General features: G+C 42.2%; 4 protein-coding genes and 3 long non-coding RNA genes across 16 annotated transcripts; 3 read left to right on the forward strand and 4 right to left on the reverse strand.

Moving 5' to 3' along the window:
- Nucleotides 1-10,499: 10,499 nt before the first annotated feature.
- Nucleotides 10,500-45,734, reverse strand: TMIE (transmembrane inner ear). 2 transcript variants are annotated; one of them, XM_062603919.1, is made up of 4 exons: nt 44,736-45,734; nt 33,247-33,364; nt 16,000-16,149; nt 10,500-10,973 (listed from the first exon to the last, which is right to left on the reverse strand). In XM_062603919.1, exons 1-4 carry the CDS (start codon nt 44,832-44,834, stop codon nt 10,642-10,644), a joined length of 699 nt encoding a protein of 232 aa, XP_062459903.1. In that variant the 5' UTR covers nt 44,835-45,734; the 3' UTR covers nt 10,500-10,641. The 2 variants fall into 2 exon arrangements, with proteins under 2 accessions (XP_062459903.1, XP_062459902.1); XM_062603918.1 differs by lacking the exon at nt 44,736-45,734 and having other exon boundaries at nt 33,247-33,620.
- ALS2CL (ALS2 C-terminal like) lies at nt 30,421-96,801 on the forward strand. 5 transcript variants are annotated; one of them, XM_062603909.1, is made up of 26 exons: nt 30,421-30,443; nt 68,594-68,702; nt 69,570-69,762; nt 71,566-71,631; nt 72,375-72,540; nt 73,001-73,129; nt 73,464-73,589; nt 75,726-75,796; nt 76,188-76,254; nt 76,998-77,194; nt 79,644-79,709; nt 80,526-80,624; nt 82,395-82,553; nt 82,860-82,971; nt 84,485-84,562; nt 86,083-86,210; nt 88,094-88,267; nt 88,839-88,932; nt 89,504-89,661; nt 91,149-91,217; nt 92,213-92,386; nt 93,301-93,343; nt 93,780-93,841; nt 93,937-94,086; nt 95,081-95,177; nt 95,459-96,801. In XM_062603909.1, the coding sequence occupies exons 2-26, from the start codon at nt 68,597-68,599 to the stop codon at nt 95,528-95,530; spliced, it is 2,856 nt and encodes a 951-aa protein (XP_062459893.1). In that variant the 5' UTR covers nt 30,421-30,443; nt 68,594-68,596; the 3' UTR covers nt 95,531-96,801. The 5 variants fall into 5 exon arrangements, with proteins under 5 accessions (XP_062459893.1, XP_062459890.1, XP_062459892.1 ...); XM_062603906.1 differs by lacking the exon at nt 30,421-30,443 and adding an exon at nt 49,606-49,760; XM_062603908.1 differs by lacking the exon at nt 30,421-30,443 and adding an exon at nt 58,290-58,420.
- Nucleotides 96,669-106,081, reverse strand: JMJD4 (jumonji domain containing 4). The gene is made up of 6 exons (XM_062603917.1): nt 105,496-106,081; nt 104,727-104,892; nt 103,002-103,127; nt 102,039-102,306; nt 101,203-101,349; nt 96,669-99,533 (listed from the first exon to the last, which is right to left on the reverse strand). The coding sequence occupies exons 1-6, from the start codon at nt 105,758-105,760 to the stop codon at nt 99,222-99,224; spliced, it is 1,284 nt and encodes a 427-aa protein (XP_062459901.1). The 5' UTR covers nt 105,761-106,081; the 3' UTR covers nt 96,669-99,221.
- Nucleotides 106,082-106,737: 656 nt separating this feature from the next.
- SNAP47 (synaptosome associated protein 47) lies at nt 106,738-139,118 on the forward strand. Of its 5 annotated transcripts, none has more exons than XM_062603915.1 (5): nt 106,738-106,845; nt 114,908-115,454; nt 121,219-121,703; nt 125,924-126,054; nt 135,921-139,118. In XM_062603915.1, the coding sequence occupies exons 2-5, from the start codon at nt 114,964-114,966 to the stop codon at nt 136,065-136,067; spliced, it is 1,254 nt and encodes a 417-aa protein (XP_062459899.1). In that variant the 5' UTR covers nt 106,738-106,845; nt 114,908-114,963; the 3' UTR covers nt 136,068-139,118. The 5 variants fall into 5 exon arrangements, with proteins under 5 accessions (XP_062459899.1, XP_062459897.1, XP_062459900.1 ...); XM_062603913.1 differs by lacking the exon at nt 106,738-106,845 and adding an exon at nt 108,165-108,188; XM_062603916.1 differs by lacking the exons at nt 106,738-106,845; nt 135,921-139,118 and adding exons at nt 110,270-110,521; nt 128,154-128,981.
- A 31,380-nt stretch (nt 139,119-170,498) lies between these two features.
- Nucleotides 170,499-180,122, reverse strand: LOC134156129 (uncharacterized). Its single transcript, XR_009961829.1, has 3 exons — nt 179,901-180,122; nt 179,300-179,367; nt 170,499-172,958 (listed from the first exon to the last, which is right to left on the reverse strand). It is a non-coding gene; the product is annotated as an uncharacterized LOC134156129 (long non-coding RNA).
- Nucleotides 180,123-232,970: 52,848 nt separating this feature from the next.
- On the forward strand, nt 232,971-241,844 carry LOC134156134 (uncharacterized). Its single transcript, XR_009961833.1, has 3 exons — nt 232,971-236,052; nt 236,840-236,898; nt 240,575-241,844. It is a non-coding gene; the product is annotated as an uncharacterized LOC134156134 (long non-coding RNA).
- LOC134156133 (uncharacterized) lies at nt 234,791-256,990 on the reverse strand. Its single transcript, XR_009961832.1, has 3 exons — nt 256,926-256,990; nt 253,723-253,802; nt 234,791-234,913 (listed from the first exon to the last, which is right to left on the reverse strand). It is a non-coding gene; the product is annotated as an uncharacterized LOC134156133 (long non-coding RNA).
- Between the last annotated feature and the right edge of the window lie 31,368 nt (nt 256,991-288,358).

Genomic DNA, 288,358 nt, shown 5'->3' on the forward strand with positions numbered 1-288,358 from the left:
AACTGAAAAGAAGATTGCTGCTTGAGAAATGCAGGGCATTAGCTTATATTGGACAACACACTGGGAATTTTACAGGGAGCAGGAGGCACTGGGATCTTGAAGAAAATCTGAAGTTCACTTTCTGAAAGTAATATGTCTAATAACATGGGAGTGAACTATTGTCTTTGCTAAATGCAGGAGCTCTCATGCAACAGATAAAATGCTCAGGTTAGTTGTCTCAGAGATTATTGCTCTTCTTTTAAGTCAGGAATGAATTTCCCGAGGAGAGGAAAGGACACCCTCTTTTCCAAAACCCTCAAAAAACCCAAAATATATTGCTGTTAAGAAGATTACATTTTTAATCATCGAATGGTTTGGGTTGGAAGGGACCAACCCCCTGACATGGGTAGGGATACCTCCCACTAGACCAGGTTGTTCCAAGCTGCGTCCAACCTGGCCTTGAACACTGCCAGGGATGGGGCAGCCACAGCTTCTCTGGGCAACCTGTGCCAGGGCCTCACCACCCTCACAGGGAAGAACTTCTTCCTCAGATCTCATCTCAATCTCCCCTCTGTCAGTTTAAAGCCATTCCCCCTTGTCCTGTCCCCTTGTCAAAAGCCCCTCTCCAGCTTTCTTGTCAACCCTTTTAGGCACTGGAAGTTGCTCTAAGGTCGCCACAGAGCCTTCTCTTCTCCAGGCTGAACAAGCCCAGCTCTCTCAGCCTGCCTGCATAGCTGAGATGCACCAGACCTTGCAGCATCTTCATGTCCTCCTCTGGACTTGCTTCTACAGCTCCATGCTCTTCTCATGTTGAGTCCCCAGAGCTGGATGGGGGACTGCAAAGTGGGGGTTCTCACCAGGGCAAAGAGGGAGAAACCCCTCCTTCGACCTGCTTGTCACACTGCTGGTGATGCAGTGAAGGGTGTGGTTGGTTTCTGGGCTGTGAGCACACATTCATGGGTCATGTGGAGCTTCCTATCAACCAACACCCGCAAGTCCTTCTCCTCCAGCTGCTCTCAATTGTTTATAACTGTTTAAGAACTGTTTAAAAATGTTGTTTCCAACTGTTTAGAAAAATTTCTGGATGGAAATTTTGAATTAAATTTAATCCCCTTCCTTATCTTAAGGTTTTGTTTTACAGTTGCTTGTCTCAGGATGTCATCACTAGCTTGGGAGGGTTGATCTTGTGGGCATCAGAAATCACCCACAGGCCAGCTGTTTGACACACAAATGAGTGAAAATTTGGAATTAAACTCATAATACTTCTTCGAAGGAAGGAAAGGGAGGAAAAAGAAAGCAAGTTGATTTATGTTTGGCAGGTAGACATTTGTAGCATGGTCATCTCTGATAGGTGGTAGGGAATCTTAACAGAGGTAAGACAGGACTGATATTACATTGCTCTGCAGGAAATGGTGCGGATTTGCAAAGCACTATGTAAAAAGCAAAGCTTTTGTCCCAAAAAATCAGGCAACAACATAGCTAATGAGTCCACAAAAGAAGAGACAACATCATCATCTGCAACTCTCTTTAGCAGTCACTGGAGCTGTTAGCATTTACTGTCTTTATACCATTAACTCAGCAAAAGGGCCAAGCATTGTTCTAATACCACCTCATCTGTAAAGATTTTAGCTCTGGCATGGTTTTGGCCCAGGTTAACTAATATTTTCCAGAACAATTCCTGGGTATTGTTCAGGCATTATCACAAGCAGGAATCCTTCCAACTGCGCAATTTGGGCGCAGCCAGACTGTTTCAATTTCAACTATGTGGATATACACCCTGGTAGGGCAGATGGCTTCTGGCCAGGGAATGGGTGCTGGCTCATTTCTTTACCAGTATAGGTGTATCCTCTGAGTGCAATGAGAATAGGATTTGTGCCCAGAGTTGACAAGTGTATGTCCTAAATTGGGCTGCACTTCATTATGTTATGGCCATAATAGCTGGACTGTGAGAGTCAAGCTGTTGGATGTGTACATCCATGCTTCTACTATTACCATATGTCTGGGTCTTTCTTTTACTATTTTTTTTCCTGGAAATTTTTTCCGCATATATGTCAGGCTGCTTAATATCTCCTTCTTTGGATCAGTTGACTTCTTTGCCCTTTCCCAGCTGTCTGGCCTAGCGCATAGTGTTGTTTTTGAAGACAAAGCTGCAGCTCTGCCCTCTCTAGCTCTGAATTTCTAGCTTTTTTCCTACTGCTGTCCAGGTGTGTGGCAGGTTCTTTTTATCCTGCTCCTACTCAGCTCTGTCTCATCTGGTGTGCCTTGTTCACTATACACAGATCAGGAAGGAGCCAGGCTAAGGCAGCAAGGATCCCAACTAAGATTTAGAAGTGGATACTCTCAACTGTGTTCAGTTTTGGTCCAACAAGACAGACATTGAGGTGCTGAAGCATGTCCAAAGAAGAGCAACAAAGCTGGTGAAGGATCTAGAAAACAAGTCCTGTGAGGAATGGTGGAGGGAACCGGGGTTGTTTAACCTTGAGAAAAGGAGACTCAGGGGAGACCTTATAGCTCTATACAATTACCTGAAAGGAGATTGTAGTGAGGTGGGGGTCAATCTCTTCTCCCAAGTAACAAGCGAGAAGACAAGAGGAAATGGCCTCAAGATGCGCCTTGGGAGTTTTAGATTGGATATTAGGAAACACTTCTTCACCAAAAGGTTTATCAAACACTGGAACGGGTTGTCCAGGGAATCAATGGAATCACTATCCCTGGAGGTATTTAAAAGATGTGTGGACATGGAGCTTAGGCACATGGGTTAGCAGATTTGGGTTAACAGTTCAACTCAATGATCTTTAGGTTTTTTTCCAAGCTAAATGTTCTATGAAAAACAAATACAACTGTTTAGCAAAATGAAAAAGCTTTATTTCCTCTCCACCTAAACTTGACCAAATCAGCACCCTGAGCTCTGCCTCCCTGTACTTCTCATAACCTCCCTCATTAAACTAGACAGTCCCATGCTTCTCACCCATTCACAAGTGCCATAAAACATGCTCCTCATCCAGACCCGTAAAATCAAAGTTCTATCCACCGCCCCATGCCATATCCACTGTGGACATCTCCCTTCCAGTATTTTCAGGTTCAAAATCCACACAGCTGACACATGATGGTATTTTCCTTTTAAGAACAGAGGCCTGGATGGGTCACATATTTCAGGCCCCTCAAATTATAGGGCCCCAGACAATTGCTTGTACCTAAAACAAGCTCTGGTCCAAGTCCTATTGCCTAGGGAAACCTCTCTGGAAAGGGGATTTTTGCAGGCTGTATTCCTATGCTCCACATCTGCCTTTGGAAATCTACATTCACATGCTCCCTCTACAGCTCATTTCCTCACAGCTCTTAAAACTGCCCTGAGTGGGCTGGTAAGGACCATTCTGGCAAAGAGGTCAGCTTGCTTCTGTCTTTGCAGTGTCTGTGCTGACTTGCATTCACTCGTTCTTTTCCTGCTCGTTGGACCTGAAAAGCTACATAGCCTGAATCCATCACAAAACTGATCCTACTCAGGGAAGTCTGGATTTTAGAAGGACCTCAGGATGTGCACCTAGAGATATGGGAAAACTTGCAATCCTGATATGGACGGCAGGCAGTAGAAAGTTAGTAATGCTCTGTTGTTTAGAACAAGAGAGACAACATTAAACAAGTATTCCTTTGGAGTCTCTCCCAACCTTATATCTCCAGAGGGGTAATAGATAGCAAAAAATCCGTTATGTTTCCAAGCATGCATGTAAGATAGTAGGTTTTGACCCCAAAAAAGAGGCCTGAGGCACTCAAGCCCGTGTTTTCTTCTTGCACAGGGTGAAGATGGTCTCATGGAGCACACACCTCTTGCAAAGTGCTTCATGGAGCTGAAGGGCTGGTACTCCTCATGCTGTGTTCACTGTTACTGAATAGTCTGCATTCTCCAGGAGAGAGGTTTTCCAACAGCTATGGACAGCAACTTTCTGGTATCTCTCCTTCCCAACCACATGCCACCACCCATTGCGTCAGCTAAGCCCACCTTTTCCACTCTCTAAGAGAAAATGAAAAGGGGAAATGTGTGTTAAGCCCTTTTATTAACAACCAGAAACATACAACACAAGTCACCCTCAGTGAACATGTCTCATTCCCCCCCTCCATGTATCTGCCATTCCCAACAACTTGCCCCAGACAGCACATTCCAATCAGGACAGGACTTGTGCCCTACACAGCAGTTCTGTCCCTATCCCAGCTCTGAGAGTCACCAAACAGAAAGCCACAGAAATTAAATTATTAGTCTTTATTTCTATACACATGGGGCATTGATCCTAGGGTCTGTTTTATGGGCTGGGGAGGGGGGGAAATGGGATGGGGACAGGGTGGGGGAGAGTATGAGTGCATTTCATTTATAAAGTCAAGCCCTGTTCTACAGAAAATTGAAATTCCTGTTTCTTTCCCTCTGTATTAGACTCCCTGTCTTCTTACAGGAAGTCTTAATAAAGTCTCTAGGGATGTTTAAAATTAATTTTAAAATATCATAATCCCCACATGGAAGCATTGGCATCAGTAAGATACACCACTACATGATAGCATGGAGCCAGGGAATGTTTGAAAGCCTGTAAAATAAACTTATTAAATTGGTATTCTGAATGCATTGCCTATGGAGAAAGCTCTCCATAAGTGACTTCCTATCTCTTGAGCAAAGAAAGAGATGTGACTTGAGTTTCAGAGCCCACCAGTTAGAGGCTGGGATGGAGGGGGAACAGCACTACATCACATAGGAGGGACAAACAGCAAGACAAACAATCCTCACTGCAAAGAAACTGTCTTTCTGCTTCAGACTTTTGTTTCAAAGCCATCCCTCCTCATGCCTAGAACAAATAGTCCAGAGCTTGTTTGGTCAGCAACAGACCAGATTTTCACATTCGGGGGGATGGCAAGAGATCTTTGAATGCTAGAAATAATACCAGGTAGAGACATCACAATGGGCCTCAGTTTTTGAGAGGCAGCAAGGCAGGACCAACCATCAAAGTGCTTGAAAGTGATGGCCCCAGATGGCTGTAGACCCCAGGCAGCAAGCAAGACATGCTAGAGAGGACCATAGGAATAGGTTGTCTGTCTGGAGAGCATCAAAATCCGGTATCCCTTCAGCATTAGACTAGCCAAAGGTCCTTGCAACCCAGCTTTTATCCTGGATGGTAGCACAAAAATGACCAGGGAAGTCAAAAAGAACAGGTTAAGTACGGACTGATGATTTTCTGAAGGACTCTCCATAAAAGCAGACTTTTTATTCCCCAGGATCACAGACTCAAGAAAACTGTGTGTAATAGCCCGAGAAAAGGTGAATTACAAAAGTCTTTATATCTTGTTTCCCTTTTTGCTTTCACTCTCCTCAAAGCAAAATTAGCTCCTCCAGTGCACTGTATCACCTCTTTAGTTTCTCAACAGCAGATTTTGAAAGTGAACTTGCAATTCTATTATGTCTTAAATAGGAGAATTTCTATTGTGTCCTATGACCTCCCTGAAAATAATTTTGTTTTTACAGGCAGTTTTATGGTATGAGAAGATAACAAAGTTCAGAGAGGCTTCACCACTATTATTTTAAATTAAATCCCTGGAGCATCTTAAGGACACAAAGCCCTGTTTCACAAGATCAGTGCTCAGGTCCCATCTATTGTCCCATATTTCACTTCTGACTTTAAGCAGATTGCCTTTTGTTCCCCATTTACCCTGCATGACACTTCTCAGTCTGCAGGAGTCCAGGCTAAGGGACTCAGTACATCAGGGACTCATCAAATGAAGATGTATTTTGTTTAGCCAGAAAATATTAAGACCACAAAAGTCTCTCATGTCTATGTGTAGAAATGAGGGGAGTGCCATGCAAAATGCCATCTAAAATTAAGAACAGTAGAGACCCACAGTTATCTCGCAGTTATTGTCTGATGCATCTCTAAGACACCTTAGGGGTTTTGGAGCTCTGTTTCAGGAGGGTGTTTAGTTGGCTGGTGGATTTGCAGGAACATGCTAAAAAAACTCCTGTTTCTCTCCCCATTCCCCCAGAAAGAAGGGAAAAAAAAAAAAAAAGAAAAAAGAAAAAAGAGGAAAAGGAAAGCTTCTGCAGCTCTTTATTCTGAAAAAGACCCTTTCCTTTAAGCCTACAAAACCCTATCTCTTTAAAAATAGCCACCCATGTCAATAACATAAAGACAAACCTGACCTACAGATGAAAAGCTCCTACAGTCCTGGAAACATAGGGGTTGATCCTTTCCTTTTTGTGCCCATTGGAAGGAAAAAACCCTGGTTTTAATGTCTGGGACTCCATGTGTCATGTGGTAGAAGGGGAAATGTCCCAGTCCCAGTGAAGACCTCGTTTGTTCTCCATGGATCTAATCAGGTGATCAGGACAGCAAAGGTAATACAGATTTCTTCTTTGCTACATCTCAAAAGGGAGCTGGGAACAGAGAGTCTACTTTCAGAAAGCAAAGCTAAGACGCTTCTAATACTTAGATCTGTATGATGAAATCAATGAGAAACAGCAATTCTTATTCAGAGTCACACTGTGTAACAAAGCAAAGAGAAGAGAAAAGGCCGTATTTTTCCATGAGAGCATCTGGGGCAGCTGTAACTACTCCAGATGATTTAATCTTTTGGAGGAAGCTGAAATTTAGTGGTGAAAAGGTATCATGACATTTCCCAGCATTAGATGCACATTGTGGCAGAGCAGCACAGAACTGATGCTTAGATTTTCACAGCTTTTCATTAATACTAAAAGCAAAACCAATGAGGAAAAGGGAGCAGGAGTAAAAAAATGCAGACAGCTTTTCCATGAGCTTCTTTCCCAAATGAACCAAGAATTAAATTAAAAAGCTTTAGCTTGCCATCTTCTCCTATTGACCTACTCATCCAGACTTGTGATCCTCACCATAACTCCTTGGAACACCTAGCTAGGCTGACTTAAGTTTCACCCACCAAAGCCAATGACTATTTTCTTGATGTCTCTTACATCAATTATGTCCTTGGGTTATTAAGCTACAAGCTCTTACCTCTTATTAACCAGTGGAAAAACAATACTGAAAGAAGATGTGATGGCTCAGGCTAGATAAGCCAATGCCATGATTTTTTTTTTTAAACCAAAGAAGAGATGTTACCCAAGCCAGGTCTGATTTAACATCACAAATAAGAGAAGGTGTATCAACCATAAGCTACCTTTAAAACCGTCTCCAGATATTAGAGGAAGAACAAGGTCCCCTCTAGTGGAAAGCTATGGAATATGTCGAGTAGGAGATCCTGAAAGTCTTGGTTCTGTAGCATCTCGTTCGTTTTCTCCACACCACCTTTGCCATGCACATACCACCTGGCTAATCTAAATGAAAGCAGAGCTACTGCCATTCCTACTTGGATGTCTGGGCCTTGGGTCTTAACTCCTGCTCTCGGCCTCTGGGATTTGTAATTGCACTTTTCTCAGATAAATCAGTGTAATCTCCAATCTTGTCATTAATGATTCAGTTTGCAAAGTTTCAGCAGCTGTGGCTGTAATTTCTCCAACGCAATTTCCCCATCTGGTGGTGTAAAAAGCAGCTCCCAGTCTGCTGCTGGTCAGTTTGCTCCACTCCAGCAGTGTTACTTTACAACCACCATGAGCTGGCATTCAGATTCCACCTGACCACTGCGATACAATCTAGGGGAAAATGTGAACTGGTTTTGGATGATACCTGTAAATTTACTGCCCTCCATGCCCACTTTGGGCATTATTACAAGTTTTGTTAGGCAGGTTGTTTTCTTGAGAGTCTGCAACCCTCATTAATGTAATCCTTTCATTCCACCCATACACTTTCATACACAAGTTGATATACCCCTCAGGTTACCCAGGGTTGGTCCTTCAGAGAGGAGAAACTTTTGGTTTTTAACACGTCGTCTTTTTTTTCAGTAAGACAAAGACACAACCTATGTATGTTATCTTATAAATATAGGCTTTGAAAACATTTGCCATCTGATCTTGGCAGAAATGAATTAAGATTAATTTCAAAGGCTCCAGTAGTCATGATGCAGGTTTCTTAGTAGGGATTTTTGGTAGGTTGGTTGGTTTTGGTTGGTTGGGCTTTTTTCAGCTTTGAGGTGTTTTTTAGTGTGAGAGAGACAGCGGTTTTATTAAAGAGGTGAGGGTTAAGGAAAGAACTAGTTGTAAAGGGGCAGATTTTCTTCATTGAAGATTTTGGATCCAGAATATATCTGCTCCTCTTCCCTCTCACCAAATAGGTACAGATTGAGTCAGCATCCTCATTCTGCACATCCCAAAGAGCATTAATACCAGGATTAATGGCACTGCAGCATGTTTCCAGCTGCAGGGCAGGGAAGCAGTTTTTCCTGCCTAAACCACAGATGGATCCCATCCTGCAGCTGCTTTACGTGTAAACTGGAGTTTGTAAGGCATAAGCATCCACTCAGCCCCCCCACAACACACAATGAGCTCATGCAACCTTGTGCATGTCCCAAGGAGTGACATCTCTGCACACAGGCAGAGTATGGCCTGAATGCAATTTTTAAAACCTTTTTTTCCTTAATTTTCATTGTGACACCTTCTGAAAGAAATCAATTAAGGGAGAGAACAGCAGAGAGCATGTAACTGGAATATGATTGACACCTGCCATATCTGTGTTAGAATAAATGTGTTTTCATTAACTGGCACTAGGCGTCTCTGCAGCTCCCTAAGTGAAGGTGTGTTAATATGAACTGATACCTCCTCAGGATTTACATATGCATATACACATACACATACAGACTGGATTACAGACCTGTGTTCCTGCAGGGTCGCCTCCTTCCCAGCTGGCTGTATGCCTCTTGTATTCCCCTTTTGTTCCAGCTGAAAAGGTGGATAAAGTCCCTTTCCTGGACTTACGTACAGACCAGAGCCATAAACCTGGATATCTGAGACCTCTCAAACTGAGAATGAAATTGAAAACAGGTCCTCTGCTCCTGCCTGGAAGCAGCAATACCCACTCATCTTCAGGATGTGAAAACTTAGGGGTAGGACTGAGATGCAGACTTAAACACAGATGTCTATAACATACATATTCACACTCATCATTTAGAATCATTGCAATAGATGGAGATATAGGACTCCAACCATGTGTCTGCATACAGATGCAGAATTTCTGAACCTGGCTTCTACCTGTACTCCTCTAGCATGGCAGATCATACCTGGAGGCAGTCAGCTGCCACTGTTCATGCTCGTAGTAAATATTTCTGTGCTTGTGAATATCTTTCCCATCCTTGTTCCTCAAGTCTTATACCACCCTTCAGTAGCTTATAGCACCCTTCATGGTGCTTTTGGTGACTTTGCTGAGGCTCATTAACAAAGCAGGACATGGTCTTCATTTGCTAGGCTCATTTTCTGCCAGGATAGGTTGGGCAGGAGAAGAGAGAGGGAGAAGGAAAGAGAAATACCTTTTCAGTGGCAGATCAGCTCTCTGTCTTAAAAATATCAGGTAAATAGAAAGCAGTTGGATTAATGCAAATCTAATTTATGGGACCTGAGATAAATAAACTACTGGAGATTACTGCCTCCTTGCTCCATGCAGGAGACAAAGCCATGCCACTCTGTATATTCAGAGATGGTGTATCCAGCAGATACAACAGGTAGAGCTCTAGTCATCACAATATTATTGCAACTAATTGCAAATTATTCCCCATTAGCTTTTTAGCAAAATACCCCATCGCCGTTAATCTTAAGGCAAAAATTGCTGAGATATTTACAAAAACACTAGGAGAAAAACTGCTCCTGATAAAACTACTCTTTAAAATTTTCCAGGAGCTGAGAGAAATAGCAGCCACATAAAAGTGTAGCAAAACCCCTGGCTTCAAAACTGCTCAGGGAAAGAGTGAAGACATGAATGCATTCAGCCTTGCTCCCCTGAGACCCCAAGTTTCTGCTTCAGTATGCTGAGCATCTTCACATCCCTTTTTTCCCAGTGGGGTCTTGTCATCTGTGTTTTCTGAAGGGATGATGAGCTGAGGACAGCTACTGCTTACAGCAGCACAGATGCAGTTTGTTGTTTGCTTTTTTTTATTCGGTGTACATCCCCTTACAGCTTGATTTATATTTCTTTCATCGGAAAAAAAATGTGGATAAATCATCTGGGAGATATTCAGTTCTTTATATTCCCTTCAGTAGTCCAGAGAAAGAGGCACTTGAGAAGGAAGGTAAGATTTCTCTCATGTGTCCAAGCCACCTCTCAGAAACCATATGAGCTATGATTTAGAAAAGTCCATTCTTTGGGTTTTAGCATCCAGAATTTACTTAATCCCTATTCACATGCAAATCCCATTTAGAAGGAGGTGAGTATTAACGAATATTTCTCAAACTCCTTAAGGTCCTCAAGAATAACAAATTTTAAATGAATCTTGTCCTCACATTAGTTTAGACCCTCATCTTTGTGCATTTCCATGCTTATCCAAAGTCCTAACTCTCACTCCAAGTTGCACTTTGTTTCCAGTTGTTCACAGTGTATTTTATGTACAAGATACTGTCTTGCCAAATGGCCACATTTGCTTTTGGTGGGTTCAAAATGTAATAAATCCATACACCCAGAGGCACTCAACAGCCCAAGTATATGGAGACAGCATGTCCCTGTCTGCTTCCAGTGCCCTACCCACAGCAATTTGACAGTGCCCTCCCTGAAAGACTACCAGCACTGTCTTTTATCAGGGTCACTTCTTCTTTGCTGGGGCTTTAGCATTCCCACCGCCCTTGCCATTAGTTTTGGTGTCTCCTCCTGATTTTACTGCTTCACCTTTTTCACCTTTCTTCCCACCACCTTGTTTCTTGTCAGTGGTGTCCTTTTCTCCCTTTTCTCCCTTTTCTCCCTTTTCTCCTTCTTTCTTTTTGGCTCCATCCTTTCCTTCTTTCTTGGATCCTTCTTTCTGGTCCTTTTCACCATCTTTCTTCTTGGAGCCTTTGGATCCATCTTTTTTACCCTGAGCTTTGTCCACTTTTCCAGATACAGTGGGAACTTCTTCTTTTTTTTCTTCTGCAACCTGAGCTGTATGAAAAGACAGAAAAAGAAAATATAAAAGCAGTTAACTTGGGTTGACAGTAGCCAGGAGGAGGGCAAAATTCCTGCTCTCTGCTGGCAAATCTTGGACAAAGAGAAAATATTTGTACTGGGGCTGTGTCCAGTGTTTTGCTCACTGACTAGCAGCTTTTCATGCCTTTGTTTTGAGAACATAGACTAATGGGATAAAGCAGAACCAGTAATTTCGAGAGTTGAGATGTGGATCTATTGTAGGAAATGGCTCTTCTTGTTAGGAACTGGTTCTTGAAAGCTATAAGCACAGTCCATAAGCATTTCCCAATAATGCCAGTGTGGAGCTATCTCCTTCCACAAGAAGGAACAGAAACATCTCTCATGCAATTCAATACAGACATGTCTTGTGTTTAGGGGTTGTTTTTTTTGTTGGTTGGCTTTTCTAATTTTTGTATATGGGGTATGTCTCCTGCAGGTGAGAGTGGACAGCAGGAATTCTGCTAGGTAATTTGCCTTCAGGAGATAGAAAAGCAGAAGTTGGTTTGCCCAGCAGAAGACCACAAAGTAGGCTTAGCTTTATGTTATATCCAAGTCCAGTGACCATGGGACTGGCTTCCCACCTGACCCACTGTAATTAATTGAAGCAACACACTATAGATATACAGTAATTAACTGTTAGTTAGCCCTAGTTTGGCATGTTTAAACAAGCCATATTAGTTATAGGAAGCTTATAATACCTTTAGTTATGAAATATTTTTATATAGAAATATGCATATATGTGCTCACAGCCCAGAAAGCCAACCGTATCCTGGGCTGCATCAAAAGGAGTGTGATCAGCAGGTCAAAGGAAGTGATCCTGCCCCTCCACTCTGCTCTCGTGAGACCTCACTCGGAGTATTGTGTGCAGTTCTGGTGTCCTCAACATAAAAAGGACATGGAACTGTTGGAACAAGTCCAGAGGAGGGCCACGAGGATGATCAGGGGACTGGAGCACCTCCCGTATGAAGACAGGCTGAGAAAGTTGGGGCTGTTCAGCCAGGAGAAGAGAAGGCTGCCTGGAGACCTCATAGTAGCCTTCCAGTATCTGAAGGGGGGCTATAGGGATGCTGGGACTGTAGTGACAGGACAAGAGGGAATGGGCTTAAACTTAAACAGGGAAAGTTCACGTTAGACATAAGGAAAAAGTTCTTTACTGTGAGGGTGGTGAGGCACTGGAATGGGTTGTCCAAGGAAGCTGTGAATGCTCCATCCCTGGCAATGTTCAAAGCCGGGTTGGACAGAGCCTTGGGTGACATGTTCTAGGGTGAGGCGTCCCTGACCATGTCAGGGGGGTTGAAACTAGATGATCTTAAGGTCCTTTCCAATCCAAACCATTCTATGGTTCAGTAATTCTATGATCTTGGATTCAGCTCCCACATTTCAGGCGAGAAGACTTTATTCTGACAAAAGATTTGGTAGCAGAAAACTCTTCCTCATCTTTTTTATTTTCCTTCTACTGGAAGTGTTTTTTCCTGAAGTCAGAGGCTGATAAACTGAGCTCTGATCTCAAGAAGGAATTTGACACTTAAACACAGATCATATTTCATATATTCCTTATGGAATTTTTTTCCTTTGCTTAAGACCGGCAAAGTATGAAGTTTGTCAAAAACAAGTGAAAACGTTTTAAGTTTCCCATTATCTCCTTCTCTGAAAATCCCCAGTATGACTCAAATATGTAAATAGATAAACATGTTAACACAACTTTATAATTAAAATCAGCCAAGATATAGCAATGACCTAGGAGTGACCTCAGGAAATGGAGGATGATCGGTCACCATTTAGCTTTCTTCAGCTGGCACCTAGGAGGAGTAAAATTATTTCATGTTTGTCACAGGCTAAGGAAAGATAAGAGTGAACTGGCTTAGGAGGTGATTTAGTATGGACCATTTGGTGACATGTCTCAGCCCCTACCTGGAGCCACTAGACACCAACCTGATTAAGCAGCCCCAAATCTCTCAACACTATGGATGTCTGTAGTGGGACTTTCAAATTGCAGCAATGTATTACCTGAATTTATTATGCTTACCTAAATTATTCCTTCAGCGTGCACACTTAAAAAAGATAGTATCTTTTGACCTTGTGAACTGGCAATTCATTTGTACATAAAAATTGGAGGAGAATAATATAGAATATTTCTCATAACCACAGACAAAATCCTGACATCTCATATAAAAAAGAAATTAAAAAAAAAAACAAACAAAAAAAAAAGAGAGAGGAAATAATTATAAAAACCCACCACATTGTCTGCTTCCTAAATAAATACGGTAGGAACCAGGTGAACTCCCCAAAATGTCAGCTGGAGCAGCCTCAAACCAGAATACTTGAAGATCAACCAAGCCATGAACCCAGACAGTACATCTCCACCCAGAGCTAAGCCTGGGTCCTGCTTGTACTTCTCCCAGACTGGGGGACAGAGCACAAATGAATTAATTTGTATATAACATTTTATACACTGAAACTTTAATTCCATTTTATTTATGTCCAGTAAAAGGGCTTGCCATATATGCCACTCAAAAAGCACATGGAGACCCATTTGACATTTTCCAATGTGACAGCTAGAATTTTCCAACATGGTAAATGTGAAGTAGGATAAAATAATGCCAAGAAATGAGTGTTGAAGTGTTGCAATATATTAATTATTAATAGCATTTGACATTTACATAAATCTTTAAAGCATTTAATGGCCACTCAGTAATTAAAATCACTCAAGTAATTTCTCTGGCCTTGACTGGATCTACCAGGGATTGTCAAGGTATAAGTATATAAATAGTCAGCAAATACATACATTTTATTTTATGACCACATCAATCAACATAAATTGCCAAATGTCAGTGGGGCAACACAGCAGAGTATCACACTCTGTATAGATGAGAATAACAGCACAGAGATGAAGCCCAAAGATTTACATACTTTCCATTGTACTGCTTAAATCATGTAGCAAAACTTTTCTGGGCACAGGGTACATGCTAATCTCAGAAGGAAGTCAAACCAGGGGGGTTGATCACACAAAGCTTTTGCTTCTAACAGTTTAGGCACTGATAGCTGAATCAGTCTTTTGGGTCCCCAGGGTTGGAGACATACAGGCATTTTTAAGGCACAATTTACCTCTTCCACTTTAGCATCTCCCCTACCATGAAAGGAATCACATCCTTCTTATTTTTCCACTGTGGATAAAGGAATAAACAACTAGTGCTGATGCAAACTTCTCCATATATGTGGTAATGTACTTGTAGACAGATGACTCCTACCCCAGTACCACATCTTTCAGGGCAACTTGGGCAGGTTTATATCTGCCTAGTCCCATAGGACTAGAAGCTTCAGAGAACATATATTAATGAGCAATTACCAGACATCATCAGCCATTCAGCAAAATGCCATCTAACAGCCTCCTACCCTGTGCCATGCCATAACCAGAATTCTAGGATTCTCAAAGGTCTATCGGTGGTCAACTAGTCCACTTATACATTTAATTGGATAAATGTTTAGGTAGTTTTATGGTATAGCTGACTTCCCATACATTGCATTCTTATGGTAATTTATTAATGAGTTCATGCTGCAATAATTTATCATGGTCTGATTAAATGTACACCAAATAGCCAGCCTTCAGATGTAGTACATGTACATGTTCATGGGATGTACAGGCTGCTTACAGGAGAACAAAATTTGTTAGCATTCTGGGGTGAAACAGCCATTTCAGTGCCCAAATACCCTTTCTATCTCTTCCAGATCATTCTTCTTATCACTAATTTATTGGTTTTCCAGGAGTAACAGCTAGGCAGGAAGAGGACACAGCAGCAAATGAGTGGTCTGACTTTCTGCTATCTAGACACATGACCTTTTACACTCTGGGACCTATTGATAGCTGGTCAGAATTTGGTCTTTTGGGCAGGAAACTGAAGGATACAATACTAAACACTTCCATGTGTTTAGTATTGTTCATTCATTTAAGAGCGCACTAACTAGACCTTGGGATGACCTTTGACTTTAAAGGAGGTTGAAAGAATTTAACCCTGTGGAGAAGGACTTATTTATGTGAGTTGGGTTCAACTCCAAAGGGTATTCTGGCCATCATCGGTTTATAATATAGGCACAGTCCAATGTCTGAATGCCTCTGAAATTCTGAGTTATGTGCAAAACCCTACTATTAAGCACTTAGTTCTGTATTTTGCTGGTATAGAACTAAATTTCTATAATTCTGCTATCTGCCTCTTTCACGGGTTTCATGGATTGGAGCATCACATTTTGAGTTAAGGAAACTTCCAGTACCTTCAAAGCTACAGTTCACATGGTTTGCAGAGACACGGGGAAGAGAATAAAAGTTCATGAAAAGGTACTGAGAAAACAGAAGTCAAATGCAGAAAGGGAACCGAGAAGCAGAGTCCAAGGCATGATGGATCGCATCAGAAAAGAGAAGCCACAGACAAACAGACAGGAAGACAGTCCCCTAATTTCCTTGCAGGGCCACTTCATCTTCTTCTTTCACAACAGGCAGGGAGTTGAGAGGTCTGGAGTGGACATGACCAGATAGAGTTAGGAGAGTTTCAGTAGAGCCTAGGGTACAGAATCAGGAAAGATGAGTGAGAGCAGCAGAGACCAGTGACAGAAATACTATTGGCCATCAAAGAAAGGCAAGCCATTTATTGGTAGTGTGACACTAACAACTTTTTCTTCCTGCTGACATCTGCCAACCCAGGAACTGACCCTTAAAATGAATCAGACTCTGGAAATTTTAAATATAAACTTCAAAGGCATGACCTTGACTTGTACCAATGGACAAACTGTCCCTTTCATCTAAGTGACAGTGCCTGCTGCCACAAATGCTGCAGGTTTAGTGCATGTGACTGTGAGGGGTTTACTAAGCCGTGACAATATCTTAATGGTTGTGTCCAAGAAGGCACACTGATTTATGCTAAAGGAAGACCTAGCCCTTTGCATTCATGCATACAAAAAGCAATCCCCAAAAAAGACATGGGTCTCGTGTAGGTGTGGGTATGGGAAGTACCTCCAGGGATCTCTGTCAGCTCGTTGAGTGGTGGCACAGTGTCCAGTTTGTCAGCATATGTCTTGGCTGCTTGCCGTTGAGCATATCGTGCCTCAATTTCTTTCCTTGTCCGGGGAATCCGGCACTTGAAGATACAGCACAGCGTGATAACTGAGAAAGGAGAGAGGGAAACACGAACATTCAGTTTAGTCAGCAGAATTCTGTCTAGTACAAGCTGGCCCACTTACAGTGGGGAGATAACAGGAAGAAAAATTACTTTCAGAAGAGTTTCTTCCAGTAAGAACCATTTACATCAGTGGAAGTACCTGCCTGAGGGATATGGTCACACAGTCTAAAGCAATTGAGCTACCTGGAAATAAAAATTTGTCACTCTTCAGCTGAGCTGTGGTAAAGGACTGAGCATGTCCTTCCCACCAAAACCAATGTAAACCGTTGCCTCAAGCCATAAATGTCAGTGGTGTCTCTGAGCATCAGAATAGCAACAATGTAAATTCATTATGTCTTTGGAAGTGACAGCAGCAGCAAATAAGATGTACTGTCACCCTTCAATAAGGTATTATTGCTAGAGGCTCCTGACAATATATCTTAGCTATTCATTATTGTGGTAGGTAGATAAGGGGATTGTGGGCCTTCAGCTGAAGAAAAAAATGACGAGTTTGACATGAAAACACTTCAAAATAGATCCAGAACAATAGCTCAATATATGTCTTAATTGACTTTCATCTAAATCCATTTAGGGCAGGCAAAAAATTAAACCTGATATCCTAAATCCCCTCATCATGAGCTTACTATTCTATGATGCTACTTTCCTGAGCTAGGCTTCTTTATGTGACTTTGGGATACAGATAACACTTTTACTCCTAGTAAGACATATTTTCCCTTCATGATTAAACATATATGTTCCTGCAGAATTTCCATCTGCAAATCTAATCATGATTGAGACAATTCATTGAAATGATATCATTACTGATTGGTTTCCTAGGCTAGGAATTCACAGACTTGATCAGATCATTGATCAGACGATCACTTGGTCAGATCCATGTACAACCTCTGACAATAACAAAACAACTTCAGGGGAGAGTCAATCAGACTCAGAAACTGGCAATCATAAAATTAGTTGACCCACAGGTGATAAACATGTGAAGAAGCATGAGAACTCATGGTTTCTATAAACACTTAATGTTACTTTTCTGTGGGCATCCCTAAAATAGGATCATAGAATCATAGATTCATAGACTCATAAAATCATAGAACCATAGAACAGTTTGGGTTGGAAGGGACCTCCCACGTTCATCTAGTCTGACCCCCCGTGCAATGATCATGGACATCTTCAACTAGATCAGGTTGCTCAGAACCACATCCAGACTGGCTTTGAATGTCTCCAGGGATGGTGCATCTACCACCTCCCTGGTCAACCTGTTTCAGTATTTTACCACCCTCATTATAAAAGATTTCTTCCTCACGTTTAGCCTTAATCTCCCCTCTTTTAGTTTAAAACCATTACCCATACTAAAAAGTGTTGCCCCATCTTTCTTATAGGTCCCTTTTAAGTACTGAAAGGCCACAATAAGGTCTCCCTGGAGTCTTGTCTAGGCTGAACAATCCTAGCTTTTCCCCATAGGAGAGGTGTTCCATCCCTCTGATAACTTTTTGTGGCCCTCCTCTGGACCCTCTCCAAGAGGACCATAATTTTCCCGTACTGAGGACTCCAGAGCTGGATGCAGTACTCCAGGTGGGGTCTCACCAGGGCAGAGTAGAGGGGCACAATCACCTCCCTTGACCTGCTGCCACACTGCTCTGGATGCAGCCCAAGATACAGCTGGCCTTCTGGGCTGCAAGTGCACATTGCCAGCTCATGTCAATCTTTCATCCACCAGTACCCCCAAGACCTTCTCCTCTGGGGTACTCAATCTTCATCTCCCAGCCTGTATTAATACCAGAGGTTGCCCTGACCCAGGTGCAGGACCTTGCACTTGGCCTTGTTGAACCTCATGAGGTTCGCATGGGCCCACTTCTCAAGTTTGTCCAAATCCCTCTGGATGGCATACCTTCCCTCTAGCATGTCAATTGCACCACTCAGCTTGGTGTCATCTGCAAACTTGCTGATGATGCACTCAATCCTACTATGTCATTGATGAAGATATTAAACACTACTGGTGCCAGTACACACCCCAGTACAGACCCCTAAGGGATGTCACTGGTGTCTATCTAAACGCTAAGACATTGGCCACTACCTTCTGGATGCGACCATCCAGCCAATTCCTCATCCACTGATCAGTCCACTCACCAAATCCATCTCCAATCTCTCCAATTTTGAGAAAAGAATATTGTGGGGGATCTTGTCAAACGCTTTACAGAAGTCCAGATAGACAACAACCATAGCCTTTCCTTTGTCCACTGATCTAGTTGGGGGGATTCTTCTTTTCTAAATAAAAGCTCAACTTTCCAGCCTACATCACCTACATAAGTTCTTTGTCTCTTTTATACTTTGTGGAAAGGGGTTCTGAAGGCAAGCAGAGCCTTGTGCTTGGAAAGATGTTGTGTGAGCAGTTTTACGTGTTCTGTTTTCTATTTTAGCCTGAGTTCCTCCATGCCACATTAACACTATGAGAAAGGAGCAAGCATCCAACTTCCTGTACACTTCAAAAGTCAAGTAACCTTCTCTGGCTTTACATTACCATGAGTAATGCATCAGACCTTTGAGACTAAACCAAGAAAGCAACAGAAACAATCTGTACTTTTGGTTCCAAGTGTGAACATTTATCATCCAATAGGAGTAAAAAAAATTGCAGATGCATCTACACCAGCACATAGACCAGCTGCTGTAAATTTTACTCCCTAAAAGTTTGTCCTGTACTTGTCCAGTCTCTCCTAAGGAAAGAGGATTGTGTTAACCAGGAGCAAGCTCTGCATGACATCTCCATACCACAAAAGACAAAAGGAAAGTAGTGAAACACCTTTCTCAGTGTTCTGAGGTTGGTGTAAAGTTGCCAAGTGTAGCAGTTCCTCTATACCTTTACAGAATTTTGCTGCCAAAAGTATCACTTCCTTTAAACAACTTGCTACCGAGGTGTTGCAGTGGAAGCACACTCAGAGCTATCTAAACATCACAACAGGACAAGACAGGTGAAGTGAATTGCCTAAACCAACATGAAATTGTAACAATCTGTGACTGGGGAAGCAATCAAGATGGTTATATCCTTGCTCTTCCATGAGGGTCAGCAACAGGTTGAGAGTAATTGAGCTTTTACTTGTCTTACAAAAGGAAAGCAAGGTACCCACATGGCATTATTGGCAGCACAACACTATCAGCTTGCAGGTGGGTAGTGTACCACATCTGGAAAGTACAGAGCTGGGTCTGCCTTGTTCAAGGCAGCAAGATTTCACGGCGCAGCTGCCCATAGAGCTACAGCTACATTATAACCAGCAGAAGGCATAGACCTTTTCAGGCTGGCCGGCAAAAAAATACTCAGTAGCTGAGCAAGAACTCAAGGCACTGTCAGGCGAGACATAAACATACACTTTTAACAGGGACAACAAATGGGGAAGCAACTTACAGAGGAGGACAGTGTATGTGCTTTTTCTCTAGCCACTTTAAAATCAAGATCTATTGTCTTCCTAAAAGCACTCTGGAGTTCAGCTAAGCCAGGAAATCCTCTATTCACATTTGAGAAAAAATTGCCAGCAAATTAGCACCATATTTCCTGGAGACTGATAAAGAATAAGTCTGCCAGCTTTCAAGTAAAGCACAAAGAGATTGCTCAGTGCCCTTGAAAGTCAAGGACAAAAAGTCTGCTGTGATATCACAGTAGCTGGCTTAGCACTATGGGAAAGAACAGGGGTGGTTGTATCTCTTATGGTTCCACTTCTTCCAATTACTAAGGACAAAAATGGTAGTTGCTACATGATAGTTATGAGCTGGGCTCTCTGTTTAACTTTCTAATGGAGATAGAGCACTACACTGAGGTACTGGGGACTTAAGTTGTCTTGGGATGTGAAATGATTCATAACCAGCGACTGGAGCAAGAGCCTTATGTGAAAATAATACAGTACTACTTTTATCTGCATCCGCTTTGCAAGCTGTGCTTAGTGTAAGGCTCAAGTCACGTAGGGGCATAAGCACTGAACTGATTACCATTATCTTTTAAAAAAAAAAGAAAACCCATGCCACTTAATAAGATTCAGGATTTGGTACAGGAGCTTTAGGAGACTGAAACTGATGCCAGGATCGTTTTATTGCTGTGGGAAATTACTGCCTGCTATATATCTTAGTTTTCCCCTCCAGGTGAGACACAGGAGACAGAGTGGAATTCATCTGCTCTGTGTCCCCCAAAGCTAGAGATTATGGTCTTATTCACTCCAGGCTTCCTTTATCACTGATGGGGAGAAAAGTATCTCTACAGGGTGAATAATCTCATTTTAAAACAAAATAAACCACTCTCTGCAGCTGCCTTTCCATTAATTACAGAAAGAGATGGGAATGACCAGTCTCACAGAGGACTATGGAAGAGCTGCCATGCCTGGAGTGAGAGTCAAAGGCTGGACAACGTGCCCTAGGACTTCCCAAATGGTGTCAGAGATCTACACAGGTGTGTGAATTGTTCCTTGAGTTAGAAGAGCTGAATCCCATACTTTGGAAGATAAGAGAGAAATATTTGTTGCATAGTAGAAGTTTGGAGCTATCTTAGCATCTCTTCTTCTACGCCCAGTAGATATATTTCTCCTGCTTCAAATCAGTGAGATTATATTTGTACCACTAATAAATTATTCATCAACTGAACCACAAAGCAATGTAACCTGTGCTGATTCCTGGGCCTTTTTTGATGTCAAGGTTAATCATAGAATCACAGAATGGTTTGGCTTGGAAGGGACCTTTAAATCTCATCCAGTTCCAAGCCCCCTCCCACAGGCAGGGACACCTTCCACTAGACCAGGTTGCTCCAAGCCCCAGCCAGCCTGGCCTTGAACACTGCCAGCAATGAGGCAGCCACAGCTTCTCTGGGCAGCCTGTGCCAGTTCCTCACCACCCTCACAGGGAAGAGCTTCTTCTTCAGATCTCATCTCAATCTCCCCTCTGTCAGTTTAAAGCCATTCCCCTTTGTCCTGTCCCTACCTGCCCTTGTCAAAAGCCCCTCTCCATCTTTCTTGTTGGCCCCTTTAGGCCCTAGAAGCTGCTCTAAGGTCTCCCTGAAGCCTTCTCTTGTCCAGGCTGAACAAGCCCAGCTCTCTCAGCCTGTCTCCATAGCAGAGGTGCTCCAGCCCTTGGAGCTTCTTTGTGGCCTTCTCTGAACTTGCTCCAACAGCTCCACGTCCTTCTTATGTTGGGGCCCCAGAGCTGGATGCAGGGCAGAGTAAAGGGGCAGAATTCCCTCCCTTGACCTGCTGTTCACACTGCTGGTGACAGGACATGGTTGTCTTTCTGGGCTACTAAAAATATCCATTCCTATAAGATAACATATCAAGAATTGGACTGTACCATGAGAGTTAAACGTCAAAGCAATACTCTTACAAAAGCTTAGTATGTGACATGGCATCAGTTGAACACATTAACTGATAGACCCATGTTCTCATGGTAGTAGGATTACAACAGACAAAAAAATCCCCAAACAATACTGAAAACATAGATGAGGGTTATACATACTATGAAAGTACCTTAAACAAAAAGTTTTTGTTTGGGATATGAATTTGTGCAGGAATATTAATTGTAATAGGCAAGCAGATGACTTTACTTCAAGCTTTGAATAGCTGGTTTATATTATACATTCACCAATTCTCTCATTCCCCAGGTGAATGCTTTAATAACACTGCTATCAAACAATACTTGGTTTCATTCTTTCATGCTGTGGCTGTCCTTTTCCTTTCTAGGATTTCAGCTTTCATTTTAATTGTTGAGAAGGCTTCTAAAATGCAGCCTGAATAAACTATTACCTTAATGCCTGTCTTATGTTATGGTGAGCTTGAAGAAATCTCTGTAAGATGTATCAGTGCCCTAGTAACATGACAGAATGTCCATAAAAATACCAAGGTGTGAAATGGTAACATCATTCATGGTTTCTCTGCTATGAGACCACATAAAGCAGAAGAAGAAACATGCCGTGTGATGAAATGCAGTGGAGTAATTTTTAATTTTGTCAGCTTTCTCAGCTTTTCTGTAGCAATAATATATGGCCTTGTGATGCTGTGATAATTGGCCTCTCCTATGAGGTGCACAATTAAAATAAAGGCTTTATCTTCTTCAGTAACATGCTCTGGATTGCTTTGCTGTTGGCCTTCTACAAATATTTTTTTCACTTTTTTTTTTCCTTTTCCATTATTTGACATACACAGTTGAATTCAGCCACCTATTCTGAAGGAACATTTCTGTTCTGAATTAAAAAGTTGAGTCTGAACCTGCACATGCTGTTCTCTTTCTACACTGAAGATTCAAGATGACAGCATATCAAATTACTGTTCATTGTTTCTGCCAAGCTGATCATGTGAAATGTAATTTTTTATGAAGAAAACAAACACTTGGTGGTTCTTACGAAATGAGTATTTTAAAGGAGTCAACATTTTGCTCTTTATGATGACAAAAGAGATATTGTAAGTGATATATTTTTATTCTTCAGCATATATTAAAAAACCCTGACTTGGGAAATAATGAAGAACTCTGAGGTTTGCTCCTTTCTGGATTTTTAGCGTGTTTTCATTATTTCTAGAGGGAGGCAATATCTTCCTAATATTCATATCTGGTACTATTCAGGTTGGAGGAGCTGAGAAATGGCTCCCAAAACCTCTCCTCTGAAGTACAATAACAGAGCAAATGTTAAACACTGAATTTTTGACCATAAACAATTAGATGCTTGTGACCAAGTAATGGGTGTGTGTTTACTCCCACTGGCTTAAACTAAAACATTTTGTTTTGTAATTGAAACAGGCTAAGAGCATATGCAAAAGACCAAGGAGCTGTGTCGGCTTAAACCAAATATCCATGCGGCCAAGTTACCCTGTTCACAGTCTCGTTTTAGCTTTCACTTAAGTGAATTTTGCTCATCAGCATTAACAGTTGCTTCCAGGTTAGCTGGGCAACAAATTAAAAAAAGAAAAAAAGAAAAAGAAAAAAGAAATATGAAAGAAAGAAGGAAAGAAACAACTTTATTGACCTAGGAGCTGGGAAAGATGCAAATGAAATACCCTCTCCAGAGACTGCTTGGTGTAATATTTCAGCAGAACCATGACCGAAAACTGAACAGTTTTATAAACTGAATGGAAATGACACAGTAGGCTTGTTGCCTTTGAAAAAATAAGTCTGCCAATGAAGCATTTAATTAACATTTAGCAAAGTAGCCTGGGCTGCTCTGAGTTAATTAGACAGCCATTCCATTGTTAATAATGCAAGCAATTAATGCAGATGAATTCAAGGGCGAGTTAATAGCAGCACTGGTGTTTAAATGCTCTTTGCTAAGGTTTGAGTTGCTTACTGTGTGACTACAATGAGACTTTAAGGGAAGAGCTAGCATATTTTGGCCGTTTAAGCTACTTACAGCAGTGTTAACAGTTGTGATAATGAAAGGATCAGTGAGGGCTACTAAACTCTTAAGAAAAATAGTTAGTGCTTGGGTGGGTGCTTGCAGGACTGGTCCACCCTGAGTGCTCAGATGTTGACAAGATGCTGGTGCATGACCCACCTCATTTAAAGTTGTCACTGCTGTTACTGGAGCTATTGCTGAGATAATAGTGCCTCGAAAGAGGTCCCTGAGCTGGGTTGCAGGAGAAGCAGGTTTTCCTTTAAAAGACTGTGCAACCATCTAGAGGTCATGAAACTGCATCCTGGCTTGGCATCAGGCTTGGGATCAGATTGCAGTAATGGGGACTCAGAAACTGCTTTCTTCCAGAAAACATGGAGACGTAGATGGTAAAAATGTTAAAGTTCAGGTTAGAGATTAATTAGATGGTCTTTCAAAATTCTTCTCAGCCCTGTATTTTATCTCACTCTAAGGCTGTTCTTCCAATAGAAATATAGTACTTGGATTAATGTACTGATTTCCTAGAAAGCAAAAAATAGGCGGCAAAGAATTAAGAGATCGAGATTCTCATCCCAACAGCTGTGACAATATGACTTCAAGCAAAACATATTTTTAAATATGTCCACCTTTATAAAATGCCCTGAGGATATGCTGAAAGAACTGCTGCAGAGGGTCAGGGCCACTCCAATATTTGCTCAGCCATCAATCTTGACTACACCTCTACACATGATGTTTTCCTGATGTCTGGAAATACCAGAACAGGGTCTGTTCACACCACTAGATCACATCATCTGACCTCTCTGCACATCACAGGTCATTATGCTTAATTACTGCCTGAGTGAAATAACTCGTGTTGGATCAAATCCCACTTTACTCTGGGTAAGGTACTTCTGGCTGAAGAGCATGGCAATGTTTGATCACTCTCCCTACCACATTTATTTCTTAAATTCTTATTTGAATTGAACTGGTTTTAATTTGCAGACTCTGTTCTCTCTTCTCTATAGAAGATTAGAAAGACCTTTAATATTGTTTTGGGGTTTTGTTTGGTTTTATATATATATATATTTTCTTTATGAAGTCCTTCAATGCTGCAATCATGTGATCTTTCGACCTTCTTTCCAACAAGCTGAACAATGTGATCAGTGAGACTCTTGTTTGAAGACCTTTCTCCAGGCATTGAATGGAGATGAGGACTTTCAGCTTTTTTTTTCTCTGCAAGTTTGTTTTTTCAGCATTTGTTTTTATCCGTAGGCACAACCATCTCACCAGGACAGCATACAGAGGTCAGAAAACTTTCCTACCTCTCACTAATCCACACTAATACATTCAAGTAACTTCTTACTGCAGCATCACCCTGAGCTGCATTGCTTAACCGATTGCTCTGATAATACTAACTTTTATTAATCATAATTTAGTCACTGAATGTTGATTTATTCAGCAGATGAGGTCTATATTTCTTTCTCCCAGCCATAGATCCTTACTTTTGCTGTTATTCACTGTATTTTGTTTGAACAGATTTGGCCAGCTCCCTGCATGGCTCCTTCTATCCCCCCACGTTTTTTGGTTTTGGTTTGGTTTTTTGTTTTTTTTTTTTTTTTTTTTTTTTTACTTTTTCTTGTTCTTTCTATCTTTAACAGCAGCCACTTGGTATTTATTCTGAGCTCACCAGCAAACAATATGGGTTAGAGTTGAACCTTTCATCAGAACAAATGTTTCCTTAGGAGATTTTGGTCTGAGCAAAGTTAGATTTATGGGCTAGGAAATGTGTGGGACAAAAAGAAACAGGTAGCCCCCTGGAACATCCCTGTAGATCCAGACAGGTTATCCAGGGCACTTGAGGACATAGGTCATCTCATCCTTAGGTAGACATCTAAAGTAAACAGATAAATTATTCCCACTTACTCTCTCATCTGGTCACTCTAGATGCCTACAATGAAGGCGTCTCTAGATAGGCGAGATGAATCAGAGTGACAAAGTCCATATTAGCTGTTCTGTCTGGCAATCTAAGCTGTTAATTAGCACAAGCCCCAGTGCAAAATGCTCCTGATTGCTTACGCTTTCTGTCTCTTTCTTGAGGTCTTTATGCCTGATGCAATAGATCCTAAGGCTAAGGCGAAGCTCTCTAACCTTCTCTCCCCACCATCCCATCTTAAAGGCTGGGAGCAGGAGTGGGATTTAACATCCCAGGAGGTGAGAGGTTTGAGACTGAACCCTCTCCATTGCCAGAATGCAAGGAGAGAAACTGTCACAAGGAGGAGCCAGCACTGCAGCTCCGTGAGGCAAGATCTAAGGATGATTGCTTCATAACGAGGAGAAATACCTCGCCAGGCATTTATTAAAAAAAAAAAGTGCAATAAGATGCGCCTGTCTTTTCTGGTAAATCAGAGCTAGCAACAAAACCCGTGATCTCAACTCCCACAGCTAATCTTGTGACTTGGGAAAACCAAAGCCAGATTTGGATCTTCTCTGTGCAGCTCAGACCTCTCTACCCTCAGACCTCATATAGTCCTATGGATACACACAGATTTCAACACATAATTAACTGGAAGTAATGTATGGCTGCTACCTACATTTAATTACACCGGCTGAGAAACAGGGATATGGGCTGTTACTTACCCTGTCTTGCAAATCTGCAAAATCCCTATTGTTTGCTGTTAGTTGGATTTTATGTGACATGGTGCCTTGTGCCCGTTCTCCACACTGGGTAGAGGAAATGCACTGAAGCAGGATCATGCATGAAACTGGCAAAAACAGGAATTAAATTATGATGGTCTGTTGAAATAACAATAGTAATAGTAAATCAGAACACAGCGGGTTTGCCCAGTACAGTTGCAAATCTGACTTTCACTTTCAGATCCATAAAGCCGTACAGCAGTGATATTTGTTTCACACAGATCTCAAGCACACTTGTACCTCTTACACTGTGCCATACAGCAAAGCAGCCTCTTCCCACAGTCCCCATCTCTGATGCCAGAGTTCCCATGTGCCCATGCCTTGAATATGAATGGTCAATGAATGGATGAAGTAGATTAGGCTTCCAGCTGGTGGGAACACCCACACAGAAGAGCTGTTTTGGACCCCCACTGTGGTCCAACACAGCAGCTTTTCCCCTTGCAGACTCCAGACACAGCCACCTCTATGTGACCTGATAGCTGACACGTTAAAGAGACACCAACCTCAGGCAATGGCATCTCCAATTCTTTTTAGCCAATAGGGAACACAACAACTAATTTTGTGGTAGCCTTGGGTGTGTGCGCTTGTGTGTGTGTGAGCATAAACAACAACGGAAGTTTAAGATAACATTATAGTACAAAACAAGACCAGTACATGTTACTATTAAAATAATCAACAAGAAAGAATATTTACTTGTTATTAATTGGAGTACTTATAAAAAAAATGGTCCTTCTTTTGTAAAAGACACTTAACTTTCCCTTAAGCACCACATTTTGTGCTCAACTTGAACTACATGTGCTGATGCCAATAACTTTGAAGGCTTGGGCTATTTTGTAGGCACACAGGTGCAGAGCATCTCTAAACCAGAAGTAGATGTCTCATCCATGGTAAGAGATAATCATGTGTAAGCTTGGGCTGAGGGCAAAAGAGGGGATCAATCTTTCACCCCCATGTAAGAGCCATCCCTTTTTCCAAGTGATGCTCTTTGCGATAGATAGCCCACACGTACTCCTTGCATCCATCTGTGCATGCTGCCAAGTGTTTCCCATAAGCCAGGATGCTGGTGATGCAGCATTTGAAGATAGACAGCTAAAGCCTCCATCAGAAAGCACCATGTGAAGCATCCTTGAGACAGCCTAAATTATCTGTGCCTCACTGGAAATTCGGCACATTAATGGAAACCTCTGGGTAGTTTTGCCATCCAAAAAGTAACGGTTATTTAACAGTGTAAATCTTTTTCCTGGCATTTATACTTCAACACCTCCAGGAATTTGGTAAATAAATCCTCTAAGACTTCGAATTAAACTGAGCTGAGTTAATTGCATTCAAGATGTTTAACAGCTTTGTTGTGTTCGTTAAATAATACTTGATTCCTGGGAACATGTTTGTTCAGTATGAGCCTCCCTCCCTTGTTCTCTCACACTATTTTATACTCCTAATATGCCCTCTTTCGTCTTAAAGCCATTGTCCTACCACTAAATGCCCTTGTAAAACGTCCCTCTCCAGGTTCCTTCTAGGCCCCCTTTAGGTACTGGAAGGCTGAATCATCCAAAATTATCATCCAAAGCCAACTTGGTTTTCAGTTGGAGTTGAGAACAAGGCATGAGCTGATGCCTAGAACATGGCAGTAGGATGCAGCAACAGCTCTGCTTCAACCCCACCCCATGTGGGATCTTCCTGCTACAGTTCCATCCTAACTTCTCCCTCACTTTCTCGATTCAATAAAGTACAGATGCAAAACTGGATGATACAGGGTCTCCCCCTGCCTGCAGTACCTGACAAGCACCTGGTTGATGTTTTATGTCAAGCTGCCGCAACAAGGAGGATTCTAGGCAGGAGCTGAAACGCATTGCTTCCTCTTCACAATACTCTCTCCATTCCCATCATCCTCTTTATGCTCTCTCCTCCTCATTCATGCCTTTCACCACCTGGTACATCAAGGCATTTTACCCCTCATCCACATAGATGTTCTGCTTCTGCAGAAATCAAGGCGGCATTACTCAGAGGTGCTACCTGCACCCTTCCTGGTGGGCTGCTGTCAACAGACCTGGGTGTGTATTTAAAAAAGGAAAACAGTAGACCTTAAAATCAGAAAGAAAGAGAAGCAGCCCACAGGGGTGCCTAAAAGCATTGATGGTGGTTGTGATGCCAAAGGAAAGGATGAGACAATGGAGATCACACTGGGCAAGCCTTAGGCCAACTGCTGGCTTTCCCAGGGATAGATTAAGACCACATCCCTCTCCCACCACAACAGTTCACAAACTTAATACTTCTAGTGCAAAGCCTTCAGTCTTTGTGGATGAAACAGGCTAGCCAAGACTCCAAGACTATGACTCAATGTGTCCTACCAGGCCAATAGTTCCCTATTCACAGCTTGTAAGAGATGGTGAAAAAAAAAAAGACCAAGAAATCAGACAGCAACACTCCTGAGTGAGTCAAATCCTCCTGACAGCGCAGCTCAGCTCAGCGCAGCTCAGCTCAGCGCAGCTCAGCTCAGCTCAGCGCAGCTCAGCTCAGCTCAGCGCAGCTCAGCGCAGCTCAGCGCAGCTCAGCTCAGCTCAGCTCAGCTCAGCTCAGCTCAGCTCAGCTCAGCTCAGCTCAGCTCTCTATCTGCCTTACCCCTGCTCATGCCTGCAAGGAGTCTCTCTTCTTATCAACCACCACTCAGAGGAGCAATTCACAGCAGCTGAACTATGCCAGCTGCTGAGAGGCAGCCCTGATAAGAATTTTAAGGCACACTGTTGAAACACTCACCAGCATAATGGCTTTTTTTGCTCTACCCAATTCACCTATCCAAAAGAGGTTTCCTTTAACCAAGGACAAAATGATTGAGCTAAAATCTCAGAGGCAGAGGAGCCAAAGTGAGTTGACCTGCTGCGTGTGGTCCTTGGGAAGCATTCTGGTTTTCTAGTCCCATATCTTTATGGATTTTCCCTGTAGAGGTTGTCTGCTTTAAAAATGGGTTCTCATGCCTTCTCCAGTTGTAGCAAAAAGACTTGATGTTCCTGATATTTTAGTAGATAAATAATAATGTGTAATGATATGTATATCCAAGAGTTATACCTCCAGCATCTCCTGAATAATGCTCTGTATGTACTACTAAGTTATATATTCTACTGTGGGCTGGTTTACTCCAGAAGTTTTATTTCTCTTATGATGTGTCCTATCCCAGAACAGAAACAAAGGAAAAAGAGACAGATGGGTCTGGCAGAAATAAGATTTCACATAGCATCTGAGAAAGCTGACTATCAGTGCATGACAGAGAAAAACTTGCAGCTAATGCATGTGCAAACATTTAATCTCTTCTGATCTCTGTGGGGTAGAGCTAGGAGTTGCTCCCTTTGGTTTGTAACCTACCCAAAAACCTTTTTATGAGTTAGATCTTCCCAAGGACTTTTTTCCCATTTCAGTGTGGTGTGTTGACACATAAGATGACTTTATGTAGGATTTTTTACTTATTTTTAATTTTCATTAAAAAAGAAAGTGTAAGAGACTTTTGGATTTGGCCATTTTTTTTTCCATTTATTATGTGATGATGCCATCTTGTGGAAGTTGCTAAGAGCAAAGTTGGAAAAACATCTAGATTATACCTATATTTGCAAGTTCTGTCAACTCAGCTGGAGCAGGTTTGCAGGGTGGAAGAGCATGGAGGATCTGCCATCCACGTGGTTTATTTCAGGTGGAATACCCTAGTTTGGTTCTGTGGCTTCCCTTAGGTATCTCGGACTGTACTTTTCTGGAGTAACTATCTTTTATTTCCATTTCAACTGAAAGGAATCCAATTCAGGTGCTCCACAATCATCCACAGTGAAGTAGCTAGGCACATTGACTTTAAAAGCACCTCAATTCCTCTCCTTATTTACTCCTCACCTAAATTCACATGACAAAGTAGTCACACCCTTCAAGCCTTGATAACAAGGTGAGATGTGCAGGCCCTAGGGAGCCCTGGAAAGGATTCTCTTCTGTCTCTTAGTGCAGAGGGTTAGTGCAGTTAGAAGGTTCTGCCACCCTCTTGCCCTGACTGAGAAGGTGCTTCTGGAACCAGGTAAGAAGAGTCCATGTTGAAGCTCTTCTCCAGTTCTCGGCCCATTAGAAAAGTAGAACATTGCCTAGTTTTCTGGACTGATACCAAGGCAGCCTCCAAGAGCTCATTCACAGAAAGCCTGCATCTGCTCCTAAGGATTAAAGCTGGGGAACCATCAATGCTTTGGGGATCGCAAAGCGAAGGAGGAGGATGATATTTCTGGAGCAAGATGCAAGAAAGTGGTGAGAACTGTCTGTACGATTCAGTTATTAAGTTTGAACTTGCCTTGTTTTGACTTGGATCACTGACTTGATTAAGAGTTGCTGTCTTCACCAAATACGTACTGGTTTCATAATGCTAACTGGGCTGGTACTGTTGCTTTCAAATCCCGTCTACTCATTGAAAGAAAGCTTCTTCAAACAAAAAGGCTGTAACAGAGCAGTAGAGTCATAAACTGGCTCAATTATATGCTGTGGTGCACTGAATCTATTTATCACACTGAGACTCAGCAAGCCTAAACCCTGTGATCACCTAGAAAACACTTTCCTATCCCTCCAATAACATTTATCTGTAGCAGGGTGACATAATGGTGTGATTTTGTTGAACTAGCTGTGTGTGTTAATGGGAACTTGAACCTTGAAGCAGATGTTACTTTATTGAATAGCACATAACCTATTTGCTTGTTTGTCTAAACAGAGATCCTTAATAGTATTTTACCTTCTCAAAATTCACTGCTTTCAGCACTTTAAATAACTAGGCTGCAACTTTCCTTCTATGTTGCTTTCTATAATGCACTCCATTTCTGAGCTGTCGCTTAAGTAATTTTCACAGGTGTTTGCTTCTTGCTACTGATGTTTTAAGGTAACCAAATAAACCTTATTTTTTTTTTTCTGCAAGCAGTGCACCATCTGACATGTTAGTTTGTCAGCACAGCAGCCTTTCCATGCTTCTAACCCTAAATAACCCGGTATTGACAGAGCCAGTTTCTAATGAATGACTAAACAGATAGGCAGGGGTAAAAATGTATGTGCAATTGATGTCCCAATCTGAATAACACCCTTCACCTGTCTACTTGCATTCTAAAGCTCCTGATGTTAATTTTTATGTCTATTTCACATGATGTATGGAGTCACTATTTAACTACTTGGTGATCTTTACTTGCAGAGTTTCTGGTGATTGTTTGCAAAGGGTGTTGTGGCATCTTATGAACTAACATTATCTTCATTGATGTAGAGTTGTGGGAGTAGTTATCCCTCAGACTTTGGGAGCAGTGTGTGGTGTTTGCCCATAAACTGCAATGAGGGGAAAAGAAAACAGAGGAAAATATTTGTTCTTGCTTTGAAAATGCAAACTTCTGGTTTAAACAGAGCATGGAAACATAATAGGATGGTTATTTAGGAAGGACTGATACAGGCCACCTACAGCGGCCAAAGAGATGTCTGTGGCAACAAGAATTGACTTTATTCCCTCAGTATCAATGGAGACAACAATACAGACTGCTGTGCTCTTTGATTGGATTAGGGCTGCATCTAGACTGGGTTTAGCAGCAAATTAAAAAGTAACAGGGAGCACTAGAAATCAGTTCCCTGCAATACTATGTTTTAGATCTGGCCCAGGAAACCTGTGTTCTAAACAATGGCTGCTTGTAGGTCAGGGTTGGCATTTCCTGTGACTGCTCTCCATCAGGAGCTTGCATGTGGCCATTCTGTTTTGAAGAGTGCTCATCACTTATGATGAATGAGAGCAAAAGTGGTACAGAAAGCACTTAAGACCTTCCTTCAGGTGCTTTAAAATTCTTCATTGCTCCACTTGTGAAATTAATATTAACAAGCAATTAGGGACACCAGCAGAAGTGAGAATGGTAAAAAAAAAAAAAATAAATGCCTAGATGTGTGGTTTAAACCCAGCCAGTAACTAAGCACCACACAGCCACTCACTGACCACTGTCACTGCCCCCTTTACGTCTCCCTGTCCCTTATGCATAGATATGGATAAGAGGTAATCTATGAGCTGATGTGATTTACTTTCAAGTACTGGTTGCAGGTTCTATCTCTCTGCTCATTTGTCCCTAACAGGAAAAAGAAGAGGTTTAAGGGAATTTTTGAGGAGTTAGTGTAACTTTGTTTGCTAGGAGAAATAAATCAGTTACACTTTATAAAAGTCTAGAGGGTATAACAAGAAGGTGGGAGATCAATTTATCATGTTTGACTAGTATCAAATTTTTGTATGTTGGCTCAAGGAAGGAGCAGAAGATCCTTCCTTTGAATTTTGATGGGGTTATGATAGTGTCCTAAATGATGTCCTCATAAGGAAGCTCACGATAGTAGTTTGCAATGTACAGTGAAGCTGACTTACACTCTTCCCGAAGAGTGAGCTGCAAGAGGATGAAGCAGGATGGAGACACTCAGGTGGGAAGTGGCTATATCCAGATAGACCCTCCAAATACCTGACCCTATCCTGCTGCACTCACCAGGTCTGAGCCCGTGGCTTCCTACTGTTAGGGCTCAAAAAAAAAATGGAGGGTTTTGAGTCCTGAAAGCCCTGCCTAAATCAAGCTGAAAGTCTTGACACCTGGAAAATGAGCTGGGGAGCTTAACCCCAGATGTGGCTGCGACTGCAGACCTCTCAAGACAGCATGTGGGACAGGACCAGAGGAGGTCACGTATAGGTTGTTTGGTTGTGCAACAGGGTGGGACCATGGCTGCAACATGCATTTGGGTTTGAATGTGGTACTATAGCTGAATGTAGTCCCACAGTGTGCCACAGCCCTGCAGTAACTCGTCTCCTCTGGGACGCTGTCAGCTAGGATCAGTATGTTGCAGGATGAAGCCACAGTGGCCCATCTGTGGTTCCTTCACAGACCCCACCTGCTTCTCCCTGCTCTAAAGCCCCCTCAGTGTGTACTCCTGTGATGCCAGAGACCAAAAGGTCTCAGCCTGTGACTTCCATGGCCACCTGGCCTGTATTCCTCCAGGAACAAGTCCTGCTTAGGGTGGTGCTTTGGTTGGTGCTGTGGTTGGTACAAGGCAGAGATTTACAACTTACTGACTGCCAGGACAAAGATGGCAAAGATACCAATCACCTGCCAGAGCCGCAGCCCCCAGATCACCACCGTCTCCGAAGTGACAGGGTCCGGTTTCTTTTTTGGGGGTTCAGTGGTGGCCTGGGAAAGAGGGAGGAAAAAAAGTGGTTTAGGATTTGCAAGAGTCCCTAAAACAGTCAGAAAGATGTGAATAGCACAGAAGGTGGTAGACCCCAGTTTGCTGCCCCACAGCATTTTGGAGACTTCAATAAAGAGTTTGTATCTAAAGCTTTTGCCATTTTAAAATTTATCTTAAGTGTTGTAAATTTTCAGGATTACAAAGCAAATATTTTTGCTGTTCTTTCTTCAAGTTCCAGCTTTTTTCTAAAGAATCCTTTTCCTGGGGTCAGGAGGAAATTTCTTATATTTTGCATTCCCATCTTTAAAAGATAGATTTTTTTTTTTTTTTTTTTTTTTTTTAGGTCGCAGGTTCCTTTTGCACTTTCAGGCATATATATGTATATCATGATCTGGAAAAGAGTAGTAGAGGACTAAATACCTCTATTCCTTAAAAATATCTTCATTTTTATAATTAACTGGAATTTTTCCAGATGTAAATGTACTTTTTTTCTTGAAATTTATACTTGTTCTGAAGAAACCAGTTTTTTAGTGATATTCTTCATTAAATATGTTTTAAAATTAATTAGTAATGAACTAAAATGAAATAAAGAACTGAGAGTTCTGGTATTTTTCTTCATTTATAAGCAGAACCTTTTTTGTTTTAAGAAATCTTGCTTCTATATTTTGAATCACAAATCACAAGTTTGACCAAAGAAACCTGCTCTTAAGTTGCCTTGTAGATGTTGCATCAACCTTGGTTGTCATTCAGGAAAACATGTCTTAATCAGTTATTTGGAGAAACAAGGAGGTCTTTGAACTAAATTCTATGTCTTGTACTGTATCAAAGGTCAGAAAAGATGTGATAATGTCCTGCTTAGTGCATTTCTTCAAAATGAGTGGGGATTAGGCTAAACAGGGGAGTGTCTCTGATGTAACAAGAAAAGCACTCTGATTTCCAGCTCTAGAACTGAAGAGCAAGAGGGCAATGAGAAAACAGGTGAAATTATAATGATAATTAAGAGCCTTGTTTTGTGAAGATGGTGATGTCAGCTTTCCCCATGTGATTTAGTGGTGGTTTGGCTAGTATTTGCAGGAGAAGTTTTCAATAAAGGCCAGGTTGGATGGGGCTTGGAGCAACCTGGTCTAGTGGAAGGTGTCCCTGCCCATGGCAGGGGGTTGGAACTGGATGAGCTTTAAGGTCCCTTCAACCCAAAACATTCTAGGATTTTATGAATTGCAACTTCAGCTCCCCTAACTATTGAGTAGATCTTCAACATCTATGGGAGAACCTAGATCAAATAGCCCTATAGATAACCTGCCTGGCAGAAGAAACTTCTCTGGAGTGACCAGATAGAAATCTGCTGGACTCCATGGTAGGTAAAATTGGGCAAACAAGGTATTTAAGTCTTATTGCTGATCCAGTCCTTAGTTCCTGTGTGTCTGTCCTGGGTTCAGCAGGACAGTGTCTCTCTTCCCCCTATCTGAAATGAGGCTGAGAATGTTTCAAAAGTGTGTTAAACATCACTAGAGAAATAGGTTGTCTAGACCAACTCCTTTGGTCCTGGTGCAGTGATGATATAGGAAGAATACACATACCAGCAGCAGTACTTATTCTCTTGATTTATAGCTTAGAAAATCAGAAGTTAACAACCCCTCCCTGCCAATAAACTTCACATATGATGTGTTGTGGTGCAGCAAATCACAGAATTAAAACCTGCTAGTGATCTTACAGGAGGGTTGTTAGCAAAACACCTTTACTGCTGAACCCAGGACACCTTATATCTGAACATAGGACCTGATCTGAATTGGCAATTGCCTTTTGATAGAAGCTTAAAACACTCAGTTTCTTAAAAAAAAAAAAAATCTCCTCAACAGGTTCATCTGATTCCCTGCAGTGCCCTTCCGTTCTCAGCCCGTGGAAGTGCTGTTAAAACACAGCTGTAATGGATACCACAGACTGAATTAGAGGTGGAGCTGCTCTCCAATTACTTGCCTATTTGTGCAATACAAACCATATTTTAGTCTTTTCTTAACGAATGATGCTACCCACCATGTCTGGAGTGTTCTGTCTCCCAGGGGCATCCTATTCAAAATCCATCTGTGGTGAATAGGACTGCAGTCTGAGCCTGTCTCTTCCAAGCTGTCTTGGCTATTCAGCCACACCTCATTCATGGCCGTGGGGCATCTAGTGCTCAAAAACCAGAACTGCTCAGGTGAACTAAGGAAGAAGGAAAGGCTAGCCAGAGTGGTGTTGTCTTTTGTACAGGCATTTGGTACAATTAAAGATGCAGGAATCCATGATACTTGACACTGAAACGTTTCCCTTTTCAAATGTAGGATTTCTTTTTACTCAGCAACAAAGAAACTGGAGAAACTGCAGTAGATACCAGTCCTGGGGAGTGATCAGGGAACTGGGTCAGGTTCAGAAAATTTTGTCTCATTAGAAGTACAGAGATCTTAGATTCAGCTTTCCTGCCTTCCTACTGATCCCAGACTTAACCTCTATGGCAGCCTCAATCTGCTTCACAGGAGACACTTCAATTGCAGTAGCTGGCCATGGCATGATTTTGCCATTTTGTGAAGCTCAGTTCCCCAAAGAGTAGATCTTTTCTTCCAGACTTTCGCTGACTTTCTACTCTGCTCTCATGGGACCTCACCTGGAGTATTGCATGCAGTTCTGGTGTCCCCCACATAAAAAGGACATGGAACTGTTGGAATAAGTCCAGAGGAGGGCCATGAGGATGATCAGGGGACTGGAGCACCTCCTGTATGAAGACAGGCTGAGAAAGCTGGGGCTGTTCAGCCTGGAGAAGAGAAGGTTGCATGGAAACCTCATAGCAGCCTTCCAGTATCTGAAGGGGGCCTATAAGGATGCTGGAGAGGGACTCTTCATCAGGGACTGTAGTGACAGGACAAGGGGTAACGGGTTAAAACTTAGGGGAAGTTTAGATTGGATATAAGGAGGAAATTCTTTACTGTAAGGGTGGTGAGGCACTGGAATGGGTTGCCCCGGGAAGTTGTGAATGCTCCATCCCTGGCAGTGTTCCAAGGCCAGGTTGGACAGAGCCTTGGGTGACATGGTCTAGAGTGAGGCATCACTGACCATGTCATGGGGATTGAAACTAGATGATCATAAGGTCCTTTCCAACCCTAACTATTCTATGATTCTGTGATGAACAACTGGGAAAGGGAGCCAGCTATTAAGAGGAAGACGGGGGGGGGGGGGGGGGAGAGATTTTGGGCCTTCTGATGGAACTCTGTATCTGGGTAAGTCTTGAGAGCACATAAGGAAGGGGAAAAGACAAATAGTGATACAGTTGGCGTTAGTACTGCCAGGGTTATCCCAGATGGAAGCAGAGGTGAAGGGGTAGCTGTGTAGATAACAGAATCATCAGAGAATCACAGAACAGTTTAGGTTGGAAGGGACCTTAAAGATCACCCAGTTCCAACCCCCTGCCACGGGCAGGGACACCTTCCACTAGACCAGGTTGCTCCAAGCCCCATCCAGCCTGGCCTTGAACACTGCCAAGGGATGGGGCAGCCACAGCTTCTCTGGGCAACCTGTGCCAGGGCCTCACCACCCTCACAGGGAAGAACTTCTTCCTCAGATCCCATCTAAACCCTCTCTATGTCATCTTAATGCTGAGGCAGATCGAGTGGAGGCAGGGCAGCAGCTCGAGCCGTCGGCTCTGGGTGGGCTGCCCGCACACGCCTCAAGTGTCCCAGCAGGTTGAGGGAAGCCACCTACCCGCCGTGCCCTGCCGGCTTCCGGCCTCGTTCTCCCCGCTCAGCGCCGCCGCTCCGGTGCGATGGGCCGAGCAAGGTCCCCTTACCGCGCCTGCTACCGTCACTGCCGCCTCTTCCACTGCCCTACACCGGCAGGCGACGGCGCGCCCGAGGGAAGCGGGGCGGCCCCGCTGCTCCCTCCGCTTCCCTCTCTCGCTCCGTCCCTCCCTGCTGCCCGCGCCCGTCCTTCTCCGCGCTGCGCTCCAGCCCGCCCGCCCCGGAGCTGGACGCAAGACTGCGGAGCGGGTCTCACCAAGCGGAGTAGAGGGTGAGATCGCTCGGGCTGACGTACAGTGACATCGCTGTAGTGTTATGGCCAACCTACCGCAGCTTAGCAAGGTTTCACGTATATCTGTGGCAACTGTGTGTGTGCTCGTGGGGATTCAGTAGGAGGTGTGTAAGTTTGCATTTCTACCCGTGCTGACCAGACGAGGTGTCCAAACTCTTAAGTGGGTTGAAAGATGCAACACTGGGCCACAGCTGGTTCTTTTAGCTTTTGAAGATGACATGTACAGTCAGGGGGAGGAAAACATGCTAATGAAAGTAATTCTTAGCAGCTTCAGGAAATTGGAAATGTTGATTTGTGCTTGACAATAAATGTTAAGATAACAGGATGATTGGATCAGGGACAAAAGGAAAAGATGTAAGGAGGCAAAATGTAGCAGAGATGAAAATGGGACAAGGTGATTCTTATGCAGTACTGAGTAGAAGAAAAAAACAAAACAAAACCCAGTTCCATCAAAGGTGAACTTGTGCCCTTGGCCACCAGCATGGTCCAGGAGTGGAAGATGGCCAGATGGAGGAAGGGGTTACATTCGGTGTAAAGACTAGCAGCATTGCTTTGCCTGTGTAAAGCAGTCACACTAAACAGAAGACTCCAGAAAACTGGAAGCAGTGAAAAAGACTTCTGCAAAAGATATCAGGCTTCAGAGGAGTCATCTTTATATGAAGGAAGTTGTTGAGAAAAATGAAAAGACAAATGAAGGAAACAGAAATATGAAGGCAAGCAGCAGCAACTGAATCAGCAAATGAAGCAAACAGCAACAGTCAGGTAATAATTCAACAAGGAAAGACCGTTGAAGGCAAGCAGTAGAGAATATATCAAAGAAAATAATTCAAACATACCTGAGGTTAGCCTCATTACGATGCTGCCATCAAGTAGTTGTCTGGGAAATGCTTATAGGAGTATGAAAATATTGGGGCTTCAGGAGGAAACAGAATTGAGCAGAAAGGAATAACAAGGAGGCTCTGGACTGCAAGAGTGTCTAATCACATAGAATCATAGAAGAGTTAGGGTTGGAAAGGACCTTAAGATCAGTAAGTTCCAACCCCCTTCCCATGGACAGAGACACCTCACACTAAATTATGTCATATTACATGAAAGAGAAACCTACGGCTTAGTTTACTAGCCTAAACTTACGTGTAAGGTAGACTAATGTAAATATTCCGTGTAACATTTATGGAAGACCTGCACTCTCTGGAGCAGCAGGCAGAAAACAGGCAGAGTACAGCACAATGGCTAAATAAATTTAGACTGCTATGTTTAGGAAGTGAAATCATCTCCTAGCCAATACCAATAATGAATATTGAGACCAAAGACAGATTGTTAATTGTGCTAAAAAATGTGGTTAAGCCTAAACTAGTTATTCCAGGTTTATTTATGTCTGAGAGAAAGTGGCACTTACATGGCTATTCATCCCTCTGAGGAAACTTATCTGGATATCTGATAAATAAAAGATTATTTCTCTTCAGTGATTATTACTGGAACCTACAGTGACTAGCTCGGATTCAGGTGTCTAGTTTCTAGATGTCCGATTTAGAGCGGGTAAATCCTGTCCCTGGCATCCAATTTTTTGCCTAATCTCTGGTTGTAAGAGAAGGTAAGAGAGACAAGGAGATTTGTAGGGTGTCCTGGGGGTCAAGTGATTCCCTGGCAGGAGCTGGAACAGAGGCTGGTTGCCTATTATTGCCCCCCTCCTTTGGGTTTCCAGTGCCTCCAATCCTGTGGGGCTGGTTGTGGGGGATCTAAAACAGGAGCCAAGCCTAGACTATGGTACCCTGGCCTCTCCTGCTTTTTTTGCTCACCATGGCAGGCTTCCCTAGCTTCCAGTGAAGACTGGACTATGCCAAAGACTTGGTCCTCAAGCTGAATGGCATGTTCCCAGGTGTAGTGGAGCCCAGGCTTTCCTCCCCCATCTCCATGTGTCTCAGAGCTGCACTGAAGAAAGGATCTCTGTGTTGTATGCAGGTATCACCTCTGCAGCTTCTCAAATGCCCAGCAAGGGCTGGGAGGAGGGCAAAGTGCCCTGGAAGGAGCTAGATCTGAGCTAACATTGGACACATAGGGCTGTAAAACACCTGCCAAACCCAAAATACTAAATCATTTCTAGGCAGGTTGCATTTTTAGGTCAGAACAGTTTGACACTGGTTCTTTCAACTAAAAAGAAAACCAGTGGTTGCTTTGTTTCTGATTCATTTATGGCAGACAGAAACTGTCAGTGGGGATGGTGGGGAAGGCAGAGGTATCATCCACAGAGGAGAAGGAGATAACTGCTGGAGATAAAAAAATCATTAATTTAATGAAGCAGCAGAGAAGAAAAATAGTAAAAGGCACTGTTTTTAAAGGCCTTTTTTCCTTTTTTTCTTTTTTTTTTCCTTATTATTTTTCTGTTTTATAAATGCCCCTTCTAATTAGGCTTGACTTCATAGCCTGCAACATGGTTGGGCTTTGAAAACTAACAGTGTTTATTCCTAATTACATTTGATTACACATATCTAAAGGCCACTGATGTTTTGGAAGAACTGATCTTGAAATAAATGCACGTGTGCTTGCTCCCTTCTCCTCCTTCCAAGTAACCATAAGGAGATGGACAATCTGACAATGGACCTCCATGCAGGCAAAACTTATCTCATGAGGCCATCAACACCTCCTGCAATGGTGGGAAAGCCCTGGCAGAGTCCAGATGCAATGTTGAAAATACAGTAATGATAACTCATCTGTGGCTTTACAGGTCAGGAATACCTAATATAATATACATTATATCTTAACTTACATATGTAATAGGATTTGGGGGTTGGAACTTGATGATCTTAAGGTCCTTTCCAACCCTAACTATTCTATGATTTAGAAAAAAAGTAAAGAAGACTGATCAAATGACTGAATTTAAGTTGGATGGCTGGTAAATCTAGTAGTTAGTGTTAAATTACAATGTAGATATAGCTGTTGTCCTGGTTGTGAGGCTTGCTTGTGCCAAAGCTGCTCTTGAGCTGGACAAACAGACCCTTTTCGTGGACTCAGACTTCCAGACTCCCTGTTCCCAGTGGGAGCCTCATTTTCTTCCTACCTGGACCAATTCATGGTCCTATGAATAATGATTTCAGATTGGACCCTGCAGCCTCTCTTCATCAGATAATGGCAGCAGTGACACAGCAGCATCTTTAGCATAGCTGTAGCATTTAGGGTAATTTATTAGCAGAGACATTAAATGCAATCTCTCTGCAAACAAATGCAAATGCTCTGAGAGCAAGTCTAAGTTTTTCCTTAAATTTATGTGGATTTGGGTTGGGGATAGTCCAATGACTTTGTACCCTTTATAGAGTCCATCCCTCTCTCTTGAGCCTGTCTCTTCTGACAGTGACAAGATTTTTTTTCCAGAAAATGGCTTTTATAATTTTCTGTAATATTTTGAATCCATCTTACCTGAAATACATGTATCTTCCTCAAAGATGCTATTCTTAAAGCTAACATCTCTCAAATGTGTTTTGCTTGCATATGTCCTCTTGAACTATTATTTTCTTGTTTGTTCTTTTTATTGACAGCTATTAAGCTAAAATTATGCATCCACATGGGCTATCAACCTCAGGAGTCCACTATAACCACTCGGTAATTTTTCCTGCCTTCATTTAAACTATAATCACACATGAGTATTCTAAGATCATTGCATACAGCATCATATCCATCACATTCACTTGGAGGCTACATATGAGGGTTACTGTCCCTTGAGCCCATCAATATACAACTAAGTGTAGTATAAACTGAACTCCACTTAACACTGTGTGTATCAAATATATCATTTGTCTATATGGCAATGTGAGAGTGGAAGGTCTTGGAGAACATCTGAAAACCTTTAATTAACCCTCCTTTTCTTTGAACTGGCCTTCAATTTATCTTGCAGTGATCTTCTTACCCTACTCCACCAGGACCTGCCTTTACCCCACTGAAGCTATTCATAACTAGTAAAAAATTTAGGTTCTGGGGTTTCTTCTCTTTTCTACTTTCAAGTCTGTGTTGCAGCTTTTCCAAGGAGTCCAAGCTAGAACTGACATGAAACCAGAAGCACCTTTAATTCCTATCTTGATAGAGAGAAAGGGCACCTTTTTCTGGTCTGATAAAGGTTTTGAAGATTTTCTTCTGTGTGACTTCCTAGGACAGTTTGATCTCCTGATTAGGAAGGTCCAAACTCCAATGCAGATACTAAGAGATTAATAACGATTTGACAGAATTGGCTGAGAAAAGCCTCAGGGTAGGAATGAGATAATTATGCCAACGTGGAACTCAGTAATGAAACATATGGGGATGACTGGAAAAATGTGGTCTATTCCACTGGTTTATCAGTCCTTAGTATCAATAAAATAACTCAAATAAGCATAAAGATTTCCCTCTGCTGTCCCAAAGCAGTTTTGTTTTCCTGTTACACTGCACAGCAGGCTATTCCTTAAGCTGATTACAAAATAGTCATAAAGCATTTATGGTGCTAATGTTCAGCCCTGGTCCAAAAGAGGGCTGAATCCAAGAAACTGAGGTTTATTTTGGCCTTTATATGATCTAGAAGTGCTGGATATGTGGATGTTCCTCCATCCCTAACGTGTCCTAATTCTGTTTCCAGAGCATCCCTTGAGCATGTTGAAGGTCTGATGGGCAAAAACAGCAGCAGTAGTAGTATGAACTGTGCTGTCACCTCATTCCTCCTTCCCTGCATAAGCTGCCTGCTTCTTGAAATGCATACTTTATCCCAGCTGGGTCCCTTGAAAAAATTATGAGGAAGCTGGAAAGCTGGAGAATGGGCCAGTGCTATATGCATTTCATGTAATGGGTATTATTTTATGGGAGCTGAATGCATTGCCTGAGTAGTCCTGTGCAAAGGGACAGGAGAGTGCTGCGCTCTCTATTTTTCAGTCCTCTTGGTGCCAAAGCATTGGTGTGATGCTGGAAAAGAGCCTTTCCCAGTGTTCTAGGTGTTTAGGACTTGCTAATGTCTGAGCATGTGAATGCATTTTAAAGGTCAGGATATGGAGGCATAGGATAGGGGTGCCTAGGTAGGGTATACTGGGTGTGTGTCTTCAGAAGCTTGTACAAACTACAATGGAACTTGGGCCAGGGGCTCTTGGAGAAGAGTCCACAGCTCCAGGTGAAGTGCAGGAGGTCCCTTTGCAATACACTTTATAGGAAGCTTCCTGGCAGCCCATGGAGCTATTTCCAAATTTACCCAGTGCCGGGGTAGCTTGCTAATCCTTGAACAGTTAACTTTCAACCCAGGGGACTAAGAATTCTTCCAAAAGGCCTATGAAAGAGAAAAGTTTTTTGTCAATGCAATTAGAGTCAATATTTAGAGGCTTTTATTGCCTCTTCGCTTCCAAGTGGAAAGTGTACATGAATCTGCACATTTGAAAACACTTGAACACCATTAAACAAGAGCATCTCCTTGTTTTTTTACTTCTCCTTATTGTGTGGCTTTTTTGTTTATTGTTTTTGTTTGTTTGGATTTTTTTTTGAGCTCATTGAAAGGCTCTAATATCCAGCCCCTTTGACCTTCTCTCTGCTTTGATGGGCTGGCTTAGCATAAATTGAATTATTCAAGATAACTACATTGTGTAATTATTTGAAGTAAAACCACCTTGCAGAGCTTTGGAGCAGCCTGTAATTCATCTGCTTTTTGAGATACAGAAACTGTTCATCTAATCTCATTTTTTGATACTTGATAGTTAACCTGCCATGCAGCTTATGTTTCCAGATGAGATTTGCTCCCTCTTATGTGCTATAAAGAAGCAGACAAGTTTTCAAGAAAGTCTGGTATAAGTAAAGCAGACCATAAAATTACACCTGGCTTATAACAATTTTTGTAATTTTACCATTTGTCTTTGTTTTCTGTTTTTTGTTTTTTGTTTTTTTTTCTTGGCATGAGGACAATTCCTGTAAAGTGTGTGTGGGTGAAACATAATGAAAGGGAACATCTTCCTGGTGGGGTGGATGCTGTGTCTGCATGTTGCCCTGGGTTAAGCGAAGCATGCTTTGTGAAATGTGCACTGTAAGACTAAGTTCTGCCTCACTTGTCACCTTGAGAGCTGCTGTAGGCTGAAGAGCTTGGAGAAATATGAAGAATGTCTACAGTAGAGTAGGTATGACTTTGTAAAGGAGTTTTAGGTTCCTGTTTGCTTTTTTAGGGATGTTATATTGTGGACAGATAGGATGGGTTGCTACACCCATTTGAAAATCCAAAGTAACTAACTTTAAAATGAGACAAGCAGAAAGTTGGGGCAACAGTTGGACTGGGTGGGGACATGAGCTCAGCAAGGTTATCATTGCATCTGATGTGTTGGTGATCAACTGCTAAAATCTACGGACCAAAGACTGCAGAGATCAGACCTGGCTGGTGTGAGGTCAGGTGAGAAGAAGGGCAGCCAGGGGTGACTGGAAAAAATCTTGTGCTAGTCCGTTAGAGCCCTTAACACAGCTGTGTCTGCACAGATGCATTTTTGAGCAGTTTAGCTAAACCCAGAAATCTGAGCAAAGCAAGCTCTGCTGAAAGAACACGCTGCTCGTTGTCACTGCAGCACTGGGGCTCAGTCCACAGACCAACACAGCAGCTGCCTCTAATGTGGCTCAAGTCCAAGGAACAGCAAGGAAGAGGTTGAAAACAGCAGGCCTGCCAGGCTTTGGCAGCTGTAATTCTGGAGGTCTATCCTTGCAGGCAGAATTCTCACCTCTGAAACTGCTGACAGTAAGATTTGGCTTGTGAAGTTGCTCTTCCGTACTGGTTCATACCAGCCTCAGTGGAGGAAGCTGGGGGCATGAGAGCACATCATCATCCTCAGGGGAAAGCTCTGAAACTGAGCTGTGGGTGAGGAACATCACCACAAAAGTTAACTTTTTTGCTGAATGAGAGGAAATGAGGAGAATGCAGGAGAAGAAAAATGCAGCCTAAATGTTGGGTAGGTACATCCAGGGACAGGATCACCTGGGTCACATCTGGTCCTTCTCTTCTTTCCCTGAACCTCTCATGTGGGGCACTTGTTGAACACTTAGTACTGGGCTAGAAAATGCTGCGCTGTTGACTTCAGCCCTTTGCACTGTGTCAAGTCATCTTAAAGCTGCCCTTAAGTGCTGACTATTCTCAGCAGCAGCTGTTGCCATTTTAAAAGCAACTTCTTTCTAGTGCTGGGCCTGTGGAAAGCAACAGGCATCCCCTGAAGAAGCCTCTAACTCCTTGGAGCCACCTTAAATTCTCTGCTGTCTGTCCTACCTGTCCTCCCTGGACATGCATGGAAAAAAAAAAACCTATTCCTGGACACCCCGAACCCCTAGTCTATAAAGAAAGTTGCTCCTTACCTCAATTAGCTGTGCCGTGGCAGCTCTTGAGCAGGACAAGAAGAGGGAGGAACACCTCAACCAGAAGAAAGGATGCTGCAAGGGTGGATCCCACGCCATCTTCTCTTCCCAGTATATCTCTGACTTCTGTGCTGTAGCCCAAAGCAGGGGAGGTTATGAATAACACAGCCGGCTCTCAGCAGCATTCAGCATTTACCAGAAGCGGTCGCGTGCTGTCCTGGCCATTCTTTATTGCCTTCCTTTCGAACCCAGCAGCCACAGAGCTGACGCCGAGGAGTCATTAATTAATTAGACGGGTGTCACTTACACAGTGCTCTGCTGCTCCTCAAGCTGGGCTTTGTGAAGGAGGGGGGGGGATGCAGGGAGCAAAGTCGTGTGCTCAGAGCTCTCACCACTCCCCCAGAGGAAGGCAATCCACTCATTAAGAACCTGACTTGGCACTTTAAATCTTTGGTTTTTTTTCTCCTCTCTCTTTTCTTTTTCCTGCAGCTGCCCGACTGATTCCAGCTCTCTTGCTCTTGTTTTTCTCCTGGCCTGTTAAGAGAATTCTCTTTCCCTAATGAAAAAGGGCTGTAAGCCAAGCTGATTCATCATCAGCATCATAGCTGCCCCATGCTAGCAAGTCCAGCATTACTATAGATGAGCACTTGATATCTTGAGATTTTTAGAAGCATCCTTCAATCCTGAAAGATCGTGTGTATGTGTCACTACAGTCTGCAGCTTCACTTGGGGTTGATAGTTGAAGGAAGCTGAAGGCAACTGGGAAGAGCAATATGCATAGGAGGTTGTAGAAGCTAAAACTGCAGGGCCACCACCTCTGGCTCGGTGCTGCTCAACAGGCTCAAGAAAATTTTCTGAATCAGATGGGTAGGGAAAGCACAGCTTGAGGGGTTTGAGGGAGTATGGGACTCTGATCTGGACTGCCCTTCCACCACGAAGCAAACAAAACTTTTGGCCACGGAATGACAAAGAGGATCAGGAGAAGCATGATTAGGTAAAACAAATTTACTATATTGTCTTTGGAATACTACTAGTCTAACCTGAAATACTGCGTTCAGTTTTGGTAGATGTGGACAGGCTGGAGAGGGCCCTCAGAAGGGCCACAAAGCTGATCCAAGGACTGAGAAGCTGCATGAGGAAAGGCAGAGAGTTCAGCCTGAAGAAAAGAGGGTTTAGGGAATACCTCATCACCATGTTGCAGTGTTTAAAGGGTGGCTACAAAGAAGAGAGAGACTCCCTTTTTACAAGGAGTCACATGGGAAAGATGAGGGGTGATGGGCACAAGTTACTCCTGGGAAGATTACAACTGGACACAAGAGGAAAATTTTTCACAGTGAGAACAACCAACCACTGGAATAATCTCCCCAGGGAAATGGTGACTCCTCAGTGCTGGATACTTGAGATTTGGCTGGACAGGGTGCTGAGCCATCTAGTCTAGGTCTGCTCTACCTAAAAAGGTTGGACCAGGTGATCCTTATGGTCCCTTCTGGCCTGGTATGCTAGGATTCTATGATTCTTCTATACTCATAATTTCTTGTAATGTTCTTTACTGGAGAAGCCTCTGATTTTAGATAAGAAAACAAGCAATGATATCTTCTGCTACTGTGTTGTAGCACTTAGAGAAACCTAAGCAAAATTTCAGAAAAAATAGCTCTATTGCAAGTTAATATTTTACAAGCTTAAATAGGTCAGGGCAGCTTGAAGGTTTACATTACTGATTAGGTTGTGAAGGTTAAAGGAGGGTGGAATGGTGCGCGTTGCTCCTTTTTGCAGCAGTTCGGTTCTCTGCTGCTTTTGTGCTCGCTGCAGACTTACATGGTGTGACTGTTAGCTGCTGTGTTCCCACTCATGAGATGACTGGAAACTCTGTGCCCCGAAAATCTGGGTAAATTTTAGGTGCGGCAGAAAGGGAATGCGGGACGCTGTGTTATGAACTCCCACCAGGAGACAACAGACGGTGGCAGCATCGAGTCGGGGAATTACGAATCTGCTTTAGAAGTTGTGCAGCTTAGTCTCCTTTTCCAGATGAACATCCAGTCTGTGACTCTGAGATCCTAAGCAGTGGTTCACCAAGCTGTTTTTAATGTTTTTCAGCTTGATTTCTTAAGGAAATGGGGCATGATACTTTGCTTGCCCATCTCCTCCCTCTGTTCTACCTTCTCTCCTCTGGACTTCTAAAACTTTGCTGTTGTTTTAATTCAGCTGAAATTGCCCAAGGGATAAATGTCTGGGAGATACTGAGTTTGCGTGTTTCACTTATTAAAAAGTATGCTTTTGAGTAAAGGATTAAATCAGTTGTAGTGCCCACAGAAGGAATAAGTATAGTATGTGGACAATCCTTGCTGAACACCCGGGGGATCCATACTGGGCAGAGATGCTAAGACCAACCAAGCCATAAAGAGCTTTGGTTTCTGCTTGCATCTTGCCAGACACCAGCAAATGCAACTACAGGGTATAAATCCACAGCAAAGTGGGCTGCCAGTCCTGCTGCTTCTTAGAAAACATTGTCTGAGCACAGTAATAGTCTGCTTAAGAGAAGCTTGTGGAAATACACCTGCTGTATCCTGGGTCAAACACAGTTTAAGCTCCCTAAGCCTCTGGGTTGCTATTTCCAGAGTGCAGTTTATAATTAGTGCCTTCCCCACAAGCTGGGAGTTCAGCACTGCTCCCATTCTTTTATTTGTGTGTCCTCAAGAGGTGTGGATTTTTTTGAGTTTTTTTTCGAGCAAGTGAGACTATGATTTTCCTGCAGCTGATGGGGAACTCTCTCCTGTCTATATGCTCATGAACCAGGCCTGCCATGGCACCAAACCGCTGCTGGGATACATTTGTGCCAAGAGCTGTGCAGTAATAGCACAAACAAACCTGACTGTTTTTTTCCCAGCCTCCATATTTCTTATTCTATATATGGGTCACTGATGCAGAGTGCCTCCTTTAGTTTTCAGGGGAAAAGAAAAAAAAAAAGATAAAGAAGGTAGTAGATTTCTTCAGACTCCAGATCTTTCAGCACTTCATGATTTCATTTCAGCTTCTTTTCTTTGGAGGAATTGAAAATTCCTGGAGTGGGTTAGAGCAGAATCCCCTGATGGGATTTTAAATTATAAGATTTCATGTTGGCCTTCTATTTATTTCAGCTTTGCAAGGGGGTTTTGTTGTTGTTTGGGTTTTTTTTCCTTTGTTTGCTTTGTGGGTTTTTTCTTTATCCTTTTTTTATGACAAGGAACACAAACGCTTCATATGCAAACATCTACTTCTGATTTGGCAACTTGATCCCTTAAGCTGGATATTTCGTAATGATCTTTTCCTATATACAGACCTATGAGCAATGACCCGTTACCGGATAAGGTTACTCATAGCCCACACTGCACATGTCATTACTTACCAATTAGTGGATGACCACCAACCTCTTAGTGAAACCACAGGCACTGTTAAAATTGTCAACTTCCTATTTATAGCTTGTGACTTTTGCATCCTCTTGGGAAATGTGGCTCTTGCTAAATGTGCCACCTCACCAATCGCTGTGGCAGTGGTGTTTCTACATAAAAAGCGTGACAATGCCGTTGGGGGGAATGCCACAGTCTTGAACTGCAAGAGGAGAGTTTTCTCAGTGTGGCAGCAAGATCCCTGGGGTCAAAGCCCTGAAAATGGATGTAGCTTTTGCCTGAGTCATCTTCTCCCCCACCATGGGGCTTCTTTCCTATCTGTCTTCTAGAATGATGGGCAAATGGATGAACCATGGGGGACTTGAGGTCTGGTCTCCCTGGAAATGCACCAAGCATATGAGAGTGAGGAAGTAAGTCTCCTTGCTTTATTCTGGCTTTGTTGGTATTGATATCTTCAGAGAGAACCTGTGTGTCCCACATGTGCTCATGCTCACTTACGTGCTGTAAACCTGTTTGCAGACACTGTTGATGGAAATCTGAAACTGAACTTCTGTGCACACCACAACTCTGTTACACTGCTCATTCTGCTGGGTTCATGCTGCTTCCCTTCCTCCATGTGCTTCAGAGCACTTTGAAGCTATGATGCTGAGCACTGTGCAGATTTACAGCATTTAGAGAGAAATAACCCTTTGCCATGCAGAATGAATGTTCCTGAATGAGAGGGAATAAGCAATTTGCGGAAGATGCAGTGTCTCCTTTCCTGCTCAAGTGTGGGATCACCTCTGTCCAACCACCCCCAGAATCACCAGTACCCTCCAGCAATCACTTTCAGGCTTTCTCTGCTTTCCTTGCTCTTCCCCCAGAGCAACGAGTTCTCAAGCCCATGTGCTTGCCTGCTCTCATACATGTTTGGAGATTTCTAAGGAGACACGACACCAGATCCCCATCTCTCTTCAGCCCAACCACAAGCAAAGAGAGGCCATCCCTAGGGTAGGAGAGGATATTTGGGAGACAGGAGAGGGGCAAAACCAGGAGAAGGGAGGAACAGACCTTTGTAAATACCTTTGGCTGCAGTTTAATCCCTAGACCATGGTGAAATGTTTTTTCCCTTCATTTTTGCAGATACCCTTTTGATATTTGAAGGTTGCCCTCTGACCCTGTGGACTGTGGCTATGAAACCTCCTTTGTGGAAGAGTGGAGGCTGCATTTGTTTTCAGCTGGCTCCATCATAACTTGCCTGCTTTGTGCACCCCAAAAGCACAACAGGCTTTCCCACAGAGCTGGAGGCAAACTCAGGAACATCCCTAACTCTTGCCTATGGGGAGCAGCAGCCACATCACCCATCCATGGCTGCTGTTTCCCTTTAAATTCTCTAAAAGCCATTCAAGTGTTGAGTTGCTCACTGAAATTTAATGTGGAGGCTGGCCAAGCGGTGGCAGCCTTCCAGGGGTTTCCATGTCTACCAAGAATGTTTTGCAGTGCACCTTGGGAGAGGAACATTACTTCCTTGATTCTTTTTTTTTCTTCCCTCCCCTTAAAGTGAGTAAATAAAGCAGCTGAAAAGTTAGAGCAGGGAGCTTTCATCACCAGCTCCCCTTTCCATTTACATGGCTACATATCCTGGCTGACAGCTCAACCCATGGTAAGATGGACTTTTTGCTCAGGCGGGGCTCAGCTGCTGGGAAATGCTACTAAACTGCTGTTGAAGTGGTCTCATGACAGACTGTGATCCTATGGCAAAAGATTTGGCTCTGTGCTATGATGAAAATCAGGTGGTTACAGCTTTGGAAATGGAGTCATATTCAGTGTGTGACAGTGTCTTTCACTAAAGTTTATTGCTTGGGTATTTTGTAGGGTTAGGAAAGGATGCATCTATATTTAAGACGCAGGACAGTTCGGGGAGGCTGTGAGTTCAGCAAAATACTACCATCTGTGCCTCTGTAAAACAGGAATGTTTCTCATTTCCTTGCTTGCATTGAGGCAAATATTCACAAATCTTTACTGGTGCTGATACTGCATATGCTGTGGGAGTGGGGTATAATGGTGAGATTCACCGTAACGCTGTGGGACAAGGTGTTTTTGTTTCTCCAGCACCATGTCGCCAGGCACCTGAGCTCTTCATGTAGCCAATGTGCCTTGTGGTTGCAGGTGGCTTCAAGCCCAGTGGGACAGGGCTTTGCTATCCCCACTTAGCTGCTAAAGGGAGAGGTTGGACACATTCAGTGTGATGCTGTGGGAAGGTGGCTCAAAGGCAAGGAGAGGGCCACCAATCTCATGTGGCTGCAAAAAGAAGGTAATCTTCTCCTGGTGTGCTCTGTCTCCAGGAACACTGTTGTACCCACTCATCACTGCTTTTACAGCAAAGTTCTATGCTGCTATCTCAGTTGGGGATTTGGGAACTGAGAGGGTCAGGAATAGGGGGAAGACTGGGTCAAAACTTGCTCTGCTCTTTAGAGTTGCTCATGTGCTGGCTGGCCCTTGTCATTTTGTCCCCCACTGCCTGTGTTTGAGGAGAACTTTTCCCAGCCCTCTCAAATCAAATGGTGTCTTTCTCAGGAAGTATCCATAAAACCTATCTGGGTGATGGGGGGAGACTGGTCTTGGCCACAAGAAATGTCTCATGCACTAAGAAAGGTGCATGAGAGCCAGCATGGTTTCACTAAGGGGAAATCCTGCCTGACCAATTTGGTGGCCTTCTATGATAGGGCTACAGAACTGATGGACAGGGGTAGAGCAGTTGATGTCCTCTACCTGGACTTGTGTAAAGCGTTTGACAATGTCCCACATGACATCCTTGTCTCTAAATTGGAGAGACATCAATTTGATGGATGGACCACTCAGTGGATAAAGAACTGGCTGGATGGCCACACGCAAAGAGTTGTGGTCAATGGCTCAATGTCCGGCTAGAGACCAGTAACGAGTGGTGTCCCTCAGGGATCAGTGTTGGGACCGGTCTTGTTTGACAGTGGGATTGAGTGTGCCCTCAGCAAGTTTGCCGATGACACCAAGCTGTGTGGTTCGGTTGATACCCTGGAGGGAAGGAATGCCATCCAGAGGGACCTTGACACGCTTGTGAGGTGGGCTTATGCCAACCTCATAAAGTTTAACCATGACAAGTGCAAGGTCCTACACCTGGGTCGGAGCAATCCCAGGCACAGCTACAGGTTGGGCAGAGAAGAGATCCAGAGCAGCCCTGCAGAGAAGGACTTGGGGGTGCTGGTCAGTGAGAAAATGAACATGAGCTGGCTTCAGAGTGTGTTCACAGCCCAGAAAGCCAACCATATCCTGGGCTGCATCAAAAGAAGCATGACCAGCAGGTCGAAGGAGGTGATCCTGCCCCTCTACTCTGCTCTTGTGAGACCTCACCTGAAGTATTGTATGCAGTTCTGGTATCCTCAACATAAAAAGGACATGGAACTGTTGGAACAAGTCCAGAGGAGGGCCATGAGAATGATCAGGGGACTGGAGCACCTCCCATATGAAGATAGGCTGGCAAAGTTGGGGCTGTTCAGCTTGGAGAAGAGAAGGCTGCGTGGAGACCTCATAGCAGCCTTCCAGTATCTGAAGGGGAGCTATAGGGATGCTGGGGAGGAACTCTTCATTAGGGACTGTAGTGACAGGACAAGGGGTAACGGGTTAAAACTTAAACAGGGGAAGTTTAGATTGGATATAAGGAGGAAATTCTTTCCTGTTAGGGTGGTGAGGCACTGGAATGGGTTGCCCAGGGAGGTTGTGAATGCTCCTTCCCTGGCAGTGTTCAAGGCCAGGTTGGATGAAGCCTTGGGTGTTGTGGTTTAGTGTGAGGTGTCCCTGCCCATGGCAGGGGGGTTGGAACTAGATGATCTTAAGGTCTTTTCCAACCCTAACTATTCTATGATTCTATGTAGCTGATTCCTGCTCTCTGTCCTCCTTCAGTGAGTCTCTGGCCTATCTGTAGCTTCCCTTTCTTCTCTTTCGTATCTCCACATGCCAGATACCTCTGGCTATCAGATTGCTGTGATCCACTGCCAGGATGCTTCTGGCACAGCTTCCCAAGGAGTGGGAAGAGGGCCCCAGCAGTGAAGCTGGGGTTGTGCCATCCTGCTCAAGCATTCAGAAGATCCCTGGTAAAAGTCACTGTCCTCCTGCAGTCAACCACTGCAGACCTTTGGGCCACTCCCCAGCTGGGCTGCTTTGCAGCTCAAAAGACTCAGGCAATTAAGTACTTGTTTATCTCACAGGTAACACTTCTCTGCTCCAAAATTTTCATGTTGTTTTCAGAGCCAGGAAGGTTATGATCATTCTGCTACAATGAAAGAACACCTTTTAATTATTATTATGCAGTTTTCTGGAAACTTATCTGTCCAGCTAACCACCGAAAGGCTCAAGGTTTCAGGTAACTTTGCATAGAGCAAAGTTCTGAGCTAAAAGATGACAGCTTGGTACTAACATAGCAAAGTAAATTCCTTTTTGTCTGGATTTCTGCCCCTCTGCATGTTATAGCATTTCCTATGGAATCATGAGAGACTGCCACAGGCAGTTTTCATCTTATCAAGTCTTCAGAGTAAGAATTAGAATTGCTTTACTGAGCAGTAAGAATATTAGTCTTGTAACCCCATGTGGTATGGTGTTCCAGGTGAGCTTGTCTTCGGATGTGATGCGGGACTTGATGTGATTGCAGAGGTGTGGGCATCTTCCCACAGTGTTTGTAAACCATCTGTACTTTCCAAAGTTCAGAGAGCAATGTAACACCCTGACTGCTGGATAGCAGCTATGGCCAGATGGGTGGGCATCCTCACTCATTGCTGTGCCCTCAGAGCTGAAGCAAGTACCACAGGTTAGATGGAGAGGGACATACCTTGAAATGGTGACTGTCCCCACCATGTCCATCTATCTCTCCTGCCTTGGCAGCCTAATCTTCTGTGCTGTGTAGGACAGGGGGAGGATGGGACCAGTTGGTGCAGCTCATGATGCACAGTTTCAGCACCACCTTGTTGCAGCTGGTGTTTGTCCAACAGACTAAGAAACTGGTACAGCTTGACTAACAGGCAAAAGGAGACATGTTACTTTTGGGTACTTTTTGGTCCTTGGATCAGGACCAATGTTTGGTTCCTTATGCTGATGGCCAGTATGATCCTGTTTGGTTTTGTCCCTTTCCAGCACTTCCTTACTCTAAAGAGCACCAGGTGCTACCTGGTGAAGGCCATCAGCCAACAGCTACTGGCTGTCCAGGGTCTTGTCAATGCCTTGGGTGACCTTGCACTTCTGTAACTTCAAAGCCGTACCAAATCCCTGCTGATGATGGATGTTTGGCAGCACCAGTGCTAAGAACTGGGTCTACCATAGACCAGGTACTGCATGGACATGTCACTGTAGACACACCAGCATCAACTCTTGTCTAACAGAGGAGAGCGTAAGTGGAGTGGACTTGCCCAAAGGTCATGTAAGCAGCTGGGGAAATGGTATCTAGGTCATCTGGCTGCTCAGCTAAGGCTGAAATGTCTAGACTGTGCGCACTTCGTGGAATCATAAATTGTTTGGGTTGAAAAGAGACCTTTAGGATCATCGAGCCCAAGCATTAATCCAGCACTGCCAAGTCCACCACTAAACCACGTCACTAAAAGCCACATCTACACATCTTTTAAATCCCTCCAGGGATGGCAATACCCCCTTCCCTGGACAGCCTGTTCTAGTGCTTGGCAACCCTTTTGGGGAATAATTTCTTTTTCCTAATATCCAATCTAACCCTCCCCTGGTGAAACTTGAGGCCATTTCTTCTTGTCCTATTGCTTGTTACTTGGGAGAAGAGACTGGCTCCCACCTCACTACAACCTCCTTTCAGGTAGTTATAGAGAGTGATAAGGTCTCCCCTGAACCTCCTTTTCTCCAGGCTAAACTCCTCCAGTTCCCTTAACCATTCCCTGTCAGACTTGTGCTCCAGACCCTTCACCATCTTTGTTGCTCTTTTCTCGACATGCTCCAGCAACTCAATGTATTTTTTGCAGTAAGGAGCCTAAAACTGAACACAGGATTCAAAGTGTGGCCTCATCAGTGCCGAGCACAGGGGGACAATTACTTCCCTCATCCTGCTGGCCAAACTTTTTCTGATACAAGACAAGATGCTGTTGTCCTTTTTGTCAATGCTGTGACATTTAGTTTGCATCTGAGCTCTCTGACTCTAAGACTGGAGATTGTAGGAAGTGTCAGTCTCTTAGCTTTCTATGGGGTTTTCCTTCATAAGGGATACAGTGTGGTAAGGAAAGATGTTAAGTACATATTATTGTCTGCTTCCATGCCTTTTCTCCTGTGCTTGCCCTGTGTCTGCCCTGCGTCTGCTCTGCTTGTGGCTATTCTTATGCTTCAATCTGTCCCTGGTCTTGTCTGACTGTCATCTCTATCGGTCGTGGACAAAAATACAGGAACATGACTGTTTGCAAAGCCTGTTACCTAATTCTTCTGTGCATCCTAACATGAGTCTGGAGAAGTTCTATAATTGTTTTATTTCTGTACTGGTTTACTGCTGAATGGTAGCTCAGATGACGAAAGCATGCCTGTACCCATTGTTGATCCCAGTTTCTCATTCCTTGTTTTCTAATCACTCCTGCCTTGAATGCCTCTCTTACCCTTTAGGGTAAAAGCTTGTGTTGCCTCAGTGAAAAGAATCAGGACAAGTTTGATTATCAAGAAGATTGTGAAACTTCTTTTGCATGAGATATGAATAATTGCACACTTAGCCCCTGTTTCCATGCATAGTTTCCCAATGGCATGCACAAACACCATGCTTCTGGGCTTGCAAGGCACTTGAGTTAAAGAAGTACTTGTCTGGAGCAAACATCCACCTCTACGTTACAGTCTCCTGAGTAAGTGAATATGAGTACTTGTTGCTCCTGTCTGGGGTGGGTACTGTGTCAGATCCTTAGCTGGCAAAAGCATAACAGATTCAGTGAGGTTCCAGCTGCTATGACTGCCCTATCCTTTTTTTTTTTTTTTTTTTGAGGAAAAAAGTATTTTTCTCACATCTTCGAACAGCCTCTCCCTGTGGGTAAGCAGGAGCCAAGGTTTCTTTGGGCAATGTTTTGGGAATGAGAAGCTGTAGACTGCTTGTTGCTGCTCTTGGGCATGCTTCAGTAACACTGTATAGGAGCTGGCATAGCCATGGTTATTCTTGTAACTGAGTGAGTCATAAAGCAGTTATTTCCAGAATGGTTGGTTCTTGTTACATGGGGTGGTGTTGCTCTGGTGATAGATGTGCTGGCCAACAGAGGTGACTTGGCATCACTGGCCCCAGAACTCAAGATTTTGCCTGGGACCTAGTTTCAGTAAAGGAACATGGACTATATAGAGGCTTTGGTTAGAAAAGCCAAAACAAATGCTCCTTGATGGAAAAGGCAACTTGATTTGGGGAAGCTGTATTTGAAAGAAATTATGAAGTTGGTGAAACACTCTACAGTGAGGGTGGTGAGGCCCTGGCATAGGTTGCCCAGAGAAGCTGTGGCTGCCCCATCCCTGGCAGTGTTCAAGGGCAGGCTGGAAGGGACTTGGAACATCCTGATCTAGTGGAAGGTGTCCCTGCCCATGGTAGAGGGGGTGGAACTAGATGATCTTTTAAAGTCCCTTCCAACCCAAACCATTCTGTGTTTCTATAAAAGGGAACATTTTCTCATGAGGTACAAGTTAGAGTGAGATTTGGTGGAGGCTTCTCTTCTTACGTCTAAAACCCCTAAGTGGAAGGAGCAAGGTGAGCTCCTTGGAGTTTTCTTGATTATACCTACTTTGGATTTCTAGAGGGATAAATGCTTTTACAGATAGTAAGCAACAATTTCATTAATAACAAATTTCAGACAATGAGAGAGAGACCTAGAGTGACAGGGAAGATTTCCAAAGACTTCTGTAGAAAACCACTGTGTTTATTTAATAAAAACTGTTAGTAGAAGAAACTTAGTTCTGACAAAACTCCAGGCATGGACTCCTTAACTCAAAAAAATCAGGGGCACGTTGACAGATGCAGCTTTTTTTTTTGTTGTTATTGTTGTTTATGTTTTTACAACAGAAGGTCTCTCAGGTCTCACTTTCTTATTTTAATTCTACTTCTGAAACCAACAAAATTTCCCAAGTTAAAAACAGGACTTTTTGTCTTCAGGTTGGTCAGGACCAAAACTTAGGTATTTGCAAAATATGCCCTTGGGTATGCTCTCCCCCATCTTCAAATCAAAGCAGGTTAGGAAGCAATTGCAATATTATGTTTACAAGATGAGAAGCGTGTCTCATACACAGCCTTAGCTGCTCTTCAAACATCTGTGTCCTCAGCACTGTCCTGTCTACTGCAGGAATATTTTGGACAGCAGAGCACTATTGACACTTAAAAATTTTATCAGCCTTTATCTTAAGAAATACTGTCTAATACAATACAATACAATATGGATGATGGATCATGCCGTTTCTCACCCTTCATATCCAACACAGACCTAATCTGGTCTTAAAGGCTGGATGTCAAGGGATGTCAAGTAGCAGCAAATCACTGTCATATTTTTGCCCAGTATTTTAAGGTAAAGCAACAAGAATTCATGCTGTAACCTGTGGCAATCTGGTAACTGTTATACAACTGACCTGCCCATGCAATGAAGACAGGTTAGAGGGGTGGTAAATAGCATGGTCTGGAAGCTGGAGGTCCTATCTATCTCTGTTGAGGTCAACATGTAGAGGGCAGGAATGTGAAGCTGTTCAGAGGAAGATGAAGCAAATTTCTGTCTAGTTTGCCGCATCCAAAGGAGCAAGGGTGATTAGAGCTGGGTAGAAGCTCAGAAAAAGAAAACCAGCAAATGAATAGTTGCATACATGAAAAATGGGTTGCATGGATCATGACTTGCCTTGTCCACATCCAGAAGGAATGTTTCTGATCTGAAATGCAGAGGTGCAAACATCAGGACTTGGGGCTTCTGCTGCTGCTCATTTGGGTTAAGGCTGAGAAGCAGCCTGGAGGTCTTAGACCAAACATGATACTTGTGCAAATTCTGAGAATTTCAGGAAAACTAGCTGAGTGACTGGAAACAGAATTCTGATGAGGAAATACAAGCAAAAGATGTGTCCCCAAACAAACTGTGTGTCAGCACAGTTTTAACACAGCTTTACCAGACTGGAGTTAAAAAGAATAGTGGGGGGGAAACATGAATCTGAAACATGCACAAAAAGCCACTTTACCAAAACTGTACAGAAATAAAGCACAAAGCTGAGCGTGAGGCCCCGACCCAAATGCACTCTGTAGGTTGAACCAGAAGACATTAGATGTTCCAGTATTTAAAGGGTGGCTACAAAGAAAGTGGAGGCTCCCTTCTTACAAGGAATCATATGGAAAAGACAAAGGGTAATGGGCACAAGTTACTCCTGGGGGGATTCTGACTGAATACAAGAGTGAAATTTTTCACAATGAGGACAATCAGCCACTTGGAATAATCTCCTCAAGGAAGTGGTGGACTCCTCAGTGTTGGAGATACTTAAGATTCAGATGGACCGCATGCTGGGTCATCTAGTCTAGGAAGTGTTGGACTAGATGATCTTTGAGGTCTCTTCCAACCTGCAGTTCTATGATTCTGTAAAATGAAAGTGGGTTCTGCAGTGTCAATCACAGCATGGAGCAGAGTTCATAGGCCATTCATGAAATGCCAAAGGGGAGCTGGTGATCCCCAAAACTTTGTGTGCAATAAGAAAATGCTCAGCAGTTGAATCTCTGAAACCTTCCCCTCTGTCTGAATGGTAGGCACTCTCATAAGTTCTGCCAAGGAGCAATCTCCATCCATATAGGGTTTGGAGCCTGGAAAGTTCTGGGATCAAGCACCTATGCAAAGACTTTGAAAAGACTTGAGATGCGTGTCAACCATCTAGTGCCTTGTGGGAAGAGTGCTTTCTCAGGATGTGGAAAATCCAATTTTATTCTGAATTTTGGACTGAAATAAAAAGGACTGTAATTGTGCTAACGTCCTAATCACCATCTCTTTGACTTCACAGCTTGCGGAGCAGGTAGGAGGCCGGCAGTGAGCTCATTGTGTACTCACCCTTTCCATTCCCTGGCTGCATCCTTTCCTGGTATTGTTTCCTGCTGTGTATAGGGTTGCTGCTCTGCCTGCTTGTGTAGTGTAAACCATTATGCTGAGGCAGACAGTGAGCCCATCCTCCTCTGAAAAGACCCCAGGAATCCAGGAAAGTGGGAAGGAAGTCAACACAACAGAAATTCTCCAAACAAAAGGTGATTGAGGCATCTCTTGTCTCCTGTTATACCCTGAGCATCCTCACTATAGAAATGGACTTGTCCTGATCCCTCAGGCTGCAGTAAGTTCCAGTAGTTTGTAAAAGTTGTTTAAATCATACAGCTGGGGAGGAGGCAGGCTGCTGAGTCGTAACATGTCAGAGAGCCTGGAAAAAAATGGGGCTTTGTTAGTTCATTTCAGCATGCTTTGAAGCAGAAGGGGAGGGCATGGAGCTTTTGTTGGGCAGCATATCTACTTTTTCTGGTGCGGAGAGCAAGCACATGGTGGCGGCGGCTGCATTGACAGAATGCCTGTGTCAATTTGCTGTAACTGAGCATCAACTGGAAAAATGCTTCTGTGCTTTAGGAGGTGGAGTGGTGCGTGAGCTCCAGTAGATGGGTCAGGGAGGATGCCAGGCCCTCCTGATAGACAGACTTGGGGGTTCGGGGTTTGGTTTTAATCTTTTTTTAGAAGGAAAATAAATGGTTACTGCTGGCTGAAGTGTAAGAGAGGACAGACTTTGCATGCATGACGTGCAGGCTGTCACACGCTTCCAGCAGCAGGCTCTGAATAGGAGGAAATGTCCCATTTCCCAGGGTTTTCGTCTGTGAGCTGTGGCAAGTGCAGAAGTCTCACAAGAGGAGAGACTGGCAAAACAAGGAGCAAAAGCACAGGACCTTCATTTGGCAAACTGCCATGGGCACGAACTGTAGGTGAAAAGGGATTAGAGCTGAGACATGCCGCTGCAGAAAGGAAAACACATCCTGTCCTTTTTCCTTTAAGTTTGCTGTATTTTAAGTTTTCCTGACACACAAGCTGCAAGAGCAAAGATCACAAGATTTCTTATCCTTTTAGAAAAGGCAAATAACAAGCAATTGCTTTAGAAATCCTATTTGCATGGGTTTCGTAACTGTCTCTCTGGGCTCTGTGGGTGTCTCATCTAATGAACAGGCCCAGATCTGTGTTTCAGCAAACGAGGCGGCCAGACGTGGGAGGGAAAGGTGGGAGGGGAGACCGGTGGCTCCGGGAGCGCTGAGTATTTCAAGACTCGGAAGCTCAGAGGAGCTGCTGCATTGCATTTACTACTGGGGAATTCTAATTGGCTGCCTTATGAAAGGTACGTTGCTCTACACAATGGTTATTTTGGGGTTTCGTGACCAGTGTTTGTTGGTTGGTTGTTTTCCCATTGACCTGAGGCTTGTTTTTATGCTTAGCTGCGTACCACAAGAGGGTTGTAAGATCAGCTTTAGCAGGCTGAAGGGATTATTGAAGGTAATATGCTATCAGTAAACATCCTAAAGTTTCTGAGTGTTTTCTACAGGTAGAAATTCTACCTGTGCAAGTGAGCAAAGGTGTGGAGTGCATTTTCCTGGAGAGAAACATGCACTAGTATGCACCACTGTATTTATCAGCACACTGGCCTTGAATAAAAAAACGTACCTTGTCTTCAAAGTATTTAATTTCCAGTAAGGTCTAGAGGCATTAAATCTTTTGCTTACTTTCACATTGGGTTTTCCAGAAGAAGATGCTGGAGAAGCGTGTGCATGCGTGGTCCCTCTCCTGCAGGCAGCTGCCTGATCCTGGGTGTGTTGAGGCTTGCTCCTGTGTCGAGGGAGGGATTTTTCATCCATGCCAGGCAAGCAGGCAACCTCACCTGGTAGCACAAGCTTGATGAAGTAAGGCTGGAAACTGCATTTGTGCTAGGGTTGCACAGCTTGCCTGGTGGAGTAAAGAAACCAATACCCAACTAATTAGTCAGGGTGAGAGAAGCTGATAAGCTCACTAGGGTTTTTGCAAGGGAGGGAAGTGGTCAAATGCTTGCAGGTGTCCTAGGTGTTAAGTGAAAAGTCTGGGTCAAAGGCCCAATTATAGGGGAACAGTAACATACTTAAGACTCCCAGAAAGTAACAAACAACTAGATGTTTAGAGCCTGAGGAGGAGGAGCTTCAGTTCACAGGAGGGACTCTTAAACTTTAGCTTAGTTTAATTTGGACCTGAACCAAAGCTGTGTCTCTTTGTCTGTGGAGATTTCCGATGTCCTGAAAGCTTCCTAGACCTTGCAGCAGCTCTCTGAACTTCATAGTTTCATTACTGCTACTGCAATGACTTCAATTCCCAATGAGATGAAAGATATTTGAAGAGCTGCAAGGAAATGAGGCATAATTGTCTTTCAAGATTCTACCTTTAATTTAGTAATGCTTTTTGGATGCAAGCAATGCAACCAAGTTCAAGAGGAACAAGATAAATTGAGGGACAACAGGTCCGTATTAGGAATAGGGTTGCATCTTTTGAGATCCCTAATGCAACAGTTGGTTGTTGAGTGAATACAAGAAGAATAAACCTCAAAAAGTGGCTAAGCTTATGTTTGTTCTCTAAATAACAGCTCTTATTCTTGCTGCCAGACTATCTGGACCACTGGCCAGACAGACTGGGTCGGGTATTGTTTACATTCCTCTTGAATTGGAAAGGGCTCATGCAAAGTACTTTGGGCTGAACAAACAGGAATTTTCTGGTAAAACAGTTTTGTCATAGATTCTGGGCAGCTCTTCAGGTTATCAGAAGTCCTGAGTTTTAGCACTCAGCGCACCTCAGTGAACCGTGGTGTCTTGGAATGATGATCGGAGGTTAGGAAGCACCAGCAACTCTTGGAAAGTCTGTTTTGTCTCCAGTGGATTATAATCTGTCTTCCAAGAGCACCTAAAGGTTTTGATGTGACACTAGAAGCTTCCTGCTATACTCAGTCTTTTGTAAAGGCCTTGGGCACTAGAAGAAAAAGGAGTTAAAATTTGGCAGTTTATTCAGGGTGATTGTGGATGTCCTGGATGTGAGTTTAAGTGACCCAAATGGAAAGGAGAGGAAGGCTGGATGCAGGGATTAAACTGATCCAAGCAAGTCTGTCTTTTTTTTCTCCATTCCTGTTCCTTTGTACTTTCTTCAGTCCTGCCCTATTTCTGGCAGGTATTGGAAATGCTATGAAGTGCCTAAGATTAGCATGGGTCACTTGATAGGGCAGCTCTGGGAAGTTTTGTAAGTGGCATTTTGTAGTAGTATGTTGTTAGCTTTAGGCCTTGCCTCTAGTGTTAGCGAATATTTGTGAGATGGGAGGAAAGGTAAGTAGTGGTGTTGAAGGGCGGCTAGAGAATTGATCCAGAACTTCACTTCTGAACATTTGGTGGAGCCGGCCATCTCGAAAGTGGCTATTGTCACCATTCTGTGGTGATTTTCTGTCTTTTAGAACTTGACCCCATCTGTGAAGCAGTTCTACCACCACTCCTGTTGTCCCAAGGGACACTCCTCTGATAGTGTTTGTGCATCTGGATTTGTTTCTAGGCTGTAATTTAGACTCTGATACTCAGGGTCTGGCTCAAAACTGCCTCAATGTAGATGGTGATACATTTTCTATATGCCAAATTTGTAGCTCCTTGTCTCTTTTCTTGTTTGGGTTTAGGGTTTTTTGAGGCTATGCTGAAATCCCATTTGCTTCGGAAAAGCAGAGTAAGCATATTGGGAGTATGAGGTCAAGGGAGAGGAGCTTCTGCTCCCAAAGCTGGTACCAGAGCTGTGACGCAGAAATTGTCCCTAGCTGTTATCTTTAGTCTTTACTATATTTCTACTCCAGTGGAAAATTATTGAGTTCTCTCTTCTCATGATCTCCTTTCCTTTGTTGCCTCTAAACAACCTGTGGTTGTTTCATTTGTGGCTTGGAGTTTCACCTAGTAACCCCAAGTTATTCTGTGTTGTATAAGAATTGCTGGGTCAGAATAGTTATGCTTCTGTATGCATAAGCTGCTTGTAAGTGATAACAATAATGGGAGCTACAAGGACACGGGGGATTAAACCACTAAGTAAACATCATCTCATCTGTGGGCCTTATCACGCTTGCCTTGTCATTTGCAAAGACTGAACGATATCTTTAATTGTGGTGAGAGTGATTTTTCATTAGCTTTAGTTGTCAACAAGTAAAGGATCTTATTTGAGCTATTTAATTCTGTATCTCCTGAGAGAGACCAGGTACTCCCAAAGGTCTGCTCATCTCACTAAGGCTGGCTTAAACTGGTTACAAAGGATGTCTGGGGTAAGTAGTTGTCCTAATTTCAGTTTGGATAAAGTAACTTATTATTATATCAGCCTTCAGACACCCAGAAAAGGCAGATGGATTTTGTCCTTTTGAAATCAACTAGGGGTTTATGTTTGTTTTTATTGTGCTCAGGGGTGAACTTCCTAAGGAAGGGGCATGTGCTTCCCATTTGAGTTTGGGGAAGAAAGAGAAAAGCTGGGTCAAATAAGGTTTGTGTAAAGCCTCTGCATTCCCAGTTTCTGCAAAATAAAGGAGGAAAACACACTCCCCTCCCCCACATAGCTTCCTGTTTTTCTGTGTTGAAGGTGGACAAAGACAAAAAGACTGCAAGAAAAAAATTCTCCTTGAGCTGAAAAATCAATTGCTGTAACTTCAGTGCTTTCTGACCAGAGTACTGAATGCTTGTTTGACCCTTTGTAAGCTCCCGGTCACATACTACTATCCTAAATTTGCTGAGATTTTAATGTGGTCAGCATTTTGACAGCTTGCTTTGACAGCTTGCATTTTGACTCTTCTTTCAGTGTTTGGGGTCCTGCCATGCAGGTGACCAACAATTTTGAGTGGTGCATAAAATCAGCAATAAAAGCCAGGCTATCCTACCTCTTACATTGGAGAAGAACACCACAAAAAGTGGAAAGGGTTGTAGTAATACTTCGTCCATGTTTGCTTTTTGCCTCCTCAGGGACTTCCTGAGGTGGAGCTGATGCCTTTTTTTTTTTTTTTTTTTTTTATGTCCTGGTAAAGAAAATGTTGAGCCATGCCTGCTTTCTTCATGTGGCTGGCATTGGAACACTCCCTGTATCCCATACTAAAGCCTAATCCAAGTAACTGCTACCTCTGTCCTTCTCTTCCTCCTTTTTATGCTGCTAAGGGCTGTCTTAGGATTTGTGGGTTTATTGTCTTTCTGCTCTCTTTATTCCCAATTACCTCTTAACTCACACATTGTGTGTTTGTCTGCTTATGAGGTTGCTCGAGTAAGTTGAGCTCTAATTCATCCCGAGTCATGACCATCTGAGGCTTGACAAGAGCAGAGTCTGAATGAGCGAATTTGCTCCAGCGTGTTGGTGTTGGTTAAACAAAGTCTGGAATTGTTTTTCCACATGACAGAATGGTCTTTGTACCAGCCTGAATGCAGACTCAGCTGGAGCGTGACATGTGAGGGAATGGATGTCGGTTGGGAACACAATTACAATGCATGAGGATACTTTGCACTAAGAGAAAATCAGCAAAGGTTGGGACAGAAAGAGGAGCAATGTCTTGGCATTGGCTACCAGAGTTTGCCCCCATGGCCTAAAGAGCTCCTGAGTTTATGGACTCTGAACTGGCACTAACTGAATGAGGAGATCCCACCCTGCTCCTAGGCATGTTTAAGTGATGGTACCTTAAACTATACTGGGGAAGGATTCAGGACAAAAAGTAATCTGGCAAAGAAAGCTAGGGTCCTTGGTCTGTGCTCAAATAGTCTTTCCTTTCCATTTGCACCTCTTAAGACCAACTGTTAATGCTAATCAATCTCCTCCTCAGTCTATCAATAAATTTTTAACAAGTTCACCTACTAATTTCCACGGGAGAAACTCCCTACTGGCAGGTTTTGCTCAGAGATGTGTATTGTTCTGCCTGGTACAGTGCATCCATTACAGATACACACTTGCTTGAGGAAAGACAATGCTCATTCAGAGGGTGAGTGAGTGATTAAGAGCAAGGGAGGAATTTTGGGCATCTAGAAGATTTCAAATGTTTTAGGCTGATGCAAAATGGAGGGGCATTTCCCAGTCCAAGTCTAAGTGCCCAAGCTCTATTTTGCATTCTTAGACAGTTTTAGATGCTTTAGTTAGAAGCAACACCATCACTGGCATGAGAAAAAGCGGAAAACAATATCTGAGGAAGAGTTTCAAATTTCTTCTGACAAAGAAATATCTTTAATTACCTCTTGGCTTCCATTTGGAATGCTTTTACTTCTGAACCAGAGCTTGAAATAAAGCAGCTTTATCCTTGCTGCTGCAAAGATGATGTACTCACTTGACATGGGCTATAGTAGGAAGGTACCTCTTCAGCTGCAAGGCAGCAATAAATTGACAGTCTTTCAAAGGGCAGGGAAGGGAAAACTTGGCCTGTTTGAAGACTGTATGTAACAAAGTGATGGGCTGGTCCCATTTCTGAGGCAGTTAGTAGTATATAGACTATTAACTACAAATATGGAGGAGATTGGAAGGGCTGCAAAGGCGCAATACCTTTTAGGTGAATGATGCAGGGAAAGGGAAGAGTTTAAGCAGGGGAGGGCCTACAGCAAATGTGGTTGCGGCACTTAACATCCCACCTGATTGAGTTAAAATGCCCTAAGCATCCCCTAGATTGGGCATAGCTCATGATAGTTTTCTTCCCTCTGATAAGTGTTTTTGTTGGCTGGTAATCTTAAATTTAGCACAGAGGGGGATTCACAAGAGGAAGATGGATAATGAATAGTCATTCTGTGGATGTCCAGTTTGTTCCTTAATGTACAGGAGCTGATAAGATTGTTTGACTATATGTGTTTCCATGAGAAGCCTTGTGTCACATCCAAAATATATGGGGCTTTCCAGATATTTTCCTGGTGGAACAGCTGCCTCAAAGCAGAAACGGGTTCTATACAAAGGTGACATTGAGCCTCAGCATTCCACCAAAATGTCTCTTTGCTTGGTTTCCTATCTGTTCCAAATACCCTTCTAGCAATTTTCTGAAACTGGGTATAACAACCTGATATGATTCCTTGCAACATATATTCTCTTGCTGAAATATTAATTTAGCAGCTGAGACCCTTTTGAGGATGAATGTACCTCTGGATGACCCAGGCTCCTCACATCTATTGGATGCTCAGCAACCACTTGGGCTGGTGTTAGCTGCTGCATCACCATTTTACCATTTCTGTTTCCCTCATTGCCATGCTGGCAGAAAGGCCAAGAGCATGATAAGCCACAGAGATCTGGTGACTCCTACAGAAGTTGTTTCTCAAGGTCTTTTTCCTGTTTCTACATAAATACCATTATGTGTGTTAGAGGTCCCTTCTGTTATTATGGACCTGTGCTGTACAGCTTTCTTGTACCTTCATTTAAGGAGAATAAACAGATGTGTCTGATACTTCGGAAAATGTTTTGCTAAGGAGATCTCATTTCTCATGGCAGCCTGAAGCAGGCTGGTGGTGGCTGTTTTGGTTTGCCAATGGAAGCCTCTTGGGGCATCTTCAAGGCTGTAGACTTTCTGATTTTGCACATAAAGACAGGTGCTGTCATGCAGCGTGCAGCTAGCAGACCCTTCATTGGAGGTGCATCTCGTTCAGTCCTGGCCATCAGGTGTGCACCATCCTCAAAGTCTTTACTCTCTAGCAACAGAGCCACGCATGAAGAGCAAAATAAAACCTTATGAACAGGCTTCAGAGTGGCTGTGCTCAAGCTTGCCCTGCCCTGAATGGAGCAAACACAGAATTGCAAAACCCCCAAGTCACATGAATGCTGTGTCCAAGCTAAGGGAAGCCAGCACATGACAGCCCCAGGCTGCTGCTCAGTGCTCCCATCGCTCAGCAGCACTGCAGTTTGCATTCAGTTTTTCATACATGTGAATGTACAGCATGACCCCCACGTGCCCTTGCATGTTCCCAGTTGTTTCCTTTGCCCTCTGTGGCTGAGCCAGTGTTGATTTTGTTCTCTAGCTGATTAAATCCAAAGTTTCTTTTTTCCTGACTCGGCTAGAATATAAATGTGCAAATACTGTTCTTGCAGAATTGATGGGGAAATCCTGGAAATGCTACCTAAAAGTTGTGTTTTCCTTATTGGGTGATGTGAATATGGCAACTTAAGTCTTTTTATGGTACTGGAAGGGCTGTTTTGAAAGCTGACTGGTGCTGCTCATCCATTCAGTAAGTGACCCTTAACTGTTGTGTTCAGGCTGGAAGTAGCCTAAAGATTTTCACAGAAAGGGTGAGAACATGTTTTTTTCTTTTTAGATACCACCAAACCAGAACCACTGAGTTAAATTTGTATCAGGTTATGATGAAAAAGAGTATCCAAATGCTTCTGTTTTTTTGCAGAGTTGGCTTAGGTGTCTGTTCAGTATTGCTGCTGCAGTGGTTTCTTAGCCACCTGTCCTGCATCCAGAGAGTCCTTTGTGGTTATCCCTTAAGGTTTGAGCTGAGGTCTTCATGGGTAATAGACCCTCAATGAATGAGGATTGTAGCTGGGCAGGAGGCAGAGCATGGGACTAGCTGACCAGTTGGGACCAGTTGGAGGGGGCGTCCACGTCAGTAGGTCCCTGGCTCTGTTGCCTTCACTGGAAGGGCCAGGAGGAGTTTGGATTCCAGCTTTTTGACCTGTTCACATGCCTACATCTTCCCTCTGGTGTGAATTGCAGTGTTCCTGCAAAAAGTAGCCTTATGGTCATGCAGACCTTGATGTATGAAAACTTGCAAACTGATGAGATTATGGAATTTTTTAATGCTTCCTATTTTTCAGAGAAGTGAAATTTAAGAGGCAGTGGTTACTAAGGTGAAAACATTGTCATTCATCTGCAGTCAGTTTTGTCTGAACAACCACTTAAAACCACACCAGCTAACTGTTAAACTGCAAAGTGTTCCTTGTTCTATGACATAGTTTCAGCCCAAACTCCAGGATGACCTGGAGTGGGAATTCCTAAGCAGAATTTGGTGGTTTTAGGGAGCTCAATCTCTTATTTAGCAAGGAATCCACCCACATGTGAAGCTTAAAAATGAGACGTTCCCACCCAACTTAGTCACCCCACCCAGGTGACCTTTTGACAGCTCATGCTAAGATGCTTGAGGTATTTATTCCTGTAAAGTGCAAAGGCTTCTATGTCTAACTTCCCAAAATCTCAACATAAGGAGAATGAATCTCACCTGTTGTTTGCAGCAGCTGGGGTAGAGGTTCAAGATAGAGTATACCACAAGCAGATAGCTTCAGTTCAGCTCTTCCTGAAAACAATCTAAAGACTATAGTTACATCTTCATTAGTAAATAAATGCAGTCTATCCCATAGCTAAGTAGTTATTGCATAAGCTATACATAGCAAACTTCTCCTTACCTCCCAAACCAGCACAATTATGTGCAAGCTACCTGTTTCAAATGGTCCCTGGACTGCATCCTGGGAATTCTGGGAGAGGCACAGCTGGCACACAGCAAAACTGTGCCAAATTCTCTGCCACTAATTTAGCAATGTAAATCTTTGTGTCATATCCTTGTTTGCTTACTAGTGTGAACGTAGCCTTTAAGCGTGTGCTACAGCCATGGTAGAGAGAGGATAAATGTGGACAAACCATACTCAGTCACTTGAGTTTTCTGTTTTGCTTCATGAAGTTAAAAGAATCTCAGAGTTTTGTATGTTTATCACCATTAGTAACGGTGATAATTCAGTATCAGAATCAACTGATTCTGCCCATAGTATCTCCGCCACTTGGCCTTTTTCCAGAGCAGTGTCTTATGACGTGTTTTTAGTTGGCTGTGTTCACTTCCTCTGATTTCTTTTGGGAGGCAGGGCTGGGAAGGAGGAAGCTACTGGAGTTTGCTCACTTGGGTTTGCTGGCTTTGTTGTTAAATGCTGCCCACTTCCACTTTACGCAAGCTTTCCTTGTTGACGCAGCATTTGTGACATATAACCAGCAGTGCAGTGTCTTACTTGGAGGATTGGATGTGTGGGTATGGCTGGCACAGCTCTACAGCTCCATACTACAGCTTGTAGTGCCAAAAAATGTGGACAGAGGCACTGGAGCAAAAAACTGGTGAGAGATATGGGAAGAGATGCTCTGCTTCATCCTTTGCTGCCTTGTACTTCAGGGATTATTGTCTTTTTTTCTGGGAGAATGCATCTGGCACTGAGCAGCATTAACACATATAAGAAATGTAGGGCCTTTTCCAGTCATGTGGAAGAGGTAATGCGGACCACCTGAGAAGATCTTCAATTTAGGGCATCAGGAAAATGGGCTGTTGCCTCTGTTGTCTTCCATGACACTGGCTTGTGTTGAGCTGTTTGATTTCTGTATCCTCTTTCAACATTTTCAAATGCTTTGGGGACAGGAATTACACCTGTCTGTGCTGTCAAGAGCAAGAAAGGCTGGTTGTTTGCAATGAGCACTGAAGCCTTGTTAGATGGATTCTCCTGCTAGGGAGTTTATGTGTATTTTCTGTGTTGTGTCCAGGACATGTGCACAGCTGAAGCAACTGCATCACTGCTCCACGTGGAAGAAACCTTCTCAGCATGCCTGGCACGGATAGATGCTCTCATCCTCAAGCCTCTACTCCAGGCAGGTAGGTCAGAGAAGACTACTTTTTTGTCTGTAGTCCTAGCCTTGAGTCATTGGCATAGCTATGAAATGATTTGTAATTAAAACTCAGCAGCTGAGGACTTGCTAGAGGCTGTTTTGCTAGAGTGAGTGGTATGTAAAGATATTTGATTTAAGATGGTGAGCCCTTAAGTATGGCTATGGCCTTTCATCTAAGCTTAGGACTGTGGTTTCTGTTTATTTAGAGGCTGATCCAGATTCTAACCAGTGTCAACCTGCTGTGAGGCTTGTTTCCAGCATGGTACGCAAAAATCCAAACTGCATGTCACATATGCAACCCCTAATCAATGCCCGTTCTGCTTCCCTGCTCTTGGTCCATGGTCATGTCTGTGTTTGAAGGTAAAACTTGTGGGCGCAGGTTCTGAGCTGGCAGTAAATCAGAGCAGCTCCACTGAAATAACAAATTCATATAAATATTCATAAGCCTGTCTGGCCAAAAGTGGTATGACTGGATTAGGACCATAGCGTGGTTCCCTCTTACGTCACTGCCTTTTTGGTGTAGCCTCCAAGGAGATTGGGAACAGCCCTTCAGGCCAGGGACAGAAAATTTTCTGCTGGTGCTCATGTCTGAGCCTCTTGGTCTGCCCTGACCACATGCCCCGCAAGAATGTGAAGGACAAAGCCTTAGCATGTGTAGCCCATGCAATTACTCATAGGGACACAACCCTAAATAATCTTCATCTCCTTCCTCCCTGTCATTGTTTTCCTACAAGAATGTATGTCCTTTACACTGAAAAACTGGAATGAGTATTATATGTAGGCAATGCTTTCCACAAGATTTCTTGGAGTTGGGGGTTTCTGAGAGCATTTTTCTTCCATCTTTTCGTCAAAGAGCCTACTGACCAGAAGGGAAAGGAGAACTTAAAGCTCTTCCTGCTCCTGAATGACCAATTTCAAGCTCTCTGGAACCTCACCGAAGAAAATTACCGGATTCTGAAACAGAAATGTAGCACCTCTGAGGCATTCTGCATCCAGGACATTTACACTGTCTGGAAAGGAGACCTGTTTCTAAACCTCTACATCCAGTAAGTACAGAAGCATTTTCAGTAGCTGAAGGGACCAAATTACCAAATTTATCAACTTGTAGGTTGGTGCAATTAATTTGTACATTTAATTTGTTCAGTCTTGTCCACTAGTGTTCAGTCATTAGGTCAGTGAAGTGGTTTCATTCACTGCTCACGACAGTGCTGTGCAGACAGCATAGTAAGTAGCCCTTTTTGTAGCTGTGAGAATGCTTGAAACCAGGACAATGCTTGTACGAGAATATTTTCTTACAAATATAGGGTTTTTTAATGCATCTTAAAAGCGGGAAGAGGATAGGGGGTAGAATTTGTGTCTGGGTCATTTGTGAAAGTGAAGCCTGAGCTGTCATCAGGGAACAGAAAGATGTGTTTAAAGGACTCAGCAGGGACATGGACAGAAGATGTCACCAGGCACAGTTCCTATTTTGTGTTTGTGCCACAGTTTTATGCTTTTGGGAAGGATATGATGTGTATGAGCAAGTGATGGATGTAGTGTGATGAGAAAAACATACTGCCCCATTGCTCTTTCTGTAATTAACTACATCTGTTCCCCATCTGTCTGTAATGCAAAATAAAATGTTTACCAAAAACACTGCAGTGTATATAACCTGTGTTGATGTCCTAGACAGAAAGCTGTCATTTGTGGACATCTGAGATGACATAAAAATCAGACAGTATTCAATCCTTCATTCCTCATGTTGACCATAAATGTGGCCAAGCCAATACAGATGGGCTTATATCGTCTGTGCAGTTTGGCACCCACACACGAGAGATGGGCATACTGACTTCTGAGCGTTGCTGTTCATCTAGTCTTGGTTTTGATGGTTTTATGCATGTGGGGTGAGGAGGAAGGAGGACTGCTTTATATTTTGTTTTTACTTGGCATCATTTAAAAAAAGCGATGTACAAGGTTTGCCTTTATATGAATGGGGTTTGGAGCAGTGTGTGTTGCTCATTTGGGAACTGATTCAATGAATTAAAACTGATTTGCTTTAGGCATGTGAAAGATGAAAACTTGTGCTGAGGTTTCAGATGACATAAAGGAAAGCTTATCTTAAGATCTAATTTCCCCTCACTTCAAAATTAAAACCTGTTTTTGTTGTGTGTCATGCAAAGAAAAGGCTGGTTCCTACCCACCTCTGCTGACTCACTCTGTGCAGTCCTGATCCTAACAATGTCTCGTCCTTATTGGAGTAATATAGAACAAAGCAGAACTGATGTTTATGGGCCTGAAAATCAGCAGCAAATGCATGTCCCTGAAAAATGTAAATAGTGATAATTAGTCTGGGCATTTTCTTAACTTACCTGGAAACAATACTGGGAGAAAGTGTATTTGCTGACAAAATATGGCTCGATCTCCCCCTAGTGTGAGATGAGATACACTGGCGTGGGACACCTTGACTTTAATTTACCATTAGTAATACAGGCCTGCTACTTTTACTTCAACCAGTGGAAATTCATACATCTGACGCTGATCTTAAGCTCATCATCTGTAGGTTAGCTTTCCAGGACAGTTGTGTAAGCTTACTTCTGCTTCTGCTAAGTGCCAGGATGATTTAAACCTCCTGTATTGCAAAAATCAACCAGGCAGTTACAGCAAGGAGCTGGTAAAGGAGGCAAAAGGGGACTCAGCCAAGGTGAAAAGTATGGTAGCTATGTATCTCTGTGCCTTCCTTGGAAAGGTGGACCTGACATGGCATTTTCAAATTAGATTCTTCCATTTATCACTTAAGCCTTTTAGCTGATGTACACCTCTAACTCAACTCATGTTTCTGTGTGCTTGTTTGTTTTTTTTCTTGCCAACAGATATTTTGTCACTTTCGCAAACTACGTTGTAGTCCATGGCTTTGAACATGCCACAAAGAGCAAAAGGTCAGTGGGATGAAAAATGCTTGTTGAAGGGGCTGATAGGAACACAGTGATATTGTAGGGTTAAGACAATTGTAAGGTTAAGCCAGAGCAAGCAGCACCTTGCACAGCACCTCACCGTGATCTCTCTTCATGGTTCAGTGCCTCTGTTCTGAACTGGCCATACTGGTTGTTTCTGCCATCTTCTGAGACTGTGGCAGTAGCTGTCTGAAGGCTTTCTCTACATATCTGTCCCCATCTCTTTCTAGCCATGCTCAACTCCTTTTGTAGGTGAGGAAACCTGTAAATGTGGAATTTGGAGGATTCAGATAAGGGGTGGGACCTGAGAAGGGGTGATGTGGGAATCTGGCAGATTTCCACTGCTTGTCCCAGATGTTGTCAGATTCTCATGAAAATAGCAAATGAATATATGAATGCTAGATGTGAGCAGATTCACAGCTGCTTTACCCATGTCACCCTCTTGGTGTGCAAACCATTGTGAAAGTCATGCTATATTCTGTCCACCTGCAGGGGTGGTTCCTATTTGCAGAGACAGCTGGGCCAGAGGCAGGATGGATGGTGCTCATTTGCCTCATTTCTGTGTGTTTGGTGTACAGATATATTTGCACTATGTTATCTCCTTCTCTCTCAAGTCTTTCTATACCCTCTCTGGGGGTGAGTTTGCATATAAAGTTAGGGAGGTAAGGAGAGGAAATTTGCAGAAAAAAAACATTTGATGAACTTTGCCTTAATTCACTATCTCGCAGTGAAGCCTGGAAGCACCATAAGACAGTGCTGAAACAATTCCTCACAGACTTCACCTCCGAGACCTCCATGTCACTGGCTTTATATACTGTTCTTCACAAACCTATCCGAGATCATATAATGCAATATATACTGCTCCTTACCAAGCTGAATGAGGTTCTCAAAGAGGTAGGAAGTTTCTACATGATGTTACTTGACTGGCTTATGCTAACACTTATGCTTGTGGGGCTTTGGTGTTGGTGTCAGTGAATCCAAAGCAGGCTGGAAGGAAACTTATTTCCAGTGGACATCTGCAGTGGTAGTAACCAGCACCAGTGGAGTGCAGCCCACCAGAAGGTCTCAAAGCAACAAAAGTGGCTGCTCCAGCATAGTACAAGCTACTCACCATATAAAGAACCTGCAAAGGGTCAAGTAACTGCCCTAAGGTTGCGCACTTCTGCTGGTCGCAAAGATAATGGTAGGTTTGGGATGCTTTCCTAGGCTAGCTTTGGGAGAGGGCTGGATGATAAATTCTCATTAGCCACTTGGATTCAGAGCTGCTGAAGTTGTTCTGCATCCGTAGCCCAGAGAGTAATGTTCTGCACAGGCGTGCCGGAAGCATTGCTCAAGCCCTGCCTTCTTTTATCAGGGCTCTGAAAAGGACGTGGTTACCAGTGCCATCAAGGAATACATGAAGCTTGAGTCTTTCATCAGCCAAGTCCTGGATGAAGCTTGTTTTACCAAGTCCTTATGGAAATCCTTGGGCTACAAATTCACAGTGAGTTACGGATGTAGAAAGTGGCTTGATGGGGGAGCACTTTTAGAGGTCTTCCACTTCTACTTACCCATGGAGAAAATTTAATATGGATCAAGAATTTGAGGCTTGGTTTGAAGCCAACAGAGCAGGGCAGTGTGGAAGCCTTGGAGAAACCTTATGGTCACTGGGTGCTCTAGATGTTGAGTGCTGTGTCCAGTTATGTTGTTACTGTCAGCTTGTGCCACTAGTCAGAAGACTTCTGCAGGAACTGTTGACTTGATTTGTCCTTTCCCAAATCCTGATGTTTCCTGATGCTTTTGGTCCTTCATCTTGACCTCTGTGGTTCCCTCTGCAGGACATGCTCTGTGTACCTGAAAGGAGGCTGCTGGAAGATAGCAAAAATCTTCCTATCTCTGCCAGCACAAATCGATCAGACCGGATCTTGCTCTTTGATGATGTCCTTGTGCTGATTCAGGCAAGTCTGCAGTCTTTCAAAGGGATTGGAAGGGCAGTGCAGATAAATGACAGTAAAATTCATGTTTCTTTGATGCTGAAAATGAAACATATCTTGACTCTTGGCAAAACCTTGTCTCAGATCCATGCACCTGTGGTTTGCATTGGAGAATAAAAGAAAGCCTAATGAAGGAGGACTAGGGGAGCGTCCACATATTTTTTTTTTTTTCCCTGATAAATGTATGCTATCCAGCCACCACAGGCACTTTTCTAGTAACGCAAGCCCATGCCTGCATATGAATCAGTTGACTTCTGTCCTTGTTTATGCAAAGGGGGGCTGATGGTCGAAGATACATACAGTAAGCACTCTTGCATGGGAATAAACATGATCTTTCATTGTTGACTCTGCTAGTGGCATATGAGCAGAAGTTGCAGGTGTTCTTGGGGCTATTTCAGGGATTTGGGGCCTGGGTGTGAGGCAGACAGGGAGTGTCTACGGTCACGGATAGCTAGATGAATAACGTGTTCAAAGCTGTTCTGCAGCATGTTAAGTAAGTCCAGCTTGGCTTGCTCTGACTGATAGCACCCATAATCTAGCAGGGCTCTTTTTATGTGCACCTCTCTCTGCTTGCTCTTTAGTCATGTGCCAGCGCCTTGGGTGTCCAAACATGACTGTCTTGTGAACTGATACGTCTTAGGGGTTCCTCCAAACATGAGCCTTTGTGATAATGCTGGGCAGTTCTACTCAGCTTGCAGGGCCTAGGCCTGAGGAAATAGGGTGGTGATTATCTCATCAACTTTACACTGTGGATTTCTTAGCACAGTCACGATCTCACTGTGAGCAAGTGCCCCCAGGCTCCCTTTATAGGCAGGGGAGAGAAACATGCACTGCCTGGGTGTGTTTTATCTGACCTATTTCAGATGCCCAAATTAGGATGAGTTGAATCATGTCCTCAACTCCATTGACTAGGAAGAGAGCACAGGGTAACTAACTCACACAGATACTTACATTGTAGACACCTCTGTTCAGTCAATGGCTCTAAACCACTATGTTCCATCTGCTGCTATGACTCTTATTGAGGCTTGGGGGGGACATAACTGGGCTGAGATTAAACTGGTTAGCTTGGGCTGATAGCAGGAGTCTGCTCATGAGGGTTCTGGTGCTGGGAATCTGAGCCTCCTCTCTTCGCTGTTCCCTTAAATCGGCTACCTACATCAGTGATTAACTGTGGTGAATTCCATAGTGCTAGTCCTAGAATCATAGAATCTTAGAATGATTTGGGTTGTAAGGGATCTTAAAGATCTTTCAGTTGCACTCCCTGCTGCCACAGGCAGGGACACCTTCCACTAGACCAGGTTGCTCAAAGCCCCTGTGTCCAACCTGGCCTTGAACCCTGCCAGGGATGGGGCAGCCACAGCTTCTCTGGGCAACCTGTGCCAGGGCCTCACCACCCTCACAGGGAAGAACTTCTTCCTCACATTGCATCTAAATCTCCCCTCTGCCATTTTAAAGCCATTCTCCCTTGTCTTATCATGGCATGCACTTGTCAAAAGTCCCTCTCCAGATTTCTTGTAGGCCCCCTTTAGGTATTGGAAGGCTGCTATAGTCTAGTACCTAACCTTGGCCAAGTACATCATTACAGACAGCAACCCTGTAGTTTGGGCATGGGGACTTTACACACAGAAGAGAGATGTAATATTAAAAGCAGCATTTCAATCATTTTAGTTTCTTCTTTTTGATGTACTATTGATCAAAATAGTGACTTCTTAAATGTACTTATGGGCCACTGTTAGCTGTCCCATCTGGAGTCCAAATCCTAGATAGATCATAAGCAAAACTGGGGCATGCTGGGTGCCAGTGGTGGTTTGGGGGTGCTGACATGTGATAGGGAAGATACTCCTGTAGTGCTATCCTAGAAGGTCTGCTACTGTTAGTTGTAGCCATGGCGTTATGGAACACCACTTACAAATGTTAAACTAAGAACTTTCTTCCTTCTCCTACCTTTCTTCAACCTCTAATGTCTGTTGTTGTAGTGTGGGATAGATGTGGACATCAAAAGAGGGAATTTACAGTTCTGCTAGTCTTGCTCTGCTGCTTAGTGGGTCAAAGTGTGATGTTTACATCAATAACAGGAACATCTTCTGCCTTTTATTCCAGGGAAACAGCTTTCAGAGTTTTGATCTGAAACTTGTGTGGGTAGATGACAACTGCAGGCAGAAATCAGCTCCGGGACTGTAAGTGAAAAATTTCCACTTGGAGATTAAAAAAAAAAAAAAAAGAAAAGTATTCAACTTGATTGTGAAATGAAGAAAATTACTCAAAATTTTGTCCCATCTCTTTTCTACCTAGTGGGATTGGTTCTGGGATATGGGCAATTGCAGCACCTCTCAGATGGGATCACAGCAGCTTGGAATTGGGTTGCTTGCCTTTGCTGACATATTGAAATCAATAACAAAATTGTTTTGTCTCCAGGCTTAGACAACAAAGATGAGTTAACTAGATGAGACAACTTCTTGAGAAGGAAAAACTCACTGCAAAAGAACTACTAGTTCCTAAAGAGGAATGGGAAGAGCGGGAACTGTTTAACTGAGGATTTCGTGGTCTGTAATGTCTTTTTCTTCACAGGTATGGACTCCGTATTGTAACCCCAGAAGAAACATTCTTTCTCTCTGCTAAGGACCCGCAGATGAAGGTTAGCAGTGGGCAGGGTGTTTCTACTCCACCTGAAATGCAGCACACTAAGTTTTGAAATAGGGGAATAGTACAGAGGGGATGGCAGCTCTGTAGTAGAGGTCACTACTGAGTGGAAGCTGAAATCCCTTTAAGCGTCAGGATTTTAGCTTCCTGATCAGAAGACAGATTAGTGGGCTCTGTAACTGCTTAAATGCAACTGAGGTGTTTCCTCTTTGATTTTTGTTGGTTTTGTTTTTTTTTGTTTTGTTTTGTTTTTTTTTAATTTTTATTTATTATTTAAAGCAGAATAATAAGCAATGTGGGGTTTGTTGGTTTGTTGTTGGCTTGGATTTTTTTCTCCCTCTGTTGAGCCAATACTGGCTTAGATGGCCAGAGGTGGCCTAGACAGTTGATGGTAGATGAAGAATACCCAGGTGCTGGAAGTGGTCTGCCCTGGGCAGTAGCGTATGCTACAGTCTCATCAGCATGGTTCTGTGTCAAGGCAAATTAGTGGTGGTGAGAGTCAGGCTTAAATGGCATGGAAGTGTTGTGCATTGGTGCAGTATCCAACTTGTGGAATCCAAGATAACACCTTCTGTTGATGCTGTAGATGGGCCATAACTCACCAGCCGGGGCAGGTGAATGGCACAGAATCAATGGGAACCGAACAGCTTCTTGCAGCCTCTCCTGAAGTATCTCTTGTTGGAAGCTATTGCGCTTTCTTCACTTGTTAGTCCAGCATTCTTCTTCCTCTGCCCCCAGGCTGTTTGGCAATGGAAGCTGAACCAGGCTGTCCGCCAGGCGCTGAATGGGAAGCGAGATTTCCCATTGTGGGGCAAGACTGGTGAAGGCACTGGGCCCCCATCCTGCCGCTTCTTCACCTATGTCTTCAAGCTGGAGGGCAAGTTCAAGAGTGCATCCTATGAGGGCGAGTGGCACTGGGGAAAGCCGCACGGCAAGTAAGGAGCCTTTATTGCCCCTTTCCTAAACAAGAACCTGCAAGGACAGTCCTGTCTTTGTGTAGCACTGACTGGATCTAGTGGTTGTACAGGTAGAGGTATAGATGTCACAGAATGCCTGTGGTCATGAGGTGTTCCATCCCATGCTGAGGATCTGGACCATAGACTCTGGACTGGTGATCTCCCAGGGCATGTCAGCCTCTCTAGTTACCACCTCACTTGTTTCCAGAGGGAAATCTGGTATTGAGGACAGATTCAGGTGGCATTTGGGACACATTTGCTTGATTTCAGGGCTTAGTCAAAGCACAAGTCCTAACAGATGATCTATTGTATTATAGATGTCTCACTAGTGGTTCATGCAGTAAATTGTAAAGACTGCCCCTAATAATGTGATAATGATCACATAGAAGGAACTGCACTGGTTTATGCCTGTAATTAGGATTTAGACTTGAGCTAATGTTTATTTTCAAGACCTTGGCCTGAGGCATAAAATCTTAACATCATCATTACAGCAAAAAAAAACCAACAAAAACCCATCAAAACCTCAGTAAAAAGCCTTTGCTTGTGAAAGAGACGTATTTTTTATCCTGTGCTATCAAAATCTATTTTAACATCCAAATTATTATCAATGGAATTAAACAAACAACAATAAAAAGTCTCAAATGCATTTTTTTTTTTTTTGAGAACATGAGAACTGCTCAATAAATCCAACTGAAGTTTAAGAGCAAACTCTGCCAAAAGGGAATGGTCTGTAAATCAAAGGTTAAACCTTCCCAACCAAAATCTTTTTGGTATAGGATAGAGTACAGTCTCTGTTTTTTGGGAAAACATGAAATATAAGCAACCTCTTCAGACACAAAAACATCCTGGTTTGAAAGATTTATACTTCCTGAGTTTTACACAGTTTGTTTATAGTTATTATTGAAGCAAAAAGGGTTTAGTGACTTAGTTTGAGAGAGACTTAAAATAATGAGAATATCCCAAATCAAAAGCTTAATCCTGAATCTTCTATGGAAAAGGTTGTGCCCTGCCCCAGAATAGCATCAAATAGGTGTTTAGAGGAGAGCTATGCCTGACTCAGTCCTTTACAGCATCCCCACTTCCCCAGCACCTGCACTCCTATTAGAGATCTGAAAACCACTGTGTGCAGACACAGAGGGACAAGGACCTCTCCTAGCATTTTGTGTCCCTCTGTTTTAGGGTTGGGGAAATGGAATTAATATCTCTGCTGCTTCAGATTAAGACACTTGACTGGGACATCCCAGCAAATCTGTGACAGAATTAAGTGATTTCAGGTGCTTTTAATACCTGAGGTTTTAATTGCTGAATTTCTAAGCCTTCTTTCCCACTCCTGAAACTACTCTTCTAGGTGACTTGCTACTAATAAAAGGTTACAGATCAGCAAAGCTGGCCTTGATGGCTTGTCCACCTCCAAGGAGAGGCTGGCATGGCAAAGCCTATAAGCAGAAAGCTGTAGCAATGTGAATCAGGGCTCTTCAACCTAAACATCAGCATTTTTCACTGATCTGTCCCAGAACTGATGACCTGGTGCAAAAGAGGGAGATACTCCCAATGAGAAATAGCTTAATCCATCCCTGTGGCTGAAGCAGGCATTCTCTCTGGCTTTGTCAGTGCTCATACTAAGAAAGCTAAAGGACATACATTTAAAAGCCATTTAAAATTAGTCTGACCCTTTCCCTCTAAATATCAGAGAAAGACCCAGTCTCACGTGGGTGTACTTAAAGCAGCAACCTCGGTGAAAGTCAAACAAATGTGTCATGGTTTTGGTACTGCACAATCTTCTGTAGTCTCTGTTTGGAGAATGTGTAGGGAGCAGATTGTGTCTGGGGTGATGCAAGAATTAAAACAGTAAGTGGGTGTAGGTGGGGTGGAAGACTGGAAGGGAGGTAATTTGACCATCGCATTGACCGTTCCAGTCTCATTTTGCATCGTTACCTTGTGTAGTCATTCCTGCAACCCCACAAACAAAACAGATAGATAGGATCCTTTTAGGCCAGTGCTTGTCTCGTTTGTTTTCATAGCACTTGATACAATGAATTTCTGGACTGTGGTGTCATTATGCTGTCTGAGGATGTGCCATGTTGGAACTTCAGCTGGCTTCATCACATGCTGCACTACAATTACAAAAGGGCCACGTGCAAGGTCCTAAATGGATGACCCAGCAACTCTACAAAATCTTTTTGAGATTAGAGATTAGAGAACTCAGAAGCTGATTCTCTCCACTCATGCCAGGGCATGAAAACATTGCGGTATTAAATCCTTACAGTGCAAACCAAAGTCCCAGAGGTGCCTGGAGAACTTCTGTGTCTCTCTCCCCTGAGAAAGTGTTTTGGTGTTAGCCATTTTGAAGTTGCTTCTTGATACCTTATATTGCAGCTGTGAGTGTTGCTGGTGATGTCCCTTGTATAACGCTTGCTTTGAATTGCAGGGGGACACTGAAGTGGCGCGATGGACGCAACCATGTTGGAGATTTCAAAGAGGGCTTGGAGCATGGGTAAGCTTGGAAAACCAGGGAGTTTCTTGCTTTCAAAATAGGCTGAGAAATGGCTGCTCCCAGGGGTACAGGGACACTGGTGTCTTGTAGGAGGACTCTATTTACTGTTACAGACCAATTCATCTGACCTATTCTAGACACCTGACTTAACCTAAGGTGAGAACATTGACAGTGACCACAGTAAAAGAATTGTGGGAAGATGACCAATTCAGATGCAGATATTTTCGTTCAGCTGGATGAACCTGACCCCTGATCCCTAAATCTAGTTGAATTTATTCATATGAAATGCTTCGAAAAATCTATTTTTAGATATCTAAAAATAGCTCTTTTAAATGAAGAATATTTGGGACAAAGAAAATGTACCATGAAATACCAATATTATTTTTCTAATTTTTTAAAAAGAAAGACTTTTAGATTTCTCATTTTTACATGAGTTCAGAATAGGTTAGGCTTTTAAAGGGAAAAATCCAAATACTTTGTGTCAGGATTAAGAAAACATTTTGTTTGGACCAAAGCAATTGCTTTTGTAGTCTAACTCAGCACCTAAAATGGGGAAGGGGTAGAGAGGGGAAAAAACCAACAACAGTGAACGTGGCTCTATAGAAGAAACGATAAGAGACTGTGATTGCAGCTTACAAGGAGATGAGCTTGTCCGTGGACAGAGTTCATCAACACCTAGAAATAGTGTCAGGGGTAGAGCTGATCCTAACCATGTAAATCAGCCTGGGAATCTGGAAAGTCCTTAGCTTTTAATCTTCATCCAGTACAACAGATCTGACTTTTGTTATGCTAACCTCTGCCATATGCATCTTGTAGGTTTGGAATATGTCTTGTCCCACGCCGATCTGAAGACCGGTATGACTGTTATAAGTGTCACTGGTACAAGGGAAAGATGAGAGGCTATGGAATCTGTGAGTAAGTAAAACCCAAAGACAGAATCTGGGCAAAAAGGGGACTCCATGTATTTTAAGGGTGAAATGTTCCCACCTCACTGTGGAAGGCTCAGTCACAGTGTAAAACCCAGGGTAATTCAGATGGCAGAAGCTTTTGCTTTGGAGATGGGCAGAGTATGGCTTCTTCACAAGCCTTGAGTCTCCTGGACATCAGAATAGTAAGAGCTTTTCTGCAAGCTGTGACTGTTGTAACTACCTGATGTAGCATCCTCTGTGCGCTTTACGTGAGGATATAATTTTGTATTCATGCTTGAGATTGCAGAGCAGGGAGAGCATGGTGTGCCATCAGCCCTGAACAGTGCATAGCTCACTCTGTGTCCCCTGGCCATGCTGCCTGAATTAAACCTTGTGTAGACTAGGTTCCTTAATGATGAATGGGGTTGTTGGTCTGGGAGTTACAACTTACACTGAGCTACTGAAGGGGTTTGGTTCCTTCAGCTGGCTCACTCAAATTCTGAGCTTAAACCCAGAGCTTAACTTCACAAATAGAGTCTGAGATTTTCTTATTTGCTCATCAAAATGCTTCTGGAAACATTGTACACCTGTGTTTCAAAGTGCTGCTGGGAATTTGAATGGAGCCTGGTATCCACTGTGGGCACATGGTGCTGTCCCAGTCTTACCCACCACCTACCTTCCATTTAGAAAGCTAGAAATGGCAGTGGAGGCCTGCCCAGGTTGTAGGTATAAACTGATTTCATTTGCAGCCTAGGGGATAAGTGGATAGGACCAGCTTGATTCGTTTATCTAGCAGTGAGCACAACAGTATCCCCATCTTTGCTTAGGTCACATGTGGCTTGTGGCCAAATGGGTTGGCCAGTGTGAAGACTGGACTACTTGCTGTTACTGCATGTTTTTACCCCTGCTTTCATTGCACCAAGTGTGACAGAGGAAAGCACACAGCCCAGCTTTCCAGCTGCTGACTGTGGGATAGGCCATGTTTCTTCCTGCAAGCTGCATGTTCTGCTCCTTATTTATAAATCAAACTCAGAAATGCAGAAATCCGTGGGGAACTTGGAGCCATCTGAGCAGCGTTGTGCCCGTATATCTGGTGTCAAGTGTAAGAGCATGTTCATAATTACACAACAGCTCTGCTTAGCATGTTTTTGCTGTTGCAGCAGTGAAGATCTGCTGGCCAACATGGGCAGGGCTCAGAGAAGCTCTTCTCAGCAGGATGATCCCAAGAAAAGGGGTGGTTGGCAAGCAAAGAAAGGGGAAGGCAAATCTGGCTTCCTGCTTGATTGTAGAATCAAGGGATTCCTGCTTCCAGGGGTGGGGCATCCACAACTTCTTTTGGCAACCTGTTCCAATGTCTCACCACCCTCACAGTGAAGAGCTTCCTCTTCATATCTCATTTAAATCCCTCCTATTTCAGCTTAAAGCTATTCCTCCTTGTCCTATCACCTACATGCCTTTCTTGATCTGATCTGCTCCAACCCTGGATTAACCAGTGGTCACCGTGACTTGGCTGGTGAGAGGCCAAGGACTGAGTAGCCTCTCCCAGATAACTGGAAGCCTAAGTGTTTTGTCCTTGGATAATATTACTGTGGAGTGATTAGCTTGGGTGGTGCATATTTCTAATAGTAAACAACTACCAGCTCCAGAGCTGTCAGTCAGATATTTAGAATATTTAGCCAGCAGATGAGTCTAATCTACTCACTTTCCTGGCTTCCTACTCCAATAGTAGCTACCAAACAGTCACTGTCTTAACTTCTGTCTATCTGTCTCCATGCAGGTATGGGAATGATATGGTCTACAAAGGTTACTTCAAAGACAATGTGCGTCAAGGGTTTGGGATACTGGAAAACTGCTCAGCTGAGCATCCATTTAAGTACACAGGACAGTGGGAAAATGACAAGAAGAATGGATATGGAGTCTGGGAAGACAAAGATAGGTAAAGGTGGTATGGATCAGAGCAGGCTTTAGGGGCCTGACAGATTTTTCCCCTCTATTGGCAGGGCTAAAACCTCATGTTTTGATGAGGAGACTTGGGGATGAAGGGGCGGTGTGTTCAACCTTTGCTATAAGGCTTCAGCTCCTGGGAAAGTATTATATGAATTGAGTTTGTGCAGTACATCTGGCACTTGTGCTGCATGGAGCATTATATCAGGCAAAACTAGCACCAGTAAGTTAAACATCAAATTGACTTAAGATCTAAGAAAACAGGGGAAAAAATATTTCGTTTTCCATTGCATTCCAGAGGAGAGAGATACATAGGGACATGGCTCGATGATCACAAACATGGTCAAGGCATTGTAGTAACCCAGTCGGGTGTCTGCTATCAGAGGACATTTCATGCTGATAAAATGGTGGTGAGTACATACTTTCAGTAGACTCTCTAAATTAGTGGAATGTGGAATTCCCCATCAAGGGCAAGATAAAGGTTTCACATCATAATTAATCTTTGAGGAAAATGCAAAGCAGGAAAATGCAAAGCAAGAAAATGTAAGCAGTGATGTTTTACCATGAAAATGTTTTTGAAGAACAAGACCTAGATTAAATCTTGTTTCTTATCACTTTCCTGAGGCGCAGGTAGGAGCTAGATGTGGGACTGCTGCTTCTCCTTGCTCAACCTAAGACCCCTTATAGGTCTGGCTTTTAAACTGACCATCAGGTCAGAATTGCAGACCAGAACTCCTATATGAACTGCTGCACAGTTATATATGATAATACATCTGTCTTGGAGATCATTAAGTCTTTACCTTTCCAGCGTGAGCTTACCTATAACAAGTTGGCTGTCCAGTTCATTGAAAGTTTAGATGTTGGTAGGGAAAGCAGAAGGGATTGGCATCACTAGAGTTGGCTTGGAAGTAAAAATATTTCTTCTAATGAAAAATACACGCTTAAAAAAACAAACAACCCCTTCCCCACTCACCAAATTAGGACAAAATGTTTAGCATGGAAACTTTGTCGGAAGGACTTCCCATAAAACCTCCATCTGTGGGGAACCAAAATAAAGCTGTCTTTTGGTTTGCCAGCTGCCAAAGACTCCTTTAACTTCACAAGGCTTCCGGGTGGGGAGCAATCACTTCAATTTTCCTAGTGGAAAATTGGTATGGCCAAAAAGCTTCCCTTGGAAACCTTTTATTTTTGCCAGAAAGGGTGCTTTCCATCAAGAAAATCATTCCAACGGAAAATGTGTTACAGCTCTAAAAGTGACCACATTTTCTGGCTGGTATTGGTACATGTAAACCTTCGGGCCCAAACCGTGGACTAAGCCCCAACGAGAAGAATCTTTCCTCACTCATATAAATTGTCCTGTGTCTATTCTGCATCTTGGTGCTCCTTCCCTGAAACGTGTGCTACTGTAGGCAGCCATGGGAGTTTGGGAGGTAATAGAACAAGTCATTTAATGCTTAGAAGGAGCTCATTAAAGTCCTGTTGACTGCACAGCAAGGGACAAAGCTAATTCTACATAGCAGCTGCCTTCCTCTTTTCTCTTAATCATTTTGCAACGAATGATACAAATGGCTACAACCACCTAAAAGTCATAAGATCGGAAGGACCATGACTTTGACCCATATGACAACTCCTGATGACAGGAGCCTGCCTTTTGTTCCTTCTTCTACAGAAATGAATGCAATAGTACTGTTGTTAAAAACCTCCTGACTATTCTGGAACTTCTCTGTGCAGTAATTCCTAATGGGTTATATCTACAGCACCTCCCATGATTTTGTCTTGAGCATTGCGATGTATGTTGGGCTTCCAAAAAGGTTCTCAGAGTCTACAGCCCATAAACAGTCCAAGCCAGTGGCTCTTTCTAGCTGAATGTAAGCAGATAGGAAATTAGTGTCATTAATTCACTGCTTCTGCTTTGAAATGAAGGGCTCTGGGATTCTGCTCTTGGAGGATGACTACGTCTACGAAGGGAACTTCACAGAAGATCTAACGTTTGTTGGAAAGGTGAGCATGCCCTTCATCTCAGCCTTTCTATACAGTAGCATGCTTTCCAGAGGGCTGAGGGATTAATCTTCGAAGTTCACACTGTCCTACACTTCCCCCCAGGGAAAAAAAAAAATTCCTTTTTTTTCTGCCCCCCCCATTAGTCTCATTCACCGAAGGAAGGCTGAAGGCTGCAGCTGAGAGACTTCCAGTAGCTGCAGGCTTTGCGCATTGTTTTGTTTTTTACAGTTGTTTACATTGGGGGTTTTGGTTGTTTTGCTGTTGTTTTTTTTTGGGGGGGGGTGTTTTCTTTTTTGGTGGGGTATTTTTGGCTGTGCTTTGCAGCTGTAGTTGTGACGCTTTTGTATTCTTAAAACAAATATTTTAGCCTTTGTAGTGATTGGGAACACAGAAAATGTTGCATAAACCAAATGGAGTTGCAGTACCAGCGCTAGAATGATGTAACTGAGATGTTAACATAGCTGAGGGACCTTGGAAGCTTAATTTTGCAATCTGGACACTGCATTGACATGTTCAGTGTTTTGTGGTTGATCTTTAACAGAAATATCTGGTCAAAGTGTTCATAAAGTGCCCTGCTCCAGGAAAAACCAGCCCTCCAGCTTGTTACAGAAATCAGTGATGAGTCTGACAGGAAGCGTGTGGTTATACCAGAACTGAGCGGATGTCAAAACAGACACTTAGTAATGACTGCAAATGAGCCCTGTCATTTACTGACTTGTCATGGGAGGAAAAGGTGTCATCATCTTCTTCAGCCAGAAGACTTGGGGTGGATTTTGCGGAGACTGATTATATTGCTTAGATACTTCCTCCAAGATGAATGTTTAGTTTTAGTGGTTAGTCTAGAAAAATCTGTTCTTTATCTAAAGATGGAGTGCCTCCTGCTATTAGCAATGAGGATTTTAGGCTTGAGTTCAAAGCCAGACTAGTTACGATATTGTTTGGATTTGGATTTGCTATAATTAACCTCTAAACCTCTAACTTTGAGTCAAGCTACTGCATGTCTTCTGTATTTGCCTCAGGGAATTTCAGGTTTGTCTTATAGCAGCAAACACTTTCAAAGTGTTTATGGTGAATATCATATGAAGCCCCTACCTGTGAGGCCAAACACGCTTGTGACTTTAACAAGCAGAGGAAAAACGGAAGAAATAAAAGTTTTCGTGTGTTCACTCTAAGTTAGAAATAGCTATTGTCAAATTTAAGCCAGAAAACTTTATAACTCAAAGAAGATATTGGCTGTTTGTAAACCATAACCCAAATATTTTACTTTGTGACTGTGGTGGTCTTTCCCCTTCAGAATCCTACATATGTCATTCAATAGTGAGGACCTGTTTTCTCCAGTGACAGCCATCTTAATGACACTATTGCTTTGGATGTTAAATTCTGCACCTCTGTCCTGGAAGTTGTTCTGAGTCATCATTTCAGGAGCTGGCTCTGTAGAAAAGAGAATCTGTGATCTCAGTTCAGCTTGTTTCCTCTCTCTAATGAGATGTTGGCAGAATAACCTTTTTTCTCTATTGCAGGGAAAGCTGTCATTTGCCAATGGCTTCATTTTGGAGGGAACCTTTACTAACAAATTGGGCCAAGGCCTTCAGACACACGGCATCCTGAACACGTCAAATGAGCAGCTGGATGACCGGATAACCAAAGCGTGAGCAACAAGAGCTTACTTCTTGGGTCATGGCTTGTGTTTTGACTCTACCTAGAAAAGTACTGGATCAGTCCCTACACGGATCAAGGCAGTCCTTGCTGAAAAAAGGACATGGATCCGTTGTAGCAAGGCCAGAGGAAGGCCATGAAGATGCTCTGAGGGCTGGAGCACTTCTGCTATGGAGACAGGCTGAGAGAGCTCTGCCTGTTCAGCCTAGAGAAAAGAAGGCTCCAGGGAGACCATAGAGCAGACTTTGAGTACCTAAAAGGGTCATATAAGAAAGATGGTGTCATGGTTTAATCAGGATAGACATTTTAGTAGGGCCTGTAGTGATAGGACAAGGAAGAATTACTTCAAACTGACAGAGGGGAGATTTGGATTAGGTATTAGAAAGAAGCTCTTCGGTGTGAGGGTGGTGAGGCCCTGGCACAGGTTGCCCAGAGAAGCCATGGCTCCCCCGTCCCTGGCAGTGTTCAAGGCCAGGTTGGATGGGGCTTCGAGCAACCTGGTCTAGTGGAAGGTGTCCCTGCCCTTGGCAGGGGGGTTGGAACTGGATGAGTTCCCTTTGAATGGAAACCTTTCTATGATGATGATCTAAAAACTAGTTTATATGCAGCTAAAGAAGGAGAGAGCACAGTTTGTTATTTAATGTTAATGCCACATGGGAAGCAGAAAACAAACGCTCTACTCCCATCCTGCCACCATCCACCCAGAGATACTCCCATCCTCAGACTGGATAGAGTTTTGGAGGCTTAACATTTTCAGTGATTGGTACATGTGTGTGCATGCACACATTTGCCCAGGTTGGGTTGCCCAAGGAAGTTGTGAATGCTCCATCCCTGGCAGTGTTCAAGTCCAGGTTGGACAGAGCCTTGGGTAACATGGTTTAGTGTGAGGTGTCCCTGCCCTTGGCAGGGGCATAGGAACTAGATGATCTTAAGGTCCTTTCCAACCCTAACTATTCTATGATTCTGTGTATACAGACAAATGGGTCTGAAGCTATACAGAAAAAAGCTGGGCTGCTAAAATGCATCACTTGCTCCTTTCCTGTCCTTCTGTGCAACTACATGGATATTATTACCACCTGATATTGTAGAGGTGGGAAAAATAAAATAAAAAAAAAAAGATGTGAAGCACAGCACAGGAAGCTCTGAAGAGCTTGAATTGGGTAGTGCTCTACTTAGAGGAAGGCTGTGGTGCAAGGATCAGAGCTTCATGGGGCAATGATGCTGCTTTGGCAGGCAACAGTGCAAATGCAGGGCAGGAGTAACTGATCTGAAGCCATCTGGCCACATCTTCTGATACAGACTCTTATCCTCAGGACTGAACCCTGCAAAGGGATGCTCTGGTTGCCAGGCTATAGGGCTTGGGTTTAGTTAGTTTAACCAAAATGAGGGAGTTGCAGTGGGAAAGGCAGGTGCTGTCCTCTGAGGTTAATTCCTCTCATAAAACCCAGTTCAGTTTCTTCATTGTTTCCTGTGCTTTTCAGGCAGCAACAGCTACTGGTTGTGGTCGCTCAGCTGTTTTATTGCTGTAAGTCTTCAGGCTTTCAGCTGAGATTATAGTCTATATTTAGAATGATCCATAAGTGGAGCAGAAAGCCTGTGATCAATTCAATTCACCTGCAAAGATTCAGAATACTGATGTTCCACATTCCACCAGGATTTTTCCTTCACCCAAAGTACCTTGTTGTTAGGACAATAGACTTGAGTTGCTTTTTGTCGAATTTTTTTTTTTTTCTTCAGTTAGGCACTGCCATCTTCACAGCTTCAATAATTACTGTGTTAAAACTGGATTCTGGAGAACCTTCCATATTTGAAGGCGAAGTCTGAAATAATTGAGGAGGGAGGCAGAAAAGCCTAATGCCACATTGTATTTTGCAGTCAGCTGGGCCTCGAAGAATTCCCTGTGGAGAAGAGGTGGAAGGGAATCTATGACCAGTTCCTGGAGTTCATCCACTCTGGCTGCAAAGAAGAAACAGAGGAGTCTTTCATGGGGTTCCACATACAAACAAGCAAGGAGCTGCGGAAGTCTCAGGAGTACCTCTTTTGCCAAAGGTATGAGTATTGCATGCCTTTATTGCAATAGAAGAGCCCATTTGTATAGAGAGGATGGTGGTTTACATTAGGGTCTGCCATGTGTTAAAGTCACGAACCCAAGTGTTATCCATTTGTTCCTGCCTATGAGACAGGAGGATGAATTTTATGCCTGAATTTAAGGTTGTGCTATTGAGATGCATTCTTATACACGAAAATTTGGACGGGATTAATTTGATTAAATGCATGCATCTGCATGTGACTCAGTCATCACTGGCTCCTCTTGTATTTGAGGGAAACCTAGCTGACATCATAAGCTGATCCAGAGTAAACCCATCTCTCCTTAACAAAATACCTAAAATAGATCTGACAAGCATGTGCAGGATGCAACTCAGGCTGGTTGTGAGATGAAATTGAATTTAGAGAATCACAGGTGTCATAAGCCAGTCGAGCAATTCCACTGAAAAAGATAGAGAAAAGATTAATTTCTAATAGTCTTATTGCCCCCTTGGAATCCACCCACAATACCAATTTGGATTTATCCCAGTGCTTCATTGTGTGTTTTTTCCTTCCTCAACTCTCATCTTTTCAGGGGGACTGAGGACGTATCCTGGAAGACAGAAGATATTCTTGAAGAGGTTGTCCAGCACCAGGGGCTGGAGTCACTACCGAGTTATTTGGAGAAGGTAAAGTTTTAAGCCATAGTGATCCATGTCTGTCCACTAGACCGCGGACATGGGTCGTAGCAATTTTCTGTTGCTTTCTGTTAGCACATGTAACTTTGCCAGTGATTTCGAGAATCTTCTCTAAATTAAGTGTGAATATTTATGTTTGTGAAGAGGAGGGTTGTTCTTCATGCTTTTTGCACACTCATTTTTTGTACAGCTATGCAGGCCAGGAAGTGATAATTAAGTTTCACTCTTGGTTCTCAAACTGTGCCAGGGAATAACCAGGAGCTTGAAATGATAAATAAACTTCCATGAACTCTCAGTGATTGTTTTTCAGTCAAATAGCCTTTCCCCGAAGCACCCTTTGCTCTGTCTTATCTCACCAGAACAGCAATTCTACTAAGTGTATTTCTGCCAGATAATGGGAAGAGAATGAGCTTGTGCCAACAAAAATAGACTAAAATTATAGTTGATTACTTCTAGGCTTGTTCTTCTTCCCTGACAAGAGAAGATTGAGTGGCCTTTCCATGTTATCCTCTACTAATGGCAAGGGCTGACTTGCAAAATTTAATTTTCCTCTATCATGCAGGCATTGAAGTCTTCCCTACACCCACTGGGAAAGCTGCTGAAGGCCTTGACAATAGCTTTTCAGGCAACGTATTCTGGGATTGGGGCCAACAAACACTTGCTGACTATGGCACAAGAGGAAATCAAGTACTACGCAAAGAAAATATGGGAGTTTTACCAGTAAGTCAAGCACATTGAGTCCTTCCAATGGGTATGAGCATAAAGGGCTTTGCAGTGTAGGCCACTGGGGTAACTTTTTCAGGCGACAGGGTTGCTTTATTTTGCAGCATATTTCTTGGGAAAGTTGCTCCATAATGGTGCTATATAAAGAGTTATTTGCAATAACTGAGGTCATATGGACCTAGAAAACCTTTATTATCCTCATTGCTCAGTACATGACCCAGGGGCTTTAATGTTACAAAATCTCACTGAGTTATAGCAGCTCAATGAGCTGTTGCTCACAAGAAGGCTTAATTTAGATAAGCACAAATATGAGCAAGAAACCACACTAAGTAATGAGGGCAGCAAAGTATATAAGAGCAGACAACAGTGGTGTTCAATGTATCTGAATAAAAAAACAGCATAAGCTTAACATGCCTCAACTCAATGAGAGTTAAGAACATGCAGTGTAAGCACATTGTTGAGGCTTGGCTGGTGTGGGTAGTGACTCTAAAATGAGGTTGCTCGTTGTGTGGTTGTGCTTTTGGGTAATTAAAGATTGGATCAAATGCTTGATTGGTTTCTGTTGCTGTTTGAGCATCATTTGGGAGAAGATACGATAAATGCCACAGTAGGCAGAGGTGAAGAACTCTGCCTCTAGCTGCACTCACGGTGGTATTGCCTTAAAAATAAGAGGTTGGATAAAAGCTCTGTCATTATCAGTGTAGCCTTGTGTGCTTGAGGAAGACTGCCAGCTTCCTCAGGCATGAGGGGTTGTCTGTCCTGGAGCAGTCTGAGAACAGCAGCGCAGCTGATGGGAACAAGTCAGATTTGGTTCAGTTCATCTGAACTATGTTCATGAACAGTACATCAGGTCTGACAACCTGAGTATTGGTTCATGTGAAGGTGCTTCTGAACTCAATGCAGACCTTGGAAGGCTTGATTCATGTCTCAAGACCTTTCACATGCAGGGTGGGGAGGGAGACCTACCTTGCTCTGCTGTGCCCTTGGCTAAGTTTCCTAGGCTAATATTGCTACACCAAGAAAGACAACCTTTCCCTAATCCTCATTTTAAGATGATGAAGTTTTGGCTTGGAAATACCAAGACAAACCCAAGCCACTTTTTCAGAGTATGAACATCCTCCAGTGTTCATAGATGGATTAAAGAATTGGTTGGTATGGCAGGTCCTGAAACCTCATGTCCTACCCTTGAGTAGAAATACAAAGAGATGGTGCTCAAAACACAGGATCTTCAGAATGACCATCCTACTCTTCAGAAGCCATGGAGATTTTTAAATGCTTAGTCATTCCTGGAAGCTTCTGTTGGGAATGAAGAAAGCCCTCAAATAATGAAACAACACTGCAAGGATTACAGAGAACTTTACTAACAGCTCACTTGATGTTGGGACAGCTGAGCTCCTCACTTGTGAATGGCAAATTACACTTTAAAAAATGAGGGAGGGAACTAAACCTCAGTTTACAGAACCTCAGTTCTGCTGCTCTTATAGGGGTTTGCTCCACCTGGCACTGGAACAGAAAGGCCAACTGCCTGCAAAGCATGTGGAAGAGGATATAAGGTATGTATCACTACTGGTTGTTTAATTTTAAGATGCTTGGACAAATGGGGTGTCTTCTAAAATACAGTAAGTGTTGAACTGATTATATTTGTCCATTTGGGTCAGGTTTAGTGTCCACACTTCTCTCTGATTGCAAAGCTTTCAGTAGTTATACTTGAAGCATAAGCACAATTTATTCATGTTCTGCAGCAGAATAGTGGTGAGTTGGAGGTGTGTGTGGTACACAGCCTGGCAAGATTACCCACACCAGCTACTGTGCAGCAGCATGGCCGTGTGTGAGAGAGCAGTCCCAGCACTACCATGTGCTTTGCATTAGTCACAGAAACTTGTTCATGATGGTGACTTCCATATCAGAACTGAGAGAAAAGGCAGGCCTGGAAGTAGGGAGTACAGCATGGGAAATGTGGAAAAGGAGGTAGAAGACAAAATTCCTAGAATAATAAGGTAGGAATAATTGTGGGAGCCCCAGGTTTATGTTTTTTGTGGGTGAGAAGAAGCATCTCTGTCCAGCTGTCCCCATTTTGTTTGGATTTCTCTTTGCTGTAATCTGGAGCCATCCATGTGGGCTGAATGAAACCAGGAGACTGGTGGAATGGTAAGGAGCTAGAAAAAGGCTTTATCTGAATTTATTTGGATTTTGTCCCTTAAGAAATAATAGGTCCTCTACTGAAACAGCTCAGAAAGAACAGCTTGGCATAGGTCTCTAGTGCTCCAGGTTTCTTTGTGATTGAAGAAACAGTGGAGAAATCGTTACCCATCCTATCCTACAGCATAAAATACACTTGCCTCTCCAGCTTGTGGGCACAAGCATGCAGGTGTTGTATAGGTCATTACTGTCCAACTGTGACATTGAACAAAAAGGTGGAAGAAGGCTGGGAGAACAAGAGGAACACCTTGCGGGGTCAGAAGCTGTCTCTTCTGCTGTGTGCCATGGGGCTTTTGGTCATATCAAGGTTAGAGGTCTCACTGTAGGACTCTGCTTTTCTCTGCCACAGTGATCAGAAGGCATGCAGCATGGTCCTGCCACTGATCTTGCCCTGCTTCTACCCTGAGCTTTTCATGCTCTACATGCTCTATCATGAAAGAGAAGATGACCTCTACTGCCAAGGGATTATGGATCTAAGTCTGTTTCCTGACATTAAGCTGCTAGAGTTTCTGGATGTGCAGAAGTAAGTGAAGTTTCTTCATACAGGAATGTAACCCCATGATACCAGCTGGGAAAGTAGCAGCCAGGGAAACCTCTGACAGGACAGGAGGAAAGGACATACAACCTTTTCCTGGGTCCATCATTGGCTGTAGCATGGAAGTTTTTCCTAGGCTGCCAGAGGAAGTCCTGTCTGGAATGCCTGCAATACCGTCAGGAAGAACAGCATTGACTAGTGGAAAGCTGCTACTAGCTATAATAATGTTAATTTTGTGTAACAAAAATTGTATCTTCTAGCTTACCAAACAAATGGCTTCCTCCAGCTCAGGACCAATGAAACTGAGTTTATAAATGTGCCTTAGAAAGGGCTGTAGTCCACCTGATGGCATCTGCCGTAACAATGTAGGGACAGAGTCTCAAGACTCTGAAAGTCTTGAGGGGAAAAGGCTGTGGAGCCAGATGTTTCCTTCATCCATTCTTGCAGCTAGGTCCCTCTTTGGAAGTGATACCTCAGGATCAATGACACCACAGACCCAAGAGGCACATGGGCTTTTCTAACACAGCATCATCTGCAGCTCAAGGACTTTGGCAGGGTAACAGGAGACCTGGAGTCTCAATTTGGCAGTTTAATTCAGTCTAGACTCAGTGAGAGGAATTGATTCTAAAAGTGCCAAAACTCTCAACTGATTATTACAGGAGCACCTGTGAGTAAAATGAACCCTGTACTCAGGTGAATGAGTCCAAGTTATTAATTATTCCTGTAGCAGAGTAGAGACAAGCAAACAGCCTCATGCACCTACAAGAGTGCATGAGTAGCATGCGCTTAGCATGCATTTAGTAGTATCACCTTGAATAAGGAGATAAAAGCAGTCAAAATTGACTAAGGGTGAACATATGGAGATTGGCCTTCTAAATCTTTTCTCTGTTATCTCCTTTCAGACACCTCTGGCCTCTGAAAGATCTCACCCTGACAACCAACCAGGTAGGAAATAATGCTAACAGCTAGCTTTGGTGTGTTAGTGAGCTGGCATCAGGCTACATGCTGGCACTGGCTAATAATGGAGCTTCACCTAAGTAATCACAGGGCAGAAACTGTACTCAGAAATCAGAGCTACATGATGTGTGTTGATTAGTTATGATTTGTAGCTACCGTGTATGATTTTCCATGGATGGGAATGTGAGCTCCGAATAAGATTGCTTTGTAATGCTCTACTTGGTGGTGTTTCAAAGACATCTGTGTTCAGAGTGGCACTTCAGACATCTCGGTATGTTCAGACTAGCATTTACTACAACAGCTTTATTTTGCCCTCTTTTATGGGCAGCAAATGTGTTTATTTTGGGTCCAGTGATGAGGAGCCATGTGGTGGCTTCCCTAAGAGATGCTGTAACAGAGGCACAACTCTTTGTCTCCCTTTCAGAGGAGGTCCCTTATAAAAGACAAGTGTTTCCTGTCTGCCACAGAATGTTTGCAGAAGCTCATGTAAGTCACTGTCCATAACCTCTGACTGATAACCAGGGATTTTCTATTTTCTGAGAAATGCCATACATTTGACATGGCTGTATTCATACTGACAGCACCACAGTGGATCCCCGGGAAAAGCTGGTGATCCTCCAGAAGACATATGAGGAGATTGAGAGCACAGTGTCCCGGGTGGTGGAGAAGGACTACAAGCTTCCCATGGATGACCTGTTGCCTCTACTGATGTATGTTGTATCCCGAGCAAAGTAAGTGTAAGCTTTTCATTTCCCAGTCCTGCTGTTGTGTGATACTTAATTGGAGAAAGAACAGCCATGTTTCCAAGCAAAATAATTTACATTAAAAGCTAGGGTTTGTGTTTTGTACATGCTTTTTCCTGAGCTGTACTGGGGTTTCTGTGTGCTACTGTCTGCCAGGTGTGGTGTGATGGTGTTGGCCATGATATGTGAAGTGGCTAGGGACTTCCTGAGTGTACATCTCTTACCCGAGAGGATAATTCAGGGTTGTCATGGAAAATGCAGTCTTACGTCCATGTCAGATTACAGTAGAAAGTAGGAACATGAAGCCTTTGAAGGCCAATTGTTAATGCCTTCCAGGCATCATCGGTATATCATGCATCTTCTGTTTTCCATGCTCAATGGGGCACTGTGGTCCATTTTGAACACTAGGAAGGTCCTGAACACCGACCATCTAGTAATTAGACTTTCCCTGTGTAGGAATGACTTTGGCAGAAATGTGTCACATTTACAGAAGCTCTGTGCTGCTTTCAGTGTAACTGCAGGGACCCACTTGCATCCAGTAGAATGAAACTGTATATATTTATTTCCTGGTAAATTTGAGTGAAAATCCCTCACTGGCTTCCTGGATATGTTTGGCCTTCAAAAAAGGGTGAAATATTTGAACTTGGGGCCATGAAATCCAGAAGCTCCCCCTGCTGCTGTCATGTTGGATGATACAGTTTTGTTTGCTAGGCAGCTTTCTCAACTGCAGGTGAGACAGGAGGGGAGTAAGAGACTGGAAAAAATGAGAGTTTAAATTCTCTTATGATTATCTTTGCTGAGATCCAGTCATGTCAGATACCTCAAGGACTCAGCCTCCAGTAGGTCAAGGTGATACACAAGGAATCAGAAGTGGACTTACAGATCTGTGCTTTCTTCTCTCCATAATCTGATTTGGAAGTACATGCCCACAGACACTAGATGCCCAGAGATTTGTTCTAGTTGTGACTTTTATTTTTCCTAGAATACAGCATCTGGGAGCTGAAATCCACCTGATTAGAGACTTGATGGACCCTACTAATCAAGGAGGACTGTATGACTTCCTGTTAACTGCCCTGGAGGTAAGGAAATGTTTTCAGCAGTGAAAGTTGCAAACTGCATTAACCTGTGTTGAATAGTAGCAATACTGATGTGCTGTATCCTTAATTTTAGGGGGCTGCTTATATGCCTAGCACAGGAGGTTATTTTACTTCTAGTCTAGAGAATATGCCTATCATTCATTTGTAATGTGCAGATTTAATCCTGCTTTTGGGGGCAGTGTAGCTTTGCTTTGTGTGCAGGAGACCAGAATTTAGGCCAAAGTTCCAAAACTTCTTAAAGGATTCCTCTGTTCCTTTCCCAGTCCTGCTATGAACACATACAGAGGATGAGGCTCCACCAGAGAGAGAACTGCCACATGACTCACAGCTCCTGAGTCCGAGGACTCAAAGGGAGCCTCCTCTCTGCTGCACTTTTTGACCAAACACAGTTGGATGAAGAAGCAATTATGTCCCTGCTCTACTGGATGCTTTTTAAAAGGGAAGAATGGTTATGTATCAGATGAGGGTTTCTTGCTGGGTTTTCTCTTAGACTGGCTATGATTGTAAAGCACAGACATACAGATGCTGTGGACTAAAAGCCTTCAAGATGCAACTTCAGCTTGTGTTTGGGAATGTCTTTGCAGAAAGTGGCCAAGGTTTCTTTTTCCCTGTAGTTTTATTTCCCTTTCCTGCAAATAGCAACCTCCCTTGAAACCTCATTTAAATGTTCTTTTAGACACTGTGTTTGTTTTGCACTGGTGAACTGACATGAGAGGCTATTTATAGAAAATGGTCAAATTAAACCATACTCAACTATTTTGGTGGGACTGTTTCTGGTTGACAGAAATAATGGCATGGATAAGAGAGGCCATCTCCATCCTCCTAAACAACCCGCTCCCAGAGTAAGGTGGCTTTTCCTGCATCCCTAAGAGGATGTTTTTTTCCATGCCTCTTCCTACCCATGACAAATTCAGTACCTCTCCATTGCATTGTAAAGCTGCTATTGACTAACTTCCTTGTTTTATGATACTTACAAGTGTATATTTACACTCTGAAAACTCCTGTTAAGTCTCAGGGATATCACACTTGCACCTTGAACATATTAGTGCTGCTTTGTAATTCTGCAGGGGTTTGTGTGTGCCGAAGAACATGCGTTGTTCTGGGGTAAGAAATCTCAAATCCTGGTGACAGAAAACAAAAACCACCTGGCTTTTTGCACTGACATATTGCTGCAAAACCACTGGTTTTCTAAGATGCACAGCTTTTGCTGACAGACCACCCACTGATGCCAGTGGGCTACAAATCAGATTAGAATTGGGCTGGGTTTTATGCTGCCTTGTGAAAGGCAAACAGGTATCTGGTATCCTGCTACTCTCAGAAAAAAATAGTAATGTTGCAGTTGCCTACTTAGAGCAAAAGCTCCTTTGAACTAGATTTTAACCTGCCCTTTTTTTTTAGTTTTTTTAAAGTTCGACTTTAAAGCCCACGTTTGTGACTTAAGGAAAACATAACAAAACTTCACAGGCAGCTTCCTCCTGTTTATCACAAGTATTATGCTTTAATAAATAGTACATAGATTATAATAGTTAATATATTGGTATGATAATATCCTAATGTATGTTTCACAGTAACTTTGTATTTAAATAAAACGGTTTAATTTTTAAGACTCCAGGCTCGCATATTTCTTATTCTGATCTTGTTGCTGTTTTCAGGCATTTGAGAATTTGCTTTCCTCTCTTTATCTTTAGATGGCCCCCTCACTACTTTGATCATTCATAGGAATGGAGAATTTGGACTACAAATTAGCTTCCTAATGTAATTCTAGCAGACTGAATGCATAATTTGTTCCCTGCCGAATCAGTGAGGAGGACATGGCTTAAATTTTTAACATAATTTCCTGCAATTAAATTACCATTTTTTTCCACCATTGTCTTGCACTAAGTTTTAGCAGGCCTTATGAAGAAGGGCTCTTACACCTCTTTGGAGTTGAAGATGCTATGGTGTAGAGACAGCTCAGGTAAAGAGAGAGTAAGTAGTTGAGACTCACCTTCCTTCACTTGAATGCTTCTTTATTCACCCTATTTTCTTCCTTCCTTGACTACTTTCTGCAGGGAAGAGGAATTAACTGCAGAAATGATGCCTCTTCCCTGAGAACTGCTGCCTGGATTTTTGAATTACAGCAACCTCATGCCATCCATCCAAATGAGGCTGTAGTCAGCCAGATAGTACAGTGTCTAAACAGACCCTGGGGAATTTGAGATACTAGGTTCTTGGTGTAAAAGCTGGATTTGTATTTTTGCTGGTTTCACACAGCAAATCCAAGCAGTTCCAGCTTCACAGGATGTGAAATGAAAAGTACTGTTGGTCTAAGCAAGCCCTTGATAAAATTGCAGCGTTTAAAGGGGTTGGTGCCTATACCACTTGCACAGCATGCAGTGAGACAGGGGAATACAAGACCAAAACCATGCTTTCCAACCATTACACTGATTATCAGCTTTAAACCTCAACTCTGTGGAATCTCACCTGATTCATATAAGGAAGAAAGCTGCAGCTGCCTGTCCTTGAGAATGTAAACAGATGTAAGTAACAGCTGTGAACTTTTAATTTCAGAGCTGCTTAAAACCGGCAGTTTTCCAGTCTAAAGAAACACCCTGCCAGAAGGTTGAATCACTGAGATGTAGTCACAGCTGTTTAAAAAAAGAAAAGAAAAAAAAAGGCTGTTTTCTCCACATTGCATTTATCCATGCTCTGGGTATTGGTTTTATTTTCAGGTACCGCTTCCTTACTCAAAATGCAAAATTTCTACTAGAAAATAGGACATGCAAAATGCATGCACGTACAAACTCTAAATCATTATCTAGAAAACTGTAATTTTTCAGCCTACTGAGATTTCTACTATTGCACTAAAAATACAATTAGTTGCTCTTACTAGTCATCTGGTTGAAAATTGAGGAAGTTCTTGAGCAGTGATTCAAGTGAGCCCTAAAGGGGCAACTAAGGTAACAGTGTGCAGCCATTTGTGCTTCTAGGCTTTCTTACCAGCCAGTAAAAGCAAGAGGGATGCTTCACTAGAAATACTCCTTGAGCCCAAGGGTTGCAAATTGTGCTAAGTAACCATGCAGTAGTGTTATTTGGTGTAGTAACAACATGGCTTTTTTAGGAGATAATACGAGGCTACTTGCTTGCTTCCCCGATTAATCAAATCTCTGCTTGATAAAATACCGTGCCTTGAAATAGCATGTAGAAATGTGAGAGTACATTCCAGTTCCTTCTTTAGAGCTTGGGTGGAGTGCATGCTTAAATTATCAGTGGCAGATTTGCTGCCTGCACTAATTTGCAACCAGGACTTGAGCTTCCTGATTATTACGTTAAATTTAAACCTGCAGGCCCTTGGAGCAGTATGAAGGCTGACCCTGCCTGAGACTTGCAGCTTTAGAGAGATACCACTTTACAGGACACTGGTACAGTCAGCTCTTCCACATCCAAGGTACAGCTGTTAAGCCAGCTCAGGCTTCAGTGCAATCTAATTAACTAGGGTATCCTAAAACAAACCCAAACCCATAAAAAAAGAAAAGCTAAGCTGTACCTGGAAACAGGACAGGTCTCACAGTAATTTAGCTGTGACCAGACAAAGCAGAGCTTAACTGCTGGAGTCCGCAATGCAGGTTTGCTGTCTGTATGCAGTGCTCTCACTAGTAGGAGTATGGAGCAGACCACTGCAACCTCACTCAGTGTAAGACCACTGCAACATCAGTGTTTAGTCCTGACAGACCTAAAGCTTGATGCACAGAGAACTTCTGTTCCCTCTTCCCTGCAGGCATATTTACCAGCAGGGTTCAAAATATAATATTAACATGATTTGGATTTTTCCTTTATCTGAGGATCTTTTTTCCTGCCCAATTACTCTAGATATGCAAGTGGCGTCAACTTAAAAAGCATTTGGTTGTCTTATGAATGTACTCTCTCCCCACTCTATATTAAGGCTCTCTATACTTCAACTGCAAGAGCTATTAAACAGGGAGAAGTCAGTCTTCTACAAACGTTTTGCCAAAGGTTCATTTTACAAAGAATGGAATAAATAGGAAGTTAGAGTAGTGCTGTATCTATTGCTGCTTTCAAGTGGTGGAGCAACGCCTCCGGAGGTGGAGAAAGTGACGTCAGGTCAAGTTTCTTGAAATCTTCATTAGCACTCAATGATGTTAACACCTTCACAGTCCTCTTTAAATCAAACACTGCATGGAGCATGCCCAAGGTGGAAATGGCAGCTTTTGGTGTGTTTTTTGATGAAGCTTCATCATCGAGGCCGTTTTCCAAGACGGAAATTCTGTTCTCTGCAATAACTTTGAGGAAGTTATAGAACTCCTTGTAGTCTATACCCGTGCAAGACTTCATGATCAACTAGGTTCAAAACAAAACAAAACAACCCAGCACTGAAATGAAAACAACTCTTTTCTTTATAGTAAGAATAATAAAAACATTTTATCAAGCTAGTAATGAGCTGGAATCATAAGTAATTATGTTTAATCATATTTTTTGTAATTCCACAACGGCACTAAAATTCTTAACCTTACTTGAAATACCACTAGACCCAAAAGCAACACTATTCTTGCTAAATGGCTGTGTTATTTGAAACTCTTTTTGAGGGATATCAACCTGCCAGCAATAACAGCCTCAAGAAATAAGTTTTACATTTGTTTCATGCTTAATATTTTGGAAGCATACAAGATACAAAACCCTGCTCAGTACAGTCAGATGTTCTGAAAGCATCACTCTGCAGTTACAGAAACCTGCTGCCACCTTTACCTTAATTTTGCTTGTTTCAGATTCACTCTTTCATCATGAATGGTCTTCAAACCAGTTATTCTGTGTGGGGCCTGTCTTGTCAGTTCTTCTGTTTACACAAAAAGCACTTATATTTTATAAAGGGGAATGTAAATACTACATAAAAGATTGATCCAGATGCTAATACTAAGCTTGAAGAGCAGTTGTAGCAATAGTTTTCGAGACAATATCCTAACCTCCCTGACACATCAAATATGCACTGGCATAAGCATTTCCCTATCTTAATAAAGTAATATTTCATTCCTGCCACCCAGAGGTACCTGGACAGGCTTGAGAGGTGGACTTGTTAAACCTCATGAAGTTCAACAAGACCAACTGCAAGGTCCTGCACCTGCTTCAAGGTAATTTCAATCACAAAAATAGGCTGGGCAGAAACTGCACTGGGAGCAGTCCTAAGAAGAACTTTAGGGTATTGCCTGATAAGCTCAAAATGACCTGGCAGTGTGTGGTTGCAGCCCAGAGGCCAACTGTGTCTTGAGCTAGATCACCAGCAGCAGAAACAGCAGATCAAGGGAAAGGATTATCCCCCTCTGCTCCACTCTTGTGAGACACCCCCCTGCAGTGCTCAGCTCTGGGGCTCCCAGCATAAGAAGGATGTGGTTGGAGCGAGTCCAGAGGAGGCCACAAAGATGCTCTGAGGGCTGAAGCACCTTGACAATGGAGACTGGCTGAGAGAGCTCAGCTTGTTCAGCCTGGAGAAGAGAAGGCTCCAGGGAGACCTTAGCGCAGCTTCCAGTGCCTAAAGGGGTCAACAAGTCTGGAGAGTGGCTTTTGACAAGGGTATGTGATGACAGGGAAAGGGGGAATGGATTTAAACTGACAGAGAGGAGATTTAGACGAGATCTGAGGAAGATGTTCTTTCTTATGAGGGTGGTGAGACACTGGCACAGGTTGCCCAGAGAAGTTGTGGCTGCCCCATCCCTGGCAGCGTTCAAGGCCAGGTTGGATGGGGCTTGCAGCACCCTGGTCTAGTGGAAGGTGCCCCTGCCTGGGGCAGTGGGCTGGAACTAGGTGAGCTTTAAGGTCCAACCCAAGCCATTCTAGGGTTCTGTGATTTCCTGCAAAATGAAGTTGTCACCAGTTCCTACTTCTTGATGAAATGTACTAATTCCAGGTATGAGGTTAAGGACTTTAGTGTCTTAGAGCTCTAATAAGGTGGTTCAAAGCATCCCTGAAGCATATGATTCCCTAACAGAGTCATGCAGCCAGCATCACATTGTTATACCTGGCATTGTAGGTGCCAATCATCCATAGGGTCTTTCCATTCATTAATTTCCCTCTGGACAGCTGCTAATTCATCCTGTAGGAAGCACCACATTATAGCCACATTGCAGCCATTCACCCAGTTGTGGTTAATGGAAATGGTATCCTCCTGAAGGAATAATTTAAATGTTTATTAGGCTCTACGAAGGAAAACGAGAAAAAACAGCTATATCATCACTGAGACTGCAAAATGTAAAACCATATTCCTCAGCAAGGGAAATGCTTCTTTGGCATCACTGTGCTGAGAGACTGTCTTTCTAACATCTCTGAGCAACGAAATCTTGTTTCACTCTGTAAATTGGCAAACATCTTTACTTCCTCTGTCTAAGCATAACTTTCAAGAGCACAAATGTAGGAGAAGGCAGTGGGGAGAAAGGAGTAAGGTTTTTAATGTTGGTTTGTAATTACAAAGACCAATTTGTTGGCATTTTCCATTATTAAATTACAATTTACAGTTAGAAACCAAGATTAACAGCCTCACCATAGGTCCATCTCATCTAGCACCCCATTTCTCAGTGACTAGTAGTAGCATCTAATGATGAAAAGTGTAAGAAAAGAGGGTGCAGACAGCTTCTTCAGTGACCCAAGGAGCTTATGAACTCAGGCTTGCTTTAAGCCATCATCTTGAGTGGCGACCAATAGACCTTTCCTCTGTGAATCTCTCTAAGCTTTTTGCAGCCCAGTTAAACTTTTGGCTTAAACCCACAGCATACTGTGGCAACAGAGGCTTGAACTGATTCAAGCTTGCTGGCTGATAATCAACCTGTGTGATGAAAACGATGGTATCAGTTACCTTACCAGATTGTAAACTTGATGATGCCATCCACTGGGGATGAAGACTATCTCCCCTGCTTCCTGCACAATCTCAACAGGGGGTTGACTTTGGTTGTAGCGAGGGTAAACACTCCTGTCCTGAAGGCCAGGTGCAGTCACATCAAAGGGCAAGTTGCCGTGGCGGTCTTTCAGGTACTCCTCCTGCCCTGCAGGGTACAACAGCCATTTCTTTCTCCCACATATATTGGCTGACCAGCTATAGGAACGGAAGACATCAGCATGGAATGGAGTCCTATGGGGCAAATCAGACATTTAAGTGAAGACAACCCTTAAAAGCTGTTAGATGAATTAAAATCTCTGATAATCAAACACACAGAAATCAACCTTTACTATGTAAACCTGATCCAAACCTGTCATCCTTTTAATTTTGATTGTTTTATATATTAAAAGGCAACTATATCTACATAGTATTGCAGCCTTTTATACCCCATGTTTCTCCATCAGTTAGTTTTGAACCTGACCCACAAATACCTCAATGGCAAAAGATTCTGTGATGTGAACTGATGAGACTACTCTAAAGACAACTTTATCACCAACACCAGACTTAATTTTTCACCTGCAAAATATGTGACCAGCTCATCAGCACTGCTCCATGTCTTCTGACTTTGCAAATCACAAGTGCTGGATGATCCCCAGGGAGTTTCTGCTCTGAAACTTTATGCAAGCTAGCTCATCTTGTGGGTACAATTCAGGGCTTTTTGAAGCACAAAAGAACTCTAGCTGGCTGCATAAGGACAGCTCACATCCAGAACCACAGGACTTGTGCTTGAGAAACAAGACCAGCTGGGTTCAGGTACAACACTAAGCAGTAAGGCCAGACTCCCTCTGCAGGATGATGCTATCCTCCAGGACAATGTGAAACCCCCTGTAATATTAATTAAAAAAAAAAAATAGGATGTAAGAATGACAGAAACCACACTGGCTTACCATGAACCTTTAGGTCCCATATAGACAAACCGGTAATCATCCACAGCTATAGCATCCCAGTATTCATTCAGCCAGTCAGATGAGAAATACACAGGGGTTGTATAAACATCTTGCTCGGGGAAAGCTCTTAAAAAGATAATGTGTTGGAAATGGGTCTCAGAAAAATGAAATGTTTCTCTTTTTACCTCAGTTTTCAAAACCCAGTTGCAAAGACCAAACAGGTCTCTAACAGGCCATTAATGCTTAGCTGCCATCTCCTTCACATTATTTGTTGCAGTGAACCCAGAAGAGGCCATTAAGATGCTCCAAGGGCTGGTGCATCTCAGCTATGGAGACAGGCTCAGAAAGTTAGGCTTGATCAGCCTGGAGAAGAGAAGGCTTCGGGGAGACCTTAGTGCAGCTTCCAGTGCCTAAAGGGGCCAACAAGAAAGCTGGAGAGAGGCTTTTGACAAGGATGGGAAGGGATAGGACAAGGGGGAATGGCTTTAAACTGACAGAGGGAAGATTTAGATGAGATATTAGGAAGAAGTTCTTCCCGGTGATGGCTCTTCCCTGGCACAGGTTGCCCAGAGAAGCTGTGGCTGCCCCATCCCTGGCAGTGTTCAAGGCCAGGTTGGATGGGGCTTGCAGCACCCTGGTCTAGTGGGAGGTGCCCCTGCCTGTGGCAGTGGGTTGGAACTGGATTAGCTTTAAGGTGTCTTCCAAACCAAACCATTCTATGATTCTACGACAACACTGAGTTGTGTGTAAAATTAATGCAAAGGTGCTTTTCTGCCTCTCAGGAAAGCTGTGAGGCTAAACTATTTGGGAGACTCCTAGTTATGGCAAAGACAGTTTCTAATAAACACAATATTTATAGATGAGATGCCTGCAAGACTGGTTGTTCAACTGGTTGACAGGCTGGAGGTGTGAAGGTTAGGAGAGAAGCCAGGCTGTGGCATTTTTGACAAATGTGTGGCCTTCTCACACAGGATATGCTGCCCCCTTCCAACTGTAGGCTGCATGTCCAGGTTTTCTGTAGCAAGCCATGAAACCAGGAAAGCAGATGAACAGGGAGGCAGAGACTGACAGATTTCCTCTATTGTAAGTCACTGTCACAAAACTTATAACAAGAGCTCATCATAAGAATGTTGGATTACGAGCAGGATATGTTTACAGAAGAAAAGAGTTGAGTAAAAAGACATTAAAGTCCTACACAGACATCAGAAACAGACAATGCATCCATCTCACAAGCAGCAGGCTGGAGAAGAAGTAAGGCAGAATACTGAGAAGAGAACTTGTAATGATTGGGAAGGTTAGCAGAAAAGAAAACGGATAATAAAGGATTGTAACTCATACATGCCTACTGAATCTTTTTTCTAACACAGACAGAAATATTCCTTTTTTTTTTAAAAAAAAAAGTAAGGTTTGCACTGTAGAAGTCAAACAAAAGGCAAATACTCCAGCCACATGTTTCCACAGGGATAACACAGTCATTTAAAACATAGATGAGAAGGAAAGTGCTCAAGAATGTCAGCCTCTTCCAGAAACAGTGGCCTGCTTAAGGACCTTGCCATGTGAAATACCCTGATAACAGTGCAGCATAAGGCATGTATTTTGCTGTGAAGGCTCTAATAAACAGCACTGGTGGCATTTAAACTCTCAGGCATAGGAAGATGAGCACTAAGACTCTGTGGCAGCTCTCTGCTGTGAGTGGCATGCAGGGTTTCCACAGCACTCTCTTACCTGCTCAGGTGCCAGTCCTTTAGATAAAGACACCCTTGGGATGAACGGTAGCCATTTTTAATGTACTCTTTCCAGTACTTGATATACTCCTTGAAGGGGAGCTGCTCCTTCGGGTTAGAATTGTACTCCTTGACATCACAGTTGGCAACAGGTACTACAGCCTCTCCTGAAATATAAACTACTTCAGCCCTGGTGGGGACAGATTCAATGACGCTAAAACTGATCTTCCTTACCTTATCAGCTGCAGAGGCCTCTAATTTCTGGACCCTATAATGCAATGCTAAGTACAGTACAAATACATAAAGCCTAGCTCTCACTCCCAACACCATCATTCCAGGTGAATGTGATTCAGACCAGAAGTTATTTATTTAATGTGACCTGAATTTTCCTCTTAAACTATATTAGGATTGGGGTATCAGTTCCTACTAAATATACTAAAATTTTAGCACCTGAAAAGATATTTCACTGTAACTACAGAATATTTTCTCCTTGACTGAGAAAAGCATCAGGCTGCTCCTCTGGTTAATGTTAAGCAGGTATATAAATTGGTATGGTTAAATTATACAACACCATTTCATTGTGGGAATAAATTCGAGATTGAAATCTGCAAAACATAAAGTGTGAGTAAGTATAGAAAATGAATGTATTAACTTGGAAAAAAGTCTGAAGAATTTCTAGGTTTTGTTTAGCTGTTCTATTCCTAAAATTAAAAATAAGCTGTCATTTAGCATAGAAAATCTTATTAGGTATTAACAATGACATGACTTACCAAACTTCTGCAGCAGATAATCAAAGTTAGGCTTTCCATCCCAAGTCACCCAACTTCTCCTGCTGCCCCAGTCTTCAGTGAATTTAGCTGAGAAAATACAGGGATGGTTGGGAATCAAATAATCCCGGAAAAAGTCTGAGTAAGTGAATGATTCTACTTTTTCAATAAAGTCAACGTGTCCTCCGGGGAGGCAGAATGCACCCTGAGATGAACTGCTATAGTCACGAAAAAAGGCAGTGGAACAGGCAAATGTTGCCCTGTCCATGCAGGCTGGATATCCTTCCTGGCTTGGCCAAGACAGCTTTGAATAGATGCTATCCTGTTATGCTACAGCAAAAAAACTGCTTTAAAACATGGCTTGAGTCTTTAAATCCATGAAAACTCACAGGAAAATATAAATAGCTGGATGTAAACCAAGAAGTCATGCAGGAGCATCCCACCATGTTTGGCTAATTAGGATCTTTCATAGTTTATAAAGTTTATGCCGGTGGGATATTTGACAAGACAGTCACCCTATGGATGGTGAAGATGTCGCTTTTCCCTCATCACCTTCTTGACAAGGTGACCACGCTGTCTGGGTTCCTTCCTGTAACAACAGAAATGTTACTTTCAGCGGGATATCCCTGCTAAATGAATTAATTTCAGGACTGGAGGGAAGGAAACCTCCTAGGCATCTGGGGCACTGGAAAACCACTGCAGCTCAGTGGCAGTACTGAGGCTCACCCTTTTGTCAGGTGTAAACTCTGGCACGCCCCACCCTCCCCAAAACCTTTATGGGCCAGGCAGGAATTATAGGCTTAAAAAACAACCACCAAAAAGGTTAATAATAGTGAATAAAAGGGAGGTGTCCAGAAAGGCAGGGAAAACGGAGCACAAAGCGGGGGGAGGAGGCCCAAGGAGAAATAAGGTCATATAACCTGAAGGGATGGGCTTCAGGAGCGGGACAACACTAAGGGTGAAGGGGGAGACCCGTGTGCTCACAGGGTCAAATGGGGCGGCCATGAGGCGGCTCCCCCTTACAGAGCTCCAGGGAGGGGACCCGGACCCCACAAAGCGTGGCACACGCAATCCCCAAGTTAGGCTCTCGGTCCGCCCGCGCAGCCTGCGTCCCGCAGAAACTTAGAGGACACCGGGGGACGGATACTCACCCCCACCCCCTCGCGGCAGCACCCCGGGGCGAGCGGCGGAAAGGACAGGCTCCCGCAGCCCCTCACGGAACCTCAGAGCTCGGCAGGCGGGGCCCGGCCGGGGAGTGAGAAGGAGAGAGCACCAGCACGCAGCTCAGCCAATAGGAGCGGGCGGCTGGCGCAGGCGCAGAGTGTCGATGCGGGGGTCGCCGCGCTGAGGGAGGTGAGTACGGGGTTGGTCTGGCGCCGGGGGTTTCTGATGGGGGTCAGAGGGAAGGGGGAGGTTGGTGGTGTTTGAGTAAGGGTGTAGGAAGAGCGGTTTGGTCTGAGCCTGGGAGGAGGGTGAAGATGGAGAGGTTGGGGGTTGTCCTAGGAGAAGGGGTGGGGGTCTGGCTGAAAGTGGAGGGGGTGTTACGGGAAGGAGGACTTACAGGTAGGGGAAGGATAGACAGCAAAGGGGGAAGTGGTTCTGGCCAAGGTGTGTGGGTTGTCTTAGAGCTCTGGCAAAGGTGAGGATTGCAGTTGAGCCTGGCCTAGCAGTGAAGTGGAGAAGAGGATTTTGGGTGGCTGATCTACGGCTTTTGCTAGTATGATGAGGGAAAGAATGGTGTCTCTTATGATATTAGGGAAAGGACAGAGATTGGGTAAATATCTAGTTATGTTTGGGGTGAGGAAGGGGAAGGCTATCTTTGTACTTGGGGAAAAAGGAAGAGAAAGGGATGGAAATGTTTTTCAGGAGGGGGAGAGTGCTATCTTGAGGTAAAGAAGTAGTCTTGGGGTTAGTATTGGGGAAGGAGAAGGTAGTGAGAGAAGGGGTGCAGACGTGGAGCAGGGAATCGAAGTTTTGGAAGTGTACATATGTCTGTATTTTGGGTTGGAGAAGTTGAGACGGGGTTGAGATTAAAAGGAAAGCTGATGAGGTTTAACCTGGATGCTGTAAGGGGCTGATGTGAGTTAAACGATGAGAACTGAGGCAGTCCTGTCCTTTAATGTTTTTGGCAGAGGTGGATGGTCTTCTGTTAAGTTGCTTTGTATCAGAAGCGGGTGGGATCAAAATGGCTTTTCCACAGAAAGATGAAAGCATGTTGATATGGAGAAGCACCTCAAAGTGACTGGTCCTTAGAGGGGATCTGTTGTAGTCTGTTTGCAAATGAGTGGAGCTGAGTTCCTCTGTGTGCCATAGTAGACATACTGTGTATCTTTGCCTGCTGCACCACTTGGAAGGTCATCCCTGAGTACTGCTTACCTTGTCGCATCGTTTGGAGAAATGTAATTAGAAACCTGGTGAAATTGTGTCTCAGGCCTTTAGTTAAAAAAAGATGGGAGAGTCATAGATTCCTAGAATCCCAGGTTGGAAAGGAACCTCAACCTTTCTAGGCAAAGCATGACCTAGGATAGATGTCCCAGCACCCTATCCAGCCTAATCTTATTAGCGTCCAATGCTGTGGAGTCCACCACTTCCCTGGGGACCTTATTACAGTGGTTGATTGTGCTCATTGTGTGCTCCTGGGGTAATTAGTGATGCTTACAATCATTGAATGATCTCAAAGTACTTCACAAGAGAGGGTGAGTCACCTCCTTTTTATAGAAGCAGCCACCCAGCTGTGTGTTAGCTGAAGAATTTCTACAATGTTGTGGTGATGCTGCCGGAAATGTAATCCTCATCTCTATGCTGCTAATCCTAGTTCTCGTGCTGTGTTGCTGCGTGTAGTTTTGTGTGGTGCTGCACTCAGTTTGGGGTGGCAGATGTATCATAAGGATGAGGTGTTTGCTTAAAAAGAAAAAAAAAAAAAAGGGGTGGATAGTGTTTTGGTGTTGTGGAGCCCAAGCTGGGAGAGGAAACGTGTGGCATCCAGTCTGTAGACACACGTGTAGGCAAAATAGATGTTTCTTTAAAAAAATATGGGAGACCTTATTGTGAAATCACTTTGGGGACTCCTCCCACTGCGTAAAGGGAAGCAGTTGACGGACTGTCACCCATTCAAGTTTATAAACCTATTGTTGTCTCTATTTACATGTACTTGAAAGCCATGTGTTTATTTCATTTTCATTTTTCCTACCAACATACTCTTTTATATGGTATTCTAAAGGACTCACTATCATCTGCTTATTGTTTTTAGTATTTTAATTAATTTGTGTGGAGGATTTTTTTGTTGTTGTTTTGTTTTTGGTGTGGGTTTTGTGTTTTTTTTTGTTTGTTTTTTTTTTCTGGTAGGAATACTGGAATGGTATGTTTTACCTCAGATAAGGCTTTTTTCTGTGTGTTTGACAAAGCTATGAATATTTTGTCTTTTTGTGTAACATTTAGCCATGTTAGTAGGAATAAAATGAGAGTTGACATAATGATGAAAAAATGGTTAAAGTCATCGGAGGAGAGATCCTGAATTTCAGACAATCATAGAATCACATAATGGTTTGTTTTGGAAGGGAACTTAAAACTCATCTAGTTCCAACCCCCCTGCTGTGGACCTTTCATAGACCAGGTTGTTCAAACCCTGTCCAGCTTCACCTTGAACAGTGCCAGGGATGGGGCAGCCATAGCTTTTCTGGGCAACCTATGCCAGGGCCTCACACCACCCTCAGTAAAAAACCTTCTTCCTTATATCTAATCTAAACCTACCATCTTTCAGTTTAAAGCGATTCAAACAGTTCCTTGTAGTAAACCAGCTGTGCAAGTAGTAGAAGGCCTATAGCTCGGCGTTTTAGAAACGTGATTACCAAAACTTGAGGAAATACAGGGGGAAAAAAATCTTTTCATTTGAAGGACAGTGGCTGAGCTGTTTGATCTATAATGATGAGCTCGCTGTTTATGTTAGAGATGATGTTGATGTATTTAACTGTGCTTTTAATTTCATGGCTTAAGTATGATGAGGTGTCCTCCATTTAGGTGCTGTTAGAGCTAACAAGAGTTAAAGTTTTATTTTATAAAAGGCAAAGTGCTGCCAGTAGGCGAGACTGAAAAGTTTTTGTAATATTGACTCAAAGAAAATAGAGTTGCAAAAGTAATAGGATGATGTTTTCTAGCAGCTTTGAAACCATCATCACAGGTTAATAGCCATTAGAGAATTATATGACAGAATGTATAAATGTGCTGTGTACTTTCAAAGTATATGTGGTACATATGCTACATGGGGATGTACACATTTAATACCTGTTTCGAGCTAACTTCAAATGATTGTGACTGTTCCTTCTTTAGTTTTAACACTAGTGAAATTTCTTACGTGTTTTAATTCAACTCTTTGAAGTCTGGTATTAAATTATAGTATGGTGTTGAACATTCATAAATGATAGCTGTATTCTGTACCCTTGATGACTGTTTTCACTGGTAAATAAAATCAATCTTGATTATCTTTGTGTACCTCTATATTTCTGCAAGGTATGAATCCCTTCTCTGTGAGAGAAAGAGAAGGGAAAAAATAAAGTGCAGGTCTGATGGTAATGAAAGCGTCATTATATTGGGGAAAAATGTGCTGGAACAGCAAATGGATTTAATTACCAAGTGGGTTTTTGCTTGGAAATTCTGGCCTTGGGCACAGAGAGGAGCTGACTGTCAAGCAAAGCTGTCAGGTGAGTCAAAAGTCATAAGACCCCAGGCATGTGCACATATATATATATATACACAGGTGAAGTGACTGCTTCATTTATTCTCCTGGACTTGGAGGACTTGCTTTACTCTTAGATCCAGGATTAAATATACATTATCTATTATTTATATATTTTTCTTTTTGGTAGTGGGCAGAGTAGGATTTTTTCCTGTAGCTTCTTTTTTTTTCACTTGCTGTTTTGGATTTTGAAGAGAAAGAAATACTGGGGGAAAAAATTCTAACTACGGATGGACAGTTCTGTAGAGGCAGCAGGCCACAAAAGGCTGTCTGAGAATTCTGCATCTACAGATAGAGGTAAGGAGCTTGAAGTATAGCTTAGGAAGGTCTTTTGGGGTTTTTTTTTTTTTTCAATGGCACAGTTGTCAGACTGCATCAGATACTGATATTTCCACAGCCTTAATGGTAGAGCTGGCTTGAGAATAAAAATGCTATCTTGAGGAGGGGGTTAATGGTAGTCATATATAGTTTATGGAATGCTTAGCATGGGTTAATGAACTCTAGGCTGAGATTTTACAAAACTTGGAGTCATTTGGTTATTTACAAGTTTCTCCTTGTCTCCCTAGTAGGGCTGTGCCAGTTTGAAGGTGCCTGTGGCTGTTAGCAAGGTCTAGGAGTTGTTTTGCAGGTGATATTATGTTCTGTGGGTGCCTGTTCCAGCAGCGAGCGTTGGGAAACCTGCATTTGGTTCCAGGTTTCCCTTGTGATCTTCTGCGAGGCATATAATCTTTTGGTGTCTTGGTTTCATCATTATTTATATATATTATTTATAAACTAATATCTCAGAGCAACAGCTTGTTGTGAGCAGCATGTTAATATTTATTGAGCTTTTCAGAGGCTAGTGTAAGTAGCAAAGACATGTGCAGGTGGAGGAAGAGAATGTCACTACTTCATGGGGGTTGGGATCTGCTGCTTTCCTGAATGTTTTGATAAATTGAGAGACTGCTGATTCATTTTAATTTTTGATGTCTTCCCCTCACCACCCTCTCACCCCAGGTCTGATGGGAGCTCTTTCAGTAAATATCATTTGCCTCTGCAATATGTTTATGCTTCAGGGAGCTTGAGGATGCAATACATGAGAGTTATTATTGGTTTTCTTCTGTTGATATTGAATTTACTTCATATCTAGTCAGTGTCAAACAGTTACGCTTAATTTGGATTTGAAATTTGTCAGTCCTGAATAATAAAGCTAAAACATGATTTAATTTCGACTGTCATTGATTTCAGCGCTAATGGAATTTACATTGTTGTAATGTAAGAACACTTTGTTGTTTAACTTGACATAGTTGTCAGTTACAGTAACAAAAAGTTACATTATTAGCATTCAACTGTGTATCCCTATTAGAAACATTTTCCACTTAAAGTGTCCTCTGAAAACCGCTGTTCTGCTGATGGCTGTTGTGGAATCCCCCTGGACGATCTCACTGATTTTTTAGGACTGCTTTTTGCTATTTCTTTTTGTATGACAGAAAGAAAATAACCTTTAACTAAAAATTATAATAATTGCCTACACGCAAAACCCAGTAAACCTCCAGGGGAAAAAAAAAAAATTAATCTGTCTGATCTAACTTTGTTGTATTCAAGGAACTACCTTCTTTTTCTAGATGGAGAAATCAAGGCCAGAGCTTTTAGCTTTCTCTCCAAATTATAGAAATTATGTAGGAAAAGTCAATAAAGCAGTAATATTTCCTAGAACTTGTCACTGTTTTGTTAGCTATAGCTACTCATAGAAATCAGACTTCTGTGGGCTTTTCTCCTCTCTCTTTGGCCCAAAGTACAGTGTGAAGTTGTCTCTCTATCACTGTGGTTTCATTAGGCCCAAAGAGAATGAGAGTTTTCACTTTGAAGTCTAGCTTATTGGTAAACTTATGGCATGGTGGGCTTTGGTGGTCTTTTTTTTTTTTGTTTGTTTTTTTTTTTTTTTCTGATTTTCATCACTAAAATTCATAATGACACAAAATAAGGCACAAAACCATAGTACAGAAATATATTTTTTTTGTGGAATATGGCAATCTATGAGGAGTCATTATTTCAGGAATACAGAAGTTTTAATATATTTAATAAAGGCATTGAAACTGAACTCCGAAGCAAAGTCCTCTAAATGCCTGGCCTCACCACCAGTGTGACTAACAGGTAGAGGGAGGGGATTCTTCCCCTTACTGTGCTCTCATGAAACGCCCTTGCCACACATCTTGCAGTCCTGTGTCCTGCTCTGGGGCCCCAACATAAGAAGGATGGGAAGCTGTTGGAGGAAGTCCAGAGGACACCACAAAGGTAATCAGAGGGCTGAGGGACCTTTCTTATGGAAATGGGTTGAGAGAGATGGGCTTGTTCAGCCTGAAGAAGAGAAGGCTCCGGAGAGACCTTAGAGCAGCTTCCAATGCCTAAAGGGGCTGACAGGAAAGCTGGAGAGGGGCTTTTGGCAAGGGCAGGTAGGGACAGGACAAGGGGGAATGGCTTTTAAACTGACAGAGGGGAGATTGAGATGAGATGTGAGGAAGAAGTTCTTCCCTGTGAGGGTGGTGAGACACTGGCACAGGTTGTCCCAGGAAGCTGTGGCTGCCCCATCCCTGGCAGTGTTCAAGGCCAGGTTGGATGGGGCTTTGAGAAACCTGCTCTAGTGGGAGGTGTCCCTGCCTGGGGGGAAGGGGGGGATTGGGGGGGTGGGGAGGGCAGGTAGAGGATAGGGTGAGGCTCTAGATGATTTTTAAGGTCTCTTCCAACCCATTCTATGATCCTGTAATTTAAGGGATATTACTGATGCAGCAGCCTGAAAGCACTAGGACATCTTTAGTGTGTATTACCGGAATTCACACCAGCACTACCTGGAAAAGGTCTATTAACTTTATATTTGTGTGAGGATTCCTAGACATTTCTGTAAAGAGAACAGATTGTACTGAAGTCAAAAGATGTAATTATTGTCAGTGTCAACTGAACTGGGGACTTTGTAGTGGAGGTCTAACTTATTTATTTTACCCCACAAGTAGGAGAACATCTTGAGATAACGTGATGGTACTAATTTGTAAATTGTGCCATCAAACATGAAAGGTTTTGAGAAGATAATGAAAATATGTGTAATTGCCATTACATAATGGGTGTTCACAAAGTAGTTGTGGAGCATAATTGGGTTTTGGTGTTCATACTGAAAATGGTAGCAGCATGAAGGATAAGTTACAGGAAACAATCTGACCCATGGGTATGAGGACACTCTTTGGGTTTGTGAGGAGATGCTACTCCTGACATGTTTCATTGGGTATACTATTCCAAATTTGAGATGGTTTTGATGTGAGCAAACCAGGCCTGAGGCATATGACAGCTGTTTTGTTTTCTTGTTGGGATTGCAGATACCAATGAGCAAGTATTACAGGATTAATATTATGTCATCAGATAGCATCACGTTCTCCCAGGAGAACACAGCCTGTCACAGAGGTGCAATGAAATCACTAGTTCCCTGAACACCGTGTTCCTTCACACTAAGTGAACAGTCAGTTCTGCTTGCGCCACTATCACCCGTATGGAGTTGCTCTGCATAGCAGGCCAGCAGCACCTCCTCCGATAAATACAGCTGATGTTTTTCTTGTCTTAACTGCCACTTGGGTCAGTCAGGGTTTTCCCAGCAGTGCTGATAAGCTGTTTACAATTCTTCCCAAACTCCTGTTTCCAAACATCTTTAATAGTAACTAAGCAGCAATGAATATTTTACAGAACAAATACGACAGATTTGAGGTGTTTATTTTGCCTGTGTTATTCTACCAGAAGTTCTAATATCCATTTGAGTTTTGTAAGGTAGATTGTTAGGTTTCTCCTGAGACCAAGAGTGATGGTCTGAGGTAGTGACAATGTTTGAAGAATATCCATTTGTGGCTGGGTGTTTCTGTTCTTTAATGGTTGTGAGTTCTGGTCAGTGGTGTTTCTGTTTTCACCTGCACTGTTTGATGTGTTGGATAGACATTCTGAGTGTCTTCTTAACAAACCTCGATGTTGAAATATCAGCATGGAAGGGGAAGGAACAGTTATTTCTTGTGATTGCTGTAGATATGTATCAATGAACTTACATTTTGGTACGTTCTGGATTTTCTTCAGTACCTATTTGTCTATGGGAAGCTGCTCCTGATGTTGCGGTAGGGAATGGAAAAATTTTTACATGGTCAATTTTCAGGAAAACTTCATATGTGAAAGACTCAGAAAACTTTTTCAGAATTCTGGTTTTAGTAGGTTCCTGTCCGCCCCAAAATATGGACATATGCCTGTGAACATGTAAGACTAATCAAATTATAAAGCATCTCCCCTGATCAAGACAGCACAATGCTTATTAAATATCCAGAACATTACTGCAGCAGTCATTTGAAGTTTGTGCTGTTGTAAGTCATGTCCTGATACATGATGAGAACGTTATAAAACAGAGGGGCAGTGCTGTTATGGAGTGGGCAGTAATATTGACAGTCCTGGTTAGAAAGTCCTGAGCCTTTATGAATTAAATACTCTGATGGTTAGAAATGGTTACCAAATTTTGTAACTCATCCACAGCTATTTCCAAATCTATCAGGTATGTACCTGAAAGGTTACCAGGCAAGTGCTGGAAACCAGCTCTGGGTGGGATTAATTATTTATGAGTGTGTTTTAATGTCAGTTTTTATAAGTAGCTAAGGATTCTTGCTTTATTTCCTCTCTCTTTTATGCTAGTTTCTCCTTCTGACTTTGAGAGTGTTGCTCTTGAAGGGGATCTGAACGGCGAGCTGATGAACGAAGACATACGTATCCATAGCTGGCCTTGTTCTTACTACTTAGACACCAGCAAACAATGGGTCTCTGGCAGACTCTCACTGACTCCTGTTGCAATCACATTCACAGCTGGCAAGACTGGGGAGCTTTTGGTCAACTTCCATCTTTCTAGTATCAGTGAGATCAAGAAGGAATCAACAAATTTAATCTTCAGCTCACTTACCATCTTAGAGAAGAACACCAAGCACTGGTTTAGTTCTCTGCAGCCCAACAGAAATGTGGTATTCAACATCCTTGAGCACTTTTGGAGGGAGCAATTGCTGTCAAGCCAAGGAGCGGAAGCAGCAGCTTTGCAAACAACAAAGGGAAAAGAACTGACAGGATTATTGAGTGGTTCACAGAAACGGCTGGAGGACACAGCAAAAGTGCTGCATTATCAGGGCGAGCAGTTTGATAGCATCATGAGAGGACTCAACAAGATCGAAGGGGATATGGATGTAGCAGACAGGTATGGTAATGGAGCATCCTCTGAGCTAAGCAGTGCTTGTGGGATTGCATTGCTTATGCCTAAATTTTATGGGGCAGATCCATGGAGGTCTTCGGAATTACAGGATGGTTTGGGTTGGAAGAGAACTTAAAGCTATTTAGCTCCAACCCCCTGCCATGAGCAAGGACACCTTCCACTAGAGCAGGTTGGTCAAAGCCCTGTCCAGCCTGGCCTTGAACACTGCCAGGGATGGGGCAGCCACAGCTTCTCTGGGCAACCTGTGCCAGTGTCTCACCACCGTCACAGGGAAAAACTTCTTCCTCAGATCTCATCTAAATCTTCCCTCTTTCAGTGTAAAACCATTTCCCCTTGTCCTGTCCCTGCCTGCCCTTGCCAAAAGCCCCTCTCCAGCTTTCCTGTCAGCCCCTTTAGGCATTGGAAGCTGCTCCAAGGTCTCCTGGAGCCTTCTCTTCTCCAGGCTGAACAAGCCCACCTCTCTCAGCCTGTCTCCATAGGAGAGGTGCCTCAGCCCTCTGATTATCGCCATGGCCTCTGGACTCACTCAAACGGGTCCATCTCCTTATACTGGGATAAACTGTTGATTTTCCCTGAAAGTTTAAGCTTGCAGTGGTCTGTTGTGGATCTAGTTCTTGTTACAAGATGTGTCTGTATTTCTGTCCTCCCTTCTGTGTAACGTTTTTTTCACCTTGGTGAAGTTCTTTATACATATATACCTGTCCTTTCTTTCAAATAACTTTTCAAGCCCTTCAAGTTTCATCCACGACTAGCAGAAATTGTAGGGATCTCCAAAATATGAACAATGTGTAAGTTCTGAGAGAATAGGCAACGTTAAGGGAAGTAGGTGACAATTCATGTTCCCACAGAAGGATAAGGTATAGCATTGACATTTTTATTAGATGTCTTTGAATATGTATAAATGAAAAATACTGGCTTTGGTTAATTTTGTGGAGCAGCCTGTTTTGCTGTTCCACAGCAAACATAACCACAGGTCTGCTTTTCTAGTTCTTCTCAAAGGAAATTTTGAAGATAGCAGGTGGGCTGCTGACTTGGAGGCAATTTCCTAGAGTTATTGGGAGACAGCTGCCAGTTAATCTTTAGGTGGATTGTACTCCTTTCTCCATGCATGAAAGTCAGCCCTTGAAGCTGCTTTTTGCGTGCATTGGCTAGTTGAGGGCTTTATATTTGTCCTTTCCTTCACAAGAGCTTATTTCCCAGCTACACCTAGCAGCGAGTATTGGGTCTGGTGTAGATGTAGTCAAGGAAATAGCTATAGAAACAGTGCTCCCTCATTTGTGATTTAAAACTGTACTACTTTGAACCTTACATGGAATACTGTCTGCCTTTAGGTATAGGTGGAATAAACGTTTTGAGGAAAAAAAAATGAGCGGTGTGAGCTTCTCCAAAGTGCTTTGTCTGCAGAGTGGGGTGGTGCAAGAACTGGAGAGACAGTACCAGACTATTTGTAGTAATATCAGTTGAGCACTTAAGCCAGTGTACTCATTAGACACCCAAGTGCTGCCTTTAGACAACTGAAGTAAGGAATTTGGAGCACATTTGAGGTTGCTTAACTACGTTTTGCAGAACGCAGTGTGCATAGTAAATGGTTGGTGTCTTGATCAGAATATTATGGCTTTAATTCACTTTGAATGCTAATCATTATTCTGTGTTATTTTGTATGCTGCAGGTTTGATTTGATAGCAGTCCAAAAGAGACAGTAAGGTAGACAGTAGTGTTGTAATATATAGCTATGAGTGCTTTTGTAGAAGCTCTGACAGTTGCATGAAATAACAAACACAGTATAGTTCAAACCAGTTGTTTTTGGAAGAAGCATCTGTTTTTAGACAGATACCATGTCTAAAAGAAAGCGTTGATTTCACAATGGTTCTGCTGATACTCTGCATACCCTTTAATGAAAAGCCAAGATAATTGAAAGCTTCAGCAATAGCTTTTAAAGTTCCGTAGCAATAAATAATGAGTAGGAAAATAAATACCTGCTCATTGTTTTTGGAAGAGAGTTTTGTTTTGGGTTAAGATGCACTGGGAGGTATTATCTGTCCTCATGAATCTGAAGAACTAGATGCTTTGATTTAAAAATGGAAAAATAAAGGAAGGCATTGACCAAATGTCAGCTGTTTTATCTGTAGTACAAACAAAGAGTTTGGCCAGCTTGCAGGATAAAATGTATCCCAAAATCCATTAGCGAAATGGTATTAATCACCCTGTGCTTTTCTAACACAGTTTTCTAGTGTAGTTTGTGTGTTGTTTTTCTCATGAAGATGCTTCTCACCCAAAAGTTTTCTCTTAAACTGATGACATTTCTCTTCATGTCCTTAACCAGTGTAGGAAATGGGGAAGACCATGAATTCAGACTATTAACATAAATGGCCTCATATTTGTAAGGCTCTTTGACTACTGTTTTCCTTAGAAGCTTGATGAGAAGTAACTGCATGGATAATACCATGCAGGACTATTGTGTAGCAGATTCTGTGCAGAAGGAAACTTTGGTAACAAATTTCTGTGTCTGCTTTTTCAACAGCGCCAGTTTGATGGTATTGTCTATCATAAAAAGAACCAGGCCCCTTTATCTCCTTTCGTATGTTTAAAACTTTGATTAGTTTTATCTTGCCTGTATGTGTAGGCTTTTTTGGATTATTAATTCTGTTCTTGTGTATGCATGGGTATGTACAGCTGCTGTCAGTGGACCTGTGTTCAGATAGGCAGAGCAGAGTGTGACGTTCTAGCAGATGTTCAAAGACCAAAAATAAACAGAAACCCAGATTCACTGTTTCCTTTTTAATGTATTGCTATTAGATGACAAGGTACTTCGGTTGCAAATTTTCATTTGTGTATATGGACCGGTCATATAGTTTGTTGATACAGAGGGGTGACTCCTCCATAGGCTGGAGAAGTTGGCTGGAACCTTTGTTAGGGCTGTGCAGCAGAAAAGCCTTGACTATAAATCAGACATTGCACAGCTGGGATGTCAGCCCTGGGGAAAGAAGAGAGGAGGCAGGAGAGTGAAGGGATGAAGTGATAAAAATTAGGGTTCAAAGCTATCCAGAATAAGTTGCCACAATGTAAACAGAGGTTTAGGCTTGTCACGTTGCAGGTGCTTTTCAGAAAGTCCCTGAACACACTGAATGTGTTGAAGTGACATAGGCATAAGCTGTCATTGCCCTGAAATAACTTTGTAACTCTTTCTACACTTAAGAGGACAGAAAAAGTGTTTTGTGTTCTGTAGAAAGGAGATGAGGTTGTTTGTCTCTGCTTAGTTACAGCAGGTAGGTTACAGCATAGCTTTGAATTTGGAAGATGTGTGCTAGTAGAGCCTGGGGCTTTTTCAGTCATTCTCTGTGTAGAATGTAAGTTGAACCTCATAGTTTCAGAATTCATCCCTAAATCCATGATACTATGCCATTTCAAATTCTGTTATGTAGAACTTTGTACATATCCTTTGGTCTGCCTTCCCTACTCCTCTCCCATTTTTTTAAGGAGTGTCACAGCATTTCCAGAGAGCAGTGGTGAGCTCCAGAACTGATACTCATGTTGCATTCTATCTACAGAAGTATCTGGTATTCATGCTTTAGCTGGGAGTAGATTCTTGGAACAGTTCATTCTGCCTGTTCTATTCAAGAATTCAGTTGGTTGACTCCCAATATGACATTTTCTGCTTTTCCTAAAAGATGAGTTTATTTAAGTTGGTGTGTTTTGAAGCCAGTGCAGAGTTTTGATGGCTAGTAAACAAAGCATGTTCAGTCGGAGCTTCCTCTTTCAGATTAGACTTTGCCGCCAAATTAAACAGGATTTTAAAATTGCAGAGTCTTCTGTGTGTAGGCACACTCTGATTCTCATGGAAAATAAATCACTACAAAAGATCTTTAGAGCAGCACTGTTGTGATGCATATTTGATCAGGGAGTACCTTTCTAGAATAAACTTAAAAGTAAATTAAATCAAGCTGACTTTCCAAAATAGCAGTAAAGCAGTAGTAGTTTGGGGTTTGGTCTCATAAGCCTTGCATCTCTAGAATTTAAGTTAGTAAATAGTCTTTTGTAGTAAGATTGCATTTTTTTCATGAAAGATTTTATTACGTGTAGGCTGGCTTCTTAGAAGCATCTACTACAACTACTGTGCCAGTGACGCATACCTGATGACTGGATAGTCTTTAAGGTATTGATGGAGATGGGGGACCACACAATTCTGATCTGGATTGAACTTCCTTACAGCTAATTTTTTTTTTTTTTGGTTGATTTAAACATAACCTCTTCCTTCCCATTAGTTAATTGGGAATTCATTTGTGCCTCCAGAGACTGCTTTCCTGTCCTGCTCAGTGGCTGAGGAGTGGACTGAAAAATCTCTGTTTAAAACATCCTGATCAGGCTAATTGTCTGCAGGCTAGTTTGGTTTGTAGAATGCTTCCAGCCAGCTCACTGCTGTTTTTCAGTGGGAGCAGGGTAGGGTTTGGGCAGTCAGTGATTCCCAGAGGGTTGATTTGCCTCTTCCTATGCCTGGGACTGGAGATGAGTCACTTTGGCTCAGATGTGACGTGCGTGTCAGAGGCTGCTGGTGGGTGAGAGGAGGTGACTGTTTGCACTGCAGGAGGGAAAGGGGGATATGAAGTTTGTGTTAGCTGTGTGTGGAGATGTTGTCAGTCCCAAAATTTCTTTCCAGCCACTAAAGTGGAGTCATCTTGAAATACACAGTCCTCTGCTAGCAGGATGGGCTTGGGTGATACAGGCAGGGGATGAGAGGAAAGTGGGAGAAATGGAGCATCATTGGTGCTGACTGTGGCTCTGCCACCAACTCCTGTCTAGACGAGGAGAGGGATAATAACAGACAGGAGCACATCACGTGAAAAATCAAACCAAAACCTTCCCTTTCCTTTTTTTTTTTTTTGTAAAAAGAGTAGTGGTCAGGCTTAGACCCAAAGATCTGCAAGCATGATCCTTTCTTGGGAGAGGATTCAGAAAAGGGGAAAAGGGGAATGGGCTATGCTGCTAAAAAAATATAACAGGAAGATTGTGTTTTCTATGTCATTGATTCTTCCTAACAGTGTTACATCTTTCTTGCTTGTAGCTGGTAAACTTGGGTGCCTGCTTAGGTGCATGTTCTTGCTTAGGAATAAGGGGCTTGACTCTTTCGTTATTTCTGGCTATACACTGGTCTTTCTGGGGAGCAGTTGCTTAATTGTTCCATAAAGTCAGTCTGGTTACCTTTATGCTAAGGCACCTCCAGCAAGGAGGCCTGTGTCCTTCAGGAGCTACACCAACGCTGATGGTGAGGCGCTCTGGATGCCTGTGGCAGTCTCTGCTGGGCTTTTCAGCCTCAACATTGCACTCTTAGTGTTTTAATGGGAATTTGGGAGTGGAGGCAAAGCAAAAGGTGGCATCAGACTAGGGCTATGGAATAAAGGAGCAGAAGGCGGCAGTGGTGCAGATGGCCATGTGTGGAAATATTGAGGTAAATGGCAGTATTAGCTGAAGAACAGCTGAAGAACTGGCTTGATTAAGTCTAGTTAAAAGTTGGATTTCGTGTGTCAGACCAGTGAGACTCTGGGTCCTCTTTCCAGTGTGTTAGCAAATGAAGGAAAGCTGCTTTTTAAAACAGATGGATCCTGGTAAGTTGTGAATAGGTTTGAGGAACAAAATAAGAGGGCTGGATTCAGTATTAAGAAATCTTTGTCTGTTGTAATTTGCTTTGAACTGGAGGGGTAGCACGACCTCTCTACTAGCTTTGACTCTGCTAACACTCTCTTTTCTCTGCTAGGTTGTTGACTGAGCTCGAATCTCCTTCTTGGTGGCCGTTCAGCAGCAAGCTCTGGAAAGCACCACTGGAAGCCAAGCCAAAGGAAACTGCCACAGTTTCCGATTCGAAGAACCAGGAAGGAATCATAATTAGAATTCCAGTTATTATCACCCACAGAACAGACTCAAATGTCAAGCCAGGAAAACTCACACTCTTTGCTTCTGGTCTGGAAATCAGTGACTGCAACTCTCAGGTCATTCACCGTTTTGAATCAAAGGATGTAGATGATATCAGAGTTCATACACCATATGAAATCAGTGTCCGTCAGAGATTTATTGGGAAGCCAGACACCTCTTATCGGCTCTTGTCAGCAAAGATGCCAGAAGTAATCCCTATCTTGGAGATGCAATTTAGCAAGAAGATACAGTTTCTAGAAGATGCCCTAGGTTTTGCTGGTGCCAGGATGTCCCCTCAGGTAGATTTGGGGACCTCCATTTGGCAAGCAGGTATGTGACAAAGCAATCCATCTGTAAGGGTAACAGTAGCACCAGAAATTTCTAGGTGGTTTTCAAACTCAAAAGTGTTAATAGTTACAAGGCAAATTTTCTTCCCTTTTCCCCAGTGTGAGACAACATTGATGATGCAAGAAATAACTGATAGGGGACCTTAGACCCTATTGGCAAGAGGGGGAGGGCAGAAATGACAGAACTGTGTGGCCCTGCTTTAGTCTGGTTGGATTTTCTTTCTCACAGCTACATTAGCAGAACCTGTGACTGCAGATGCTGAAGCTGAGTGTCCCTCAGGAGCCTAGCAGCTGAATTGCACCAAGCCCTCTTTAACATTGTGCTCTCAGCTGGTATTGACACTAACTCCACACCACTTTGTGAAAGGATTAACTTTGAGTTTCAACTACTGGCCTGTGTTTTAACTACAGTGTCATTCTTTTTCCAGTGGTCACCAATTCACTTTTGTGCCACTCTGTGGGGAAGTCATTAGAAATTAGTTTTCCTGGTTGCATGCTTCACAGTCCTCTGCTGTTGTTTTTGCTTTGTAAGTTTGTAGCTGAAAATATATTAAATCTGTCATTCAGTTAATTGTAGAAAATTTAAAATGTATTTCCAGTCCAGCAGGTTTTTTTAAAATAACATCTGGAGTAAACATCACATTAATTTTCATATCTTAAAAACTAGAATTTTATTATTTGAGAAGTTCAGGTGTTTGGATTTAGATTTTAGGTCTCAGGTTAGGTTAATACATAGGTGAAAGAAAACAAAGTGGAGATTGAAACCCTTTCACAGTAATAAGAATGACTTTACTTACTACTGTTATGTCTGTTAAAATTCTGGGGAGGATTGTTTTTTGTCTTGTTTTATTTTTTTATTTTTTTTTTTGTAATCCAACCCTGGATTCATTCGGGGAGCTGTTGAATTCTTGTCTGTTAGGAATTTAATTCTATCAAAATGTCTGAATCCTCCTTTTTTTCTTAATCATTAGTGATGTGAGAGCAAATTGGTGGATGGATTTATTGCCAGTACGTTAAAAACAAGTAGAAAAATTATACAGTAAAGCAATAGTTGAACCCATTTCCGTGCACTGAGCTAAAACTGGAGTTCAGCAGGGAGGATAATGTCCTCTTGTTGAAGAGTCATCGAGGGCCATGGCTTGGAAAAGCTTGTTAATTTTTAAGGAAGTAAGTCTTGGGCATCTGGCACTAAAATGTCAGCACAACAACTTAGAGGAAAAACAACCTGCTGGTTTCTTAAGCACTGAGTTATTCCAGCAAATTGGTGTTCAGTTCCTGATGGTCTTAAGGCTGGTTACATAAAATAATTGGTTATACAGCCCTCGTGTGCTTAATTTCCCACTGCTCTGCTCTGTTTGCATCTGAGTCAGTGAGTCAAGGATATTGCTCTCCTACCCCCACCTGCATTTCGACTGTTTAATTTGGAAATGTCAGTAAAGAAAACTGGAGGTTATGGAAATCTTGACTTCTCCAGCTCCACCAAAACCCTTGTTTGTTCCTTCCCCGGGGTCTAGCACTGTTTGTCTTCTGTCGCAAGATGGCAGTCACGGACTGTGCTTTAACCTCGGTGGTTTTTCCGTGGTTGTTCACATGGTGGAAATACTGATTTTTTTTTTTTTTTTTTTTTTTTTTTTTTTTTTTTCCCTCCCCTAAAAGCAGGCAAAAAAAGTGTGTGTTATGCATCACTGTCTCTGCACACGTAAGATATGTGTCAATTTTCAGATTGTGAATGTTGATTCAGAGACTTAGAGAAGAAATATCCTTGCAGTGGAGGTACATCTGTCTCTGTGAACTGGCTCATAGCGTTCTGTGCCCTCAATGGTGAGATGTGAACATGTCCACCACTGTCATAATCTCATCTGGATCCTGTCTGCTTATACTAGTCCTGCCTTAAAGTTGTGCATATTGCATGTTTATATAAGTAAATACAAAAAAACCCTCATCTTTCCTAAGAGTTTTGGCTTCATGCCACCTAGAAGAGGAATTTGTGAAGACTTTTATACACACCAGATTATCTGGAAGTATTTTTAGCTGCTTTGCATGTTTTTTTCTGACTATATATTCTTAGACCAAGCCACACAGGTATTAAAATGCTTAGGACAGAGCAGTGAGGTTTGTTTGTAACAGAGGCGATTCTGTGCTGTATTAAGACAGTACTCTCCTAGCCAGTAACATCCTCAACAGTGGCTGATAACAGCTACCAAGCATTAAAAAGTGCAAGAAATCCTACAGTGCCTGTGCAATATAGCAATCTAGGGCAATGCTGTCTCAGTCCTATAGCTGAAGACTGGTATTTGCTGTTTATCTTTTTTGAGGCTGCTGAATATTTCCTGTCTACCCCTGTGACCGAATGTTCTCATTATTGAGTTTCCAGCACTTTGTTCAGTGCTTTTGTACCTTCTCATCCTCACATGATGGCAGCGAGTCCCACAGTCCAACTTGGTGTGACACAAAACAAAATTGCTTTTTAAATGTTTCTGCCTTTCTATTCAATTCTGGGAAATGCCAGATCTTCTTCTTCATCCATTGTTTTTGTTCAGCTTTGTCACATCCTGCTTCTGTTCTTTTCCTCAGTAAGATTAATGGAGTGAAATGGATAGATTTCTTGGTTTTAATGAAATAATTAGTATATGGTGACAGTCAGCTGATAAGAAACACAAAGAATCTCCTCTGGCTATTTGCTGCCATAGGAAGGACTGTCATTCCCTCCCCACTTTGTCCTCTGAGGGAGATCATGGCAGTGATTTACCACAGGCAGCATTTTTCTGTGGCTTGCGCTTGGACCATTTGATTACAAGGAGCATTTGCACAGGGTAACACTAGTACAGTGAATTACTTGCTTGTCTTAAATCTTGATGATGTCTGAGTCCAGTGACTCTCAGGCTGATAACTGAATAATTCCAGGGATTGTGAGTTTGCAGTAATTCCTTGAGAGGGATTTAAGATTTGGTACTTTTGGTTTAGCTTTTGTCTTCCTTTTCATGGAGAGGTAATGGTGTCTAGGGCAGTTGGGTATACCTTGTCAGCTGGGCACCAGCTCCTTGACCTGGCAATGAGCTCTGGCATCTGGCACACTTTCTGTCCTGATGTACATATGAGTTTTTGTCGTCATCCTGTGATGGGTCAGGCCGTGTGCTCACAGGTGGCAGCAGTAGAATTAGCTTCCTTTATGGTGCCTCTTTAAGTGGAAGAGCTTCAATGACCCTTGAAGCACCTCTAGGAGCCAAGATGTGTATCTCGGGTGTTTAACACCCATCTGAATCAGAAATAACAACCTTGCCTTGCTGCATATCCCTGCTACCCTACTGTGTAGTATCAGATACTGCAATAAGAGCCGATGCTTTAAAAATAAAGGACAGGTAGCATGTTACATGAGGGATTGCATCCACCCTACTTAGCTGGGGGTGGCTGTTAGCGTCAGTGTTGCCCTTCTGTTTCAGGGGTTTGCTGACTTGACTCTGTCCCAAATCCGTCGCTTCCAAATTCTTTAATTAAAAAGATTAAAGAGAGAAGAAACAGCAGGTGGAGAATCCTCGTTTATCTGATTGGGAGTGTGTTGCTGCTGCTTTGCACTCAGTTCAGATGTATCCCCAGAGCTCAAAATGAACCCATTCTCTGGATGCTGCCTTTAATAAGAAGTCATCTCTCGGCAGCCTGGTCACCTCCAGATTAGGTATTGTACAGAATACAGCTCAGATCTTTCCTAGAAGAAAAGTCCTCTTGCAAACTGCTGTGGAGAAAAGCATAGAATCCCAGAATGGTTTGGGTTGGAAGGTATCTTAAAGATCATCCATTTCTACCCCCCTGCCATGGGCAGGGGCACCTTCCACTAGACCAGGTTGCTCCAAGCCCTGTACAGCCTGGCCTTGAACACTGCCAGGGATGGGGCAGCCACAGCTTCTTGCAACAGCTTGTGCCAGGGCCTCACCACCCTCACAGGAACTCCTTTCTAAGATCTCATTTATATCTCTCCTCTGTCAGTTTAAAGCCATTCCCCTTGTCCTGTCCCTACTTGCTCTTGTCAGCCCCTTTATGCACTGGAAGCTACTCTAAGGTCTCCCTGGAGCCTTCACCAGGCAGAGGAAGGGGAGGGAGGATTGTGGGGAGAGAGAAAAAAGCAGGGATCATCCAATTTGATACTAGTGCTGGTTCTCCCCATTGGTACAGGAAATGGCAGTCTGACCATGGGAATTTCTTTTGCAGCCACGGGACTCCTGGGAGGAGTGGTGCAGCCCAGCTCTCCAGCAGGAGGCAGAGAAGGGATGGACAGTGACCACGTCCAGCTGCAAAAGCAAGAGAAGATCTCCCAGGAAGAAGCAAAAGAGCTTAAACAGGTATAAATTGACATAACTTTGATAAGAGTTGTTTCACTGCTTCTGATTTTTTCATAAGATGCATTTTCATCATCAGAAACCTAGTCATTGTCCTTAACAGAATATTCCTCAGAAAATTCCTGAAATTAAATGGGCATATTTTAAAAATCAGTTAATCAAGCCTGTGATTAAAATACACTGCTAACTTCATAAGTTTGTTTTAGGTTTTTTTACTTATTTTGAATCAAGGATTATCATCAAAATATATTATAGGATTATAACCCAAGCAAAATCCTTAACTGTAACCTGTTTTTCTGAAGATTAAGCGCCTTAACAATTAAATAATTTTTAGCTCTTTTGTGTTTTCTCTATGCAATCTTATTATTTTTAGTAAGGAATAGCAGTTCTGTTTCAGAAGCGTCCACAAAAGTGAACAAAGTGTTTTATAAACACGCAGAACTTGTAGCTGGGAAATAAGTATGCTGTCCAGCATATTAATAAAGAGAAGATTTTCCTAGAAAAGAAAAAAATATTTAAAGTAATGTAGTCTGATATTGTTCCTCTGAATGGCTCTTTAAGGAATTTCTCTCATAGTTGATGTTCAGAACTGTTAGTGAAGAATCCGTCTTTGTAGTGGGTGGTTGATCTGAAATGGTGAACAAGCTGGAAAAGCAAATGAGAATGGTTTGAGTGGTTTTTTCGTTAAAATAGATTTACTGGTGCTGATCACAGCCACATCAGATGCGACTGAAGATTAAACTTTATTATTGCTTATTTTCCCCCTCTAGCATTTTATTCTCTTGATATTCCAGGTGCATCTTGGTGATGGCATCATGTGAAGTCTGTCCTAATTCCATTGTTTCTTACCAAGCCTGAAGGCTTCCAGCCCCCTTCTTTTATTTTATAGTTGGGAATTAGAATGCAGCAACTTCTGTTAGCTTGAGTGCATTTGAGAGTCACAATCACTTAGTAGGTTCTCGAGTGGCTAAAAATAAAAGCTTCTTGCATGAAAAATCTATTTATTAACTAAAAAAACGGTTGAGTAAGTGAGAATTTAAACTTTGCAGAAGGTTAATTTCAGAAATTTCTGGTACTCTCTGTGCTGGATGGTAGACTAGAAAAGGTGTTATATGGCCAGTGTGATTTAAAACAAAACATTTTCAAGGTGAACTAGAGCTCAAAAGACAATTTTTGTATTTATTTATACCCCATGAAACCAAGAATTTTTAAGCCAGTTGATTATTTGGGGTGAGTTTGTGGGGAAGTGTGGATGAGGAGAGGATCTGAATTCCAAACTTACAGGCCATGAATTGGCCTGATTTTTCTCCAGTAATTGTTGTACACCTGTTCTCTGGAGCCAGGCCTCTTTAATCATCATTTCAGTCATTAATAATTTTAAGGTACATGTTTTAATTCCTGTAGAACTCCTGTTCCTTTTTCTTGCTAGGAGTCACCACAGAAATACACAGCCTTAGACCATAACTTGCTTCTGTAACCAAAATGTAGTCAATATCTTTTGATTGAAGTATCTTACTTGGGTTTGTTTCGAAACCAAACCTGACTAGTCACCATTTAGTGATTCTCCCTTCAGATCTTTTAAAGAGTTTATCTCCATGATCTGTTATTTTATCAAAAAATAACGATTTTCTGAAGCAGTGTTGACCTTTTGGAAGATTTTAAGGGAGAATATTTCTCAGTCATAGTTGTACAAATAGCAGCAACCTGTTCTTCATGCAGGCATGTGCTTTGTATTGTTGTTATGTATTCAGGAGGGCCAGTTGTTCCTTCCTTAAATGTCAACTTTTCAGCACTATAATTCTGATTTGTAGCCAGACCCTAAAAACCTAAATACACTATGAGGGGTTGTTGGTCATGGACTACTAATGAAGACACATTTTGATACACCTTGCAAAAAAAAGTTTTTCACTAATTGCTTCCCCTCCTCATTACTTGTGATGTGGGTAACTCCAGGAGAATTTCTGAAGGCTGGAGAAGAGGAATTTGTCATGAACAGATACAGTTATCACTCTTTCTCTCTCCTCAAAAACAAAGTAGTTGCAGTAATAACAATAGATGTTTTGCAGCAGAAATTGTTGAATGATACTAATTCCTTCCATTAGAGCTGGAAGTCCTGAGCATCTGCAGTTGTGATTGGGTGGCTGAGTAAAGGACCTCACCAGGACTTCAGGAAGGGACATTTGTGTCTACGTTTGTGGCAGTGTGAGCTGTGTTCTTTAGCTGTGCTATACAGATGGAGAAAGAAGTCTCTGAAGTTGCTGTGGTCTCTGGCTGAACTTCTGCCTCCTGCCTCACTATGGCTGACATAATGGCACTGGGTGTGGGAGGGGATGTGATAATATTAGCTTAAGGGATGTGGTCAAAGGGGGGCAATTCACTAAATTTTAAATTATTTTGCCAAACCGGTGCTTTCTAATTTCTCAAATTGTTCTTGCCAAAGAACTGTCCTGATATTTACTGTCTGGAGATCGCATATGCCATGAAGGCAGAACCAGTATTAAAGAGGTTAATTCTTTAACATCTGGGAAAAAGCCCACATCCCAGTGCATATCTTTGGCATTTGCTTTCCCACTGTCTTCTCAGGTCAAGGTGGTTCCATTTCAGTCCTTAGCTACTTTCAAAGTCTCTTCAGTGTTTATTCACCCTTTTATCTTTTCCTTCATCTCAGGAAATTACAACTGTTAGCGTTTTGTTGAGGAACTGTTCATTCCAAGTGCTAAATACTAAATTTGCTCACAGGATGGCCTGCTTCCATGGCCTATAGTGGTCAACAGACAACTGATCTTAAGACCTGTGTAATGACTATGCCTCAAGTTTATTTTTTGGAAAGTACAATGCAGGGAGAACTAAGGTCCTGACAACTAATGCTTTGTATTTGCTTTTGGGTAACTTAAGTATTTAATGACATGAAATTAAAAGGTGATAGTTAAGCCTGTGGAGCTGCTTGAGTATTTTTTTACAGACAAGGCCAGCAGAATGTTAGTGGCACCATGAGTGCTCCCTGAGAAAGTAAATAAAATCAGAGTTCTCTATCAGTCCAAGAAGAAGTAATGGGAGAAATCAGCTACTAAGAATAAGATAGTAAACAGTGATCCTTCCATACTGTCTGAATAGCCACTGCCTCAGAAGAGCTGATGCTTTAAAATCTGTCTGCTTTTGTGTGCTTCAAATACAGGGGACCTGCTGTCCTGTCAAACACATCTGTTCAAGTGTTATCTGTGCTCAGATGTTCTGTTCCACAAGAGACAACCTGATTTTCTAGAGCAGGCAGAAGCCCTTTCGCTAGTGGCTGGTGTAGAGCTTGGGTATTTGTACACTAAATGCGACTCTGCATCTAGCAGAAGGAACCTCTGTGCTTTGCACAGCTACAGGCAAGTACTAATAGCGGCAATCCCATACAGAAAACATGTTAAAGCAATTAAAATCCATAGATTTTTGTTATGGCAAGTTGCACTTACCTCTTGAGGCATTAACAAATGTCCTGTAGTAAATTGTGTTGTGGTAGTTTAAGATATTTCTGCGCTCTGCTGTCTCCCTGCCCATTTCCAGGTGCAACAAGAGAAGATGTGGACAGGACCCTTAACATTTCTGGTGCAAGATCATAGAATCACAGAATAGTTAGGGTTAGAAAGGACCTTAAGATCATCTAGTTACAACCCCCCTGCCATGGGCAGGGACACCTCACACTAAACCATGTCACACAAGGCTCTGTCCAACCTGGCCTTGAGCAGTGCCAGGGATAGAGCATTCACAACTTCCCTGGGCAACCCATTCCAGTGCCTCACCACCTTCACATTGAAGAACTTTGTTGTTATATCCAATCTACACTTCTCCTGTTTAAGATTGAACCCATTACCTCTTGTCCTATCACTACAGTCCCTAATGAATAGTCCCTCCCCAGCATCCCTATAGCCCCCCTTCAGATACTGGAAGGCTGCTATGAGGTCTCCATGCAGCCTTCTCTTCTCCAGGCTGAACAGCCTCAACTTCCTCAGCCTGTCTTCATACGGGAGGTGCTCCAGCCCCCTGATCATCCTCGTGGCCCTCCTCTGGACTTGTTCCAACAGTTACATGTCCTTTTTTGTTGAGGACACCAGAACTGTGCGCAATACTCCAAGTGGGGTCTCACGAGAGCAGAGTAGAGGGGCAGGATCTCCTCCTTCGACCTGCTGGTCACACTGCTTTTGATGCAGCCCAGGATACGGTTGGCTTTCTGGGCTGTGAGTACACTCTGAAGCCAGCTCATGTTCATTTTCTCATCAACCAGCATCCTAAGTCCTTCTCTGCAGGGCTGCTCTGAATCTCTTCTCTGCCCAACCTGTAGCTGTGCCTGTGATTGCTCCAACCCAGGTGTAGGACCTTGCACTTGGCATGGTTAAACCTCATGAGGTTGGCATCAGCCCACCTCACAAGTGTGTCAGGGTCCCTCTGGATGGCATTCCTTCCCTCCAGTGTATCAACCAAACCACACAGCTTGGTGTCATCGGCAAACTTGCTGAGCGCGCACTCAATCCCACTGTCCATGTCAGCGACAAAGATGTTGAACAGGACCAGTCCCAACACTGATCCCTGAGGGACACCACTCGTTACTGGTCTCCAGCCGGACACTGAGCCATTGACCACAACTCTTTGCATATGGCCATCCAGCCAGTTCTTTATCCACCGAGTGGTCCATCCGTCAAATTGATGTCTCTCCAATTTAGAGACAAGGATAGAGTGTGGGACAGTGTCAGATGCTTTTCACAAGTCCAGGTAGATAACATCAGCTGCTCTGCCCCTACCCATTGGTGCCATAGCCCCATCATAGAAGGTCATCAAATTGGTCAGGCAGGATTTCCCCTTAGTGAAGCCATGCTGGCTGTCACCAGCCACCTTTTTGTTTTTCATGTGGCTTAGCGTGCCTTTCAGTGCATTTCCTGTTGTGGGTTTGAGTTTATAATGGGAGTATAAATTGGAATATTTTACATGTTTTTTTCCCCTCTTGCTCACCTGCAATGTGTTTAGCACGGAGGTGAAGCACTGTATTAAATCATGACAAGTTATCACTGTCAAAACCTCTATTTGCACCCTATTTCAGAGTATTGTGAATGACAGCTTCCTATTAACAGGTGAACTTGGATGCATTCAAGAGCCATTTCTGGTTTTATGTGTTCTGCTTTAGTTTTCAGACCTGTTGGACAGGGATAATCGTGTGGATCTCAGGGAGAACTTAATGGAGTTCAAACTTTGATTGTCAATACTTCCTGCACAGTGACACTTTCTGTATCTTATTTTTACTGCTGGATACTCCCTGTAACTCCTTTCTTAAGCTTCCGCTCAATTACATTGTTATGATGGCATCTCAGGCCCCAAACCAAATTGAGGCCTCCATTGTAAGATCTTTAGGATACAATCTCTGTTTGTATGATGCCTAACACTTGGAATTTATATCCTCAGGTGGTGTGGCAAAATGATAAAGTCACAGGGCTAAGTACTGAACAGGTACACAGGCTTGAAGTCCTCTCCCATCATTTTGTTTGTGTCTGTGTTGTGGCTCTCCTGCTTGGCTCTCACTTAAGCCAAAGCAGAGAGAAGTGGGCAGCGCTTGAACAAGTCATCAAGCAGGTACATAAAACAGAGCAGCTGAACTGTGATCTAAACTGCAGTGTACTGCTTGGGTCCTCATAGTCTATGCAAGAACTTGGGATACGTAGCTTGGATGGACATCTCTTCTCCCACCCAGGTCTGAGTCTGCTGTAGTTGAACACTTGACACAGGGCATATTTGGAGAGCTGTGACAAATTTTCTTCCTTGTTTTGTACAGTGAGGGCTCTATGTGGGAATATTAGGTATTGCCTGCAGCTGCACAGAAAATCTGTGGCAGAGCCGTGAGGATAAATCAGACTTTCCAAATTATAATCCGGTGGCATAAATCTAAAGTGTTCTCAGTGTGAGATTGATCACTGCCTGAGGAAATGTGCCTTTAAAATGTGTCTTTGATGGGCTCATACCTGCTGTTTGGTTTTGTGTAACAGATAGTTTCACGCTGAATTTTCATGTCTTGGTTCATCGTCCGAATTGCATAATGGCACAGCAAGCACTGCTGCTTTGAGCAGTTGACAGAACTGGAGCAGTAATAACTAGACATCTTGCCATCGTTTTGCTTTGCAAAAATATTGACCAGCTTTGGTCAGACTTCACCTTCCAGTAACTCTTTCCAGCAAGCTCTGTGGGCTCTGCTGAAAGAGAGTCTTAACCGCTCCCGTTCCCATTGGATTGAGTGGCAGTACTCAGCTGGAACACATGAAGATGCTGCAATCAAAGGGTTAAGGGATTTATTACCAGACTTTCTGAGGCAAAGAAAATTAACAGATGGAAGTGAGCCGCTTGTGTTTTATTTTTGCATGTGAGTAACTGCATCATCATCAGCTGCTGTGTTTCAAGGCACAGCCTAATTGGCAGGTGAACTGAGCAGAGCCCTGTAGCTGACTATGTTTCCATTTTACTGCTTTCATATTTTAAAAGCTTTTCTGTTCTCAACAATTGTGTCTTTTTCTATATTTTAAATGTCAAGTATGCTCTAATGAATGCAAAGCCTATCAAAAGTAATCTGTTTTGAAACTAAAAATAAAGTACTTTCCGTGGCAAACCTAGGCCTTTTTGGCACAATTTTGATTTACAAATAAATTGGGTTCCTCTTGGAGAGGTGGGGAAGGAGTGTTTCTGCTTCCTTTCTGCATACTCTCGTGCCAGCTCCTGCTATGCTGCATAGCAATCTTGGAGGCTTGCTGCATATCACCACATTTACCTGATGTGCTCGCCTCTACCTAAATGTGCTGGGTGAGGAAGTGGCTCAGGAAACATGAAATTACCACACTGTGAAGGGTGCTTAGTGGTAAACTGCCAAAGCCTGTGCCTGACAGCAGCCAGAGGTGGAGGTGTTGAAGGACCAGAGGAACCATTCTGGAGCATGTGTTGTTCCATGATCTAGAAATCTGCTTTTCTTCTGCTGTTCCAGAAAACAAATTTTGGGATGCTGTTGGGTAAACCTTTTTAGTAAACTTGCCGAGAAAATATTAGTATGAACCGTCTTTAAATCATTTTGAAATGATGAAGCTTGCTTCTTTTGCTGCCATCCTTTAGGTTGTATGGAAGGAGTGAAGTTTCTTCTCTCTTAAACTGGTATAAAGAATTTAAACTTTATTGGAGCAGAGGCTGAAACCCTGTAATCTCTCAGGTGAACACTGAAGCTAGCCCTGCTTTTAGTTGGATGGGGTGGACCAGAAGACCTTCAGAGGTCTTTTCCTAAATTCACTGTGACTTTATGAATGATAGGAGTCGTTTCATGTACCACTGACTACTTTATTTTATGTATTTATATATATATGTTCTATATATATGACACAAGCAGAAGAAGCTCAAAGGAGAGACTGAGAGAAAGCCACCTCTGAACTTCCCATTTTCAAGTATACTGAATTATACACGATATATCTGAACATGTCACTTTTCTTTTTGGTGCGTATCGTGAGCACATCTACCACCTCCAATTTGGGGAATTCACCCTTGCTTTCCTGTTACAGTGAGAGATCCTGAAATATTCCATTTGAGATAGAAACAGAGGGTGGTTTAGCTTGTAGTTTTGGTAAGAACAGACAAAGGTAGATACAGCTTGGTCCATGGTTTGATTTGTTGGTTTGCTTTTTTTCTTTGTGGTTTTTCTTTTTCCTTGGGCAGCCAAATTGCAAAATCATTTTTTCACACAGCTCTGTTTCTAGCTGTTTGTGATTTAAGGAAAGTGGTGAGAATTACCTCATAGCAGCCTTACAGTATCTGAAGGTGACCTACAACAATGCTGGAGAGAACTCTTCATCAGGGACTGTAGTGGTAGGACAAGGGCAGTGGGTTTAAACTTAAAAAGGGGGTGTTCAGGTTTGATACAAAGCAGAAATTCTTTACTGTGAGAGTAGTGAGACACTGGAACAGGTTGCCCAAGAAAGTTGTGAATGCTCCATGCCTGGAAGTGTTCAAGACCAGGAACGTGGATGGATGGTTGGATGGTGCATTGAGCAACCTGGTCTAGTGGAAGGTGTCTGTGCCTGTGGCAGGGGGTTTGGAACTATATGATCTTTAAGGTCCTTTCCAACCCAAACCATTCTATGATTCCATATGTTATGAGATAAATCTCACTACCATGACTGATATGCAGCTTCAGCCAAAGCATTTTGTCTCAAAAAATTCCCCTGCCATTCCAGCTAGATATGATGTTCTTCACTGCTTTTCTCAAACTGGTAGCTTCAAGCAGCTTTCTGGGGGCTGATTATATATTCTAATATACTCTAATGGAAAACAAGAGAACTGACTTTGCCACTTAAGAAATAAATAAAATTAAATGTGTTTAGAGTACAATTCTTTTCTCCTGTTTTACTAAAAGCCACAGATTTATGCTGTTAGGCTGCAGTTCTGGTATCTTCCGTAGTATCACCTGGATGCTCATGTGGCACAGCAGTTGATGTTGTGGGATAGTGCTGGGATAATTTGCTTTCTTGGAGACTTACTGCAATTGATTGGATAAACTACTCTTATTAAGCAGGCAGTGCAAGGATATCCTCATGGACCTAGCTGTGGATGCCTAAGGAAGTAGATTATGTAGGCCAGCAGAGGCCTTATGATCTGAAGTAACTTGGAAGCTGGATTTCCAGTCAGTATGATACAGTGCTTCCAAATTTCCCTCTGATATATCTGAGAGAAGGCAGCTGAGGCTTGCCCATCAGGCAGGTGCTCTCAGTTCACGCATCCAGGCTTATTAAGGGAGTAGCCACAAGAGGGAAGAAAAGGCAATGATATAACTCAGTCCTTGGTCTGCTGCTAAAAGGAGCCAACGTTACAGGGTGAGGAATTAAGACAGATTTTTCTTGTGTAGTTTGGATCACTGTGCTTGGACTTGATTGTGTGAACTGATGAAAATGAAAGTTGAGTAAGCCCCATAAGTCAGCGTATGGTATTGTTATGGATGGCTCAGCCTTGAGAATATATAAGCTTGGCTTTCTTCTTCCATTTTAGAGGCTTCTGCCCTGTTTGGACCAATATCTATAGGCGTTTTAAGACTACATGGTCCCCTCACAATCTTGGAGTAGCTGAGGATGTTAGCTTGCAGTTCCACATATGAACAGTAATTTGCTAAATGTAGTGTAAACTGGTTGATATGTAATACAATGCATACAGCCTGGAGTAGAGCTCTAGCCAGTACATCTGTTATTTCTCATCTCAGGTACAGCCTGAGCCTCTTGGCTGCCTTGATGTCTGTTCATACCACACCACCCTCCAGTCCCTTGAAAATGATTTGCTTGGTTGCCTAATTCTCACTTTTCCCATCTGCTCCAACTACTGACACTTCTTTCTTTAGTAGGCTGTAGAAAAAGAACAGTTTCTGTCCTTTGACCTTGTCAATGCCTAACATTACTATGCCTTCAGCCATGTGATCCCCTTCTGGCTTTCTACCAGCTGTGCTTGCTTTCCCTATCAGCTCTCAACGTGCACGTAATCTCAGTACAAGCTACTGCTCTGGAATGCAGACATACCAAGGAGGTAATAACAGAGCCAACAAACAACAAATCGTGCTTAAATGATTTTTATTTCTAATTTATTCTCTTCCCTCCCCTCTAACCTTAACAGATCAGATTTGAATTTTCTGGTCTTTAGTTCCTTGTTTCATTCATCTCAATTTAGTTTATCAGAGTAAGAAATTTCTTTTCACCAGCATGCCTCAGGGCAGACTCCAATAAATGAAATAAAATTACAACAATGAAATAAGTAATTGCCATGGGTCTGTTACATTTCTCAAAGAACCAGCTGGTCGATTGCTGAAAGTGCTCAGTCTTTTCTTCTGACAGATACTAAAGAAGCTGAAGGGCCTTGCCTTGGAGACAGAAGCTGAGCTGGAGAGACAGGATGAAGCTCTTGATTCCATCACTACCTCTGTAGACCGTGCGACGCTGAATATTGACAAGCAGAACCGCAGAATGAAGAAATTAACGTAGCGCCTACAGGAGCCAGTGGGGATGGTATCATGAGGAAGAAGAGGATCAGAGAACTGTATTTATCAAGACTGTTTCTTTAATAGACACTTTGTGTGGGAGCTGTTTGCAATATTGTCTGGAGTACAGTGCTGCTGTTACTGAGTTCCTGTGGGTTTTGAAATGATTTCCAGACTTAGATGATGTTTGAAGGCTGTTTTAGGATTAAAAAGGCCAAGACTTTTAATTGCGGTGGAACAATGATAGTGGCTTCTTTACTACAGAAAATCTGTAAATATGAAAGGATGTGATATAATCTGAATCAACTTTTATGTGCTTTTTTTATGTTGCTGCTTTTGAAAGGTTGGGTTTTTTTACTGCAAAGAAGAAGTGAAGGAGAAATGAAATGCATATGAGACTACTTTAGATGATTACAGCTTATTAATTCCCTCTCAAGGTCTTTCTTTAAAAAAGTTAATAGCTGAACTAAAGACCAGATGTCCAACTGCAAGTCACTCAGGCTTTTGTTTGTAACTTAATGCTGAGGTGAGCAAATGATGGTGATAAAACCTTGTGTTCCCTAAGCAAATGTTTTTAATAGGTTTCAATTGTGCTTTTAATGTACCTAGAAATTTTATAAGAATAATGAAGACTTAGTGGCCACAGCTGTCTGTTGCCACATCCTGGAAAATGGAGAAGGTGGTTAGTTAATGTGCATGTATTGGTAGAGATATCTGCTCACTGAGCAGGTTTTGTTGTTTTTTTTTTGCCATTTGATAAATGTTTTGCTTACTTAAGTCACTTATAAAAAGTATCAAAGTAGAATATGTTCGATTTCCAAAAGGAAATGATGATCACTGATGATCATGTATACTTTTTTGTGTGTTTATTTTTCCCTTTTAAACTGCATACGTAGTGAAGGAGTTGATTTTGGAGTGGGGAAAGTATTGTGGGTGAATCTATTCAGCTCTTGGAGTTCATTGTTTGTACCCCTCACTTGCACACAGTGGTTTCAGATTTTTGGTAATAGTCTGACATGGGATGCGGTGTCCTCAGAGCATCATGAGCACAGTGTTTACTTAGTGTGGTCCCTAAATACCATGGTGGAGCTAGGCTGCCAGATCTCTGACGAGTGTCAGTGGAAGGTCTCTTGTCATTTTGCTTCTCTGTCCTTCGTTTTCCATGGATCTCTTTACTGTTCATTTCTGATTACAAATGGGAAGAACTTCATGAGTCATGTAGAGCATCATGTGGTTTTTGTGTTATCTCCCTCAGACTCACAGACTGAGGAGCCTGTTGCTGGAGCTGTAGGCATCTGTGTAGTATTTGGCATTTGTGGTACATGCATCTAATTCATGGCTTTTGTTTATTTGTACTAACTGGTGATGAAACTTTTCAAGACTTCTCATAGACCTCTATTTCTAAAAGAAAAGGGAATACTGCAAACTTTTTGGCTAATAAGTTTTGTTGAGTTCCCAGTTGGCTTCATGGAGACCACAGGACAGCGAGACCTTTTCCCCTCCTAACCTACTTGATACTACATAGGAGAGATTCCAGGTAATCCATGTAGTGTAGAATCGTAGAATGATTTGGGTTGGAAGGCACCTTAAAGATCCTTCAGCTCCAGCCCCCTGCTCAGGCAGGGACACCTTCCACTAGACCAGGTTGCTCAAAGCCCCATCTAAACTGGCCTTGAACACTGCCAGGATGGGCCAGCCACAGCTTCTCAGGACAACCTGCTCCAGTGTCTCACCATTCGCACAGGGAAGAACTTCTTCCTCATATCTCAATCTCCCCTCTGTCAGTTTAAAGCTATTCTCCTTGTCTTGTTCACACCTGCCCTTGCCAAAAGCCCCTCTTCAGCTTTCTTGTTGGCTCCTTTAGGCACTGCAAGCTGCTCTAAGGTCTCCCTGGAGCCTTCTCCAGGCTGAGCAAGCCCACCTCTCTCAGCCTGTCTCCATAGCAGAGGTGCTTCAGCCCTTGGATCATCTTGGTGGCCTCCTTTGGATCTGCTCAAGGTGGACATTTCTATCTTGAAATCTAGAATGAAATATTTAGAAAGAGCAAGCTGCTCGTCATTTTGCTGGTGATGCAGCCCAGGACACAGTTGGCATTCTGGGCTGTGAGCGCACATGTCTATTGCCTGTGGCAGAGAACACTAATTTCTTCAGTTCCTACAGTTCAGCAGCTATTTTAGTTCAAAGTAGCTGTTGTAATATGTGTGTGTGGTGTTTTTGTTTGTTGGGTTTGGGTTTTTTTTTAAGTGTCTATATTAGAAAATTCTTCTTTTACTGCTTTCAAATACAACAATTTTGGTGCAATATTTTTAGCTAATGAAGCTTTCAACTGTTTATTCCACTAATAGTTGATGTGAAAATTTCCTGTGTCAGGGTATTTCAGCCTACCTTTTAAAGAACGGTACAGGAAATCACATAGTGTATGTTAATTTTCAAGATTTTACTCTGCCTTGTTTTGTATTAATTAATATTAGTTTGTTAGATTTGAGTACTACACTGCAGGTTCTCAATTTACCGTCCAAGTTGTTACTGGCATGCACTTTACTTACTTGCTGGTTATGGCAATTACATGTACATTCACTATGTGCTGTGAAATAAAATACTGTCTGGGGTTCTCTTGTTTGTTTCTGATCCCGAAATCACTGTTGTTTTACTGTGAAAGGAAGATATGTTTGCACAACTAATTATTTAATGAATTTCAAAGCGTACTTTGCACAAAATGCATGTGAACTGAACCTGGTGCTGACGCTGACTGGGAACGAATCTCTGAACTGAATTAGTGTGAACCAGGATTGCCAAAAGTAAATCCTGATGACATGTCATTTAGTTTAGCATTCTTGGTGCCATACTTGTATTGTTGTGGTTTTTAGCACTAGCTATTGCATCTTACTCGGTATTTTGTGGTTTGTATTAGTCCAACATTTCCATGATAAAGCAAAAAATTGTAATACTGTTTGTAAGAAGTGACCCATTCTAGAGCTGTGTATTAGATGAATTTCATGTGCCCAGAGGACTTTCAGTCTGTAATTTCTTCTTATTAAACATCTTTGAAAAATGATCTATTCCCTTTTATTCATTTGGCTGTGTAGTTGCAGTGAAAATACTCTATCCACCCCCTTGTCATACTCTGGAGCAAAATTTACTGTAGCATTTCTGTAGGACTGGGCTTTAGGATAGGAGATTTTTCATTATTATTAAAAAAAAAGGAGGGGACTGATGGAATGTTATCAGTGTGAATGTTTCTGTTAGCAGCTGAAAAATGAAGTGGGTACACCACACAGTGTACCTCGTGGCTGGAGACTGTGGCACAGGAGCTGCTCCTGCTCTTGGAGAGTGGACTAAGATTCACAGAATCCTAGAATGGTTTGCGTTGGAAGGGATCTTAAAGATCATCCATTTCCAAACCCTGACATGGGCAGGGACACCTTCCACTAGACCAGGTTGCTTCAAGCCCTGTCCAGCCTGGCCTTGAACACTGCCGGGGATGTGGCAGCCACAGCTTCTTGGGGCAAACTGTTTCAGGGCCTCACCACCCTCACAGGGGAGGACTTCTAATGTATCATCTAAATCTGCCGTCTGCCAGTTCAAAGCCATTCCTCCTTGTCTATCCCTACTTGCCCTTGTCAAAAGCCCCTCTCCTTTCTTGTGGGCTCCTTTAGGCACTGGAAGCTGCTCTAAGGTCACATGGGAGCTTTCTCCAGGCTGAACAAGCCCAGCTCTCTCAGCCTGCCTCCATAGCAGAGGTGCTCCAGCCCTTCCAAGGCGTCTTTATGGCCTCTGGACTCAGTCCAACAGAACTCCAAGAACTGCCTGGACATGTTACTATTTGAACAGTGGTACAGAAGTATAAAGACTTTACTCACATCAAACTTTCAATTTTATGTCATAATACAGCTTGTGTCATTGCCAAAATTGCTTAGAGCCTCCAAAGTTTCCTTCTACACTAAACCCAAGTGCTTTTATTAATGTCACAGATCTGGACTGGTGCTTCCCGGGGGAAGATGCAGCAGGTAATGTGCCAAACATTATTCTTGTTCTTCACTGACATATTGTTATCAACATGAGGCTTAAAGACATAACTTAGGATAATTTTTGCCTTTTATATGCAGTTTGTTAGTTCTTTGTAGGTCTTCACGACAATATGAAAAGCGCAGGGCTTTGTCATTAAGAGACAAAAGAAAAAACCTAATAAAAGATGTTCTAACATACAAAATTAAAAGCTATCAATTGGTCAGGCTTTTCAGATCTTGCAAAATAGAACTAGATTTTGTTGTATCATAGGGCAGGTTTATAATCCAATATGTGTTCATGGACGTGATGAGTGAGCCTGAAATGACTGCAACTTAAACGTATTTCTGCATAGGAGTTTGAGTTTCTCCTCTGGAATTATTGAAATGCTGGTGATAAATGTAGGGCACTTTGTGGCCCTCAGACAAGGGGTGTAGGGAGCTTTTTTCAGGTAATTAGTTGATTTAACCAAAGCCTCATAATAGCTGTCTCTGTTTCCAGAGCCAGTGCTTTGAAACCACTGGTATGCTCTTCACAGAAGGAAATGAAGCAGAGCAGCTTGCAACTGTCAAAACCTATCTCTGGGTAGAGTTTGGGGGAGAAATTGACTGTATTTACTCTCTAATATGACAAACTATGGCAGCGGTATCCCTTGCCTCTGCTATGCATGAGCAATGTCAAGCCTCTGCCTAGTAGAGGGAAAAAATAAATTTGTAATGGTCCTAGCCATAGGTTTAAGAGCCGGGCTTTGCAGAACAAACAGTGCTTGGCTTACCTACCGTGCTGGGCCTGTGTGTTTGTGGCTTGGCACGAGGCTTCTGATGGACTGTCCATTGTGGACCTGGTGGGAAGTGTGCTGACTCAGGCTTTGCCCACCAGCCTCATTCATCCCTGTGCTGGTGGTGCAGCACGCACTCACTCATCCCACCCTGGCGAGTCCGTGCTGTCATGGGTGAGGGTAAATGTACTGTGTGGAGGCACTTGTGTGTGAGCCAGGACACTCTGAAGACAAAACAACTACCCTGGATTCAAGCTGCCTCCTGCTTGAAGTGGAGAAGTGTTTGCTTAATGGTGTGAAAGTCCAGCCTAGCTTCTGTCAAGTGGTTTAATTTTAAACCAGCAGATTTGAACCCTTTTATGGTTTGGCAGCAGAGGGGTTAAAGTAGTTCAAGGCCAAAATTAAGAAGCCTGAGTTCAGGATTCTGGTGTTTTTTGTTTCTTAAGAGTTCAGTTATAGAATCCCAGAATGGTTTCGATGATGGTATAATAAATGTTCACCTTTTAGCAGTTGGTATACCTTGAGCATACCAGGCTGATACAGCTCCTAGTTAGTATGTAGTTAAGCTTTAAGCTGGCTGGTTTCCAAAGGGTGCCTGCCTAGGTGTTAACCTCATTCTCTGATGCTCTCAGCTTTCCTGCTTAGCACTGTGGAGAAAAGCTTAGAGAAAAAACCCATGGAACTAAAACTTCCCTGACCATTTTATGTGACCACTGAGCCATAAGGATGCTCATGGGCATGAGACAGTAATAAGAAAGAGGGAGATCAATGGCGCTTTTGCCTCTCTAGAAGGTGGTGTAGATTTGCGTTTACACCGTGGTTGAGAATTTATTCAGGAACTGACAGTAAAGAACAAGCTGTGGAGTATGGGGTTGTATCAGGATGGAGTGGGGAAACAATGCTTCCAGTAATATCTCGAAGGGGAAATTTGCTGTGCTGGGTGAGATGGCTTCAGAGAGGAGAAAGAGACTTGGGGTAGATGAACTGCCCTTAGTCTGACCACTTTTCATTTCTGGCACTGCTACCAGCTGTCAGCATGCGTGTTGCTTCGGATTTAGGTCAGATCATTTGCTTTGTATGGTGGTGAGCATTGTTTACAGCCATGAGGATGCAACAGAGGCAGGAGAGGGTAATTGCAGGTATGCAGCAATGCCAAGGGCTCCCTCCCGCGATGGCATCTCCATTCAGCCCTCCTTGTGTTGCCAAGCTACTGAATGCCAGAGTCTGGAAAAGGAATCCATGTTCAGTGAAATGGTTTCCAGTACTTGAATTCTTCTTTAGGAAATGAACCTCTTGGGCTGCCTCCATTCTTTTCCGTGTAACTTCTGCATGAGCAACAAACCACAGAGCAGGCTGCTTTTTTTTTTTTTTCCTCTGAAACACTCTACTAATTGTGTATTTAACACAGGTTTTGGGCTGAGTTTTTTACTGGGATTGCTGGTTATGCTGCATGGGGAATACTGAGCTTTAAGTCATCTCATGACATTCATAAAGTGTAAAAATCACTGTGGGCATGGTACAGAGATGGTAACGGGTATAGAAATGGGTATGTATAATGGTAAAGTCTTAAAGTTTGTCTTTGCCTAAATAGACCACATGGTTTCTAGTACAACTCTTTGCCAAGCCTTTACCTTTAGTTAATGGAATTCTGAACTGGACATGATGTTTTGTAGGAATGGAATCAAGATATCAAAATGCCATCAAGTGATGTTGGATGCAGCAAACCTCTTGGTCACCTTTTCTCTAGCCTGAGCTTTAAGAGGACTTGCAGCTCTGACAGATTTCACATAAAGCTGCCTAACTCTGGACACTCCGCCAAGCCAGTATTTTCCATTCTCTCACTGGTAATCCCACAGCATATCAGTGCTGGCCACAACTGGAACATCATCTTCCTGCTTAGAAAGCCCATATCTGATCCCAGAGACCACAAGGAGACCAGTTTTCCTTCTGTTCCTTGGTCATGCTAGACTTTAAATATAATAGGTATCTCACCACTTGCTAATCAGCATGCTGTCTGAGTGCAAGCTTTTTAGGAGACTGCATTTATAATGCACGTATCTTTGCGCTTTCATAATTGCTAGAAGTGATATTGTGGTGATTCTTTTTTTTTCCCCATACACATCAAATGTTCAGCTTGACAACTGGATCCAGTTCAGTTTTGAACTACTTAATAGATTCCAGCCTTTTTCTGCTGCGCTGTGGGTGGAAATAAATGACAATCAGACCCCTGGTTTCATGCCTCATTTTTCTGTTCAGTTTCCCCTTCTTCCTCCTGAAATGAAAGGATGAAGAAAAGAAAAATCTTGCAGTCTGTTGGTAAAGTGATCCAAACAGCTATCTCACAGCGTTCTGCTGTGAGCTCTCAACAGGACAGCTGCTCTGATCATCTGATTTTATATTCCTATCCTGTAGTAAAGGTTTTTTTTCATGTTTATGCCTTTTGAAGACTAAGGGGTATTTTCATTTGATGGAATAAGCAAGCACATACAACCACCTTGAGCAGCAGATGTGCCCTAGCTTATCTTACCTTCTTCCAAAGTCACATGCTACCGATTTGTAAACTTCAGTCTCTGGTGCCATCAATCATAGAATCATGAAATAGTTTGGGTTGTAAGGTACCTTAAAGATCATGAAGTTCCAACTTCTCTACCATAGGCAGGGATGCTTTCCACTAGACCAGGTTGCTTAAAGCCCATGGGCCGGGGTCTCACCACCCTCACAGGGAAGAACTTCTTCCTCAGATCTCGTCTCAAACTCCCCTTTGTCAGTTTAAAGCCATTCCCCCTTGTCCTGTCCCCACCTGCCCTTGTCAAAAGCCCCTCTCCAGCTTTCTTGTTGGCCCCTTTAGGCACTGGCAGCTGCTCTAAGGTCTTCTGGAGCCTTCTCTTCTCCAGGCTGAACAAGCCCAGCTCTCTCAGCCTGTCTCCATAGCAGAGGTGCTCCAGTCCTCAGAGCATCTTCATGGCCTCCTCTGGACTCATTCCAACAGGTTGTAGGCCCCAGAGCTGGATTCAGTCTTCCAGGTGGAGTTTCATGAGTACAGGGGGAGAATCTCCCTCGGCCTGCTGGTCACACTGCTTTTGGTGCAGCCCAAAGCTGCATCACTGCTTATAGCACTTCTCTGTACCCAAAGGATCTGGACTGTCACTTCACCAGGGGCTAGATTCCAATCTCTCTACTTGAGCACTTTCAGACCTCAACAAGGATATTTAGAGAGGAAGGTCCTGTTCATTGCATGCTTTGGTAGCAGACTCCCTTTTATATCAAGAGAAGCTTCTTCTTGGGTCCAGCACAGGAAGGTCACCCAGGGATCTTTGAGTTTAATTGCAAGTAGGTAGGCCACTAGAAAAAAATAATTCCTGGGACTATTTTTTATGCTGAACAGGAAATCTTGGGGGCATCTGATTTTTTAATTAATTAATTTATTTTTTTAATCATTAAAGGCCAGGTTTTTAAAATGTTTTTCCTTTTAGTGCTTAAGGCCAAACCCTGCATGCTGATTTGCATGACCAGCCCCTGGTTGCCTGATTTTGCTGTCTTGCAGTGATCTGCTCAGGATCAGAACACAAATTAAGTCAAACGAATATTCAAATTAATTTGATTAAAAAAAAATACAAAACAGAACAAAAAATGAACATAAAAATGGTCTTTGACAAGAGCCAGAGCCTGGACTGCCTTTTCCCAGGCAGATAAATGCTGCAGGACTGTGGAGCACTCAGGTATCTTGTTCAATGGGGCTGACATCCTTAAGTAAGCACATAGGCATATTTCTTTTAAGCATTCATAAAAATGTAAATTAAAGCAGTATGCTGGTTGAAAGAAAGCATAAAAAGGGTCAGCACCAAATGCAGACTGTTTTAGAAATAATCTTTAGTGAGAACAGGCATTTTAAAAATTGTTATAAGCAAGAGACTTCTACACCATCCAGCTGTAAAGCTTTTCAGGTTGTATCAGTTACTGTGCTCTCAAATCTGTCAATTCTATCACAAATAACATGCAATTTAATTTTTCGCTTCAAATTCCAGCTCCCAATTTTTGGTGATTAAGTGAGGGTCTGATTTTTTTAATCCATTTGCAATTATTGAGGTTGCGGAGAACCTTTGGCTTCAGAACAATATTCAAAAATTGTTGAGACCAAAAAGGCAAGTTTGGGCATTGGTTTCCTTTAAAATTAAGATTTTGCTGCTGCTTCTGTAACTCCGAGACCGGTTCAAAGTTAGAAAGCTGATGGTCCTGTCCTCCTTCAGTAATAAATTGATGGAGAGAATCTTCTCCAAAGAACTTGGAGGAGTTGCTGCTTTTAAAGGTTAGATGAGTTTCTGCCTGTCTGCTGCTGAGGCTGGCTTTCCTCTTGCTTTTTGGAGTCAGCCCTGGCTGTTTTAGAGGAAGGAGCTGTGCTTGTCATGTCCTTTAGTAGTAAAATTTCCCCACTGAAGAGTACAGCAGTGATTTTAGGACTGGGATGCAAGTGGGCACTTCAGTGCCAAGTTCCCTCCTCTGAGCATCTCAGCAGTGACGTCCAGCTTTGTTCCAGGTTGTACTTTGTTAATGTAAAAGATTAAATGCAATAGGTGACCTAAGAGTGTGTTACTGCTGCTCAGAAATCCCTGTTGCCTAAGCATGACACTTAATCAGGTGTTTGAGTCACAATGCACTCTAAGCTTACCCTAAATCTTAAGCATATGTTTAAGTGTTTTGCTGACTAAGGTTGAGATTTAATAACAATACCTGGCTTTTATACAGCACTTTCCATAAATTTCACGTTATGGGGATTTTAGAGCAGAAACTGAGGTGAATTGAAAACTCAGAATGGCCAGGCCCAAAGCAGGGTCAGCAGCAGCACAAAGTCTAGCAGGAGCCAGTAAACCGCAGCATACCCCAGGGGTCAATACTGGGTCCAGTCTTGTTTAACATCTTCATTAGTCATACGGATGATAGGATCATTCCTTATATATTAGGAAGAAATTCTTCCCTGTGAGGGTGGTGAGCCCTGTGAGGGTGGTGAGCCACTGGGACAGGTTTCCCAGAGAAGCTGTGGCTGCCCCATCCCTGGAAGTGTGGGAAAACTGAGGAATATGATGGTACAATAATGTGTAGCAGCATACAGCAGTGTCATGGCCAAACAAAAATTTAATTCCTTGCTTCAATGAATTCCTTGCTTCCATCCCAGTGGATTGGTCACCATGCCTGGTGACTAGACTAACTGTACAGGCATGCTTACATGGCTCCCAGAGGCAGTTCAGCCCTAGCCCCATCTTCCTGTGACAGGCAGGGGACTGGGACCAGTTCAGGGACCTGTGTGTAATGCTCAGGACTGGAAATACCAAAATCTTGGTGCCACTTGGTGCTGCTACTCCACCCACTGCATGACACAGAGACAGCTGCTAGAGGAAGGCTGCAGCCAGAATTTGACTGCCAACAAATCCTACCAGCCCTTAGGGTGGGATCTGAGGAAAGGATCCCAGGACAGGATCCTAGGACTTTTTGTCTGCTTAATACTAACCACCCAATGGAGGGGGGGCAAGGAGAAGCTGCAACAGCAGGTAAGAAAGGATCACTTTTTATTTGTGCATCTATTCTGCTTGTTTGCTGTACATACAATGCAGGAGATGCAACCTGCAGCGTGGGTAGTTTTTATGCCACTGAAGTCCCAGCTGAAGGCCACAACCAAAGGCATCACTGATGCAGTTTTTACCTATGATTACCTGATTGATTTAAGGGATCCTTCTTTAACCTTCCCACTTCACAGTCTCCATCATCCCGGTGTGAGAATCAGAGCTCCCAGCCTGAGATAGGGGCTCCATTGGGTGCTCTACATCTGCATAAGAGACTGTGCCAGTTGGGAATTAAATAACAAAACTAAGGACAAGAAAAAATAACAGGGTATATGAAAGAAATGACCAGGTGACCCAGAATGGCTGTACAGAAGGACTTGTCCTGCAGAACTGTACTGTGTCTGAGCACATGAAATGGCAGGCTGAGACCTGCATTTGCCCTGCTTTCTTGATTTGTGCCTTCAGAAGGATTTCTGGAGCACTTCAGATACAGGCTGTATTTCCAGCTTTCCTGGGCAATGCGTGTCCAGCTTTGTGTGCCTCAGCTTCACTGCACATCACATGGCACTAATGTAATTGACCTTCACCAATTGCTTTGAGGGTTACGGCTGGCAAAAGACATGATAGGATCTCAGTATTATGATTTTTTGTTGTATTTATGTTCTTAGCTTGCTGGTACTACCCAACGACTGTGTTCATCTCTTTTGTATGAAGCTTTTCTCTTCCTACAGTGGCTGCAACTGGCTGATAAATTATTTTCTGGCCTGCTTTGTTATATCTGTAGAAACATAAACTGTTGCAGTTTCTGCTCAGGAAATGAAAGTATTCCATCATCCTTCACACTAGCTGGGAAATTCAGGCTGGTCAGCTGGACCAGCATTCCCAGGTGCCTTCTTGGTGCTGGCTGATGGCAGGGTCTAAAATAGCATCCACGCAGGCCATGGTGGAAAGCCACTTAATGAAGTTCACAGTGTCCTTCAGAGGGGCAGCTCAAGTGTTCAGCAGAAAATGAAGGGGTTTTGACTTTCTGCCTGTAGCAGGTGGAAAGAATTTGCACTCAGATGTTAGTAACAGATGCCATTCTCCCTTATGATTTTCTTCGCATACTCAGGAAGGTGTTTTCAGCTAATGTTTGGTATGTTGTCCCCCTGGGATTTCAGTGACTTTTACTATAATAGGATTTTAATTTTAGCTTCTAATATGAAATTATGCTGGTCTCCAGGTACATGAGAAAATAATTTCCAAACCAGCTCTATTCCATGGCTTCATAGCTGTGAGCTGCAGCTGGGCGGGATGGTGGCAATGGGAGGCCAAGAGTAAAGTGCATGGAGCCAGAGGTGAAAAAGTGCAGAAGGTGAAATGCATTACTGATGGTGCTTTAACATGACTCCCTGAGACCTCCAGAGGTATTAATTCCCTCTCTCAGTAAAAGCGTTCCCTCTGTCTGCAAGCCTGTGCCAAGTTCTACATAATGGGGATGATCTTTGACATTGAAATGGCTGTGCCTTCCATCTGCATTCATCCCACCTCACTGAAGACACATATCTGAGGCATCTACATGATGCATAGTCAGTGGAAAGAGAATAGCAACTCCAGAAGGCAATTCAGCCTTCCTTGCAGAGGGAAGACTTGCCCTCTGGTCGCAGCTGTCTCTCCTCATTGACTACAGAAGAGTAGAGGGTGCCTACAGTCCTAATACTACATCTTAGGTGAGATAATTAGACCCTGAGCATCTAAATGTCACAGAATCAGACTTTTGAACTAAAGCAGAGGAGCTCAGCATCACTGCAGAAAGGATAGACGTTGCAAACTTCCCTCCAGGGGTCCAGATCTAGCCAAAGTTCAATGCACTCAGCATTTCAAAGACTTGGCCTCAAAGTCAAAAGGGAGCTCAGAATTCTGAAAAATCAATGTTTCAGGCTGATGTAATACACTCAGACTAAGTCCCAGCTATTATTGTAAACACAATATACATTTACATTCACTTTTAAATTTCTCACTCTTATTAAAAAAATAAAAATCTACGGATTTGCAGAAACATTAAATCCACATCAAATGGGTTGAAGCAATCTGTTCCTATTGTTTACCCTGGCCAAAAAAATCACTTCTGATGCCTTGAATGAATCCAGCAAAGCTTCAAAGGATTGGATACACTCAAATTGATCAAAATAATCACTATAATAGAGCAAGAAAGTGATAGCTCGACAGGACACAAAACCAGACTCTGCGGTTATTTCAGTGTGACTAATACACAACTATTCCTATCATTTGATTTTATTCTCTCCTGACAGTCAAATAAGTGACCTGAAATTAAAATGTACATCTGTGCTCTCAAAACATTTATTATAAAAGAGTTTCCAAAAAAAAAACCCTGAATTATTTTCCCCAAATTGGGTGGCATTTGGGATTTAGTACTCTTTTCAAAGGCTTCATTCACCCAAAATTGAAATGTTCAACGGTGGTGAAGCACAACTCTTTATTCCTTGTTGTACTTGAAGAAGCACTTTCATAGTTGGTTGGTTGAGGTTTTCTGTTAAGGAAAATAGATATATTCCAGTAACAATTTTCAGACTGGGGAATTTTAAATGAAAAACAGTCATTCAGAAAACACGTCTTGTGGTCACATATTCCTAGTCTGTGTACTCCCTAATTTCAAAGGTCCTAAATCTGTAGGTTCCAGTCCCAAATTATACTGCATTTCTCCTGACCTTGCTTTTTTAAGATCCTGGGAGAGGAAAGCAATGCATTCCCTGATAATGCTGCTTCAGGGACACCTGCAAGTCTGTAGATTGTTTTGGTCCTGTCTTCCAGGCATTGCTGGGCCTTGAGGTTCTTCAAGCATTGTCCTGGAGGACAAGGACTCATCATCATCCTGAAAGGCAAACTTAGGAGTCAAAGACATATTCCAGGTTTTTCCAGGGAACCTGGAATTATTTCAGACATGTTATGTGCTAAGATCTGTCTTCTAACTTTATTTTATCTCATTTTGTTTTGTCATATTTTATTTTTATTTTATTTTATTTTTTATGTCATTCTAAATTCACAAAGCAAGAAGGGGTACCATCTCTCCCCAGGGCATTCTTCAAATGCTTACTCTTATCAGTCACAGATCTCTGTGGCTGTGTTTGACCTGCATTCTTTAAGCATCCCACGAATTTTGATGTATTTAAAGTAACTTGGCTTGATGTGAGCTGGAACATGCAGCTTTACCAGAATGTTTCAATCATGCTGTGGTTTGGAGCTGGCTGGTTTAATGTTATAACTGAGGGTGCAATATGGAATCCATTGAAAAGCCCATAATAATGTTAGAGCTTAATAGATGAAAATATGATTATTTTTTGTCTGAATGACTGAAAAAATAAATAAATAACCTAGTTCAGCATGAATCAAGGGGATGCCACTCCCAGAATAGTCTGGCATCCAGCACAGCCAGGGTGGTGGATGTGCTGGAGGAGGGTAGCCTGAAGAAAAGGTTGTACCACCTTAGCAGGCAGCACCAAGAGGTCGTGTGCTCCAAGTGCCCTTCAGCAGATGTAGGGAGGGGTAAAGAAAGGAGTCTGGTCCAAAAAGGGCCAACAGACATGGGGGCATACAATGAAGCACATTTCACATCATGCTTCAGTTATGCAACAACTTGAGCTCCTTCATGCTATGTTCTCCTGTCTCTTTTTCCTCCCAGAGCAGGTGCGTCAGTCACTGCCTTCCTGCAGAGCAGCCACCCCAAGCAGTCCCACTGAGGTTTGGTGCCTGCACATCACAGCTCTGCTGCAAATCCACCTGTCTTCTTCTTTTGCTTCTTTAAACATCCCATTTGGCCCACCTGAATCCACAAAATGCTTTGGTTACACTTTGTCATCTGGTTTGCTGTGCCAGTCTCTGTGCTGTGCTGGCCTGCTCTGCCCCCCGCATCTCCTTAACTGCAATCCAGCTGGTGTGTGTCTTGGGGTACAGTTTGGCAAGAAGGTTAAAAGGATTGTACCTGTTCTGCCTGTAAAATAGATGGTCTTCCTTTCCTTCTGTAGCTCCCAGACACTGAGCCTTGCTCAATTGTTGGAGGAACCAGGTGAGGAAACTGACCTGGCTGTTACCTGAGCCAGGGGAAAAAATGAAAATAAAACTAAATATCTCCCATCCACACCAAGAACCTGATCCAATGCATCCCACAGCCACCTGAGTGTTAGTGCTGGCTCGGGAAAATTGCTAGGATTAACAGATGTGCCAGAGAACAAACATCCCTGCAGCCTTAGACCATTAAACCATTATGAAACCAGAGGTTTCATGTCGCACTTAATCTAGTGATGGAGGGAATGGCCTTCTCCCACCGCCTGCAACCCTTCTCTGTCCCTTGTGCTGAACCTACTAATTGCACAGCCAAGAAGTGAATACGATCGATGAACTGATCTGATGTGAACCTGTCTGATTTGCCACTCTGATTTACTATGTGGCAGGACAATTGCTGGAGTATCAAAATTGAGACTATCAAAGCCACATAGCTGGAGAAGGAGAAGGGGGATGGTCACCTCTCACAGGAGCAATTTACACCAGATTCAGTGTAACATCAACCCACACCCCATGCTGCAGCCCTGATGATGGGAAATGTATATCAGCTGGCTCAAGCAGTGATGGAATAAGGTAGTTCAACAGCACAGAGCTCACCATGGGCAGAAAGTCAGACAAAGTCAGCTATGGCTGTGGTTCCAGTTATTACCAGCGGATCCCCCATGGCCAGGTGCTCCAGAAATACATCGCTGACCCAGGTTAGGAAATACCTGGGTTAGGTAATTCCTAACCTGGGCCATTGCATTCATTGATTTAGCAACCAGCTGGGACCCATGGCTTGCTCTGCCTCTTGGCCCTCAGGTCACTTCACCATCTGCAAAGGGCCAGACAACATGAGAAATTAGCCTGTGCACTGTTAACCCACCCAAATGTTTTTGATCCAAGACAGTTCACTTATATTGATTTGGTGCTTTGTGCCTTGGGGCTGTGGTGGTTTACACTCACCAGGAGGCTTGCTGCCTTGTGCTGTCAAAGCATGGCCTCAGTGCATTAGCCCGTGTTTTATTGAGTGCTGCAGAAAGAGGAGATCCACTATGCTAGCTTGTTAGTTCAGAGCTATCTGCGTAGCTTGGCGTTGTGACCATGTTTTTTGCTTTCTTTTACTAGCTTTACATTTTTATATATTCTTTTGCACAGATGTTCCATGAAAGGAGTCTCCATACTCTGCAATTAGGATGCTCAGCCCCTAACTTGTCTGGGGCCACCCAGGACAATTCATGCACCTGGTGTCTCACCTTCAACAGTCTTCTTTCCCAAGGACGTTGTGGTAGCAATCTGTGAGATGGATGGATCCTTTTGGAGGTGGGAGCATCTTGTGTTCAGCTTCCATAGTTCTTGCTGATGCCACAGCCTCTCCCTCTGCAGGCTTCCTTTTTGTGTCTGAGTTTGTCCAGGAGCTCCTTGTTCATCCATGCAGGCCTCCTGGTGTCCTTGCCTGACTTCCTCGTTGTCAGGGTGCATCGCTTCTGAGTTTAGAGGAAGTGATCCTTGAATATTAACCAGTTTTCTTGGGCCCCTCTTCCCTCCAGGGCTTTATCCCATGGTACTCTACAAAACAGATCCCTGAATTCAGAGGCCAGAGACTGCTCTCCTGAAGTCCAGGGTAGTGAGCTTGCTGTCCTCATTGCCCTAAGGATCTCAAAGTCCACCATTTCCTAGTCACTGCAGCAAAGGCTGCCCTTGAGTTTCACATTCCCCACCAGCCCCTTCCTGTTGGTGAGAACAAGGACCAGCAAAACACCTCTCCTTGTTGCCTCTTCTATGACTTTGAGAAACAAAACACCCAAACGAGAGTTTGAAGGGTGTGCTAAGCTAGTTTACTGTGATGCAGCAGGCTGCACAGCCAAGTAGACTTTCTACATTAGATCCAGGTCCTGTGAGTAACTGTACAGGTTATGGCTGGAATTCCTCGTATCAGGACAGGGCTCCAAATGCCTGTGTTATATTCCCAGATTTTCCTCATCGTGGGTTATGACAGACAAATAATTTGGCTTCACCAGAAACTGGATTGGCCTCTACTCTTCCCTATGCTTCTACTTCCTCATCTGCAAACTTTGGGTATAAGGTTACTTCATTATAGGGTTGGGATCATATAGCACTATTATATCTGTAAATTGCTCACTGGTCCGTCTGTCCTCAGCACATTACAAGCAATCCTTTGGCTATTTCTTTTGTTGGACTTAGCCCCTTGTCTCCCATTTATCTCAGCTAACGCTACAGAAATTGTCACCTGGGGGTCCCTTTACGGTTGATAAGGAGGAACAGGAACTTTAAGGCATGATTCATCTGATCCTGTTTATATAGTTGCTACTGGATGAGGTGAAGTCCACAACTCATGAATCCCACCCTTGCTATCACTGTGGGGTGGAGTTAGAGCACGTCACGACTGCTCATGAAAGGGGTAAAGCTGGATCAAGTAAAGACATGTGCCTTTATGTCTGCACATGAAGCTGGTTTTCATTTTTTGCTAATAAGTTCTCCTGTTCAAGGAAATACATGATTTTATATGTATTAACAATGTTATTCATTAGGACAATGCTGGTTAGAGACATGTTTGCTCTACCTTAATTGAAATTAATATAGAACTGAGTAGGCCAAAAGTGGGATTTCTTGTTAAAATTGATGAAAGAAATCAATACTTTTTTCTATTTTGTTTCTTTTTATTTTGTTTATTTTTGAAATAAGAGTCTAAAATACTTTTCTTTCCATGAAACAATTAGTTTATTACAGTGCAGAAGTCTGGTATTGGCTCTTCTGTATTCTTTTTTTTCCAGAATAAAAGAGAAAAGGCAGTATGGTGGGGAAAAAAAGCTTTTTTTCCTTATTTGTGTCCTTTAAAAAGTGGAAAAAGATAAACAAATAAAATGTCATTAAAAATAGCTTTTTATGAAAGCTTAAATACCTTAGCTTCAGAAAATGTTTTCTGTTGGAGAAAAGATTTGTATAAATTTTTGACACTTCTAACTTTATGTTATAGGCATACAGGAAAGCCCCATACTTTATAACCTGAAATATTTTTGTCCAAATAAAATGATTGATTATACCATCCCAAACCTTCATTTAATTTACAGGTGGAGACCTGACTGAATAATGGATGCTGTGTCCATTTCTGAGCGAAATTCACCCATAATATCCGTTCTCCAAAAAATACTGACCTGAATCTGCCTAAGGAACATGGTATCCTCCTCACGTAATTTCATTTGTTTATTTATTTATTTAAAGTTAGACTCTAACTCCAAGGTATTCTTCTGGGCCTCATGCTATGGTAGTTATTTCTTACCGTTGACTATACAGAGGCACGGGTAATTATTTCTGACTTTGAAGATAAATCCCACCTTCTGTCTAATTGATGCATAGCTGACAAAAATCCTATGTTTTGACAAAGATATGTTTAATAGAATCATGTATAACAGCATTACCAGGTCATCAAGAACGAGCTTGTTTGCACTTACCATGTTCTTGACTCCAAATGCTGACATAGAGAAAAAAAAAGTCAAAAGAAAGATTGGAGACACGTTGTACTCAGAGAAAAATAATCATGCCAACTGATAGAAAAATTGTCCTGTTGATTTAAGCAATATCTTGATATCTGCCTCTTGGTGGGCATCTCCATAAGTAGGCTGAGTGGTGGCCGTACAGCACCTTGCACAAAAGGACATCTGAAACCCAGGTCCATGCTTCTAGTCCTATCTGTCTGTCTGTCTGTCTACCTATCTGTCTGACCTGGCCATATCTACACCCAACTTTCAGCAGCCTTCTTTTTTTTTTTTTTTATTCTTTTATTTTTTAAAGTAATTTGGCCCAAGGTATTTCTTTATAAGTTTGAATACATATTTTTTTTTTCTGTAATTTAAATGTGTTTAAAAAGAGGTCAAAGAAAAAAGAGGTCTGTTGGACAAAACCAAAGAGAGAGGGGAAAATATCACCCTGTTCTCAATGGGTGTTTATTAGCTCAGGTTCTCTCCACCATTTGTTTTTATGGCAAGGTAAAAAATTATGTATTTCAGAAGCTTTGTGCCTTTTCTTCTGCCTTCCCTTCAGCCCACTGCCCCCCTCTGTTTGGACTCCTTTCCCTAATGGCTCTCCGAAATAATAACCCGTGGGCATTTGCTGTAATAAAGTACAAAGACCTTGTTCCAAATGAGTCCAACTGCAAGAGAGAAGCCAAAACCAACTCAAAATGAGATTTTTCTCACTCTGAGAATTTGCTATACTTGGAACTGGCAAATAATAAATTGAGCAGTATGTGGAAAAACATGCAGCCCTAAGGACATAAGAGAATGGTTGGTACTAGGTGGGGCCATAGACTTTTACTCCCTAGGTTACAAAACACTGTGGCTCCCAGCCCCAACCTGTTTCCTCTCCTTTTGGGTTGCAGCTGGCAAGGTTGACTCACACTGAGAAGTGCTTACCCACCACAGAGGGGTGGAAAGGCTTTGGAGAGGACATGTGGAGGCTAAGCAGGAGGAGATGCATGTGTCTTGAGCTCAGGACTCTCTAGGCTCCCTTTATACATCATGGTGAAAGATGTTACAGAGAGCAGGGCAGCTCTGATATATCAGGACCTGAACTGGAGTGTTCCCTGAGAAGACCAAGTAGCTCTGAGCCTTAATTCTACATCAGTCGACGTGGGAAACTGAACTACCTTTTAGACAGCAATGAACCTTGCAGAACCAGCAGGACATGGGAACTCTGGGTCACTCTTGTGTGGTTTCTATGCATGTCAGATAAAATGTCTCAGTCTGGTGTGGGGTTCACCAGTTCTGTGTTGGCCATCTACAAATTTAAACATCTACACCCAATGAAGAGAAACTGGGCAATGCCAAAGGGTGATTTATCTCACCTTAAAACAGATTTCAGAGTAGAATCATAGAATCGTAGAATACTTAGGGCTGGAAAGAACCTTAAGATCATCTGTTCCAACCCCCTTGCCATGGGCAGGGGCACTTCACATTAAACCATGTCACACAAGGCTCTGTCCAACCTGGCCTGGAGCACTGCCAGGGACAGAGCATTCACAACTTCCCTGGGCAACCCATTCCAGTGCCTCTCCACCCTTACAGTGAAGAACTTCTTCCTTATGTCCAATCTAACTTTCCCCTGTTTAAGTTTTAACACATTACCTCTTGTCCTATCACTACAGTCCCTAATGAAGAGTCCATACCCGGCATCCCTGTAGGCCCCCTTCAGATACTGGAAAGTTGCTATGAGGTCTCCATGCAGCCTTCTCTTCTCCAGGCTGAACAGCCCCAACTTCCTCAGCCTGTCTTCATACGGGAGGTGCTCCAGCCCCCTGATCATCCTCGTGGTCCTCCTCTGGACTTGTTCCAACAGTTCCATGTCCTTTTTATGTTGAGGACACCAGAACTGCAGACAATACTCCAAGTGAGGTCTCACGAGAGCAGAGTAGAGGGGCAGGATCACCTCCTTCGACCTGATGGTCACGCTGCTTTTAATGCAGCCCAGGATATGGTTGGCTTTCTGGGCTGTGAGCACACTCTGAAGCCAGCTCATGTTCATTTTCTCATCAACCAACACCCTAAGTCCTTCTCTGCAGGGCCGCTCTGAATTTCTTCTCTGCCCAACCTGTAGCTGTGCCTGTGATTGCTCCAACCCAGGTGTAGGACCTTGCACTTGGCATGGTTAAACTTCATGAGGTTGGCATCAGCCCACCTCACAAGCGTGTCAAGGTCCCTCTGGATGGCATTCCTTCCCTCCAGGGTATCAACCAAACCACACAGCTTGGTGTCATCGGCAAACTTGCTGAGGGCACACTCAATCCCACTGTCCATGTCACCGACAAAGATGTTGAACAGGACCAGTCCCAACACCGATCCCATCGGTGCCATAGCCCCATCATAGAAGGTCACCAGATTGGTCAGGCAGGATTTCCCCTTAGTGAAGCCATGCTGGCTGTCACCAAGCACCTTGTTGATTTTCATGTGCCTTAGCATGCCTTCCAGAAGAATCTGCTCCAAGATTTTGCCAGGCACAGAGGTGAGACTGACTGCTCTGTAATTCCCAGGGTCATCCATTTTCCCCTTCTTGAAAATGGGGGCTATATTTCCCCTTTTCCAATGATCAGGAACTTCACCTGACTGCCATGATTTCTCAAATATGATGGACAGGGGCTTAGCAACTTCATTCACCAGCTCCTTCAGGACCCGCGGATGGATTTCATCAGGCCCCAGGGGCTTGCATATGTTCAGGTTCTTAAGTTGGTCTCAAACCAGATCCTCTCCTACAATGGGCCTAAGGTCTTCATTATCACAGTCCCTGCATCTGCCTTCCAAGACTTGTGTGGTGTGGTCTGAGCATTTGCCAGTGAAGACTAAGGCAAAGAAATCATCAGAACCTCAGCCTTCTCCAAATCCAGTGTAGCCAGTTCTCTTGATAGCTTCCAGAGAGTGCCCATATTGTCCCTAGTCTGTCTTTTATTCGCTACGTACCTATAGAATCCCTTCCTGTTATCCTTAACATCCCTACCCAAATTTAATTCTAACTGGGCCTTAGTTTTCTTAACCTTGTCCCTAGCTTCTGAAACAACATCCCTGTATTCTTCCCAGGCCTCCTGTCCTTGCTTCCTCTTTTTCCTTCAAATTTTCCTCATCAGCTTCTTATCCACCCAAGGAGGTCTCCTGGCCCTCTTGCTGGACTTCCTTCTAGTTGGGATGCAACACTCCTGAGCTTGTAGTAGGTGATCCTTGAATACTAACCAGCAGCCTTGGGCCCCACTGCCCTCTACATCTATATCCCATGGAACCTTACTAAGCAGGTTCCTTACTAAACATATAGCATGATTTGTTCCCTAGGACAGTAGGTATCTCTGTATGTGTTGTCAATTAGGCTGATTACGCCATCTGGAGATAGCTGAAGCTAGGTGACATGCATCCCACCAGTGATATCCTATCTGTCGTCCCATCAACTGTGCACTCAAGGATGTAACAGGGATTGCTCCTGTGCTAGGTGTCAAAGCAGGAGCCCACCAGCACACATACAGGGGCTGACGAGAATGCTGGAAAGGGACTTTTGACAAAGGCCTGTAGGGATAGGACAAGGAGGAATGGCTTTGAACTCCACAATATGGAAGGATGGCTGATGTGCATAGAGACACAGTGCAATAGTTTTCTGCGTCAAATCCCAGCTTGAAGGACCTTGTGCCCCATTATACGTTCTTCTAATTCAGAAATAAATAATTACTTTATTAGGGTAATACAGAGGCTCCAGTTCAGTTTAGTAGAAGGTTAGTCCTGGCTAAACACTGATGCTGTGTGAAACCTTGATGGGAAATCTGTGTAAGTGAGCATGTCCTTGGATTTAACGCTGGTCCTTTGGGATACCCCAGCTCTAAGGACACCAGCCAATATTGCTGTATTACCAGCAGTGAGAGCACAGTGTTAGAGGCAAACAGAACAAAGACTGAAGTCTCACTTGTTGCTTTTTTCTTTTTCCTTCCCTAGCTGCATGTCTTGTTTTGCCTGCTCTGAAGTGAAGCATAGATGTGCATGGCCCATGAAGGGGAACCCTTCAGTTTCCCCCCAACATATATGTGTTTTGGGAAGCAGTAGTCAGTCTCCATTCCTGAGGAATTCTCTTTTTTATGGTGTGATAATCGGATACAGTTGGATCAGCAAGTGCATTGCTGATGCCCAGGGTAATGACTTCATGGCTGCACCATATTAAAGGCATTCTTGTATGACGCATTAAAAAATAAAAAAGTGGGAGAAAAAAAAAGAGAGTCACCCCTTTTGGGGTGTTTATATACTGAGAGCATCGCTCCTGCCAGTGTCAGCTTGAGGGACCAGGATGAAGTCAGTAGAGAGACATGGTGTAAAACAACTGAAAAAGACAATTTACACCAGTATTTTATGGTTTTAAGGACCAATGGAGAAAAAAAGGTGAATATCTGTCCATGCCCTCTCATCTCCTTTTGCTGCAGATGATCTGTTCTTTCCTCCCTCTGACACCTTTCCTCCCTCCAGACACCAGACTGGCAGGCAATTTTGAGCAGCTATACTCATCCACAACTCACTGACACATGAAGGTCATGCTTGTGAATCTAACCAGACAAGTAGGGAACAGGCCAACTGAGCACACTTCAATCTGCTTCAGTGCAAAGTTACTCAGTTCAAGCTTTCAGGCATGGCAGTTTGCAACAGTTACTTTCACTGTAAGGGTATAATTCATAGCTAGATGAAATAGCTTTTAAAACTGGTGCAGCTAGATTTGCAAGAGGCTCTCTGACTATTCCCTAAATCTATATGTAGATCTAGACTGAATTCCGTCTACGCTTTTGGTAGATGGAAAGCTGTCCTTTCTTTCTTGGGACCATCTCATTGTCATTGCTCCTGGAAATCAGAGAGGTTTTATAATAGAGAACAGTGTTTTATTGTTCAGCAGAAAGTAAAACTTCCCACTGAACACAGAACATGGTCAAACATGCTTTCTGCAGACAATGAAAACACCCTATCCAACAAAAAGGATACATTTCGAAAAAGCTCTTGAACCAAAACCACCCCACTCATAAAACTCCATCACTTTGAAGCTTTGTACCCCACAAAATTTCCCTATAAAATACGTCAAGCAATTTGCAGAAGCAACTTGGGAGGTTTAGGCCCCATTTGATTGTAAACACCTGCTAATGTTTTTAGTAGTTTTCCATCCATTAATATTGCTCTCCTTTTGTCTTTCTCTGTCCTTTTAAATTTTTTTATTCTTTTCTGGCAGCCTCGATATGGTGATAGAAAAAAAACTAATCACCAGGAAAGTAAGAGAGCCTTGGGTAGACTGTGGAAGATGTTAAAAGCTGCAAAGTAGTCATCTGCTGCATGTAAGAATTTTATTGGTCCTATATAACTCTGATACGCTTCACCCACTGGAACCTCAGCTATTAACAACAGCTTTTCTGCATGGATAAATAACGGCTAGGAACTTCCTAAAGCTGAAATCATTTTGTAAAGAAGTCTGATACAATATTCAAAGGAGACAATCCCATGAACACCGCTAAATTGGATCCACTTAAAAAAGGTCCAAAAATATGTATCATAATGTTCCTTAGGATTGTAAGCCAGAACAGTTTTCTTCATATGTTCCAACCCCATCCTGTACACTCATTTCACAGAATCACAGAATCAAGTAGGTTGGAAAAGACCTTTAAGATCATCAAGTCCAGCCTTTACCCCAGGACTGTTAAGACCACCACTACGCTATGTCACTAAGAGTCTCATCTACATGGTTTTTGAAACACTTCCAGGGATGGTGATTCCACCACTTCCTGGGAAGCCTGTTCCCATGCCTGACTACGCTTTTAGTGAAGAAATTTTTCCTAACATGCAGTCTAAACCTCCCCTGGTGCAGCTTGAGGTCATTTCCTCTTGTCCTATCACTTGTTACTTGGGAGAAGACTCCAGCCAACTTCTTTCTTCACCCTCCCTTCAGGTAGCTGTAGAGAGAGATAAAGGCCCCCTTGAGCCATCTCTTCTCCAGACTAAACAACGCCAGCTCCCTCAGCCTTTCCTCATAAGACCTGTGCTGTAGACCCTACACCAGCTTTTATGGACCCGCTCCAGCAACTCAGTATCTCTCTTGTGATGAAGGGCCCAGAACTGAATACAGTCTTTCCATAAACTGATCTCATTCCAGTTCAGAAATCTTGAGTATAAGCTTCAGTGCCCTTTTCACCATTCCTGTTTATCATGTAGGTCTTCAGTGGCCCCAGAGAACACAGGTATGCATTCTGTCAATGGGCTGTGATCCTGACCTCCAGTCTTCTGTGGTCTATTCAGTGTTGCATCATTTCATGTGGGCTGAACTTCAGATCAATATTCCCCTCCCTAGATGCACCACCTCACTGTGGTAGATATTATTTCTATTCTGTTAGTGACTTCATTCTGCTAGTGTCCTCCGGTTTTCCAGTCCAGTCCAGTCCAGTTCAATATGAGACTTCTCCTGATCATCAAGTTCTATATAAGATTACTAGTTGGGCATGTTGTGATGTTCAGGCATTGCCAGGGCAAGACCCCTTCCTCACTGATAGAACTTTTTGTCAATCTGTAGATGCACCAGTTTCAGTTCATTCCTGACTCCATGTCACCTTGAGGGCGCCAAAGAGAAGTTGTCTGCTCAAGCTCCTTTTTGGCACTGCCTGATCAAACTCTACAGCAGAGCATTGGCACTTCTTGTCTGGTACATTATCATTCTCAAAATCAGCCTTCAAATTTCAGAGCCTGGTCCTTCTGAGAGAAAATGATGGACAAATTAAATGTAATAGAACATTAAACCCTAGCTGGTCTGTTCAATGTTCTACAAAGTGAGCATGAGGGTTTCATGAGTCTGTACGTGAAGCTGAATGCTGTGCTCTTTATGTAGTTTGTCCTGTTGTTGGCTTCTGTCAGTTGGCCATTCATTAGTGGCTCATTCCAAGCATATTGCTGTTCCCAGCCAAGAAAGATGCCCTCATTTAATTATTGCTAGAGCTCATGTCTACCAAACTTCTGACTTTTCCTTTATAAATGAAACCCATTTCTGTTTGCATGTAGCTTAGGCCTCTCCTGATTTTAAAGGTTAAATTCCAGTAATACTTTCTCTGTGAAAGGTGACCAGTCGTGATCTGTAGGAGCTGTTTAACTCTCTGCTACACCTCTTCCCTGCTTTAGTGCATTCCCAGGAGTCTGTTAGGCAGCTTGTTCCAGAGCACAGACCGAAACGTGACATCATGAACAAATGTAATCTATCAGTCATGGTCAGAATGAATAACCTCAGGAGAACTGAAAGAGTTGCTCTCTGTTAGATGGAGCTGAAGTAGATTGCTACCTGATCTGGCAAGCGCCTTAGGCTGTGCACTGAAGTTTTAACACGTTTTAAGACAGAGAGTCAAAGTTCAGCACCAAATACAATGTGTCATTGGACCAAGTTTGGCACTGGTCAAAGGCAGAATTATGATCAAGCCTCACAACTCCTGATCTGTTAAGGTTATTAAGGAAAAAAAGAAAAATTTAGATTTTTTTTTTTTGTCACCTCCTCTCTCCCCGTTACAGTGATACTAGAGGTCAGTCATGATTTAGTATTTGACAAAGAAATTCCATTTCATTCATCTCTGGTCTTTTAAAACTTACCACTTTATTCTACATAGCTTTTAATCATGTTGTTTTCTGTCCTTGACCTTGAGCTGTCATTCCACTTAACTGAGAACAGGAAAGAATAAAGGAGGTCACAATGGGATTTTTGGCAAAGCACAGGAAAGCAAAAAAAAAAAAAAGTGATTTTTTAAGAGTCCTTCACATGAGCCAGAATTTCATCTTAAAGAACATAATTGCTCTATTGCTCAATTGTGGCTTGGGGTCTTATTAGCAGAAGAAAAAAATGTGCTTCTTCAATAGTCAGTGCTCCTCCAGACGGCAGCAGCTGTGCCAACTTTTTGGGGATACATCTGCAGAGGGGAATATTAATTCCTTGGTACCTGTTTGCTATTAAGACCCTGCTCTGACTGTGCACTGTGCTAGATGCAGTAAAGCTGCATTCATGTCTCCATGGCGGCAGCAGAGGTGGAAGGCAGGAGAGGGAAATGAGGGTCAGACATGCTTGAAAATGTTCGCTGGAGCAAGTAGAATTGGGCCACTGCTGCAACACGGCAGTTCTCAGTACTTAACACATACCAAAGCTGCTGGTTAGAACAAAACCCACTCGAATTTGCTCCCACTACTTTCTCCAGTGCTGCCCTGGAAGAGTAAAACATGAAAGCCAGTGGTCAAATGCTGCATCTCTTCATTACTCTTCTAAGAGTTAAAATGCTTGCTAAGCAAAATATTACACTGTGAGATGGATCATCAGTTTGCTCTAGTTTGGTCACCACAAGAGCAAATGACTTATTGTGATGCCTTACTGTGGCCTCACTGTGTGCCCATGTTATTCCATGTCAATAATATATTTCCCATAGACAGTGTGCTGGAAGCAGTGCTACATGCACAAAAGTAACCTTGGATTGTTTTTCTTGTAGTACTTTATTTGCCCTCTTTCTGACCCTGCCCTTTCCTAGATTACAGTTTTTTCTCACTCAGAAAGTATCATGACATCAACTTGGGTCAAAAACAACGGATCTTTTTGGCATGAAGTGAAAAAATAATGAATAATAATAATGAAAAAAAAGAGCAAGTCTTGGAAAAAAAAGAAATTTTGAGTGTTTCCAAAATTATGTGTTTTGACTGAGGGGCTAGAGACGGGAAGAAACATACACAGTGCTTGCAAAAACAAAACCCAAACTACCTTATCTATACCTTAAATCATTAGGACACTCAGCAAAAAAAAGCAACAGTGGCATGCTGATGTCAGCTTGTTCATCTTTTGAGGCACAGCAGAGGGTACACTGGAGGTGGAAGTTCATGTGCAGAGGATCTACCCTAGGGTATGTTTGAACTCTTCAGCTTTTGAATGGGTTGAACTTTCTTTCTCTGTCCCAGTGGATATTTAAACATGACTTAAAGTGTAATAGTTTTTATAAGGAGAACCTACACTCAGCAGATAAGATGTGTTCCTTGGTAGCAAAATAACAGGGATTTAGATCAGGCAAAGGAGTTTTGCACAGCCAAAGCAAATATTTAAAAACCCCAGATATAAAAGGCTTCATATCTTCATGGTTAGGATTGGACACCTAGGACCCAATTAGCCAGATGGAGTATTTCTGGAGGGGTAGAAATGCCTGGGTCATTTCTTTGCTAGTTCTTACCCATCACCTTTTGAGGTCCAGTCTATAGTAAGAGGGATGCTTATGCATCAGGATTTAGGACTACTTCAGAACCATAGGGCTGTAGCTGCTGTTTCACGAGGTCACTGCAGGCTTCCATAGGTCCCATCTCTCATCTGCTTGCCCTTTTTGTTACCCCAGGGTATCAAAAGAACCCTAGGCATTTGGCATGAACAACCACACTGAGCCTCAACACAGTAAGTGGAGTCCAATGTGTGGTCCAGTTGTCTAAGTAAAGATGTACAGGACCACCTGAAGCACCACGGGGTATCTGAGTTATCTATGCAAACCGTATGGCATAGCTGTGCTCCTGTCTAGAGGCTGTAGGAGAGCCAGTGTAATATCCCAGGGAACCTCAAATAGCTACCTGTATTCAAACAACTAATGTGGTATAGACCACATCAGCTAAGCAGTATTTCTGTGGTCTTTAGATCTCTTACAAATTCTCTGTATCTTTAGCCCTGTGCATACCTGGAAGGAGCTCCTTGAGGCAAAAGTGTTGGTCTGTGAAAACATACTCTTTAAATTTCAGTTTTCTGAAAACTAGGAAAAAGTCACCAGAATTAAAATGATCTCCTCATCCAGCACACAACAGAATCAGGATATTTGTCTTCTGAAGGCATTCCTTGCCTCACAGGAACAGCAGTCTACATAAGGAAGGTAGAACCAGTTAATCTATTTTATAAATTTTGAGGAAAAAAGGTTTTGTGTGTGTGTTTGTATCAATAGTAAGAGTGATAGAAGCAGTCCAACATCCAGAAAGAGAATATCTGTAGCAAAGCAAAATTCCCAGCATTTTAATCATAAGGCCATCTTTGCTGTTATTCTTGTCTAATTCTGACAGTTTTATACCATCGTATGTTTAGTAAGTGGACTAAATCACACTTGTACAGAAGTGAGAATGCGATTTGGTAATTCATGAGGCTACAAGCTCTCTCCTAGGGAAAATATTTTGTTCTGAAGTGAAGCAGCTGACATGGTTTTATTTTTTCATCTTTGTTAGTAGGAACCTCATTATTCTGTAGCATGATATGTTGAGTGATCAATTTCAGACCTTATGCATGGCAGCTCTCCCTTCCCCTCCCCAGCTCCATTTCCAGATGTGCAAGAATGCCAAGTTTACTCCCTCCTGTAGACAGCTGGACTTGCCAATTTTGCTGTCATTGCACTTTCTAGCCCCAAAGGTTATGATTTTCAAACAGGTGGGAGAGCAGATTTGGATGATGGAGGAGCCAATCCGCCTCATCACTTTGGCTTGGAATCAACCAGACGGAATATTTCTGGTGTAGAAATGCCTGAGACATTTCTCTGCCAGTTCTTACCCACCACCTTCTGAGGTCCAGTCTATAGTAAGAGGGATGTTCTACCTTGTGCAGATTGGGTTGGAGCACCAGTTCAGGCAGCATGGTTCACATCTTGGTCCACCTCTGCCTCAGAGTGATTTCAGCAGATTCCCTGATGGGGTAGAGATGATGAGGGATCACATCTCTGCTTTCCCCTGAAATGGGAGCTGGAGGCCAGGTGACTGTCTGAGGGCATCTCCAATGGCTCTACACACCTATGCTTTCCTAGCTGAATTTTACCATGGAGGTCTACCTTGTCTGGGCTGGGAGATGAGACACCCAGCACTCACTGATACCTACATGGAGACATCTACATTTACATATTGCATCCTGTAAGCTGGATCCCAACCCTCCCAACACCATCTCATGTACAGGTTGAGGCTGAGTCTTCTGTATCTAATATGCTTTTTTTGCTTAGCGGGTTTCTTCAGGGATGGCATCATTTTCAAAGTAGTGCAGTGAGACACTGGAATTTGCAGGGTGGTTCTTTCCAGAAGCACTTACAAAACCTTTCAAAGAAACCTTTTCACACCAGGATAGAACAGAACAGCTGTTTAACACAGCACTGGGACAGTGCTGCCCTCAGGCAAGGAACTACAGGGGCAGACATTTTGAGTAGTCAAAGGCAATAATGGATGATGCAAGCTGCTACTGGGGACAGATCCTTGGACCTTCAAGCCCAGGTGTGTAAGCCATTACTACTAGGACCTTAGCAACATGCCCAGCTCTTTGTAGGGGTGTCCATCCTTGTCCTTCAGCTCAGCAATAGGGTTGTGGAAAACCTCCCTTTGCTGACATGAATAAAAGAAGTGAAACTAATGCTTATCACCTTGCTCTTGAAGAGCAGGCTGGAGAGCACAGCCCTGTAAACTGCTGCTCCAGAAGGAAATGGAGAGGAAAAATAGAGGAGGGAGGAGTGTTTGGTTGTTTTTCTTATCTCTGTTCTCCTACTTTCTCTTATCTCCAGACTTGGTTTGTTTTTCCCAGGTGCATGCAGGAAGCTCCTCCAGGTTGTCATTTTTCCCACTAGGCTCTTCAGACATCAGTGGAAAATATGAGCACTCTGATGAACTCACCGGCAAAATGGAAGCAATAAGTGGAGCTTATCTCAATTTTGCAAAAGCTTTTTCAATAGCCCTCATGATATTTGTGTGATGTGATTAATGAGGATTCCATCCAGCTCTCAGGGACGCCTCTCCTTCGGTTTTAGAGGTCCAGAAAGAAGTATCAGCTTGACTTTTTGCTCAGGTTCAAAATGTTGGAGGTGACAAACCCCCATGGTCATAGGAAGCAGATCAGCTAGCTACCATTAGAGCTGTTAAGAAGGGTCAAATCCATACTGGAAACATTCCTCCAGTTAGGAAAAATAGTCTAGAAAATCCAGTGCAAGTCCATTGTGTGGGTGCTCTTAACCATTCTTTTTCTTAATTTGATCATTTCTACCGATTTCCAGAAAGTAACAACTGAGGGGTCGCCACCTGATTGGACACTGTTAGCAACCTTTTTTATTCAGATAAAACTTGATGAACTCCAAAGCTCCAGAAGAAATGACAGTGAAATTTAAAGATGAGTTGTTCTTCTTTCCTCCCTGCCATTCTTCCTTCCCAGTGTTTTCACTGTTATAACACTAACATCACTGTTCTTTTAATTACTGAAATCTCACCAGTCCTTGGAGAAGATTAGTTTGAGCTTTGCTGGCTAACCTGGGCATTCACTCACCTGATAAAAAACAGGGCATTCATACCAAGGGTGCCAACGTTATCTCTTTTGCTTCCTGAGATGTGACCTAGGCCAGTCCCTGGGGATCTTAAACACTGTCTCAGGGAGGATGAGATATGCAGACTGGAAGTGAAAATCCTGAGTGGATGCCGCAGGGTATATTTTGGGGCAGAGTGGGGAGGGCAGTCCTCTAGCCCAACTTGCACATTTTGTTGTGCTACGTATTTTGTGGCTGTGACCAGGAGTGGCTACAATGGGACTAAGAGCAGCTACAGACAGAAATAATACTCCTAGCAAAAGGGCAAGGAGTTGTAGAAAGTCTAACAACCCTGTAAGAGTAAGTTTTATCTGGCTTTTCTGGGTCATTAGACAAGTTGTATGCTGTTCTGAGTGCTTTACTCCAAGTTCCTCTCTCCCTTCTGAGCCCAAAGGGAGCTTTAATGTCAATGCTGCTCTGCTGGGCATCAACCACTGGTGAAGAAAACTCATTGGTATCTCTGTGCCAGAGCTACCTTCCTTTGGCATACAGGCAGGAAAAGGCAAGTGCCATGTCCTCTCCCTGGCAATTATTTGGACTATCCTCACCAAATTAACCTTTCCACTCCATAGGCATATGCTTTTTCCCCCATTGTCCCTTTTTCCCTCAGGACAGGGACCTGTCATAGGGCCAGCACCACCTGCAACAGGCTGTGAGTGTGCTGCATGGAAAGACGATACAGCAGCTGTTCAGTTGTTCTTTGGAGTTACAGATACCTCTGAGATCCAAGGTACAGGTCCTATGCTCTGTGCTCACTCTGCCCCTTGTATGGAGCCAGGAAAAGTGCAAAGGGTTTTTTAATAGTGCATTTTTAGGGTTTCTTAAAGTGATGGCAGGTGGAAGGGGGGTTTTAAAGCCCAGCTGTTCCTATTTCCTTCTGTTTCTGTCTTTTCGTTATGTTTCTGGTTAGCTGGGTTTTCTGTGGGTGTAGTCTGTTCTTGAAATCTCATTGCTTGAGATCATAGAATCATAGAATGGTTTAGGTTGGAAGGCACCTTAAAGCTCATCCAGTTCCAACCCCCCTGCCATGGGCAGGCACACCTTCCACTAGACCGGGTTGCTCCAAGCCCCATCCAACCTGGCCTTGAACACTGCCAGGGATGGGGCAGCCACAGCTTCTCTGGGCAGCCTGTGCCAGGGCCTCACCACCCTCACAGGGAAGAACTTCTTCCTCAGATCTAATCCAAATCTACCATCTTCCAGTTTGAAGCCATTATCTGATGGGCTTTTCCCAAGGGAAGATTCTTGTTCACCCAACAAGCCATTTCCATATTGTGTGATATCAGCCTGGAAGAAAGATGCTAGGGGATTCCATGTTTCAAGAGCAACATTTGCCTCTACTTCTACACACAACCTTCCAAAGGAACATCTCCTAATGCAATACACTGTTGTTAAAATTAGAAGAGAAATGGGCAGCATTAGCTCTGCAAGGTGAAGTCTGCTGAACACCTGGGCAGTAGGAAGAGATGAGGTAGCCTTGAGAGTGACAAAGCTTATAGTGGGGTCAGTCAAGGCTAGTCAGAGGTAGTGAAGGGCAGAAGGATCTGTTAGAAAGACAGGAGGACTGTCCAGGGGGCAGAATCAGGAAAAGGAAGGAGGATGCCTGGAACAGGGGGACACTGTAACTTACTCCCAAGCATCTTTTTGATAGAAAAGTTCAGAAAAAAACTGTTCATCTGTAGTTCATCTGTTCCTTCCTGTATCATATATCCTACAACCTTATATCTCATATCTTTTTGACAAGTATCTCATGTCCTTTTGAAAAGCCTGCTGAGGCTGGATCCATTTATGCTCCGGTGCAGTGTTGTGGAAAATATCTACTGGTTTCTTTGAATCATAAGCAGCTATGTTTCTTTTGAGTTTGCCTGGAGAAGGAGATACTGTAAAAGCATGGACTATATACAGCAAATTAAGGAGCCAAGGGCTCATCTAGCTCTAAGTCCTATGGTACCTTATCTTTTCTGTCTACATTCCCAAACAGGAGACCCACATCCATATAGTCTGTTAGGAGCAACTCCTGGCTCAGGGTGACATGTCTTCTGGTGAGTGCTAGTTAGCGTGAACAGAAGAGGAACTGTAACACACTTTGTGAGCAAGCTGAAACATGAAGGCAAAATGTCCTGCCCCAGGTTGGACTGAACAGAAAAATGCTGAGCTGCAGTCCGGAGTTGGAGACTGAGTGAGATCCTCCTTTCTCTTCTGGAAAGAAGCAAAGCAAGATTGCCTTAAACTTTTCTAAGACCTTCTTTATATAACAAGTTTGAGGTTTTGGAGCTTTTAGACTTTGTGTTTTCATGTGTTTCTCTGTGACCATCAGACCTAGGGCACCTCTGTTTTTCAACAGCTCAGAGAGCTTCCAACCTCCTTAAGGTTCAAGTCCATCCTGGAGGCAGTGCATCAAAAATCAAGGGAAACACAAAGTGTCACTCTTTGAGGACAGGGACCAAGTTTCAGGTATTGCTTGGACCCTGACCTTCTCTGGGACCCAGGAAGGTGTGTAGAAAAACACAGAAGAAAAAATCAGCCAATTCTCAGCCTTTCCAGTGCCAAGGAGTTTGGCACTAAGCAGCTTTTTGCTGTGTGGTGTCTGGCAGTGCAGGGTTTTATTTTCAACAAGCCCCGTTAAAGGATTACAAGAGCCTAGTTAAAATAATGCCCTTCAAGCTTATTCGTTATTGGAAGGAAAACAAGAATAAACAGAAAGGATTCTATCATTCAGTGTTATTGCTTGTAGTGCTTTAAAACAAGAAAAAAGAGCAAAACTGGCAAGTATTAGAGAAATATATAAACACACACACACTCTTTTCTACAAATATAAAGTGAGTTTTGTTTCATTTCTGGTTTATAGCTCTCAAAAAAAAAAATTAACAACTCCCCCCCCCCCCCCCCCCCAATCTAATTACTCCTGATATTTTGCCATTGCATTAAAAGTTTTACCTCTAAGAAATAATCAATTAAAAAAAAAAAAAAGAAAAGGAAGAAATTCCAAAATGGAGTTGCTATATTTACACTTTTAATAGACTTTATTAAACATACATTGTAAAGCCAAGGATTTCACATCAGCCGGAACAACAACAACAGAAAATTAAATTGTAAATAGTGTTTGCCACAAGTAGTCACGTTTTCCAAATAAAACAGCCTTGCATGGAAGGGTGGATGGCTTGATGGAGAGCTAATGGAATAGGGAGCCTTTCCTCTTAAGGCTGCCAAGACGAACTACATCCAGAATGGGCAACAGCAAACATGGGAGGTCCCAGTTCTGCTGTTCACAGACCCCAGACCCTGATGAGGTCTCCTGTGCTCTTCAGCAGATGAGATATCCTCTATCCTTTCTGCAGATCAAGAAATTGAGAACCTCGAGTGAATGGGAACTGGAATGGGAGTGGTGGTTCTCTGGAAAGCCACCCCAACACAGCAGCCCGGAACACTCTGGGTACCCTGGTTGCTTCAGCTTTGGTCCATCACCAGATAATTTCCTCTCCAGAGCAGAGATAGCATCATGCCAGGCCACATATCTAATGCACATCAGGAGTAAGTAATGCATCTGGCCCTTTGGGTCCCTTAACAAGGAAAGGCCACAATAGTGCAGTGTGATGAGGGCAGGAGTGGTGATGGGTTTGCTGAAAGTGCCATGCTGAGCTGCAATGAGTCCAGAGGAGGCCACAAAGATGATCCAAGGGCTGGAGCACCTCTCTGATGAAGACAGGCTGAGACAGCTGGGCTTGTTCAGCCTGGAGAAGGCTCCAAGCAGATCTTGGAGCAGCTTCCAGTACCTGAAGGGGCTGACAAGAAAGCTGGAGAGGGGTTTTTGATAAGGGCAGGTAGGGACAAGACAAGGGGGAATGGCTTTAAACTGACAGAGGGGAGATTTAGGTTAAATATTATGAAGTTCTTCCCTGTGAGGGTGGTGAGGCCCTGGCACAGGTTGCCCAGAGAAGCTGTGGCTGCCCCATCCCTGGCAGTGTTCAAGGATAGGTTGAATGGGGCTTGGAGCAACCTGGTCTGGTGGAAGGTGTCCCTGTCTGTGACAGGGTGTTGGAACCAGATGATCTTTAAGGTCTCTTCCAACCTAAACCATTCTATGATTCTATGACTCCATGATTCTATGATTCTATGAATGAGTTTCTGAGTCAAGGCTCTGATAGATGATTTATCAGCAGCAGATGTAGTTCTAAGGACTTTCTTCCCCAGAACCCCCCCATGGGTAACAGGCAAAATCAAAGATTGCACCTATGAGCTTCTTCTGTCATATGGAGTCAGTTAACTGTAGAGATATTGAAGATGGAAGTGAGGGAGCAGGGGGCATGAAGGACGACTGAGAAGCTTCATGACTGGTGGGGTGGAAAGAAGAAGGAGTCAGAGACAGTGACTGGAATTTCATTTACCCAGTCAGTTACTGGATTGGGTTTCTCTCCTCAAATCCATGTCTGACCATAGAAATGGCCACACTGGGCCACCTAGAAGATCCTCCTTGCCTAGGACATCAGCTGGTTCCTAAAGGGAGGAATGCAACAACTGGAGAAGTGTGCATTGCTTTTCTTCCAAATAATGCCTTGACTTCCAGTAATTCATGTCCACAAGTAGCGTATTTGTTTTAGAATTGTAGGTAAATCTGCTTTGTGAATCATGATGACTATAGGCATCCACAGATTCTTGTAACAAAGAGTTTCAAAACTCTGTGGACATGCCACATGATGATTTAATTTGACTCCCCCTGATTCTGGCACTGGAGAAAGCCAGTAACAGTCAATTTCTTTTCACTTTTTCTTTTCTCCTCACAACTTTATAGCCCTCTATTATCTCCCAGCAATTCATCCTGAATGGTTCTATTGTTTTAAATGATTCCTCACAAGCAGAACCTTCCTTCTTTTTGGTCTTCCATGTTGCCTTTATCCAAAATCTTATTTTATTCTTGTCTATTAAGGTTTTCAGATCTTGTTTAGTTGTATGACCCACAATGAACAGAAATGCTTGGCAGAGATGTGCTGGTCTGAGGAAAGGTGGTGTTTTCTTTTGCCTAGTGGCCTGTTCCAATGTGTCTGCATCACACAGTCACACCTGCACTGGCATCTATTCCCACTGATTTCAGCAGCCTACTTTAATTAGATTAACAGAGCAGGCAGAAAGGCTCACCTTTTAATTTAATTACAGATAAATTATGATGAGGTGTATTATTTTCCACTGTTGTTCTTTTGCCTGAACCTCTGGAGGCAGTTCGGCTGTAACAGTCACAACCAAGCTTCAAGGTCTGTCTGCTCTGTGTCCCTAAGGCTGTGGTATAGAAAGATCTGCATTTGCACTAGTAAGCTTTTACCTCCAGAAGAGGGTTGCCACATCCTGAATGCCTTTGGGTTCAGTCCCTGCAACAAATTCACAGAGTTTACAGGAATGGTTTGGGAAGGTGATAGTTGACCAAGACTAAAACAGTGCCATGGATTGTTCTAACACTTTACTAGTATTTAGTTGGAGTTGAGTGCCTGGGAACATTCCTTGGCACAATCAATTTATTAAAATTGGTGCAACCATCCAGCCTTGTGGCTGAAGACCGAAAAGGTCAGACTCTTCTTGAGACCTATCAGGTTCATTTGAAGTATGAGAAGCACAACTGTTCTTTCCTCAAACTTCCTCATGCCTAGAGCAGTGACCCCTTGGTGAAGGGACAAAAGCCTGACTATGCCCAAATTGCTAATATGTGAGATTTAATCTGATATAATCTCAGGTGCAGCCAGTGGAGAGTTTAATCAGATTATCACCTGTAAATCATTTCTTTCTTCAGCTTTGTGGCTGCATAGTAGGTCTCTGGCTGGATAGAGGTTGGCTTCCAAGTTTTAAGGTTATGTTTACACATTATATTTCCTCCATACCTGAGAAGTTCCCCTAATTTGCATTCTTTCATATCTTTCTCAATTCCTGATGCCACACTTTCTGTCTTCTTTTCTTACCAGAACATGCTATATCAGAGTCCCTTTTCTGAAAAAATGCAGTGAGGCTTTAAGACCTCTGCTCTTCTATCCTTTTGGGCAACATGGGGCAGAGGTAGGAACACATAGGACAGAATGTGGAAAATGCTGGAAGTACATCGTCACCAAGAATGGAGTTCTCCAGGCATATGCATACCACATCTGAAACAGCAGCCCAATCCTTTTTATTATTCATGATAGAAGAAAGCAACCCTTTTGCCAAGCAGTATACAACACTGTTAAATATATTTAACATTATATTGTTTACCAAAACCTTTTCAATTGCTTGTAGTTAAAGAAAAAAAATCTGCAGGCCAAGCAAGCCATTGTATAAGGGAAGGACAATATTTCTGAAAAGACAGTCTTTGGCATACTGTCAAATTCATGTTTTGCACATTCAACAAGCATCCAAAGTTAATCCATCCACAAGTAGGACTGAAAAATGAGTAAGCTCCTGAGATCATGAGCTGCAAACATGCTAGCGTGGCTGAGTCCAGTAATCTTGATTTAACAGCTTCACCAGCTAGTGGAAGTATGACTGTCATCAGGGATTGGGCCTAATCCAAACCCTTCTGTTAGCTAGGTGAAAGAAGACCATTATTTCTGGGAGACTTTTTGCTTCAGTTTCCTTAGAATGAAAAGGTGGTGAGGATGTTCCTGAGGTCAGGGCTCAATCTATAAAAACTCCTGAAGTTTAACCCTGTCAAAAAAAAAAAAAGAAGGAAAATAAGCAAAACTTGCACAAAAGCAGAAGGAAAATTTTCTTCAAATTTGGCAGAGGAAAAAGAGAATAGAAAGTGGAAAATAGTAATAAAAGTTTTAGTTTCAATGGACATGTGGGTGGCATAGAGTGGATGATTCTACAGTCTTTTTCAGACAGCAGAATTTATGCTAAAGTTTTTTCCTTTATATTTGTTCCAACAAAGCATTTCTAAGCATGTGCGTAACTTTGTGAAGTTTTCAGCATTCTCTTAGAAATCAGTGGTACCATATGTCCCTAGACAAGCAAATGTTTAAACACTTCAAACATTCAGAATTCAAACCAGATTGGAGACAACAAAGCAAGCATGCAATAAACACAAATGCTTAGTCCTAAGCAGAAGTTTTCAAGTATTTTATGTTTCTTTCTGTTCTTTTTCTTTTCTATGAAAATCACAGCTCTTGGGATCTGGCAATTTGAGGAAAACCTCAGATTTCATTGGAAGCAAGGAGCATATTCCCAGCTCATGTAATTGCCAAGAAAGTCTCAAAAATGCTACCATCAAAGACCAAAGTCTTAACTTTTTGTCGATGAAAATGTTAATGATTTTAAAGACAATCTTATGACTTCTTAACCTGAGAGGGCTAAAACAATGTAACTGCAGAATACAGAAAACTGCATTTGCAGCTTTGCGCGAGCAAAGCACAGTGTGCTTCTTCTCCTTGAGGCAAGAAAGAAAGACAGGAGCAGGACCTCCAGTTTTAGCTGTGTGGACTTGTCAGGCTCACATATTTGGTCTAACAGCTAAATTATGCCAGACATTGTCGTAGTGTTAAAATATTTTTAGGGAAGCGTACCTAGCTTTTGGGATAAATGCAAAAGAATATCCATTAAATTTCTTAAAGGGTAAAATATGGAATTTTCAGACCCTACTTGTTAAGCTGGAACTTTAGCCATAGCAATTGAAAGGTTTGTTTGGGTGAAATTATAAATGCAGATGCGTATTTAGGAATGCCAAGGAGACAGAGAAAAACCCTGTGCTGTTCATATGAAATTGAGAAAAAACAAAAAATAGAAATAAGAAAACATTTTTGCTATCTAGACAGATTTTAAATTGTGAAAAAGAACCTTTTCCTGCCACCTTCTGGGAAATGTAATCTTAGCTGCAGTCACTGTAAATTCACAGATCTCATCCTTGCAATACCTGATGCTTATTTCTCAAAATCTTAAATATTGGCTAATTTCCTGTGCCAGGAACATCAGTGTTGGCACTGGCAGTGAGTTCTAATGTCCCAAATGGGAAACTGTGGCTTGTTCTTCAAGGAAGAAATAATGGTGCAACTCATGGAACATGAAAGCATCCAGGACTTTATGAAAGAGACTTACAGATCAAAGAGCCTCAAGCTTTGCAGAAAGAAAAATGATTGCAATGTGAGCCAGCTAGGGAGAACCAAGTTAAAAAAAAAAAAGCCTCCAAAAAACATATTTAGCCTGCAAATTGAGGGAGCTTGAAAATAATATGAACTTTGAAAAGCATTTATGTTAATGTCTGGGAGTATTCAGAAAACTGCCTACCAAGAGAAGACTTTTTTTTTTCCTTGAAGAAAATGCAAAGCTTGCTTAAGAGTGACCATCTGTATTTAGTGTGTTTATGCAAAAGCATTCACCCATTTTGATAAAGAGGCATATATATAAACTGAAAAAGATCAGATGGAAAAGTTGCATCCAAAATTTGGAGGAATAAGATTTAACTGCAACTTTGTATTTGAGTTTTAGCATAGAAGTCAGTATCAGGGAAACATTGGGGTTACACGATATTTAACAGATGTGAAAGGACAGAGAAGCATTTAAATTGGCTTAAATCTGGCAGACTTTGGAACAGGAAGAAAACACGTGGAGACACAAAACTGAACCTTTGGTTTATCGCTAATGGAGATAGTCACTAGGGAATGTGTACAACTCCAGAAGTGGGAAAAACTGAGTCTGAAATTTAATCAGTTGCAATACAAGATAGCCCGGCAAGGTGGTGAGCTCATAATCTGTATGGATTTGCAGATGGCTAATAACCATGTGATTGGTGCCCAGAAAAGCTGTGGAAATTCCTCTCAGAGACGCGGTCCATTTAAAGCCAATGATTTGTAGGCAATCTCTTCGCAGCATAAAAGTGATCTTGCTGCCAGAATCAGGAACTGTTACACCAGGCATGTTCAGGGATAGTTGTTCAGGAGAGCTGGGAAATGCCAGAAGGTTTCAGATTTTTGATTTTTAACTGTTAAAATTCTCTATGGCAAGTGGAAAATCTTGTTTCCAACCCAGTGGATGGCACTGGGTTGGAATGTTTAGCTGTTCCTGAGAAGTAAGTTATGTCTAGCTGCAGAAATGAATCCAATTAATTTGGAATGAAATGAGTTAGGAAATGATTGTACAATCACCTAAACTTGCATTTTCAAGAATGAAGATATAGTTCAGCCATGACACCTGGGGGAGGTAGGCTGTGAAGTGTCTGTGAACAATTCCTGACTCAGAGTAGCTATAACCTCCTGGCTGCTTCATACCACCTAACATTTCTTCCCTCAGTTGTTTAATTTAATATTAGGTAAATATTAATTTAATATTAGGTGAAATTAATCAAGTCCTAATTAGTTTTCACAGCTCACCACCTTCTGGAGAACATGAGCAGCCCCTATTTTGTAGTAAGGGACACTGAAGCACAGAGAAAAGATACGTTGCCACAGTTTATATTACAACTCACTTTCAGGACCTGGAAGAGGACTCATTGTACAGAGGTAGTCCTAACCCTGGGTTTCATACCTGAATCACCACAGGCCAGGTGAGTATTATGGTGTAATACGAATATCGTCTGTTCTGTGAAACACTCATACATACACAGAAAGGAAAGAAAATAGCTGTGGACAAGCTCAGGGATTTTAGATATAAAACTCCAGGCTCTGCTCTGAGAGGTGTAAATCCCTGGAAACCCATGCAGTTCCTCAAAGTTCATACAAAAGCTTTTCAGACCTGAATTTGAGTTTTCAGCCTTCAAAATACTGCACAGAATTCCCACATGAAAGTGAATAGTTTCAGCCATTTCAGGAAGCTCAAGTCACTCAGGTCCTGGAGCAAGGGTCCCCCTCCTCTTCTTTTGATGTCACAAAGAGATTAAAGCAAGGCTGCTGACTGAATACACCCACATCACCACTGCCTGTAACAGGGAGATTTACAGCACTCATTACATGCCAGAGGAGTTAAAGGCCATGCACCTCATCAAGACCTATTCCCAGTTTACAGCTGTCGCCCACCAGCTCCACTAATGATTCCAGATAATCGCTCCTTGAATGTTCCCAGTCACCTTGACTTACTGCACTCTTCCCGTGAGTCATGCTATGAGTCTACAATATGGTATGCAGGGGAAAAAAAAAAATAAAATCTTTCTTGCATCTGGCTTTAATTACATTCAGTTTTAATTAAGTTCTGTGGTTTTCATATCAATAATGCTGGCCTGGAAAGAATTGCTTTGCTTGGATGTTTGCTCTCCATACGAGCAAATACTGCATTTCACTTATCCCATCCCATCCCCTGTGACCTCTGAGGGTCTTTATCAAATGCTACTGGCATTCACTGAGCTCCTGGAGGATGTGGATCATACAGACTAGACTGGGCAGTTCAGTATCCTCTTATTCATCTTAAGTGAACTGCAAAGTCCCCTCTCTCTCTGACTTTCGATTTCAGTGGGTGATAACTCCTCATGTGGCCAAAAATACCAATTGAAGCTAATGGTCTTCTCAATGGATGTGGGAGCTGAAGCTGGAGTAATGAGTGAGCTCCCTTGGACAGGACCATATTGGCCTGTCTGTGCATACATAGACACCACTAGCATGTTGACCTATGGCAAAGACACCTTGGTGATACAGTCAGCATAGATAGAAAGACAGTGAAATTAAAACCTGGTGAAAGGAAATGCTTTCCCACACACAATAGAAGTCCACCATGGAGACCACTAACACAGGAATGTAACACTGGACTATTACCTGTCACTCCATCACTAAATGTGATGACAAATATGAATGTATTAAAAGGTTTTATTTAACCTCAAGTTTGACACAATCTTTATCTATGAAAGACCTGGGTCAAGCCTTAGCAGTCACAGATTTTTCCAAAGTCTCCTCTGCAAGTGCTGGCACTGCTCACAGCATAAGAGGGAGTGGACACCAGAACCAGACTCTTATGTCCCTATACAGATTTTAAGAAGGACAATGAAACAGAGCAGACATGTCAAAGCTAGGCTCTTAAAAGTTGCTGAAGTGTAAAGTTGTCTAAGCTATGACTGAGAATTTACATAGCAATTAGAAAGCTACTGTTCGTTATACTGGAGTGCAAAAATTGGGTGGCTCTTCAAACTCAGGGAACTCCTTCACTTTCAGACATCCTTTTAACACTTGGCAGCATGAGGTTCCCCAGTTGAGTTCACCAGTTGGACTTACCAGTGTTGAAAGAGGTAACATCAGTGTGACATTCCAGGACTCACCAACACTGGTGAATCCATCACCAAGTGGGACTTGATGATCTTAAAGGTATTTTCCAGCCTTAATAATTCTATGATTATGATTCTGATGGCCAAGCCTGTAAAGTCAGATCTTCAAAGAGACTGCATCTTACTTAAAAATCACTGCTTGAAACATATGACACACGTTTCAAGGCTGTGAATGAACCAAGGGACCTTAATCACCCTGACCATCTGCAGACCCCCAACCCCTTAGCTCAGGAGCTGGATAAAAACTCAAGCTCCTGCTCCTGATCAGTCTGACCTGAGGTGGATGCCACAGATGTGGCCGGTAAGGACAATTAATAGCCATTGGTGTGGCCTGGGCATTAATGACATGCACACAAAACCCATGGCATCCTCCAGCTACATCCTAGCTCAGGCTGTCCTGACGCACTTCTGGGGAACAAGAGAAAAACATCACAGGGCGTGTAACCCCAACTGCTCATCTTCATCCAGCCACCTCTGGCAGGCCTCTCACCTCTGAGGCTGAAGTAGAACTTGGTATATTGGTGCTGCTGATACCAAGCTATGGGAAGGTGCTCTAGCATGAATATGCTGAAGGAAAGACAAAAGAGATTATCAGCAGCTTGACATGCTACCTCTTAATTAGCAGATTGCATGTTGGCACCATACTATCAAGCTACACTCAGGACGGTTTTCTGGCCATCTGAAACCCTCTACAAATATCTGGGGGGAGGTCACTGTGCCCTGTGTTACCTAGAGGAGTGAAGCAATGGCTCAAGGTACCAGGGAATAAATAAATAACATTGGCACATCACCATACAGCACAGTCTAGCACTCTAACCAAGTGGAAGACCATTGTACCTATTAACTAAACTATCATATTATTTCAAGGACCTGTGTTTACACCTTGGTTCAGGTCTGGGTAACGTAATGCAATTAGTGCTGGAATCTCAGAAGTTGAAGGTAATAAAGTGTCAACAAGGTAAAAGGATTGATCATTTTAATAGAAACACCTATGACTTTTCCAGTATTTAAAGTGTGGCTATGAATAAGATGGAGTCTCCCTTTTTAAAAGGAGTCACATGAGAAAAATGAGGGATACTGGGCACAAGTTATTCCTGGGGAGATTCCAAATTTTTCACCGTGAGAACAACCAGCCACTGGAATAATCTCCCCAGTGAAGTGGTGGACTCACCAACACTGGACACTTTTAGGATTCATATGGACAGGATGTTGGAGCATCTAGTCTGAGTCATGCTTTCCTAGAAAGACTGGACCAGGTAACCCTTGAGATCCCTTCCAACCTGTGAATCTATGACTTTGGGATTATGACCAATGCCGAGAACCAGGAAAAGGGCTGAAATATTAGGAAAGAAGCAGAAAGGAGGAGGATACAGTTGAACGGGTTGAGAAAACCTCACTGAACTTGAAAATAATCATGAGGGATGTGAGGGAGAATATAAAATTAGCTAGTGCAAGTCTGCAAACCTTTGTGGCTTAAAGAGCTAGCAAGCAAAAAGCATTTCTAAGAAAGCATCTCTAGAAAAAGAATTGAAAATGTTTAGCAGCTAATGCCAAGAGTTTGCTGCCCAAAATGCCTGGGGGAAATTCCAGGGCACAATGGCTGGTTTCAGGTTCCCTGAGAAGCTGCATTTCAGCTTCCCAGAAGAGGTCAGTCTTTCCCAAGAATTTGTGGTGGGTTGCTCAACTCTTGCAAAGGAAAGCATTACAGTGAACGATGCCTGGGTGGATAAATATAGGGAATAGCAAAGGCCTGCCAGGACCCCATTTTCAGCCTCCGGTGAAATGGAGCTCATTGCAAGTGTGAACTCACCTGGGTAATTTGACAAACAATTGACCTAATGTTCCCAGGATGTGGGAATTAACACTGCCTGGAACAAGCTGGGGGATGAGATGGGAACAACATGCTCAGAAAAATGCATAACTCAAAATTCACACTTAACCTTCAGCAAAATCTGCTTTCATATGCATGAACAGAGAAAATCCTTTCCCCTGCTTTAATGTTCTGGTCTAGTCCCGGAAGACTCTTACTCTGACATCAAAGATAGGTCTTAAGAAAACATAATGAAGCCATGCTCCCTACATTGAAGTTGTGCAATTACTAAATCTGAATTATGTATCAAACCCAGGGAAAAGTCGTAGCATGCTGGTCCTCCAGCTGTAAAAACACAGGACCCTTCCACCTGCACTATCAGGTAACACTTCTACCTTGTCCCATTCATGTATTTCTAGTCCTCCTATGGGCTAAGCTTTCACTGTGGGCTGTTACAAGCCCCACAGCGTAGACCTTTTGGGTTTATATTTTTATAGTCTCTGGCTGCTGTGATAAACTTCTCAACAAACCACTACTGTCATGATTGCCTAAATTTGAAGAGACCCTGAAACATTTTCTCTAAAAGATCATCCCCTCTTACCATGTCTTATCCAAATTTTAGGTTGAAGGCCCTGGCAGGTGACACTGATGTTAACTGTTCCACCTGTGATTTCAGTGGATGTAATGGCTGTAGAGGTGGGCATGAAACCATGTGGACCGTGGACTTACTGCAATGAGGGACATAAAAAAAGAAGGTCCAACATAAGAAACAAAGAAGTAAAGAGAGGAGGAAGCAAGTGATACTCAAGGGCTGCTTTAGTTGGTCAAAGCAAGAACTACCTTTCTTGTTGCATAGTGAACTGAGCTATAAATCACTGGGTGAATAATAGTTAGGAGCCATATTTAAAAAGACATTTCAGTCTTTAAATACTGGTACTAAATATTTCACCTCATAAAGACTAATGCTTTCTCCTTGATCTCCAAATCTCTCATTGACTCTGGACTACTTGCAGAACACAGCCCTTATTTGTACCCAAAGCCATTTCAAATGCAGGAACCTGTCTGCTTCCTTGTATGGGCTGGCATTGCTGGGCAACCTGACACTCGTATTGCAACACAAGCTTGTCAAAATCTTTCAAATCATGTCAAAATGTTCTAATCAGATATTTACAAAAAGCAGAGGAGAAATGATTTTCCTTTCCTTTTAATGTTGTTCTTTTCTTCACATGTCAAAATGGCAGTCATGAAAATGTTTTAATTCATTTCAGCTATTTTTTCTCCCTTGTTGTTAAAGTATATTACTGTCAGAAGGGCAATATCTTGGTTTCAAAGCTTTATATGTGGTTATCAGAACTGCATGAGCAAAAGCAGCAGCTGTGCGATTTCTGACTTTGGTCTGATCATGCCGTCTTTTTCCATTTCTTTGTGTGTATCATATGACGGTCTTAAGTACATCTTGCCTGTATGCAACTGTGAAGACCATCTTTCTAACATGAAATTTATCTGATTAAATACAGACATCTACATCTGCACTGATATACCCGTTTTCTTCCATGTGGATAAAATAAAGTCCGTAGATGCAGCCCATCCCATCCTAAAACAGGAACTGGATGAAAAGAGACATGCGCATTACTCATTGCTTGTTTGAAGGTTATTAGGGGAATCTGTATCAAGTAGCTCATTTATAAGCACCTGAACTTAGAGGAAGTTAATCCCCCCTTAAATATTCATCAAAGCTCCATCATTAGCAGGAAGTCCAGGCTAAACAGTAATAATTGGAGCAGCACTGTTGCAATAACCTGGAGAAGGTTTTATTTATGTGGAATTTATCTGGGGACAAAAAAATGCTATAACTCCATGAAATCATAGAAGTACAGAATGGGTTGGAAGGGACCTTAGAGTTTACCTAGTTTCAACCCCCCCTGCCATGGATGGGAACACGTTCCACTAGAACAGGTTGTTCAAAGCCACATCCAACCTGGCCTTGAACACATCGAGGGATAGGGCAGCCCTAACTTCTCTGGGCAACCTCTTTCAGAGCTTTACCACCCTCACAAAGAAGAACTTCTTCCTAATATCTAATCTAAATCTATCTTTTTTTCAGTTTGAAGCCAAATGTCCCAGATGTCTTTCTTATAGTTCTTACTTCGAACTTAGGGTGAAAGAGAGCTGTCTTTTCTCCATAAATGTTCAACCCTGTCTCCTGTGTGTTGTCCATCTTTTGACTAAAGGGTTGACATTTCAACTTGAACCTCCTTTTCCAATTATATTTCTCCTAATCTGATGTCTTTTCCACAAAATTTCTCACAGGGAAAAAAGTTGGTAGTCTCATGTTTCTGTTTTCCTGGTAAAATGGGAAGGTAACAAGACTCCTTTTTCTGTCTGAAAAATAACATTTTATTTACATATATTGTGCCCTATTCTGATTTGAATGGCTAGGTATTAGACTCATAGAAATCACAAATTCAACAGTGTGTATTTCAGATGATGAGAAAGAAAATGCAATGAGTAAGATCAGAGTCATCACACTTTAGGTAATTAAGCTAGTTAGCCCTAGTTGACTTTATAGTCAGTGGAAAGGATGATCACTTTTGAAGGAAATGGAATGCTCTCCTCAAATACTAGTCTTAATCCATATAGGAATGTTGTCTAGATAGCAATATTTACATTGCAAGAATCTATACATGGTCAGATAAACCCCTTCAGCAACAGGTGGATAAACAAGAGAGATTGGAGGGTGAGCAGGAATTCTTTCCATAAAAACAAATCTAACAACAATGTTTAGACCTTGAAGGTGGCGAATATACATTGTCAGTGAGGATAGTTTTGTTGGGGAATAATTTAATAGGTAGCTTGGGAAGAAGCAGTGATTTACCCATATATTCCACACTGACCCCAAAGTTGTTCTAGGTACCTTCCAGTAAATTAAGCAGTGATTAAGACTGTGATCAAGTATGCTAAGCAATGCTAGATAACAAGCATGTGAGTCCAAAGGACATTTTAAACTCCTAACCCCTTTTGGAGACACAGTTCAGAACTTTAACACATTATTAAGGCTCTGCTTACGCTGCTTACGTTTCATTGCCACATTAGTCATGTATGACCACTATGGTGGGTTGAGCTTGGAGGGCTGCAGATGCCCACAAAACCACTCTCTCACTCCCCCTCCTCAGCAGGACAAGGTGGGGAAATAACTTTTATTGCTGATCTCATCATATGGTATGGAATATCCCTTTTGTCATTTTGGGTCAGCTATCCTGGCTGTGTCCCTTCTCAGCCTCTTGTCCACTCCGGCCTACTGGCCTTCGGTGGGTGGGTTGCAGAGACAGTCTTGATGCTGTTTGAGCACTGCTCAGCCTTAGGCAAAACACTGGGGTGCTATCAACACCTTTCTAGCAACAAATGCAAAGTACAGCATTCTGAGGGCTGCTATGGGGAATGTTAATTCCATACCAGGCAGATTCTATACAGCCAATCTACTTATCTTAGAGAAGTCCATCAGAATATGTCCATGCTGTGGCAACTTTTACAGACTGTGCCAAACAGTTACTATGAAGTTTGGAAAAAGCAGTTAGTGGTAAATTCAAACTGTTGCTGCCAGCAGTAGTCCTCATGATCAAGAGCTGAGGGTGGGTTTTGACTCACCTCACTTTAAATCTCTACAGTTGAATTATCCAGGGGACAGAAATGTTTAGCGTATGAAGTATCTGATCTACTTAAGATATCAGCTTTGGTGATGAAATGCACTTACGAAATTGCACTGATGTCCAATGTAGTATGGGATTTCTGTTTAGATCCATAAACAGGAGCTGAGGGAGCAGAAAAGCTCAGTGAGAAGTTTCCATTGTCCTTGAACAGAGTATTTTGATCATTTAACAGCAAAATATTTTTATTTCTTAGGTAAAAGTGAAGATTGAAATTGTTTTGCTCCAAAATTAAACATTCTTTTCTATGATCTCTCTTTCTTTTTTTTTTTTTTTTCAGATCACAAGAAAAGATCCTTTCTGCAAAGTGTAAGAGTTTATTTAGCCAAAATAAGCCCCCAGAAATTCTATCACAGACTGGTTTGATGGGAAAATTCGTGATCATCCTTACTTTCTAAATTTGATACAGAAAACATGCCAGATTTTAGTGAGTTTTATATAACCTAGTTGGCAGCAGTTAGTAAAAGTTCCAACCACTTCTGACTCACAGCTCAGTGAGCTTAATACTGCACAATACCCTCCCTCTGCAGGTGACTGTTTCAGGAATGAGTGGTGCAAGTACTGAAGAGCTGGTCATCTCACTTGTTTTTGTAGAACATACATCTCTGACCACATAACAGATAGCATGCATGGACAACGACTCAGTTCAGTCTCTTCTGTGGATGACCCTTGGATAAGTCTTCATTATCATATAATTATAGAATGGTTCAGGTTGGAAGGAATATTAAAGTTCATTCAGTTCCAACCCGCTGCCATGGGCAGGTACATCTTCCGCTAGACCAGGTTGCTCCAAGCCCCGTCCAACCTGGCCTTGAACACTGCCAGGGATGGGGCAGCCACAGCTTCTCTGGGCAACCCGTGCCAGGGCCTCACCACCCTCACAGTGAAGACTGTTTTTGTAATATCTAATCTAAATCTCTCATTTGTCAGCTTATATCTTTTTGTTTAAATACTTACAGTTAATATTTATATTATATATATGATAGTTAGTTTATATGTTAGTTAATTTCCATCAAAACCCAGGTAAATAGTGAGAAGCAAGAACATTCACACAGGTTACTGAAGTTTTTGTCAGACAAGCAGTTGCTTTCGTAGTTAGTTTGGTTTCAAGGCAAGTTAGAATCACAAAAGTTAAAGCCAAAGTGGTTTGTTTCCCCTCCATCATAGCTCTCCATGTCAACTACAAAGGCTGTGGTACCTAGTTTTCAAGATGAGGAAGAAGCATTTTGGTCATATCCTTGATGTCTCCTGCTAAGTCTATATCAAAGGCCAAAGAGCTCTGTGTAATATTCCTACAAGCCTCTGTGCCAGGTGTGCCATGCATGGTGAACTTTGGGTCCACGTTTTCCCTTCCCCTTTATTTTGTCCTGGCTACAGCTTGTGCTCTCTCTACTTCTTCCAGGGTAGCAAGTGCCTCATCCCCCTCCAGATGCAGCTTGGAAGTAAGATTTTTAGTTCTTTCTTTCTGGTTCTCCATAACCCCCAATTTATTTTTTCATCTTCCCCGCACCAAGAACAAGTTACTCTTTTCTTTTTTTCTCTTCCTTCCTGAAGAAAACTATTGATTAGAAATATAAATACTGTGTGTCACTACCCTTTTCCCCTTTTCCCCCATCCTGTTTTCCCTTCCCCCACCATCCCAGCTCTTCGAGTATAAATCATTTTCTGTGGTCTGCAGCTCAGCTGGAAAAACTAACAAAATGGGTCTATAATGTCACCAGCATCTAATTTGGTGGATTTATGGGGTCTGGCCTTAAGCACTTGCTTCTTTACAGCGTGTGAGTTCACTCCTGCAGGAACTCCCTCCAGACTACAGCTCTTTATCCTCAACTGTGGCTGTCCACAGTCTGTAGAGTTTTACAATGGGCAGATACTTCTCCCCTTGGAAAATGGAAGCTCTCCTTTCTGCCCCACCCATTGCCACTGCTTGGTGGGTCCAAAAGAAGATCACAAAACATTCTGGCATCCAGGAAGGGCTTAGCATTGGTGATGTGCTGGTTGCAGCAGGCAAATGTAGTTATCGAGCAAGGCATGTGTGTTGAGGTTCACATATTGAGCAGAAATCACACAGCTAGCTCTCTCTTTGGCCTCCCTCACACAGAGGCTTGTTCTTCATTTTTTACTTCTAATTTTAATCTTTTTTTGGTGTTTAGCTTTGTCAGATATAGAATTGCCAAGTAGAAGCAATAGTTTTACTGAGGGCACACATGTTTATGAAGTCCTGCTTTCAAAATACACTTTCTGGAAGGTGTTGCACAGCTTGACCTAGGGAAGGTGTACACAAGGTGTATAACCAAGTAGTGGCAAACATCCCTCAGCTGAAACCTTTCTGTCTGCAGTAGCATTGTGACAATCTTCCAGGAGCAACCTGTCATCTGGAAGACCCAGCGCTGGTGAGCATTAGCTCTAACAGTCCATTAACACCCCAGCTTTTGCCCCAGAGGCACTAGCTTAAAGTTTGTTTGAGCCAATCCATGCATCCAAGCCAGCTGGTGTTCAATGACAAGCCTATGTTTAGGTCCCCGATTCTGTTATCAAACATAGACCTCATGTACATGGGACTGAGACCCATGGGACTGCCTGTAAATTTGGGTTTAGGCCCTGCCTGAAAATAGCTGGCACTCTCCTCTAACTCAAGTTAAGTCCATAACCAGCTTGGACCAGGTACTATTCTTGGAACAGCAACTCTCACAACTTGAAGTATTGATGAACAAGAGCAGGGACCCCAGAGTGACTTTGCCTGGACCCAGATGGCAGAATTGCTGTGACAAGTGGAGTACAGACACCTGGGTATCTTTGAAGGAGCTCAGCTCACTGGTTGCAAGCTGGCTCTGCCTGGGTGAATGCTCTGGAGGGGCATCTGCATGATGTGCATGATGTTTCAAGTGCAGGACTGAAACCAAAGTGGGTCTGGCAACAGGAGAGCCATCTTGTCAGTGTTTTCAGCTATCTTCTCACATCTGTGACTGCACAATTACATGTGTACGTGCATTTGTACTTACATATATAGGTATTTATATCCCAGGTATAAAACCTATGATAATTCAGATACTAGGGTCTGAAGTGAAGAAGTGTTGACTCTCTTTCCTATGTTTTCACCTACATATTTGCAATCTGGACAAGTATCTGTTTTCCATTATAAACATACTTTTGGACAGAGTTATGTTCTGCAGTGTGGGTCAGGAAAGGGATGACAGATCTGATTTGCATGCTATTTCCCTTGCCTTAGTATATTAAGCAGGTTTCTTCTCTGTCCACCACCCCTTTTCACTGGGGCATCACATCTCATGGAAACAAGTGTGATTTTTGTAGAAAGCTGGGGAGAAGGCTCTCTCTGGGGGGCAATCTGTCTTGTACTTAAACTAAGCATGGCATACCTTTGCCTTGAGCCCCTGCACGTATAGTTGAAGGGATGTCTCATTCAGTTTCTTGCTATAGACACTGATAAGATACGGGTTTAATACACAACTTTCCCCATCCATGAGGACCATAGATGCATGTCCTCACTGAGCCTTGATCTATCAAGTCTAGTTGCTCTCCCCACCTTCAGGAGCCTATAAAACTTCCCAGATGCAGGAGAAAGGGAGTGACCCTCAAAGGATGGAGAAACTGAGGAATAGATTGTGTATGGGAACATATCCAAAATTGCACCACAAATGTCTGGGAGAGCCTGAAGGAAAAGCCAGATCCATGGACTCTCACCCATTTACGTATGCGTGCAAACCTCAAAGACCATCCAAACTCACTTCTGAAACCCACAAAATGCCCACAGCTCCTGTTGCTGTGCCAACACCATTCTGAATAATTTTACTGATGCTGTTTGCCTTTCCTATCATGCTCATTCCTGAGGGAAAAGATGGTCTTATGGTGAGAGCATTAATCTAGGATTTAGGAGGATAATATTCTTTCTTTCAGTGGCAATTTCTAGTAGACCTACTAAAATGCTTTTCAACATTAATTTTTGCTTAATGTGATAAATTCTGATTTTTTACTATTTAAAAAAAGTCATCAGAATATCAATTGTAATTATTTGTTGACAACCTTTTTATTTTTTTCCTATTTACAGGATGGAATGTTTTTGGCTTTGTTTACCTGTCAACTTCTCCCTCAGTGAAAACACTTAGTGTTGGAATTTAAAAAAAAATAAATTAATTGACAAATAAACATATTTTTCTTTCCCTCTGAAATGTTAGTAACTCAGTACAAATATTTTTTATTACTTGGGTTCTTACCAAACCCGTTCTCATCACAGAACAGTTGCTCAGGCAGATGAACCCATTAGAGGAAACAGCACTGCAATTTTTATAATAGTAAAGGACTCTCGCCTCAGCTTCACAATTTCTGCCTCCATCAGTTCTTAATAGGTGAAAAGAGATACTACCATTTCTCCTTCTGGTGATACAGGCAGCAAATGGTTCAGTTTGTGACTGGCAATACTGATGTCATTTAAACAGCTGCCTCTACAGAAGCCAGGCTCTTGCATATAAGTAACCTTTCTGTCATTCTTTAGAAGCTCTGGAAAGCTTTTTAGAGCAGTAAGGAGCAAAATTATTGCAACAGCCATGTCTAGATAATAAATTGCCATTAAAGTCCCTCGTTGCTGAGTCTCGGATTGTTTAACAAAATTGAATTCTGCCAAAAGCTGTGAGAAAGTTTTTACTTTCTAGTACCTTGAAAAAGGGAATTGTAATAATGAAGTGAGATTCATTCTGCTTAGGGTCAGTCATCTCAGAGGTCCAAGATAAATCTGAGCTCTCTGTAGCCAAGGGTCACAGGCACTTCCAGGAGATGATTTGCCTCATCTGCATTTAGGCAAGATTCATCCAAACTCTGTGAGTCTCTTTTTGACTCCCCAGAGTGTGGAGGGAGCCAAAAGGACTGGTTTAAACTGTCTGCCTGCTTTAGTTGGCTAAAGGTGGTAAGATAAATCCAGTGCAAGGTGTCAAGGAAATAAGGGGTACGTTAAACGCATTACCTCACCTCAGTTAATTGCTTATTTCTTAGGATATTTTCCTTTTTCTTTGTCCTGCCCCTGTTTGAGGGAGGATACTGCAAGTGGGTTCTTCATTAGTGGCCAGTTGTTGACCTTACAGCTGAAGTGAAGTTGTGGCATGGGAGCTACCAGCAATAAGACCCAGTTTTATGTGTCAAGCACACAGAATTACACTTGCTGAGGCTTGTGGTGTTGATTTGATAGATCCGAACTCCTCCAGAGCTTATGGAAGTAACTTCTGCTGTTGCCAAGTCTGTGGGGCTTCAAGAGATGGACTTGCTCTTTCAGACTCTTTTATGTCTCTGTGATGATCAGAAGGCAGGAAGGAAAGACCTCAGAAGTGAAATTGTCTCAACAAATCCCTCAGAGACATCCTACTCCCTTAGCAGTCCTTGCAGCAGTGGCATGCATTTTCCTGTCAACACCTTCAGAGAGAAATCTGAGCCCCGGTGTTTAAAGCCAGATGCTCAGCTTCCTTCCCTGCCTGCACACATGCCAATCTGTTAGGCTGGCCTCTTGCCTGTTCCCAGGTGGTGTGCCAGGATCAACAAGCCCCAGATACTAAGGAAAAAGATGTGGCCTAGGAGAGCCTCTTGAAACCTTCGTGCTGACATACCCTCTGAAAGAGGATCCTTACAGTGACAACTCATAGCAAATGGCTGCCCCGTGCTTCCTGGTAAGGAACATGAGCGCTTTGCCAGCTAGATGTCTGGCCTGCTTTGCTATTTTTGAACCTAGCAAGGGCCCAAGTTAGAGGGGAAGGCCAGGCTCTTTACCATGTTTGGAAGAATAAAGTCTTGGGACCAGACACTGTCCTGCTGGGGTGTATTATGGTCAAATGGCTTCTTTCAACCTATGTGTGCCCAGCTGAGACACTGACTCAGGACATGAGTCCTGTCGCTCCTCTATCACTGCACTGCCCTTTAACCTTGGACAGGTCTCTTTGCTGTGCTTTCTTTCATACCATTTGTCTTTTTAGACAGGGTGGCAGATTTCAGATACTTTTTGTCCCTACAATAACTCACCCAATAAGACCTGGATCTTAGCTGAGTCTCTGACAGGCTCCTCCAAGAAACAGCCTATAGAAAATACACATGTATTGGCAGACTTCCCATTATGAAGGAGTCCTAGCCCCAGCTAACCAAAACCACTGACTTGTGCAGGCACTCCAGAAATAAATGCAGGAGAAAAGAGGCTCATGTAGCCCAGCATCCTGTCTCTAAGATTCATAGGCAGTAAAATGCTAAGAAAAGTTGAATTGCAGAAATCATGGTTCATGTTCTGAAAATGAAAGTTTTAGTGACTTGCTGATATTATTATATTTGCTGCCCCTCATGGACTCACCTTTTGGTTGTTTGCCTATGCTTCTTTGGAATTTTCTTCCTTTCTTTTCCCCCCCCAGCCTCACAAAGTCCTGTATTTACAAGTGCCACAGTTTTCAAAGACCTGTAGAGTCTGTATGAGTATGAAATAACCTGCTCTCAAAGTGATTTTCCTTTCCTGCTAGTTTCTCATGGTAAATGTAGGAATCTCCATAAGATAGACTGGAACTTTCTACCTCACAACTAGGGTATATGAAACTCAAACTCATATTTGCTTGGGAAAAAAGCTTCATGGGAGTTAAAATTCTGATGAAGATGATTGCATTGAATAACAATGATGTTATTCATGACAATGCCTGATTAAAACATCAAAATAGAATGGGAGGAGTGTAACTGGAATTCACATGGGACCAAAACCAAAGGAAGAGACAGCTTCATGAAGATTTGAAAGTGACAAAGTGTCTGGTCTGTTAGGCTTTCTGTAGTCATTTTGTTGTGGCACAGTAAGGAACTACACCTTTCAATATGTTGGCTTTACAGTAGACCTAAAAGAACAAGCAGTAAGATCTGTAAGGAGGGAAAGGAGAGCAGAAGAATGCATTTACAAGACTGCTATGTTATTCCTTCCAAGCTGGAAATCATGAGCTCCGGTACCTTCCTGAATCAGCAGCTTCATCTTTCTGTTTAGGGTACATCTCACCAAACATCAGCTAAATTAAATACATTACTTCTAAGTAGTTGTTCAGTCCTTCCCTGTGCTTAATAGAGAATGACACCTGCAGGAGACAAGTACTGTGACAAGGCTCAAATACATCTCAGAAGATGGGATGAACCAGCTGTCATCACATGAGCGGACTTACAGGGTTTCAAGATATGGCACCTGGGATGTAATTTCCTTAAGAAGGTGTCCAGGACATGACCACTGATTTCTCCCTGGACTTTTGGGGAAAGAGCTCCTCCAGGGACCTTATCTCTCTCCAGGAATTGCAAATGGTGCCTGGGGTGATTAGTTCAGTCACTTTGTAGGTGATCGTATCATGAATCTCATCCTTTTACAATTCAATTCTGCATCAGAAGGGACTCAAAGAGACAGACCCCTGCCTACACCAGGCAACCCTATGTTGCTCAAAACAAGAGCTCTCTCTTAACAGCTATTTACATCCACTAGATGGAAGTTTTCTGGGAATACTAGCCTCTGTTCATCTTCTTCCAGACGATCCAAGACCTCTTTCTATTGAAACATTTCTGGATTTCTGATCAGTGTTTAAGGTTTCTGTTTCTCATCAACTGCGTATCACAAATCTGACCAGATAGTTGGCTTCCTTTTAAAAACATTTCCAAGTAAAAACAAAATCTGAAGCTTAATTATACAGCAGTAAATTACCCATTGAAAACTTCTGTTCCTGAAAAACAGAGCAATTTCATCTCCCAACACCACCACCTCCACCCTTGGAATAAATCCTGAGAAGTATAAATAGTGAAAAGCCAAAGAATTAGGGGGGATGCTAAACAGTGGGACTCTTGTTCTGTAACACTGAAGTGTGAGAACTGAGGAGGGTGAGTTTGTCTGGGTGAATCATGAGCTGACCATGTTTTCTTTCAGCCCATTCCTTAATGTATAATCTTCTTGCCTTCAGATGAGAGACTGCTCGCCTGCAGACGATCAGTCAAGGAGAGAATTCAATGCCTTGGGATTTTACATGAAAAAGGTAACATAAAATAAATTGCACATCTCTTAGATATACCAGTTAGAGGGTGAACTTTTAATTAATACTGTTTCATAATAATGATATAGGCCAGAGAAAGGTACCGTTTGTTACAACTATACCAATTAAATATTTACAGGTCTGCTGTCTAGCAGTGAGGCCAGCTTGGCTAAAGTAGGCAGTGCCTGTACTATTAAAATGTCTTACTTCTCAATTCAGGATGGGGTCATGCAAGCAGTAAGTATGAAGTGGTCCTTATCTCACACTAATTTCTAGGATTGATATAAATCTTTTCTCAGTGTTTTTGTATGGTGCTGGGCCCGCACAGCAAATGGATTAGCTCACTGCTAGCTGGCCTCCGGTTTCATAGAATCATAGAATCACAGAATAGTTAGGGTTGGAAAGGACCTTAAGATCATCTAGTTCCAATCCCCCTGACATGGGCAGGGTCACCTCACACTAAACCATATCACCCAAGGCTCTGTCCAACCTGGTCTTGAACCCTGCCAGGGATGGAGCGTTCACAACCTCCCTGGGAAACCCATTCCAGTGCCTCACCACCCTTACAGGAGAGAATTTCCTCCTTATATCCAACCTAAACTTCCCCTGTTTAAGTTTGAACCCGTTACCCCTTGTTCTATCACTACAGTCCCTAATGAAGAGTCCCTCTCCAGCATCCCTATAGGCCCCCTTCAGACACACTGGAAGGCTGCTATGAGGTCTCCACGCAGCCTTCTCTTCTCCAAGCTGAACAGCCCCAACTTTGTCAGCCTGTCTTCATATGGGAGGTGCTCCAGCCCCTTGATCATCCTCATGGCCCTTCTCTGGACTTGTTCCAACAGTTCCATGTCCTTTTTATGTTGAGGACACCAGAACTGCACACAATGCTCCAGGTGACGTCTCACAAGAGCAGAGTAGAGGGGCAGGATCATCTCCTTCGACCTGCTGGTCACACCAACTGGCATGGAAACTCAGACTATTAGATATGAGTTCTGGATCTTTTTCTTGATAAAACCTGGGCATGATTCAACCACCAAAGTATCTTAGTTTATTGAAAATACTTATTATAGGATTCATCTTCTTAACTTCAGCCTCTAACATGTGTGTGTCTTGAAGAACCTATAAATTTAAAGTCCCTTTGTTGCTTGATAGTGAAAGGAATCTGCAGATGGAAATTTGTCCCACCAGTGATAGTTTAAAAAATATATCAGCCTCACTTGTATTTATGTCAAGAAATGAAGCATTGCAATGTTTTTGGTTTGGGCTTTGGGGTTTTGTGGGTTGTTTGTTTTTTTTTTTTTGCTTTGGTTGTTTATCTGGTTTAGAATATAGCTATCAGAGAAGAGAAGCATAGGTTGGTAAGCTGAGAAGAAGACCACAGAGTGAAAATGGTTAGAGATATTTAAAATCAATTTTGGCTTCTGATACCAATAAAAACATGGTTGATTAGTAAAATTTAGAGTGATAAAATAAGAAATTAGTGATTTTAAATTCTTGAACACATGGAATGGATAGTTATTTCTGCTACTATCAGTGTCTCCATCTTAGTAAGCCACCCTGGGCTTCCTTTACAGCTGATAAATGCTAGTTAGCACAGCTACAGAAATAAGGATATGCTGCTTGGAAATTATCTCAGGAGACTGCTAGTCCAACCTATCACTCAAAACAGGAATAGATAATGGTGTTGTTGGTATTGTCATTGGACATATCATCAAGGTCCAGAGTAAAAGTTAACATGGGAGAATCGCAGGCTTATACAGATGAAGTTTATGCGTGATACCATGTACATGTGATACTCAGGTGTATTCAGCTTACATAAGGGTGAACAAAAACCAAGAGCTTGGGGCTGAAAAGTCACACAAACATAGTGCATATCAAACCACCTTGCTCCAGAATTTATTTAGCTGCTTTTTAAACTGAGTTAGGCTCTTTTCCCCAATTACTCTCACAGAGATATTATTTCTGAGTGCCTTCTTTGACAATTAGAAAACAGAAGCAAGAAAAAATAAAGCCCATGAGGCACTGCAACTGTACATGTTTACCAAAATATTTCCATTTTGTATCTCTCTTACAGTTAGGTTAAAATACTTTCCCCATCTTCTCTCCCACCCCCTCCCCCAGGAAATAGGCGCATTTCACAAGTCACAAAACCAGAATACAAAAGCCCAATTTCACATTGAGTTAGTTTTGATGGAGCATTTTGCAAAGTCACAAAACTGCAGGACAGAGCCTGTCTGTGTTTTTCAAAGTTATAGCAAGCACAATAAATAACAAAGACAAGAGACAAAGACAGGCAGTGCATCTGACCTGCCCTGTGCCTGCTCTTGAAGAGGTTTTATCTAGTCTACCTGTCCACTTCACAAAGCTGAAATGCCTACCTCCCATCCTTTCTCAGCAGCGCAATGCAGACCCAAACAGGCTGTTACTCTTTTGCCTTTCATGTTGATGAGAAGGGCAGGTCAGTGTTAGCTATCCCTCTGCAGCTCTAGTTTGATGCCTTGCTGAAGGGTGATAACATTTCACTGCTGAAAGGCAGAGGGGTGATTAGCAGGGGTATAATGAAGGTAAGTGTGCGATAAGGAATGCTTCAGTGCAGTTGGTCACTGATATCCTCAAAGACTCTATTGTTGCTCTTGCCGAGACTAACAATTTGTCTCTCTGAAGTACACAGATACTGATCTTTTGCCATCTTACTGGAGAGCCATCCCATGGGACTGCCTGAAGAAGGAGATACAGATCTGCCTCCACGACTACTTCAGCCTGCTGGAACAGCTTCAGAGGGCGTCAGATGTCAAAAGGAGCATAGAGCCTCTCTGCATCTCTGGATCGTGTCAGCTACAGGGTCCAAACAGGACTCTTGGGGTTCAGTTATGCAGGTACTAGATAAAGATGTCAAGCCTCAAGTTACAGTGATATCCCCAGTAAACCCTCCAGGTAGAACATTTTTAGGGAATTCCTCATTCTGAGTTTTCTCTTTATATAGTGTAAGCCAACTGAGAGTTTTGGAGGTCTAATTCATTATGTAATTGTCCAGGTTTACACTGCCTGGTTTGCTCTGACTTGGGCAGGATGAAACCATGGCCAAACTGGGGAGCCTGGATGATCCTTGTGTAGATCCCGTTTGGTCCAGCAAAGATTCCAGCTTGGCAGTCCTCCTGTTCTCCAGGGCAGAAATCTCCATGGGAGTCTTACACAGCAGAAATGACTTGACACAGCACATCCCCAGCACAATATCTAATGCAGAGCATGAGATTGAAGTCTGAACCACTGAAGTGTCAACCACAAGCCTCTTGGTACCAGCTACCTACATGGCTCAGGGGCCAGACACCTTGGTGGTACCCCCAGTGCTAGAGGCAGTGGGAGATGTGACCTGGTAGTCATGGTTTAAGAGGCTTTGACAGCATAGATCAACATTGTTTCTGCTGTGCTATGTTTTCACCAGCTCAGGATCAATTTCTAATACTTTTAAAGACATTAAATGAAAGATGAAAGTTTAGCCACCAGGGAAGGCACCATTATGGGGTTTCATGTGATTTGCCATCTTTCTTCCAAAGCAAGCAATGTAAAAAAAAGGAAAAAAATAAAGAGCATTAAAGTGGTAAGATCTGAGATTAAAAATCAGAGAAAACATTAAGTGACTGGCTTTCTAACATGTCATATTTCAGAAAGTGAAGGAAGATGTGGTTTGTCTTTATTTTATTCTAATTGCTCAGCGATATAGGTCTATCCCAGCCTGGAAAAGGGGATATTTACCCCACTTGATGCGTCAGTTATGGGGATCAGAAAATTCTTCTGGTACTGTATTAACTCTCTTTGAGTTGTGTGTGTGTGGTTTTTTTTCCTCAGTGAGAATTTATGACTAGTGATTCAGAAAATGAACCGGTGTTTATTTTCCTTTTCCTATGATACTCCACATTGCCTGTGTTCCAGGAAACATGACATAGCTGTTATTGCTAGAAATGAGCTTTCTGCCAGTGGTTTACATTCACAACTGGCTTCTGAAGGAAGGAATTCCTGGCAGTGCTCCGCAAACACTATAGTTTTGTCCTCTGTGATATTCTTCAGCTTTTCTTTTTTTTTCTTCCAGATTTGGAAAACCAAAGAGAAGGTAATTAAGAATTGCATCTGGGACAGGGGATTGGGAGTGTGTCTCTTCTTCTCACTTTGATAAATCTCTGAGACAGCTTAATGCATTCTACAGTGTTTGAATTCCGTAAGATGAAGAAGCATTTGCATCCATTTACAGCTGTGTGCTGCACCCTCAGCAGGGCAAAATGGACAGCCACAGAAGTAAATTCTGCCTGTGCAAGCAGATGAAGCTCCAATACCATCAGCAGTAATAGAACCAGAAGAGATGAAAGTTTTATAATAGTGCTGCCATGCATATGGTGGTTTTAGGGAAAAAAATCTGGCTGAAAAGAGAAATTATAACTAATGCACTTGAAATGGCCAACTGTCAAAAGCATGACCAGTTAAATTCTTCTTGTGTGTTGTAGAACAGCAAGAGCAGATGGAATAGCACTGGAAACATTCAAGGTCAGGTTAGACATGGCTCTGAGCAACCTGATCTAGTTGAAGGTGTCTGTGCTGACTGCATGGGGACTGGAAATATATGACCTTTAAAGGTCCTTTCTAATCCAAACAATTCTATAATCCTGAAGTGATGTATTCACAGGCAGATTCATTAAAAACCCTCTTCTGATGTGGTAGTTACCTGGAACCTCTAAATGGAGGTGAAGATGAAAACTAAGAGATAAGGACATTTAAAGGGTATTTAAATAAGTCTGGATTTTGTTTCTCATTTCTGTGCATTGACATGAACAAGTACAGTCACAGAATCATAGAATCATACAATGGTTTGTGTTGGAAGGGGCCTTAAAGACCATCCAGTTCCTGCCATGGTCAGGGACACCTTCCACTAGACCAGGTTGCTCCAAGCCCCGTCCAACCTGGCCTTGAACACTGCCAGGGATGGGGCAGCCACAGCTTCTCTGGGCAACCTGTGCCAGGGCCTCACCACATCACATGGAAAAACTTATTCCTAATACCTAATCTAAATCTCCTTTTTTTCAGTGTAAAGCCATTCCCCCTTGTCCTCTTCCTCGACCTGCTGGCCACATTGGTGGTGAGGCGGCCCAGGATATGGTTGTCAAGAGTCAATAGGAAGAAGAACACCAACAGAGGTAGAAAATGTTTTCTCAATGCTTTTCCCCCACAGTTCTCATTAAAATCTTGAAATATGGTGGCCTACAACAGAAATTCACTAAACACCATTTCATTTTGCTGGTTTTGGCTGGCATCATTCTGCCCTGTGTTGTCTATCTGGGTCTTAAGGAAATTACAAGCGGTTAACAAATAAAAGCCTAATTGTGCCAGATGTGGAACATTTTGGCAGTGTTTGAGTTCCAACAATCTGACTATGACTCCTTTATTCATTCATTTCAGGGAACAAAACCTTATAACAAAGTCTTCTTGGAAACACCACCAAAATAGAGGCTTTCAATTAAAATAAAACCAAAAACCAAACCAAAACAAAGCAAAAACCCAAAGAAACACAACAAATGAAAAGAATAATTTTAATTGAGGCTTTTTGGTCTGAATTTTCCTACTGGAATGTTGGAAAAGGTCATTGAAATAAACACTTTCTGCCTGTGCCTAAACATTTTTACTACAAAGTGTAAATGTATTTCCTGGGCTACAAAAAGAAAAGTACTAAACAAAGTAGCTTCACTTTCAGTGGTATCATTCTAAGTTAGTTAAAGCAGATAGACATAGAGTTGATCTATTTTGATCTATTTGGAAGAGATTAACAGACCATGTAGCTGCGGTCACAGCCATTAAACTTGAAAAATTTTGTGTACCACCAGGCAGAGACTTATTCCCATCTATGACTTTCTGTTTAGAGTTACACCTACAGCACTCCATACCTGTGACACTTCTTTGCACTGCAAATTTAATATGCAAGTGAGGAATCACCTTTATTTTTAATTTTTTTTTAATTTTTTTTAGATTAGTCAGTTGCTGTGACTAAAGCTGAGTTAAATTGATGCGCATTTTACCTGGACAAAATCTTCATGTGTAAGAGGTGAAAACTATGGAAAAAGAAAACTGTCTGCTATTCCATTCACCAAATGGATGGAATACAGGATGGTTTGAATTGGAAGGGACCTTAAAGTTCATCCAGTTCCAAACCCCTGCCATGGGCAGAGACACCTTGCACTAGACCAGGTTGCTCCAAGCCCCATCCCAACCTGGCCCTGAACACTTCCAGGGATGTGACAGCCACAGCTTCTCTGGGCAAACTGTGCCAGGACCTCACCACCCTCACGGGGAAGAACTTCTTCCTAATGCCTAATCTAAATCTCCCCTCTGTCAGTATAAAGCCATTCCCTCTTGTTCTATCCCTACCTGCCCTTGTCAAAAGCCCCTTTCCAGCTTTCTTGTTGGCCCCTTTAGGCACTGGAAGCTGCTCTAAGTTCTCCCTGGAGCCTTCTCTTCTCCAGGCTGAACAAGCTCAGCTCTCAGCCTGTTTCCATAGCAGAGGTTCTCTGGGCCTTGGGTGATCTTAGTGTCATCCTCTGGACTCTCTCGAGCAGCTCCACATCTTTCTTATGTTGGGGCCCTATAGCTGGATGCAGGTCGGCAGGGGCAGTTTCACCGTAGTGGGATGGGGGGAGAATCTCCAACATTGACCTGCTGGTCACAGTGCTGGTGATGTGCCCAGGACACTGCTTTCAAAGATATTATTCCAGTGGGTAAAACTGGGATTTAAGGAAGAATCTCCTTCTCATGGATGGCAAAATTAGGCTACAAAATCAATTATGCATCTCTGTATTCAGGAGATGCATACTCTTCTGCTTGCCAGACTTTTCTTCTTTTCCTTGATATATTTTTTATCAGCAATTTTATTAATTTTCAGTCTTGGCTTAGCTGTCCTGGAATTATCTTATTCTCCTCAAATCAGCCAGACTTTTCACTCTTGGCATCCAAATAACCCTTCTCTGCACCTGCTTCAGCTTGAGTCCCAACACTAGACTTCCAGAATATCTTTTATAAATCAAATTTACAGAACTGGAAAGACAACAGCAAAAACCCCACCCTAAACCACACACAACCTTCCCCCTCAACCCCATATAGTCAAGTTTTCACCCATTAAATTAGGCACCTAGAAGGGATGACCATAAAATAGGTCAGAGAGAGAAATTTTGTGATTGCTTTTACATTCCAGTGACTAAAGAGTTCGTGTGGTAGGCTGGGATGCAGTCCTTGCCTTAATGAACATTTAATTATTATAACTAGGAGGAATAGGTTTGATAGCAGATAATGAGAAAGGTACCTTAGAAGACACATGGCCACCCTGGGGGAGATGGGGACCCCAGCTTCTCCCCCGGATAAGTGAAGAGTGGGATTTAGACGCAGGTTTTTTGCATTTTGTTGAATTGTTTAGCACTGGCCTACAAAACTGGCATTGCTGCAGTTTCTACTAATGCTGCTTTGTGAGAGATTACATGCATTTGCATTTGAAGTATGAGGTTGTGCTGAGTCAATGTATCCTGCAGTGATTTCCTAACACTAGCACCTGTAATCTAGTGTTTGTGGACCTTGACACCACTGAGATTAGATGGGATTTGGAGAGTCTAACTTTCTGACATAGGCTTGTAAAAGTTACATCTGTATTTTACATTAAATGCACATAGATGTTCTTTGGCTTGGAGGTTAACTAGCATGGGACTACCTGAATTTATGCTGGCAAACTCACTGTCCTCCAAAACAAGGTGCCTGGCATCTAATAGCAAGTTGTCACCACAGATCCTGCTTTTCACCTCCTTACTTGCCAAAATGACATGGACTAATCCATAGCAGAAATGGGGACTGTTCTTTGACCTCTTCTGAACCTAGACTGAGCTGTGCTGAGGAGCTGTCTGGGAGAGCACTGGTTGACTTGCTCCAAAAATATGCTTGGGAGCATATAGACATATAGTGCTAGTGACTGATTTAATAGCATGGATGTTGCTAGGTGACTTTTACACAGTTTTGAAAAGCCAGAATCAAATTCAGCCATTACCATAGCAAGCATAAAACATGTAGAAGGAAAATACCCAATCCCTAGGCTTAGATGTCTAACTCAAGCATTAGAGAAGACAACCCCATTACTCATTTCTCTAGGGGAAATGGGTGGGGAAGGTGGTGTTACTTTTGGCCGGAGAGACATGCTCCAAGGGCACACACCCGAGAAGAGGGAAACCTGGATTCAGGTCTCTGCTCAGCCTCTGTTCAACCTTTGAACACCTCCATCTCAGGAAGGTAGACTGCAGTGTTGAGGATTAAGGGGAGGGAGATGTCCCTCATTTTTTTTTGTCTGGAAGGCAGGCTTCTGGGCTGGAAGTGATGGAGCAGAGGTCTGCAGCCCCGAGCATGAGAAGAAGATTTCTCTGGGAGCGGGTGAGACATATTCAGAATACCCAGCATCCCGGTGGTTATGACACTAATGCAAAGATGAATCTGTCATGTAGAGGGAGTTGTCAATGTCTAAGCTTGTAAAAAACATCAGGCAGAATTAAATCTGATGAAGTAGCTGCGAATACTAATAAAATCCTAAGAATAGCACTTACAAACATCATTAAAAGAGAAGCCTTTCAGTGGAGGGATTCTGATGTGATCTGTAACCCTACAAAGTGACCATTTTTGAATGAAAATCAATCCACAGTGTTTTGCAGCACTGTCGAGACCACTGGTGATGAATAAAATGTATATATATTTTTTACATCACTAAGTGGCCTTAGGACTATTTACCACATGTCTCTTATTTAATAAACACTGAATCAAATTAGGCCAGCAGAACAGTCAAGGACTCATTTGACTTTCAGATGGGGTTAAATACACACATCCCTCAACATCCTGAGCAGAAGTATTTTCAACACAAACAGACACAAGGATTTTGGTGACAGCTTTCAATATTTATTTCAGTGCAGAATTATAGGGAAAAGAAAAAAACATGCCCTGAATTAGTCGTGTTCAAAATAACGCAGCAGTAAACACAGACAAGGTGAAGCGGACATCTGATTATATGTAATTATGTAATGCCCGATGACAAACATCCAGAAATCTAATTAGCCTAATTCCAGATTTTAGGGTGAGAAAGTAGCTGTAGATCATCTTGGAAAACACAAATCTTAGAATTTTACTCAGCAATTTCTGCACTGGACCCCATAACTTCTTGGTTTTTTTCATCTCTGTCTTCCAGAAAGGCACCTGCCAGAAAGGTATATATAGGCATTTACTTTTATCAACCAGACTCATTCAATCAAAAACCAATATGGTCTCACCTGAAAATACCTTCTCCCCATCTTTAAAATCATGCTGACTGGCACCAGTGGTAGTCTCATACATGAGTTTCTTATCTGTTGGACCCTGTACTGTCTCTTCCTTAAGCCTTTCTGAATTAACGTCTGATGAATTAGGGCCCACTTATGCCAGTTATTCCATTTTTCCTTTGTGAGTAAGGAAGGAGATACACAAATCCAAGTTTAATTTAAAAACCTAAGTCTGGCCATTCTGGGACCACTCTAAGGTTTCACTGCTCCAATATTGTCTTTGCAGCCATGGCCAATATCAGTTATCTAGGGAAGAGTGTAAGAACAGGGAGAATGCATATTAATGCTTTGCTGTGATATTTTCTATATTTTTCTTCACTGTGATATGCACTAAGTCATCACCATACTCCCTTGGCAGAAGCATCAGCCAGAGTGGTTTTCCAGGTCAAAAGCAGGCAGAAGGGCAGGCATTTATTTCTGAATCCTGATATCAGTTGCATATGTCTTTAGAATAGCTTACTTTGCTTAGAAAACTGCCAAAGCACCAGTCCTGCAGCCAGTCAGCTTTCTGGGGAGTTATATGCACCTACGGACTTACAAGCGCATAACCCTTGGAGATTATATTAAACACAATTTTTCATTACAGGTGGGTTGGAAAGTTGTTTCTCATGGTATGAATCCAGCTTCCCGTGCCTTGCTAACTGCAGAACACAAATATGTATTGAACACTCCACCATCATTCCTCAAAGCTTTATCATCTATGTCTGGAAATAGGCATTTATTTTTATTACAATGTCTGTCTTTTCTAAAAATATTCAAAACAAATTCCTAGGGTCCTGATGGCTGTGGAATGCAGCTTCTCTCATCATATTTCTCCATTTAATGCCTTCAAATTTATTGGCCTTGTGCCTCCTTCCCCCTTTCCCTCATTAGACTTTAACCAGGATTTTGCAGGATATGGGGCTGATATGATCATGCTGATTTTCCATGTACCTGCCTGCATCTCCCTATTGCTGGTTGAACTCCCTGGCTGTACCAGACAGAGCTCTCCACAGAATTAGGTACCTACTAGACTTATGAACATTGATGAGTGATTAAAGGAGCACGAAGCAGAACATAGGTAGTTGCATTTCAGTTCCATGTCTTTTCTGAGATGAAAGCTGGGCAGTCAGCAACCATGGTCCGCCTGGCTGGAGCAGAACCTGGGGTGGAGAAAAGGGGATGGACCGTGCACTACAGCAAGGAGAGGGGACTCTGTGTGCACGGGAGAGACTGGGACACCGTGGTGAGATGGGGACAGAGTGAAGAACCGAAGTCCATGAAACTGGGTTTCATTAACACCACTAATACAGTGTTAATGCTAAAGAAAAATTATACTGATAAAAGAAAAATTATCTTGTTCATATATTTTGCTTCTTGAAATATTTATTTCCTCCATAACCAGCTGGGCTTTTATGAAATGACTTTTTTTTTTTTTCCTGGGAATTATGACTAATACACTTGTTTTAACAAACCCCAGTTCTGAACTGCATTTGTTAAGTCTCTGTCTTGTGATCCAGCTCACCTTCAGCTTTCCTCAACACATATTTACTCTTCTGTACCACACACAGTGAAATCACTGACTAATATATGTGAGCAAAGCAGATCTCCTACATTCACACTGGCTTTCTACACTGTATATCACATAGACCTTACAAAGCATATTTTATCAAAACCAGTGTTGTAGCTGGAATAGAGCCAAATATGAGAGACCAATCTTTATTACCTTTTCTTCAATAACCTGTCAGAGCTGAAAGATGAGACCAGCTTTTGGGATGCCCAGGCTTTTCTAGGAGAAGTCAGAATTGTTGGCATATGGAAAAACCACAGCAAAGCAAATGGAAGCATCTGGATGATAATATTCCACTAGAATGGGACAATCAGATCTCTTTAGCTTGAATACCACACTATGTCACCTTCCTCTCTTGCAGACAAGAGACCACTTGCACAAGTCACTGACTTACAGATGTGATCAAAAAGAATAAGAAACATTTCTCATAAGAAATACATATAGTCAGGAACTGTTCAAACCATCATCTTAAATGGGGACACATGTCCCTGCCATTATTTATTTATGCTATATATTAGGTAATACAAACTTTTTTCTTGTTGACTATAAAAAACAAATGTTTCCCAATTAAACAGGGCTAGGACTGAGTAAACACAACATTATCACCACCCCTCCATAGCTAATTTCCTGGCAGGAGATGTACTGAAATATAGCACAGGCTAGTAGCATCTCTTTGAAGGCTGGATATGGCATAGGCAAGTAGTGTCCCTTTGAAGGATGGAGGGGAGTGCTTTTAGAACAGTGCCTGGGAATACCGGAAAGAGACAGTGTGCCAACAGGAATGGGCTTCCCTTATGAAAAGCTGTTGTGCTCCACAATGACTTTGAATTCCCAGTGCTTCTGAGCTTTCATTTGGAAATCTAGGAGCTGACTTAAGTTATGATTATGGTTATGAATATTTTAGCTCATTCCTGGGTTTCATATGGCCATTTACATAAGCCTGACACTTGCCCATGACTACATGAGGTCAGCCAACATGAATCACCTCCCAACCTGCCGCGAAGGGTGACACATGGTGAAGGGTGGGGTTCCTGAGTTTGTTTTCCCTATGGCAACAGAGGACATGGATGTGGGACAGCAAGGACACACCCCAGGACATGAAGGCTGGAGATGATTATCTCTTTTCCAAGACAGGAGGATTTCAAACCACACTACCAGGGTAGAAACTGAAAAGCCAGAGTTGTTGGATGGGTAGAGAACTGAGAAAGCTGCATCTGCCCTAAAGTGCCCAAAAGCCAAAGGAACCAATGACAGCCAACATAGGAATGGTGTCTTCACTAGCTAAGATGAATTGCTTATTTCTCTATATTTACTGTTCTGTGACCAAAAATGTCTGAATGTAGCAAGACTAATCCTGCCTCAGTTCTGATGTTGTGTCCTGCTTCTTTTTTTTTTTTCGTTAGGGTACAAAAGGTAATACCTTCCTGGTTTTAGCTATTTCAATAATATTGAAAACCACTGTCAGTGGATTTTGAAGGATGGAGCACCAAAAGATATTAATCTTTCCCCAGACTCAAAGCTTGGAGATCTTCCATTGGTATGATCTTTCATAGAACCATAGAATCACAGAACGTTTTATGTTGGAAGTCACCTTAAAATTCCAATTCCCTACCATGGGCAGGGACACCTTCCACTGGACTAGATTGCTCAAAGCTCTGTCCAACCTGGTCTTGAACACATCCAAAGATGGCTCATCCAAAGCTTCCCTGGCTAACCTGTTCAAGTGCCTCACCAGCCTCATAGTGAAGAATTTCTTCCTGATATCTAATCTAAATCCCTCCTCTGTCAGTTTAAAGCAACTCCCCTTTGTTCTATCATTACTTGCTCTTTGGGAAAAGGTATCAGCTCTTTTTATTCCTTTAGCCCAGAACACAAACTTACTTTATCTGTGCTCTCTGGAGCACCTATCTTCCCAGGTGTCTCCTGCAAACTTGGTATCGGGTCTGAGCCCTGGCCTGTCCTAACTGTAGTTTTGGAAAAACTATACATTTTTTCTCCTGGCTCCCTACTTTCTTTCCAGAGTGTAGAGTTATAAGCTGCAGAGCATTTGAGTAGGTCTTATGCTCTGCATGTGTCAGAAACTGAAAGGTAGTCTTCCTACTGCTTTATCTAAAGTTACACCTATAACAGTAACTCAGCGTGGGTTCTGTGGTACAGTGCAAGCACCACATTGCTACATTCTGTAGACAAACTTCTATGTTTTACAGGAAAACATTCCAATGTCTACAGCTTAAGTTTCTGGTCATCTACATGCTTTAGACAGTTCCTTTGTCTATGCATGGAGAACACTCATGGAGCCTAGCCTGAAACACTGGCAAGCTTTTCCTTGGACTTAGTCTGTTGTGGGATTTGTTGGTAGCCCTTTTCTACTCAAAAGCATAAGCAAAACCCTGGAAAATGTAGTTAGACAGGCAAGAATGATAACCAAGGGTATGGAAAGATTCCCAAGCTGTAAACAAGGGAGTGGGCTTGAATTTTTCAGTCAGATAAAGAAAATTGAAGAGGAATGTGGCAGGTCTGTAAAATTATAAGTGATACAGAGGAGCTAGTCATGGGCTTGACTTTTCACCATTTCTTGCAATAGAGAAATCAGGGGTCAGCCAATGAAGCTAGGATGAGGGGGTAGGTCTTCATACAGAAGGTGATAACTGTGGATCTTCCTGCAGAAGCACATTGTGAAAGCAAAAGCTGGTGTGGTCTTAAGGTGAAATTAGACAAGTACTTGAAGCGCAACATATGGTGAATTATTAAGGAGACAAACCGCTTGAAGCTAAGGAAATCCCATCAGCTGAAGATATTTACATATATTCCCTGGGCATGCTTTTCTGATTACTGCGGGAGGTAAGATTCTTGGTTGCTGTTATGAGATGGCAATGGGTGTCATCAACACCTCTCAACAAATAAATCCTAACTAGCTTGACATGACAAAATGGAAATATCTATAATAATGAGGGACATGGGCTCAGTATTTGTAAGAGTCAGTATGTTGCATCCTGCATTTTTCTGAAATTTTGTTTTTCCCAGAGCACCTCTGGATATGTCCCTTCCACTAAGAATATGATACAGTAGGAGTGAGGCAAAGCAAAATGACGTAGAGCAAAGTGTGTGGTGCTGTGACTCAACATCCATATCACATGTGGTTCAGGGCATTTTACTTTCATCTAGCTTTAGTTTGGTCCCAACACATTTGGCTTCCTGATTACTCTCTTAGATCTAAGTCAGCATAGACCTTTCATAGACCTAAATCTGGTGGGGTTTTTAACCAGAGGGTTTTGAATGCTTCCATGGGTGTGTAGAAATACGGCATACATGATGTTATTTTTCACAAACATAAACATTTGGACATAAATAGTGAATTTTCCTACTTTTGTTCACATTGGGTATTGTATGGATAGTCAGTAGTTTAACATGTTTAACAAATGAAGTGAACAAGTCAGTAGAAATTTAGTGGAAAGAAAGCTGAAGAGAGTGATCTAAGAGGTAAATGCAGTTGGCAAAATACTGATGTCTTAGCAACTTTTAGGATGCTGTACAGGATTCTGCCTTCAGTTGCTGCACCAAAAGAAGACTGGTCTCCCACTGGTCATTTGGCATTTGTGGAAACCTAATGTTAATGTCTCCTTACAGTGTCCCAAGGGGCACTAGATGCCTATATCTGTGCAACAGATATGAGACACATATATTCTGGCGTAAGCCACAAGGAAATTGTAAATAAGAGTCATGAGTTGAGTGATGTGCTGAACAGGCAGGAAGTTTGGATAATTTTTATTACCTAAAGGTGGACCACTGATTATTTTAAATTGATTTGCTGCCCCGTGTATGAGCATCTACAGTGTCTCCACTGAAATGTAGAAGCTAGCACACTTAAGTTTGCAAAATGCAAAGTTATCTTTCCAAAAAGTTTGTCAGAGTCTCTGTCTCTTGACCATCATGCCCAGAAAGCATGGATAATTTCTTACATGATTCACAGGGACACAATTTCCAGGCTGAGTCAGCTTCTTGCAGCATGGAGAAACATGGGCTAGGTCTCCAAAAGGGCTAGTGTTGTTCACAAGTGTGGATGCAATAAAACTAATTCCATTGCACAATGAGGTTGGTCTCATTTGATGGAGGTTGTCTTTAAAGAATGAATGTAGATGTAGATGTAGATAACCAAGCTTGTATTGCGATAATAGGAGATTAAATGTTGTGGCTCTGTCTTCTTCCTTCAAAGTTGATCAAAGAGTAATATGAATCTGCCTAAGACCAGCCTGTACACCACAAAGGCTATTTCTCCATGAAGGAATTAGAAAATGAACGTCATCCATGCCTGGGAAAGCACTGAAGTGAAGAACTGGGGTTCAGGATCAAAGGTCCAGAACTGGAGATTGAGATTCATTTAAAGCTGTAGCCCCCAAAGACATCTGCATTCCAGTCTCTTTATGTCAAGATCCCAGAAACCCAGATGCAAAAATATTTCTGGCTTCTGACATTATAAAGAACTAAGTCTTCAGCTCCCAGTCCCAAGAGCACATTAGCAGCAGGGGTTATCAGGGAATCAGATGAGGTTTCATCCCTCAGCAGCAACCTCAGGCACCCTCACTAATGTTGGCGTGACAGGGCAGAAGGAATTGGTATGCACAGAGGAATGTGTTTTCCCATCTGCAGAGCAGACATGGGGTTAGGAGAGAAGCAGCGAGTGAAGCATTCACTCTACTAAATGCCAATTCATGGCTCTGGCACACCAGCTGACCTCACTACTTTAAGCCCACCCTTTGAACAATATTGTTTCTGCTGACAGCCCTCTGGCTCTGCTCCATCCCCAGGATCAAGTGTCTGGAGGCTTTTATTTGCCACATGGATAGTACTTTGGCCTACAGGATCTTGAAAAGCACAGCATGAGGCTGTAATAATACTGAGAAAAGATCAGATGATGTGGGTAGTCTTCCACTTCAAGAAGCGTGAATGTGACTGAGATCATCACATTCCTTAGACACCTTTTTTCCACTAAAGGAAAACTAAACGAAGTCTCTGGAGGAAGTTTAATCTGTTTGGGCCAGACCCTCAGGAAGTATAACTCAGCATTATTTCCCTCATATCCATGGAATCATGCTGGCTGCCATCAGCAAGAGGTTGGTTCTGTGGGCCGCAGAGAAGGATGAAGGCTCTGGAAAGTATTGATCAAGGCTGAATTCATGTGATGAATCAATCACACAGCTGTAGGGAAGCCAGGAAGTCATCTGAATGAAAGACCTGTGTGGCGTGTTCAAGTATGAACAAGTATAACCTGGTGATACAAATGTGACATGGGAGCCACGTGCCCATGCAGGCTATGTTTATATTATTGAGTTAAAAATGCCAGGGAGTATTCCTAAGCACTGGAAGAGGACTGAGTTTATACTTTTGAATTGTTTGCATGTTCCTGTCATGGTCTTGTCCTGGCTAACTTGAAGTTCTTCAAAACAAATCCCTGTGCACAACTTGAGGTTAGTATGAGCCAGGAATCATTCCCTATCTGCAGTCTGAGGTATTTACCAGCATCCTTTCGCTGTAAGAGAGTTCAACTAGAAGGATATGGGCCATTCTCTGAAAGCTGTTATCACTGCCAGAAAATTACTTTTTGTTGCATATAATTGTTTAAAAGTATAGCTGCCATCTTAGTTAACCTGACTGTAGGATAGGGATGATGTTAACTAAGGTAGAAATGTATGTGGGGAGCTAGGCTGGTCCTTCTAGGAACCTCAGTTTGCTACATGTCAACTGTAGTTCTGTCTTCCAAAAGTCAGATCTTTGTTCCTTCCCTATTCATGATGAAGAGATGGTCAGAAAGAGGATATAAAAGCTGGTGCATGCCTAAGACAAGTAGGATACTGTTTTCCATTATTTGTAGAGAACATGGAAATCAGTGCTAGGAAGTCATCTCCACAAAGTGCCTCAGAGACAGCTGGAAGAAAAGTGGTCCTCCCTCTGTTTCTTCCTTCCTTGAGTTTCCTTCTTCAATCCACTGTAATCTTGGAGTGGATAGTGTGATTTATTAAGCAGTGTGATCTAAGTGGGAGACTGACATCTCCCACAGGCCAAATCTCAAAGTGAAGGTCAGTCAAAATTAATAGATGTTCAGGAGATTTTATCTAAAATCCTGAAAGTATTTATGCTTGCTCACAGAAAAGGTGGTAGTCATTAGACACATAGCTAAATCCCAGGGTCTTGCAACCTTTGCAGCATTTAAACAAGGTAGTACGACCCAAAAGTCGGGTAATTTCTAATTTGAGAAAAAAATTAGAGTGCTGCTAGAAATGACACTCCTGCATGCTAAGCCATGTTGTAGCTAAACATGGTAAGAGTAACAGTCTGATAAAATTGAAGTATTTGCATACTTGCGAATGGAATCAGAGAGTTTTCAATCAACATGATGTTTGGACTAGGCATTGATGCTTACAATCAATCCCCTTCCTTCTCCACTCAAAACACACTGAAGTGCCAGTAAGGCACTATGACTTCCAGCTGTGTAAAGCCACAAACACTTTTATGGTTTGCAAATATTTGCCCAATAAAAATATTCCTTAATATTAACTCATCCAATATCCTGGTGCTTCCCTTCCATTGATGAAGATGACATCAAGGAGATGCTGTTTAAACAGGACTTAATCTTGCAGGGTTTTCAGTTTAGCGCATTGATGAAATTTATCTGAACCACTTTGGACTTTTCTCCAAGGTAAGATGAGTTATCTGTGGTTGACATCTATATGTAGTTAAATGACCTCAGTGCTCGTGCCTAGCTCTCTGTAAGGAAGGGTTGATAATGCTGCCTAACCTGTCAGAGTCCAGTCTCTCAGCTGGCATGGGTAGCAGCAAGTACTGTGGGAATCTTATTGCAAACAGTAACCCATATAACATTATTTTTGAAAGATCTTTGTAAAATTAAACTCATCAAATTTTGATGAGTTTTCTTTGCATTTGTCTTTTTTAATATTCCCCCCCCCCCTCCCCTTGAGCCTGCCTGACTAGTCTTATCAGATATTCGTTTTTACATTACTGAAAAATTTCCAAGCAAAAGAAGAGACTGGAGTTTAATTGCACCTCAGTAAATTACTCACTGGAAACTTCCACAAAAGCAAGCTAGGTCAACTTCTTCGCAGCCTTTGTATACAGTCTTCTGGCATTGTTGATAACTAGATTTGTTGAGATGAAGCTATATGAGTCTTTCCATTAAATTTAGGATATATAGCACAAACTCTTTTTTTATGAATTAAGAGAAGGAAAACATATCTGGAGAAGTTAGGTATATAAATAGGTTCTTGACTGCAGCTGAGTTCTATGGCTACAGCATTGAATTAAGTCACCTGCTGCATCAGTGATTGCGATAGTCAAGCAGAGCATTGAGGCACACTGGTTTGCAAGATTTTTTTTTCTGATCCCTGAATTTGACTTTGCAATTCATTGGAAGTCAAAAAAAATAGCAAATAGCAAACAGACTGGAAGCTGCTTGGTTTGTATCAGAAAGAGCTTGGTTTATCTTGCATTGTTAAGGCTTATTCTTCGTTCCTTTGTTGTCACCCCTATCCACAAAGCAGGACATGCTGTCACAGAAGGAAATAAAAAGATGGATGAATGTCTTTGAGGAACAGCCAGATGGTTAAGTGAGACAGCTGGCCACAGACAAGCAAAAATTATGGGTAATAATCAACCCAGGTACTAGCCAGAGTCAACAAACTCCATACTGGCTCATTTCAAATTTAGTATCTAAACTTAGCAGGGCACCCTGATGTGCGTGTAAATCTCCAAACTTCTCCTCTCCTGGAAAATGTTTTCCCTTCTCTGATTTCATGCAGCAGATGTCTACATTTCCAAGAGCAGCATTGGTGACATGTTTGAGAATTTAAATAGTGGAAAAAAAAAAAGGAGAGTATCTCATCTCATTATTCTAAAGTGGGTGTATAAAGCAATATTAGAGGCTCAAAACTTCTGATGGAGTTCAACTTCCATCTGTTGTCACTCAAACCTTTCTTTTTTGTTCAGCTGGTTGCATTCTTGACTCTTTCTGATAAAGAATATTGATGCAAACATGCCATCTCTCTGACAGACACCCAGCAAAGGATGATTCTGAACTCATGGTTCATCCTGATGGCACATACATCAAAGGAAAAAGATTCTTTTGAATAAGGTGGTCAAAACTGGAAACATTATATTTTTCTAGGCAAAATTATATATTTCTAGTGAAATAATGTTGCCTCTGTGACACAATTTCATCTTTTTTTTTATTTTTTAATGATAAAAACATTATTACGTATGATTCAGAATAGACACAGGTTTAGACAATTAAATATTTGGAGAAAACACTTGGCTCATGTAAATCTGATTTCCTGGATCATTTAAATCTGATTTCCTCAACAAAACCCCAGTAACTCCCATTTCAAGACAAAAAGTCAAATCCTCTGTCATCTGTACTTGACTGTTGCTTTTGCTTGTAGAATGATAACCCTTTATGGTTAAGTGACCTCCAGAGACATTAACTCACATCATGCCAGTGCAACTTGTTCCCATGTTTAAGGAGATTGATCTTTTTTCCTTTTATATAGTTCCTCTAATTCTCCTTTCTCAAGATTAAAGATTTCTTTGCCAGACCCTCCTCCTTAAGACTTTGCATAAACCACCAAAAACTCAAACCCATCAACAAATGAGAACCCTGAGCTCGCCCTTTACCCTGCAAATGCACACATTTCCTTTACCAATACCAGGAATCCCAGGGGTTCCTCCCTTCACCCCCACCCCCACCCCCCCCCCACTAATAAAGGTAAATATGTACATAAACATTGGCAAGGGTGGGGGATGATGAGGTGTTGAGTGGAAAGTTCTTTACTTAGCACTGTTGATTTGTGAGTCTTAGGGGACATAGCTAGGGGCCTCTATGAAGAGGCTCTGGATTGATTTTGCCCTTCTCCCCTTGTGTCAACTGGAGTGGTAATACATAAATAATAATAACTATTAGATTTTTTGCCCTGTTATAACACTATTTGTCCGGTGAGCCCAACATCTGTAAAAAGAATAATTTCTATCTCCATTTAAAAAAGTATCTATAGTTTCACAGCAAGCTTCTGTGGGTAGAGCCTAGATCTCTGTGTCTCAAAACACTGGATGCTGAGCAATGAGAGAATTATTAAGATGAGGCTGCCTGCATTTAAATAAAACTTAGCATGCATACTTGAGCTATTGAAACCCAGGCTGGCTGGAATGCTGGGGTTATACAGATTACATTTCATACATGCACACCTGACAATTTCACTCACCGAATTCCTACACTCAAAGAAAAAACATATGCCAGTGCCTCTTTTGCACAACAAATGGATTGTATTAACTCAGAATAGCTTTAGGTTTAACTTTATAGTTTCAGGCTTCCTGGTAGTGTATTCTAGGGTTTACACCTCAGTTCTTCACAGTGAAGTAAAAATATATGGCCAGATTTTAACTAAGGCATGCTGTTTCCTTGTGGGGAAGGGGGTTATGTTTGTGCATTTGAAAAGAGTATAAATATTTATGCACACAGTTTCAGTGATTCAAATTGGCTAGCTCTCTGGTAGGTCAGAAGTTCAGCTCAGAAATCATGTAAGCTTCAAGCTTTCATGTCTCAGGATCTGTTTTGTATGAAATAGGCTGAAATATTCCCAGTGCTGGTCCCCACCCATTGCCTGCTGAGGTTAATCTGGTTCATATGCCTCTGCACTGTCCTGGGTTCTCAACACCTGAGAAAGCGCTGCCATGTTTAGAAACAATTAACAAAAGGGTTGAGTTGGGTCAAATGATCACACAAGATCATCCCTACCCAATTCAAAGGCTACCTCAAATTGGTTTGTTTTTCTGGAGCCTCCGTCCAGAGATGCAGGTGGAGATGCGTGGAAGTAAATGTAATTTACCCACATTTAATGCCACACGCATATTGTTTCTCTAAATATCCCACGGGAAGGTTGCAAAGACAATACAATTCTTCCGACTTCTTCACTCTTAATCTATAAAGCAGGTGAATTTACTTAATTTCACTGCAGAACACGTATACCCTCGTCTGCACTCCTGACTATGTGGGACATGTGGGGTGAAGACCACCTAAATCCCAAGCCAGAGCAGGGTTTGCTAGTCGAAGTGGTGCCTTCCTTGGTTTTGGGATCTTCTCTGCCATCCTCAGCAGCCCTTGAGTCTCCTGTTCATGGTGTTTGCCCTCGGTTTCGCAAAATTTGCCAAGTGAAAGATGCTCACTGAGTTACTGGGACTCCTGCCTTAGACCAAGTAGAAAAGAATCAGGCCCTGAATCCACAAAATGATTATTTGAGTCTCTTTAATTAAGAGGAAGGTTTGATAAAAATTAGGATATGGAGAGACCACAGCTGAGCTACTCCAAATGGAGGTTATTTTTCAAAATACAGTGAGTATCTGCCCTCTGAGAAACAGAGTTTTAAAGTCTCTCCTCTTCAGATCAGTAAATGACCTGACAGTCCCAAACTTTTAAGCTACAGTTTCTATCTCATATTTTTGCAAAGTCAGTTACCAAACACTGAATTTACCCTGAAAATGTTGCTTCTATATGTTGTAACACCTCCATGATGGAATGCATTCACACAAGTTTCGATTTCCATTTTGTTGGGGTTTCTTTTGTTTTTTTTTTCTTTTTTTGTGCGCTTTTTTTTTTTAAAGCACATGGTAAATAAAAGCAGCTAAAATTAGAATAAACCATGCCACAAAATGACCTTTCCCTTTTTGCCTCTTGCTTTGTTCATAAATTTCATTTTTTCAATGAATTTTTTTTTCAAGTTTCACTGTTTTTCTTCTTTATCAGAATAGAGATGGTTTTGAATAAACAGATAATTCTAAACAAATGGAAAAATGCTTCTCATCCTGCTCTAGCAAGTATTGGTTTCTTGCAAAGTATGTAACAAGGTTGAAAGGGAAGATGAGATGGATTATAAGTCAAAGGCCTGCTGAGCAGACTGTGGGATCTCCTTTCTTAGGCCATTAAGCCTCACAAAATAATCCTTTCCTAAAGCCTTCAAGAGTAAAACTCCACCAATTTCACTGTGCCCAGGCTTCCCCTTTTGTGTTCCATGGATACCTCCATTCCTGAGGCTGGTGAATACTTCTGAGAAATAACAAATAATAGCTTCACCTGCGCTAGTAAACTAACCAGAGCTAAGCTCTGACTCAGGCATTTCACTGGCTCTGAAGCCAGCTAAGTGTGGTCTGATGCACTTAATTTTTTAAATTTCAGAATTACGTAAATTTTAAACTGAATTTAAATTATTTAACTTCCAAAACTTGTCTGCATTTGAATTGTCTATGGCAAAATGGTCCCTGGGACTGTGCTGATTTCTGAAGCATGCCTGCTTAGGAGTGTGCTTGTTGGTCTGGTCCAAAACCATGCTGGGGAATGTTGCAGTCATTTATCTCCTGAGGGGTTGAGTTCCAGGGCTTGGGAATGCTCCCTGGGGCTGATCTTTGAAATTATTTTTTTGTTGGCAAGATGTATCAAGAGTGTCCTAAACAGCACAACAAGGGAAAAGCCTCTTCTACACTCAGGTTACACCTCTGTGGTTTATTCTCTTATTTCACAGGTGATCTATGGATGAGCTGAACAGTGAAGCTGTTCAGAGGAAGCAGAAACAATCTGTCTGAGTCCTATCAGCAGCTGTATCATCTTTGGCCAGAGCAAACTTCTTTGAGCAATGACAAGAAACTTCACTTGTTTATCAGCTGTCTCTGGAGGCCAGTTTCTCTTGGATGCTGGCTTCTGGGATGCATGCATCTGACCTAGCCTTCTTCCCTGTACCTTAAACTATCTTTTGAGCTGGGATAAAACATTTACAATGCACCTCTGAAGTACACAAAGTGAATAATTAATTTTTTTTTTAATTTTTATTCCCAAAATGAGGTAATAATATCTGAGTTTAGTTAGTTTTAGGTGTCAAGGTCAAAGCTGGGTTTGTTACTTGGGACCTTTGAAGATAGGAAGACTGATTTTGTCTGGTAAAACTGCCTATCTAAATAGATGGTGCAAAGACAGAGGGAAGATTAAAGAAAAAAGGGATTTTCATCTTCTCCCCACCCAGTGATTCACATTCACCCAGCAATTTTTGCATTTCTGATTTTTAACTGAAGGACTGATATCAGAGAAATACTCCTTATTCAACCTGAGCAGAAAACAGGGAAATAAGGAAAGATCCCCCAAAACCTTCTCCATCCTGAGTATTGGCAGGGTGCCAGGGAATGTGGGGAGGACTGGGCTGTGGGGTTGAAGGAATGCAGGCCTTTCTATCTCTCTTCCCAAACATTCCCTTCTGCAGCAGACTAAACATTTTCACATCCTGATGTTGGAACACCCAGGTTCATGGTCAAAGTCCTTGAGCAAGGATGGCTTCGGGGCAATGGTCCTCCTTACAGCCTTGCCTGCAGCTGACTGCCTGGCACTGGGTATCATGGTGCAGTTTCCCTTCCTTCATCCAGTGTTTTTCAGGCTTTCATCTCATGTTGGTTTTTTTGTTTGTTTGGTTGGTTTTGTTTTGTTTTGGTTTTTTTGTGTTTTTTTTTTTTTGGGGGGGGGGGTGTGTTGTTGTTGCTTGTTTGGTTGCTTTTTTGTTTTTTGGTGGTTTCTTTTCTTTTCCATTGTCCTACTCTATTTTCACTTCATATTGGTCAGTAGCAACTGATTTTGCCATTGGGTTTTTTGTCCTTGTGCAAACCTCATGAAGTTCAACCAGGCCAAGTGCCCAAGTGCAAGGTTCTGCAGTCGCATGTGGGCAGTCCCAAGCACAAATACAGGCTGAGGGAGACTGAACTGAGAGCAGCCGTGGGGAGAAGGACTTGGGGGTCTTGGGGGAAGTTCAACATACAGTGTGTGCTTGCAGCCCAGAAAGCCAACCGTGTCCTTGGCTACATCACCAGCAGCATGACCAAACAGGTCAAGGGAGGGTATTCTCTCCTATGAGGAAAGGCTGAGAGAGTTGGGCTTGTTCAGCGTGGAGAAGAGAAGGCTCTGGGGAGACCTTAGAGCAGCTTCCAGTGCCTAAAGGGGCTGATATGGAATCTGGAGATGGGCTCTTTACAAGGCCAGGTAGGGGCAGGTAGTGACAGGACAAGGGGGAAGGACTTTACACTGACAGAAGAGAGATTTAGAATAGGTATTTGGAAGAAATTCCTCACTGTAAGGGTGGTGAGACACTGGAACAAGTTGCCCAGAGAAGCGTGACTGCCCTGTCCCTGGCAGTGTTCAAGGCCAGGTTGGACAGGGCTTGGAGCAACCTGGTCTCGAGTAAGGTGTCCATACCCATAGCAGGGGGTTGCAACTGGATGAGCTTTAAGGTCCCTTCCAACCCAAACCATTCTGTGATTCTATGATTCAGTGCATCTGGCTGAGAAAGAGCTTAAAGGAAAGTCATTGTGTGACCTTAAAAAATCCCATGGATGTCAGGCTCCTTCATCCACAGCACATGGGTGACCCCAATTATTGCAGCTTCAGTGTGGGCCACTTACTGGGAATGGGCAAAATTAAGTTTGTATTGCATCCATCACTATGGCATATGCCGACATTTTCCTGTGGACACATACAGGTGTATGTGCCTGTACAGTAACTGCAATGCAGTGGTATAACAGAACAACAATGATCTGGATCTTCTTGGACAATGCACACTCAATAAGACTATGACCAAACTGTTAAACTCCATTCTGTGCAATTCACATTTTTTTTCATTTTTTTCCTCCTATTTTCAATCTGTTTGCCATTTCCTCTCTATCCCCATTATCAGACCTGAGCTCTGGAAAAGGGGAACATTTCCCACTAGTTCTTCCTGTGCTTGCTCAGGACAGAAGCATTCTGGCTTAGAGTTCTCTTGGGAGAATATTTTATCTTAAGCAAATATTGAATTTCAGGGATTAATATACCAGCTGGTTAGGAAACAAAATAAGCCAGTTCCAAGGATCATTTCTGTACTGATACCAAGCAAGATAGTGTGTTGATTTGGTCTTGATTGCTTCTAGTTAGAGAAGACCAAATTATAAACATTGGTAATCTGCTAATTTGAAATAAGTACTTCAGCTACTCTGCTAAATCTCTATGACAATTATGATTTGCATTAGCAAATGTCCAAGGCTCAGTCTATAGAGTTATTTAGGCACCTTACTCCCAGCTAACTGCATAGACTATTGAGCATGAGCATATAAGCTAGGTACAGATACAAATACACTTCCACGGCTCTGAATGTGCCATCAAGTTGAATTTAAGTGCAATCCTGATGCAAAGAGAAAATTACCAGGCTGAGAACAGATGTTCTATTTATGAAACTTAAGGTTTTGTTCCTCATGCTGCCACAGAATATATTTTATATATTCTGTTTCATCTTTTTGAGGATGGTCTTCCCCATCTGTGAAAAGAGCAAGAAACATCTTCCTACTTTACATATTTAAGACATGAATAGGTTTGTTATGACAGCAAACCTTGCATTCTTATTGCTGGTTTTGACTACCTGAATTTCCCAAGCTTCTATTCATAGTTAAACCTGTAAAATTCCATGGATGTAACAGACAGCAGCCACAATTATTCTCGAGTTGCCTAATTAAAGTCAAGAGGGCTGGTAGAGTGTTTTACAACTGCAATCTCTCTCACGTTTTGTTCTGCTTTGGCTGTATTAGACACAAGTGGCTTGTGAAAGTCTGTGTTGGGTCATATGATGGATGACAGGCTTTGGCTGCGGCTGTGGCTAGAGAGTGAACATTGCAGCAGACTCCACAAAGGTCAAAATATGTTGCAAAGTCCTCTGCTCCCTTGTTTGAGTGAACCCTGCCTGTAACACCCAGGGAAGAGCTGAAAAGATCTCATCAAGCAGTTGAGAAGCCCTGAGGTCCATCAGGGTGGGACAACATCCCATGAAAATCATTGATGTGTGAGAGGAGTCATCGTACTCCTCTGAACATCAACACAGAGGTGGGAAGCACAGGTCTAGTAACACTGGGTCATAAAGCAGGGACCATTCTGAGAGTCTGATGTGTAACATACATAGTGACAGATCTGCACTGAACTGAAAAAATGATATCCTGCCACAGAAAATCTAAAGCACTTGGAGTTAGGCATGATATTAAGCTCTGTGCAGAATTAGCCCATTTACAAGGCTCAGAGAATTTCAGAAACTTTGCTTCACCTTCCCTTATTATTTTTCAGTATTTTCAGACAACCTCTACAAAGTGATGAACCTATTAATTTTGATCAAATAGAGTAACTCAGAGGAAAATAATGACTCAACCTTTCTTTATTTTACTTTATTTTTATTCTTTTTATTTTTACTTCAATTAATTAAATCAATATCTCTGTTTCTTTTTTGTTTGTTTGGTTGGTTTTTTTTTGTGAGAAAGTATTTAAATATTTGAAGGACTAGGCTGGGAAACTGGAAGCCAAGATGTTGACTGAATATATGGAGCTTTGTTATAAAACATGGTTATCAGTCACTTTATCTTATCTTATGAATTTGTTTGCTTACGACACTCTTAGTTGTATTTAATTAGAGAATAGAAACCAACTTTTGGCGCACTGCAGCATCTACACCATGCAGGAAATCTTGATGTATGATGAAGTTTTTGGCACAAAATAATCCTCTAAGAATTGCAGAAGTCTACAGTCTAATCACCAAATTTTGGAATGATCCTTCATATATCTCATTGTAGAAAAATAGAAATAAGTACTTTAGGATAAGATTAGCTTGATGTCAGACATCAGTTTTAGGAATAGTGCCTTCAATGCCAATGAATAAATTGAATATATCTCCCTTGGCTATAGAGACAGCTTTGTATGACTGTCTCAGATGTTCATGACTGCACTGTAGATTCTCTAAAGTTAAGTGAAAAAAATGCTACTCTGAACTCTATTTCAGACTGAAATTAAATTCCTTCATGCTAAAAGAAGTGTTTGGTGTGAAAGCTTTTAAAGCCTTCTAATTTCCAAGATTTCCAACCTCAGAGCAGAGAGCGACAGCTAGTGAGAGGATGACATTGGGGAAAACATATTCTTCACATTCCTGAACTGGTAAATACAAACTGTTTCCTAGGCAGGCTGCACTGAAATAGTTGATCATTACACTAATTGTCACATGTTAAGGTTTTACTTCAAAGTTTTGCAGAGCATTTTGCAGACCTGTTTCTTTTTGAACTAAAGGCCCTACACACACAGAAAAGTTGTCATGCCATCATGGAGCAATTCCTCTTATTGGCTGAATGACTATAATTCCTTCCATGAGCTGTAAAGCTACACATATGGCTTTACTGCTTCAGAGTTATTTTAATAAGGATTCCCCTTAGGGCTGTCCAGACAGCAGATGGCATCGTATGTGAAAAATAAACTCCTGAACTGAGGCTCCAAACCTATTATGAGGCTTATAAAATACACCTGGAGGCTTTAGGTGAAGTGGGAAATCCAGGAGGTTCTCAGCGCAAACAGAGATTACTGAATGCACAGATAGAAAAGGTCCCTTTTATTTTCTAGCACTAGTCCAATGACTGACTTGTCTCTGACTTCTTTTCATGAGTCCCAAGACAGAGATAAATGTTTTCTCATTTCTTGAGCTGCCAGTACTTTGTGCCATATAAATGTCAAGACAAACTACTAATTTTTTGTTGTTGCTTCAGCTCTATTTTAGTTGCTGGAGGGCAGATGTGGAGTTGGTTAATAAACAAAAATGCTGTAGTGATATTGAAAGTTTGCCTTTCTGTACAGAATCTAAAGAGTCTGGGAATAATGAAATAAATACTAATCTACCTTTATGATTGTAAGCCGAAGAGGGTAGGTCATAGCTGAGCCTATCAGCAGCAGAATGTCTGCAGTGCCCTAAAACTTTTTCTGTCCCAGAGTAGTTTTCTACTATCCTCTGTCTTTCCACTTTGTTGCAGCTTTCTTGGCTATTGTTTCTGGGTTAAGTCAGTGGTTAAATGCAAAGAGTGGGAGGTGGACTGGACCAGACATCTGAATATGTGCTCAGGCCTCCAAGACATTTTTCAGGGTCTGTGACAATGGGTTTATGAAATGATCCACAATCAATTGTTCTTTGCATACTGCAGGAATTAGCAATAATATGAATCCTGACACTGTAAAATGTGTTCTTCATGGTCTACCAGCACCAGTCAACTGGTTAAGCCCTCAGTTGCTCAATACCTGGCTCTAAGGCATTGTGATATCTGTTGCTGGCCAGAGTAGATGAGAATTTTTAAAGGTACGAAATCCCACTAAGTTGGAGTAAACCAAATATGAGCAAAACATCTATGTTACTTAAAAAGAAAAAATCTGGCCTTAAACTGTCCACCTAATTTTCTCTTTCAGTAAATATGGATCACGGCCCTTCCCTAGGTAATAAGGGAACTTCAAAAGGAAGTGTATGTAAGACTGAGGAGGTCCTGTGCTGACAAGAGCCAAGGAAGCACCTTAAATAGACAATGTGAATGCCACTTTTCTGCCGGATTTTACTGTCTCATGCAAGCTGCACAATTCTAATTCACTGGAGGTATTTGCTTGAGGGCAAATAATGCAAGCGCCGTCTGTTTTGAAGTTCTGCCGGCAGAATTCAGAACAGAGATTTTTCCTTGACACATTTGCAGGACTTGCCAGGAGAAATTCTAATCCCCAGCATATTTTATACAGCTAAATAAATACCATAATATGAATAAACATAATTAGCAATTGCTTATTGAGTTCAAAGTCCTCCACTTTTGTAGGGGAAATATTTTACTATAAACTTTTGTGAAGTCTAACCTCAAACTTGGTGACTGACTTGCAAAAAATAGGATATATTTTGGCAATGAAAATTGTTAAATGAATATTTTCCATCTTCTTTCCTAAGTATACCAATACTTTACCATTAGAACATGGTGCTGCTGGAGTAAGAAAGCAGTAGCAACCCAGTAGCAGTGTTCTGCATTTTTATAGTGCCAACCACCTAAACGACCTGACATAAACAGAACATAGTTCTATGCATTGCTCACCATGCTGGAATGGTTTTGCCATCTTAGTTACGCTGCAATGAATTTCCCTGTCCTGTATAAATTTGAGATGGCAAAAGTGCCTCCAGGCCACATGAAATGGTCTTCTAAAGTACTCCTCTTTAAAAAAAGGAAGAATAAGAAAATAAAGATCTCAACATATTGTAGCTCAATCGTTAAGTATATGAAGTTGAAATAGGAGACATCAAGGCCTTCTGTTGTTTTTGTTTGTTGGAAAACTGAAACTGTGTTTTCCACATTTCAGATATGTATTCTAATCACCACACTTTTTTTTTTTTTTGGCTGTTCTATAATGTGTCTTTTCGCCTTTGTTTTTGATTATAAATTCCAGCCCAGAGCAGTGTGACCTTTCCCAAGAAATGCTCTTGTGAAACTGGCACACTAGAATTGTAAAGAGCTGTTTGGGATTGTGTTAAGTGGCAGGACGTTACCTTTCCAGAATTTATTAATCTGAATATTAAAACAGAAAGTGCTTCTTCCACTAGTGTAAACATTATGAAAATTGGAAATTGAATTTCCATCCTATGGGAAATTTGGATAATTTAATATTTATAGCCCTTTAAAACAGGAATGAAAAATCCAAAGGATCAAAGCCTCAGTAGAACTCAGTTCTAAAAATTTAGGCTGGTAATTTTGAGGCCAGATGAGTAGGGACCCGTCATCTCCCTGAACTTCTGCAGTGCCTCATGGGAGCAGAAGTTTTCCTTTCCCATTGAAAACAGTAGTCTTTCTAGTTTCCAAAATGTACCTTAGCTGTTGTTTGCCATTTTATTTCACATCTGCTTGAGCTACATGGAAGACTTTTTTCTGAGAAAAAATTTAAAAAAAGGTGAACTAGACCCTTTCCTTTTTTTTTTTCTTAAAAAAAAATTAAAAAAAAAGCCAAGAAGCAAACAAAATGTTACAACCAAATCTGTTTCGTAGTCATGATTTCTTTGGAAATTGTTAGCTTTCCTAGTAAATCCCATATGCATTCATGTGACTATAGATGTAATTATCTACATATAAATAACCCAGCCTTCAACTGATATATTTGCTTGTCTCAGCCTTTTCCTAATGTTCTCTTTGTCTTCTGTCTTTAATTTTGTGTGTTGTCAGAGAAAACATCTTGTCACATGAACTATGAAAGAATAAGAGCTGATGAAGTCCCATTCAAAGTCAGTCTTGAAGAAGAGGGGCCATCAAAATTCTTCATAAGCTATCATGGTACTTCATATGTCTGCATTCGTATGTCCCGTACAGAAAAAAAATACTTATAAAGAAGTGGAATCAACTACTTCATTGCAAACTCCATTACTATCATCAGTGAGGCTATGTTGGAAAATTGCAGAACCAGGAGCAGTACTTATTTAGAGGATTCCTCTTTACTCTGCTAAACCTGTCTGCCTGGTGCCTGCCGTCAAAGCATCCTTGTCCCACAGAAGCTCACACATTAGAAACATGGCATCTATTCCCAATATACTCTTCAGATGCTATGCCAAAGCCAACAAGGTGAGAGCAGTAGACAGTTTGGAGCTCAGCGCTCGAACCTAGGGGTAGAAGATAAGAAGTGAGGACCTCTTAGGACAAGAGATTAGTCCTCCCAATCTCTTGGTTTCAGAAGTCCCTGTCACCTCCATGATTACTTGCAGAAGAAATACTTGATGAACTAAAGCCGGCTAGCCACCTGCTGTCACACCATTAGGGAATGAATGCACAAAGCCTAGAAGAAAAATGTGTGTTGCCTTCCAGATTGCTCCATGACCGCTGTAAACTCTGCTCCTGCTCATTGTGCCCCCAGTTTGAGAGGCTCAGTACTTGTGAAAAGATACATTTCAAATCTAATAGTGTAACCACTTTTGTTGACAGATTTTGCAGGCAGTAATTGGTAAGCCTGCCAACACTGGACTAGCAACTGAACCAGAGCAACACTCTTACTTGTTCAGAAATGAAAATGATGTGACATCTAGACTTGTTTTTCTTCAGAGATATCATGACTAATTATTCTGCTTTTGTTTATCTCAGCACAGCATGCAAAGCCGCGAAGTTTATTCAAGTCACTCTGGATTTGCTGTGGGACAAAGAACACAGGATGTGGCTACATCCAGTGAACATATTTTTCAATCAGTTTTCCATAAAATTCCCTCCCCACATGCACGCAAAGAAAATAATCAGAATATTGAAATAGAGCTTGTTGTGAAACTTCCTTTTGTCCTGTGAGAACTTCAGGTTTCAAAAGCTTTCCTGACAAAACTTGACGATTTTTGTAATCTAGTAATCTTTGAAAAATTCAAGATGGGTAATTTAAGATATTTTTGGACTTTTAGGTGCCTCTAAGAAATAAAATAAAAATAGAATAATAAAAATACTAAAACAGGAACCATTTTCTTCAAAGAAGCTCAAAGCTGTGAACAACAACTCCGAAAAACATTTTTCTAAATTTGTTAATAGCTTTTAGCTTTTTTTTTTTTTAACAACCTGAAGGAAATGGCTGCATTTTGGTGAATCAGGAGTCTCTCTAGGAAAAAAAAAAAACAAAACAAAGTTAGCTAAAAATTCTCAGACAATTTGAATCCATAAATGCTTTTGTTCTTCATTTACTGAAAAAGCAAGCAAGCATGAGGAGGAGGAGAGGAAAAAACGCACCGGGGGTTGGCAATGAAGTGAAAAATGGCAGTTTTAGTCTCCTTTTGTTTTTTTCTCTAGTGACCTATTCTGCTTCTGAGAACTCCTCACCTAACTCTCAGCTGCTCTGCAAGCGAAAGGGAGTGAGAGCTGCAATGATGGACTTCACATGTGAGGCAGAAGCAGATATACTTGGACGTCGTATTGAGTAGGGATTGTGAAATAGGGAGTTCTTGATCAAGGACTTGAACTTCTCCTGGCATTCAGGTTAATGGCCAGGGTACAAGAGCAGCTATCATCTGCATTTCATGCTCGCTCACTGGTTGTGTTTCTGGGACAGTATTATTTATATTGGAAACTTGTTGTTTCCCTTTTCCCTTTCCCCTTTCTTTTTTTTATCTGATTGTCCTACTTCTATCCCAATCTACTTAAAATGCCCTCCCAAAATGCATTAGAAACTTTATTACTGAGCAGCTTTTGAGCAATTGTGAGATGATGTTGAAAAATCCAGTTTTAGTGAATTTTCTCTAAAGAGCAGGTAGGATCTCAGCTATTGACCAGGATGGATTTCTTCATGAAACTGTTAGGTTTCCACTCCTCAGGACTCTGTCCTGTACTGTGTCCCAGAACAGGGAATCTAGGACTTCCAGACCATTTAAACACACTGTGGTGAGAATGGTGGCCTGTATTCTGGGAACTCGGTCACAGTGAAAGCTTTGTTATTCCAGCATTGATATTTCTGGACCCTTTTGAAAAATTGAAAGAATTTTCCCCACTTGATCAAAGGCTTCTTAGGTGTCCAGACCATGTGTCCAACACAGGATTAGGCTGCCCATCCCTACAGAGGTAGTTCAGGATGCAACATGAGGAATTAGGAAGGAAATTGTGCCTTTGGCGGTGGCAGGGAACCAATCCACCCAACCTCTACCAGAAAAAGTTCTTTTTGCTTTCCAGGTTTCTTTTCCTGGAAAAGGTCAATTTGCAGGCTATCTGAAAAACAGTGATGTTTCTATTCATGTTCAGTTTAAACTGGGTTTTTACTGTACACTGGAAATGTTCTACTTTAGACTTATGTCATCATAGAGAACATTTTGCTCTTTTGTTCAAATATTTTACCACTTTGAGAAGATGGCAGAAATTATATCAGCAAAGAATAATGCCAGGGACTTCAATAATTTACAGAATCACAGAATCACAGAATGCTTTAGGTTAGAAGTGACGTTAGAGATCATCTATTTCCAAACCCCTTGCCATGGGCAGGGACACCTCCCACTAAACCACGCTACTCAAGGCTTTTTCCAACCTGGCCTTGAACACCTCCAGGGACGGAGCATGCACAACTTCCCTGGGCAGCCCACTCCAGTGCCTCACCACCCTTGCAGTAAATAACTTCTTCCTTATATCCAATCTAAACTTCCCCTGTTTAAGTTTGACCCCATTACCCCTTGTCATATCACTACATTCTCTAATAAAGAGTTCCTCCCCAGCATCCTTATAGGCCCCATTCAGGTACTGGAAGGCTGCTGTGAGTTCTCCAACTTATATAACTCATGTAGGGTCTGAATCCAGATATTGAAAATTTTAAGGTAGCAATTTACTCCAAGTGAGCTGCTTTGTAATCCTGATCTCTTTCACCAGATTACAAGATTCTTTAAGGCAGTGAAGACCTCAGAGAAAGAAATTCTAGCTGCCTCATGTTTTCTGTAGGGCAGGAGCCTCACAAAACACTTAGCTCATCCTGAGTCAGGACTTAAGCCTGGAAGGAAGCAAAACCTGTGGGCTGTTAGAATGAGGGAAACTGGAAACAGACCTTTGCTGTCAGGTTTCACTCATTCGTGTTAACCCAAGGTTTCCCCAAAGGCTGCAGAACAAATTCCTTCTGTGCAGGAAGTGCTCAGGCTGCAAAGTGCTAATCCAGAAGTTCAAAGCCTGTGTGAGGAAACATAATGCTTCCTCTAGAGACTTTTCAGGGGAGAGTGGTTGACCACAAGAAAATAAAGACTCTCACAGCTGATCGTAAGCCTGTGTAAGAGTGCTGTTGAGGAGGCACCTAGGAATGACTGACATTCCAGTTTATGAATCAGTAGGGAAGGAGCAGCCCAGGCCAGCTTTTGGGAGATGCCTGGGCTGTCTGCCACCTCTCAGATGATAGGAATCCTGTGGGGAAACAAAGGGGAGACAGAGAAGTCTGATGACTGTGAGAATTCAAAGCACTATAGATCATGATGATGGCTGGATTGACACAAAGTGCCATGTAGGCATGACGGTGCCTGCTGTGAGCAGCGACCTGAGCTCCAGTATAACAGTGCTATGCTGTGTAAAGGTAAGGCAAATGGATTTTCTTCTTCTTGGTCTTCAAGGTCAGAAAGAACTTGTGGGCATGCATTTTCTTGACTATCTCTGTATAATGTTTATTACAGTGAATCTGAATTTCTTTTGAATTTTCCCACGAGTGGAAAGTCATATGGGCCCAACCCTGCAGCTCACCCCATTAAGAGAATTTCAGGCTTCATTCATAGCTTTCTATCCTGCTAAACCTTGCCTCTGCATTTCCTTAATTCAGATGAATTACTTGAAACTGATTTTCTTGTGACATGGGTGAATATTTTATCTACCAACTTGTTGCCTTGATTTGGTCAATTCTGTATTGCTTTGTATTGTTACTTCTCCTGTTTTAGCTTTCCTAAATAGTCTTGGTTTAAAGTCAGTATGGACTGAACATTAAAGGAATGTCCTCCCCTTTCCTAAATAATTTATTTAGCTTTAATAGAACATGAACAGGGCTGATAGCATGTGGCTTTTGGAACATGAGTCACACCACCTCCAAAACAATTTGTGATGTCCCCTTTGGGATTACACAAGTTAGTCATTTGTTGGCCTGAAGTCTGGACTGAAACTGTTTCAGCTCAACTGAAATCAACTTTCCAAATGTATTTACTCAGAGTGAGATCCATGAAGTGCAAACACCCCAGGCATAATGGTGCATGGAAAATAGAAAACACAACTTGTACTCATTTGCTGTGATAAATGATCACCTCAGAATCCTAATGGCCATGGCAGTCTATCAACGTGTTCAGCTCCTACCCAGCACCAGGTGAATGGCGGTGGTGGATGAATGTGGAGCTTAAATTATATTGCTGATCTTGGCAGGGTCTGGATAATCTAACAAGCCTGATTAGATACTAAATAAATACTGGCCTTACAATATGCTCACCAGTGTTTAACTTGGATAAAAGAGGCCGCAAATACTGTTGCACTGGGTGATCTGGCAACAGGCAAAAACACTTTAAAAGATCCATTCAGACTATGACAAAAGTGTTTGAGAAGGAAATTTTGGTGGAATCATGTTTTGCCTTAATGAAAACCCTCTGTTCTGCTGTAACTGAAGAAAATCAGCTAGCTTTTCCCCTCATTACTTCAATTTACATGTTACTGTATTTTGAAGGTAAAAAAGTTTTGCAAAAACATTAAGTCCCCCAACAGACCCTGGATGACAGGTTAATATCTATGGACAATTTCAGAATGATGCAGAGAATTTCATGATCCCACTTGCTTTGTAGAGTACGCTTGAGCAGGAAAGTGGAAAATACATCAGAAATGAGACATAGGAGACCTGTCAGCTTCAGTCCCTTTGTGTGCGTCCCAGAATCTTGCAGATGAGCTCACTTATTTTAATGCCGTATTCATTGGCTTTGGCAAAGTTTTTTTTTTTTTTGAAAACAAGAGACATCTCATAAGGCTGCATGCACAATGTCCTTATCAGCATCATCTGAGGTGCCTGTAAGTTATCTCAGATGTGAGAATAGCAGCTAGGACAGAAAATGTAAGGGAGAACCCACACCTTTTGGAGCAGTAAATAGAAGATACTTTAAGGTATTAAACATACCTTAAGGCATTTAAAATGGCTTCTCTTTGGGCAACTGAACCCTGCTTTGTGTGTCTCCACTTGAGCTGGGTGTTTATTACAGTCTACCAACATTTAAACAATATTGCAACAAAGCCTAAGAGCACTTTGTAAGAACAGCATCTCTTGGCTCTTTCCAAGTATAAATCAGCATAGTTCAGTTATGTCAACAGAACTGTGCTAATATGCTTCCACCATAGGTTTGTTCTCAAGGTTAGCTGTGTAATGACAGACAACCAGTGTGCAATTTTTAACTATATATAGGTGCTTTCACTTAGAAGTTTTTATTTCCTTACTCAATGAAGAGGTTGTCTTATTCTCCCATTTTCTCAAAGACTGACAAAAACTGAATAAACAGCTCTTCTACAGTCATCAACCAGTGTGGCCATCCTGCCTTACAGAAAAGAGTCTGGACTTCTCTCAGGAGAAGAACTTGCTCATCAAGACTTTAACGTGATTAAGATTTCTATTTAAATATTTTTTTTTCCTTGCAACTCCTTTGAGCCATCCCTCATGCCAATATAAATCACAGGAATTTGAGTGGAACTACATCCAAGCAGACCAGCAAAACTTTTAGCACACTATTCTGCCCAATGAATTTTAAATCCAGCTATCCACAAGGGGAAAGTCAATCAACAAACCTGTGCATCAACGTATTTGTTGTTTTCAGTCTCCCCCAAATTTATGTTCCCATAGGGTTGTGCAATGTAATCCCTGCTCCCAGCAGTGAGAAATCCAGACCCACAGCACCCTGGGTGCTTGTCAGCATTTAATCCTGCCAAAATAAAATCTCACTTTGGTTAATTACGTGCTGCCCCAGGTGTTTGTTAACCATTTTCTTAGGTTAGCGCCTGCAAGATCAAGAAATGAAGGGGGAGGCTCATCCCCTCCCTCATCTCATCTCATCTCCAAGCTCCTCCAGTTTATTAGCTCTACTCCCTAAGGTGTAACCGAGTACAAACTGAAGAGATGTGTGTGCTTTCACTTCTTGTGGCATCATAAATTATATGGGTAAAGCATTACCTAATTCATTTAACTTGTCATGGTTTGCTCCCCTCAGAGGAAAGCGCAATGACTTTAAGAGCAAACATTTGGGGCTGTGATGGTGGAGGTTTTGTGTTAAACTGGGAAAAAAAAATGAGATAGGAGAGCTGGCCATCAAGGGGGTCTCAGAAACTTGAGGTTCAGTAGTTTCTGGTTGACACTGGAGAAGACCTACATGGATATTGTGGCTGATAGTGCCAGATTTATGCCAAATGGGGTCACGTATAAAGTTAATGTTCATGTCTCAACTGAATACTTGTAAGAAACACTGTGTACAACCATATGTCTGTGTCCACATTCTTACACAGGCATCAGACATTCCTCAGCATTTTTTTTTCCCTTTAATCATCCAATTAAAAAAAGGTTATTTTGTCATATTCAGCTTCTTAAAGGTCAATGTTAGTAAAACAGGTGAACCTGCTTGAGCAGGGAGGTTGGTCTAGATGACCTCTGGTGGTCTCTTCCAGGCTCAACCATTATGTGATTCTGTGAATAGAGCTAGCACATTTCATAGTTTACTATAATGTAGTTATGTTGACTTACAAATGAGGGACTTTTCTAGTAGTCCTCACTTCCATATGGGTATAATATATTTTCAGTCAAATGGATCATTTCACATAGAGATGTATGAATGGAAACCTAGCTTAAGACTGAGCTAAAATGCCCTTCGAATACACTTAAATTGAAATAGACAGAACCTCAGATAAGATACCGTTTGCTCTCCCTTGTGCAAATGTGAGTGGTAGATGATAGAAATTCTGATGGACATTTGATGCAGCAGCTATCATACAATGTGAAGTCCCCATTCGTTGTAGGAGGTTTCTACTGGAAGGTGTCTCTGCCCATGACAAGAGGGCTGGAACTACATTCTCTTTAAAGTTCCTTCCAACCCAAACCATTCTATGATTCTGTGGTTCTATGATTACAGCTACAACAGCCAATACATGAGTTCTTGTTGAAAGGACTCATCTTTACTTCTGTGGTCTAACTCAGCATCGCACTGGCAGTCCTCATACTGCACTCTTCTTTACCACATGCACCAGTCTTCACCCTTGGCTAGATATAAGCTTCATTGTTTCCTTCAAATACAATGTCTCCTGCTGGTCAAGAATGATAAGATATTGATTCATACTCAAAGATATCATGGAGGCCTCCCGAAGTAAGCATTGCCTTCTTGATAAGGAATGTAGAAATTCTCAAAACTAAAATTTGGCTTGCCAGTTTTGGAGACAGGGCTTGAAATCTTTGGAGGATTTTGCAGCTCTCATTTTCTCATATTTTCAATATTTTTTTTTCTTCATGAAGAAACAAAATATAGGTAGTGCAATATTTGTTATAAATGTAAGAAATTATATTGGAAGATTGAGTGTGTAAAAGCAAGATTGGTGTTGAAGATGATATTAAAAGTGATATCGCAGTAAAAGAAAGCAATCTGTTGCAAGCCTTTGTATCTCAGAGGAGCATGAGTAACAAATGCATCTGGCGGTTCATCACTCAGCTGCGTAGGATACATTTAAAAACAGATCTCAGTACAGATTTATATAGAGTCTAGTCCTGTTTACACTTCCTATCAAAGAAAAATCTCTCCTTTTTGGGCAAAGGAGTTCAAGCATTGCCTGGGAGGATACTGGGGACTCATGCTAAGCACTTGGAAGGATGGGAAGCAGTTCATCTCACAATAAGACCGGAATTAAAATAGGACTTGTAATCTTTCTTAGAGGAGGTCAGTACACAGGGGGTCACTCCTGTTATGGGAGGCATGCTTGCTGTTTGTACTTCAAATTAAACAGTTGGAGGATCTGTCCCATGAGTTGTAAACCTTATCCCCTAAAAGGCAGGAATAGGAATATAGGGAGGCCACGGTATTACAGAATAAACCTTTCACATCAGAACAGTTTTTACCGTCTCCTGATCTACAAACCCCCTTCTCTCTAGCCTTGAAAGCTCACCATGACATGAAGCCTTCCTCTACAATATCTGCTTTGTAGCCCTTCAGAAGATGTCACACAGCTGACAGACTTCCTGTAGAACTCTCAAAGCTGGAAGCTCATACACAGACCCTAAATTTCCCACCATCTTGTTCAACCTGGAGAAGAGAAGGCTCCAGGGAGAACCTAGAGCAGCTTCCAGTGCTTAAATGGGTCCATAAGAATGCTGGAGAGGATTTTTTACAAGGGCAGGTAGGAATAGGACAAGGAGGAATGGCTTTCAACTGAAAAATGGTAGATTTAGATTAGATATTAGGCAGAATTTCTTCCTTGTGAGGGTGGTGAGGTGCTGGAACAAGTTGCCCAAAGAAGCTGTGGCTGCCCCATCCCTGGCAGTGTTCAAGGCCAGGCTGGACAGGGCTTGGAGAAACCTGGTCTAGTGGAAGGTGTCCCTGTCCACGGCAGGGGGTTTAGAACTAGGTGGTCTTTAAGGGCAGGGAGTTTGGACTAGACAATCTCTAACCATCTAACCATAATGATTCTGTGATTCTGTCCTTTCCAACCTAAACTGTTCTATGTTTCTATGATAGGATGCTATGATCTAGCTGTAGGCAGACTCCTCTCCCCCCAGCTTCTCAGTGGCACACAACCTCACTTGTGCCTGAACTTTCTGGGATGCCCTGGGGGAAAGCTGTGAAAAAAAGAAATGTCCAAAGGGTGCAGTGTGTTTTTATTTGTGCATATTTCATGACCCTGTTGCCATGGGCTGTGCTACAGCACAAAATGAGCCTTTTCCACTGACATTGAAAATCCCACAGAAGTCTTAAAACCTGTTACAATACACCAGACTTTCCTGGCACTCTCCTACACTTGATGGCAGCTCTGCATTGAGGTAAAGAGGCACTCTGCTCCAGATAACACAGTAGGTGGGGTTGGAGTAACTTGAGAGCCTTGTTTCCTCATCTGGCATGAAACTGCCTCCCCTACCCTCATTCCCCTATCCTGCAGCCAACACTTGATTTTTATTGCTGGGCTGGTTGTCATGGGAACAACCTAAAAAGAGGTAAGGTAATGTTGCAAGGCTAAATATAAGCAAAGCATTGAAAGAACTTAGGCTTAGGACTCCCTTGTGACTGCCCTCAGAGCTCGTATAGCACTGCTGCTGAAATGGGACCCAAGGAGGGTGTTCAGCTGCAGGAGGCCACTGTGATTTACAATTATGGGGACAAACAAGCAGGAAAGGGCTTACCTGGTTTGAGAGAACTTCCAGTCTGATAGACACAAGGTGGGTGGCAGGGTCTTAGGGAAAGGAAGAATGTCTTATTTTGTATTTGTTCAGAGCAGGTGGAAGTAGTACCCCTATTCACTGTTTAGTAGGATGGTTTCTTAGGATGGTTCACAGCATAGCCTCTTCTTTTCCAGTACCACTCACATCACCCCTCCTAATGCTACAGATTAAGTGGAAGACCTTTACAACAGAAAAATAAAAATTATTGGGAAGAGAATAGGAAGGAGATACTATGGGTATCTTGCCCCAGGGAATATGTGGAAGAGAAGGGTCCTCATTGTCCTGTGAATACATAATGTCCTAAATAGAAATAAACATGAAGGATTGGGATGATAATGATGCAAAAAGTCCTTCCCTAGAAGGTTTTAAGCAGCAAATGAGGGTGAATGCTGGAATAAGAATTTAGCTCATGACAAAGGAGTGTGACAGCAGAGCACGGCTACATCAGTGAAGATGCATCTGCTGGTCTCTGGCACTAAGCACAGGCGAACTGTTCTGAGATGCCCCAGAAGGGGGCAATCATGTACATACAATCTAGAAGACGACAGCTGCTCACTTCTTGGGCTTTTCACCATCTTGAAGGACCTAACAATTTCCAAGACATTCAGTTGAAATCTCCCTTTGGCTCTGAAATGTTGAAGTGTTTGAGTAAGTCTGCAAATGGTGTTGGTCGTGGCTACTTCTGAAGGCAAAGGTATATTTTTTTTTTTTTTAGATCTTTAATAAATTTGTACCAAGACTCACTGACATCATCGTAGGTTAATCTCATGGTGAGGTCATCTTAATGTGCTGGTGATTTTCAGTGAAGTATCTGTCTTGCCTAGTGGAGTTGGTATTTAAATCCTGCTCTGGAGGAGACTGCAGATACCAATGCTAGCCAAACAGGAAAAAGCCTAGTTCTTGGGAAAAAAAAAAACAAGTATCTTAATACAGGACAGGTGCCACATTTGTGATTTCAAGATTCACTGAAGTTATGTCTACACAGATGTGTAGCAGAGGCCAAATGTGCCCAGTTGTTCTGTTTTGTTCAAGTTGAACAAACAACTTTTCGTTTGTTCAAGTTTTCTGGGTTCACCTTTGTAATATAAACTATTAATTTCACAAGGCTGTCTACTGGAACATGAAGATTAAAGGATCTGACTTGTCTATATGTCTTCTCAGGACAGAGGAGTTAGGGTGTCAGCAACCAGAAATCAGGAAGAAAGAAGGATGGTTGGCAAAGATTTTCTCTTCTCTAAGCCCTTGTCCTCAAGGAGAACAAGGTGGAATAGAGTTTATCTTCTTACCTGGTAACTCTGCAGAGCTACCAGAGTTGCAGGGGGTGTGTTTGTGTGGGCATGTGTGTGTCAACAGTGCAGACAGTTGTTATGTGCTGTCGTGATTTTAACAAAAATTTCTAAGTGGATGTGTCTTTACATCTGTCACAAGTCTTTCAGACTTATGACATCTTAAAAATTGGGCTCCAGGGAACAGAATGTGTTTTCTGAGAGACATGAAATATTTTTGGTGCTAAGGTGATGAGTGTTCTGTACATGTCTGGGAGATCTTCTCCAAGAAAGACTCACCAGGCAGCATCTGCATCACTTATCGAATTACTCCCCTTCTCATGTTGCAGAAATGTTGCTCTGAAGCACATGTACTAAGAAGAAAGAGAGTTCATTTACATCCTGTGTTTTTCCAGCACTTCTTGCTTCAGTCTGTGCTCCCTAGACTCAAATATTCATTGGCCCTGCAACACCTAGCGGTTAGGTACCATTTCATGAGGTAACCAAATCCTTGGTGGAACAGAAGCTTTAAACTCACATTTCAGGGAGTGTGGGATTATTAGAAGGATCTTCAAATATCTGCTTCTTTGTAGGAATGATGTAGTATGGGGCCATAGAGGCCACTGGTTGGCATCCTCCCTGCAGAGATGCTTTTATGACTCCACCATCACTTTTCTCTTGAAAGTGGGTGCTAACACCAGTCATACATCCCTCTATCAGCTGGCCAGGTTTATGCACACTGTTTTGTGTGGAAAGAAATGGAATAGATGACTAAGAAAAGCAACCCTAACTATTGTGAGTGGCAAATTACTTCAGTTGTAACCAGCCCTCTGAGCAGCTCTCAGTTTGTGGACAGCTCTGGGTTCAAGCAGTTGAATGAAATGCAACAGCCCACATGTGAGATGTTGAGGAGGAACTCTGAGGGTATTAATGGTGTCTCAGCAGTGGAGTTAAGCACCTAAAAAAACCAGCAGGGCTATTGGGTGTAGGAACTACAACTCAAGCGTTCTTCAGGGCTGCATTCACTGGGACTGTAACCAGCCATCCTGACTGTGGGGCTGCATCTCAGGGGTCAGCTCTTCTGGTAAAAGCCACACACCATGTCAAAGGTATTGTTTTTCTCCCATTTAGGCAAGTTCCCCAGACTGTGACCTCATTTATGCTGTAATAACATCTCAAAATTAGCAAGCATCCTCCATGGGGATTTGAGGACATTTAGCACCTTTTAGAGGGGACTGAGATTTTGCCAGGCCTGGCCCTAAAGCTTTATTTTTCTACCTGGACACCTTTTTGCAAACATTTTGCAGAAGCTGTCAGTAACCTGGTAGGAAAACGGTTGTTACCAATTTGGTTTAACAGCTCCTTGTGGTTATTTTTTAACTCTGCACCTTAATTGAAGTGGAAAATAGAAATTCCTGTCAGCAGGTGTGCATCTGCTTCTGAAATCTGCCAACATCACATGGCATTCATCATGTCTTGCAGACTGGCGGATCCCTGAAGCCTTTCCCAGAAGCTCTTGTTGGCGAAGGATGGTACAGACACTTCTGCGAGCACTCTCCTTATGAAGATCTATATGAAGCTGTGGTAGCAATTAGGAATGAACTGGTGGGAAGAAAGATATTCTGAGATCACAGCAGGATTTATAAGGGTACTTTTTCACAGGCTCCAAACAAGTAATTTTTATAAACTTTGCAAAACAACTAATGTAAGGTCTTGTGTGTGACTATTGAAGAGCTTTCAGGACATGTCTGTCTCTGCTATGAATCTACTGAATGGTCTTCAGTGACTCATTTTGCATCCCCATGTCTTTGTTTCACCATCTATAAATTAAGGGTAATTGTAATGATTTCCTTGCTAGTGTTTTGAGAAGTATTTACAATACAGTTCAATACACAAAACCATTGGCAATCAGTGTTTCTCTCCCCTCTCCAAATACATCTACGTGCTTTTCATTTAATGTGCCTGCACCAAAGTGTGGAAAGCAATACGGTCTGTGTAGTGATTTTCAGAAGGAAAAGAGTGGAAGCAAAAAAGAAAATGAAAGAGAGAGCTCCAATAATTGCAGTTTGGAGCTGCCCGGTTGTGTTTCTAATACTACATCTCCCACTGGTGAGGCTCTGGAGGTAGAAGCTCCTTCCAACCCTCCCTGAAAGGGAAAAAAGCTGCTGTCAAGAAATACATTTTGGTTAATTTTAATGAATTTGATGAAAACTTATTATCCTGGGTTTTTTGTTTTTTTTTTTTTTGTTTGTTTGTTTGGTTGTTTTTTTAGCAAAGTTTTGAAGCAAGCCAGGCTGAGTTTGGGTACGTTATGCCAGATATCTAAAGAAAGAGCTTTCTCTGTGAGGTTTGTGTAATCTGGAAAACTGATTCTGTACATGGTGTGTAGATCCAAGTACTATATTCTTTGAATTAGGAGATGCGAGAGGCTGGCACAAGAGGTTATGTGCTAAAGGAATGGCCACGCTCTGAGGTTACAGAGATGAGTCATGTCTCCATGAAGGAAGCCCTTCTCTATGAGGGCACTGTGGTCTGTGTCCATTTTTGTTAACATGCTTGCCAAGTGTGGTGAGTGGCATCCTGCAGAGTGAGGGAAGACAAATCATGGTACAAGGGCACACAATGCAAACTCGACTGGGAGAACTTGAACTGGAGAGTTGATGTAGGTGAAGCTTACACTAGATAATTCTCATGCATTTATCAGAGTTGGATTATCCCAGTTCAAGCCATCTTCAGGCTTCTGTAATTATGGATTGTCACTGTGATCTAGAGGAGGGTCATCTAAAGGAAACCTTTGAAAAACAGTGTTGTTGGAGCCTTCCTTGATATTGACTTTATTTTGGGGCTTAGATCTTGGCAGTGCTAAAGCCAGTGAAGAGTTTTACTATTGGCTTCAGAGTGGTTAGGCCATAAGGTTTTTTCTTAAGGAAATTTCTAGGCTAGAACACAAAACAGAACAGTAGTGTAAAGGGTCTGCTTTTTTCTATAATTGCCTTCATTGCTGACATTCTATTTTTCTTCAGTCAGTCAACTCCTGCCTTAATTACACTTTAGAGAACCTATGGACACCAGTATTTGCAGAGCTGATTCCCAGAAGCATTTGCAAACTTGCCTTGTTTTTAAATGGGCTGAATTGTGTTGCCTGTTAAAATAAATGCACTTGTCAAATCCCTTTCTTCAACAGCCTTGCCTTACACCTTGCCTTGACAGTGTAATAATGTCTGTAAAAACAACCTAAATGCCACTTTCTACCTACAGCCACTTCTCAGTCCTCAAATGAATGGCAAGAAGGGGGTGGGGGAGAGAGAAATACTAAACCTGCATGCTGGGATAAGTGTCATAAGGCTAAGGAGCCTTTGGCATCACTCACAAAGACTGGTGAGACTAGGACAGCTGTATGTACTTAAGAAAATGCTGGGGGAAAAGAACCTAAGAGGAACTGATGGAAATACTCTATGCAGATTATTAAGAAGAGAGGAGAAACCATTTATTTGTTTGCTGTTGTGAGGTTTGTGGCTCTGGGAGGGATGCTCTGCTTGGCACCTGACGGATCCCCTGAGTGATGTGCTCTGCCCAGAAGCTGGATATGTCTGGTCCAGAAATTTAAGAGTTAAATAACTTCCCATTGCTGAGTGGGATACAGGAACAACTTTTCCTACTGCATCAGCAGCTGCCAACAGAACTCAGTGACAACTTTATAAATCACACCTGAAGCAAATAAGAATGCTGTGTTCGAAATGAGCCCTTATCTCTTCTTGTTTGCACTTGGCTATTTTGTTTCTAAAGGTCATGGGTGGAAGCAGAAGGAGCAGTCACAGGGTGATGTATGTTGCCTTTGGCACTAGGTGATTAATTTGCTGTTAGGGCACAGTAACGTGAAAGTGAATGGCAGAAGCTGGCGTGAGGGATGAAAAGAAGAGGTGAAAAAAGTTATGAAGCAAGCATGTTAAAGAAAAGTGAGGGGAAAAAAAAATAAGAGATGTATCTGCACAGCCTCCAAAACTCATGTAGCTGTTGAGGAAAATGGGAAAGACAGATGAAAATCAATTATTTCAGCCAGCGTCTGTCTTCTTTTTTGGTAAATGATGGAGAATCACTTACTTCTGTGTCCAGAAGGGGAAGATTTCCTTCTACCTGGTACTTCTCAGTTGCCATCTCTATCTAGCTCGTACACTTGCTGCTTACCTTAGCAGGGGTCGCTGTAATAAAAATGCCATATTTACTCATGTATTCCCTAACCTTTCAGCCTGGAAAAGTAGTGGGAAGTGGGAGGGGAGCTATTACAGAGCAGCAGCCATTATACTTACTAATAAGGCAATAAAAGAGTTCACACCAGAGGTCTGAACTTACTCTTAAGGTAATAGAGAGTTCAGACATCCATGCAGCTCCTCTAAAATATTCTTCCTGGCCTGGGTCATCACTTTTGGAAGGGCATTTGATGATGCAAATCTAATTTGCCTTCTTGTGAAATTGTTTTAGTGGTTAATACCCCAGACTCTAAAAAATCAGGGATTTAGTTGAACCTGAATATTCTGAACTTTAGCTCTTTGTCATTGGATCTTGGTATGTGTCCACCTGATAAGCTGCAGCATCTGCCTGTAGTTGGACAACAGCAACACAGGACAAAAATCTCAGCAACCAGGTCCTAATACACAATGATTCTTTGAGATACATGCTCTCTGTCACAAAAATCATTTTCCTTATTAAAAGAAAAAAAGCACAAACAAACAATTTGCATAAGGTTTCCTGGCAAGTTCTGGTGTTGAAGCAATCAAGCAAGCACAAGAAAGACCATTTTAATATATGTCAAATTGGACACTGCAAACCTTAGTCACCTGAGAAAATTTAAGGCAATTCTTGTCCAGCTCAGGAACTCAAAGCACTTTGAAAACACGAAGGAATTAAACCACGTGTCCTGTCTGAGGTAGGTGAAGTATTTTTATCCCCATTTTATGGCTGGGTAAACTCAGACAGTGAGAGGTTAAGTGACTTGTTCAGTATCACAGCTGGTTGGGGAATGGAAGAGGTGAAACCACTGGCAAAGGCTGACCTGTAGAGTGTGTGTGTTTATGCACACGTGAGCAAGAGTTTCTTCCCTAAAAGCACATAACTCCATGTCCTGGGTTCAGCAGTAGCAGTCATTACCATGACACTCCATTTTACTGGTTTAAAGCACATGCCTTTTGCAGGGGGTAGAAATGGAGCCTGTGGGTGAAAAAATCAAGATGAGGTCAAACAGGAACACAAGGACAAGCTGGCACAATAGTAGCTGGATAAAAGGATTAAGGAGTGGGCTGTGTTGTAGAAACAGGAAACAATGTCTCTTTCTGACTTGGTTGGAATTAGTTCAAAGTGCCCTGCATGGGATATAAAAGTCCTGGGCTTAGAGGGGAGCGGGCAGGCCCAGCATACATGTTTAGATGTGACCCAGCAGAGCTAGAAGTAGGATAGAGCAGTAGTTCGAGCCAAGACTCTAAAACTAAGGAGCTGAAATCCAATTCTTTCCCTCTTTTAATGCCTTCTTGGGTGAGTTGAGCAAGCAACTCTCAACAGGAATCATCTGCTTTCTGTTAGAAGTAAAAAATGGGCATAAATCAGCTGCCAACCCATGGCCAGAGGTCACTGGAGATGCCAAAGAGGGTGGGAGTTTGATACGGGTCTGGCAGATGCAACACAAGATTTACAGGTAATCCAGCCGTCTGGAGGAGTCGCTAACATGTTGACACTCCATGGCCTACCAAATGGTACTAGGTGCCTATTTAGGCACCTGAATCTTCCCTTTTACTGTATGAAGACCACACAGGTCAGTGTCTCCATTTGAACTAGAGATATCCATGTGTGTATGGCCAATTGCACTGAGACTGAAGAGTAAAAAGGCAGATGCAGACTGCAGCATGGATGGAGCCAATGTTTAGTAATAGGTGGCTGATATGCGTGCTGGTACCTCAGGGATGTGATCCAGTCTGTCTGTATGTACACGTGATGGCTGTCACTGCCTTGGGAAGATCACCATAACATCACAGAGATAGCTAGAGGAATAAAAAGTGTCAGAAGCCAAGGAACAATTGTCAAACAGGGCACCAATACCAGACTGAATCTCAGTTTTAATTCCAAGATCATTGGTGAAATTTATGCAAAACTGAGGTTCTTATGATCATGGAACCTGGTATGGAGGAAAACAGGTGCTTGTCAAAAAAGATAACCCCAAAAGATAACCAAGGAATACTAGAATGGAAAGCAGGAAGCACAATTAAATGAATACGCTGAAGGTTTACATTTTGCCTGGGCCATTGTGTTATGATCTTTACCAGATATTTAGGGGTAGAAGGAAAATACTATTGCACCAAGCTAAGTTTCTAAAGGTCCATTTCCAACCCTTGCTTCTACTCTAGAGGCTGTGATGTGATACAGCATCCAGTCTGGAAAAAGAATATGCTGATTTTAGTTCTCTTTTACCACACTTTCTTTATATTGCATACTCATCCTATGCAGAAATTATTTTTACATGACATCCAAGATGTCCATTCAGCTGGAACTATAATTTACATAAATTATGAATTATACTGCACATACGAATCATTTGACTTATGGTCTGTGGTTTTCACTCCTCTCTTCTACTTGGTTGCTTTTTCAAGGCTATCTCCTACATGAACCTGCAAATTCCAACCCTGACTTCAGCCACCATCCTCCCACAGTGATGTCAGTTTGCTACTATGGAGACAGTGACATCACTAGAATGTCCAGCAGATGACAAATTTCAGGTGATGGAAAACCAATACACGCTTCTCTGAAATGCAGATCCTGTTTTATTTTCCATGCTTGTTCTGAACTGAAATTGTGCATTGTAGAAGAAATATCCTACTTTGAACAGAGAAGAAATATTTGGGTTTGTGTGTTTTCTGCATGTCTGCCAAATCAGCCAGAGGGCAAGATAAATTCTTAAACCAACAGTCCAGGGAGAGCAAGAGGCAGCTTCAGCAGGTGATTTTCTGAGTACATGAAGAACAATGATGTTCACTGGAAGTACCATCTCTCCTTGGCTGTAGAACAATCTTAGGAGCTTGTTTCAGTTGTCAGTGAATAGCAGCAGCCAGTTGGGTTTCTTCAGGTGTGCAACATGCACAAATTGCTGACAGACCTGACACAAGGCCCATGGGAAACCTTCATGAGCTGGTGAGTAGCCAGACTGTCTGAGGACATGTCAAATGGCCCTATGTGTGAGCAACTGAATCAGACAGACCCCTGATGACTCACCTAAAATCCTACAAAAGGACTGTGGCAGTAAGCCCCGGTCTTGCTCTGTTAGATGTTAAACAACATCTCTGCTCCTAGCTCTGTAATTCCTGTCAACTTTGGATGAATATCTCTGAACCCTTCTCTCTGGCAGAGGCCATATTCTTACCCAAAGAAAGATGGTTCAGAAAACCATCTGAAAGAAATCTCAATGATCATAAGCTGTACCTCACATAAAGGAAGCATCAAACACAGAAATTTTACCATGGCAAATATTCATATATAACTTGTACTCTAATAACAAATGTTCCATGCCTTCTCCAAAGTGACATATCCTTTCACTGTATTACAGGTGGCACTAGAAAGCTTTTTCCAAAGACAATATCTCAAAGAAAATATACCTAAAGGAGGCCTACAAGAAAGCCAAAGAGGGACTTTTTACAAGGACATGTAGTGGTAGAACAAGGAGAATGGCTTTACACTGAAAGAGAGGGGATTTAGTTAGATAAAAGGAAGAAGTTCTTCCCTGTGAGGGTGGTGAGGCCCTGGCACAGGTTGCCCAGAGAAGCTGTGGCTGCCCCATCCCTGGCAGTGTTCAAGGCCAGGTTGGATGGGGCTTGGAGCAACCTGGTCTAGTGGAAGGTGTCCCTGCCCATGGTAGGGGGTTGGAACTGGATGAGCTTAAGGTCCCTTCCAACCCAAATTATTCTATAATTCTATGATTCTATGAATATTCACGTTGTCTCTCTGTAAACTGGTGCTGTTTAAACATCTAGAGATGAACTTACCTACCTAAGGCTCCCTTTGTAGTCGATCAAGGTAAACAAGCATTCCTAAAATAAGATTCACTGAACCCATTCTAAGTGTCCATATCAGGATAACATACTCAATCTTTGACTTGGCTGCTTCTGTGACTATTTTCAGTAGCACAAAGAAATCCTGTCCCATTACTTTATCATTTCCCTGAAGAAGTATTGGTTTGCTTCTTCTAGCCAAAGTATATGGCCTTGCATATAAGATAGTTTAAGTTCTTTGATTTCCCCTCTATCTTTTTACTTCCAGAATAAAAAATTATTTCTTTCCATCTTTGATCATGTTATTTTTTTCCAAATCTGTGATCATTTTTGCTATACCCCATTCCCAACTGATCTTAAAACTGTGTTAGAAACAAGAATGATAAAAATTACTCCAAAAGTTGGGTTAGAAAGACAGAAGAAGGACATATAATCTAATAACAAGGCCATACAATCATGACTATTGTAGATTTGGCCTAAATCTTGCCTGCTGGGCTCTTTCATATGGCCACCTTCAGATAATCAAGTTTTTGCTTTCCTCAGAAATACATTTAACCCTTGACTTTCCCACAGAGGCTGCCAAAGAGATGACTAGTAGCTTCAAAAGAGCAGTAGTGGCTTGGACTTGACAGGCATCTAACTAGGAAGGACCACCAGCTTGTCTTTATGGAAACCATTATCCCAGATACCTCCGGGAACTGACCTTACGATGCTGTTGGCTTTTGCCACCTTGGAACCACTAACCCAGAAAAGTGGATGGAACTTAAACCCCATTTTCTAAATACTGGGTTTGTATTGTTTTTGACTGATCCTCCCCCTTGGGACTCCTAATTAAATTATTTACGCCATGTGTAGTACTGAGGCAGTAATTACAGAAGATATTGCAGGATGTGTCTCTGCTGAAGCTAAGCAAATAAGATTAGAATTCTTCCTCCCAGATCGGCAGTGCAAATTAAATATTTATTCTTTCATGTAGGGAAAATGTCAGCTGTTTCAAATTACCTGTGAAAGATCTCAAATGATTTGGAATCATGAAAGATAAAAGTCTGACTTCTGATTGAAAATATTCTGTAGGTTTAGGGTTCTTTTCCACCTTTTTTGTCTCTTTGGACTAAGATCAGCCCATGAAATTAATACATTCATGCTATTCGTTTTTTCCTTTTTCCTTCTTCTTTTTTTTTTTTTTTCCATTTGTTAATGTTAGTAAGGTGTTCTAGTCAGAACTGATCATTTTACATTTATAGCCTGTAAAATTCCAGGCTTAAAAGGATACTGTCAAGTCAAATTTGGCTCCAAATTAAGGCTTGGCCTGGGAAAAGAGACATGAATTCTAATCCCAGTGACCTGGTGTGTGACCTGCTTCACCTCCTCATACCTTGATGTGCCTCTAAATAAAATGAGAGATACAACGCTCCTTTCTGCAATTACCTGTATCGCCTGTGACAATCTCACTCTTCCAGGCGCTACAAGACATCTTTCCCCCCTGAAAGAAGAATGATGCGGAAAGAAAGGTTATTTGATAGTCAAAGAAACAAGCTGTGGAGCCATTTTTAACATTACAGGACCAAAGTTGTCACTATTGCAACTCTGCTGATTCTAAATGATGTTGAACATGGCCCAGTGTGTACATTCCATTTCCTGAAGGACGTCAGTGGTGAAACGCAGCCAGTTAGAAAATGCAACCCAAAGAAAATCAATCCCCGTGCTCCACCTGTGCAGACAAGTTCACTCACATCCTTATCAGTGCCAGCCCCAGCTCTGACCTCAGGCAAATTTGGAAGTCACTGGTGAGGCTGTAGGAAGAAAGACAGCTTCATGAACCCTGTAAAGTTTGACCTCTTTTTCTGTCCCATCCTGCATCCTATCTTGTTCTCAAGGGTTATTCCAGGAGGGCTGCAAGGAGAATATCTCATGGTAGCAAAGCAGCATGTATCTTCTAGAATAATTCCTTTGTGTTCAGGGCTCTGCCAAAGCAAACACTTCTCCCTTCTCCTCTCATAAATGCAGTCTTTCTCCTGTTCTGTAAATTCCCCCACATACAGTAGACCTATTATCAAAATAAAGAACAATAAATAATGTGGTATGTGGAGCATGGAGCAGAAGAATGCCCACAATCTTACCTGAGGTTGGTCTCTGGCTGCAGGAGCTGTGGGAATAAATATCTGACCTGAGCTTGATCGCTGCCAGGCTGTGTCCCTCCAGGCTGAAATGGCCACATATATATCAATGAATTCCTGCTCACTCAAGCAATAGAAATACCTTGTATCTACCTGTAGACTGAGGAAATTTTGCACAAGCCAGTGTTTATCTCACACTTGAATTTGGCTTTCCAAGACACCCTCACCTAGCCATGGATGGTGGATAATATCCCTGGTGGATACCAGGAACAAGCCAGAAAAGGTTCTCTTCCCCCTCCCAAGTCAGGAATGAGCAGGTGATGAATGTTACAAGATGCCTGATACACATGTGCACCAGTCCCAGTGACAGATGGTGACTGACTCTTCCTACTCAAAGAGCCCATCTGCCAAGAGGGGAAGACTTCACAACCCCCATTGCTGAAGCCATCACCTCTCCTCTGTTTCAGATGGAATTAACAGGCCATTTATTTTGGGGCAGAAGAGGTGAATGTGACTGTTGGGATCAGCAGAAGCAATTTTCTGACTGATAACTTATTTCAGTGCATTCCTTTTCAATGCAGCCCATGAAAATGATTAAACCCCTGCAATGTCTTACCCACCCAAAACATCTGTGGGCTGCCCACCCAGACAAAATCCACACAGGTTTTTGCATCTAATCGGTGGTCCTTCTGAGTTGTGCTGCACCCCAGTACTCTGAAAACCCCTGACAGCTATGGCTTAGGGCCAAGCAATGGTTTGAATGGTGGTGATTTTACAAGCCCTTCCTTGTGTGACTATTTTCACGCCCCCTTCCTCACTCTGCGAAACACTAGGGGACAGCCATAAATTTGTGATACATCATCGCTCGCACTCCAGGCTGAATGCAATATTCCCTTGGCGAGGCTTCATTAAGAGGAAATTCATGCCTTAAACACCTTGCAGTCTGCATTTTTGACAAGTCATCACATTTTTGTGTGCCCTGCTTTATTTTAAAGCCCCTCTAGTAATGACATTCCTGAACAGAGGCTGCTTTGCAGCTTGCAGAGGGGGAGCCTTTGTCATCTGGGACCAGTGGAGAAGGAAAAATGTGATGTAGAATACATATTACAATGCAGGGGAATAAACTGTTGAGTAATTTTTTCTTCTTGGACACCAATACCACTGTCCTTTTTTGGCAGGCAGGTCAGGACAGCAAGAAGCTTGATGTCTTGAATCAGTAAGAAAATTATCACACATGAGCAGAACATGAGGAAACTTGTATAATAGTACAGAGTACTGCTTTATCTATACAAGACCCTTTGGGGAAGCTGTCTTCTAACTTCAGAGTCCACCCTGAATTGTCAGTTTTTCATTGCAATGTTGTCCCCTGCCTAACCAACTTTTCTCATAGGTACCAGCAGTGACCTCTCGAGTCCCTAGTAGAGCTTTCCATGTGTCTATTTGCACATTTCTAGCTCTCATCCCCTAGCCCACAGCAAAGTTGTGGCAGAATGTGACTTACAGATTTAAGCATGAAAAGAAATCTGACTCCAGGGTTTCTCCCCAGAATGGACAGGCTCTCTGTCCATTCAGGACAGAATGAGAGATCTCTCTTTAAAAAGAAATACTTCTATTTGAGAAAATAAGTAAACAGCATCCAATGCTTTCCAGCTTGGATAACTAAGGAGAACTACCCAAATCCACTTATACACATAAAAATAGAATGATCTCTCTTTGTGTAGATCCTGGGGATCTTCACTGTTGGATTGCTAAGTGATACATAAGTGATTTTGATTTTGTTTTTATCTCTATTAAACTCTCACACCAAAAAAAACCAAACAAACCAACAAACAAACACAAGGCCTCCTAACCTCCAAATAACCACTAAAACCTACCAATGCGTTCAACCAATACATCAGCAAGACTCCTCTACTTTAAAGACCTAAAGTTCCTACTGTCTGTGAAAGCAAAGAAATCTGTTTTGTTCTGAATGTTTAGATAAGCTGTAGAGCCAATTGTAATGATTTAAGATGACTGTTTTAAGATGACTATCCAATGCATTTAACCAATATATCTCCTACAGTGACAACTTAATGGGTTATGTGAGTGGGAACTCAAGCAGATTTGCTTCAACTAGTTTCATGAGTTTTATCCTGTTGATTCTGGACTGAAGAAAATCATATGTGATGATAACTCCTGATGTAGCTGTGCTATGAGTTAGGAACCAAGAGCCGGAGAGCTGGGATGAGCATCCTCAGACTGTCACCTCTTCAGTTGCAATTCCTGACTTCAAAGATCATCTGCTTGACACCCTCAAGCTGCATGTCCCACTGCTGAATTCCCTCTGTAAAACTGATAAGTATCAGAACAATTGTATGGTACATTGTAAAGTCTGCCATGTTAGTGCTTAGGTGAACCGGGTTTAGGTGAATCACAGAATCATAGAATCATCTGTTCAAATCTTAGCAAAAGAGGGCTATGAACCAGGGTGTACTCAGTACACAGAACATCACAAGTTGAGAAAAAAAAACATTTTTCATCATCATCTAAGGAGCTCACTACTACACAGATCAGATTCACTGAGTTCACAGGCCCTGTGAGAGTCACACTGTGTAAGAGGTTTCTTGTCATTCAGGTTGAAATCAGAAAATGGTCTGATGGTCTGATAAGGCTGACATACAGCCTAAACACAGCCTGGGCATGGGAATAGGCAGGGAGTGGACAGAAATTAAGAGAATGCAGGATGAAGCCTGTGAGAATTAAATAAGACTATAGGTGGCCACCATAACCTACTGTCTACATCTATTTTGCAAGCTGTCTGTTTTACAAATGCTACAGGTTCCATCCACAACCAAAAAGTAATTCTCTTGCAACCAGTGTCAAGGATGAACATTGCAAGAAAGTCCCAGTGGGTCACTTCTAACTCTTTGGTTTGTACCACCAGTGATGATTCTACAACTGGGACCTCATCAGTGATGTGCAAGAAAGAATTAATTGTGTTCTCATAAAATACAAAAGGGTGAGGCTAGTGTCCTTTACGAGGTGATCATGTAATCACAGGCCCCATGGCTGGTATGCCAACTGGGCTGAGAAACGAGACTGAAACCCTTCAGATTTAGCGATTTCTTGCTGCCAAAAATAGTTTCAGTTCCCCGCCTTCTCAGACCAGGATGACAGAGTGTAACCACACATACCTACAGCATTTACTTTCACCATGAGGAGGTAGAGCTCAAACACAGTCAAGATAATGTGGCTTAAAACTGCCATCCATTACACAGTTGTATGAGCATGCCTTTTGCCCACCCCAAATGCAAGGTCAAAGCTCACCCCTTTCCCATTAAGGGTTAGCTAAGCCAGAGCACATCATACATCTGAAGACTATGCACATGGACAGGTCCTATAGCTGACCCATTAGCTGTGAACTCATTAGGCCACTGGACTTAATCACAGGTTCTCTCCCTGACCAAAGCAAATAAATATGTTTCTATTCTTCATGAACTTATATCTGCCCATATATTTTTTACAGCTGCCATCATTAACATCATTAATTTTATAAGCAATCTACTATCTAAACTGTAAATTCCACCTTTTCTTCGTGGTTTATAATTTGACTGTGAAAATTGGGCTGAAAATTTGCAGTTGTCCAAGACATGTTTCACCCTGGAGATACCTTACCACAGAAATGGTGCTTTCTTTTTCTGTAAGAGAAAGAAGTAAGAAAGAAGATGTAAGAGAAGAATTCATCTTGATTTTAGAGCTGGAGAAAGTTCAGATAAAATTCAGCTAAATACATTTTCAAAGAAGGTTTTTCTTTGATAAAGATCACTGAAATAAAAGAATCTGGAACACCTACTGATTCAAAATGTAGGCAGTACACTGCTGCTGCCTATGCAGTCTCTGCAGTATCCTTTCTTTTTGGGCCTGAGCAAGGGTACAAATAATGGAAAAAGTAAATACTCAAGGGCAGAGGTCCCAGGCTGCCTGTGGATTAAAAGGAAGGATGGATTTATCCTCAGACCTGAACCCTCCCCTGTGGAGCTGTCAGGCCCAGGATCTAGGTGGCATTTGAACACCAAGATCTCCTGAAAGCCAAAGGGAGTAAGGAACTTAAGTTGCACAAAAAAATTGTGCTTCAGGCTTACTTCTGTCCTGTAACAATTCTTTACGAAGGCTCATGGTTTCAAGAAGACTGTTTATCAATTACTAATAAAAAGGATTGCCAATGATTAGAAAAGCAATCAACTAACTCACAGACAAGATTATAGAATCATAGGATCATAGAATCATACAGAATCATAGGATGGTTAGAGTTGGAAGGGACATTAAAGATCATCCAATTTCAACCCCCCTATCACAGGCAGTATGAAGAGGTAAAGAAATACACATGAAAACATCAGCTTCAGAATAAGTGCGGCTACAGAAAAGCTTTCCCCAATGGAGCTATTGCAAGACTCTCCGCTGAAATACATGGCAAAGGTATCTACAAGGAGGGTGGACAGGAGCAGAAGGTGGAAAGACATAGGCTGGATGAAGTGACTTGTCTAAGGTTTGCGGGGAAGGACGGCAGACATGAAGACTGACTCCAAACCTTTTGACACCTTAAGCTGCCTACTTCCCTTTCAATCTTGCCTTGTTTTCCCCTTAAGATCTGTTTGAGGGTAAATATCTACAGGCTGCTTGAAATAACTTATCTTCCCTTTGAAGACATTTAAATGTTTGCTTTTCTTACACTTCATGGATTTCTTCATTTTACGTCCCTTCTCTTTGCTTTCATTCAAGAGGATGGAATGAATTAACAAGTAGCATGTGAACCTCTGCTCTTTTTAGTTACACCTAAATACTACTAAGCCTATTAAGTTTATTCCTGGAACTGTCCTGTGCTACCACCCCCAATAACATTTCTGTTCAGTAGATTCCATTTCCTTTGTTCTTACTTCATTTACTTGCAGCAAGGGACTCCAGCAACCATGAGCTTGCTGCTAATTAGCTGGCAGTAACAGCCTCTCGTTATTCAGGAGGCTTGGAGAATGTTTTCTCGGAGTCACATGGTGGGACAGCTTTTTAATAACAGCCATCCTGTCTAATTCTGCCTTTCCCTGACTCCTCATATGGGTATCCAAGATGAGCCCATCGGTATTGCTGGGGGGAGGGTGTGTGTGTGTGTGGGGGGATTGTGTATTTTTATAACAGCTGGAAAAGGAGAGAAAACTATTTTGTGACTTTCTTCTCCAGAGATTTTTTCTTCCTGCGGTGTGTCTGTGAAGGGTCAGGGACAATGTGAGATGTGACACCTGTCACTGCAGAAGGATGGGAGAAGCAATTGTCTCCCTCCCACCTACCCTGTACACCAAGAAGTCCATGATGCCCCCACACTAAGTAGAAAACTCATCCTGTTAGTTATGTGTGGCAATGTGGACTTGCAGCCCAGAAAGCCAACCATATCCTGGGCTGAATCACTAGCCATGCGGCCAGCAGATCGAGAGAGGAGATTCTCCCTCTGTACTCCACTCTTGCGAGACCCTCTCTTGCAGTCCTGCATCCATCTCTGGAGCATCCAACATAAGGACATTGAAGCAAGTCCAGAGGAGGCCATGAAGTTGCTCCAAGGGCTGAAGCACCTCTCCTATGGAGACAGCCTGAGAGAACTGAGCTTATTCAGACTGGACAAGAGAAGGATCCCAGGAGACCTTAGAGCAGCTAAGCTGCCTAAAGGGGCCCATAAGAAAGCTGTAGAAGGGATTTTGACAAAGACAGGTAGGAATAGGACAAGGGGGAATGGGCTTAAACTGACAGAGGGGAGATTTACATTAGATATTAGGAAGAAATTCTTTGCTGTGAGGGTGGTGAGGCACTGGAACTGGTTAGCCAGAGAAGCTTTGGATGGCTCACCCCTACAGGGCTTTGAGCAATCTGGTCTAGTGGAAGGTGTCACTGTCCATGATGGGCAGGGGCTTAGAACTAGATGAGCTTTAAGGTCCCTTCCAACCCAAAACATTCTAGGAGTGTATATTTTGCCACCATATGCTCCTTACAAAGGTCCTTGATTTGGGTATTCACACCGTGGTTCTTCTCTCTTCTGCTCTGGGACTTTAACTTCAATTGACAGAAAGAGCTGGCAGACAGGCGTACTAGTGCTGGTGAGGATTATGCACCTCTGCCTGGTGGGTTTCCCAGTCTCCTCCTCCACCCACTACTGTACACAGTGGAGAGAGGGGTACAGGTGCCACCCCACTTCATGGCATGACAGATGTTATCTTATTGCCCAATCAGGAGCATGAACTTTGGGTATCAGGCTTCCAGGAGCAGTAGAGTTTAAGACACACACCAGCAGGCTTTGAAGAGCTACAAACCTCCAAGCGTCTGCCCCACTTTCCAGTAGGTCAGCTGGTGTTTTTCCTGGCAAGTGCAGAAGTCTGGTGATCCAGGGAACCCACTAACCCTCTCCAAACCCCAAAGATGCAACTTTTGGCACATGCTGGTCACCAGGTGCCTCTCTCCTGTCTGAGCAAAACAGGAAATGAGTCAGGAGGGAAACACACTCAACACGAGGAATTGCCCTCACAGGGCTTGAGAAGAGACCACCTCAGAGGTGTTTGTTGTTCCTTGGCAAGAAGGATGCATCTGGACACCGTAACCTGAAGTGACATGGCTGTGTGCTGTCAGCAAAGGGTGGGGACAGGTGGAAAAATCTGGTGTCTTCTGACACCTTATTTACTCAAATCCTTCTGGCTCATGATGATTCCTCTGAATCCATTTCTCAGTCATCAGGAATGAATGTCCAGAGCTTGCGGTGCTCTGCACTTCTCAGGGATCTGAATGAGGGTGCCAGAGGTGTAGGTTTTCAAGGAAAGTGCTGGCACCTTCTCTGTGAGGTGCCAGGATCATGCTGGGAGGTGCCAGTCTCTGTTTGAGGAAGAGCAACACAGCATATTTTAAGGTCAGCTCTTCAGTGAATCACAGAGAGGGAGGCAGCACTTTTGGGTTCTGGCTGGCACCACACCAGCATGCTTCTTGCGCCATGACTTTGCTCTCTGGCATGTATTTCACACCTCCCTCTCTGCTGCTAACCTCTGGCAAAGCAAGCTGCGTGCAAAGAGAGGAATGACATCTACTCCAACATCACCTTGGGCCTGCCATGAAACTCAGTTTCCAGCCAGTCAACTTCATAAATCCTGCACCCTTGGGCTAAGGGGCTCCTACAGCCTCCAGAAGGGGAGAAGCAGCACACCTTTCATTCCTGAGAAGGACACTGAGCTATCTATAGGTTTAAGGGTTTCACCATTGATGAGATCATAGAACTGTGGTGCTGCGTGCTTTTGAACATGGCCTTCTTGCACCTTCACGTCCCTCCCCTCTTGGAGAAGTCAAAGCATTTTGCCGTGTTTCTGGCTCTGCCCCAGCCTCTCCACAGGATGCAAATCAGTGTGGGAGGCTGCTCAGTGTTCCTATTTATCATTTCACTGATAGCCGCACCCTACAGCTCCAAGAAAGGAGGAAATGGAAAAGCGTGGCTGTGCTCCCAGCAATACAGCTATTATCATCTCCCTATGACCGTGATCAGGAAGGCATAGGAAAGGAGGAGGAGCACGTCTGCAGGAAAGTGACACAAGCTCCTCTCCTGTTACATCCACTGCAGGAGTAGGTGGGGAGGAACCAGACTGAGAACTTCTGCAGCGGGCAGCAGCCCACAGATCCTTCTTGTGTTGCTTAACGCAATGCAGAGGGGCACAATGTCCAAAATCACCTTTGCTGACTTGCACAGAGGATGCATTTGAGCGTCCCTGGTTCTGAGCAACCGTTGCAAGTACAGAGCAATCCAAGAGGGCACTGTGCTGTAAGCACTTTGGTGCTGTATGCTCCTCTCCATCAAAGATACCAGTTACACTATGTCATGTAGGCAGGCTTGTTTCCAAATCCTCCTTCAGTGGGATTTTTCACTTAATTTTCATTTATAAGGTTTGGTGGGTTTGGTTTATTTATTTTTTTTAAAAATAAGGATTTTTCTTTTCTATCTTGGAGGGAAAAAAATGTGTTTAGTCACTATTGCTTCAAAGCAACTGTCCTTTTTGGAGCAAGGAAAAGAGATCTGGTCTGTTGTTGTGAACTACTGAAGTCCAGTTGATCCTTTGCCTACTGTGAGCAAATTGCAGTCGTGGGTACTAGCCCATGTTTTCCTGAGATTTTGCATTCATTTAATGACCTGAGCTTTGCAAAAGACAGACGCACAGCCAGCTGTAAGTCGCAGTGTGCTCAAGCAATAATACGTGATGTGTCCTGAATTCTATAGCTTATATAACTCACCTTCAGTATAGAACCTGGGATGATCAGGAGAGGACTTCATATCTCTTCTTCAAGACACAGCATAATAAACTATCTAAACTGCACAAGCTAGAATCTTTCATGAGTGTTATATTTCAACCCAAGCCTGAAAACAACAGGCAACTTTCTACAACCAAAGACTGCTTTAGGCTAAATTCGAAGGCCCATATTCAGAGAAAAGTAACCTGATTTCTGAGCTGAAATACACACAAGTTGCAAGGCTGGTCCTGCTCTGACCATAAACCTTGGTCTTTATTCCAGTGCCTAAAAGTGGATGTAGGACATCACTTTGAAGAGGTACTTTTGTTTCTTCTTTTTTAACAAATGTCAAGAAAGACCAAAATCAAAGAACAGCAAAAGGCTGCTTTAGCATCAGTATCTTCAGTATTTAAGAGTATGCAAGAGCTGATAACATGATGGGGGATCCCTGTAGTGTGCTGGGACACGAGATGGGAGAAAGTCTAAGAGTAAAGGCTGGGGAAGGTGCAAGGCAGGTTCAGCTTGATATTTGCTGGGATGACTGATAGCTCACAGCCATGTATGAACATGAATGCTTGAGGCTGTGGAGAAACATAAGAGATGATCTCTGATGATTACAATAAACTGGACCAGTATTTCAAGAACAACTCATGCAGCCTGTTCTCAAAGTACTAATCGAGGCTCAGGTACCACTACTGCTGATGGACTGCAGAGGTAAATGTTCTGTGGCTCATTTTAATTTTGAATTAAATGGAGTTAATACTAATTCTTGTGCTGGAAAAACCTGAGGATAGTGAAGACACTCCTCTTAGGAGGAGTTGGCATGAGTGGGAAACTTCGCCCTGAACTTCAGGCAGGGCAGGGTTTCCAGCTTGTAACTGATAGACCGGAGTCCAGATGAGAATGTTTATCCAAGAATTAGTGTGTGTAAATCTCCTCAACTCCTGTTTATCTGCCCTTTTTGCTCAATGCCATGTACTCCTTTCTGCTTGTCTAACAGCCCGATTCCTGAAGCTCAGAGACTGCTGGGATCTGACAGACAAGTCTCATACAGACATCTATGGCCGGAGTGGAAAGACCACAAGTACCAGCCAAATTTATACCATGCAGGTGCACATTTAGTCTGATCCCCTCCTTTTGTCCAGTAAAAAAAGTCAAACAGTAGATCTGAAAGCAAAATATTTTGTTTGTATGAACTCCAAAACTTTAATCAAACATGACTGTTTGCTACAACACTGTGATTTGCTCTTTTGATTAATTTGTGGGGTCTTTTCTGACAGAAAGGAAATATCAGTCATCATTGCCTGGTTTATCTGTGGTGGGATTTACTTGAATTTTAAACATCGTAACCTGACCCAGATTGCTTTCGTGATTAAAGGATGGAAGAAAGCATTTCAAGGAAGAATCATCTCCCATTCTAGGAGGAGATGAGGATAGCAGGTTCTACCCAGACTCCACTGTCTGTCTTGTCAGTGATTACCTCAGGCAGAGATGTCTGCATTGGAGATAGTTGTATCAGCCAGTATGTATAACATCCACATTGCTGCTGATTTTACCTGTAATTAGGATTTCAAATCCTGCAAACAGTCTCTGAAGTCTTCTAAGAACACCAAAATTCATGACGAATTAAAGTTATTGGTTTACTCTCTGAATAGAAAGGAAGAACAACTACAGTTAAATCCTGCAGAGAACTGGGAGTGAGCTATTAAGATGTCAACTCCCCACAGTTTGATGTTTTGGATACTCAAAGTTGCCATAGGCTCAGGGTTGAAATGGGTGAGTTCATAGAAGTAGCATCAATGAAGAGTTACTGAGAAGAAAGACAGCCCCCGTATTTCAGGAAGTACTTGAACTGTAAATTCTTCGAAGTTGGGAGAATATTTGGGGAACTATCACTATGCTCTTTGCCTATCCTTACAGTCTCTGAGGCATCTGCACTTGGAAATTACATTGAATATTTATAGAAATAAGATACTGGGCTGGACGGGTCTGTGACTGAACACATACAGCTATTCTTACATCCCTGACTACTAACAGCACATGTGCTTACAGAAAGGAAGGACGGGCTGCTGTTTTAATATATAAGTCCCTGATAAATACAGAGCCCATAGAACTGACTTTAACATTAAGGAAATTCAGAAGAATTCAGCTGAGTACAAGGTGGAGCTGTTAACTTGTGACTTTATTTTTTTGCTGTTTGTTTGTTTCTTTTACTCCAGTTATCAGCTTCACATGTGAGTATTGTTTCCAGATGTTGTATATTTCCCAAAGCAAGAGGATCAGCATTCTTGTTTGGTAATGAGAATGGTATAAGAGTGTATATTGAATAATTGCAGAATAATGAAAAATGTAAGCAGTGTTTGAGACAAGCTCAATGTCCAGGTTTTCACAGCCCAGCAAGTTCTGCTGTGAGGCTGCTGTGAGGTTTTCCTGACAGACTGTACAGTCTTAAAAATGATGTTTAGACTTCCCAGCTAAGCAAGTTGGACGGGGTGTGTGTGTGAGAGATGGACCTCTAGATTCCTAGATGTATTTCTCCAAGGAAGATGTTCAGCTGGTGTAAATTGGCACAGCTGTCTTCCAGCAATCCCCTTGGTGCACTGACACTTTGACTGAGAGACCGGGGAGCTCCTGCCCCTCCCCGCACACAGGAGGGTAAGGCAGATGGAGTAGGCATTTGGTTACCCTATATGTTCTTATTAATGACTTCACGGCTTGTGTATGAGAACATGCAGAGGTGGGATGGAGATATCATTTATGCACAGTTCCTAAAACTCTTTTTTTTTTCACATTTATCCCCAAGTGCCCTTCTTCCATGTTTTAACCCAGACAAGGCAGACACTTCAAAACTTGGCTGTGGTTCAGCAGTCACTTCTGTTTAGAATGAATTGCTTTACATCCTGCAAACAGCTTGTGTTACACAGTCCATATGCCTCACATTCTCAGTTCAGATACTCTATTTGACTCTCCAATCAACTTGTCCTGCAAAGCAAGTGTATGTGTCAGAAGCAGCTCAGTTTGTTCAGTAATGGAGCAGTACTGCATTAGCAATTTGGGTTAGTAATTGTTAGCATTTCTTTTACTGGGCAGCAATAACTGAGCTGCTATTTTTTATTACAGCCATGATCAAAGTGCACCAAAAGATATTTATATTCAACATAAAATATAGACACATTTTAAACAGATGTCATATTCAATAAAGAAACAATAGATAGGCAGAGAGTTTGAGGATTAATTTATTTTATCCAAATAAAGGAAAATTGATACTTTGTACCTTATCTGTGGACTATGAAGTAAACCAAAAGTGTCTAGCTTATTTGTAGTTACCTGCATCATCCACAGCCTTCTACCCAGCTGTTACTGGTAGAAGTCACTTCTCGTTCCCATATCCTGGAGGAGCCAACTTCCTGCAATATATTGAAAAAAAAAAAAACCTGCAAGAAAGATGTTAGTACTTCATATTCCTTTTTAAATCTTTCCATGACCTTCATGGGCATGGTGACCCAATGATGTAAGCTATCTGTTAGCTGTCTCTCTCAGCTGATAAATGAATGAAATTTATACAAAATCTAATGGACACACAAATGTAAACCATTACTTTCTGGGGAAGGTGACAAATACAGAGAGAGAAGCAAAATTATAAACATTCTTCAGTCAAGACTTTGGTAAAGAATAAGTCTTTCTACATGCCTGCTTTTACAGTGTGTGTATTCTGTGTGGTCATGTCTTTGCCAACTCAAATGGACAAAGATAGGCAACATTTCAATGTTTTTTCAAAGCTGGATGTAAGTCATATTTTGTTAAATTCCTTTAGCAAGTTTTGACCTTTCAAAGAATATCTTGGATGTCAGTCTATGGCTTACAATTTCCAGGTTGCAGCAGAAAAAGAACCCAAACCCTATTGTTTACAACTGCTTCAACACAAGCTAGGAATAGTCTTCATTAGATGGTTTTAAGAAAGATGATTTCAAGAAAGATGGCTTCATGACATACATTCAGGCCATGTGTATTCAATGTATTAGAGGTTGAATCAACACACAAAATTAATGGTCTATGAATGAAAATATCATTTTAGTGAAAGCTGATTCCAGGTTCTGTCTGGCTGATTAAAGGAAAGGCTCTGTCCTCAATGACCTATGTGCTTAACAAGTCATAGAAGTACTCCTACTGACTAAGCCATATTTGACTACACTTTGAATACAAATCTTTTTCCTGAGCTAGTCCTACCAAAACACTGCCTCCAGATGACCCAGGTGTATCTGAAGACCAGTCATTCAAGCAAGGGAACTGGTGTTGTTTGACATTACTTGTACCCACAGGGATCCTTGTTTTATGAGTAGCTACAGATTGCTGAAGTGTATTAGTGACAGCAGCTTCCTGTGCCACCTGCTTTTGGAAAGGACTTCAGACGTGGATTCTCATTGACTTAATATGAAATTATTAATTGAGGAAAGACAGGAGGCAGGATTGAGCTTTCTTTGGGAAATCATTTGTGTCAGCACCATTTAGGCACTGGTTCCAAAGTCTGGAAAAGTGCCAGGAGAAAAGCAGTCTCAGTAAATTTATGTAGGCCAGGGAAACTAATTTTATTAGGTAAGGAGATAGGCAAGCTCCCCAGGAGTTATCTCAAAGGCATTTCCTCCAATTGTTTAGTTCTTTGCTTTTAGCATCACACATTCTTCCTTCCCCTCCTACTAGAGAGTTTACTCTGAGCCGTCCAAAGGCTAGAGGCATTTGTCATGGAAGCGGCGTGTAAAAGGCAGCATGCCATAGTATCCATTGTATGTCAACAGCTCTCTCTTTCAAAAGCACTGTAAACAGGTTGCCTTTGTGGCTTCCAGGTCAGGGAAGTTTTTTGTTGTTTTCCCAAGTATTTAGTATCTTGTCCATTTCCTTGTCCATGTCTTATGATGCTCCATAGCACTTTGACATTTATTAGCTGTGTGAAACACATTTTGGAGGAACCATTTAATCATTTCTGACCTCTTCTCCTTCCTCTCTAGGGGAAAAGGCTGCACATCTACTGCTCTTCAATATTGCCTGTAGTCATGCTAGGCTTCTGCCCAGATTCCACTCATTGCTCAATTCTGCTTCTTTTGTGTGTGCTCTTAGCCTCTCTCTCTGGCGGTGGCTTCTGCTAAACACATCAAGCTTGCCAACACCATTGGACTTAAAATTCAGTACTGGGCTGTTACCATGACTCACCTAATGAAAAGGAACTATGAAGTAGCTGATTTGATCCTTTGGCCATTTTCAAAACGTGGGAAGCATTCCATTTACTTCCACGTGCCAAAAGTTACAGCTGTATCTGAATGTTCTGTTGAAGAAAAATAAGCATATAACAAAGCTCTATTTGTCTGAAATGTTTTATATGTCCATTTAAGGGTAAGATGAATTATGTTCTGTTTGTCTCTGTTGACTATACAGAGCTTGAGATGACAATCATAGATGAAGATATCATAGAGCAGCAAAATAGGGCTTCTCCTTGTGGGCAGAACAAGCCAGGAGCTGAGGAAAACCACAGCCCAGGCTGGTCTATACTCTCACTAAACTTAAGCAGACCTCCTGGACCAGTGAGTGGAGAGTGGAGCTCCCAGGGGAGGCTGGATGGTGCAATTCAGGCCTGTTAGTGTACTCAGGGTCCTGACATAGGTGGGCATTATAGATATGGAAAATCCCCTACCCTATATGACTTGTCACGATGGAAAATCCTAGTAAAACTGAGACTGGAACCTAGATCTGCATTTTATCATGAAATCTCAGCTGTTAGCTCTGTCAAGCATATCTCCCGAATGAGTTCCACAAAGGTTCTTCGGTTTCCATTTTAGTGGTCACTATGTTTATTTGTTATCTTGAAAAATGACACCACTCTAATGGATATCATTAAATAAAAAATAGCCTGGGAACAGAGTTTCCTTTTCACTCAGTTAAATCTATTTGGAGCGGCCATGAATAAAACCACCAGTGAAATCCTATGAGAGATACAGTACAATGTTATATTGCCTACTCAGGCTAAGTCACAATTAATACTACATTTTTGCTTTCCAAAAAATTGGCCATTTTCAAGAAAATGTTGACAAATTGAAATATTTTAATACAGAGCTTAGTGTGGGTAGCTTCTCGGGAGAAAATTAAGGGATAACGTGGCTAAAGTTTTTAAGTATATGCAAATACCTGCAAATAAGTCAGTCAGACAAGACTCTGCACATGCAAAAGTTATGTCACCATAGTCAGTACTGCTGAGGAAATAAAAGTGAAATTCGCTTCTTCGTAACACAAATATCTAAATCAGGTCAGATGAATTGCTGTCTAAAACAGCCCCCATAATGGAGGAAATTAAAACGTAGCTGGAGTGTTGCTGAAGGTAGAATGTTATTATCCTACACTGATGCTTGATTGAATAGTTTGCATTTTTGATAGATATGCTTACCATTATCCCCATTCAGATTACTACAAGAAATAACACTGTTACTGAAATAGAAATCAAGCAGCAAGGTGAGTGTTGTTAATCAAAGGAAAGAAGCACTTACACAAGGCAAAACCTTGCTGGGAATTCCCTATCCCATTCAGATTTCCCACCTTCGTGTCCAGCAAAACAAACAACATAACATACTCAAAATGCTGTAAGAGTAAAATTCAACAAACTGTATCCTTTTAATACCTAAACTACTGAATTTATGTTTTCATCGACAGCATTTAAGAGACATCTATCTCACAATACCCATTTTCATTAGCTGAATACCAACTCATATGTATTTACACCACTTCCAGATTAATATCACCATTTAGGCTACTGTGACCTTAAAATTCATCAAAATTCTCCTTGTCAAAATAGCCTTGACTCAGAAACCCCTTAGGTAGTTTTCCTCCTCAGAAAGTACCAGAACATCCTCAATACCCCATCTCATTACATGCCAGACCAACAAATTAGCACATCTGATAGCTTTCCTGCCTTGTCACCCAATTAATGAAAACCAGATGCCTTCTCTGGTGTCAAATGCAAATTGTTTCCCACATCCCATTATGCCAAAAAGCATCACTTCCCAGGGTTCCCAGGGGCCCAGTTCCTTTCACTTTTACGGATATAGTTGCCCAAAACCTTAAAGGGGTTGAGCAGTGAAGCTTGTTACTTGATAGTTGTTGTGAAGAAGACGGTGAGATTGACTCTGACTATCATGGTGAACAAAGACATGATGCCATGATGACATTGTCTTTTTCATCAGCCAGGGAGCTTGCTAAACCACAGTTCCAAAGCACAACCTTCCAAGAAAATACAAAATTAAAGGAATCCCCAGATTCATTGTCTGTGCTTCAGCACCTGGCTCACTCATTTGATGAGTTCTTCAGTTCTTCCTTAAAATCTTAAAATTAAGATCTTTTGTCCAATTACTTTTAGAAGAAGGTTTTAGGCTCTTTGTCTGTCTTCTTTTATTTTTTGTGGTTATTTTTCCTTTTTTTTTTTTTTTTGACAGAGAGCAGCAAGACCTACTCTTAATGTCCTAATTAGTGTTACTTGACAGTTTTCTGAGAATTGTTTTACACATAAAAATAATTTAAAAATAAAAATAAAATATTCACTCTTTTAAACCACAATATGAAGTCCATTTTTTTAATTACAACTTTTAGCTTATTAAGTCCTCTAAGGATATTTTCTTGGATGGGGAGGAGAACTACATGCAACTGATCTCTGCTTCAGGCATCTAGGTCTCCTAGAGAACCCAGAACTAAGTCTTAATTCAAATGACACATACATTAGACACACACATTAGACACACCCAGAGTCTACACACATGCTTAGAATCTCTCTGTCACAAACCTAACAATTTAAGACATCATCTACCACACCTTTAATAATTTGTATTTTAAGCACCCCTTTAGGAAAGCCTGATAATGGCCACACCTTTTCTTCCTCCAAACACTTCCCTTAAACAACCTCCAAGTAAAATGCTAAATTAATAATTGTTTTGTTTAGGAACTAGTTATCAGGAGCCAGAAATTTCAATGAAGTGGAAAAGAAGTGACTGGTTTCGTGGCTTGGATGCATTTAAGGTTGTGGTTATGCATTTTTAGTTTAAAGATACCTTTGGGATATATCAGTCTAAACAGAAAAAAAAAGCAATATCAGGAGAGTCAGCAAAAATAAAATTAAGGCAGACCAGCAATCTGGAAGACATTCCAAAGAATCACAAAAAAAGGAAAACTGGAAAGAAACTCAAGAAGTCACCAATTTAAGGCTGGATTAAACATTTCTGATGTGTTTTTTGTTGTTTTTTTTTTAAGGCCTTCTACAACTGACAATAATAAATACTATTCTCTTCCTCACTAATTCTTCTCCTGCTCTACCACTAGGATAATGAGGCTTATATCTCACTTGAGCTTTCAGAGGTGCCTTCCAAGCCTGTGACATCCCCCATCTTTACCAAACAGAGAAATTTGTCTCTCTCCTTTCCATAGGAGCAACTGCCATCATGGCAGATTTCTAGATTATTCCTTTAGGTCATGTTAACTTGATGATTATCTTTTTTGGGATTACAGTGGACAGAGATAGATAGAGTGCTCCCTATCAGTGCTTAACACTGTCTTGAGGAGTACTCAAGTTTTCTTCTGAGCTTTATACGCTTCTTTCACATATACATTACTTGTGCTGTGCCCAAATAATACCAAAAATTGACAAGTAATATATCCATAATAATCTGGGTTTAAAATTCTTTGGGCATATGGTGGGACTACTTGGATGAAGTTAGAGGGTATCTGCCAGATGAGTTAATAGAAATGGCTGAGAATTAAGTGTCTCAGTCTGCACTAGACAGCCATGGCTTTCTCTATAATCACCTGACAGGAACAGAGTTCAGAGTGATGGTTATCACTTATTTTAGATGTCTGCTTTAGGATGGTACTAATTTCCCCCCATATTTTCCTTCAGGAACCCTGAAGCCCACCTTAAACATCTAAGAATTCCTTATCTGATATTATCCCCTTTTGCCTTTTACCTTGTTTGTTGGAATTAAAGTTTTGGGCTACAATTGTCTGTTATTTTAGCAGAACATAATCCTGATCTTGCTTGATACTCTGCCAAGAATGACAGTCAATAGCAGCTAAAATTCATAGGAATAGATGGCATAATTATTTTCAGAGGTCTTATCAAACTATTGTTCCAGTGTCCATTGGCTAAGAACCCTTCATCAGATAATAATTGAAATAGTTTGAACTGATAGATGAAGATAACACTGCAAAATGCAAGGTTAGGACTCAAGCAGTGGGGCTTCTGATCGTCTTGTATATGAGCCTTGGATTTGAAGTGGAGTTGTGTTTCTCTGCCATCTTGCCTGAAATAACATATGGAGATGTCTTTCCTAACTTCAGGAATGTAACAGATTCACGCCTAATTCAGTGCAAAGTTTGTCTTCCCTCATAGTTTTAGATATTCTACTATATACCACTTAGCTCCCATCTCTTTGTCCAGAAGGGCACAAGCCTCCTGCAGCTCCTGTGTCCCCTCTGAAGCCTTATCTGGGTACCATAAATAATTTAGGGCATCTCAGTTTTCAGTAGAGCTTATGTTTATGACTAAATCCCACCTAATGTGTCTTAAAATGCAGGCTAAATTATGCCATATCAAAAATATCACTGTCTATGTATAACCTAGGTTCCTAGCTCCCAATATACCTGATGGAGATCTAATCAGTTGGTGGAGTTTAGAGGGCAATTTATTTTACCCTACAGCAGACAGCCCCTGACTTAGCTATAGCTCTCTATAGGCTCTGTTACTGTACTGGCTGTTTTCCCAAAAATCCTTTCTCAAGCCACTGGCTTTATCTTACCCAATATTAAACATCTCCAGTGTGTCTGTCTCGATACTACAGATCACTACACAAGCTGTGTATGAGTGCCCTACCTTCTTTTACAGTTAAAAAAGAGAAAAAGACAAACTGTCTCTCTTTATTTTAGACTTTGACTTCAGGATGAAGAATCACTCTCCACACAGTGACATTAATTGGACACCCAATGACTGGCTCATACGGACACATCTACACTAAACTATAGGCTTAAGGAGTGAGAGGAGATGGCTGTAGCCCTGTATGCATTACACTCTGGATCTATTACACTCTGGGTGTATTGCACCCCCTTAGCATGCTGTTGGGTGAAGCTGATGAGGTTTAACACTTCAGCTCCTAACAACAAAACTGGTGTGCAGTAACCTGTTAAACTGGTAGATCCTGTGTCACTCATGTTCCCTGCTGCACAGTGTAGGCTTTTGCAACCTGTTACATGAGTTGCATTTGTGCAAAATATCCATGTGGTGGAATAGCATTGCTCTCTAAGAAAGTGTCTGCCTAGTGATGTTGAAAGATGTTTGCATTTTGCAATGGTGCTGAAAAGATGCCAAAAGGATGATTTGACTATGGAGGAATTTTAATTTGTTTTTTGGTTCTTCTTTGTTTGCTTAAGGTGGTTGTTTTTGGAAATGTAGGCTTTGAGGAAAAAACCTGCCTGGAATTCAGTTGCAAACAGGAAAACCAGGATGGGGAAAGTGAGAAGTTGTTCACATGGATGTTAGAAATGTTGCTTTTAGAGACCATTCCCGGGGAATTAAAAATGACCACAAGCCATGGGAACCAGTTCAGCTTGGGAAGCTAACACTCCCTTCAGAGCCTTTCAAACATGAAAACAGAGCCTTAAACCCAAGAGTGCTCCAGAGTGATGATTGAAAGACTGTCTTGGAGGATCGGTACGGCCACAGGATGGTGCAATGTGCTCAGGAAGCCAGGTCTGTATTCTCTGAGGTGTGACTAGCCAATATCAGCCTAGGAGCCATGGACAGATGTATATGCTCTAATTTCTCCTTCTGGAAGGCAAGAATAATATAATAATGTCCTATTTAAAAGCAACAGAAATTGCAGCAAGCTCCTGCTGTTAAACTGTGTGTCTTTGAGTGCTTCAGCACCATCCTGAGAACCTCTTGCAGATTTGACCCACACTACAAGTCCCTGAAGGCAAAAATAGTTTTGTCACCAAACTGAAGTCACTCTTCACAGTACCAACAACACAGAAGCTTCAGTGTAGTCAAGGAGATACAACAGTTCTTACGCTGGAGATGAATGAGAAAAAAGACTGCCACAGAGCACGTAGAAATGCACACAGGTCACGCTATGTACAGCTGTGCTCTACACAAGACATCTGCAGGCCAATTCAAAGACTTCTGTCCCAGTAAAAACCTGTATGCTGGGGGTAGCTGGTTGCCTGTGTAAGGCCATCCAGTTACCTAAATGTGGGGCTCTCTGGTAGACGAAGGGACAATGGATTAGTCTGGAAACTCCTTAGTTAGGGAATGCTTTAATAGGGAACTCTTTAAGACTTACCTACAAGGTCTGCTCTCCACTTCTATACACCCACAGTGTCTCTGTGTCACTGATGCATCTATTTGTTTTGCTTGTTTGATTCACAGGTGCTTCAAAAGAAAGGAGGAAGAAAGAGTTCATCTCATTGTATAAGAGTACAGCACCTTGCTCATGGCTAAAAGCACTGAGGTCTAATCTTGACAGTACAACCTCCAGTGTAATAAAGACAAACTGGTAGGATGTGGCTCTTTCTTAGGAAGGATGCCTGATGTTTGTAAGTCTGGTTGACCTCCTGCAAGCAGGAAGGCAGCTAATAGCAAAGCTGATCTTCTCTTCCTCTGGTCTTTGAGCCCACAGCAAGCTGATGAGGAAAGCAGAAATGAAAATGATAACTGATCATTCACTTGTGCACAGTGAGTCCTGAATTGCAGAACCCCTGAACCAGGCTCCCCTTCTTGGAAAGGCATTTATCTTCTGCTTGCTCCTCCAGCCTGCTGTCACTGCCATTGGAAGGCAACAGTAAAATAAGTATGCAGGAGGACAAACTGCCATGCTGAACAGACTCCCACAGTCAGAGACAGGATTTTGACTGTAAGGAGAGTAGAGGGCTGAATCAGTAGGAAAAGATAAACTTCTCAACTTTGCTGCTGATACGCAAGGTTACCTCACCCTAGGGAAGTTTAAATAAAAAAATGGTGTCTATCTAGGGCCACAGTAAGATTAACAGTTAGTTATTCATAGACTGTTCTTCCCAAAAGAGCATCATAAAAGCAAATTAAGCTAAGCCAGTCACCAGACAGCAAAAACTGTTCCATGTTTGGCTTCTGCATCTTCCGCAACCAGAAGGCAGCCACCCTTTTGGTGCAAGTTCTGATGCACCAAATCACCTGTAATTTTGATCCACAGATGGACCACATCCAGGACAGTTAGAGAAGGGTGAAAGCATAATGCTGTAATAATGACAAATTGGAAGAGTTTCCTGGGGACCTCCTGCTCCTGAGACCTCCATGACTTGACACACTCTCCAGCCCCCTAACTGTGCTGCTACCCCATCAGATGAACTGTGGTGGGCCCTCACTCATCACATCACCACAAATGCAACTTGTGAGTTTCTCCATACCCTGGGAAAAAGTAGGGCTGTGCCCCATAAGTCTCCTGTTGACAGCCCATCACAGAAGCACAGGCAAACAGGTAGTCTGGAGCAGCGTTGCTGAAAAATGAGATGTTCTAGTGGGGAAAACCCACTACATCCTGTCAAGTGACATTAGGATGGTTGACATTGATGGTGAAAGAATATGAACTCACCCTGGAATTGGGGGGAAAAAACCCTAAAACATTCTAACAAACTCATGGACTAATGAGTCTCCTTTTATTATTAAGCACCTGGGAATGGTGGATCTCAATGTTGTGCATTTCAAAACTACATCTAGACACATAAACTAAACCATAATTTAAAATTTCCCTTGGTACAAAAACATGTCCTAGGCAGATCCTGGGGAATTAGTGTGATTCAGGGACCATATGCAGGAGGTAGTTGACATGTGACTGCTCTGTTTTGGGAGACAAGTTGTTCCACACCAGGTGTTTTCTGGGACACAAAATGGTGGCTCTGATTTGCCTGTCTCTGTGGTAAAGGGAAGTTCTCAGAGCTCTTAATTCAGTTAAGTACAACATAAGAAGCCTTGAGCATGACAGAGAAGGAGCAGTTTAAACAAGGCTATGGGTGTCTAGGACCCAAATAAAACTAGGAAGCAGAAAGAGAGATAAAGCTATACTTGAAGGTAGCTACTGAGTATTTGCTGTCAAAACGGAAGGATGCATCAAGCTGCGACATGTTGCCATCTGTGCCTGCTCTAGCGGTATTCATGCTTTCGTTCAGGGCAGGGGAGGAAGAGGGAAAGATCTTATTATATTTGCAGATGACACAAAGCTGCTCTGGACTGCAAGGTATGTTCCAAAACAGGATTAAAATTCAAATTACCATGGTACATTGGAGAATAGCCTGTAATAATAATAATAATAATAATAGTAAATGCCCAATGGGATGTAATTTAGGGGAACTTTTTTTTCTTTTTCAATTTCATCTGAAGCAAAATGCAGAAATATAAAGGAAAGTGGTAAGTTCAAAACAAACAAACAAAAAAAAATAAGGTGTTTTCTTCTAGCAGGGTTTGAATATGGATTCACTATATGTACAGAGAGAGTGTGTAATTCCCTGTCAGTGGGTTTTTTAGACACAGAAAGTTTTCACGAATTCATGGGGAAGCTAAACAAATCAGTGCAAGAGAAAACCATTAAGAGGTACAAACTGCACAGAAATCATGTCCAGCTTAAGAAGTCCCGAAGGCAGAAATTATTATAGACTGTGAAAGTATGTGATGGAAGCATTGCCATACACTCACTGCATTCTTACACTCATTTGGTATTTGCAACTTTATGAAATGGGATATTGTGTTAGGTGGATGTTTGGTCTGACCCATTTGGCTGTTTTTATGTCCTGAACCCCCAACAGGCTCTGAGCCTCAGAGCAAGGTCTTCAGCTTGTCAGCTAATTTATTCTAGCTCACCTGCAACCCACAGCACCCAGCAGGAGACAAGTCCATTTATAAGCTGACAAGTTTCAAACAGGAATTGTTTAGCAGCTGTTAAATGGTAGAAGATACTCAGATGATTTTTAGTCATGAATGGAGACATTTTTTTTGAAGAACCTGGAGTTCATCTGCCTGCATCTGTTTATCCCTCTTTTCCTCTGGCAACTCAGCACCTGTCTCCAACCCAGGACATTTGACTGGCAGGTTGAGTTCAGCCCTCACTCAGGTATACCAGAAAAAGTGTATGTTTTTCCACATCCAGCTGTGTGGAGATAGATAGCACATAAACCCCCAAAACAGTTGCTCTCTTCAATCCAATATAAGGATATCCAATATAAGGATAATGAAATATTGAAGAAACTCAGCACTAAGAGCAGTGCTCTGAAAAATCCTGTGACCACTGCTTAGAGGAAGTTTCCTGGCCTTATGGAGAGAGGATGAAACATAGGGCATAGTCCCTTTTGCTAGTTAAAGTCCTGAAAGTTAATATACTAAACCAAGGAGCAGACAATGGTTTCTTTCTATCATGTCTGCTGAAGGGATGGAAAGGACTGTGCAGATATAAACTATCACAGGAAGATAAAAGAGATAAACACTGACTGTGCCCTCTTGGGACACAAATCATATTCTCCTTCTCTCCATGGATGCAGCACCCAGTGATAAGCTTTCCTTCCAAAAGCAAGATAAAATGACCCAAATAAAATGGCCCAAACTCAGATACATGGTGGCAGTGGTAATTGTGGCACCGGTGATAGTGGCACCTGGCTTTTCTGGGGAGGTTGGGTCCTGCGGCTACAGATCCATCAATAAAAATGTACGTTTGTCCCATTCCCTCTACTTTTCTCATACTCTTTTTCTTCACTCTGTCCCTTCTATCATTTCCTTCCTTGTTCTGAGAAGAAGATGAGCATCATCTCAAGAGGAAGTATTTTGGGAAGTCAATATAAAAGGCAAATGAGCCTGCTTGCACACACTTGACCAGAAAGCAGGGGCTTCCCTGGCCTTTCAGCAAACCTTCCTCTGGTTTTGCTTTCAGGATTAGTTTTGGCAGCTGCAATGTTTTTGTTCTTCATAAATCAGGCAGAGAGTTGTAACAGACCTTCGCTGCCCACGTGTCCTCAACCATCAGCTGAATGTAGTAACTACAACTGGGAACACAAATCCTGACCTTCAGATGCCACTGATTGATAGCTATTAGGGAGAAAAACAATGTAAGAACAGAGGTGTATCAGGAAAAAAAAAATGTTAGCACTTCTTCTGGGCCAGATAATACTGCACTGCAGCTGAAATCAATAGCTCTCCACCAGTTCATGTTGAAAGGAGATCTGACCATACCAAACACATCTTGCCTATTGTGTCTGGCTTGAGGCTCAGATAAAGACCTTGCAGTTGCTCCAGGAGAGTGGGAAACAAATTGTGTACATTCCTACCCTTAGAGACAGGCTGAGCTTTTTGGTGGTGTTAATCTTGGCTGGCAATAAATCTGTCACTAGGATATAACTTATCAATAGTATAAAATAGCGACAGTGTGAGCCAGGAGTGCTGAGAGGAGCTGGGTGTCATTCCCTCTGTGTTTGCTCTTCTTTCTCTCCTTGCCTTTTAGGCTGTTGGTTCTAGAGAAACTAGAAAGTATAATTTCGAGTTTCAGAGCTGGAGGCCTGGACTCAGGCATGGTGATGTTTGCCCAGCAGAAGGACCTCTAGACTATCAAAAGGGCATTTGCAGCTCCAGTAGTGCTGAGTGAGCTACTCTGTTCGATGCTCACATTTCAGCTTTCTGCTTCCTGCCCAGAGCAGGAAGCACCTTTCAGAGTCATTGGGTTGCTGCTATCAAAAAGAGCATGCGTACTTTTGGAAAACGCAGTTCATTTGCCCAGGTGCTCAGGTCACCATACCCTAGTAGATATGAACAGAAAGCAAGGAAGTTACCAAAACATAAAAGAACAAAAGTGGATTGAGACCGGCATCTTCTAAGGATGTGAAATGGACTGCATCCCTAGTGAGTGTCCCATATGGAGCTCTGGAGTTCATAGCATAGAGTGCACAGAGTGGCATGTAGACCACTTAATTCTACCGTAATTAGCTATGTGCAAAATTCAATTTGTGATGACTGTTCCACCAAAGTCCAAAGAATGTCTCACACATTTTCCCACATCTTAAATGCAAGGAATGATGCCAATATCCAGGGCCTGCACAGCTAAAATCCAGTGTGATGTGTCCAGAGATGAGAGAAGATGAGACTGAAAGCGCTGCCTATGTGTCCTGGGTTCAGCAGTAGCAGTCATTTTTCTCCTTCTTGGTAGCTGGTGCAGTGCTGCGTTTTAACTTTCGGCTTGGGAACAGAGCTGATAACGATGTTTTGGTTTGGCCAAGGACTTTGTGAGCCTCATGCTCTGCCAGGGAGGAGGGAAAGCCAGGAGGAAGCAGAGACAGGACACCTGACCCGAACTGACCAAAGAGGTATTCCATACCACAGCACGTCATGCCCAGGATGTAACTGAGAGTTACTCGGAAGGGCTGGGACTGCAGGGTTGGAGGAGGTATTGGTCCGAGCTTGGTCGGGCTGAGGGGACAAGTTATTGGTCGGCTGGTGGTGGGATGTTGTATTCTCTTCCCTTGTTATTTCCTTTGTCATTGTTATTATGGGTGGTAGCAGTAGTGATTTGTGTTATACCTTAGTTACTAAACTGTTCTTATCTCAACCCGTGGGAGTTGCATTCTTTTTGATTCTCCTCTCTGTCCCTCCAGGAGTAAGGGGAGGGAAAGAAAGGGGGGAGTGAGTGAACAAGTTGCCTGACTGGGTTTAAACCACGACAGTTCTTTTTGGCCAGATTTTCCTCCTCTGCTTCCTCCTGGTGCACTGGACGGCTAGCTAAGTCAGTAGAGGGCCCAACGTGGGGCTCGAACCCATGACCCTGAGATTAAGAGTCTCATGCTCTGAAATTCTACCTGTAACCAACTATGTGCAAAAGTCCCATTGCCTTTGCATTGAATTGTATATGCTTAGGTTCTGGGTAGTGTATTTGTTATGCAATAGTCACTATGCAGTTTACCTAAACTGAGTGAAGAAGAGCTTTATTGTGTTCTGTTAACTCAAATGATTTAAGTAATCATACTTGATGTTGGAGACTGTAGGATGGCTTAGGAATGCATAATGGGCTTTAGACTCTTCTCTCTCTTTTTAGACTCCTTTTTTAAAACAGCTTAAACAGGAAGAATTATCTGAAAGGATTAAAAAAAATTACTGTTTTCTTCCCTCTTGCAAATTTAAATAAAGTCTTGGAAATGTGTCACATTTATGTAATTGGAAAAGTTATTACAATTTTCAGCTCAATCTAGGGCATATTATTATAATGAAATCTTGGTATTTTTGTAAAAATAATAATGACATAGTAGTAAAATTCACAAATTATGAAAAAAAGGAATACAGTGGATCATGAAAAATGAAGAATTTTGAGATTTCATTTTTAAATTCCCTCTTAAAGCAGTATTTCTGGTGTGTGCTAAGCTGTTGTTATTCTATCTATTCATGCAGTCATAGAGCTTCTAAGAATCCTGCCAGTCTAGAGCCCTATTGCTCTAGGTGTTTTGTCATTTAAAACCATGATTTTTTTCTCAAATAGTATTTTGTCTGTGCAAAGCGACATACACTTTCCATATATTGTTTCATGTATGCAGGCTGTATACAAGGGAGAGTTCTGTTCCTCTAAAGTAAGAGAAAAAGAGATATTAAAATAATAAATCACTTCAAATAATAATGTTCCTTATCTCCCTAGTTCTCTATAGGCATGAATTTCCTGCTCTGCTTCCTACCACACATTAGAAAGTCATGTGTATAAAGGGAGTAAGAAAGCCAGAATTTATTCTTGATAGGATCCTATTCTATCATCCTTTAAACAAACATTTTGTACTTGGTGTAAGGTTGAGTTGCAAATCTGCCTTTACAAGGGCTCAGTTGCTCCAGTTTTAGTTTTATTATACTGAAGTAGAAACTGAAGGTGTAACATGGCTAAAATGTTCCTCTAGGTTGTTCAGTACAATGCTATAAGAATTAAAATTCCCTGAGGAGCACATACTTCATCTGTGACGGATGCCAGAGAGAAATTTTAGGATCCCTCTGTGACTTGAACTTGAGTAAATTAAATTCATTGGGTACCTTTTCCCCTTAGAGACAGAAAGTTGTTTTTTTAGCTTAATGTGGTAGTAAAGACAGAGGTTCACTTCATCTCTCCCTGAAATGTGGTCACTTCTGCAGTGGAAGTTATCATACCTGCTAGCAGTGTTATAAAACCTCTTACCTATGAATGAAAGATATGACCATGCCTGCTGGCTAGCTGCACATTTTAAAAGTTTGCATAGTTTGACTTTGCCAGAATCTGAGGGGAAAAATGGTGAAATCAGAAAAACTGGAGCAAACAGTTTGATGAAATTCTGCCCAAAGCAGATCATGCCTGCCCTTCAGTCCCCAAAGGAGCTAAACCCAACCCAGTCAGTAGCCCAGTACTGAAAATCCCTAATCCCAATCATTAATTTAGAAAAGTCCGAAAAGGGACAGTCAACAAACTGTAATAATTAGTGCACTTCTTATCTGGTCTAGAAGATTTTGGATTTTAACTTTGTACTGCCATGTCTATTCTCCTTTTGGAAACAGGAAAGCTGAATAATGTTTTCTGAAACACAGTTCTGGACCTCAGCTGTGGACTTCGAGCCTTTTTTGGATGGTGCTAGTTTCTTGTTTTGTCTGTACAACACCCTGAGCAGTTAATGACTGAGGCTCTGAAGAAGTAATACAACATATATACTTTTCTTTTTACTGTTATGTGCCTTATTGGCATTATTATTAGGCTGAATTCATACTTTGAAGAAGCATTTGAAAACCTCCAGCAAAAGTTTCCACCAGGACTTGTTGACATTTGAGTGTTTTGCGTCAAATTCCAAAATGGCACAGAGTTGTTATGATCTGAAAGGGAGAGGGGGAATCTGCAAAGGAGCCTGCAGGTCCCACTGATTCTCTGAATCTGTACAAGTCAGGGAATTGAGTGATTAAACAAACTTCACAGGTTATGGCAGTGTGAAGTTTGCTTAATAGAGCAGACATAGTAGCACCTCTGGGCAAAGGAGGAACACTTGTGCGTTGCTTTCCAAGCAGGGGATTACTCGGGAGGTACAGGAGCTGGCAGGCAACTGGCTGATATATGTGAGCTGCCCTCTGATTTACCTTTTTCCTGGGCCAACTCTTTCCTGGCTGGATGCAGGATGCCTCACTGCAATTTTTTTTTTCTGACCTATAAGATAAGCAAGGCCAATCTGAATGAGGAATTTCATTGGGGACCTCCAAGGAACACCTATCTGCTGGAGAAAACTGTTCCAGCGATGCAAGAAATGGCAAATTTCCCTCTGAGTCAGAGTGGAATTGGTCCAGCTGGCCAGGAGGAGGGAGGTCGGAGCTACAGAGCAGGTACCAGCAGAGACACCAGGGCATTTCCTATTCAATCAGGTTTCTGCTTCAAGAAGGGGTGCCAATGCCTTGTCCAACCCACATACCAAAATGTACAGCAGATGTCAATGTACCCTTACTATTGCCAAACAAGTCTTCTTCTCTGTCATCTTAGCATAATGGTCTGGGTTCAGCAGTAGCAGTCATTTTTCTCCTTCTTAGTAGCTGGTGCAGTGCTGCGTTTTTGACTTTCAGCCTGGGAAAAGCGCTGATAACACCGATGGTTTTAGTTGCTGCTCAGCAACATTTACTCTGACCAAGGACTTTCTGAGTCTCATGCTCTGCCAGGGAGGAGGGGAAGCCGGGAGGAAGCAGAGACAGGACACCTGACCCAAACTAGCCAAAGAGGTATTCCTCTATACCACAGCACGTCATGCCCAGTATATAAACTGGGGGCAGTTGCAGTTACCTGGAAGGGTTAGATCACTGCTCTGTCGGGCTGGGTATCGGTCGGCGGGTAGTGAGCAGTTGTATTCTCTTGTTATTTCCCTTATCATTATTATTATTGGTGGTAGCAGCAGTGATCTGTGTTATACCTTAGTTACTGGACTGTTCTGATCTCAACTGTGGGAGGTTACATTCTTTTGATTCTCCTCCCCATGCCTTTGGGAGAGGGGGGAGGAAGGGGGGGGGGAAGTGAGTGAATGGCTGCGTGGTACTGAGTTGTCGTCTGGGTTTAAACCACAACATATATGATATATATATATATATAAAAAAACATTAAATAATTTCACTCCAAGCAACTGGTAGGACAGAATATATAAAGTCAGATTCTTCTCACCTAACTTCAGACTCTTAATTAAGGCAGTTAATTGCTTTCTCCCCAGAAACAGGAAAAAGAGGGAGAAAAAGAACTCTAGATTTCAATGCCAGTTCTGAAATCTTCATTGATTATGGTGCTGTTCAATAATATCATTTTTTCTATTCCAAGTCTAAGGTTGTGAGATGAGTTAAGACACCTAGGTCCAATTATAATTCAATTCTGTGGTTGATTGACCCTATTGATTCTGCAAAAGCTCTCATGTTTAACTTCAGTCATCTTATTCTCTTCGCTATTTTCTGGAAAAAACACAGTTTCATTGTACATTATTTGTCCTAATTTTTTGGAAGGGTTCAATAAACTGAGTTCTTACGCTATCAGAATTGGATAATCTGTACAACCTGGATTAAACTGTGCTTTTGTCTAGTGTGATGTAATAATTGCATATATAATAATGTAGAAAATGAAGTTCCAGCCATTTAGTTTCTTCTTTCAAGTTCTTATGGACTTTGGCAAAATAAATCACAGACAGAGCAGAGCAGTGGAAGTTCTCTCATTAGACATGTGCATGCACAGGGATTTTCAGAGCTATCTGACTAAGAAAGAAGTGGAGGGAAACCTGGACTTCAACCCTTGACATGGGTTGATCTTGAAGACCTAATGGTAAAGAGTTTTTTCATGAAAGAATGAAGGAGGCTTATGAAAATTTACTATATTGGAGCCTAGAAGTATAAATGGTATCTAGCCCACACTATAGGATATTTCAGCTTCGTTGACAGCTCTACCAAGGCTCCTAAAGCTGTCATGGAAGAGAAAGACAGGGAGGAATCAACACACATAATCCATGGGAAATTCCCAACCCACTACAAAGATCATACAATTTCCACCATGTGAGAAACAATACCCACTCATTTTTCCCACATATATCCTTACTCTTCCGTACATCCTGAGTCCTCAGAGTAAGAATCTGTTCTTATTCCAGCAGCAAGACAAATACCTTGTTGCATGAGAAGAATAGCAAGAAGGATCCCTAAATGATGTTGAGAAGGTAGCATTTCTCAGGCAACATTTCTCTCATCCAAATGGGGACAGGGCACCTGGCTCCCATGGAAATGTGTTAAAGACGCCTGGGGAGCGATGATCTGTGTTCCCGGAGGACACCACATCAATCTCCACTGTTTGCACACAATGTCTGACAGAGAAAATGAAAGATTATTTGACAGCAGTGCATGATACTTTTCTCAGTATTCTGTCCCAAAGAACAGCAAATCGAGGGGATCATTCTTTTAGACACTATGGTACATCACCTGGTATCCAAAGCTCTCCCAGTTCAAGAGTTTTCAACTATAGAGTCAGGATGGCTTTGCAGAGGGCAGGATCAGTAAAATATCTTCTACACAGCTGCAGTTCCCAAATTTTACTTAATTTTTTTTTTTTACAAAATTAACAGGGATCCTTCAGGCCCAAAGTCTCCAGGGGATACGAGTTCAAAATCTGAAACCTACCTGAAGGTTGGTACACAGTAGAACTGAGTCCATCTCCCATGCTTGTTGCTTTTCTTGAGCCCTGTTATTGCATCCCGGGGTGAGATGTGTGCATGTGTGCATGGCAAGCATCTCAAAGGGAGATGGCAAAGGTTGGGAATCCATTTCATAAAATCATAGATCCCTAGAGTAGTTTGGGTTGGAAGGGACCTTAAAGATCATCTTATTCTAACCCTTCTGTCATGGATAGAGACACATTACCTTGGGGAACTCCTAATGAGTCAAGTAAGGGGGTGAATAATGTCTTTAAAACACAAGGGATGTGCAGCTTGGAGAAAGGAGAAACAAAACATCAGAACACGGGAAAGGCAGATTATTTCAAACAAAACATTCCCAAGACAATTCTCAATTTATTTTAAATGCCAATTAAAATTGGAGAACAGGAAGAGAGAAGGGAAAGAAAAGGTAAAAATAAATAAATGGAAAAAAGAAAAGAGGAATGTTGATGACGTCTGTTTTTCTGTTTTCCTGTTTGTTATTGATCAGGGTTAAAACAAAAGAAAAAAAAGCACCACTACCCAGACAGATCAATTTTTATGATTAATAAAAATGGGATGGAAATTTTATATGTTGTCTTGGCTCCTGAACACTTCTCAGCCACATCTGGCACTGCAAGCTCCTTCCAGCCTGTTTGTGTTCACAATGAGAACAGTTTTTCCAGCCCTGCCAACAATTATTGTTACCCCTATGTGGAGGTCAGAGGTTGTCCCTCACTTCAGTCATTAAAAAAGCCTGGGCTTTGAAATGCCTCCCTGGTCATCATTTGTTAGTGTGTGTCTGAGCTGCAGAACAGAATGAGGACAAATACAGAGGAGGCTTGGACCATGACTGCTTCTCTTCAGCAGCAGATGAGAAGATGTGCTATGTGGAAAAAGGGTTGCTGCTATAATGGAGTTGAGCCAAAGGTTCCCTGAGGGTGAATGGGAGGGTGGATGCACATCTCACACAGGGTGGCCACAGTGGAATTTGGCCCTCCTGGCAATGCCAAGGATGCAGTAGAAATGAGTCAGTGCCTTTGATTCTGAGACTTTGGCTCCCTTTCATGCATCCCTTTGATGTCAGGGTTTGTTTATGGAGAGAAGGTATTTTTATGGGCTCTATTCAAATTTGTATGACTTCCTATCAGAGGCCAGGGGATGGGAGATAGAGGGGGAGCAAAAACCCAACTAAGCTCCTGAAGCACAAACCACAAGAACCGCAGGTAAGGCAGATAGCATGTTCTCAGAAACTGAAGTGAAATCACCCAGAAAATTCTTTCTTTAGGCAATAAAAGGCAGATTCAGCAGCACAGCCAGCCCCTGTCCCAGATCTCTCCAACTTTGTGGAGGCAGGAGGAGGCTTCAGAAACTGGTCATTCCTTTGAATTACCACTGATGATGCAGTTCCTGCAACCCTGTGTAAGATGGGGTTTTGAGTACCTAAGCAATGCAATTTGGTTCAGCATCCCTCCTCATATCACAAAGTTAGATTTGAGCTCTCACCTTGGACCAATAAAGGCAATCAGACCTGATATAGTCCATATGCTAGTATCAGGGAGGAATGAAGCAAGGTGCTGTGATATATCCAAGGTAACAATGAAAATCAGTATCAAGTTAGCAATCAGCACCAAATGCACCTGATTCCCCATCTGTGATGCACTATTTCAGCTGTTGCCTTCTCTCTGTCTATTCCCCTAGCATCTTCCAACCCCTTGTCATTTCTGACTCCTCTTTTTCCCATTCTCTACATGCTTAGCCAAGGTACAGAACTGCTTGCTTGTTTGCTTGCTTACTTACCTCCCCTACTGCTACCCTTCCCCTCCTGCTGAAATCCCTAGGATTTCAGAATTAGCATTCTCTGGTCCTAACCCATTCACAGCACAGCTGCTCCTAAGCAGAAGAGATGTCCTTTATCAGAACCAGGTCTCTTCATCTCTACGAATTTATTCCTCATTTTTATGCCTTATCCAAGGGAATTTGGAGGGTAGGAGGATCAGGGAAGGTCAGCAAGACAGAGCTCTACCACTGACCCTATAGGAGAACTTGAGCACATTGCTTCTGCAGCACAATGCCTCAGTTTCGCCTACATGAGAATAGACATAACACCACTCTGTGTCATATGGCTGTCAAATAACTGCAAGCACAATCACAAGAGAGGGAGAGGTCAGCAGGTGATTCCTGAAACAAGGGACTTGTTTCCAACTTACAAGGCACAGAGGTTAGAAGTGAGCTCTGGAGATCATTTAGACCAATCCCTTGCTCAGAGTGGGCTGGAGCAGGTTGATCAAGGTCTTGTCCAGTCAACTTTTGAGTGTCTCCAAGGACAGACACTTCTGCTCCAGTGTTTGACCACACTGACAGTAAAAAATCTTTTTCTCATGTTTAAGTGGAATTTTGTTGTGTTTCAGTTTGTGCTATGGCCTCTTTACTAAATCAAACCAAAGCTTAAGAAAACTCTATGGTCATGTAAAAAAAATCAGTAAATTGTTTCTCAGCATTTAATGCTGTTATGGTATGGTTTTTATGCTGTTATGCTATGATATTTCAAGTCTCTTATGTTCTTTATGAGCATGATTTCAAAGGACATTAATTTTTTTTTGGGGGGGTGAAATCTTAAATTTTTTAAACCAAAATTTGGGTTAAATGTTTGGGTTTTTTCCAATTAATCTAACACACTAAAAAATCTGCTAAAGTACCCATACCGTACTTTAGCCCTCAGTATCCACTCTGAGCAACATAATAGCTCTTTAGCTTTGGAATTGGTCTTCAAAAACTGAAAAAATACCCTTTTCCTTCCTAAGCTTTCTGCTTTTGAGAATGCTACACAAAATGCTCACACACAGCAGTAGGTTCACTCTCCATGCTTTCTGTGCTTGCAGAGTCAAAAATAAAGAAGTCTCTTTGCTGTTGTTATGGCTATTAAGAATTGATTTGGATTTTTTTTTTCTTAAGAGTAGTTCCATAAAGGAATATTAAACAGTTCCCAAAAACCCAGTATCATTATTTGAGTGATTAAAACCCTCCATATTTTCAATTAGTTTGATTTCTGCACATGGTATGTCAGGGCAGTGCAAAGTAGCTATTTTGTATTATTGTACGTATTTTGCTCCATTTCCTCTGATCTTAATGTTCAAAACTGCTTGCAAACACGCAGGGCAAGTAAAGAAGAGAGATCCTGAGAGAGCCAGGCTGGGAACTCCTGTTTCAGAGTAAGTTTAAGGAGGCAGCGAGGCTCTGCTTCTCATTTATGACTTCATTCCTTCCTTCCTACCAGCCAGCCGCACACCTATCCAAGGAAGAAAACTTTAATGTGTGACAATTTCGGAGAAATGGGGGCTGACAGATGGAGAGAACTCTGCCAGAGTTTTTTTCTGAAGACTGACGCATGACAGAAGAATCACAATGAGCCTTTCTAACTCTTAAATCACTGCTAACTAAAATCGCTGCACCCCAACCCCTCTCCTTTCAGAATTTGTGGTGTGTATTCATTTCTCCTGCTTGTCCAGTTGTAATTTTATGCTCAATGTCTTGTATAAAGCTGTTGCTGTTTTCTTATAGCCAATACAAGCAATCTTAAATTACAAGCAATCTTTAATATTTGTGCAGCATTGTACATAGCGGAGTTCTAGGAAATACTGCAACAGAAGTATCAGATCTGAAGTGTACCTGCCTGAGTGGCCTGCCCTTGTTTTAGATTACCACTGTCTCTTGTGACATGAAAAGCAAGAACACTATGAAAACTAGAAGCAGAGTTAAGTTACAAAGAAAAGATTGGACAAATTTATGGAGGGTTAGTCAGTCAGTGGAAGGAGCACAGGAAAGCTGTGCTCAGGAGCACTTTCACCCTTCCAGCCCTGAGCACTGATTGAGATGAGGTATTCATCTCCCTTGCTCTGAGATTGTGTATTCCTGACTTCACCCATATGCTGTACTACACCCAGATCATGTCAGCCCATCAGTCATCCAGTTAACAGGGAAGGCCAGGTGTGTTTCTGCAGGGCTGCTAGGACTTGTGCTGAAGATGTTGCCTGCCCAGACAGAAGCTAGTGATGGAGGGAGGATGGAGATCGTCTGACTTAATGCATGTATCTGAAGTAGTTCAGCCTCCACTGGAGTGGGTCACCTCAGGTCCTCTTGTCAGTTCATTGGGATGCGTAGAATACAGTCTAGGGAAGGTTCATTGCCCTTTGGGCTGGTGCTTAAACAAGGCAAGAAGACATGTGCCTTTTAAGCGCGTGTTTCCATCCATTATGAAGAAGTCTGGAATGATTGACTGAGCTGGAGATTTCTATGGTGTATACAGGGGATTAAATGAAATCTCAGGGCGAAAAGGAATCTCTGAGTTTAACATGTATCTTAGCCTTGCAGCTTCTATTTACCTTTTCAATAACCAGATAACAGTGCATGCCCTCATATCCTGATTGATAATGAAATATATTCTTCTGCTGACTCTCTTCCAGCTCCAGATCTGGCTTACTCAATGGTTAGAAAACATCATGGTAGAGATGTAAGCCACCACAGACAGTTATACACACTCACACTCTGCCAACCTTAGCTAGATAGAGATGCTCTGACTCCTGGAAGGGAGCTGGAAAGTCCTTATCAGAATTATACCTGACTGCACAAGAAGAGGAGTTTGTGAGAGCAAATTCCATCGGTCAGAAATAAAAAGGGCCTGAGTTCCTTGACAGTGCCCAGAAGATGAGTAGAGAAAGGAAGCCAAAGCTAAATTGACCTTTGAGTATGCAAAGGCATGAAAAGAAACACAAACTTGGCACCAGGAAAAGTTGCTCAGTCATACATCTTGAAGGGCACAGCTGTGCACCCAGTGTGTTATAAATGAACAGTGAGTGAACCTTTTGTCGAAAGGTCAATGTCTTGTCTGTTCTCATCTTTGGTAGCAGCTCAAAGAAAAACCCTATTTGCTGCAATTCTTTACTTCCTTCTCTTCAAGTTATCAGTACATATGACAGCTATTCCCCAGTAACAAATATAAAGTTAGTTACAGGTTATTCCAATTTTTAAATTAACATGAAGGCCAGCCCAGCCTATTGCAAATATCATGGTGACTGTTTATTCAGGTGGCGTATCTTGCTTTTCATTGCTCAGACTTCTACTAGATTAAAGCAGCTGTTTGATTTTAGAGCTTTGCAGAGGTTATCACTGTCCTTAAATCCCTGGGTTGATTTTTTTTTTTTTTTTTTAATAGGAAGAAAGGAATATGTGGACCAGAAGGACGTTGATGATGAGTTTCCATTTTATATAGACAGCCAGGGAACAAGAAGTTAATTAGTGCTAAGTCCAGCCTGTTCCCATCTCCATGTAGCCAAGCAACCCTGGCATCTCTTTACCTTCCTATGTTTAGAGTAGGTAAGAGTATGGATATTATCAATCTGAGAAATGATACTTTGATGATAATACCCTGTGTTTACTTACCTGTTGGTCTACCTACCCACCCACTCTTCCACCCTCTGACTGTTCCTCAGTGATTAATGATTTTCCATGGTTCCATTTTTAACTCTGTCATTGTCTGTGTCTATTCTGCTGGTTAAACAGAAGCAGGAAGCAAAGTTTGGCCATAAGACCATGAGGCAGAGACTGGCTGTGTCTACATTACATAGCACTTGGTTATGGGTCTCCTTTGGTTCACATTTTGCTTGTGAATTTAAGACATCTTTGTTCTGCAAGTATTTTGTTTGTTCAAAATGTCTGATACAGGATGAAGGATTTGCTAAGTCCAGCAGTAGAGTTGTCAGAGGAAAAAAATAGGGCTTTGAGCAACCTGGTCTAGTGGAAGGTGTCCCTGCCTGTGGCAGGTGGCTTGAACATACATAATCTTTAAGGTCCCTTCCAACCCAAACCATTTCATGAACCTGATTCTATGGACAAGTTTCCTTTCTTGTAGGATGTGAGAAGAGGACAAAGGAGGGTGTTTGAGGACACAAGGCTTTCCAGGCTAGCACTGAAAGACTGATCAATGTAGTCTTGTTCACTTTGCTTATGGTCTCCAGGACTTGATGTCCTTATATGAACTGTGTCTAGACCTCATTTAGGAGAGGGCTATGGACTAAAACAACACCAGATGGGTGTTTGAGCTATTTTTCTAACTGTTATCAACACAGACATGGTCAGGAGGGCCCTAATTTTCAGGAGATGGGGATGCAGTATTGCATTAAAACCTGATCCTACTGAAAACGTCTTTTAGGCTCCAAATAGAGCAGGCTGCTTCTTTTTAAACCCCTGGCTGGACCTGTCGTTAACCATAACTGTTAGGCAGAAACAAAACTCTCTCAAGTAACCTTTTACTTTTGCAACACAAAATCCTTCTTACTTTTCAGTAACAGGCAAATAAAGCATGTTCTTTTACTTAGCATGGAAGATGTTGAGCCTTGACAGCTCTTGAATTTAAGTGTTTAAAGAGTCTCCAAGCACTGTTCTGCTCTCTGTGCTTCTCTGATCTCTCACAGCCCTCTGGGAGCAAATGGTCCCAGGCAAATGCTTGAGTCTTTGCAGTCTGCTTTGCTTTCAGCTTGAGCAGCAGCCAGGTCAGCTGGCTCTTAACTTCTGCCCTTAAAGCAGGTGTTTACTTCTGCACAGTTAATGGTGATTCACAGCTAGCAAAGTAGTTTATCACTTTCAGCCACAATATAAACTGACCCCTTTCCCCTGGGATTGAACAGGGTCCTATTTCATCCTTGATGTTTCTGTGAGAAGTGTTTGAAGTGATCACTGTTTAATCATAGATGGAATTGGCTCTCACAACATAGCATACAGAAAAGTGAATATATTTGTCTGTCTAGATTGTGTCATGTTTCCTTGCCTTACTGTGGGAGGAAAAGTAGCAAATGGCTAGTGATGTCATCCCTGCACTATACCTCACAGATTACACCACCTGCCATACTCTACCATAAAACCATCTTTATTTCAGCACAGAGCAAAATGTCATTCTTAGAAAATCCCATTTTTTATTTATTTTTTTTTAGTGTATGTTGAAATGTCATCTTTTAGAAACTTAGCATCTGGAAGACTTTCTATTCCACATATAGATATGGGGGAAGGCCAAAAAGGTCTTGCAGAAGATAAGTTTCTTTAATATGCTAGTTTTGCCCTTAACTATCTCATTCACTGAAAATCGTTGACAGCAGACAGGTGGGAAATCAGGAGATGGGAGAAACTAATGGAATTTGCCTTCATTGGATTCCATATAACATGTGACTCTAATTAGCAGAGATAGGAATTAAAGTCATCATTTGATAAGATCGTGTCATTGGGCTCTGGTGGAATTTTCTGCTTTATCTGGCATGTAATCTTATCCAGTTTGATTTTAGAAAGACATCAGGAATTAGGAAACATAATGAGATAGCATTCTCTAGACTAAACAAGCCAGAGACCGTTGGCAGATGCAAGGGAGGGGAGGAAGGACTGGGACAAGGAGTGTTCAATATGTACTGCATCTCAGTTTGCAGGATTTGCAAGCCTGATACACAGTAAGGTTCTCATAACCCAGTGCACATGCTTCCGTTCAAGTCCTGGAGCTGCAGACTTTGTCCCTCTCAGCTAGAGGGCTGGGCTAAGTTTCAACTCTTGCATCATCCAAAATCAATGCTGAGATATGGGGCTTTGGTTCAAACTATCTCCTGGTTCAATTCTGAGCCCTAACCCTGTTCCCTACTTGGTAATTTGAATACATCAAAGGAGAGGCAATTCTTATTTAAAGTCTTGCTCTCTGCCAGGGTCCTTTTGATATTTTTAAGGGGCTTGATTCACTATTTTGGCATTCCTGTGTTGTGCTGAAGTTGTTCTCCGGGTTTGTCTGGCACCAGAATAAGTTAAACCACTGTCTAATTGTATAACTGCTTCTCTCCCAAGTCTATTTGGTAGTTAAAACACCAGATGAACACTGCCCATAGATTCTATGAGAGAGAAGATGGGGGTTTGATGGTAACTAATTGACCACCAAGATGCCCTCCACATATGATCTCACCTACAAACTTAGAGTGCTTCATTGTCCAGTTACCTAAGTGCTTGGATCTTCTGTTTTGCTTCTCTTATCAGTGGCCTCTTTCTCCTTTCCGTCTCATTTTCCATGCCAGAATTATCGCACCACTTTGGTAACTAATCTTATTTCTCGAAGTTCAGCCACAACATTTCTCCTTGCTGCTTTTACTTTGCTAGGCTGAATAAGCCAAAGCCCCATAAGTTTTCTTTGGCAAGAGAAGCTTGCCAATCCCTCGATTACAGCAGGAGCTATTCTCTCCAGCCATTCCTGCCATAACTCAGTTTTACTTCGTCTGAGTTGGTCCATTCTGTAAATCATTTGCAGACCCAATATGACTCAAGAGCTATTGCAGATTCAAAACCAGGATTGGTCATTGCTCTAGATAGAAAGGACTTTCCTGAATACTAATTCTTCCTGGGACAAGACATTTGTGAAAGTACTCATTCTCAGTTAATTATGCCAGCATAACAAGATTAGAGTTGGGTAAGATCATGGCAAGGTCAGTAATGGAACATAAGACTTCTGATTTGTTGTTATTTTGGGGGGTGGTTGGGCTTTATGGTTTGGTTTGGTTTTTTCCCTTCAGTGTTTTACATACTTTAATGGCTCATCAGCACTGTGCTTGAAGTCATCCAGAATCCCCAAGGGGATGCCTGTCCAGTCAAAACATGCAATTCCTCTGCCCATGTTCCAAACCATTTGGCTATGAACTCAGGTCTGTCTACAGGATCTGTGCTAAAAAGCCTTAATAAAAAGCTAAGAATAATAAAACCTTCAGCACTTGTTGAAGTGTCTACACGGGATCTGGATGTGGGATGGAGCCTACTCACACCTGTTTCAAAACACCATGCCAATTTAACCTACATTTGCAACCAGAGCAGAACTGAATCCCCAGTACTTGCCATTGGTCTCCTGTCTTGGCTGTTAGAAATTAAATTGGACTTATTCCTGTGTAAGCCTCTCATCTCTCCTTGACTTTTTATTTTGTCCTGATACTTAATGAATAATTTTTACTCTGCTAAGTACATGATGAAATTGGTGTTTTATGGGAAACCAGATTGTTTTCTATTCTCAGTTGCAAATAGATGTCTAAAGAGTTTCTGGATTTCACAGGCTGTTTTATATGCGTCATAATAACAAGGCAGGTTTTTTTCATTTCTTGCTTCTTTTTTCTTCCCTTTCCTGATCATCTTGGCAAAACCTGTGAAATCCAGGGAAGGTAGCTGCGTCCATCAGGAGGAAGTTCTGCTGCCAGCAGCTGATCTTAGTTCAAGGAGAGCTTTCATGCTGGAAGAATTAAGGAGGGATCAAACCACCTGGTGGTGGTTTTATGGCATCAGCATCTTTCCAGTGCAGAGAGACAAGTAGATGCAGCTGATCCACCCAAGTGAGGTGATCTCATGGACATCTCTGTGGGTACTTATTGGGAGACACTGTGAAAAATATTTTTCCCAGCTTGTTTGAAATCATCTTGACAAAAATCTTGGCCTTTCTTTGAAGAAGGAAAGATTTCTATTGCTTGTGATTTCTAGTGCTCATGCCTTTTTCTGGCAGTCATCAAGGTCCAGGTTTTTCACAATGACATCTGAGGACTATTGGGTAGAGATGAATAGCCTGAAACTTTGGGACTATTCTTCTTTTATTTTAATGTGAGAATATACATATCTATAAATATACATATATGTTTAGTGAGATGTCCTTCTACAAGGCCAACTTCCTGCACTGCTCCAGACAACACTGCAATTGCTTCTCTTCTGCCCAAGAAAGGCAGATGGTAGTAAGAAGCAATGAGAACATGAGGGGCAGGAAGAGATTCCATGTGGTTGCTCAGAACAGACATCAGAGCTACCAGATAGAATACTCAAACGCCTGTTCATTTAATTATGGCTCGGTAGAAATAAAAAGACTAAAGAGGTGACTTCCTCTGCAGACATTGGCAGTAAAGTAAAATCTGCTCAGGAGCAAAACTCGTGTCCAGATTCCTACGCCTTCATTCAGCTCACAACAGTTCATTAGCTCTATGCTAGGATGGAGAAAGAACTTTTTAAAAAGTGTCTTTTTTTTCTAACTTGGTGGTGAAGATTGCTTTCATTTGGGCAATATCTTCAGTCCATGTATAAACGCAGGAAGAAAAGAAGGATGAAACATCAGTCCAAACTTTGATCTAGACTTCCCAAAGGCCTTGACCATACATTTCCTATCTGACCTCAAACAAGTCTTTTAATCTCCACACACTAATTTCTCACAGTAGAGTATTGCTCTATAATGATTTTCCACTCCTCCTCTTCCTTGTTGTGTCTAATTTTGTTGGGGAGGGTGAAAAATATTCGTCCCAGGACAGCCAAAATATTTCACTAATTCCAGCTACACTGCCAAATTATCATTTGCTCAAGAAGCTCTGAAATAACAATCTGGAAGTTTTTAAGAATATTTTCAACACACAGTTGTCATGATTGATTTAATTTCGCTAGATGTCTTCTCCGTCAGAAGGACTGGTTGACATCTCCTCAGGATACTTCTTACCCTCTCCAAATCAAATGTATATTTTCAGAACTGTTTGAGATGTTTTTATTACATCACATACGGGTGAAAGTTTCCATTATCTTAAAGATATTGTATAATTTTGAAAATTCCTTCTATTTTGTCATACAAATCATCTTATAGATTAAAACATGAATTTAAATAGATAGAAATGAGAATAAAAAAGCTTCTGGGATTTAAAATGCATTTTGCTGATTTAGCTTTTTATCTTGATAGAATCCAATGTATTTGTATCCACCAAAATGTTTCCCTCTGCAGTTTTATGATATTCATAACAAAGTAAAAGACTTGCCAGTTGTCACCTGGCTCTGCTAAAGGCAATCTAGATGTATATATAGTCAAAGGTAACAGAAGTCTGAATCCAGCAGCTGGCTGTTAATATGTGGTGATTACAGCCTTTGTTATGAGTGGGTATGGATACCATTTCAAACATTTCTTTTTGCTGGGAGTACTGCAGGATTTGGGGACGACAGTTCTGAAACATTTTAGATGACAAACTGTAGTTCTTCTAATTAGAAAAAAAAAAATTCCCTCAAACTCATTTATTTTCATCATTAAGAAAACCCAGCATCTATTTTCCTTAACAGATATTTGCTGGTGTAAATCACGATTCTGAAAACATCTTCTATCACCAGAACATAAGTTTTACTAGGTTTTGCTAACTAGTAAATTTAAATTCAAGATATTTATTGTAGCTTTAATTCAAATTTGGTTTCATTCAAAGCAAGGAAAAGTGTTGATATTTTTGGTTGTTTGGTTTTTTTTTAAGTTGTTTTGCTTTAAAATAATATAAAAAACTCCAAGAGTTTTTGTTAAGCTATTAGTACAATTATGGACGCTGCCATTGGGTTATTATTTATTAATTTATTTTCCATATGGATCACCTCTGAAAAAAGGACTTAAGTTTTGTTTTTAATAGTGTGACAAAATAAGAATAGCATCTTATTGAAAATATCTTTGCAACTCAACCAAAACTCATATGTCAGAATTTTAGAAGTGCAGAGCTGTCCCAAACTGTGTGCAATAGTATTTGCATTTCTTGTCCAGGCAGGTGGTGAGCAATATATGTTTTGGAATATGCTTGCCTTCAGCTATCGTCACATAGTACATTAGTTCCCTTAAATAATGTATAATTTGGCAGAAGCTATTGATACGTGTGAACAAGCAATTCTTTCTGCTTCAGTGCTGCCTGATTAGGAAAGATTCTTTCCTCAAGCTAAAAACTCTGCTTTTTGAGGCATAGAGTTTACCATCCCCTCAGACCTGAGAGCAGTATGTATGAAAAATATAGTACACAAACTATTATTCCTAATTACTTCTTTTAAGAGCATTTCCCTTGCATAGGAGACTGTCCAAGGCAGTTGAAATTTTGCTTAGTTCCCAATTTAATCCAGTTTGAAATGCCAAGCATGAAGGAGATGCTACAATAATTGGTGCAGACTGTGAGCCCATTGTCAAGGAAAGGCTACCACTGAAATGAGTGACCTTGTCGGGCCTGGCTGTAAAAAAAACCAACAAAACTTTATGTGAAATATCACAGTGGAATGCCTTGCATTCAAATTCTAAAGCCCAATTCTAAAGGCACAGCAATACAGCAAGTTGGCCATTTCTGTGGTGCTGAAGGTAAGGCACAGGCAATGGCAACTGCAGAAATGGAGATGTCAACCTAACTCACTAGTGCAATATGGGAAATTAGCATGAATAAATCCTGTATTTTATATGACCAGTCTCATAATAAAAAACTTCTTGCCTTTAAGTTGTGTAGAGTTTTATTTGCTTTATACAGGAATATTAAGAGCTACATGGATGTCAGGAGATACGCACTTATGAATCTAAAAATGCTTCAGAAACCTATGCCAGAGAAAATGTTTTAAAATATTCTGTTGGACTTCAGGGCAGAGAGGAGAGGGATCAATTCACTGACCTTTGCTGAGAGTCAACTTTCATTTATTTTTCACCACTCCTTAAAATTGACATAAAAGATTTTATTTCTTTACTTGAAAGATTTTTCTCAGTACTGTTATTCCCCCTGTAAAACGTCATCTCTTGGTGTGCTAGGAAGCCATGGCAGGAAAGAAAAGAAGAACCCAGTGGGCAAACTGGGCAGCCCCTTGAGTGCCTGAAGATTACAGCCTGCTATGACTATCAGTTAATAATGCTTGTCCTTCAGCTCAAGTACTGGCAGCCTGTATTTTGGTTGCTAATGTTCCTCCTCATCAGCTCCTGGCCACATGCATGCACTGGTAAAGATGCTCTGTATTACAAGAAGGAAACTCAGATTGAGCCAACCTGGGATATTCTGCCTGTGGGTTGAAGTTTCATATGGAAGGGGGAATATTCAGAGCCCCAGTTGCTCTCCATTAAGCCTCTCTGCAAACTCTGGTAGTTAACAGATTTGCCTTTCAAGACACTGACTGAAGTTATAAAGGCAACAAGAATTGCGTTGGTTTTTCTCTCTTTTTTCCTTGGTCTTCAATAACAGCTGAAATTTGAGCCTGCCCTCTGCCTCTGAGAGTGACGACTCAAAGCGCAGGTTCAGGCTGATCCTCCAATATAGAGAAAATTCTCCCCATCTTGCTGAGCACAAGTTCCCAGCTGAACAGACCTCTTGTGCCTATACATCTATATGGAGGGAAATGACAAAATGTTCCAATTTTTCTAAAATGTAAACTTAAAAAAACACACACGTGCAAGCCCAAATAGAAAACAGATGCACTGTGGCAGGCTGGGAGATATAAATTTAAGGCCTGGAATTGTCTTCACACTCCTCACTACCACTTTGATGGTCCTGCTTTCACTGGAATACACCTGAGGCCTGCTGGAAAGACACTTTTTCTGGGTGTAGGTAACTCACCAGTTGAAAACAAGCCATAAAAAAGCATATTATATCTGGGGGAAAAAAAGTAAACACTAAAATGACACACTGCCTGCAGTTGACCCAGATCCTGCCAACTTTATTCCACTTCAGCTCATGTTCACCCACAGAAGGTCTGGCTTTCTGATCTTTAGAAGCAGGAGCATATACAGAAACCGTAGCTCCTGTAGTTTCTGATTACACTGCTGTTTTATCTTCCCACTCCATGACAGTAAGAACGGATTAGGCATGAACAATTCCAAGTGTCCTACTAACACAAGACTCACCCATTATCCTTGCTGTTGTTTATTAAAATCTGTGCTTATCTGTCCTTACTTTATTTTCTTTTCATTTCTTTTCTTTGCCATTACACATTTCCTCATAGATCAAAGGCCAGACTTGCTGGTGGAAAGGTACTTGAGTTCAGGTCAACATATCTGGTGCATTCATTCATAAGAATTCATCATTTGGTTACATTTTTCAATAAGTAATGCCTTGGGTCAAACTTGAGGACCCTGATGTAAGAAAAGACTTGCCCTGTCCCCAAAATTTCTCGAGTTACAGATTTTGTTTGTTTGTTTGTTTTCAATTCTACTGATAGATTTTTAGAAAGTAAGCATTATGGAATGATATTGAAAAACCAAAAATATTATGAAATAGGAAGATGGGGAAAGAAATTAAACATCACAAACAGTTTTCCAGTACCTAAAGTGGGCCTACAAGAAATCTGGAGAGGGACTTTTTACAAGGGTGTGTAGTGACAGAACAAGGGGGAATGGCTTTTAGCTGACAGAGGGGAGATTTAGACGAGATCTGAGGAAGAAGTTCTTCCCTGTGAGGGCGGTGAGGCCCTGGCACAGGTTGCCCAGAGAAGCTGTGGCTGCCCCACCCCTGGCAGTGTTCAAGGCCAGCTTGGACAGGGCTTGGAGCAACCTGGTCTAGTGGAAGGTGTCCCTGCCTGTGGCAGGCGGTTGGAACCGGATGAGCTTTAAGGTCCCTTCCAACCCAAACAATTATATGATTTTATTATTTTGCCCGCTCTGCTTCGCCTCGCTCCTGGTCGCTCGCGCTCCCTGGGGCAGGTTTTTTACCAGTCAGGGCTGGTGCCGCTGCTTCAGGCTCCGCCCCGTGTGAATCAGCTGCTCGCTCTCGTCAGCTGAGCTGCCGGCTCCCGGGCAGGTCCTGTCGAGGACTTGAGGCTCCCTCGGTGGCTCTTGTCCCTCTGAGTTGAGGCTCCTGGACGCTGATCTCCCCCCCGCTCCGGTGTTGAAGGTGTCCTCTCTCGAGCTACTCACCTCAGCAATTATTTTGATTTGAAATACTAAAATAGAGATAAGGTGCCAAAATACTCCCTGCAGAAAGATCCCATGTGCCCAGAAAGCTTACCTGCCCAAGCGCCCATGGCTTTAAGCCCCCAGCCTTCCTGAACACACATCACACACTAAACCAGCAAAGCTCCAAGACTTAGTCACTAATAATGCTCTCAATAATCCCACAGAGACAGAAAGGCTTTTAGTGATAATGCTGGAGATTCTGGCAAGCTGCTTTCCAGTTTCTGAATCTGAGTGTGGTGTCCACCGAAAGCAATATGAGAATAAGGCTTTGCTCATCTTCCACTGCTGCCTTTGGAAACTCATCATCAAAAAGGATCATTGAGATGAGTAGTCTATCAGGACTCAGAAAGAGACTGGAAAGTTTGTCTTGGCAGTAAAGTTATCCTGAGCTCTGATAAACAGGGTTCATAAATACAGCAAGAATTTTTAAAAATAAGTCAGAAAAAACTATAAATATGCTGAATCAGTCAGTCTGTCCATGTAATCCTTTTGTGATACATGAAGGAAAAGGGCAGGTTAAAGTACTGCTTTTTCTCTCTTTTCAGCTCCAAGTTTCCTAATATAGCCTTTACCCATAATGCCTTGGATATTACGTGCAAGCTGAAAGACGATGAATTTTTATTACTTCAATCATCCTTCCCTTTATTTTTTTCCTCTTTCCCTATTTTTCCTTCTCTCTACAGCTTCCAATCCCACATCAACTCCCCTTTTGCTGGCCTCTTGTTTCTCTGATAAAAACACTTATTGGGACTTCTCAAGATATTTTTCACTGCCTTTTAGTAACTGAAACTCTCATTAAATGTTCAGGACCATTCCCTTTTTCAGGTGTATGGCATGTTGCCAGGCATTTCGGGAAACCGAGCTTGCATGCGCTTTGTGATAACATACTGGAAAGGCCAGATCGGTGAAAGATGGAGATCTGCGCAGCTTGTGCTACATCAGCTGCCCAGATAGCACATGGAAAACGAATGACAGGTCACTGACAGAGGTCTGTCTCCATCCAAGCTGTGAGTAATGATGCCTTATTAATTTTTTTTGTTCAAATATGAATCATCAGCAGCAAGTTTGACGACACTAAACTGTGCAATGCGGTTAACATGCTGGAGGGAAGGGATGCCATCTAGAGGGACCTGGACAGGCTGGAGAGTTAGGACAGTGCAAACCTCATGAAGTTCAACAAGGCCAAGTGCAAGGTCCTGTACATGAGTTGGGGTAATCCCAAGCACAAATATAGGCTGGGCAGGGAATAGAGTGAAAGCAGCCCTGAGGAGAAGGACTTGAGGGGGTTGATTGATGAGAAGCTCAACATGACCTGGCAGTGTGTACCTGCAGCCCAGAAACCAATCATGTCCTGGGCTGCATCACCAGCAGTGTGACCAGCGGGTTGAAGGAAATTATTTTCTCCTTCTACTCCCCTTTCATGAGACCTCCCTTAGAGCCCTGCATCCAGCTCTGAGGCCCCCAACACAACCTGCTCAAGTGAGTCCCAGAGGAGGCCACAAAGATGCTCCAAGGGCTGGAGCACCT

Source organism: Pezoporus occidentalis, unplaced genomic scaffold (assembly GCF_034315485.1).
Source record: "Pezoporus occidentalis ecotype Australia unplaced genomic scaffold, CSIRO_AGI_Poc_V1 ctg82, whole genome shotgun sequence".
Classification (NCBI taxonomy): domain Eukaryota; kingdom Metazoa; phylum Chordata; class Aves; order Psittaciformes; family Psittacidae; genus Pezoporus; species Pezoporus occidentalis.

What these genes read in the sequence shown, in the direction of transcription:
- ALS2CL (XM_062603905.1), top strand. Translation starts at nt 68,096, where the DNA reads ATGGCTGGCACAGCTCTACAGCTCCATACTACAGCTTGTAGTGCCAAA. An exon ending in TTCATGCTGATAAAATGGTG is followed by an intron (nt 82,972 to 84,484) that starts GTGAGTACATAC and finishes TTTGAAATGAAG; the next exon opens with GGCTCTGGGATTCTGCTCTT. An exon ending in CATGTGGAAGAGGATATAAG is followed by an intron (nt 91,218 to 92,212) that starts GTATGTATCACT and finishes TCTCTGCCACAG; the next exon opens with TGATCAGAAGGCATGCAGCA.
- TMIE (XM_062603918.1), bottom strand. Translation starts at nt 33,478, where the DNA reads ATGCTGTGGGGCAGCAAACTGGGGTCTACCACCTTCTGTGCTATTCAC. An exon ending in CATCTTTGTCCTGGCAGTCA is followed by an intron (nt 16,150 to 33,246) that starts GTAAGTTGTAAA and finishes CTCCTTTCTCAG; the next exon opens with TTATCACGCTGTGCTGTATC. An exon ending in GCTGACAGAGATCCCTGGAG is followed by an intron (nt 10,974 to 15,999) that starts GTACTTCCCATA and finishes CTTTTCATACAG; the next exon opens with CTCAGGTTGCAGAAGAAAAA.
- JMJD4 (XM_062603917.1), bottom strand. Translation starts at nt 105,760, where the DNA reads ATGGACAGGGCAACATTTGCCTGTTCCACTGCCTTTTTTCGTGACTAT. An exon ending in AAGGACTGGCACCTGAGCAG is followed by an intron (nt 103,128 to 104,726) that starts GTAAGAGAGTGC and finishes TATCTTTTTAAG; the next exon opens with AGCTTTCCCCGAGCAAGATG. An exon ending in ATGGGACCTAAAGGTTCATG is followed by an intron (nt 102,307 to 103,001) that starts GTAAGCCAGTGT and finishes TTTGCCCCATAG; the next exon opens with GACTCCATTCCATGCTGATG.
- SNAP47 (XM_062603912.1), top strand. Translation starts at nt 110,455, where the DNA reads ATGGACAGTTCTGTAGAGGCAGCAGGCCACAAAAGGCTGTCTGAGAAT. An exon ending in GATATGGATGTAGCAGACAG is followed by an intron (nt 115,455 to 121,218) that starts GTATGGTAATGG and finishes TTTCTCTGCTAG; the next exon opens with GTTGTTGACTGAGCTCGAAT. An exon ending in AAGCAAAAGAGCTTAAACAG is followed by an intron (nt 126,055 to 135,920) that starts GTATAAATTGAC and finishes TTCTTCTGACAG; the next exon opens with ATACTAAAGAAGCTGAAGGG.